We start from the raw sequence: 240,047 nt of genomic DNA on the forward strand, positions 1-240,047 counted from the left end.
GGTCAATTCATGTAAGGAGAGGCTGAGAAGGAGTTTGGTGCCACGCCATGCTGTGTAGAGCGGGGCTCTCGAAAGCGCCGGAAGCTGAACAGATAGTAGAGGAAGCCGTTATAAGAAGGTGTCTGTAAGCTGGAGGTGAAAAAAGGAGCGGGTAACAAGGTCAAGAAAAAAGAAACACACAACTGAAATTGCGCGTGTCGCAAACAGCAACATTTTAAAAAACAAAAAGATAAAGTTCGAAGGTGCACACAAAAAAGCAAAGCAAGAAAAGAGCGAATAAAATTCCGGAGGAATTGTTTAAGGGGTGTACTTACATACAAAACAGGAAGCCAAACCAAGAAAGCGATAGAAATTAGGCGATCACATTCGTAGCTGGACGAAGCGGGTCATATTGTTCGGATAAAGGTACTCGCAAGTCGATGCGTAATGCTGTAACCCCGTTGAATATCACAAGAATTATAAGTAGCCTTTGGAACCATTAATTCCAGCAGATTCCAGGGAGTTGAATGTGTGAATTAAATAAGATTCTCGGTATTTCCTGTCCCTAGGAGACTTAAAGTTTGACTGAAGTATATGCAACTTAGGGTCTTCAAAATTGTGGCCTGGTTAGTTGAAATGCCGCGTGACAGCTATGGAGGCTTTGTTCGGAGTATGTGGCCGGTGATCGTTCAGGCGTGAGTTAAGAGGTTTAATCGCTTCCCCTATATATTGTTTGTGCCACATTAAGGCTTGTAGCGTATACAGGTTATTAGATGAAATTCACGTAAAACTGGAATTGGATTGTAGGGTTTAACGCACCGAAGCAACGTAGGCGATCAGGCACGCTGTAGTGGAGGGCTCAGGATTTATTTAGAGCACCTAGAGGTCCTTAACGCGCGCCTAAATTTCGTACGCACGAGCGTTTTCGCTTTTCGCCTCCACCAGGAAATCGGCCGCCGCTGCCGAGAATCGAATACACAACCTCGTGTTTGGAAGCGAAACGCCTCAGTCACTGAGCCACCAGGGCGGGTACGTAAAACGGAAATTAATCATGGGAAATAATTGCTGCGGTACTTTTTACAATGTAGTCTATTTACATGTGCCTGCAAGTCTTGCATCTGAGACGGAGGCAGATGGGTATGACTGGTTGTTTTCATGGCCCTGTTTTAACGCGCACTAAAATATCTTTTAGATTCCTATTTCTCCGGTAGGCGACTACTCGTGCTTCCGCGAACGTCTTTTTTAGTCTGTTGGTACTGGCTAAAATGGGGTGGTATTTCCGCAGGATGCTGTGTATGTGAGGAAGGGCGTTTGATAATTTAATTATTAGAGAAGGCGGGCTGGCGCTTCGTTTTGTCGCTGTTGGTTGAGCACGACGTACCTTCGAGATTAGATGCAAGTTGGTACGCCTGATCGAGCGAGATCATGGGGTGGTTCCTGCGTATAAGGCTGGGCTTGAGTTCGTCTAGATGCTTTACATAGTCGCTGTCATTCACATCATACTTTTCAAAGTGTGGTGGCTTGTCCTACAAAGATGTCTTGTTCGCAGCTTCTCGGGCGATGGAGTTTATAGTCTAAGTACTGCTGACTGTTCGTTGGCTTTCTAAAAGTGTGCTTTTAAGTTCGCCATTGTCTGGAAAGACGGCAGTATCTAGGAAGTTTACTTCGTTTTCAGAATGCTTGCATGATAATTAATCGTCGGATGCGAAGAATTGAGATGAGGTATAAACGTTTCTACGTTCACTTGGACCTAACGTACGAACTTCCGGTAGTGGGGATGTTAAGGGTTTAAAGATTTGGTGTAAGTTCCACCATGACGGTTTCAGCTGGTGCTATGACCCGCGAGCAAAAACACGCTTTCCACATTAAAACTTCGAAAATAGTAAAAAGAGGTATAATCACAACGTGATTCAAGAATGTGCTCGAAGAATCACGCCAGCACCTTACGGCTATAGGCTTTTATAGTCAGGCGGGACGCCGGCAGGGCGCTGGCTACCCTGCTTCTGTACTCGGCTCCGTTGTGGAGTGGGTATTTGGAAGGCTGCGTGCGAAGGCTCAGCGTTGCGCAGTCTATGGCATGCAGGCAAAAGGTTGTGGTAATTCCATACATGCACCGGCTACTACAGAAAAGTGGCCCAACGATCAGACGTAACAGCCGTGTTTTGTGCTGCAAACAAGCAGTAAAGTTTTCCTTCGCACTCCTCCCCCAAAGGTGGCTCCGCTGGTACCGCCGTCAGCCCATGAGGACCAGCAGCGAGATGTTCGCCAGTGCGGCCGACGATCTGTTAAGCCGCCGGAGGCGGCCGTCGAGGGGTCGATGGGTTCGGTGGTTGCTGGATTCCGGTAGCCATTAGACGCAGGCTTGGGTACGATATAACTTGGAGTTTATAGGCAGTACTATTTACAAGAGAAATTTACAATATTTACATAAAATGGGGTAACTCGTTACAAATCTCGGCATAGCCGAAGGTACAGGGTACCTACAAATGAGAATGGACCCAAGTGGTGGATCTTTGAAGAACGCTCGGCATAGCCGATGGCGCGAAGCGCCTGCAAGAAGTAAAATCCGACCCCCGGTAATGGGGTTCCTAGCATTTATAGGATTTGGGCAGCGCCACTGCTGGTGCGAGAGTGCACATGATGTCAGGCGGATATCCGGGCTGACATAAGGGTGACATCAGCTCTCAAAGCCCCGATTGGTGCACTACAAACAAATAAAACACACACACACACAAAAAAACTAACCAATCGTAAACATGTCACCCCCGCGGTCACATGACCCGATAATCTCTCTCATGCAATTCCTAGTCAGCTTTCCGCGAACGTTATTGCCACCGCTAAGCCAAGGCAAGGCCTCGGCTACACAAAGTCGCATACCGTGAGGAGCGGTCACCCCACTAGGTTGAACGGGCGGTAACCGCTCCAAAGCGAAAGCCGGACGGCTTAGAACGGTCTAGACTAACGCCTTACAGCAACGTCTTAACGTCTCGCCGCCTCGCCTTTGTCCACGGGCGCTCGCCGGCACAATGAGGGAGTCGGGGCTAATCCACTCCCGAGCCCAAGGACGGCCGCCGCCCGACCCGCGGGAAGAGCTGACCGCATACCAGCGCAACGAAGGTTCTCGGGAAAAGCACCCCCTCCTCTCGCCGCACAAAAGGAAGGAACGCGAGGCATGCGCTCGCGGCTTCCAACTTCGCGTCTCGCCGGTAACCAAAACGAGAATTACGCAGCGGGCTTACACCCCCATGCCAAGATTCTGCAATAACTTGGACTCAGTATTAGCAGAACAAAAAAAAAATAAAAGTCAGCTGCATGTAGCTATTGTTTTTCACGCAGTTTAGGGCTTAGAACTGAAACTAAAAATGACACAATATAACGTGAGACACGCTACACCCTGACACAACAATACCGCAATGCTAGACAAAAGGAACAGAAAAAAAACACATAGAAACACCACAGGTACACTGGTTGCCACTGGCTAGACGATTGTTCATACGGCCACTTCTTCAGTGTTCCGTTTTCGTCTACGCGCACACACTCGCACACACACCGGCAGCGGTGGCCTCCCCACGCTGTTCCCCGGCCAATGCGTATGTCAGAGCTGTTACTGCGCCTCATTCCAGCACTCGTTCGGAAGGCGGGACAGGGTATCCGCGTTGGCGTGTGCCTCGCCTTTCCGGTGTTTTACCACAATGTTATACCGCTGCAATGCCAAGGCCCAACGCGTGAGCTTTGCCCCTTGCGGTACTGTCTGGGTGAGGTAACTGAGTGGGTTGTGGTCGGACACGACTATGACTTGGGCGCCAAATACCCAAGTATCGAACTTCCTCAGACCCCAAATCACCGCGAATGCCTCGCGTTCAATGGTGGACCACCTCGATTGCGTGGGCGTGAAGCGGTGGCTGGCAAATGCTATCGGCAGCTCCTTGCCGTCGTCGGTCAGTTGAGCCAAACAGGCTCCCGCGGCGATGGCTGACGCGTCGGTAAACAGCCAGAAGGGTTTGGTGATATCGGGTGTTGTCAAGGAGGTGGCTTCACAGAGAGCACGTTTTATCATTTTGAAGGAATGATCGGCTTCAGTAGACCATGGGATGCGAGAGGGAGTGCCTTTAGCCGTCAACTGAGTCAGAGGCTTCGCGATGGCGGCAAAGTTAGGTACATAGTCCCTATAATATCCGCACAGGCCCAGCGCGCTCCTGAGCTCTTTCTTAGTCTGGGGTACCTTAAGCCCTTTGATCGCCTCCAGCTTTGCCGGGTCTGGGCCATGCTTCCCGGAACCCACCACGTGACCCAGGTAGCGGATGGAAGACTGCGCGATCTGACACTTCTCTAAATTCGCCGAGAGGCCCACCGAGGTGAGCGTCGCAAACACGGCGTCTAACTGCCGCCGGTGCTCGGGCAGCGACTCGCTGAAAACGGCAATGTCGTCGAGGTAGGCGCAAGCATAACCCTCATGAGGTGCGAGCAGCTGGTTCATGATTCGTTGAAAGCTGGCGGCTGCATTTCGCAGACCAAAAGGCATCACCCGCCAAGCGAACTGTCCCATGTGCGACACGAGCGCGGTAGCCAATTGAGAACTCTCCGCCAGTGGTACCTGCCAATACCCGCGTCGTAGGTCGATCAAGGTGATGAAATGTGCCTTGCCTACCTTCAAAACCAACTCCTGAGGGCAACCCATAGGAAAAGCATCGGGCTCGGTGATCGCGTTTAGGTTCCGATAATCGACGCACATTCTTATCGTGCCATCCTTCTTCGAAACGCACACCAACTGGTGCGCGGAAGGACTTTCGCACCTGCATATAAGGCCTAGTTCTAGCAGTTCGTTCACCTGCTTCGTCACCTCTCCCTGCAATGCCTCCGGCATGCGGTACAAACGGTTCCGCTTCAGTTCCGCGCCCTCGATGAGTTTAATCCTGTGCTCTCCCACCCTAGCGATTCTTAAGTTTCCGGAAAACAGGGGGGCATAGTGCTGAAACAATTCGCTTATGCTGACCCTATCCTCCGGGCGTAGGTGCAAGGTTTTCTCCTCAGGGAGCGCTGGGGCAACCTCAGCCGCAGCGATTTTCCTGGGCACGTATTCTACTTCTCCGAAGTCCTGGTCGTCATGAAATATGACGCCAATGTTCTGCACTCGGCAGGTGTAGGGTCGCAGTCGGTTACCGTGGACCAGCATACGTGCTCTCTCAGGCTTCTCTACATAGTAGGAATGCTGCCTGTATTTCTCCCTGACTGTATACGGACCCAACCACTTAGGGTATAACTTTCCGGGTCGTTTATCATCGAACACTAGCACCTGGTCCCCGGGGTCGAAGGACTTCGGGGTAGTGCGTAGGTTGTAGTGGGTAGCGTATTCGCGCTGGCGCTTAGCGCTAGTCCCTTCTGCAGCTTCAGCCGCTTGTTGAAGTTTTCGCCTCAATTTTAGCAAATATTGCTCGTCACTCTCAGCTAGGGCGATCGGGAGCTCCTGTTCTCCTGTCCACGAGCGTTGGAGAATAGCTAGCGGGCCGACCGGGTCCCTACCATACAACAACCGAAATGGGGACACCCCGGTTGTGTCATGTGGCACCTCGCGGTAAGCCCACAGCAAAAATGGGACGAACTTATCCCATTCGCCCGCGTGTTCGCCTACCACATGGAAAAGCATATTTTTGAACACCCGGTTCCAACGCTCTACCGCTCCGTTGCTCTGAGGGTGGTCGGGTGTAGAGAACCGCGGGGAACACCCGAGCCGCGCCAGAAACTCGGTGGCGAGCTGCGCGGTAAAGTTTGTCCCGCAGTCTGAGCTAACTACTTCCGGGACTCCCGTCCTAGCGAACACCGTCAGCAGCGCGTCGCAGGTAGCCTTCGCGGTCAATGATCTTAGGCAGACCACCTCCGGCCAACGAGTACACAAGTCCACGACGCATAACGCGTATCGGTATCCGCGTCTCGAAGGTGGGTCTATCGGCCCTACCACGTCGATGTTCACTTTTTGGAATGGGTATTTTGGTCGGCTTAGCGGAGCTATCGGCATGCGGTCCGTTAGTCGCCGGTCTGACCTCACCTGACAACCATGACAGCTGTTGGAACACTCCTGGATGTCCTTCTCCATGCCTGGCCAATAGAAGCTGTACTTTATTCTAGCGCTCGTTTTTCGACAACCTAGGTGACCACCCCAGGGCGATTCGTGAGCCAGTCTGAGTACTTGGCGGCGACGCGCCACTGGCAAAACCAACTGCTTGATCGGCTCCCCCAGCACCTTGTCTCGGTGATAGAGCAAGCCGTCGATAACCAGCATGCCTCCCTTCCCGTCGGCTGCATCGCGCCACGCTTTTTCGAGGGTTGCGTCGCCCTTTTGCTCTGCTCTAAGCGCTTGGGTGTCACTTGCGGCAGGCTCTCGCTCGTGAACGCTATCACCCGCGTCACCGTCAACCTCACTGGACACCGCTTCGTTCGCGTTTTCCTCAGCCTGTTCCAAGGTTTCTTGGGGAGCGTCTGCTTCTTTCAGCTCAAGCGCGGCTACCAGCTCATCGCGCTTCGTCGGTGGCGCGACCATCCCGGTTGCCTCCTGCTCCTGATCTCTGTTTTCCTGCAGAACGCCCCAATCCTCCGCGGATAGCAAACAGTCTGTACGTGATGTTAGCTTGTCTGTGAGTGCGCAAAGCACTGGAGTCCCTTCCACGACGTTGGAGAAAATCGCCTGGCCCGCCCTTAGTGCAAGCGGGAAGACTACTAGCTTAGCCTCGACTTGTTCCCCAAACGCGGACGCAAGCTTCACGGTGCCGTGAGACTCCGTTAGCGCGTCGGGCACGATGCTCTCCCGCATGACAGACAGTGATTTCTGCCCCGGTATCCACTATAGCGCTTATCTCTTGGTTCCCACAGTGCATGGTTACACTCGTTAAGCGATCCCCCACGCCTGTAGGTCCCTCGGTGGCGACCCGCGCGATTAGCCTTTCTGTGCGCGCTGGCGCATTTGTCGCGGCTGTCTGTCGCTCCCGGACACGTGGGCAGTTCGGGCGCAGGTGACCCTCCGCGCCGCATTCGAAGCATGCGTTAGGTTTCCCCTTGCTCTGTTGGTTAAACCTTGTCTTGGGCCCCTGCGGAGATTTCCGTGCCCCCTTCGGGTTCTCACCGCTCGGCTTAGTCGCCGGTTTTTCCCCGTTGGTCACGTGAGCCTCAGCGCTAGCGTCTTTGTTTCCTGCGGCACCCTCAAAGGTCTGCAGCAGCTTCGCGGACTCTGATGCGTCAAACCAGCTGGCCCCCTCACGCAGCCTCACGTATTTCAAAGCCTCCTCGGTCAGCCCCGTCTTCAGCTGATCGGCCACGAGCACGTCCAACAGCTTTTCGAAGGTTGACACACCTCTCGCTTCCACGTAGAAATTTAGGTAGCTGCGAAGGCGGGTGGTGAAGCTTTTCCACGTCTCCGACTTACGCTTGCGGGCCCCGAGGAACCGCTTTTGGTACTCTAAGGGCGAAAGCCTCAGCTCCTCAAGTACCACCTCCTTGACCGATTCGTAGTCGCGGTGCTGAGCGGGAGTTAGTCTCGTTGAAAGGTACTCGACCCTCTCGGCGATAATGGGAAACACTATCTGCATCCAGAACTCCTTAGGGACTTCGTATGCCAAGAGTGTGCTTTCAACCGATTCAAACCAAATCGGTACTTCCGCGTCCGTGGGGAATTTTGGGAATGCGCCTGCCAGCATTTTCGCATGGTACCGCAACCCATTGTTCCTACCGCGCGGAGACGCACTGCCAGCTGGGCTTGGCTCACGCGATCGAGAGGCCCAATTCGCCAGAACGAGTTCCAGTTTTAGCGTTTTTCGGCGCTCCCTTGCCATTTTCAAGTTGTACTCCATCTGGCGCTCTAAGAGCACCTCACTTTGTACGTCGCTACCGCCACTCACACTCTCGTTATCCTCGTCGCCAGACATGTTAGCCCTTTAACCCGCTATCTCTGGCCCACACACAGCTCTGACACAACAGTGGCAGCGGGGAAAGAAATGAGGAGACTCACCCACTTTAGCTGCGTCAAGTGTGGCTAGCGGCCTGTGGTCGCTCGAGGTTTCCGCGGTTCGGCGTTCCCGCCAGGCTTCCTAGTGATGCTGTCGATCGGTGACTCCGCCCAGGGTGGTTGTGGCTCTGTTGACGTTCGGCTGCTCCGCAGCCAGGGGCGACGATCCGAGATCTCGCCGCGGTGAAGTTCTGCCAAGTTGTTTCGCCCGAGGCGAATCGCCAGAGGCGATGCAGGTGTCGTACCGTTGCTTCCGGATACCAGCCTGTCCGACTGCGCCAGTAAAGGTTTCCTTCGCACTCCTCCCCCAAAGGTGGCTCCGCTGGTACCGCCGTCAGCCGATGAGGACCAGCAGCGAGATGTTCGCCAGTGCGGCCGACGATCTGTTAAGCCGCCGGAGGCGGCCGTCGAGGAGTCGATGGGTTCGGTGGTTGCTGGATTCCGGTAGCCATTAGACGCAGGCTTGGGTACGATATAACTTGGAGTTTATAGGCAGAACTATTTACAAGAGAAATTTACAATATTTACATAAAATGGGGTAACTCGTTACAACTCTCGGCATAGCCGAAGGTACAGGGTACCTACAAACGAGAATGGACCCAAGTGGTGGATCTTTGAAGAACGCTCGGCATAGCCGATGGCGCGAAGCGCCTGCAAGAAGTAAAATCCGACCCCCGGCAATGGGGTTCCTAGCATTTATAGGATTTGGGCAGCGCCCCTGCTGGTGCGAGAGTGCACATGATGTCAGGCGGATATCCGGGCTGACATCAGGGTGACATCAGCTCTCAAAGCCCCGATTGGTCCACTACAAACAAATAAAACACACACACACACAAAACTAACCAATCGTAAACATGTCACCCCCGCGGTCACATGACCCGATAATCTCTCTCATGCAACTCCTAGTCAGCTTTCCGCGAACGTTATTGCCACCGCTAAGCCAAGGCAAGGCCTCGGCTACACAAAGTCGCATACCGTGAGGAGCGGTCACCCCACTAGGTTGAACGGGCGGTAACCGCTCCAAAGCGAAAGCCGGACGGCTTAGAACGGTCTAGACTAACGCCTTACAGCAACATCTTAACGTCTCGCCGCCTCGCCTTTGTCCACGGGCGCTCGCCGGCACAATGAGGGAGTCGGGGCTAATCCACTCCCGAGGCCAAGGACGGCCGCTGCCCGACCCGCGGGAAGAGCTGACCGCATACCAGCGCAACGAAGGTTCTCGGGAAAAGCACCCCCTCCTCTCGCCGCACAAAAGGAAGGAACGCGAGGCATGCGCTCGCGGCTTCCAACTTCGCGTCTCGCCGGTAAACAAAACGAGAATTACGCAGCGGGCTTACACAAGCTTTCGAAGGTATGCAGATTGGGTGACCCAGAGGACATTCAAGAAAAAGGCTGCGGCATGAAATACAGGATGGCCTATGTTCAATGCCTAGAAAGTGTTGTCTATAAAATTACACTTCGCGGTAAAAAAGTTTACGTTGGGCGGATAAGAGGGTGTTTATATTATAGCTTAAAGCGAACATGCCAACAAAGCTAAAAATATGGCAACAGCTCTACTCCGTGGATGATGGCGAGGATGCGGAATACGGGGACTCTAAATGACATCCAAGTTTCGCCCCGACAAACATCCGATTTGCTGCCCGACCGTCAGTCGATTTAGGCCGTGAGTTGCACATTAAATATTCCCTAAATAAAGCTGCAACTCACGGCTCAAATCGAAATTCGCTTCGTTTTCGCTTGATGGTGGTGTGCACGCGGATCGACGCCGACGGACATTGGGAGGTCCTAAGATACTTGGCACCATTATAGGCGAGGGATTAAGCCGTTTGACTCTAGGTTACTAACTCACGGTCGTAGCCTACTGAGTGAGACGACTGACACTAACTCCGTCAGGTCTACCAGACACAGGCTCGAATCCTGCCGGTGCCTGTGTGATTTTTTGTAAATGCTATGACCACGGGCGCGGATGGACATTGTGCGGTCCTAAGGTACAACACACCTAAAATGAACTCGAAAGAAACGTGCGCGATGGGTTTCTAGCCCAGCACTGCTCCACATACCGCTGTGTGCCTTTCTTCGACAAAACAGTTGTTAAACAACGCTGTGACCATATCGCTCAGGAGAATATAGAGGCTGAACTGATGAAGAGGTTATACTGGCATTCGTCAGCTCACCGTCCGTTGCACTGATAAGGGCCCTAATCTCGACGGCAGAAATTCCCGGGAAATTCGCCATGTTTTTTTACGTAAGCACAACGTAAGCAGATACCTGAGGGAGCTATAGTTCTGACGACATGCAGTGTATTTTGACGATTCATACATAAAAATCAGAACCAAGGTATCCCATATTGCCCATAATAGTAATAAAGACCCTTGGCATATAGCATAAAAATTGCCGTGTCCAGAGTGCCCTCTGACGGCATTATGAACATTCCTCTATATCGACGTCCTCCGGTGTCTTGTAACAAAACTTCCGCGCCTGGCACTACATCGCCTAAATAACGTAAAGCTAGGCAAGCTAACCTAAATATAACATAACATGACCTAACGCACACAAAAGAAATGGTTTAAAACACCAAAACTCACCTAAACCATAAATAATTTAGTTCAATTTAAAGATAAAAAACAACCAAAGCAAAAAACAGCGAGTTTCGAACCAGCGTCTTTGGATTAGGAAACTAACACTCATCCTCTACACTGCAATGGCGGTCGGTTTGGCTAGTGCAAGCCTAGTCTTAAATATTCGAACGTCGTCGAACAGCACTTTATCCATGCCTGGAGCGATCAGCCAGAGTGCGGTCGGACGGCATTCTAGACAGTGCGTATAAAACTCTAGATGCAAGCTGAGGTTGGCAAGGCAAACACATTTCTTCCGGTCAAAATTCTCGTTAACACCACAACGCGATCGAGTAAGGTTCATCCAAAAGCGAACGAAAGGGTGATGTTGAGCTAAAGAACGCTTTTAGTAACATAGTTGAGCTCTCTGCTTCAGTGCAAGCTTTGTTGCTTTATTATCTTCGCGGCCGTGCCCTCCATTCAACCGTCTGCTGCCATGCTACAATTTTATGGCGTGATCCCAGAAAAAGACGGTCGCGAACATCGCTCGTATGACGCATAAGGGCAGCAAAGCGCAACGCCTGATAACCGCGGAGTATCCGGATGTCAACGATTCACTCATTCCTCAAGCTTGACTTCAGACAGCGCTATAATGAAGAAAACAGCAACTTTTCTTGATTATTTTTCTCGTGCGTTCGGTCATGTGATGGTGGAGTGTGGACATATTCCATGCATTGGGTTCTGTTTGTCATGGAGAGGCTAGTACTGCCCTCTTATGTTGCTGTTACGCTAAGCAAATAATATTTCTTTAATTGTCAAACATAGAAGCAAAACACGGCTGGTTATTTGTATGCTCCGTGATCGCTGATATAGAAACAGTCAAAGCTTGAGAGAGAGAGAGAGAAATGACCTTTATTGCGTTGTCCGGCGGGGGGTGCGGGCCAGGCCATGCAGGGCTTCGCCGTCACCCCTGTCTATCTACCTATTCTAGGTATCGGCAGACCTCGAAGCAATGAGCCTGGCCTGCGGCTCGGGCTACTAGGGGTGTCCCCGCCCCGCCCCCTGTCGCCGTTCCCGATGGAAGCAACCGGGGGGGGAGCGCGGGTCCTCCTTTCGCCGTTGCCGCGCCAGAGCAGCCTCGAGCCGCTGGACGGCCCTGAGCCGGAGTCCGTTCTCCGTAGAGCCGATCATGTCGCGAACGTCCGGTGGGAGGCCGCGGCCTCCGTCACGCGCACAGTGTTATTCGCAGCCCCACATGAGATGGGCAAGGTCCGCGGGCACTCGCGCACACACACTGCACTCACTTCGTTCGTAGAGGTCCGGGCACACGTGGCGCGCGAGCGCCGGCGTGAGAACCGTTTCTGTCTGCAGTTGCGGCAGGAGCACTGCCTCCCCTCTCGTAAGCCCCGGATGGGGGGGCGGGAAGGCTCGTCTCCCGTGCTGTACCACCGGAGCGTGGCGCCGTAGGCGGTCAGGGGCTCCGCGTCGTCGTCGTCGTCCGAGCCCGAACCCGCTTGACGAAGTAAAGCTGATCCGCATGAGAACAAATCGCCGGTTTATACCGGGAAAAAACTCCCAAGCATTTCCCCGAGGGTGAACATGGTTAAGTGCGAATGCACGGGGTGATGCTATGAGGGGGAGTAAAGTTAAAATCCGTTGGCATTCGCCCGTGAGCGCGCGCGAGCCGACCCACGGAGGTCTGGCAGTTTATCGCTGCATATATAGGGGGGTACGCCGCGCCGAGCGCGCCGAGCCAGGTGGCTGAGAGAGGAGGCGAGCGCAAGGGGAGAGGGACAGCGGCGCACGGCAGCTGCAGCCGAGCGAGGGGGAGAGGAGAGAGTGTGACGTCACGGTGGAGAGAGAGGCGCGCGGCATCTGCTGGGGAGAGGAGGCGCGCTGTGACGTCATACCATGACGTCACGGCGCGAGGAGCGGTGCGGGGAGCGGCGCGCACCCGCGCAGCCACGGCGAGGAGGTGGAGCGAGCGCGGTCACGTGGTGAAGTGACGTCACCGCGCCGTTGCTACCGACGCTCCTCTCCGCTCCACGCCGTTGCTAGGGAGACGAGGACTGCGGACGCCGCCGCCGCCGCCGCCGCCGCCGGCGGTGGAAGGTTTGGGGTCGTTTATAAAGTGCATTCGCACTTAACAAGACAGAAAAATCAACAAAGAAAGTTGGCTCCCACAATAAAAATAGCACAGCACACAAGCGCGGAAAGCGCGTGAAGAAAACATTGGGGCAGTTGAAGCCCTGCTTGTCCAGAAAGTTACAGCATTGTGCTCTACAATCACGACGACGTGTTTAGTCACTTCTACCGGCGTCGGGTGAAGAGGGTCTGCCGCTGACGCTGGTTGCTCTTCGCTGTCCGGGCGTCATGGTCGTGGCTCGCCGCCGTCCGCGGCCGCAACTGCTCTCGCGTATCCCCGGTGCGTACTCCCCCGCTACTATTGTGAGCGCCGCTTTTAAGGCACTCGGTTGGTTGTGCGCATGTTCCGGGTTTTATCGCAGTACACGTGTTTGTTGCGGCTCACTGTTCATCGCACACGCGCGCACAGGCACATGACGCACTCACGCCACTATTGGTGTTCGAGGGCACTCACTGCAGTGTAATCACCCTCCGCGGGCGCACGTAGGGGCTGCGTCCCCACAGGCTATTAGTTGTTTCGGTAGAAAACACGCCTCAAATCACGCGTGATTAGAAACTGCGCCTGCTGCAAATTCACCGACATTTGGTGGCGCCGAAGGTAGGGGAAATTGTTTGCCCTATTTCGCGGCAAAAGCAGCCGCCATTAGTAAGCTGTCACGTATTACCACGTCATTTTTACGCAGCCTAAAGCTGCCAATGTGTGACGTATACATCCTATTCAACTGTTTACGTTACGTGACATCTTTTGACCCAATCACAGAGGGAGCGTGGCCTGCAAGCCATAATGTTGTTAAATGGCGAAGACAGGCCAACGTTGTCATGTCCGCTGCATTTCGTCTTGTTTTTCCTTGCCGGCCAGACCTTGTGCACTTCACGTAGAGGGAAATAAGGCAAATATTAGAACTGTTTACAGTAAGCGTAATGAACGTCAAAATGAGGAAAGCACACACAACAGCTTTGTCAACTGGAAGCACGTGACCAAAATTGAAAGCCAATGAGGAAATACTTCTGGCCAATTGCCCAGTTCTCTGGGAATTGGTGAAGTCGATAATAGGGCCCTAAGGCCCTACCCAACTACCGACGTAACAGCCATATCGTGAGGTGCGGTCGTAAAAAAAACATCGTGTTTCGCAATTCGGTTGGCCGCGACTTTAAATCACGTTATTCTTTATAGTTATTACCACAGTTGGGGCAACACCCCGAACCCGGCCTAATAAGAAATTAAACTTCCTACTGATGCGTCGCTGATAAACAGGTAGTATAATGTTTCTACTGTGCTGATATATATCGGTGTGTATCTCTTTCAATAAACTATTCATCCCAGTGTTTAACATCCGTGTTTACGCTGCGCTGTCGTCCCCTAATGATGTTTCGATGCCTCGGACGTTTTATTATTGATGGTCACAGCAATTGTACTTGGCGAGTTACAATCAAGATGTCAACCGCATATAGTTATGTGGCCACAGATAGAATGGTGTATACATGTTTGTGGGTTTTTGTAGGAGTTTAATATGTGCTGTAGGAGGAAATACCTGAGTGCCGAAGCTGGGAATCAGGATTTGCTTGTAATGAATGGTGCCATGCTGACGATTCGCCAACATTAGTACATCCAGGGTGGGAAACGAGGCAAGGCAGGGATTAAGCGGAAGCGGAAATTCTTGCACCTTCAAACAGGGGCGGGAACGTAAGGGTTGTTGAGGAATCCTAGTGGTGAGCCGCAAGTGTTCTGGAGGAGGTCATAATTTAGCACTACACTAACAGAAAAGCACCTAGACTCAAGAGCGCTCATAGGAAAGGGCCTGCACACTTCCCAGCAGCCTTCTCTCCTGAGAAGAGTGCGCGAAGTCTATACCAGACCAAGTGTTGTATAGAGACGTAGGAGACGCAATATATCGTACTCCAGCACAGCTGGACAGCAGACAGAACACCTGACCAAAGGACAGCACCATCTTCAAGACGGGAACTTGTGATTTCCACATCCATAACCTGTCGAATGTTACACCAACAAATTGAAGGTGGCTAAGAGCAAACCCACCGATCAAAGCCTATAGCGTGGGACTTCACGCCTAGATTTAGTGAGAGTAATAGTTTAAAATATGTGCGATTGTACTTAAAGTGCACTCCAAATGTAATTTCTATATTGTAAACACAGAAAAACCATAGAAATGTATTTCCTATTTTTTTGTAAATATTGAAATTACATTTTCAAAACCGAGAGACAAAAGCAATAATCTAGATCTCTAATGAGAAACGCCCGGGTGACTGGCTGACTCACTCATTTATGAATGCCCAGCCAAACCCACTACCCCTAGAGACTTCACATTTCGGGAGAATAATATTGCCATGACGTAGGGGCTCAATAAGACGGTATTTTCTGAAATTGTACGCCTAAGCAAAGAAAAAAGGAAAATTGTGTTTTCCTAAATTCGTCACTTCCTCGCTCACCCTTTCACATGTCCAGTAGGTTTTTTGCTTATTGTGTACCCGTTACGAATATCTAGAAAGTAGTTTCACTGTTTTCCCCTAACCGAGACAATTTTGGCGATTCTGCATTTCGGAACAACTTGGGCGTTCTGAAAGATCCTCCGGTACACGTTTCATTGATTGATATATCCAATATTCAATTGGTTTTTGTTATTACATGTTACCTATAGATATACACAAAACCAGTTTTAAGGATTTCACCCTGCGACGCCAGTAAATGAGAGCAATTTTTTAATGACACATGTGATGAGCCGGAAAGGACCGACAGGTGATATCAACGCCGAGCCAAACTGCTCATTCAAAAGGCTAAACATTTCTTGAGCACATTCTTATCATAGCATACGAGCTGTTATATTGCTGTTACAACTTTCGATGGTGACGAAGAAGACGCAGACACCTAGCTCAACAGACGCATAGGCGATGAAGAAAAAGACAAGGAGAGGCGAGAAGATAGCTGCACTAAACATGGTTCTCTGTAAATAGTGTAAATATATCTGCTTTTCCCAGATGACGACCTCCTTCCTTGCCTCCTTGGACGTTTTTCGACATGGTGACAAAACCCGGGACGTCAAACGACACGACGAGGTGAGCCATGCAGCGGAAATCTCTTCGGCAGCATTGGTCACCCCGAAGCGAGGAGGAGGTGTCGAGGCAGATGAACAGGCTGCACATTGCTCATAAAAGCCTTCTTGATTTAAATCGAAGCTTATCACTGAATGGACGCTCACTCTTGAGGAACCAAAAGACGTCGAGGCCGCTGTTTAAATTGCGAGGCTCCAGCATAGTGCCGACCGAGTTGCTTCAATCAGCAAGAAGCTGGCTGCCCTTGTATGCGAAACCAGTGTTGATGGCCAACACGATGACGCTCTATAGTCGGTCAAAGAAGCACCCAGAATCGTTGGCTCACTTCGACAAAGGCTTGACCGACGAAAAGCACTTGTCCCTCAGGAGGCACACCTCTCAATGCAATACAGAAGGCGACACATACAAAATATAAATTGAGCCTGGATAAGCGGGAGTAAGTAACCTTAAGAGGTGACCGGAACCTGCATGAAGAAAATGAATTCGACGACCTCGATGAGAATTCCGATAGTCAGTGGTCAAGCTGGGCTACATCACCAGCTACAACGTTAAAGGTTGGCCACGTCACCAGGCCCGAAGACAAGCACCTCTATGAATGACAACTCGACTGAGATGGCGCTTGAGGTACGCCAGGCAACTGTGTATCTTTCGCTAAGACCTAAAAGCGCCAAGAGTCCCGAAACACCACATGAAAAACAGAACGTAAACACTAAAGAGCTCGCGCCATCTATGCAAGATTCATCAGCATCAGAATAAAACACTCTGGACGAGGAGCTGGCTTCAGCAGGAGTCACCACAGAGAAACCTACGATGGAAGCGCTTGAAACCTTACTTGCATGTCGGTATGCGGTAATGAGATCACCTGCAGACAGTATGCAGAAAACATTTTTCAAGAAAGAAAACGTTGAACCTCGCGGAAAAGTCAGCAAAACTGCTTCAGACAATATTAGGTTGTCAGTAGGAGACCCGCGTGCCCACCTTTGAACGAGCTGTGGACGCAACAGGAGTACGTACGGCGCTATACACACGAAAAAGAAAACAGAAGGGCAGCGGCTTCAACGCCACGAAGCTGCGGCCACAAAAAACAAATTGTTTGAGCGTGGTATTTGTGAAATCAGGGACTCCTTGACAACCGTTCAGCTTCCCGTTGGCTTTAGGGGTGCACCGAAAGACCGCACATCCCCTTCTCCAAAGAAGAAGACAGATAAAAATGCTGCCGCCGATATTTTGATAGCTACCATTAGGAAGGTTTCTAGGTGTCTTCCCAAACTGAAGAAACCTGGAGAGCATGATTCTCTGAATGCTCAGACTGAGCGAGATGTAAACACTCACGGTTTTCTCCGGAGCATCGAATGGAAACAAAAGACGTGAAAGAAACTGCATATAACGTCAGTGCCTACTTTGAACTACACAGAAAGATATTACTGCGAACCGTCGCCAGACATGGTCTTCATGAATTAACATAGACCGAAAATCACAAGAAAGGCCAAGTCTAGGCGCGAAGAAAGGCCGAACATCACAAAAAAGGATAACTCCAGACAGCGGCTGGATACGAACCAATCATTGAGCTATTTATTCGACAGGACTCGGTTGGGCCACATCAACGTCTGTGGATAGGACCTGCATGAATTTCTTTTATCTCGCTCGCACGAACTCTTGCCGGGCATGACAATGTTAGAACTTTTGATGGTGGCGAAAACTACACAGGCACCTTGCTCAACAGACGCACAGGCGATGAAGATGAACATGACGAGTAGGCGAGGCGACAAGATAGCTGCGCTGAAGACGGTTCTCTCTGCATAGTGTAAATATACCTGCTTTTCCCAGATGAAGGTATCCTCCCTTGCCTCCCTGGACGTTCTTCCACCATTTCTAAGAATTAAAAAAGTTAGCATCAATCCACCCTGTGAATGTTGTTGGAAAGCAAAGCTGTAAACGGGACCCCCAAGGATTACCCATGCGACGTAACTTAAGTTCGCTCACGTCGCTCTACAAACCGTAAAACCAGAGCGACGTGAAATGCACTTAACCACAACCTCTATTGCTTCAAATAGATATTCTTGGTAAGAGAGACAGCGATGAACGCAGCGTCACAGCCTACATCGTCGACTTCATTCCGGACAGGACCAACCTTGAGCTGCGCGCTATTCAACAAGGCCTACGCATAGCACGTTCCGTTCTGCAGGCATGCACTCACCACGCGTACCACCGTGTGCACATTTTCACGGAATGTGCCGAGGCCTTACGTTCCCTTATAGGAAGTCCACGGAAACACTCTGCAGCACACCGCATTAAACGATCATGCAGCTCCCTGCACAACACCTTCCACACGTCCGTAACAGTACGGTGGATCCCTGGCCATGGAGGGCATCCCGGTAATGAAAGCGCCCACAGGCTGGCGAGCGAGGCATCTTCGTCGTGCCGTCGTCAGCCTGGAGAGGTCATTGCCAGAGGAGCCCACTTCGATCCTGACGAGAAGCGCCAGCGCCGCCGACATGCCCGGCGCCTTCATCTCCAGTCATCAGTACCCCAGAACCCGCATCCTCTGCCTCCGGACTTATCTCGCGCCGCCCAGGTTTTTCTCAACCGGGCCCGTTCCGGCTTCGCCATAACTGCCGACATCGTCGCATGGTGGCGGGGACTTTGAGCACACGGCCAACGAATCCCAACAAGGCAACAACATACCGCCGGCAGGTTCTCCGATGTCAACCTCAGCGGTATACTCGCCGTCTGTAGACCTCGCAGGACTTCAACACGCCGAATCTGCTCCTAATTTCTCCCCTTCTCTCTTAGACCCGCATGTGCTCTGCTACGCATGCTATGGTACATCGAAACCCGACCTTTCGTACCTCGTCTGGTCTTGCCCAGGCCTAGCCGTGCTTCGCGCCCAACACCGCCCCACATGGGTGCACTCATACCAAGAGTGGATTCAGCCCTCTTGGAGCTTCAAGGACACCTTGACAGTACTCTGGAGCTTCATCTGTGCCGCCTCGATGGCTGGACATTACTAGCGTCCTTCTTACCCTCCCCATTCCCCAGCGGCTTCGGGCCATCCTTTCTTAATAAATTTTTCTTCCTTCCTTGGTAAGGGTAAATTAATGCGTGATGCACGAATGGTGCTTGGTTGAGTTGTATTGGTGTAGCACGTGTGTGAAACTCTTTTTTTTATAAAACTTGAGCTCAAACCAGGTGTTAGACGATCTCCCTTCTCCGTCTAAGTCGTCGCGCACGGTGGCGACGAGATCGGCAGCTGAAATGGAGGAGGAGCAGAAGAAGGAGGATGAAGAGAACATACTTATATTCCGATTTGAGAACGGCCCGGAGTGCGGCCCAGGGAGTGGTTCCTTGTTCACTGTAGCCCATATTCAGACCGCGCTGCCAGTGCTCTGTCCACCAGCTGAAGGTGGGTAGCCAGAGAGGGGCTGGACAGCAGCATCTCCCATTGCTCTTGTTCGGTAGTTGACGGAACGAGAGGAGGGTGCTCAGGGCTAAAGTCGCACACCCAGACTATGTGGCGGAATGTTCATACTTCTGAGCAATATTTGCATTCAGCGTCGTAGCCATTCTCGTGCACTAAGTGAAGATGCGTCGGCTGTGGGAAGGAGCCGGATTGTATGAGCCGTAGCGTAGTTTGTGGTTCTATGGAACGGTCAGGGTAAGGCGAAGGTAGGGTCGGTCTGAGAATGCAGTAATGCTTGGTTATGTCCCTGAACGAGACAAGCGGGTGACTGTCCTGGTGCAGCTCCATAGCACAGGGGGTAAAAGTGCAGGCTTGGTGGGCGTATTCTTTGCCTTCCATAAAAGCGTGAGCGGGTGTCCAGGTGACCTAAATGGAACCATTTGGGGAGTGGGTTTTTAGCCCACGCAGTGCAGGTCCGGACACCAAACCCGACTGGTAATTCCGGTAGGCTTGTTGGGTATCAGTGACTACTACCTGATGAACCCCTGGTTGCGTGAGGGCCAAGGCGATGGCTGTCTCTCATGCGGCCGTCATGCCTTCGGTCTTGATTGAGGCATAAGCAAGGAGATTGGTTCTGGAGGTAGCCACGATGATAGCGCACGCTGCCCTCCTTGTTGGTAGGCGTCAGTGTAGATAACTGCATGATCCTCACCGAGGGCAGTGTTGAGCTCTTGAGCCCGTGCTCGTCAGCGACCCTCATCGAGTGAGGGGTTCATAATTCTAAGGAAAGCGAGTATCTTTAGTTCTTGTCGCCACAAGTTCTGGAGTACATCAAACGGAGTGGCATTCTGTGCTGCCCAGCCCATATTGTGAAGGATGCGGTGACCCGCCGCAGTTGTGGTCAATCGGAGCTTCTGGATTGACGATGGCCCTCTATCAGCTTTTCCACCGTGTTGTGAGCCCCGTGCTAAGCAGCCTCTCTGTGGATGCACTCATAGGACGAACAATGGCATCCTCAACGGCCTTTCTAATCATTATATGAAGTATCTTTATGTCCTCCTCGCCGAGAAGAAGGCAGGGGGTTGACGTAAGTGATTCTCGAGCGGAAAAAACTTTAACTAATGGAAAGGTATCGAATTATTTGAGGCCTCGCTTCTTGGTGGCAACTGGCCGGATCATGTGTATGATATAATTGATGCTGTGTTTGAGGCGCTGGAAGGATACGTCACCCTTGGTGTTGGCCTAAAAGGTGTAGGCCCCTATCTTGATGCTGGGTTTGGGGGATTGCCTGGCCATCAAGGAGTAAGTATTTGAATGTGTTCCTTGAGGTGTCGTTTGGAGTGAGGGCGGACGACAAGAGGCTGAGATTTTTTATGTGAACACTGGAAGGTACACCTTAGTACATTTGCGTACTAGAAGTGAGATGCCATTGGTTGGTGTGAGCTTCCTTTAATCGCTATCGCGTGGTATTCAGCGAGAATGCACGGCTTAAACCAGTATATATGCTTGTGAGAACACCACTTGTCTTTCCCGTCTCCGCGTGCGCTCGTAGCTAAATCGGTAAGACAATAGGCTCTGGCTTTGTTATTCTATTAGTTCCAGGTTCGATTCCTGGCAGGGCCAGTAAGTTCTTTTATTTGTTCGCACGAGTTTTCTGTTGACACCAACGGTCGCAAAAGAACCCTTGGGGGGTAGAGATAAAAAGCTTTGCTTTAAAATTCCACTCGCGAGAGTAAAAAAAAGGATGAAACGCGAGGGCGATCCGAAAGTAAGGTTCTAAGCCTTCATGTCAATTTGCCGTATTACGAACACATGCTCAATTCTACGACACAATTGCCATATTTTAGTAGGCTGTACTTCGAGTTTTATATCACGTCGCCGGGAAAATACACTGCCAAATTATTACAAAAAAATTTCACTATGAATTGCTCCTTTGGAATTCTGAACGTCATTACTAATCGAAGAGGGCGAGGGCATAGTTACCATCGATAATAACCATGTAGGGAAAAAAAAAGCTTAGGAGAGGCTCCCAGCTATCCCCGCGCAATGGCAAAAGTGTGGAGGAAGTCACATGTTTGCGGCGGCCATTGGATGTCGGGTTAGCAACGGCGCCCTAGCAACGGCCCGCCCGCCATCCGCCAGTCATGGAGGAAAGGCAGCGCCCGCCTTGTCGTCCGATTGCGAAGATTGCTGCTTCGCTTTGCTGCGCTGTGGTCTTGCGGAACTCGAAAAAGATCCTGCGAGTTGCGACAGCTGCGCCGATGTGAATATGTCATTTAATTTCTACTTGCAAGTGCACCTTGTACCGCGTCAAGCTTTTGCTCCGGTCGCGATCACGACTCGCATATTGAAGTGCAGATATCGTGAACGCGCCTTCCCGTCGTTCGCGCGGACACCCGTCAGGTAGATTTTTGGGAAGTGATACACGGTGTGCGGTACGTAGGCGACTTGCAACCGAACGATTCGCTACTCAATTTTTTTGTTATCGCCGCTGCATGTAGTAGGTAGATTCCCAGTTGATATAATTCCATCGTCCTGTTACCGTAGTAGGTGTCCGTCTGTTGACTGGAAGAGTGCTGGATCTGGAATCTGGATCTTTTTGTGGTCTCGCTCTGGATTTCGCTTTTCAACGCTTCAGACTGCGAGGTTAGTGTATGAACGTTTTCAACTGATATCACCTTGAATTTATTGACACTGAGACAAGTTGAAACTTGGCGAAAAAAAGTTTATTGACGCCACCCACCCTCTCCTTTTTTTTGCTCAATAAAACGTTTTGCCTCCTCCTCCTCCTCCTCCTACTTCGCAAAAAAATTATATCGAAGGCACGCGAACAACGGTAAAAACATTCCACAATTTTTTGCTTCAAATCTGCATGAAGTGCTGCTTACCTATATATATATATAACGGCCGTTTAATTCACTAGTCATCTCTGGGATTGCCACTATAACTGCAACGCAAACTTGGGCACTTTCCCGTCCGGTAGCCGCACGGCGTTCGTCCACTGTTTGCGGCGTTCTCCATCGCTTGGGAACCTATAAACGGCGGCGATTGCAAACAAAGGATGAATGCCCACCAATGTACAGCAATACTTGTCAGCGGAATGATGCACTAACCGTTGGAAAGTGACGCCCAATTCCTTGGGTACCGATAGCGACTTGCAGCCTGGCACCAAGCATTGCGGCATTGTTAGAGCGAGCCGCTTCGCAAAACTGCTGCGGCCACACTGAAGGCCGTGTAACGGTGTAACCGCGCGTTTAGGTTCACGGTCACGCGCTGCAAAACGGCCTTCTACCTGCCTATCAGCTGATTTCAGCCGGCTCGGCGCTGGCAGATGCAGACGACAAGAGAGGCGATACAAGACGGCGGAGGCAGAGAAGGTGCACCGAGAGAGAGGGAAAAAGAGTCCACCATTCGACTTACAAACATGGCGTTTCCGGCTGCGCTTGGTGTGACGTCAGGGCCTCTCCTAAGCTTTTTGTTCCTCCATGATAATGACGCACTCTAGAACATAACGGATTTCCCCGGTTTGCAATTATTTAGACATCTATAACACAATGGTGGGGTCGGTTCCTAGCAATAGCATATAGGCCCCCTTCCGGAACGGTGTCATCCTTCTTATACTTTGTTCGGGAATTATTGAAATCTTGGGAACGGCAAAATGCACGGCTGACGGTAACGGGCGATTTCAACGTGGATATCTTGTCCACCTCTGTTAACAAAACCTTCTTGACACTATGCTGTGTTTTGGCTATGAGAATGAAATACATGTGCCTACTCGGGTGACAGAATTGTCCGAAACCCTTCTTGACTTGTGCTTCACAGACTGTAAAAATGAAATACGTGCTGGAGTGTGTCTACGTGGTGTTAGTGACCATTTTCCAATTTTTGCAATGTCACATAAAACAGAGCGGAAGAAAATCAACCCTACTTAGTACCGAAAGATTACCACGGAAAAATTCAACCTTTTCAGGCATTAGTTACTGCGACAGATTGGAGTGAAATATTACAAATCACAGAACCTGTACATGCGTACGAAGCATTCATGTTGACAATAAGACAGCACTATCACCAGGCTTTTGCGCTTGTACTGTTCAAAACTAACAAAAAAGCTAGAAATCGGTGGATAGATGCGTCACATCTAAACAAAATAAAAGAAAGGGATAACCTATTCAGCACATTCATTAAAACAAAGCAAATCGACTACTTGCGGCGGTTTAAGCAGTTTAGAAATAAATTAGGCTCTGATATTAAGCGGGCACGCACACAGTACTATGAACATAAGTTCGCAGCTATTCTGAATGACCAGAGAGCAGTTTGGAATACCATAAACAATATTTTACTTTCATCAAATAAAAAGACCTTCACCGAGATTATGATAGAGGGCAAATCTTGCTCTGCAACACCACTCGCTGATACGTTTAACAACCTTTTTTTAAAGTCCGGTGCTTGCGAAATCTCCACTAGTATCTGCGACACAGGCTGTACATTGCCAAACCATACATTGCCAAAACTTGTATTAAATCCATTTTTTTGGTTCCCACTGATGAATGCAAAATACATTATTTCATTATGAATTTACCTAACACCTCTGCGGCAGGTGTTGATGGTATAAAAGCAGAGCAATAAAATCAGTCTCGCAGTATATTAGTGGGCTGCTCACACACATATGTAGTTTTATTTTAAGCACCGGAATATTTCCTGATAAGCTAAAGATAGCAAGGGTCTCAGTCATTCACAAAGGTGGTAATGAAAATGACTTAAATAATTATACACCTGCATCTGTCTTGCCCATAAATTCAAAAATAATAGAACGAGTCTTATACCATCGAACCTCACACTTCTGTAGCCAAGAAAATATAATAACAAAACAGCAATACGGCTTCAAAAAAAAGTACAGAACAGGCTTTGCTATTTATCAAGGACAAAATATTAGATAATTTTGAGCAGAGATCTTACACTCTTGCAATATTCCTTGATTTCATAAAGGCGTTCGATTCGATCAAACATGAAATTCTCCTGATGAAACTAAATCAATACGTTATAAGAGGTGTTTCCCTGAATTATATAAGCAGTTAACTAACAAATCGTTTTCAATATTCTTACACTCAGCATGCGATATCAGGAATGGATAAAATCAAGTACGGTGTCCCTCACAGAATTAAGTACGGTGTCCCTCAGGGATCTATATTATTCCCACTGCTGTTCCTCTTATACATAAACGATATTGTTGATATACCACAAACACCAGACATGATTTTGTACGCCGATGATACAAACGTTTTTTCTCTGGAAGAGATAAGAACAGCTTGGAAGAACAGGCAAACAAATGGCTTAAGCACTTATCAATATCGGTATTAGCAAATAAGCTTGAAATAAACACCAAAATAAATATGTTATTTTTCGGGCGAAAAATAAAAATATACCTCATGACATTCAAGTAAAATTTTAAGGAGTTTTGATTAAACGGGTCACATGTCAAAAGTTTTTTTTATTACCATTCATGAAACACTTGACAAGACATATCACATAAACAAAGTTCGCACCAATATTTCGAGCTCAATTGGTGTAATCGGGAAAATTAGATGTTTTTTGCCAATTTGGGTAACGAGACAACTGTATTAGTTTTTGTATACTCGCGTATTCATTAGTCTATTAATATGGGGAACGACTACTAAAACAAACAAACAAAGCATTTATAAACTACAGAAGGGATTAGTACGGATAATTGAAGGTGTTTGACTTAGAACGCATTTTATTCCATTCTTTCACAAGCACAACATATTAACATTTGAGAATATTTTAAAGACAAAAATTGCGGTGATCATATATGATAAACTGAAATCTCATGAGGTCGCATTTCACAATGCATATTCTCAAAGGCAGCATACATACAGTTTTAGACGCATAATGTATTGCTGGGAGAGAATACGGACGAACTACGGTACACAAAAGCTAACGTTTATAATCGCTCAACTATAAAATGCTCATCCAGCCATTACAATCATGGGACAAGAAAGCCGCTCAGTAATTTCGTTTAAAAAGAAAATACACACACATCTACTAACACTTCGAAAGTTGTTTTCCTTTTTTTCTGTTTTTCTTTTTCTTTTCTTTTTTTCTTTTTTTTTGTCAATTTTATTTCAGTTCGCGTCACTCAGGCTGACTTTAAAAATTGACGTGTATGGATGTGGTTCTTTTATAAGCGGTCAAGCCAGATTTTAACTTTTTTTACGTCTGAAACATGCTCCTTGTGCACTTCATTGATTGGGACAGGTTGCGGCACTTTGTCAGGCATTAAGTTGCCTTTTTGCCAACCGTGCCCCTTTCATGTGGGACAGAGTTACTGTTCCCTGTACTCTGTAACTGATTAAAAATAAACAATACGCTGTCTTTCAATTCCAATCTAATACCTTTCAAAGCATATGGGAATGCCAATACCAGAAAGCGGACAGACCCTATACGATATATACCCCCTGTTATCATTTGTTACACGCTACCGTTGGTTGGGAATTCTCGGTATCTTTTTGGAATCGGCATACCACCCTTGTTCCATGTTATCGTTTGTAGAATGGGTCAGAAAAGCTCGCCCGCGTCGCTTAAAATCGTAGTGTTCAATAGCCTAGAAGTACGCAGTGACTGAACACTCTCCGCGTGATCTCAAACGGTCTACTCTGACGTGCTTCGCCCCCACCTTTCGAACTGGCCTGCCTCTCTCTTTGTCGTAAGAGCCGTGTTCGCACCAGGACGATGGTCGACTGGTTGGGAACTGTGTGCAGGTTGTCTTTGCCTATGTAAACACCACGCAAACTGAAGTCGGCAGCATGTCTTTGTCAATATGCACGCAATACACCAGCTTATTGGTGGTGCAGTTAAGCGTGCAGCGCAAGATGGCAAATGTAGTATAGAAAACATTATGTAAACAAAAGAAGTCAACTTAATAAAAGACGTCACTACGGGAAGTAAAACCTACGTTTTGCGACGCCCTACATCCAGTGCTTTGGACCATTCGGACAAAAGTCTACACATGCTGGGGATGAAGCATGATACAAACATCCTTTTAAGATGTTTTCGCATCAAAATTCCTGGCTGCATACATGAGCATTTCTTTAAAAACGCTTGTTTAGTAAGGGCCTCCCAGATCTCCACGAATATCCCAGCACTAGCGGCTACGTTCCATAGGCAGAAAAAGCATCCGCAAATATGTGGCCGTGCTGCTGACTGCTCACAAATGCACAACACCAATTTTAAGGATTTCGCCGGGCGGCGCCAGCCCATTGGAGAAATTTCTTTATTCACACGAGTGATGTGCCGAAAAGGCCCAAGAGGTAGTATCAACGCTGAGTTTGAGAGACGGGGGAAAGCAGGTCTCCGCTGCGGTGTCCGCGTCCTCCGTGCAAGTCCGCGCTGTCGTCTGCTAGTCACTGCGCGTAGCTCCGCACGTGTGGATGCGCCGCCAAGCCGGACAATCCGGTCAGTGCTGTTGACGTCACATATCCGTCCGCCTCCGCGAGCCTCCTCCTCCGTCTCGTGTGAATCCCGCTTAAGCGGTAACCACTGCTCCGCTGCCTCCACCGGTCTCAGCCAGCTCCGCCATGCTCTATGGCTCTGCTGCGACCATGGAGGAAATAAACGGTTAGGAGAGGCGCTGACGTCACATTTCTGAAGCCGAGTCCCGCCATGACTTGAGCCCACGGAGCCCAGCACTCTATCCCATCATCCTTTGCTGTCTCCGGTCTGATTTGACTAACAGGGCGTGGCCCTGTACTCTCGCTTCGAATCGAGAACAGCTTCGTCGCTAATTCCTCGGTGCGATATCATGTTCTAAGCTGTTGATTTCGCCTTCAATTTCCCCATTCTAACCCTCACCCCAAGTTTCAATCGAAAAACGGCCTTCGTTTTTGAGATAGATGGACGATTTTTCAGCTCTTGAGCCTGGCAAAGTAGCGTTGGTCGTCGTCATAGCAACAGGCTTGCGGGATGGCAAACGCAGAAGACGGGAGCATTGTTTGGGGTCGTACAGCACTGTGGTCTTTGCGCGCTACGTCTCAGCAGCGATAAATTTCACTTCACTTAATAACGAAGAAACACTAAGTGAGCAAAGAACGAACTGTGGCTCTCGGCAACGCTGAGCGAAGGGGATTTCCGGGCAGGTCGCTAGCGGCGGCAGCGGCTCGCTCCGCCAATCTCGACGCGACGTAAGCGCCGCTGCGGCCGGGGTACGAGTTAAGGCCGCCTCCGACCGCAGAGTTTTCAAACTGGCCTAATCTAAAAACGTTTGTCGTAGCGACTGCGCTGGTTTGCAAGCGTAGCGAGGCAGCGCCATACTAAGCGCCTTAAAAATTTGTCCATTCTATTTGCCCAAATTTGGCCGCCGCAGTTGTAAACAAGTAAGCAACATTGTACATGGGCTCAAGAAAAATGACGTAACTTCCTCCACACTTTTCACAATGCATTGGGATGCTAGGGGCCTCTCCTGAGTATTCTTTCCTCCATGGCTGCGACCGTGGGGCAGCCAGCGCCACCAAGCTGCCCGGCGTGCGCCGCTCGAGCAGTAACGACGCAACCACAAATATAACTTGAACACTTTATTTGCGTTGCGTGCGCCATCGCGACGCGCGGCGCGAAACACTGATGCGAAACTGGCGGTGCGTTTGGGGAACCTACATGCCTCAGACATGTAAGCTCCCTAGGTGAGGTGTTTGAGTGCGCCCCATGGCTCTTATAACATCAGCTTAGAAACTCGCGCCGCTGTCGTCTGCTACACTCCGCTTGTGAGTAGCAGGAGTCCCTGTACTAGAAGTCGCTCACTGCGATGCTTGAGTTCATCAAAAAGCGTATTTCGCGTAAATCAGTAATTTTGCCACGTTCTCACCTCGGAATAATTTCAAGCTGTATACCGCAGACGTTTGCAACACACAACAACAGAGCGAACTTTCTTGACAGCATCGGTCATTTGATTGTGGACAATTCGTACATTCTTTGCGAGGTTCAGTGCTCAATCTTCTCGATAGATATTCGAAAACCGTAGGCTTCCCTAAGGTGTTTTCTAGATGCGCTTATGAAGGATACCCGGTCTAATTCTCCGCACCAGGCAGCCGTAGCCTACAGGAGCATCGCAAAGCAGGAAACAAAACAGCTGTCGTCTGTTTCTTTTGTTGCTGTTGACTTGCATTTTTCCTGTGCCTAGCAGACTAATTTTTTGCATCGTCACTAACGTCTTCTAAAAGGTTCGTGATGTTTGTGAGGTTTACAAATTTTGGTGGGTATTTTGTAAGGCTGTATGGCATACATTTCCTTTTTCACTAATTGGCTTTTGTTATGAGTGCGTGCAAGAAGGGGCATATCTGTACCTTGCGTTGTTTATACCCACGCAAGTGAACAAGGAGATAGCTTGTGATACTCCATCGCGAAACGGCGCAGACAACTTCCTCCGGAGTATTCCAAGGCAGCTTTTGTGCCCAAATTTCTATTGTAACCATCGTTATCATAACGATCTGACTCTCAACCCGAATAGTTATAACATGATTACTGTGTTGAACGTTTCATGCACTCGCTAGCAAACACAATAATGGTATACATGCCGGTTTACAGTTGTTGCGAAATTGTCATCCTACCGCTCACAACCCATTGCTGAGTACTTAAAGGCCTACCCGAGCCGAGCTCCATCACCTCCGACAAAAGTTAGGCAGCGTGGTTTGAAGCGAGCGGCCAGCCAGTGTTGCTGCCGTGAGGAAGTCCAGAAGCCGTAGGCAAAACGTAACTTGTTTACTTCATGGCGAGATATGAGCCGAAGCCAAAGAACAAGGCCGGACGGGCGAGGTTACAGTACAGGACTCGAGCAGAGAGACAGCATTGATTTACAGCTCAAACACAAATTATCTACAGTGCTTGGAGGAGTCGTATTTATACCCTAAGCGCTAACGGTCAAAACAAGCGTTAAATCTAGATTGTGCACACATAACGAAGGTCACAGACACACACAACACTCTTTTCAGAGTTCGTGAGCAGTCGGTAGCAGCGGTGCACGCTGAGTCCGAGAGAGGGGAGAGAGGAGGACTTCCTTGCGGACGCGGGGCTTCCGTGTCCTTAGGGCACGTTGAAGCCTGCCTCGTAGGCAACCGTTCGAGTTTGAAACGCGCCGATAAGAGGCGCCTGACCCAGGCTTATCGAGACGTGCAAGCATGAGTCACCGACACTGGGGGCCTGCTCGAAAGGCGCATGTACTGGAGGCTTCAACGCACAGCAGAGGGGTGTTGCAGGAACTTACGGTGGCAGGCCGATTCTTAACAACTCCGCCGCGGGTCGGAGATCCTGATGGATAATGGTCTTCAACCGTTGTCCAGAGGGATGCTTTGAAAGTGAAGTGCTCTGCAGACGATCGACTCCAGGCCTGGCCTGTTCGACGCCGTGCTTGCGCTTCACCGGGTCGGTCACTCGACGAATGGTGGTTTGCCAAGAACGTCTCTGGCGCGGTCTGGCAATGAACAGAACAACACAAGAAGGCACAACCGCATCGCCAGTAAGTGCGAAGACAAATTCACACTGAAGCTCTGCCAGGCTCTTAGTTGCGATAAAATACGCTAATAACTAGCTACATTAGATATTTTTTAGCCCAGAAGTACGCTAGACTAGCCCACAAACTTGAAAGGTGACATTTCGCGTGATTGAAAATTTTCCACACAAAAAAATGTAATCGTAAGGGGCGAAACCTGCTCCAGTAAAAACAATGAAATTGAGTAGTTCCGGCGACTACAGGCCGCTTCTCGCCCTAAGAGCTGCGATTTGAGCTCTCCTCATTGCCCTGAGCTTTGCAGATTTGGAATCGCACCTTCGGTGCGCCCGCTCCCTGAAAGTGACTGCGACCGGTCGAGTGGACATCGGCCTTCTTCCGAGACGTATCTCGAGCGCGCGGACAAAACTGGTCTAATTTCGACCGCTCGAGCAAAGCGTGCACTTTCGTTCGCGGCCGCACCGCGGTCTGGTGAGACCCGGCGCAAAGCGTGCGAGCGGCGCTGCCACTCGGCAGGGCCGCATAGGAGCTCTTGCTGCACCTTTTTGCGACACTGTCGGTGAGCGAACGCCAGAGGGTGTTTTCGCTCTCGTTTCCGGCTGTCAAGGCCAATCTAGGCACGGACGGCCCGGTGTCAACAGACAGCTCAACCCCGGGCGACACCAAAATAGCTACTAGCTCGGCTGGCCGTGGCTGGACATCGACTATCTGAGTTGGAGGTGGTACGCTAGCAACTTGCTCAGTTGCGGCGTGGTCAAGCCTAGCTGCACTGTGAAAACCGTTCACTGTCTCGACTTTCGCCTCTGCAGTAGCGTAGCTCGGTTATGAACTCGCGTCCGGAGAAAGACCTTTCGTTTCAACAGGCTCGTGATGCCTCCTTTCGCCAACGTCACGGTTTTGGCTTCCCCGCGGAACGCCGTTAGCCTGCGAACTGCGCGCGTTCGGGTCGACAGCTGTTTTAAAAGCCTCCCGTGTACCTGAACACTCTGAACACGATGACGCTGACACATCTCCGCTCACAGTAGGGGCCTTACACACCGTGTACTTACGCTTCCCTCTGTCGTGAACCTCCGGAAATGCCCCATCCTCGCTATCTGTCTGAGTCTCGGCATTCCTCTCAGAGGTGGCGACACTATCGTTACTTAAGCACTTCGCAGCGAGCCCAGCTGATCCTTCCACAGCAGCTTCTCGAGATTGTACCCCTTGTCGCGTAACAGCTGATCCCACCTGTTCGAGAATAGGTACCTGTATTCTGGAAGAAGTTGTGGGGATACGATCGCCTGCGTGACGACTTCACCAAACGGACCTCCGATGCTCACTTTAGCAATCGGCAGGCGCACGTTTCGTGCTGCTACGGCCTGCTTCGCCCTAGAACACTGTCCCGTCAGCTGATCCGGTTCAATGTACGAAGGGTAAACCATATCTACTATCGCCGCGGAGTCGCGAAGAACTCGACACGGTTTACCTTTGACCACGAGCCACGTACGTACGGGTCTCGAAACTGCCTGCTGTCCTCACTCTGATCTAGTACGTAAAAGACGAGTTTGCCCTTCTTGCAACTCGCAGCGAAATGGCCCATCTTGCCGCAGTTGGAACCCGCTGTCTCTCTGCGGGCTTCAAACGCTTTCTTTCTGCGCTGCTCCTCAGCGTCTGCTCTCTTTTCAATTTCCCGGTCGGTTTTATTACCCGAGAGAACGACTTCGACCATCGTCCTGGAGAACTCTGCCTTTCAGCCCTCACTTATCTGGCCTCGGCCTGGACTCTTTTTGGCCATCTTTCGGCCCCTGCGCACCTCGTCATGCGACGAACTTGTCGGCTAGCTGAGCTGCATGAACCACAGTATTTACCGATGGCCTATCTTGCACCCAGAGTCTCAGGTTTTCGGGTAGACGGCGGTAAATCTGCTTGAGACCAAAGCACTCAACTACCTTGTCGTGCTCTTTGAGAGCTTTTCCTCTTTGAGCCCCTCTTCCATGTTAGCCGTCAGTTTATAGGCGAACTCCGAGTACGACTCGCCCTTAGCTTTCTGGGCTTCACGGAATTTCTGGTGAAATGCCTGTACCGACAGCCTGTACGTACGCAGGAGGCTCGATTTGACTTTCTCGAAGTCCTCCGTCTCCTCCTTTGGCAAGCGGGCCATCACGTCGGATGCCTCACCTGGCAAAAGCGTAAGCAGCTTTTGCGGCCATGAGTTTCGGCTAAACTGGGCCCTCTCGCACGTACGCTAGAAGTTGACCAAAAAAAGACCGATGTTTTCTCAACTTTGTATGGTCGCATTACGTCACTCATTCGTAACGTAGGTCGCTTAGTCGCCACAGACTGCACGCTTGGCGCGCTGCAGTCACTCTCACACCTAGATCGAGATGCCTCGATCGCTAGACACTTCATTTCCATCTCATGCTCTCGCTGCCGTTGTCTCCTTCTATTCTCGTGTTGATATTTCTGCTTCTCGAGCTCCTGTTCTCGCTTTCTTTCCTCGCGTTCCTCTTCTTGCTTTTTCTCCTCGCGTTCTTCACGCTGGCGCTCAGCCTCTGCAGCCTCACGTTTAGCCGTCTCCCTGCCATTGATCATCTCAATGCACTCTGACAGGTCGTCATCATCAGCCCCAACAGCGAGTATGGCCAGTATCAGCTCTGGCTTTCTCAGCGCGTCCATAACATCCAGGCGGAAGTCTTTTGAAAGCTCAAACAACTGCGGTTTTTTCAACGCCTTCAAATACATGGCCGGTCTCGAGTACTGCTTTCGCACTGCTCAAGAATTTTTTGCACGAATAACCCACGCGACAAAAACACACGCCCTAACAGCTACGCTCAGAAGCCTGGTAAAACGCAGTGAAGAAAAGTCCCGCACTGACCATTGACCGCCGTCAATTCTGCGAAGTCCGAAGCCGCTTCCACGTTCCTAGTGTTGGATCTCGCACCGCTTGCTCCAGGTGTTATGAAGTTGTTACCGACCTCTGCCAACCAGTTAGGTAGGGGAAGGCCGACCCGAGCCGAGCTCCGTCGCCTCCGACATACGTGTGGTAGCGTGGTTTGAAGCGAGTAGCCAGCCGCTGTTGCTGCCGTGAGGAATTTCAGAAGGCGTAGACAAAACGTAACTTGTTTAATTCATAGCGAGATATGAACCGAAGCCAAAGAACAATGCCCCGACGGGCGAGGCTACAGTACAGAAATCGAGCAGAGTGGCAGCATTGATTCACTGCTCAACCAGGAATGATTTACAGCGCGTAGAGGAGCCTTATTTATACCCAAAGCGCTAACGGTCAAAACAAGCGTTCCCTCTAGATTGTGCACACGCCACGGACGTCACAGACGCACACAACATTCTTTCTAGAGCTCGTGAGCAGTCGGTAGTAGCGGTGCACGCTGAGTCCGAGAGAGGGCAGAGAGAAGGACTCCGCTGCGGACGCGGGCTTCCGTGTCCTTGGGGCACATTGAAGCCTGCCTCGTTGGCAACCGCCAAAGTTTGAAACGCGCCGATATCGAGGTGCCTGACCCAGGCTTGTCGAGATGTGCAAGCACGAGTCACCGACCCGGGGGTGGCTGCTTGAAAGGCGCACTTACTGGAGGCTTCGCCGCACATCCGAGGAGTGCTGCAGGAACGTACGGTGGTGGGCCGATTCGTAATACAGTGTAACAAGAATCTAAACCAATGGATATGTCGAAGCAGCTCTTTGTTTACCTACTCTTCAGGCGTACAGAACATGTCCTGGCCTACTCGGGATGGCGTTATCATAATTGAAGAAATTTAGTGTGCCCTGGACTTAGAACCCTGCCAAATGATAAGAACTGTTTTAGTATTAAAGTATTCTCCTCCTGCTGCTCCTTCTGCTTTTGATTGCAGTTTTACGATAATGCATATCTGAATAGTGGGAAGATACGGCTGTGGGGATTGTATCGCAATATTCCTCCAGGTTTGAACAAATATAGTGCTCCTGTGTGTTTAGCGTACACGTGAGTCGTTTCACTCAATAAGCCTCGATATTGTTCAAGACCCAACAACTCAACTACTTTGTCTGCACGCCGAAACTCTGCTTCCTCAGCCACTCTGTGATCTTTGCCCTAAGCTTATAGGCGAATTTCGAGTATGACTCCCCTTTACATCTCTCGGTTTCAAGGAATGTCTGACGAATTTTAGGAATATCTGGTCTCTGCCAACAACCTGTAGTAACGCAGGAGGCTCGAGTTGGCTTTCTTGCAGTCCTGCGCCTCCGCTTTCGGAGAGAGGGTCATCACAACGGATGCCGCACGTGGCAAAGCGTAAGCAGCTTTTGCGGCCATGTCTCCGTTAAACTTGGCCTTCTCCCATGTACGCCCGAAATTGACCCAGAAAAGACGGATGTATTTTGCTAACTTTTGCGGTCCTATTAATTAACTAATTCGAAATGTAGGTCACATACTCGCCGAGGATTCCACGCTTCTGTTACTAGCATGCCTAGATCGACACGACTCGATCTCTACATGCTTCATTTCGAGCTCGCTGGAGTTTGAGCTCGTTCTCTCACCTTTCTCGCTCACGTTGGAGCTCACGTTCATGTTCTGGTTTTTCCCTCTCGTGCACCTGTTCTCGCTGGAGTTCACATTCCTCTTTCTGCCCCGCGAGCTGCTTTTCTCTCTTCTTTTCTTCAAGCTCAAGATTTTCTCGTTGGCGCTCAGCCTCTGCACCCTGACGTTCACCAGTCTCCCTGTCATTGAGATTGAGAGCGAGCACGGCAAGGCGTTGTTTCGGTGGCCGACATAAGCGGATTCGGTTTCGCTACGCTTCTGCTTCGGAAGCTCTATGAGCCTACCGCAGGTCGCCAGCCAGCCAAATCCTGCTCCACGACCTTCTTCTAGACGTTCGCTTTCACCTGATACCATCCAAGGTGAGCCCCGATCACCCACGTTCAAGATTCGATCCGATTCCTGTGGGGCCACGTTTTCGCCGGACGTGAAGCCTAACGCACCCCGGGAACGTCCTGGCTCGCCAGCAGAGGCGGCGTCTGCCGCGCCAGCTGCGCTCGCCATTTTGCCGCGATCCGTCGATATTTACTACTTCGCCGGCGCTAAGCTCTCAAGCCACCGCCGCAGCTTTTGCTGCGCTCGCTGCTGGTTTGCACGTTGTCACCCGTTTGCAACGGCTGTTATCTGGGACGCTGTTTTTTTTAACTCGTCGGCGGCACTGCCGCCTGTCTAGCTGCCGGTGGCCATCGCTGCTAATATTGCTCACGTCATTGATGGCTCCGCCGGAGAACTCTCTGCTCTCAAACGATGTGCCACTGCCCGGGGATATGGACCCGCAGTCTCCAGACAACCTGACTGCGTCGTTGCCGCCACTGACTTCAACGAAGAACCCTGCCGCCGCTGCCATGCCTTGAAGGATGCTGGTGCAGCCGGGCACGAACCCATTCGCCCCACTCCGGGAGCTTGAGGAACAGAACGGCACTGAAGGCAAGCCTGACAATGCTTCCCATAGTTAAAATTATTCATGCCGACCCGAGGGAGAAAAACGCGCGCGAGGCTCGCTGTTGCCGACACCCGTGCGACAGTACTCATACATGCACAGGGATTACCCCTCATCCGAGAAGCACACCTCACATGCCCCCTGGTTCCGTTCGCCGCCAGGACGAGGAGGAGGGTTGGATGCCAGTAAGCTATCGACATAAACAGCAGAAACGTGCTATGGTCGCGACGACTCCTAGCCCAGGTGCTCTACGCAAATATCAACACATCGTCATCCTGCGGCCTACGCAGCCATGCCGTATTATCTATGAGCAGTTTATACAATTAGACAGAATTATAACGCACCACATTTCGGCTCACCTCAATATCTCTGAGGAAGACCCAATACCGAAATTCATGGTTCGCCATTTAGGCCATAGCAACCACCTCGTTGTCGACGCGGCGGATCCCGAGGTGCACGATGCCCTTCTCGCGATAGCGTCTCTGCCAATCAGCGGAAAAGACGTGCCCTTCAAGCATACGAGGCCGCTGGTCGCAACCAAATCAGAGGCATTATTAGAAACGCTGGGGACACGACTTCTGAAGAACTAATGAACTCATTGCACTGTCGCAAGTCCAAAATCCTGCATGCACGCCCACTTGGTGACAAAGGCACTGTCATGGTCACATTTGAAGTTAAGAGCTTACCATATAGGTCGGCCTGGGGTCATTTACAACCCGTGTTTTTCCGTACCATGCTCGAATGGCTGTCTGGAATATATTCCACAAACGTGGTCATTACAAGGAGCAGTGTCCCAATACTTTGGAAGTATGATGCCCTAAATTCGGTCTGCGGCAACACGAAGAGGCCACACAATGTCCGGGAGCAGAACCGAAGCGCCGCAGCTGTAGTGGTTCACACTTGGCTACAGCCACAAACTCACAAACTGCCCGAAAAGAGGACAACTAAACCAGAAAATTGAACAAAAACGTAAGCCGGCTTCCGAAAGGCAACGCAGGAAAAGGCAGATGCAGGGGCGCCAGCGCCGCAATCCCGAGGCGAACGAGGTCTTTCCGGACCCATGATCAAGGGAACACGTCAGAGTTTCTACACCAGAGCAACGGTACCCCCCGCTGCACATTCTGAGGACAGCGAGAGAATCACCTTCGCGGATGTAGCTAAACAGGCGAACGCGTGCCTTACAATCGGTTCTAGCAACGGCGCACCGCGTCCATCATGCTCAACACTAGCTCCCTCCACGCCGTAACCTGCCTCGGGTGGAGGGGCGAAGCTTTGGGGAAGAAACTCAGCTCATTCAACAGCGCTCCCGCGTCCCGGTGACCACCCACATCCGCCCGCCACTACGACACTTCAGGATCTCGAACGGCGTCCTGAAACCCGTATGGTGGAAATAGAGAAATTAATCCATGCAAAGGTTGACTGGCTCATTACCCGGGCCTTAGAGAAATGCGTCCACACCATCATGGAGCGTATCACACTTTCCGGCATGCTCCCTTTTGGCACAACTCATCCGAGAACCGTAGGAGCACATGTGGTGCGTACGCCTTGGGCACCATTAAACTACATTGCTTCTTACGCAAAAACGCCCCACCAAGGCTAGTTTTTCAAAATCATCACAATGGGAAACTGCCTTGCAGTGGAATTGCCGCTCGCTTCGTAGCAAAAGGGCTGACATGACTATCCGGTTCATCAGCAAGCTAGACGACCGTCCACTGGTCATTGCCACTGAGAAATCAACAGCCCTGTGCTGAAAATAGTGGGCTGTGTGGCTACGCCCCGTCAGAAGACTTAGCTGCACCCACGAAGACGGCACTGTACGTGCGACGGGGAAGTACACACGTGCAATTAGATACGCAACCCTGGTGCAGCAGTAGTCTTGGCGTTGTTGGTTGGCGGTTAGAAGTCTCACCACAGTGTACAATCCTCGTCTTCTGCGTGTACGTTGTTCCCGAAAACACAAGAAAAAAGGCATCAGGTGCCCGTTGATCTCAGTTTCATCCCCCACTTCAAGAAGCTGTATCCACAGGAGACCAAATTGCTATGCGGGGACTCAACTCTCAGCACGTCGCCTGGGGATAAAACAAATGCAGCCCACGCGGCAGGCGCATCATGCAAGATGCCACGAAGTACGGGCTAACACTTCTCAATACGCCCCAAACACACACGAGACTGGGACAGACAGTTCACCAAGCAGACACGTCACCAGACCTCACCTGGAACACCCGCCCACAGCTGGTTCAGTGGGAGGTGCTGGACGATTCCTTGGGAAGCGACCAGTTTCCGATACTCATACGTTTTTGTACAAGCCAAAATTGTGTAGCGAAAGGGAATCAGGAGACCAGACGTCCGGCTATCCAAGATGGCTACGACCGACTGCCGCGAGAGCCGCGCTCGTGGAGCGAGCCCCCGCTGCCTGCCTCGTGGCGCGCTTCTTTCTATTTATTTAACACACTCCCGCGGCCCCCAAGGTGAGCAGGGACTTGTTGCACCATAATATCTGCGGAACCTGTCGCCGTATCTTAAGTCCCGATGACAGGCGGACGGAAATCCACTGGCGGAAGGAGCATGGTCGCACAACTCCGTCGCGACCGAGACCGGTGACGATGGTGGTCGAGTTGTTAGACGGCAGGCATCGGCTTGTCTTCTAGAAGCACGACGTCCTCTACTTCGAGCTTGGCTGGCGGCTGTTCTGTTGCCTCGTGGGTGAATCGAAGCAGCAGGAGGTATTCCCATATCGGACGGTGCCACAGACGATACCCCTTGGCGGCTTGACGGTGTTGTCACAGTATGCGCAGCTCGCTGCGAGTCAACAAGAGTTCCAGAAGGGAGAGTTTCTGCTGGAGGCACGTGTTCCCTTTGCTTAGCCAGGAGTGCGCTGGGAACAGCGGGCATGGCTTCGCTCTTTGCCACAGGCTTTTCCGACACAAACATAGTGATATTGTCCCCCCTCATAACAAGGCTGTCTGAGCCCTTCCACTGCGTGCCGAGCACTTTCATAATGCAGAAGTCACCTCTCTTGGTTTTAAAATCAAGTTTCACCTTTTGGAAGGACGGATGGTTGGCGACGTCGCTTCTTGGTTCTTCGTTGCGTAGCAACACCTGATCACGGTGGTTTTCTTTGCGATCCTGAAGTTCGAACGGTTGGACGGCGGGGTCGTTGAACGTGGAGTTTTCTGTAGTGCCCCGAGTTTCGCTGACTTCCAGGCGGCACATGGACGATCGATCATTGTCTACGGCGGCGTCCTCCGTGGACGATTCTCCATGGGAAAGAAAGAGTGCGCTCGAGTGAGCGGTCGAAAGGCTTGAGCTGTCGAGTTGAGTACCTTGAACGGTCCAGCCCAGAACCGTCTCCACGGCCATCAGAGTGCGGGAAATTCTCGAAACGTTTACTGTTGCCACCTTCCAATACGCGTCTGAACCGATCAACACGCTGACCTGGTTCTCTCTAAACGTGGGCGCAAGTCGGGCATCCGCAGCAACTTGACCCTGATCGGCCATCGCACGAACGATTTCTTTGCTGAGGGGCGGGCTTGTGATGGTGCAGATGCTGGGAACTTCCAGGGCCTCGACTGTGATGTTCTGGCCATCGTGCTGACTTTTAAGTGTCAACGAGACTCTGTTGCACGTAACAGGTGCTCTCGGGCGAGTGTCTCCGAACGTAGAAATCGTTAGACGTTCGACACCGTTGACCGGACAACAAAGTGCTTGGGACACGTCACGTCGAATGAACGTTCGCTGGCTCCCGTTGTCCAACAAAAAGCGAACGAGCAGCTGGTGACTCTTGCCGAGGGCCCATGCACGGCCTGTCTGGAGAAGCACCGACATGGGTCCTGCACCGCTGGTTCACGCGGATGTCACCACGCTGGCATTATTGATTGCTGCCCCTTTGCTGCGACTTTGCACTGACTCTGGACTGGTGGGCCCAAACCCTTCCGCAGGGAGCTGGATGTCGCACAGCGACGTGAGGTGGCGTCGAGAACAGTGGCTGCAGACAAGACTGTTGGCTGTTCTGCAGTGTCTGGCGAAATGGTTGTGCTTTCCACACCTGAAACAGCACCTGTTTGCCTGCAGTCGCTTTCGCTTCTCCTCGGGTGATACCGCCGATGTGCAGTGGGCGAGGACGTGGTCCAGAGCGTTGCAAAGTTGACACCTGGGCCGCCTCGCACAGGGACATTGGGCGCTCAGAGTCATTGCCGTTGGAAGAACGAAACGCGGTGGCGACGACTGACCCCTCTCCTGGACGCGGTGCGTTGTCGGCACAGAACGATCGGAGGCGCTCTCCTCTCGAATCTCCACCTGGACGCGGAGAAAGTCCAGGATCATCTTGATTTCCTTGGATCTGGCTGAAGGGGACGCGGACACCTCGGATGCGTCCTGCTGCGCCTCCTTCAGCTTTTGCCGGTACAGGAGGCCCAGGTCGTTCGACAAGGTCCGCAGCAGTACGCGATGGAGCACGACGGAGTACTGGTCCGTGGAGACGCCCAGGCCCTCCAACGCGTTTATGCGAAACGTGACCGTGTCGTAGAGGACCCGCAATTTGTCGGTGTCGGCCGAACTCTGCACCGGCTCCAATGCGAGCAATTTGTCCAGGTGGTCGTCCACGAGAAGGTCTTTCCGCCCAAATCTATTTGTAATGATTTTAACAGCGATATCGTAATTGTTTTCGGCCAGCCTGATGCCCTCGATCGTGTCCTTGGCGGGACCGTTCAAGTACGAGAGCAAGTACTTAAACTTCTCGACGCGCGGCAAAGTCGTGTTCGAGTGGATGTTGGACTCGAACTGGTCCCAGAACCCTTGCCAGTCGCGTCGGTCGCCCGAGAAGTTCGGTATCTGGAGCTTCGGGAGTGCGGCGAAGCGGGTTCGCTGCGTTGTCTGAGGGGTGCCCGGTCGAGGCTGAGAAGGTGCGCTCCCGCAAGGCTCACCAGACTCGGCTGTGGCTGCGCTGGCTGAAGGGGCCGGGCTCGTGACGGAGCGCACGCGCGTGCGAAGGGCGCAGATGCGCTCGTCGTAGTCAATGGCATCCAACACGTCCGCGTCAAATTCCTCTTCTGTGAGAGCCGCCTGAATCTGGCTGTCCAGCTCGTGCAAGGCTCGCTGCTTGTCCAGAATTATGTCCAGAAGCGTCTGAAACTCGAGAGTCGGTGCCGCCGGGTTCTGCAGGAGCGCGTCGAGTGCCGTTATCTTCTTCGTGACGGTGGCGCGAAGAACTCCCCGGCGGCGACGAGGCGATTCCATGGCGCGAGTCGGCGGGACCGGACGGCTGGGGTTTTCGGCACCAGAGAATTGTGTAGCGAAAGGGAACCAGTAAACCAGACGTCCGGCTATCAGCGATGCCTACGAACGACTGCCGCGAGAGCCGCGCTCGTGGAGCGAGCCCCCGCTGCCTGGCTCGTGGCGCGCTTCCTTTTCTTTATTTAACACAAGCCCCACCAATACAAAGATGAGGTCAGACGCCACTACACGACTCAGCCATATCACACTTTGGGACAAATACCGGATGTTATTAGAGCAGCAGCCTCCAGCCAATAACATTGAGTATCTGGTGTTACAGCTATGCGCAGCAAAGCGGAAAGCCACCAGGAACCTGCGGGTTGCTTCTGACCATCCAAAACCTGATAAACATCTGCTCATCTTATGGAATAGAAGGCTCTGGATCTCGCTCAGTACAGGTGGTCCGGCCGCGCTGCGCGCCACACAACACGGTTGCGCAAAATACACCGTTCCATTGAAGGGTACACGACTACGCTCGTGTCAGACCACTGGATAAGAATTTGTGAATCTATCAATGGGCAGACTCACACGTACAAGGTATGAGCCATACTGCTCTCTCTCCTCGGTCAGCGCAAGACCTACAACGGCGCGGCTCGTGTGGCCCTCCGGGAAGGCATTAGCGCTCAGGAGCTCGCCAAACAGGCCGCTCAAGTGTTTTTCCCTCAGACGTGTCACCCTACAGACACCACGTACAAGAGGGATGAAAGCTCTGAAGACAGCGAGCCATTTATCAGTCCCTTCACCATGCTCGAGCTGGAGCACGCCTTGCAGCACGCTAACGCACGTGGTACTGCAGGAGCCGATGGAATGTGCGTTGCTCATCTACGCAATATTCCCTATGAGTACAAGCACGCTCTTCTCGTCGAGTTGAACGGTGTTTGGGAAACAGGGGTACTGCCCTCCTCATAAACGTTTTCTGTGGTCAAACCCCTTCCGTAGCCTGGCAAGCCAACGCATACCTTATCAAACCTCCGTCCGATCTCTTTAAGTTCATGTGTTTGTAAAGTAATGGAGAGCATGGTGAACACATGCTTGCTGTGGTACCTTAAAGATCCCGACATTTTGGCTCCTCCAATGTACGGATTCCACCCTGGGCTATCAACCCAAGATGTGCTCCTCTGGCTAAAAGAGGATGTTCTCGACTCTAATTAGTGCACCCACCAGCTGTGTTTGGAGTGGACATACGCAAGGTATTTGTTTTCGTTCCACACACTACCATCATGACCAAAGCACGTGCCCTTGGCGTCAGAGGGAAAGTGTACAACTTCATAGCGGGCTTTCTCGAAGGGCGAAGCTACCAAGTCGAAATTGGCCAAGACGCCAGTGCTGTACGAGTCCACCAGGTAGGCGTTCAGCAAGGCTCGGTGATATCACCGACCCTGTTTAATATAGCTATGCATCCGCTGCCAAGACGCCTTGCGGACGTACTGGCCCTGAAACACGTGGGGTATGCTGACGATGTCACTGTGTGGGCACATCAAGGATCCATCGGTAAACAAGAGGACGTCTTACAAAAGCCCTAGACATTATGAACGACTACGCGACGGAGAGAGTTTTACACACCGCCCCAGACAAAACCGATTTCGTCATCATTCATGGTGGCCGAAACACCCTTGTGAAACAGGAAGAAACACGGTCTTTTAAACTTTATATCGGTGATCGACCCATACCTCTGCAATCTACTATCCGAATACTCGGTATGCACCTCGACGAGAACTGCACAGCGATCACTTGGTTCCAATGGGTTACGGGGGCCAGCAAACAAATCCTGCAGGCTTTACGAAGAATCTCTAACCACACTCGTGGAGTAAACGAACGTGAAATGCGACAGTTTGCTCAAGCTTTTCTCGTTTCCCGAATCATGTATGGACTGCCGTATTATCCGGTCAACCGCACGCAAATGCTCGCGCTGGATCGGCTACTTAACGAGGCCAAACGCATTGTTACTGGCCTTCCAAAGTACACACGCCTCGATGTGCTCAAGAGCAGTTGCAAGCTCAACAACTTTTTTGAGCTTGTGGATATACACATGCGCACACAGGAGACAAGGCTTGGCGCGACAAATGCCGGGCAGTACACGCTGATGCTCCTCGGGTATGGTATCCACACATTGCCCACTCTGCCCAACAACACACCGCCGTGGGAAGTCACTGCACTCACCGATGGCAAGCCACATCCGCATAATATGGACCCCACTCAGCGAATGCGGCGCCTTGCCTATGCTAAGAGGCATGCTAAGGCTACGAGCTCTCTCCTTGACTGAACGCATCGTATACACGAACGCTGCACTTCCGGTAGATGGTACCAGCAACACTTACTATGCCACTGCGTGTTACGACCACACAAATGGGCGCCAGAACCGACGCCATCTTGTACCAACAGAGGCGATTTACAGCGCCCGCGCGGAGTCAATGGCCATTCGAGAATATTTGGAGTGGGCCATCGAAACTTCATTTGAAGCTGGCACCGTTCACCATTGTGTGTACTCTGATTCTCAGGCTGCCCATCGAGCATGCGCTAATGTTCTTGACACCGATCATGTGCTATAGAATATCCGGCACCAGGCGTGCCTACTCCGGGAACGTGGTGACGATGTTACCAACCTCTGGGTCCCCGCGCATTGTGGGGACGCTGACCTTTACACAGCGCTAGCCAGAGCCTCCGATACTCCTTTTCCTCTCCTGGCTACCCCACGTGAGCTAGCCGATCCGATGGCAGACAAGTATTTGACAAAACAACAACGTGCGGCCTACCTCACAGCAGTTAGCAATACACTGTTGATACCACCGCTCCCCTAGAAGATATTCACACGGCGAGAGTCTGCCCTTCGAAGAATTCAGACAGGCACACTCCTTACTCCTTTTTTGCTGAACTGTTTCCACAGAGGTGACACACCACCGACTGTAACTGGCACCTGCTCCACGTGAAACTGCCGCGCTCATCTCGACTACCTGTATTGGGAGTGCCCCCTCTACATTCCATCTAGACTTCGTGCCCTGGCCACCATAAAACGGGACCCTGGCCGTGTTCTCTCCGGACATGGGCCTGTCCGGATCCCAAGCCTCCGGATCGAGCCACCGAGCTCTGGCGAGCACTCCTCCTGTTTCTTCAAGACCCGGTGGGGCCGCCGGTTGGTGATCGGCTCCTCGACATCAACAAGAGTCAAGCGGCCCCACTTAGCTGCCTCCAATGCGTCCGTTAAAAAAACGGAGGCAGCCCAACCATTTCCCTCTCATACAACGCCGTAGTCCTTTCCACCGCAGTGCCATCGGCACATTATAATGTGGAATAAACGTGGTTTCATTTATTCATTCCCTGTCATTGATCTGCTCAATGCATTCCTACATCTTGTTAACGTCATCTGAAACAGCGAGTGTAGCCTGGAACAAATCTGGATTTCTCAGCGCGTTCGAGACATCGAAGCGCAACCTTTTTGCGAGCTCCAACACCTGCGATTTTTTCAGTGCTTTCAAATTCATGGCCGGTGTAGAGCACATTTTCCCACTGCGCCGAAATTGTTTTGCGCGACTAACCCCCGCGACAAAAACCAGCTATCTTGTGAAGCCTCGTAAAACTCAGTGAAGAAATGTCTCTCGATCACCATTGATAGTGGTGCTGGATCTCGTACCGCTGGCTCCCGTTGTTACGGAGTTGCGATCAGATCGTTGCAAAGCAGTTGTTGCGAAGTTGCCATCCCACCGTTGGAAACCAGTTGTTACGTACTGGAAGGCGCCCCAGCACTGGGCTCCGTCGCCTCCATCCTGTTAGGTAGCGTGGTGAAGAGCGATCGGCGAGAAAAGTTGCTGCCTTCGGGACGACGAGAAGAAGCTGAAGGAAACTTAACTGGTTTACTGCATGGCGAAAAATTACCTAAAGCAATAACCCTCTTGGGTGAGGTTACAGTACAGAACTCGAACAGAGTGATAGCATTCATTCTCTGCTCCAAAACGAATGAAGTTCTGCTCTCGGAGCCCCGCATTTTATGTCCAAAGCCATAACGGTCAAACAATGTTCCTCCCACTTTTGCACACGGTGCGAACATAGTCTAGACAGACACAATGTTCTTTCCAGAGTTCGTGAGAGGTCGTTAGTAGTGGCGCACGCTGAGCCTGAAAAAGGGAGGTGTTGAGAAGTCCGATTGGGCGTCAGCGTCCTTCGGGCAAATCTGAACTCGCCGCGTCTGCCACCGCCGGTGTTTAATCACGCGGAGAGCAAAGCGTGCTTGCACCGGCCGTTCTGCGGCATGTTGTGATTGGACCGAGGCAGGCTTGCCCTCGCAAAACTTTAGAGGACGCGAAAACATGGTTGTGGCGCGGAAACTCGTAAGGCTTTATAGACCCTACCAAGCGTGGAACAGTCTGTAAACCAGCAAACTAGTGTCATATTCTTGCACGCACAGATCTTGTCGTGCCTCATTTTCAACTGAGACAACGAGTTCCAACGTTCCACTATCGGCCGGCTGACAGACTGAGTGGGAGTGTCGGCGAGCCGTGCCCTAGCGCAGTCAAACAAAGCCTGCCTCGAGTAATCGCCGCACGAAACATTTTACGAAATCGGCAAGGCAGATGCAGAGAGGAGTACAACACTTGCTGATTGATTTTTTTCTAATAAAGCAGCGTAATTGTCACCATAGCGGTTGAAACATGGCCTAGGGATTGCAGACTTCCAATGGGACAGGTAATTCTACAATTGTATACAAATCCCTTCAGTGCACCTCAATGAAGACAAACATTTGGGCGTGAGAAGTACAAACACTCGTTCAGTCACCATTTTGATTAATTTAGGATTCGGTGAACTTTGGCAGACTGACAGATTCGGGGCGTTGAAGATGCTTTCCACAGACACAGGTCTTTATTAGTTACAATTGTTTAGGAGTTTTTCTTTTTAGCGTTTTTGTATTTCTCCGAATCTTTGTGGACGCAGTATCCACCAGTGAATGAGTTTTCATCAGGTATGCATTTGCACATTGGGTAGCTACAAGCTTCACCCCACATGTCACCTGGGTTGCACTGAAAAAATGTAAAGGGACGAGAAATGTTTGGTTTAATCAGGAGCAAGAATTTGTTCAAAAATCCTCACTGTCATACTTAAAAGTTGTAACTACAGTAAAAGCTCGTTATTTCGACCTGGGTAATTCTAACCTATAGGTAATTCTAACGGACACCCTAGTCCCGTCTGCCCTGTATAATTCAATTAGGGGTTACACCAGATAATTTGAACGTGCCGGTACCAAAATGGTCATTTCAAAGTTGGATTTCCTGGTTCCATCGCTCACCGCAAAAGTCAGCCTCGGGTAATTCTAATGAGTAACACATCAAAACCAAACCAAATTTGCTAGAGATGCAAACCCACGAAACAAAAAAGTTGCACGTAACATCTAAGTTTAGGTATTAAGATGTCTGACGCGATAGCGTTTTTTCGCCCTCGAGGTAGCGTTTTAGAACGGGGTTTAGGCATTTACCGTTTATGTGTTCCATGCACTGAAATGCAGTGTCCAGAACTAGACTAGCTGCAAAGGTTTTTAATCAGCATGGCATAAGAAACAAAGTGGAATGTACAATTGCGTGGCTTACGATGTGCGGCGTTGCGGCGTGCGGGGGTTGGTAAGTTTGAGTGAGATGACGACAGTTTCAGTGTTCAGAATTGATTCTCTAGCGTTGGGGCATGACTGAATGTCTTGTTTTTTTTATAACAGATAGAGAGAGGTAGCTTTGTTTGGTAAGAGCTAGTGAAAATTTGTGAAATGCGGCTAAGGAGTTGCAGACCCCAAGGGTTGAAGCAAAAGCCCGAGGCCCCGGAATCTGCTCACTTTAATTTTGTGGTGACAAGCGTAGCAGGGAATTCTGCAATGTGCCGACATAAGAGGAGTATGTATAATTTGATTTGTTCACCCCTGGGCATATCCTTATGTAACCAATTTCGCAGAAGAGAGTGGGTTTTCCTGGTATCACCACAGCTTTATCTTTGTGTCGGACCCTTTCTACCAAACTTCTTAGCCCATGGTTTGTGATCATGTGTGTTGGTGCGTATCCTGCGCAGAATTTGCGATTCCTCGGGGTTGAGAATCACCGCGTTGCAAGGGGATGTTTGGTGTTCCTAGGCGTAGGATGAGGAGACGTTTTCGATATTTGTCGGGGAAGGGAATGCGGTAGTCGTAGTCAACAAGAAGCATGGTATGCGAGTTCGCATGGGTCTTAGTAAGCTGCCTACTTTCGTTCCAGTCCCGTGTGCCGGGTGTTAATGTGGTGTTAACTTTCGTCATTGTGCATTGGATAATCTTTCTGAACTTTTTTGGAACAGTCCCTGCAGCGAAGAGACTAATCGACGTTTGAGCATGTGTAATGATGTTGAAGTATCCATTCCACCGTTCCGCTAAGCGGATCGCCAAGTGGATGACTCCGATTTCGGCGATTTCCGTTGCTCTGAATGGGAGGGTAATTAAGTCATCCGCAGTAGTCCACTGCGACAATTGTTACTTTCGTACTTTGGGACGTCCCGGCGGCCGCGTATACTGTGTTGCCATGGTTTTTGAACTTTCCTCGAAGGAGTGTGATCTCTGCTTGTCACCTCTCCATGGTTAGGTTTGGATCTATGTTTTTTGGTAGGAGAACTTTTAAGTATAGTCACTGGGTCGGTAACATATCAGTTATGGCATCCACCCGTTCTTTCTCTGGAGATGTTCCTATACTTCGTAGGGTGACTGGTCCCATTTCTTTTTTCCAGACGCTCGCTTTGCGCTAGGAGAGTGCCCGCTCTGGTTTTTTCAACGCTATTGTAACATACAATTCAAAGACCCCTGCTCTGATCGTAAATATTGGGATGGTAAGGCCTGCTCTTTATACTGCCCTGATGATAGTGTTTTTTGGCATTTTTCAGTGCGCAAAAGGTTATTTTACGGTAGGCTCCACAATATTGGGCTCATGACCAGTGCGTTTGTAAGTTTCGTCATTTTTTTTGTTCTTCCTCTTCCTCTGTAAAGACATTTTACAATGAGATAGAAATGGCCAAAGACGTCCTGTATTCTCCCAAATGTGAGATGGGCACTGCCTGTTCTCTGTAGCCCAGGCGGCACAGAAAGTGTGTCCGAAGACCGGCCCGTCTATGGCCACTTTCTGGCATGTCCGGCCAGCATCCAGGATCTGGCAGCCGCAGTTCAGCTGGTAAACAGCCAACATTTGTCTACCAGCACTTCGGTATGTCTCCGGCCGCCCGGGTTCAGACACACAGCGGCAGGCACTTGGCTGCCAGATATCCATTTTACTTTCAGCGGCCGACGTTCAGAACAAGAACGGCCGACGGACGGCAATAGGACATCCGTTTTTCTTTCGGGAAACGGTGTTCAGCCGAAGCGCGGCAAGCGACCTGCCACAGAATATTCGTATTCGTGTGGCAGTTGGTGTTCGGAAGAAAACAGGCCTGAGTGCGGCAGCCGTGCATTCGTTCTCTCTACGGTGAACCGCGCGTCCGGTGGCGGAATATTCGTTTTCTTCGGGCAACCGGTGTAATAACGGAGACCCTCCTACGTGCGGCCCACGAATGTACGTTTTTCATTCGGTTAGCGGTCTTCGGCCGGATCGCGGCAAGTGAACGGCCGCAGAATAATTGGCAACAGGTGCTCAGCTGGAGAAGGGCCGACGTAAAGTCTCAGGTTATCCGTCGTTACTTCGGTAAGCGGTGTACAGCCGAACAACGGCATGCAACTGGGCGCCGAGAACCCATGCACTTCTGGAAACTGGCGATTTGAAAAAGCCGTTAGGGAGACGAGCGATGCAGACGCGTTTTTCATGCTCTCGGTGTTTCTACGCGTTAAACGGACGAACTTCGTTTGTCAAGCAGTCATGAGTGGTGCTATGTGAACCAGAATGTTGCATGGACTCACTGGGGATTAAATGTTGACCTTTTAGCCATCGGAATAGCATTTATTGCCAAAAGAAGATTGTCCCCACCGACGGGCCAGCTAAGCCTCGCCAGTCGCAGCGCAACCACGCCTCGCCCGTCGGCCTCGTCGACGCATCAGCTCGGCGGTATTCACCACAGCGCGAAATGGAGAGCAATGGAGACATCGACGTGGTATAGTTGTCCGACTCGAGATGGCCCTGGTTCACCAAAATTGAGTGGCATACAAGAGCGTCAAGCAAGCTGCCACCACACAGGAGCTCAACCGGCGCCATATCAGGGACTCCCCACCAAAGAACGGCAAGAGGCGCAAAAGCGCAACTTACCGCCAATTCGTCTGGTTTGTAATGCGGCAAAAAACAATGTTGCATGACGCTTTTCGTACTAAATATATCAGAGGCTACGCTTGTGCAGTTGTAGGCTCAACTTCGAGCCCTGGCCTGTTTTTTGATCTGATTTTATGGCTGCCTATTAAAAACCAAGTTTTATCTTAGCCTTGTCAGTGATGAAGCGTGGATTTTAAATTAGTTCCGGTGTGTGATGCTGAGCTGAGCTACACGTGGGATACAGATTGCTATGGTTGTAAAAAGTGCGCATGAGCGACCTGAATACAAGTGTACTTATATGTGTGTGCTCTGTCCAATAAAAGTTAGTTGAGAGTTTGCGCTTGTCCCATACTTTCTGGATGTGTTGTTTTTTCGCGCTAGGTCCGTGTTTATTAAACAACATGAGACAACTCGTGCAACAACAACCTCTTCCAAAATGACGGGTTTTCGCTGTTGGCAGTGCGACTGAGCCATCTGCTTGCGCTGCATGCAATGGTCGTCCACCGGTTCCACTACAGTTAACGTACTGTGGCTGAACTCCAATGCCCGTAGCATGGCCGAACTTCCGCAGCTTTAGTCCGGCTGGGGTCCGACGACCGCATCCGGCTAACTTCGGCCGCACACGGGCGGCCTTCGAATGGCCGGAGGCCTACAGCGGGAATCTGGCCTTACAAACGAAAGCCGGTCGACCGGACGATGGAGACCGGCCGTTGAATAGCTTTGGGAGTACGGCTGTGTACGGCCAAAAAGCCCACATTTGGACACGGGCCGTACACGTCTGCCGGAAAAAGGCCGGATAGAAAATCACTGGCCAAAGTACACCGGCTCGAGTTAGGCCGGACGGCCCTGTGCTGGCTGGGAGGGCCATGAGAACGATTCTTACGTGACTGTTCTCTGGTTCCATGCATGGTGACCTCTTTTAGGGGTTTTGTTTAATTCACCGCGTGGCCCCATTCATCGTTTGCCGAACCGAACTTGCGACGGTGACAGGGACGCAAAAAATTTGAAAAGTTATTTTTAATTTAAAATTTGTTGAATTAGCCGCGATGTACTGGCTTTTATTTCTTATGGGCGGGCATTTCAGTTTATTTTTTGTTGTGAGATAGGCTTTCCTTGATTTTTAAAAGCATGGCGTTAATCTTCTGCCATTTTTCAAGTAGGTGACACAATGTTCGTGCCGACATCATTTTTGATCGTCGGAGAGGCGCTTTGGGAAGCGGGATGGCGTAAGTTTCGGCACGGCTGGAGGCCATGTCTGCCTAGCATGCGACTACACAGGTCACGTACAACGAACATCACTGCGCAGGCGCGGTGCCAGCTCAAATCGCGTATCCCTTTTTTTTCTGTCGCGTCCGTAGTATTATTGTCGTCGTTTGCACCTTTCAATAGCCGCTGCTCTGTACACTAGATTCCAGCGAGCCCTCGTATCTGGCTACTTCACTTCTACTTTCGTGGTAGCGCCGATCGCGTGCTTCCGTAGATGCTTGAGGAGCACGGCTGATAGCGGATGGCTAGCAGGCACGCAAAATCGAAAAATGAGCCTGATAACACCATCACGTTAAAGTGTACAGCGTGCAGGCTACGCCGCTATGACAGCTTATGACGCTGCTGCAGCGGGTGCCGGGACTCGGCGCCAGTGCTCTGGGCACGCCGTTGCTCGTGCTGTTTCAAATCACATGCTGTTGCAACTCACCTGGCTCAAACGTTCATTAGCACCTCATTCTCAGTAACGAGTTCACAGGTGGCTTCTTTGTGCTGTGCCTGCTCAATGTGGCATCATGTCCATTCATTCTGGCGCACGTCCGATAGTTCGAACTCCGCCTAATTCGAGCAATCTTCTAGTCTCTGCGAGTTAAAATTAACCAGCTTTTACTGTAATTAGGTTTCCATAACATTTTCGAAACGCCCACACGCAATACGTGCTGCTAGTAGTATTCTACGTTCAGACACTGCAAGCTTGTCACAACGTACAATTTCAAAAAATTTGTGTTTGTTAGCTGTTACCTAAAAAGAAATACTGGCATAACGCCCACACGTCAAGCAGTTTTCCGCTTTATGTTAAACCGCAAATCAAAGGAACAGGTTATTCGCTAGCCCGAGTTTTATATTCCGAAGTGAAAGAAAAGACTGACGGCCCCGTGCACGCAGCAAATTCCTGCAGCACAACGTGATACACATGCGTGAAAAAACAAATCCTGTTTGGAAATGAGTTAAAAGGTAAGAGACAGGCTAAAACGTTGCCTGGCAGAGTGCCTCTATGGTGAAGTGAGCCAAAATTCCAAGAAGAATTGATGATCTAGAGGCTGTTTTGGAGCGTAAGACGGGTGGTGCAGTTGAACAGGTTCGCGCGAAGATCAAACGTGATGCCGACGCACCACCGTAAATGCAGGTTGAGCTGAATAGTTTGTTAGCTAGTGTTACGCATCTTAACTATGGTAAAGATGGTTGTGGTTCGTTTCCCTGAAGTCCGGTGTCGATCAGGAACCCAATCGCTCGGGCTCCGGTTGATTTGGCAGGAGGCTGGCAGGGCGATGGTGTTGAAGCTCTTGGAGATGGCGGTCGAATGGACGAACTCGACGCGTAGAGGTTGATTACGTGAAACGACAGTTTATATACAGCTATATACAGTAGGATAACTGGGTACACGAGTAGTAAAAGGAAAAACTTCAAATTTCAGCTAGACGCTAGCACCGTGTGCACACAAATCACTCGAGCTCCTCAACTTTGTCTAACTTTCCTATTTTCGGAGCGTACACAAACTGCTCGAGAAACGACAGCCGAGACCCTGTCTCGCCGCAAGATCCGTCTAGTTGCCCGGTACGGCGCTGTATCCTAAACTTCCGACACGATCTTGACCTCTAGCCTAGGGGGCTCACAAATCCCAACCTAGCTTTAACGGTCGAGACTCCTTGCCCCGCCGGGAACTGCCCAGCTCAGCCTCAGACAAGAACGTTTTCTAACGGCCAAGTTCGGCTTTATAACACCTCTAGAGAACACTCTCTCGCGAACAACCCTTTAGCGTTTGTACACGCGTAAAGGAATGCCCAAATTCACGTAGACAGCTGTCACTCAGCGCGCTACGGAATATTCAATGAGGCGCCGCCTTCTTTGGGTCAACAGCATGCTCGCGGACGAGCAGGTGCGCTCGACACCGCGGGGTGAGAGCGAAAGGCGGCGACCGTGCACTGTGCCGACCGGAGCTCGCTAACAATGGTGTCTCGCGCGGCGCGCTCTTCGACGCCGGTTATTCCACCCCCTCCGCGCGTCACGTCGACGATACCCGGAACCCCGTGGCGCCGTCTGCGTTCTCAATGGGGGATTATCCCCGTGGTATTCGGTGGGCCAGACAATCCGTCTCCGGTGCGCGCCGTGACGAATTGGCGACAGCTCCGGCGTAGAGTCCACAGTGCTGGGCCCCCAGACAGAGTGGCGGGTTCTCACGCGCAGCCCCGCCGCCTGGCCGCTGATCTCATAAGTGGACCCTACAGCTATCTTCTCGAAGAAGCTCGTGCGGAAAACAAAGATCGTGTTGCTGCTAACAAGGCCTTAACTGCTCAGAATGACGCACTCACAAAAAAGTCGAGGAGATGGAACAGTACTCTAAGATAAACAATGTAGAGTTGAAGGGAATTTCGTGTACCCAAGGAGAGGACTGCATGGCAATAAGGCCTTGGGCAGAAAGGCTAGAGGTACCATTTCAGATAGTGACATAGATGTCCATGATTGACATAGATGTCCCTCACCGCGCACCAGCGAAGGATGGAACAAGGCAGAGCATATTTGCCCGTTTTTCATCCCGCTCCAAAAAAGAGGAATTGGTAAGTAAAGCGCGGAAAGCCCGCGTAGCACGAAGGATCTTGATTCCGCCGGAACAGACAAATACCCCGTCTACAATACGACCATCTGACATCTGATAACAAGAAGTTGTTTTCAAAGCTCCAGAAATCAAAAAGGAGAAGAGGTGGCTTCACCTCTGGAGCGACAATGGCCACGTTGAGGCAACAGAGACCAATGACAGTCGGGTGTTTCAATTTGCGTCGGAGGCCAATTTCTCGGTGTTTCGCTAGCTGGGATGTCCGTGTAGACAACACGGCAGCAGTAGAATTCCCTTTCATCATGGTCACATATTTTTCACCAGATGCATTTAAAGCTTTTCTTCGTAACCTTTCCCTATGAGCGATACACTTTAATACCCGATGTTTGAAGAGCACTGTTACCAAATTTACTGTTACCAAATTTAGCTGGTTTTCCCCTGATGAAAACAATTTACACAGCCTTCTATGCTACTCAATCAGAATAGTGCTACCGCTTGAACAACAAGAACAGGGGTGCGGTATTTTAGTTTCACCATGCCTAAACTACAAACGACGATTTGAACTCGAACTCCTCGTAAGAAATTCCGAAACGGTGGGGATAAACATCGAAAATTGCCTTTTACCGTCTCATGCTAGCGAAATTATCCTAGGTTGCATTTATCGTTCCCCATCATCAGTGGCGTCGGACTTCTGTATCGCCCTTAACAATTTTCTCCGCACCATTTCATCTCAAATGCATGGTTGTTACCATGGCTGATATTACTAATCATATCTTAGACGATGGCAATCCTCTATGCATTGATTACAGCAACTGATTTTTTTATTTGGCTCCGAATTGTATTCGCTCTCTTCACTAGATGTGTCACTGGCAGAATAATTGGTCAGATATCTTCAAACTTCTTATCACCCAAACACTGTGGCGTTGCAGATGTTAGAATCACTGATCATTACCCAATTTTCTTAAGTCATACGTGTCTCCTTGCGAGCTCAAGTTGGTCATTTAAAACAGGGATAACTGATAAGGAACAGTTCATTACCCGTGTAAGTGACGTCAATTGGTCCAATATATTAACATTGAACGATGCGAATCATGCGGTTGATCAGTTTCTATTGATAATTAATAAATGTCTCAACCAGTATTTTGTTGCTACAAAGTGCCAAAAAATATTTACTGCTCCTCATAATCGATGGTTAACGACTAGTCTACTTGAAGAAGTGTGAAAAGATAATTTTTATAAAAATACTTGAAAGCAACCGCATAATATCAAACTCAGACCCCGCTAAACCAAGTATTGCAATGTACTAAACAAACTGTTGAAAGAAGCAAAACAAAACATTATGAAGCAAAAATTGAGCAACCCTGTTCTGATGTAACGAAACAATGTTAATTAGTTAACTTATTACTAAATTATGTTCAAGAGGCGCCTATCTCTGAGCTTCAGTCATCAGGGTCTGTATACATTCACCCGTTATTTATCATCTACGCGCTGAACGAATATTTTTGTTCTAGCCTAGCATTCTCGTTAGCAATTCTCTAGCAGCACCACCACCATTCCTTAGACTTATTTTTCATGTCTATAACTAGCCCGGATGAAGTCATCAACCCTATAAGAGTGACGAAAAATACACGTAGAGGCCTCGACCAAATTAACCCTTGTGAAGTGAAATGAATAGTTCACCAGATGAATGAACCATTTGATAACATTATTAATCTTGTTTTCATTACTGGTGTAATTCCGGCACCGCTAAAAAGAGCGAAAGTCACAGCGGTATTTAAAATTGGACCAAACTTTAATCTCTATTTATAGACCAATTTCAATCCTTTCATTTTAGAAATACAATCGGCAAATGTATTGATCGGCCCTTAAACAACTGGTTTTGAAAGTTCATAAAGCCCCTAGAAACACCAGTTCGGCTTCCACGTTGGTCATTCCACCAATCTTGCTTTAATGTCTTTCCATGACAAAATTAAATATGCAATTGGAACAGGGAAATATTGTGGAGCGATTTTTATTAATGTAAAAAAAGCTTTCGATTCTATAAATGACAGTATCCTCTTTCATAACCTAGCTGCAATAGGGGTGGTAGGTCCTGCTCTGTCACTAATTTAAGGCTAATTATCTCATGGAAGACAAGCAGTCTGCGCCTCGCAAAATCTTTACAACTTTAAAACCACAAACATATGCGTGCCCCAGGGCTCAATACTTGGTCCTCTCTTTTTCTTGATCTAGATCAATGATCTGCCTAATTTTGTTTCCAACTCCGAGCTGTTCGTGTACAGAGAGAGAGAGAGACAGAGAGAGTAAGCTTTATTGCTAGCAAAAGAGTAGCGATGGAGCTTTTTTAGCCAAGTCGGAGTGGTCCCTTATTCACAGGTTCCCATATGGTTCCCGAGCCTCCTGCTTCTGTGGATCAGCCGAAGTTGGTTTTCCAGGGCGGGGCTGGTCTCCAAGATCTCCCATCGCTCATCCTCTGTGCTGAAGGAGTCTACAAGAATTGGGGGGGACTTGAGGTTTGTGCATTCTCCTATGGCGTGTTTCAGAGTGCCTGGATTAGATCATGTGTCATTCTTTTGCGTATCTAATTGGGAACATGCGGTTGAGGAGTAAAGGGTGTGGGAAAGAAGCTGCCTCTATATGTCGATATACTGATTGTTCTTCCCTGTATAGTTTAGGATGAGGGCGCAGGAGGCTTCCTCGGTTCTCCCTGTAATATTTGAGGATTTCTGCATATTTCGTTATTGGGTGCATCCCTTCTTCCGTTTCTCTGTGGCCCGGAGGTTTTAGTCTCGGTCCTGTCGATGGGCAAATTCGTTGCCCTCGATCGAGGAAGGCGCAGGGACCCAAATGAGTTCAATTCTTGTTTCCGGGGGTTTCCCGTTTGTCATGCTTTTGGCGGCACTTTCTGAGATTCATCCTGTTCTGTATCTGTTGTAGGCTTTATTCGAGTGCGTGATAATGGTCGCTGTACCAGGTTGTGGTAGCGCCAGGGCTATGCGGCCTTTTCTGCTTCCTCTGGCTCCGTGCTGTATAATGATGCACAATTCGCTACTTCATTCCTTGTGGTCACTATTATCGTAGCTTTCTTGGAGAATTTCGGTAGGGCAGCATCAGGGCGGAGTATTCCCTAATGTCTCTTTTCTTCCAACAGCTTGTTAATTGCTTTAACTCTCGCCTCCCTTCTTCCTTCCTCTCTGTGGGGTCCATGTTCTTTGGGGTTCTTTGGTCTCGATTTGTGAAGCCCATCGTTCTGGTAGTTGTCGCTCCGTGACTTGTGGCGTTTCTTGCAATCCTATCGTATTATGTACAGCCCTTCCGGCTTCCGTTTTGCTGAGGCGAACTCGTTGATTCGAAAGGTGGGCTTCTACTAGCTCGTCAAGCGTGTAGTGGACAGCCATACGCAGAATTCGCGCTGTATACATGTACGATACTACCATATTAGCTACTGACGAATGCAATAATTTCCTGATATAAAACTTACCTCTGACATTAACAACATTTTGGTATGGTGTGGCCAAAAGTGCTTGCCTATAAACGCATTTAAAACAATGTTCATGATCTTCCATTCCAGTTAGCCGCACCTTACACATGAACCAATAATACCTATTAGCCATGATGCTATTCAAGTAGTCAACCAATGCGTGTTTCTTTCAGATGTTCTTGATAGTCATTTCAAATATACTCAGTACATTTATTATTTAAGAAAAATTTGCTCATGGCATCAGGATATTACTCAAAGAACGCTGTTTTTATGTATCCACGTCATTCTCCCTTTACTATGCTTTTATTCATAGCCATTTTACGTACTTCCTATCTTCATGGCGTAACACGTACGCCACTCATTGATGCCGTTACAACATATCCAAAATCAGGCCATTCTTATATAAACTTTTATTCCATTCCGCACCCATGGTTCGGAATTGCTTCAGCATTTGAGTGTATTATCTACCAATCAATTATTCAAATATAACCTTACAATCCTAAGTTATAACATAACATGGTACCATTAAATTGTTTCACTCGATCAAGCCTTGTTGACCTAAATTCAAATAGGTTTGCCTCTTATTATAATTTGCTGTTGCCAATTGCACACTATAATTATGGAAAACAAATTGCCCACTTTGCCACACTTGTGTTTTGATATTTCCTTCCAACTAACGTTAAACTCTCTACGTCATTGCCTGTACCTAAAACAGGTCTTCTTGAATTTTATCGCAGTCGTAACCATATTCCCTCTTTTTATTGTCAATATGCAACTGCTTGTCTTATGTTACGCTTGACTATGTGTTAATTTTGCTGATTTGTCTCACCTACAGCCAACACTTCACGCACCACTGTCTATAAGCCTGCTTACAGGAGGTCACCTTTCAGCCCTTGGCACTGGGACCTCGTTCTGTATTGTCACTCATGTATAGATTATCAATGAAGCAATAAGTCTGATGGAAGTGTGGCTGGTTTTACGTCTCTGGCATCGGACACGGCACGCATTGAGCTACTGTGTAAAACACAGATGAAGCGACAATGGCGGGCAGAACAGTCGGCCGAGTTGGCGGAGGAGCGTTCACGTTGCAGTGTAAAACACCGGCTGCAGTATATTCTGGAATGGGTAGGCCGCGGGTCGTAAATCTATCCAACTAACAGGCAGCTTGCTATCAGTGACGCCGTGAGCAGGAACGAGAACAAAAGAAAGCACAAACATGCAGCGTATAGGTCTGTGAGATCAGAAAAAAATTTATAGTGATCACGAGTGCGCCGTTTGTCCGATGGATTTCGGTGTCATCCTATGATGACAATATTTATAAAGCCATTTTTAAATTTATCAGACTGGCAAATCATAATAATGCGGCAAATTCGACTGGTTTCCAATTCGAGCACCCGTGCCACAAAAAAAAATTGGCAATATTTCTACATTTATTTTAAATGGATTCCGCAACATTTCCGATAAACGCTTCCAATCTTTCCTTGGCATCCGGAAGCAGTGTTAAAGCTTTAGTTATCGCCAGCACGGAGTGGCACTGCGTGATGTGCTCGTCACAACAGTCAAACCTTCCCATTCTGGTTCGCTTTTGTGGCTTTTTTTAGAGTGGCTATCGATTGCGTTCATTGCTTCAACTTAAAGAAGGACGGCCAATACCCCCTACACCGCTCTAATGACGTACTGCTAGCGGTAGAAGAACCCCAATACCGCGAAAAGAGAAAATTTTTTAAAGCAAGTTTTATATTATTTATTGGCCATAGACGAACACGTTTTGGCTGGGGGACTTTGCGACCGCACAATATAAGTACTCGATGTGTTAATTGACCGGGTTCTGCAAGCATTTTACATTTCATAAACGTTTTAAAAAGTTGTTGCAGAGATTTTTAAGGAACAACCTACTGTTGGACAATGGCATAATTTGTTCTTCATTTCGTAGATGTAAAAGGTTTAGCGGTTCCGATATCCGAACTGATACAGCTACTGCTTTGCCGACCCCCACAGGGACGAAAAAGCAACTCTTTTTTATGTTTTGGCATGTTCTTGTCGTCTCCTGTATGTGAAAATATCAGAATGTTGTGGGTGTAGTCAATATTTATCTGTCTTGAAAATACATTTCTTACATACAAAAGAATTGATTGCTATATTAGGTACTGATGATCCTGGAAATCTTACCAAAGAGCCTAAGCTGTTAACTACGCGCCTTGCTAGTCTACTGGAGATAAGAGCAATGACCTTGCGGCCACACGAATGTCGTTGTGTTATGGTATCCTGAGATACGAGCGATCATTGACCAATATTTTTTTCTACTGCTGTCTTCTGCTACAAATAAACATCTATAAATACGAACGGGTATATTTCCGACGGATAATTTACAACGTACCTCTAGGAGTTTTCCTGTGCTCGATGGCATCGCCGTACTCGAACCCTGTTTATCTACGGCGTGACGACGAGAACGCCTATGATGTTTTTTCGATGGAATATTAAAGTACTTTCCTTGCTGCTTTTCGTCTGGAAAAATGCACTCCGAACTAAACGAACATATTTCGCAAGTTGTGAATAACCTCTCTCCACTACCCGCGAATAAAAACCAATAATAAAATATACCATGCGTTTTTAAAAAATCGCGATGCAGAATTGTTCGCGTAATATGCAAAGTTGCGAAATGTCTTGACGTAGGATCTTAAGAGAAAGAGGGAACAATATTTCCGCATTTGGTAGCAACCCAAGAAAAGTGTGGGCGAAGTCAAGAAGCTAACCAGGAATGCCGAAACACACAGCATATTAACAGTAATTACACTAGACTATAGGATTGTACGTGGGCAGGCCTCAGCCGAAGCTATGAATGTGTAGTTCGTAAACGCAGGATATTACAATAGTAGCTGAAACAATAACAGAGATGCGGAAATTACGTCCCTTGCCACAATAAATACCCAGTAATTTTTATTCCTACTGGTTCTATCCCGTTCTATCAAATATACAGCCTTTTCTACCTCGTTTTATCAGATTGCATCAAAGATTGAATCTTTGGTATGGAAGGAGGAAGCAGATGCTATAGCAGCACTTTATGAGATCTGACTGTTCGGGATAAAGACAGTAGGCTCCTTTATTTACGAAGTTCTTGAATATATATTGTAGCGAGGAACAAACTCAAGAAATGATGTTGGCGGTAAAAGGACAAACATATTTATTAAAAGGCGAACTTGTCCCTCAATAAAATGAACGCCCTAATGCCGCTGCCACCGAGCTCTCTCTCGCGCCCCCGCGTGTCTTCTTTCTTCTTCTTAAGCACGTGGAATAGTTGGTTGGGCGCTGTTTGTTGGTTAGTTGCTCCAGGAGGCATCCTTTCATTCTTTTGTTCTTTGTTGCCGGTCGCGTGCAACAGGCCATGCCGTGACAAAATTAAACATACCTTGGTCCATGGGTGCTTTGGCTCCGGCTTGATGCCTCCCAATCAGCGAATGTGCATTAGCGCTGACTAAACGACCACTAACACCGAGCGCCAGACTTTGGGACGCCTCATCTGACACCCAGATGATACAAATCGGGCCTCGAAACCCCAGATCGTCGGCCACGAAAAATAGCCAGCGCGCAGTGGCCGCTAGGCCTACATTGTAGGCCTAGCTCTTTGGAACAACAACCGAGCCGCAGCCGTGTGACCATGTACGATGAGCTCTCACAGCCCGCACCCCAGGTCGCCGACACGGAATTCGATCATCTCAGTGGACGCACCATTTACCCTGACAACCCGTGGATCCACAACATCAAACAACGCAAGCCAACCAACTCCCCGGCCGCGCAAAAAAGCTCGATCGCCCATGTAAACCGACCACCTGCCACGCCGCCCTCCAAGACGGCGGCCCGTGATCTCCCACCAAGACTCCCAACAAGCAACTACACGATCATCTACCGACTGCGCTCGGGGCTCAACCTCGGTCGTCTGACCACCATACCACTCGCGGATGCTTTTGCAGCCAAATGTGAGCTCGACCGTCCTTCCATAAGAACGTTACCCTCCCTGTGCAACCGACTAAGAATGTAATCGTCGCAAGTACGCCCGACCCTGACCTTGCCATCTCTCTCAGCAACATACAAACGCTTCAGATCTTAACAGGACTTTGCGAATTTGCCACATATATGAAGCCTCCACCCGGCACCAGCCTGGGTGTCATGCATTGTCGGGAAGCCACCATTACCAACTAAACCTCCGCGACTAGGAAACAAAGAGGCCCTCATCCACGCACGATTCGTGGGCCAGACCCGATCGGTGCTTCTGACTTTCTATGGTAACCACGTGCCCTTCTACGCAAAGGTGGACAGCGTCCTCCTGCGTTGCTGAGCATTTCGCCGGTGTGTGGAAGTTGGCCGCGTGTGTGGTAAACTTGGCATCGCATGGACGTGTGTCCCCAACCTGAAGACTCCGAGTGCCCACACTTCGGCAAATCCTCTACAGCCAAGGACCATGCGTTCCAACCAAACTGCAAGCTGTGCTCAAAACCGCTCACTACAGTGGGTTAGGACTGCCCGTGCCACTTCCTGCCAACCGTGCCGACCAACAAGAAAAACCCTCTCGCCGACAATCAGGTAACCTGGTCAGCTGTAGCTGCGGGCTCTCCTACCGCTCCAGCGCGAAACGCCCAATTTCCCCCCACTCCCTGCCTCGTCTCACTAACTCCCACTCTCACGCCCCGTCCTACAACCACTCCGCGATCTCATCAAGCAACTGCAGGAAAAATCGCTAAACTTTTCAGCCGAGTTAAGGGACTGGAAGCGAAACGCGCAGAACCACCTAATCCACCCCACGGGCTACCGATGCTCCCACTCCCTTTACGAGAGCCCAAGTAGAAGAAATTGCGAACACGCAACTCACAGCCCGCATGATCCCATATGTCAAGCAGTATATCAAAAAATTCATTGCATCCTTCCCTAAAATTATCACGGAGGCGGCCGACGCCACCCTCCGTCTTCTCACGGAGCGATTCTCCGCCCTTGAGCAGACTCTTCTCCTCGAGGAGCCACCCCAAGCCAAAAAACAAAAAGCACAAAATGACCCATAGGCACACGGTGCAACCCCCTGTAATTATATTCCAGTGGAACTGTCGATCATTTAAAGGCAAAAAAGCCGCCCTTGAACTCTTAACAGCCACCAACCCCGCGGATGTACTGGCACTACAAGAAACGGACAACCCCTCACCCACGCTGCGCGACTAAAACCCCTACACCAACCCACCGCACCAACGGACGGCAATATTTGTCAAGCTTACCCTTCCGGCCCAAGTGATACCCATGGCGTCCCTATCGACCACATTTTAGTAGAACTCATCCCTCACGACAAGCGAAAAAAAAGCCCCTTTATCGTGAACCTGTACAGCTCCCACCCAGCCTCTCATGGCCATAGAACAGCTATTTCGTACAGTGGCCCTACTCACCGGAAACAATCAGTGCATACTCCTCGGGAATTTGAACGCGCCGCACGTTACGTGTGGATATTCTCACGCAATAAAGAAAGAAAGGGCTCTCCTTCACGCTAAGCAAAAGTATCATTTCATCTTGCAAAATGACCTCACCGAGGCTACACGGCTCGGCAACAGCGTAACGCCGGATTCCATTCCGGATCTCGCGTTTAGAGGACATCTCCCACTAATATACTGGGAACGGAAGCCGGACACCTGGTAAGGCGGCCACTTCATAATTGCCCTATGTGTCTCCAATCATGCGTCCCGCCACTGCACTGGAGTGGCACGACTAACTGATTGGGAGCCCCTCCGGAAAGCCCCCTTCCATCTATACTACCTACGGAAGACATTCAAGAATGTACTCAAGAGCTGGTCTACCTACAACAGACTTACACCAAGAACATCATACTCCCACAGGATCTCTCAGCAGCCGATACCCACCTTGACCACCGGTGGGAAGCCCGCCGTGACTTACTCAAGCGGTGGCGTCGCAACAAGCAGAACCGCTCACTCAAACGCCGCATCGCAAAACTAACACAAGAGGCGCTCACGTACACCCAACATCTCCAAAACCAAAACTGGCGCACATTTTGCGACCAACTGAACGGATCCCTCACAACAAAGAAAGCATGGAACATATTTCGGCACCTGTTGGGCAATACGCCATCCAAAACCACCATTACTCAACACATCACCCGCCTCATTCACAATCACTCTCAACCCCCGGACCAGCTGCTTTCCTCTGTTCAAAAGAAGCTTTTTGACTCCTTGCTACCTCTGTCCATCGCTTTCCACCCTGATTACCATGGGGCTCCAAACCCCCACCTTGATGAGCCATACAAACGGGAGGAACTCTTACAAGCGCTCGCAAGGTTAACACGCCATTCGGCGCCGGGGCACGACCAAATTACACAGAAGCTGCTTCGGAACCTGAGCGACGAGCACTTGGATTCCCTCCTTGACTGCTACATCCGGCACTGGAAAGAAGGAACACCACCCTCGCAGTGAAGACACGCTATTACCTTACTGCCAAAACCAAACAAGTCCTTGGGGTTCGACAACCTACAACCCATTTCCTTAACTTCATGTGTGGGTAAACTATACGAACATTTGGTCGCTCAACGCCTTACAGAACTCCTAGAACATACTGGCCGTTTTCCGCACACCATGTTTGGCTTCCGGGCACATCTATCTGCTCAAGACGTGCAGCTACAATTGAAAGAAACAATCACTGACCACCTGTGCAAAACGAACCCAAGCTCCATAGTAGCCCTGCACAAACAAGGGGCTTTCCACAACGTAACCAAGACCGCCATCGTACAACAACTCCAAACCACGGGATGCGGAAAGGCAACTTACAAATTTGTCCGCGCCTTCCTCACCAACCAGACGGCACCCTTACACATCGGACATACAAGACAGAGAAATTCCACATACGGGCCCGGGGAATGCCCCAAGGATCAGTAATCTCCCTTTTGCTTTTTAACATCTTCCTCTTAGGCCTTCCGGCACAACTTGCACAGATACCTGACATAAATCACGCTCTATATGCTGATGATCTCTAGCTCTGGACTAACAAATGCTGCTCAGGTTACCAGCAAGGCAATTTACAGCAAGCAGTCGGCGTCATCTCGCATTATATCCGTCAGTGCGGTCTCGCATGTGCCCTATCTAAATCTGCCCTCCTCGTTCTCCGAAACAGCACTCGAGGACGACCACTGAACCCTACACCCGACCCCACACTATACATCGGCAGCCAACTGATCCCCACTGTCAAGACACTGCGCATTCTGGGGGTTCACTACCACTACGACGGCTCGGGAGCTGCATATCTCCCTAGACTACAAATTATTGTGTCACAACTAACGGCTACTGCAACTCGGTCTCCGTAACACTCTCACCGAATGGAATGGAGGCGCACATAAACAACTCGTTGCAATGATTGCAGCTCACCCCGACGGGCTTACACCTGCTGCATAACATCGGTCGACATGTAGAGCAGACACCCAATAGCCCCCAACGAATACCCACTACTCAACGCGCGAACATACGGGTGCTTCCCATTCCACCCCATATACACCCCACGTACAACATTGGACGACGACAGCATCGGACCCGCCTCCTTCTTTGAAAATACAGCAGTGATCAACTGCCCTTAACACCGACGTCACTGCCCACTCCCGACAACGAGCACACGTAACTGCCGTAGTGCCCTCTTACGCCACCACCCTCGCTGCTTCCAGCTTGCAAACAGCATCTTACGAGAACGGCAGAAGAAGCCGCTATAGCCCTGGCAATCGCTCACGCTACGACTCCAGTTGTCACGGTACTCACGTACTCTTAATCCGCCAGCCGCCGCTACGCTAAAGGCAGAGGGTCCACCCTGGCACTCCACGTCCTGTCGAAACGCCGCAATCTACACTTAACCCGCAAAATGTGAACACCGAGCCACACATCCCTCCCTGGGAACAAAGTGGCTCACGCCGCGGCCCTTGATCTTCTTACCCGGGTTCTCCCAGACGAGGCCTGCCGCCCCAACCTAGACTACGGTCCCCCTGCCTTGATCCCCCCAACAAACCTACAGCGACATCCTGTACCACCACAGGGCCTCCCGACGCACTTACCCTCCTCGTAACCCTTCGCTCTCCGTTTCCGACCCCCGCATCTGGCGGAGACTTCAAACTCACACATACCACACCCACATCGCCCTCCACCGCACCTCCCCCACCTGCTTTCCACCCAACTTCTCCCGCTGCGACACTCCCAACACGACCCTACACATTGTCTGGATATGCCCACTGAACCCCCAACAACCCGATCCCCCTTCTGTAGAGCGATGGGAGAGCGTATAGCGCAGTTCCCAGCTCGAGGACCAAGAAGCCCTGATTTCTCAGGCGAAGGCGGCGGATGCCCTGCGCGGCCTACCGGAATAGGATGGCTACCCACCGCTCCTAACTCTTTCTCTCACCCTCCTCTCTCCTTTTTTCTGAATAAACGTTTTTCAACCTTGGTCCATGGTGTTTTCCCAAAAAGTTTAAAGATGTAAAAGTCACTCCTCTATTCAAGGGTGGTGACCCAGGAAACGCTTTACAAAATTTCTCAATTTATTATAAAGGACGGACTCGCGTCTTTCTTTGATAGACGCGGTATTACAAAGAACAGCCAACACGGTTTTAGAAAATGGTGCTCAAATAAGGAGTTCCTTCTAATCAGAGATACACTAATTGCTAAGCTAAAAAATCAAAATACACCTTTGGACTGTTTTTTTTTGTGATTAAGAACGTATTTTGCTCCCTATAGCATAACGTGCCGCTTAAAAAGTTGTTTATTTATGGCGCACGTGGAATTGTCCTTGAACTTACTTCGCCCTATTGACATATATTTTACTATGGTGTGTATGTTGATGACACAATGTCTTCCAAATGAATCATCGGGCACCCTAGGGCTCGATTTTAGGATGGCTTCTCTTCGATAGTAATCTAAGCGATATTATTTCGAAACCACATTCAACACAATTGGTATTGTATGCAGAGGATACCACCGTTCATTTTTCTGGTCAAACAAAGTTTATTGACTTGAAAGCTGCGTTAAGGATTCCATGCCACGGCTGTCAAAGTGGCTGAAAAACAACAACATAAAACTGAATACAAACAAAAACACGAACATCATATTTTCCCTATAAATAAATCGTTGCGTACCACTTCTAACGGTACGTTAAATAATAAACGTCTTTAGAAGGTTACATTGTCAAAGTTTCTTGTCTTGCGGTTCCGCAAAGAATTTTCGTAGAAAGCAAATGCGCAGCATTTATAGAAAGAATCCGCTTAAACTGTTGGCTCTGTTTATGAGAAAAAAAACGTTAATTCCGCTTCGGCTCAATAAAATTGCATACGAGCCTCGGTTCGGTTCTATTCGAAGCTCTGTTATTGATTATGAGTCTGGGGAACAATGAAGTCAAAAAATCATAATTAAAAATTGGCGTAGCTTACTCTAGTGGTGCATGGCTAGAGAAATTGCGGAATTTGAAGTCCAAGGCCGTTTTGCCAGTGATTCCGCTTGTATTTCACATCTAGAGAGCGGTAGCATCTTCTTCTAGAGAGTTGCACACTTCTTTGGCCGACCTGTGTTATGCGGGAGTCTAAACGATGCGCCCGGCGTTGGGTCACCAGGCACTGTTTGTCCCCCACAGGGTGACATGAAGTCGCCGCGGGAACGTACTGACGACACAGCTAGGCAAGGCTTCGATCCACCCACGCAGATGCGCGAAGTTGTGCGAGGCTCGGCGCGGCGTTCGCGCGGGGACGATCGCGCCGAAGGAGTTTCCAGCTTTTGTATTTTTTTGCTAACCCCACCGGGCCAAGCTCCAGCCTAAACAGCTCCATTGTTAATAAATTGTTCTGGAGAATAAAGTAAATGTTCTGAAAACTATTGCACAGGCTGCCAGATTCTGCCTACATGTCTGTTTTTTAAACATGAAATATTAACAGCCGACCAGCTTTGTTGCTTTAAACTGCATGAGTACGTGCAAAAAAACACAATCGTCACGCCGGGCTTTGACGGCGATTCTCATTATGCCACGCAACAAAAAAAGGCGAATGCCGATTATCAGGACAGAAATATGTGAACCACACAACTGCATAACAGACAATATTTACACCTAATAAATAAGACAATAAATACGCGGGTTTAATAGATTAGTAAAAAATGTATTGACATTTCTTGATTCGCACTATACCCATTCATACTGCTGCACGTGATCCGGATGATAAATTTTTTTTACTCTGCTATGCACGGTTACACCATATAAAAAAATTAAGAAAAAATTAAGAAGTATTGATTGACTGTGAGGTTTAACATGACGACGCAACGTAAGTGATGAGGCGCGCCGTAGTGGAGGCTCCGGATTAATTTTGACTACCTGGGGATATTTAATGTGCGCCGAGATATCGTACACACGCGCGCTTTTGCTTTTTCTATCCATCACAACTGCTGAGCACAAGGACGCGGGTTCGATTCCCGGCCGCTTATCTGATGAAGGCAAAAAGCAAAAGCGCCCGTGTGTTCGAGATTTCGGCGTGGGTTAAAGATCCCCAGGATGTCAAAATTAATTCGGAGCCCTCTGCTACGGCGCGCCTCATCATCTACGCTGCATCTGAGCGTCACAATCGATCACTGTTTCTTAATTCCTCTGAATGGTGTAACCGTGCACAGCAAAATGTTTTATGCCTTACTATGGTTATACGGTGTAGCATTAGGAAATGTGTGTACTGTTGGTGTAGCTAAATGATGCCCTTGTTTCAGAAACGTTTACTTTATAGTATAATAATTGTAAGATGGCTCGTATGTGTGGTTGGTGTAGTTTTAGTGCACAGCACTTAAGCATCCGTTGCTGTATTTTGACGGCGTCGCCGTCCCGTAAGCGAGCGAAGGAAGGGAGCACCGAAGACAGAAAAAAACGCCGAAGGAAAAAGTGACGAATGTGTGAGGGGGGGAGGGCGGTATGCGAAGGTGGCGATGCGCTACGAGATAACATAGAGGGCGAACAGTCCACCGAATGTGAGCCTGCAAGAAAGCGGAGGATGAAAGCATAGCGAAAGTGTGAGGGGGGTGACCGCAGTACGCGCAGGGCTGCCTGTTCATGAGTCCTGGGACGTCCTCCTTGTTGCGTGGCTAATCCCAACCACGTCATATTTGCGCGGGAGATTGAAACACGATTTATAACAATACATCCTCGGTGGGGGCAACGCGCTGCGAGATTACTGCAGAGTAGCATGCGCCGCCGAGTGTTCGCTGATCACAAGATCACTTCCTCAAACGCAGCTTCTATGCGCCGTAACCCAGGAGGCCGGAGTTTGCGCGGCGCACATATTTCTATTAAGGAGTATAGCAGTCACCAGCTATTTTAACAAGAAAGATTTTTGTGTCGGGGTACAGCGAGACCTCACAAACATCATATCCGTCCCGGAAAAGACAACGCCAGAAATAAGTTCATTCACGCTGCTCCGCTAGGCTTCGAGCCCACGACCACTCTGGCCTGAACGGGAGCTGTGAAACGCTCTTCCAGCTCGCCTATAAACTTCATCCTGAATAGCGAAACGGACACGCCTTATACCCTTCCATACAACATTGTCCATGCCAAAGGTGCTGCTGTCTAAGAGAGGTGAAGCGAAGTCGTGCGGCATGACGCTATTCAGCAGCGACAGTTGGCGCCTCGATAGGGCAGCTCATAGGAGCGTAAGATTGATTGATTGATTGTAGGGTTTAACGCGCCGCGCAACGCAGGCGATGAGGCGCGCTGTAGAGGAGGGCTCCAGAATAATTTTGACCACGTGGGGATCTTTAGCCAGCGCCGAAATCTCGTACACATGGGCGTTTTTGCTTTTCGCCTTCATCAGAAAAGCGGCCGCCATGACCGGGAATCGAGCCTACGACCTCGCCCTCAGCAGCACAACGCCTTAGCCACTGAGCCACCACGGCGGGTATAGCAGCGTAAGCTGTGGTGTTCATCCGCCACCTATGCTGGTCGCCCCGTGCACAATGTAGGAATAATTCTTCCCCCCTGGCCCTGTTTAAAAAAAAACTGTTGGATTAAGCGAGAACGGTAACGACTCCGACTGGCGCATGTAGCGCATCTGACTGCTTTGGGGCCACTACAGGCATGCCAGCGGGAAGAAGAGCGAGTCCACGCATTCAGGGGGGAAGCTACGAACTCTGCGGCTCGCGTTCCGCAAGCTTAGCTCGTTGCAGCGCAAGCGTCTGCTGTACACGCCACGGAGCAAAACCGAAGTGGTGGCACCTTTGCCGAAGTGACCCGCCAGCGGGACGTCACTCGCCAAGCACACCCAAAAAAATACTGCCGGCCACCAAATCATGCTCCTTTCACTGTAGCGGACCCTGACTTCACCAAACTATTTGCTGACAGCCCATTAGTGTTGGTAGGGGTTGGTAGGTAGGGAATTCTTTTTGCTATACTAAACCCCATGTGATAGGTCTGCGGCTTGCACATGACGAGGTACCTCCGCAGACGAATAAACCTATATATATAAAGCGCAGTAAACCATAGAGACCTTGCACGAATAGTTACAAGTACCCGTATATAATCCGTCCGTAACTGTACATTTGTAAACGTAAATTGAACGTAGTCATCTAAAACGTTTCATACCTGGACGTACTTGTTAACGTTTCACAGAAAACGGACGAAAGCAATGTAACATACCGAACCAAAATAAATTCCTTTAGGCGTAATCCGCAGGGAGCTCCCAGATTTTGAGGAACAGAGAGTACTTACGTAAATTTAAAGGGACACTCAAGTGAATTTGTCAATCTCCCATTTTTGCTTGCACTGCATAGACTGGCTGAAGTTAATACACTTTTCATCGTTTATGGGGGCGATCAGGCGGTGTTTATTTTATAAAGACTGAAAGAAAACTACCATGCGCGGTCTGTGGTGGTTGCACCATCAAGACGCTGTGACGTCGGGAGGATGTCAGCCCTGATTGGACCACATTCAAGATTAGCATTCAAACAAGTTTTGGTTTCGGTTCTGTAAAAAAACATGCTTGACATCCGAAGTTATCGTTGAATGGGCATTCTCGATATCTCAATAATCGTCATACCGCGCTTCTGTCATGTTGCCGCTTCTAAAATGCACACGATAAGCCTCCCAGGACGGCTTGGAATCGTAGCAATCACTACCCGAGGCCTACGCAGTGGGTGAACGCCCTCCGCATCATCGCAGACGCTCAAATTCCATGTGCTTTCCCCTCATATTTGGAGCTTGCCTAACTCATGCCTGTATCGTAAAAACTGTGTTCGCACCAGGCCAAGGGTCTGCTGATTCTGACCTGTGCCCACTGCCCGCGAGTAGTCGGTGCTTACGGCAACAGCACTCCAACGAGAACTCGCTAGCGCGTTAGTGTCAGTCTTCGCGCGTTCTGCGAACTCGTTTGTGGATCAGTGAACTTTGCTTCCAAAAAATGTTGAACTCAGTAGAGAAAACTTTGGCCGAAAACGAAAAAAAAAAATGAATGTATCCTCGGGGTTTTCGAACTTGTAACTTGGAAAATATAAGGCCTAGCATTCCAGACCACTCGGCAACGGGCTAACACTGCCTATGATGGAAATATGAGGTATAGAATGTATACCCAGTTTATACTTTTATATAGTTTTAGCATTTAGAGCAGGTTATGGGACCATTTGTTGTATAATGCTCGTGCAGTATAAGAGACTCCCAAATTTTCGCAATCTCTCACGTCTAGAACTTGCATTCCTTACACGGAAAAGCGTTTGCAGATGCGTAGTCATGCTGCTGACGGCTGTGCTTGTTAACACAGCGCAAAAAAGTGCTTCCTGCTCCCTAGTTTTGCGCTATACTGTAAAGGTTTTCGTTGCTTGTATTTCCTCACTACTTATATTCGCTTCGCTGACATTTCCCGATTTCAAGTGGCCTTTCATTTTCCTATTAGCGTTCCAGTCAGCGGAGCGTCGAATGTGCGCTTGTGCAGCGCTTGTGTGGAGCGACCGGGACTTGGAGCTTGATACAGTGTACAAACCAACAAACACAAGAAACACGCATTCTTCCATTCACAAGCGTGTCGTGGGTTAGTTTAATTTTAGCGAACGAATTGCTACGACCCGTCGTAGGCCGGCGGACTAAACGCTGCGCCGACTGACTCTGTCGGAAGATCGGCTAGCCGTGCAGAAGCGCAATCAAGCCATTTCTTTCTGACGTCACACGAAAACGCCACGGAAAATGGGCGAGGCGCTCAGTGGATAACAGCATTGTCGAATTCATTTTTCTACTGAATAAATTTACGTAAACGCACTCAGAGTGGTAGAAGCATGGCCTATGGACTCCTGACTAGAATTTGCGATAGTAATCCTGGAATATTTACAAATCTCTTTAGTGCCTCTTTAAGGGTGTTATGTGCATTTTATAAGCAACGGAACTCGGTTCAGTATTAAAACTGTAGTTTGGATCGCAATAGAGGCTTTTTATAGTCTTTAGCAACAAGACAGTCCCTCGAAATGTGTCCGGATGTGTTCTGTTATCGGAGACCGGGATTCTATAAATGAAATTATGATGTTTAACTCGCCCTAGCTACACCCGCGCTATGAGACGTGCCCTACTGGACTTCTACAGAAAACCTAGACCAAGTGCGGACTTTATTGCACCGAATTCTGGACTCACGGCCGCTTGCACAATAGGCCTCCATTTCAGAAGCGGCCGAGATTCAACGGAAACCGGGATTTTCGTTGCTCGTAACTTTGCCTTTGTTGAGGGCTGCTCCGATTCCATCCGTTTTTGTTCAAGCAGGGATGCCTGCCTCTTCAGTCATCCAAAGTGGGTGTGTGGTTTTTTCCTCTCTTTATATTGTTGTGCTCTTGATGTAGAACAATGACATTGTTTTTTCCGTGTACATGAATCAGGAAAAATTGCTTGCTTTAGTTCTTTCGGTAGGTTATATTGGGAATAGGGTTAAAACCGCACTTTAAAGTCTCGTATTTTTATTCAAATTACAACACAAAATTTCGCAAATGAAGCCAATATTTCTCCCAGACCATGCTTATATAGAAACAGGCACCACGAACAGCAACCATGGTAGCAATGCAAGGATATATTTATCGTTCTTGCTGTACTGCAAAACTTGCGCAAACCAGCAGCGCTGAGGTGAAGATCACGCTGGGGCTGTTCACCGCTGCCTTAGTGGCGCCCAATGCAATGCCGATCAGAGTTGCCACTCTTCTTGGAGAAGTTGGACCGTGTGGCATAGCCTTCGTTTGTTTACTATGGGAGGCAGTCTTGCTCCGGCAGCTGCGTCTCCTGCGTCTCCCGAAGTCTACATGCTTGGTATGATATTGTATCAATGGTAACTTATCATTTGTATTTGTTTTTGTGATGCCGTTTACTGAGTTAACGTGGGTTTAAAATAATTTAGGGGCAACCAAGTCCTCACCAGGCCTCCAGACTTCCCAGCCATTTCGTTTTGACTAGTCTGAATAGCAAAAAATAATCAAGCATGACAATTGTTCTTTCTTGCTAAAATTTGAGGTGTAACAAGCAACACAGATTTGAGGTGTAACAAGCAACACACATACTACCGGCGTACCACGGTCACCACATTCATTCATTGAACGTGACAATACAGAGGGCAAAATGTAATCATATAAGCAATGAACAATAATATCAAATGGAATAAAAGAAGTAACAAAATCCAACAATAACTAACATGAGGACATCAGTGTAGAAGAGACGTCATCATTAATCTTAGCACTCAGTAAATTTTACAACCGGATCTAAAACTTTGCTTTAGTTTAATTTTTTTTCTATTTTGTATATGGAACAAATCAGCTACATTTGGCTTTGAAAAATAACACGACCACTTGTCTACCTTCCTGCCTTAGAAATGAGGCACCTAAAGTGGCCCTTTTCGCATTTACACTCCCAGAGACGACACCATGTGGTTTTCAAAGCCGTAGTGGCACCCAAACACGAAATACTGCACAAACTTGCCGCTGGTCAGCCGCGGGTCGCAGACACTATTGATGACTTCAAGGAGCCTATTTGCCCGCTGCAGAGGGGCTGTTGTCCAGTGTGAATCCGTAATGACACCTTACTCATACCTGCTAGCTCGGCACTCAACAGAAAAACAACCCTTGATATTGGACTGCTGCTAAGTGCATGGCAATTTCGGCATGGCAAATAGTTTTAAAAATTCAGCTTATCATCTGTACATGGTTTCCTGCACGTTTAGAGACATAGAAGGGCTTTTCATAGATATTTGTAGCCTAAATCTGTGGTTCTGATCAACGGTGTCCTGGGCTGACATACACTACCCCTTCCCAACTTAGGGGGAGACGAGTGCCACATAGTCCATACTTTGTTTATTATGGTGCATGGCTTTTCTGCACTTGCAATCTTGCGTGAAAAGCAGACTATGAAACAGGTGCGATGTGTAAAAGTGAAACGCGTGTTTGTGCTATGCGGTTACACGTGTTTTTTTTTCCATTGCTAGCAAAAATGGCACAACAAAAAAAATGAGAGTGCTTTTAGCAGAAGATGTTAGGGACTCCCTAAAGTGTACTACAGAACGTGCACTAACAAATTACGGGCTAAAATATTCATAATCCGGGTGACCACGTACGACGATACAACGTAAAGACTTTTCCAATCCTTTGAAAAAAAAGTCGGGCGTGACATTCACTTTTACATCTTAATTACCTAATGTGTACGATTCGATAGGGTTACTTTCAGGCCAAAGGAGTTCATTTGTTTTATTATTTTTTCCGGTTTACTGCCAGCCTTTAGCCAGTCTGTAGCTCCGGCCTTAGGCTGGAGCTAGCAGAACAAAGAAAAGAATCGCAGAAAATACACAACATACATGCACAGATAGAATTAACATCAACAAAGTGGTTACAACAATCAGCGGAAACAAAATAAAAAATAAGGAATTGCGCCATCAACAAAGTGACCGGCAGGTCCTATCAGTATCTGCGAACCAAAATAGTCATCAGTTTAACAAAAAACAACCCTTGTGGTACCAAGCCAGACCTGTACTGATAGCATAATTAATAACATAGAAGACATGAATGGAAAGAACAGGAATGGGGTTTTCAAGAGGTCAAATATTTTAGTGCAGTTTGCCTTTATTCCGGAGTGTTGATCTTTAGCACACTTCATAGCGAATTGTCGACCGTTGAGCCCGGGATTTATTTTTAATCAAATGCCGCTACCCAAGCACTAGAAGGCAAGGTTTATCGCAAATATTTTTAATTGCAGGCAGCATCCATCCATGCCCTCTGCAGTTTTTGCGAGAAAAAGGAACTATACCTGGAACTGACCAACCTCAGGGACACAACTTGCCTGCTGCTGCTCGTGTGCTGTGGACTCAACCTGGAGTATGCTGAGCCACCAGCTACAACACGAATTTTACCACAGGTTAGAGGCTTTTTCAGCAGGCCTAGCATACTTTCTAGTTTGCCGCATATTTAGGTGCTAAGTTCAAGTGTTATCATGCTCCTAATTTGCTTGGTAAATGTTTGACATCTAGGCCAGATATGAATTTTTTTTATTTTTACAAATTTTCTTTCTTAGATATTGTGTCTGCCACGCCATTCTGTCTAGCAGCAGAGCAGGAATTTCTGAAGTTCCGATAGGCTTTCTATGAAAACTGTGAAGTGCATAAAAAAGCCCCTTGAATAACCTTGAATTCTTAATAAGGAACCTGTTTTCCTCCGAGCAAAACATTATGAGGTTCTCAGATGCAGTTGGTGTATCTGAATAAGTAGTTCATGTGTTGATATTAATCATCATCATCATCCTATCTACGCCAACTGCAGGGCAAAGGCCTCACCTATACATTTCAATTTACCCTGGTCTTGTGTGTCCAATTTATAACCGCAGTCTTCATGTTCTCATCGGCCCATCCAACTTTCTGCTGCCATGACAAGCTTGCCTTCTCTAATGATCCACTCTGTTACCCTTAATGACCACCGGTTGTGTTGCCTTCACGTGTGCAGTGTTCATATCCAACCTAAAACAGGACCTAATACATTTTCGAGGCCACTGTGTGGCAAATATCACAGGCTTGGCTCAAGGCACAAGAACTCAGATTCTGTTTAAAAAAAACGAGGACCCAGTAGCATATAGGGTGTACGAAATGGCCACTAAACTGCAAGACGGCGCTACCCTCAGCAGGGCACAGACTCCATTTGTATGGTTAAACGCTGCCACGCCGACACCGCATTTTCGTACGCGAAGCAGAATAGGCGGCTTGGTGTTTGCAAAAACAATTCTGTGGGTGGCGCCTTGTTTTCTGCGTGATTCGTGGGTTTTCATATGCCTTGTCGTAACGAGTAGCCGGCTTCTTCCGTCGCTTCGGGATGCCGGACTGCGCTATTCATGCTCCCTACAACCGAGTGCCTGAAATAGGCCGCATGAGAACATGAACACGCCAGATTTTCGACTGTTTCAAAGCAAAGGTTTGGGTACTGCTCAAAAACGGTATGACGGCATGCAACGAATTAAAAAAAGAAAATGATGATGAGGCGAAATACCACCAAATCTGCGGTGCACTTATAATTGCGGGTGAGGACGATGGAATGTTGACACTGTCATCTCACGCCGCGTCACAACCATGAAACCCTAATTAGTGCTTGCAACTTTCAATATTCATTTTACCCAGTGTACTTTAGAGAATATTAAGACCAATTGGGGCACTCAGGATCAACCTCGGCTGTTTTGAATGCTTTGAAGTGAACCTGCAGTGCAAGACCACTGGTAATTGTGGGCTTCCAACTATTTATTCACCTTCAAGTGTGCCTTAATGAACAAGACTGTTCCTTGGCTTGTTCGGTTTTTAATTTTCACTTTGTGTACATAAGAAAAAACAACACTTAGCTAGCATCGGCCTAATCATCCTTTGCCGAAATCAGCGAATTTGCACCGGCGCACTTAATTATAATGCATACACACCTCACAAGCATTACAACCTAGACCATCTGTATAATCGCTTAACATGGTTGCAAGTCCAGGTTTGGGAACGGTAACGCGTTCAATGCATCCGTATACTGTCGCCAGAGCTCCTCAACATCTCTTACACTTCATAAGCGTGCAGCCCGCCTTGGTGACATGGTAACATGTGTGGCTCGGCGCACATGCCACTACCAGATACAATATTGTCGCAAGCTTTGGTAGAATAGTTTTATAAACTCTAGCCATGGTTGTTTGGAGCAATGCAAGAAATAAGGAAACAGACGCCCAGGGATGACACTGAGCTAGCGCGAAACGAATCACTTTATCGACCGCACTTCTCGCGCACCTCTCCAACCACACAAACGGAATCGGCTCCACTGTGTTGATGAGTGGCCAGTGCATCCACCATAGAAAATACAGTACAGCATGGACGCGGTGACTAACAAGGCACTTAAGAATCTCCACGACGCGGCCATAGAAGCACTCACATACTTCCTTAACAAATGTTAGCGCACCGGACGGCTTCCTAAGCAGTGGAAGACAACCAAGATGATTCTCATTCCGAAGCCTTGCAAACCACCCAAGAGAGAGAACCTCCCACCGATCTCGCTCACTTCGTGCGTGGGAAAGGTCCTCGAGCACGTCCTCATGAATAGGTGCAGCATTACTTGGAACACTCTGAACTCTACCCGAACTCCATCATCGGGTTTCGGAACAACCGTGGAACACAAAACGCAATGATCCTACTGAAGCACGAAATCATCGGCTACGCAAGGGGCCCCAGGGACAAGAGCAATACCTGGAGTCGACCTCCAGGGCGCATTTGACAAAGTCCGCCACTGCAAATCCTAGCCCAAGTCTCCCAGCTCAACACTGGTAGTCGGACGTACGGTTACATCAGACGTCCTCACGAGCCGGACTACGAAAATTTGCGCGGGCGACCTTCAACTCCAAGAGAAGCAGCTCGGCAGCGTCGGCACTCCCAGGGATCGGTGATCTCCCCGCTAGTCTGCAACCTCGTGATGATCCGCAGGGCCAACCGCCTTGCGGGAGTAGCGCACGTCAGACACCATCTACGCCGATGACGTGACGTTATGGGTCACAGGAGGGAGCGACGGTCACATAGAAACAACGCTGTAGGAAGCAGTCAGCGGCATCGAGGAGCAACTGCGCGGGTCCGGTCTCGGCTGCTCCCCATCGACGTCAGAACTGGTCGTGCTCCGGCGGAAGGGAGCAGGGAGGAAAAGAAGAAATATGGGAGTCACATACGAACGCCCTGGATAACGATTCGTACGGAAGGAGGACACGTCATACCGGAGGTCGACAACACACGAGTGCTCGGACTGCTTGTTGAGCGCTATCTCGTCAACGGCACGATGGTCACCAAAATTGCAACTAAGGCGGCCGCAGCAATGCGCCTCATCAGAAGGGTATCTCACAGGATGGTATCTCACAATTAAAGCGAAAAGCCTCACTCGCCTCGTCCAATCCTTTGTAATCAGCCACATAGCTTATATGGCCTCCTTCTACAAATGGCAGCCGTGCGAGCGCACCAAAATTGACGCCACCATACTTAAGGCATAAAAGGCAGCGCTTGGGCGGTCTTGTATAGACAATTACAGACGGGATCACTGCTCACCCCGGTGCTTGCCAAACACAATTGCCCTAGTGTGTACGACAGTGATGTGTGTAGTCTGTGCTCAAAGAAACGATCCACAACAGCTCACATACTTTGGGACTGTTGTGTAATTCCGCGAGAGGCCATCGAGAAGACGGCGATCCCACCGCAGCTGGAGGCCGTGACGAGGAGCCATGACTACGACACACAACTCAAGGCCGTCCAGCAGGACTCGGCAGCCCTTGAGGAGCAGCGACCGGGCGAAGCTGCGGGGAAAGAGGGCGCTAGCCTTCCTCGACCGGTGGACGGAGCTCGTGCGCGGACCTCAAGGGACGCCCGGGACGAGGCCGAGGCCACGTCACTGTGACAGCACCCCCTCCCCCATGTGGAGGGAGCCTAACCGAACTGCAGGCGACAGAATAAAGTTGTTCCCTCTCTCTCGGAATCTAAGTAGCATGGAAAAAATCCATTGTGCCTGTCCTTTTTTCCGGTAGCTGTTCAACGAGAACCCACCATCGGCCGCAAGTAAAGAGGCAGCGAAAGGATGCACGCTAACGTGCACTCGAAGGTGACGGAGTTCGTGCAAAGGGTGCGGACTAGTGACTCAAGCTGCAGCGGCAGCTTTTTTACTTTTATATGATGGTTCTTTTGGCAGCCATTCTTAACTTTGTGCTTTTACAAATCTTATAAGCTATTTGTACGGCTAAATATTACAATTTAAACAAATTTCCGTTCTACAACTCTTGTTGGTTTGCACCAGCACTTGCACAAGACAAGCATTCTGGGTGTTATTTATTGTTCTCCTTTGGCACACGTCAGATTATCATATTAAGCCATTTTCTTTGATAGCACTCTAACATAATTTTAGCAGGAGAGGATAAGAATGGGCTTATCTGTGCCTAACTGAGGGGTCTGCAATCGGTTTTGTGGAAAGACGTGATCCCATCACGACTTTGAGACTTTCAAATGCCGACCCGCTCCGGTTGTCAGTGGCGAAGGCGTTGAGCTTCTGAGCACGAGGTCGCAGATTCGATTGCCGGCAGCGGCGGCCACTTTTGTGATGGAGGCGAAAAGCAAAAATGCGCGTGTGTACGAGATTTCTCTGCACGTTAAAGAACCCCAGAGTGTCAACATAATCCGCTGCCATCCACTACGGCGCACCTCATTTCCTGCGTTGTTCTTGGCAGGTTAAACCCCACCACCAATAAAATCAATCTTTGAAAAGGTACTGTTTGCCGTGTTGGTGTTCAAAAAGCTCAGAATTTCGGGTGCTAACGACCAGAAAACAAAAACGAACAAATACAAAACAAGCCGAGCACGAGTGAATGTTGGAGAAATAGTGATTTGCGCCTATATTTTTTGAGCATGTGGCCGACTCATTTATACCCAAGATTTATGAACTTTGAAACCACTAACAAAAGTTTTATCTGGAAAAGGCTTTGACATAGTGGTTACAAAAAGAAATAGTGCCCGTGTTTTTTAGCTAGTCGGTCATCTTGTTTATTTTTGGTTGTTTGATTTTAAAGCATTCTGCAGCAATGAACCAACAAGTTCAATATGTGAATTTATAAAAACTGGGAAGTATATTACATAAACAAATGATCTTGCCGGTATGGCGAAAATTTTATCAGTTTTCAATACTGCACCAAACTACATTTTTCACCCTAGTCATGCCCATCATGCTGAAAGGTTATACCACGCAAGAATTCTGTGTTGGGTGCTAACTCCGACTGGGCACAGACCGCTTTACGCACATTGGGAAAATTCAACCACCTCAGAAGCTGTACACGAGGGTTGGCTACCTTATCTGCTAATTTCGATGCGTTGTATTCTCTTCGCATTGAGCAGTCTAGCCTTATAATTATGTAACCTTACTAAGATTACAAGCTTTTTTGTGCACATGGTAGGCATAAAAACAAGCGTAACACAATTTTGTGGACCTTGCTCTTGCAATTTCAGGATGATGATGATGGTTGGGTTTTTCATGGCGCAAGGCCGACTAAGGGCAAAGAGCGCCAAGAAAAAATTATTTTTTGAGGACGAAGCGATAGTAAACGTAAAACATTTTATTAAAAATATATGTGAAATGACATAAAAGACAATGTAGGTAGCTGGTGTAAAGGGCGAGGGTGTCAACATGCATGGTACGTGATGAGCTTAAAAAACTGGGCATCGCTCAGAAGCTTAAAATTACGCGTGTGAGTAAATAGTGAGTCGTCCCCTAAAACGTACGATCGGTGTAGTGGATTGTGTTGTCTGTATAGTTGTGCGAATTGTGTGTGTCGTGTTCTTCCTTGTATCTTGCACTGTATGCGGATTTGGATCACGAACAGGGCCTCTCCACACGTGCTGTACAGAGGTCTTGGAGATCCAGTGAGCAGGTGCGAGTGCATTGCTTGTGTGCGCCCTGTCTGTAATCTAGCCAAGGCGCTTCTGTGTATCTACTGCGTGTGTCGGTGGGGTATGGTCCCAAGTGTTGTTTAATTACGCATAACTTTTTCTGTTCGTGCACTCCAGTGTGCTTGCATGGTTAGTGGAAAATAGAAAAATTTGAAAGGGTTACTACCAGGAACAAAAGACCTGATATTACAGCTAGGGCTGGTTCTACGTGCGTGATAAAAAGAAGGCCGGATATAAGAGTCTTTGTCTATGTTTAGGGCTCTGTGATTCAGAAGATAAATGAACTTTAAGGATGACACCTGTCTGTCGCATTTTAATGTTGGTAGGCGAGCTTGGTTGCGAAGTGCGGTTATGCTATACCCGCCGCCGTGGCTCAGTGGCTAAGGCGTTGCGCTGCTGAGCACGAGGTCGCGGGTTCGATTCCCGGCCGCGGCGGCCGCTTTTCTGATGGAGGCGAAAAGCAAAAACGCCCGTGTGTACGAGATTTCGGCGCACGATAAAGATCCCCAGGTGGTCAAAATTAATCCGGAGCCCTCCACTACGGCGCGCCTCATCGCCTGCGTTGCGTCGGCGCGTTAAACCCCTCAATCAATCAATCAATCGGTTATGCTATCGTACCGTGAGTATTTCGAGTAAATGAAGCGGAGGGCCATATTTTGAATGTGTTCGATCTTATCAATGAGGTATGCCTGGTGAGGGTTCCATACTACGCTCGCGTATTCAAGAATGGGACGTACTAGCGTTGAGTACGCTGCTAGTTTTGCTTTAGGAGGGGCCGCTGATAGTTTTCGTCGCAAAAATCCTAGTTGTCTCAATGTTTTAGCGCATATATTGTTTACATGTATATTCCACTTTACGTTTTTAGTAATTGTTACACCTAGGTATTTCACATTGTCCCTCTGAAGTAAAATATGACCTACTAGATCACAATGAAAGCATAGGCGCTTGTCTGTCCTGGGTTATGGTGATACTTTTTGTTTTGGTTGCGTTAATCTGCATCCCCCCTTTGGCGCACTAGGCAGAAATGTTTGCTAGGGAAGTGTTTAATTTCATGTGATCATCAATGGTCCGCACAGCCGTATAGATTATGCAGTCGTCTGCGAATAACCTCACTGTTACGCCCAGATCAATGCAGGTATGTATATCATTCACGAAGACCAGGAAAATAATGGGGCCTAAAACGGATCCCTGGGGTACTCCTGAGTACACGTCAAGTTGGTCCGATCGGATGTTATTAATTTCTACATATTGGGTACGATTGCAGAGATAGGCTGATATCCATGAGATCACTTGTGAATTATTGCCTATTGCTTGAGGATTACCAATTAGTTGCAGGTTTCTGTTGCAGATGATTGCAGATGATTTGCAGGTGTCTGAAAAGGTGACAGCCAAATTAGACGCTTCTTCTCTCTCTCGGTGCGAGAACGGAGGAACATTAGATGGATGGTTTAAAAGAAGTTGGGGAACGATTGTATCACGGATAACAGGTTTAAAAAGATGGTGGGTCAATGATGAAACTTTAAAGGCGTATAAAAGGTTCATGTATGTTTTCTGGTGATCGAACGACCATTTCTCGCAGCCGACATAGAGCCTCTGTTCGCCGCATTTCGCATAAGTCCTGACTTATGCGAAATGCGGCCGACGCAAGGCGAAGCCGCAAGTGCAACACTGGGTCTAGCGTTTTCAGCGGTATTTTTGTTGCCAACCCACAAACCCCACTCCCATAATCTAAGCGAGAGCCCACCAAGTGGGTAAAAACTCGTAGGAGTAGCTGCTTGTAGGAACCGTAAGACTGGTGCGAGAGGGCTTTCAGGATGTCGGTTGCTTTTAAACATTTATATTTAGGCTGCCTAATGTGAGGAATGAACGTTAGTTATTTGTCCAGCACTACGCCTAAGAACGTTTGTTCCTCCTTTTGCAGGAATTGAATCATTATTAGGTTAATGTCCGGGTCCGGCTGGATACCACGCCTTTTGGAGAATCTGATGCAGCTACATTTCGTGGGATTAAGTTTAAAATCATTTTGATCGTCCAATGAGAGATCTTAATAATACCAAGCTGCACTAGGTGTTTACAGATAGACAGATTACAAGGTTTAAAGGATATCTGTATATCATCCACAGACATAGAATAAGCAATTGTTAGCGGCAGTGGTTTTGCCAGTGAATTCATCTTTATAAGAAACAACGTGCGACAAAAAACTTCCCCCTTTGGCACACCATTTTCTTGTACGCGAAATCGAGAAAATGCAGAGCCTACTCTCACCTGAAATATTCTATCAGACATGTAGTTTTCAAGAGTGTAAACATGTTACCCGATATTCCAAAAGATTTCAAATCTCTCAGAATGCCATAGCGCCATGGCGTATCATATGATTTTTCGATATCAAAAAACACGGCCATGCAATATTGTTACCGCATCTTTTATATACTATACTAAGCTCACAAGTTGATCGTTCCTGGATCGCCCCACCCTGAAGCCTGCCTGGCAGCTGTCGAGGAGACCATTGTACTCCAAAAAGTAGAGCAGTCATATGGTAATTATCTTCTCAAACAGCTTACACAGGCTGTGTTACAAGCGCAGGTTGTCAGGGAAATGGGACGATAACTTGTGGGGGAGGAAGGGTTCTTTCCCTTCTTCAGAAAAGCCACTTTGACGGCCTCCGTCCAAGACTTTTGGAGACGGGCGGAAAGAAATATTTTGTTGTAGAGGTGAACGAGTGTTTCAAGTGTATTTGAGTGTAAGTGTTGTATCATAGTGTATACAATGTTGTCTGAACCTGGAGCTGAGTGCTTACAAATACTGAGTGCTGTCTCCAGCTCACGAATTGAAAAAAGGGTGTTATCAGAGTCAGTTGACTTATTATTATGCCGCAAGGAATGTTTTATGCAAGTGTGGGTGTAGGGTGCTGAACTGGACAGGTGCTGGAAGCGTTGTTAGAGTGTGTTAGCCTGCTCTTTCACTGTGTCCCCTGTTGTAGTAACCAGGGGCAGGGTGTGTGTTTGTTCTCCTTTGAGTTTTCATATACGTGTGCAGACTTTGTGAGAGTCTGTGTATGAGTTCATGAATGTGAGGAAGCTGCGCCAACTCTTTTTTTTGCCTCACGACGCACGTGTTTTCACGACGCACGTGAAGGATACCAGGTTATTGGACTAAGGTACCGGCGAAGGGTACCCCACGCCTTGTTCTGGGCCTCTCGTTCTCGCCTGAAGTCCTAATGCCACCAGGGCCTCCTTGGTTGGCGCCGCGCACCCGAGGCCTGGAGAATGGACTTTCTGGCAGCATCGAGGATATGCGCTGTGAGGAGTTGGGCAGCTTCGTCTACGTGCACGTGTTCTCTGGCTGCATGCTGTAGCTTAGGTGTATCTGTGAATGTATTCCAGTTTGCTCTTGATTCGTTAAACCTGTGATGAGAAGATGTTCTGTTCGGGCCTTGACCTATATATGCTAGTGTGGTTGGGAAGTGGTCACTACCATATGGGTTCAAGCCCACGTCCCAATCAACAGATCGAAAGACAACAGCAGATCCAATAGCCGAGTTGAGGTGTGACTAAGTATGATGTCTTGTATTATAATGTGTAAACTGTTTTTTTGTTGTTGAAAAGGCATGCTCCCGATGATGTCAAGAATTTTTCAAAAGGCGACCTCTCGCATCCGTGCGAGAAGTGTACCAAAACGAATTATGTGCATCAAGGTCCCCCCTAAGAATGTATGGTTTTTGCAGCTGATCTATCAGTGCCTCGAAATCGGAGCTTGAGAACTCTAAGTCTCAAGGAATGTAGAGGGAGCATGCCGTCATTACCCTATTAAATAATAATATGCGGATTGCTACAGTCTCAAGGATAGTGTTCAATTTGATGGGGTGGCATGCTAAGGATTTGCGAGTGATGATGGCCCCACCACCTGAAGAATGTGTGCAGACATTTCTGTCGTTTCTGAATACTTGTAATTATTTAGGAAGTTTGTGTGTTTCCTATTAAGAGGTGTTTCTTGAATACACATGAAACTTGGTTGATTAGAGTGGTGCATCTCGTACACGTCGTCAAGATTTTTAATGAGGCCCCTACAGTTGACTGAGTTGTGTTTTCCCTTCCCATTACTAAGTGTAAAAGCAACTGGAGTGAGCGCGTTTATGTGTCTTCTTTTGGGCCAATTATTCGATGCTTTTTGGTTGTTTCTGAGGGCTTTGGCGTCGGGACACGTTCTTGGCGCTGTGCTGCAGACAAGAATGGTCCGGCGTCCATTTATTCGTCATAGGTCTTCAGATAACCCAAAGAATCGGGCTCCTTGGACATCGCACCCTTTTGGGTGCTCTATGCTGCAGCCGCCACCACCAAGGGTGTCGAGGGTGCCCTACGTGGCACGGGCGGTGCAGCAGTGTTTGCGGCTGCCACGGATTCCTTCGTCTCCATCTCCTCTGTGCCCTCATGCGCTTTGGGCCTGTGGAGGGGACCCGGCGAATGTGGCTTTGCTCCCAACGGACAAAGTTGCCACCACAACCGCTGATGACTCGACAACTGGTGTTGTGACTGGTTGGGCTACCGGAGACAACCCAGCGGGGGACAGGGTGAGACCAGATCAGACTTACTGAACTGCGTCGGCACCGATACCAGACGCCGCTCCGCCCCCCGGCTAGGTGCATTAGCGTACCTTGGGGACCCGAAGCAGGCGAACCTTTTGCGTGCTTCCGGGTACGTGATGTTTTTTGGTACCTTCAAATTGATGTTGCGTTTCTCGAGTTTGAACCTGTCACAGGTATGTGAGTACGTGTCATGGGGTCCTTCACAGCTTGGGTATTTCATGCTACTGGCTTCAGAGTTTTTTGTTCGTAATGCAATGTTAGCCTCACCTGGCACATATTATGCGTACTTGCTCTTGTCTTGCTTTAACGGCTTTTGCCTCCCCTTACGCTATGCCCCTACGGGGGCCTGTAAGGTTTTTGTGAATAAATAAATAAATCTGTGGGGTGGTCGTGATCACAACAGCTGGGCACGTCGGTTTCCCCGACACTGTAAAGTACCATGCCCATAACGTTGGCACTTGTAGCACCGACGTGGATTAGGAACATAGGGAGGGGCTTCACAACGAATGAAGCCCGCGTTTACGTGTGGAGGTAGGTTGCAACAGTCGAAAGTGAGAAATACTTGCTTTCTTTTTATTTCCTGGTCCTCTCTACGGATGGCGATGCGTATCACTGCTGTAAATCCTTGCGGACGCAGGCTCTCAAGCAAGTCAGAGTCTTTTTCGTCCTCATAGTCGAATTCCGAGATTACACCTTGGCATGTGTTTACACTGCGGGGAGGAGTGACCTTAATCTGCAAGTTGCCGATCATGCTCTGTTGGAGGAGAATTTTTGACTGTTGATTCTGTATTTCCACAAGGATTCCACAACTGGTTAGCTTTTTTGCTTTGTAGTTATTGCGCGGAATGTTTTCAAGATACTTGGCGATCAGGAAGACTGACTTAGAAGTAAGAGTTTCAGATTTTCCTGCAGACTCCCTTATCGAAAAATGGGGAAAGTTGTCAGGTTTCGAGAATTCTATGGTGGGTAGCGGTGGAAAATTCACTTCGGTTCGGCCCCTTTTCGGGGGCCGATCATTGGGTTTGTGGAATTTTGAAAAACCCTTACGGCATAGAAAAAAGCAGGGAAGGGGGTACGACCTTCGTCAGCCTTACCGTGATAGCTGAACAGGTCCCGGAGCTGCCTGCAAGGTAAACAGACAGGGAGCCCATCCACCGGAGGTTCAACTGGGCTCCGATGGCTACCGTTTGTGGATTCTGCCCTTCACTTTACAGCTCCTAGCCATGGTAGAAAACAGTGTGAGTAAGAGGCTCCGGTTCCGCGGTGTTGCCAATACCTTCACCAAGAATACTCAAGGTGCCCTGTGCGGGATGCACTTAAAGGAGCCTTGTATTGTAGAAGCGAGCAGAGGTAACACAATTTACGCATCATGAAGGTAAAGCACCGCTGAAGAGGTGGTCGAGACAAATTGAATAAGTGGACCTCACTTCCAGCACCATGCACACCCTGACCATGGGTGCTGGGTTTAAGGTGTCTTCTAGCTAGACCGAATATTTGTTAAACATAATTTAAGACACACCGACCAATTTTTCACTCTAACTCTGCAGCCAGGCAGGCCACCAGCAACTGGTTACAGCAAGTCGACAGATCAAAGAGAATTGAGTTCATAGTTCATAGATCATTCAAACACGCTCATAGTTGGAAGTACTGGGCATTATGATATACGCTTACTCATCGTAGGCACAGTATGCTTATAAGACAGGACCACTCGAGTAGTTCGAAAATAGGGTGCACATACATGCATATTGTCACGAAGCCAAAGACGATGCAGTTGACTTTAAGAAAAAAAATCATTTTAGCGAACGTTTGCTCCCCTAACAAATTAAAGAATAGAGCGGCGGCGAAGCAGCACAGTCAACACAGTGACATCCGCAAGCGAGCGTCGGCGAGTCGAACGCCGCGGTATCTGCTTTGCGGGCATTCATCACTCGGCGCGAGTGTTTCTCGAATAGACTAATTGTCTCCAGAACACCGTAGATCAACGAAGATTATTGTAGGTTCGTGACACTAGTTCGAAGCACTCTCTCTATGAAAAGAAATAACACCTGCGGCATAAATGGACGATGCGCTTCATTTGGTTCATGGATAACACAGATAACACAGCCCGGCGCAGCTGGTCGGCAAAAACAAAATGTAAGCAAACAAAACCAAAACATGGTTCGTGGTATGACCCCCCCCCCCCTCTATGAGTGCATCGACCCGATGATAAAATAAAAGACAGTCCGGACAAACAACAACACAAAAGTTCTTGATCGTGCGTTGTAAGGTTTCAGGGAACCACGTGGACGACGACATTTGGCCGCGTGCGTCGTCGGGATGTTCCGGGATCACCTCGTATTTAAGTTGGCCAACACGTTGCAGGACTCGATAGGGTCTGAAATACCGTCGCAGAAGCTTTTCACAGAGTCAACGTCATCGCATGGGCATGCAAACGCACACACAATCCTTTGGGCAGTACTCGGCGTCCCGGCGTCGGTGATTGTAGCGTCTGGCATCCACCAGCAGCTGGCGGGCCTCCTCCGCACGCTGAAGGTAGCCTTCAACATCAGGGTTGAGGTCGCCGTCTTCTTCGTGCGGAAGCGTGGCGTCAAGCATCGTAGTCGGCGGTGTTCAGTAGACAAGCCCGAACGGTGTCATCTAAGTAATCTGCGTAGCCGTGTTGTACGCAAACGTGGCATACGGAAGGACTTCGTCCCAAATCTTATGCTAAACTTCGACGTATATAGACAGCATTTCTGGGATTCGTTTGGGGGTGCTACGTGGTCGTTATTCGGTGATGCGTGTTGCTGTAGCGTACGATTCCTTGCAGAGGCTCCACAGTGAACCCATTTCGCGGTCCGTGATTAGGATGTCAGGGATTAGGATGTCGCCGTGATTAGGATGTCGCCGCAAAATTTATTTTACGAACTTCGCGACTTCTTGTGGAGTCCCCCATGGAAGAGCGGTGGTCTCTCTGTAGCGCATCATGTAGTCTGTTGCTACGATAATCCGCTTTTTCCCGGATTGTGACGTATGGAACGGGCCCAAACGGTCCATTCTAATCGGTTAGAAGGGCCTCGTTGGGACGGCGATCGGCTGCAGAAGTCCGGCGCGTCTCGTCGGTGCCGTTTTCCGTCACTGGCAGTCACAGAAGCTCGGGACGTAGTGGGTGGCGTCGGATGTAAGGCGGTACCAGTAGTACTTCGTCGTGATTGTTCCAATAGTGCACGCTGGTCTGAGATGTCTGCATGACGGATCGTAGTGGCATGCTTCTAAAACTTCGTCACAAAGGTGTGCGGGGATGTCAAGAAGATAATTCATTCTCGTTTTGGGGCTGAAATTCTTCTTCACAAGGACGGAGTTTTCAGGCTCAATGCTGGTAAGTGCCGTTTGACACCCTAGGCATGGCGACATAGCGCCCTTCAAGGTAGTCGATCATGACGCGTAAGTTGGCGTAGGCACTCTGCTGGGCGGCTAGAGCGTTTTCCGTCACGACTTCGAAGAACGCGCTTTCTTCGTCACAGTCTTGCGGTGATGGGTCTACAGGGGTGCGGGTCAGGCTGTCGGCGTCGGAGTATTTCCTGGTGGATTTATAGGCAATTGTAACGTCGAACTCTTGCAGCCGCAAGCTCCACCGCCCAGGAGGGCCCGAGGGGTCTATCAAATTTCCGAGCCAACACAGTGCGTGGAGGTCTGTCACAACCTTGAACGGTCTACCATATATGTATGGGCGAAATTTTGAGATGGCCCACATCATTGCGAGGCACTCTTTCTCACAGGCGGAGTGGTTTTTCTTCATCTTTGACAGACCAAGGCTGGCATGGGCGATTACGTTTTCGCCACCTCTTTGCTTTTATGCGAGGACGGCACCCAAGCCTATATCAGTGGCGTACGTGTGCAGTTCCGTTTCCGCGTTTGCGTCGAAATGATCGAGCACGGGCGGACTTTGCAGGCACTGTTGTAGCTCGCAGAATGCTTTTAGAGGCGACGCATCTCATTCACCCGCCTTGTCCATGCATGCATGTATCCCTCCATCCATCCGGCGTCGTCGTTGTCCGCGCCAGCTGCGCATGCGCTCTCCGCCGCTCTCACCGCAGCGTTATCTGCGGGTTAGCGCTCGCTCCTCGCAATGCCAGCTGTGCGTCGGCGCGTGCTAGCGCTCGGTTAACGCATGCGCATGCGCTGCTCTCTCTCATTCCCCTCACCGTTATGCGGCGGTATACAACGCGGTACCTGCACCGCTCCGCTCCGCCGTTCCTGCGCCGGTGCTTCGATGTCCAACGCTGCTTTGAATGGAGACTAAGAAGCCTGCTACCGCGATTGTCGGCGCGACCGCGACAAGCACCGGCCAGCCCAATAACAGAACTGCTAGCACCACCGACGATGAGGCTGCAAAGCGACGTGCACCGGATGCAGGAACCCCGTTGTAGACGGAAATGCATCGTACGCGTTCATGGCACGTTTCACGCGATGGGAGAATCAACCCAACGGAAACGCTGAGGGAAACCCACAATGCGTCGCTTATACACAGGGTTCCCGCGAGGGGAGGTGGGCGTAATTTTTTCTTGGGCGTTTCCCTGCTGAAATGGGTGCTATCTTTCGTCAAGCGCGTGAGTGGCTCTGCAATGCGTGGAAGTTTGCGACGAAGCGCCGGTATTATGCGCACAGTGCGAGAAATATCCTCACGCACTTGTAATCTCTCGAGCTTGGGAAGCTCGCTATTGCTGAAGTTTTCAGCGGCCCAGGCAGGACTCCCACGGCGTTGGCGACATGGCCCAAAAACTTGAGTTCCTCATTCGCGACGCGGCACTTTTCAGGCTTCAGGGTTAGCTCCGACGAGCGAATAGCCTTGAGTACAGCGACTAGCCTCGACAGCGAATACCCATGACGAGCGAATAGCCTCGAGTACAGAACACCTTGAAAGGTGTTCATCGAAAGTTCGGGAGAATGCCACAACGTTGTAAAGGTATACAAGACATGTGTGCCGCTTCACGCCAGATAGCGCAGTGTCCATGACTCTTTGAAACGTTGCTAGTACAGTTCACAGAACGAACGACATCACCTTGAACTAGTAAAGGCCATCCGGGGTTATGAATGCAGTCTTGTCTCGGTCTCTCTCGTCCACTTCTATTTGCAAGTAGCCGGTCTTTAGATCCATCGATGAAAATTACTTCGCGTGGCAGAGGTTGTCGAGGGCGTTGTCGATTCGTGGCAGGGGGTACACCCCCTTTTTGGTGATTTTGTTCAATCACCGGTAGTCAACGCAAAACCTTATTGTGCCGTCTATTTTTTTCACAACTACGACTGGCGGAGTCCAGGGGATTTTCCATGGCTGTATAATGTTTTCGCTAAGCATGTCGTCCACGTGTGTCCGGATGGCTTCCCGGTGGTCTGAAGATAGGCAGTCCGGTGACTGTCGGGTAGGTGGGGCTCCAGCTTCGGTTATAATTCGGTGCTTCGCTAGATTTGTCTGAAGTAGGTTTGAGTTCGACGGAAAACATTCACTGTGGCGACGCAGTAAAGGCAATAGTTTATTCTGTTCCTCTTACAGTAGCGCCGGACTCACGTCGAAAAGATGCGGAAGCTTTAAGGTTCTTCGTGTGCGTAGGCGCGTTCAAAGTCGGCAACCGCGATCACGTCACTTCCTGCTGACGTTTCTTCGAGGAAAGGAATTGCATGGTCCTTGTTGAAATGCTGGTACCCCTTGGTTAAATAGTGACCAAAACGTGGGATTGGCGTTGCTTAAAGCACGCAATGCCTCTTGCTACAGACACACCGCCGTCGAGAAACAACCTTTCGTCATTCTCTGCGATTGCGTTGGCGTCAGGAGCAGCCTCTTCGCAATAGATGGTAATCACAAAGCTTGCGCGCGGCAGCAGGGTGACGTGATCATCGGTTCCCCATACAGCAGCACGATGTTCGGGTTTCGGTTTGGGCGTCTTGGAGTGATCACAGGAGAAATTTCCCACTTGATCTGTACATCAATAATTGCACCGTTGTTCGTCAAACAGTCCATTCCAAGATTTACGTCGCGGGAGCAGTTAGGCAAAATGACGAACGTGGCAGGGTACATGGTGCCGTCTATGGCGACGCGTGATGTGCACGTTCTACTTGGTGTTACGAGATGGCCTCCTGGTATGCGTATGTGCAGACCGTCCCATCTTGTCGTAACCTTCCTCCGCTTACACGCAAATTATCCGTGCATTAGGGAGTAGTCGGCTTCCGTGTCTATGAGGGCAACTACATCAAAGCCATGGATGGGCAACTGGACGTCGGGAGCCGCCTTCCTGGAGTTGCGGGTACGTCGGGGTGTCGTATCTCGGCTTGTATGTGCTGCCGGTCGGGAACTGTGCGTCGTTGTTGTCGTCAGCTTCTCACCAGCAGGCGCAGTCATGTGCGATATGCGTCGCACTGTTTGCTGTCATCGTGTTCAGGAGTCACGTCAAGGGGAGATCGGTTCGTGAGGCTTCTGGTGCGGATTTCGTTGCGTTCATGTGTCGCTGCAGTGTTTCTCGTTTGCCGCCTTTGAATAACTTCACCTCCAGAAGTTACTCCTTTTAGTTCTCCCGCTTTGGCTGGGAGACCGTCCCCGTTAGAAGTCAGAGCCGCTACGGCGGTTAGAAGACTAGTACGGGTAGCGCGACAATGAACGGTGGAAGCGGGCTGGTCCTCGGTTGCTAGTCGACAGATATTCTTCAAGCTCTGTAGGGCGCTGGCCGGGTCCCGCGTCGTACGTCGATGGAGAATCCTCGCAAACCGAGCCTTTTGTAAGGGCAGCGACGGTATATGTGGTATGCCTCTCCGCACTGGTAGCACAGCGGGCGATTATCGGACGTTCGGCAGACGTCGGTCTTCCTCGGCGTCTGGTATTCGACTGGAGGGGGTTGGCTGGGCGACAGTGGATGGCGGTGTGGCGGGGCCTCTTGAAGAATGACTGGAACAGAGCAGGGTGTACTGCCTCGTTCGAATTTTCAGCGTCTTCTCCATTGCGGCAGCTAAAGACGCGTATTCCGCCACTGTCTCGAGGGGTTGCGGACAAGGCAAGCAAAGAGTTTTATGGGCGAATCTCCTCTTGCTCGGGCCCTGTCCCGGCCGTACACGGCACATTGTACACGATACATTGATGATGATTGTGGCAGGATCCCCAGAGATTTGCCAATCAAAGATCGGCCAATGAAAGATTGGCCGAAGAGGTCATAATGTTCAACGCGTTCGTTGCTATACAGCAATGATGAGAGGAAGAAGAAGAGGTTGCCGTTCGTCGCCTGCGAGATCAAGACTCTTGCTCAGGCCCTGTCCCGTCCCTCGTTGCTGCCATACACGGTGGAATGATGATGAGTGTGGCAGGATCCCCCTAGAGATTGGCCAATCAAAAATTGGCCGAAGAGGTCAACACGTTCAACGCGTTCGTTGCTACCCACCAAGGAGGAGAGGAAGAAACGTACCGGGGGTACGCGACACTAGACACTCTGCCGCTATTCGAACTATTCTTCTGGGTCTTTTGCGGGGACTCCCCAGAACGATGGCGATTCCCGGTGCTGCAGCATCACGATTGGCGACGATGCTTCTCGCGCCATGGTGGTGGTTGCAGCAGTCGTTCTCTTGGGCCCTTCTTGCAGAAGACAGAACTCGGGCAGTAAACCTTGCAGTGGGCGGCTGGCTCTTGTTGGACTGGCTTAGCGGCTTCCAGAGCGCCAAGGGAGCATAAAGGGTGCGAGCCCAGCACCTCACCAGATGTACAAAGCCAAAGACTACGCAGTTGTATTCAAAGAAAACAAATTTATTGGAGCGAACTTGTGCTCCCCTAACAACTCAACACACAGGCAGTGAAGCAGCAAACAGTGACGTGCGCAAGCGAACGCCGGCGAGTCAAATGCCGCTGTATCTGGTCAGCAGGCATTTATCACTCGTCGCGACGCTTTCTCGAATAGTCGAATTGTATCCAGAACACCTTAGCTCAAGAAACATTATTCCAGATTGGTGACGCTAGTTCAAAGCGCTCTCCCTATGAAAGGAGATAACACGTGTGGCATAAAGAATGGAACATGCGCTTCACTTGGCCCACGGATAACACAGATAACACACCCCGGCACAGCCAGTCGGCAAAAACAAAACAAACAATCCCAAAACATGGTTCATGGCAATATCTCAAAATTCCTGCATTTGAAAGAACGTTGTCTGAAAATCTCTTAATTTGGCATTATTAAATTCGCTCTCAAACCACCTTTGATTGCAACCTCTGGCTGCAATATTTTCTTGTGTTTACTTCTTCAAGTGAATAAAGTATAACGCAATTTCTGACCTGCAGCTTTTTTAATATTTTGTTGCAGCGAGAAAAAGCGTCACTTATAGTATATGTTATAATATACACTGCATCAAGCCTGTGAAAATTCTACTATACAATTCTGTTTTCTATTCCAGTTTAAATTATTTTCACCTTTATTTGGGGTACTTCAAGGAATTCCTCCATAAATTAGGTTTAGCTGAAAATTTTCATTTTACAGGGGCCATAAAGGCAAAATACAAGTTTGTGTGATTCTTAGGATTGATGTTTTATAGTGCCCCAAGTCCGTGTCGACAGCGAGCGTTGCTTTTGTTGCAACCTGCCCCACGGCTGGGCCGCGTCCGGAAATGCACGAACAGAGTGTCCAGGGCAAAAGGGAGCGTTTATTGTCCGGCTCGGGTTTTTGTCAGAACGAAATGTAAGGGAAGGGGATAGAGGGAGGAAGATTGAAGGCGCGCGCATGCGTAAACTGGCAGCGCTTGTTTAGCGGTGGCCAACAGTTCATGGCATTCCTGCTTCCTTAGAATCCATAACGCTCCACTGCCTTCCTAGTACGTGTGGAACGTCGTCGCTCTTGGGGCGGGTGGTCCGGAAGACCGGGGGCAGTAGCCGTTGGAGCTTCGCGGTCTTGTACTGGCTGGTGCCGGCTTATCGGGAGGCTAAGGAGACCCTCTAAAGTCAAAGGTTCTTCTGCGCCTCAGCTGGTCCATGTGCCGGTGAACAAACCCATTATCCGTGTCGACAGACACGATGCGTGAACACGAGGTTGACCGGACCTTGTCAGGTGTCCATTTCTCACCACGGCCGTAACCGCAAAGGTACACAGGATCTCCCGGTGCAAGGTTCCACCCGGCGCTGTCAGCAGAGTGGACATCCAATGTTGGTCGGCTCCTGGGAGGAAACACAAGTCTAGTCGGGTGTGGAGCCTGTAACCCAACAACATTTCTAATGGTGAGCGTCTTACCGGAGCGGCGTGTTTCTATAGCGGTACTGGGTTCTAGCCAGCGTCTTTGACAAGTCTGCGTCCCCACACTTCTTTAGTCCGTCTTTGATGGTTCGCACCGCACGTTCGGTAATTCCATTACTCTGTGGATGGTAGGGGGGAGCCCGCACGTGAACAACCCCGTTCTGTTGCAAGAACTCGTTGAACTCCCACCCGGTGAATGGCGTGTCATTATCAGACACCATTGTGGGTGGCAGACCGAATCTACTGAACACCGGTCGCAGGGCATCAACTGTGCTGCGTGAGGTCGCGTTAGCCAGCCAGGGGAATAACCTCAATCCATTTACAGTGAGAGTCCACGGCCACAAGCAGCATCTTGTTTTGAATCGGCCCCGCGAAGGCGACATGCAGTCGCGACCATCTTTCCTGTGTCTCTGGCCAGCGGATGGTTGCTTGTGCGGGTGGCATGGGCAACGCCTGTACGCACTTCTGACACACAGCTGCTAAGCGCTCAATATTGTGGTACAAGCCAGGCCACCAACATTTTGACCGTGCAACTGCCTTCATTGCAGAAACTCCTTGATGAGCTCCATGTAATAACTTCAGTAGCTTCTTCCTGGCTTCAGCCCGAACCATAACACGATGGCCCCAGTGGCGCAGGTTATACTGCACGGACAGCTCGTGCCGCCTTTCGTGGTACTCCCGCATCTCTGTGCATTCATCGCGTCCAAGCTTTAATGACCTACCTGCACACACTTGACAGTACGTCGTCTGACTGCGTGAGGGCTTGAAGCTTTTCCACTGGCGCCTCAGGCTCGTCCCACTGGTCCACGACGAGGACGTACTCGGCCATATCCTCGGCGTCTTGCAGCGCTTGTTCTAAAGATTGGGGTAACCGGCTTACTGCATCTGGGTTGAGCGTAAATTTTCTGGGCTTGTACTGCAGTTCATACTTGTATGCACCAAGCAGCAGCGCCTATCTTTTGATTCTGGCTGCCGCCATAACGGGGGTTTGACGGTCATGCCTTAACAGGCCCGGCAAGGGCTGGTGATCCGTAACCAAAGTGAACTCTCGCTCCAACAGGTAGTCCTGATACCTTGTAACACCAAATATCAAGGCCAACGCCTCGCACTCGATCTGAGAGTACTTTCTTCCGGCAGTTGTCAGCGTTCTCGATCGAAACCCTAGGGGTGGCTTCTCGCCTTCGGTGTGATGAAAAAGTCCGTTCGCGTCGATACGGTGACCTAGATATTTAGGCGATGGTTCACTAATGTGGCACTTACCAGCACGCAGCTTAATGCCATGTTCACGAAAGTGGTCGAGCACAGCCATAAGATTTTGATTTTGGCTGTCACCCTCTTCCGCTATCAACACGTCATCTAGGCACGCTTGCACCCCAGGCAAGCACTACAGGATTGATTCAATCCGCCTTTGAAACATCGCCGGTGCCGACGCAATCCCAAACGGGATTCGGTTGAAGCAAAAGAGGCCCTTGAGGTGTTTATCACGGCCAATTTGCGAAACTCTTCATACAGTGGAGTCTGGTTGGAGGCGTCGCGCAAATCCAAAATGCTGAACCGCTCTCCCCCACCTAATTGCGGAAAAATATACTGGATAAGAGGCATCGGGTATTGTTCCAGCTCGCATACAAAGTTCAACGTAATTTTAGGTCACCGCAAAAGCGAACTGTACCGTCTTTTTTTAGGACTGCAACAATGGGAGTAGCGCATTCCGAGTTCGTCACTGGTGATATAATGCCACCTGCCACGAGTCGATCTAATGCCTCTAAAACTTTATCCAGCAGAGCGTAGGGTACTTTTTTTGCCTTGAAGAACTTTAGCGTCACTCCAGGCTTGATGTGAAGGCGCACTGGTGGGCCTTTCATGAGTCCTACGCCCTCCGTGCACTGGTCGGAGTAGCGGTCCAACACAGCACGTACTGGCGGAGATGCCTGGATTGACTCGAGTGGTGGCACAGCTACGTGGAGTACTGCTGCGCCCTGCTCTTGTAGTTTCTGCAACAAATCACGACCGCACAGAAGAGGACATTAGCAGTCCAAGATGATTAGGTTACAATCAACCTCCGCTGATTTGTGGCACACACTCATTTACAGCATTCCGAGCACGGGTAGCTTCCCCAAATTGCACGCAAGCTTTTTAGATGCGACGCTGAGAGGAGCATCTCTTGCCGGCGGCCCTGTCCTTCCTGGGTCGTCGTTGTCCGCGTCCGCACAGCTGCGTCTCTCCTCCGCTCACCCCCTTTCCTCTCGCCGTGATAGCGCGCCCTCTCCCCTTACATCTGTGGCGCGCGCAGTGTGGCGCCTTCTCTCACGCCGCCGGTGGGCGGCGCTGCGCCCGGCGCAAGCGCGCTCTGCGCATGTGCACCGCCCTCCATCTCCGCGGTCTCCTCTCCTTCGGGCGCGCTGCGCATATAAGCGGAGTGCCGCGTTTCTGCCGGTTTCTCAGTCTACGGTCGGCAGCGCTACGTTTGCTCTCCTCTCTCTCTCTCTCTCTCTCTCTCTCTCGCATTACCCGACGATTGCTCACGCAATTCGAGTGATCTACCCAACCGAAACGCACAATGGAACCCCCTTCAGCGTCGCATCACACCAGGGTTCCCGCGAGGGTAGGTGGTCGTAATTTTTCTTCCGTTCCTGCAGCTTCGGCCATTGATGATGGTGGGCTTTGTAGGTTGCTCTAGGAATGACGCATATGGGCGAGCCGGTATCTACGTCCATCTTCAGCTTTACGCCGTTCCACGTGAACGTTTCCTGAATCGGTGGCACTAATGAATTCTTCGAAGTTGCGGACCAAAGTTGCGACGCGCTGCTATCACTGTCGTCGGCTTGGACCGTAACATTCAACGTGTTGTCGATTCTTTGGCACATTCATTGCAAGTGCCCTTGTTTTCCACATTTGTAACAGTGCCTCCCACGCATTGAACAGGTCGCACGCTTATGATAACACTTTCCGCAGCACTCGCATGGCTTTTGCAGTTATGCGCTAGGCGCCTTATTTCCACAACGAATGCGTGAACTCACTCTCCTTCCTGCTGGTATCGGTGGAACAATTTGAACCTTTCTGAAATTTCGTTTGGTCGCGGATCATAATACTCGCTTAAAACATTCACGAACGCATCGTAGCCGAGTGCGTTTGGCTTCTGCGGTGCCGCTCTACCGCATAGCACATCAATCGTTCTTGACCTAAGTGCGGCGACCAACAGGGCTCTTTTCCTAGAATCGTAAGGGACTTCGTTCGCTTCAATCTTCACAAGATACGCTTGCCACTTATCTGTGTCGTCGTTCAATTCCGAGAGGCGGTGACTCTTACTGTCAGTGGGGTGGCTGCCTGCCCGCCTTCAGGAAGCAGCTGGGTCTTGTTATTTGTTGAAATCCCTGTGGCCACTGTGGCAACCTGCCACGTGGCTGGGGCGCGCCCGGAAATGCACGAACAGATGCCAAGGCAAAAGAGAGCGTTTATTTTCCGGCTTGGGTTCTTATGAAAACGAAAGGAGGGAAGGGGGTAGAGGGAGATAAGATTGAAGGCGTGCGCATGCGGAGACTGGCAGCGCTTGTTTAGCGGTGGCCAACAGTTCGTGGCAGCTATATTCAATGAGAATTTATCAATATAAAGGGGTTAGAAACAGATTTAAAAACATTCTGTTACCAGTTGTTACCTGTGGAACCATGATAAACAAACAATGCAAACCCGTTTCATTGCCAGATATTATAAATGGAAAAAAATGCAGTTATGGTTTCACCCTGGCTTTCCTGCTCAACTAGTGAAGTGACGCCCTGCTAAGGAGCCAATCACAGTTCCCCCTCGTCTGTTGGCATACAGCGGGCAGCAAAAGGTGTTGGCATACAGCCAACACCAACGTGTTGGCATACAGCGGGCAGCAAAAGGTCACATAAAGCTACAACATCGGCGCCATGATAAAACTCACCCTGCAACTGAACGGGGGATGACTAATCTCTGATGCAAGTGATCAACATGGTGGAACTTTCAGTCAACAACGCGGCGAGTTGTGCAGGCAGAAGACTATACGGTTAAAATAAACTGAGCATTCGTAAACTCATTACGCCGTTTCGCACGAGTAAACTGCAGATCTCTGTCTCTCATAGCCTGTAATGTGAGTTGCACGAAAATGAAACCTCTGCCCTGATGATATAATTGACCGAAATCTTAAAATGAGCATATACTACATAAATGCATTTATCGAATGAACTTTAGGTAGTCTGAATTTAAAACCACCCAGTTATTTACTCGTGAAGCGAAAAAATAACTAGTAAGGAGCCGAGGTCCAAGTAACTGAGTTCCACCATTGCGAAGTTCGACTGCTTTCCGATTTCCCCCGATAAAAATTGTGGTAACGTTGTGTCGTTGATTCGATATGTTCCCCTTTGGCTTACTGCAGAAACGTTCAACAGAAACCTGTCGGTTGAAGCTTTTGGTTGATTAGAATTTAAGAAAATAGACCAGAGTGCTTGGGTACAAATGTGAAGCGGCTTTTATGCCGCAGTTTCTGCCACGCGCGCTTCTAGTGTTGTGAGTGTAGTACTTACTACACTCACAACACTAGAGGCGTCTGACTTCAATGCAGGATGGCCGTAACGTAGGGCTGGCCCGGTGGTCAGAAGTTTGAATTTCACACGGGGCACTTGTTTTTTTCTTAAGCAGTTTTGTGCCATGTGACACAAAAGCTATGATTCCAAAGAGAATTCGGCAAAAGCTTGACTATAGCAGGGAAACTGGCTACAAATCGTTCAATGAGCCAGCACATCTGAGTTCTGGATTGATTGATTGATTGATTGATTGATTGATTGATTGATTGATTGATTGATTGATTGATTGATTGATTGATTGATTGATTGATTGATTATAGGGTTTAACGCGCCGACGCAACCCAGGCGATGAGGCGCACCGTAGTGGAGGGCTCCGGATTAATTTTGACCACCTGAGAATCTTTAACGTGCCCCGAAATCTCGTACGCACGGGCGTATTTGCTTTTTGCCGCCATCAGAGAAGCGGCCGCCGCGGCCGGGAATTGAACCCGCGACCTCAAGCACAGCAGCAGAACGCCCCAGCCACTGAACCACCGCGGTGGGTTACATCAGAGTTGTGCTACAATCACTGCCAGAAAAGTGAAGCGGTCGTCACCCCGATCACGTCGATAAAAGCTGTTTAAGGCAAGAATATTCTATGCGTTATTTTTAAAATTGCGGGTTTGCACATGTATGGAACAATATATACAAAGATTGTTTAAATTTTGAATGTTCTTAGTGTGGCATCACTGCTGGTTGTGCTGCCGACCGACGATGCGTGCAAGGTTGCTTGCGATGCGCCTCAAAACGAGAATTTAAAAGACCTCGCCTAAATTTTAGAAGCAATAAATTGAGAAAATATTTAGAATTTATATTCTTTATAGGTCGTTCAAACAGACAAAATTAAGCAAAGACAAATGTATTTTCTCTTGACGGCCCCTTTCAGACCAAATTTTGATTCTCCGACGGAATCGTGTGTTTCGTGATGTCTGAGAATATTTATCCAGGGCAGTCTTTAGGGAACATTAGTAGGCCGACTGGGGCTGCAGTGTATGGTGGAAAGCCTTGTTTACTGCCAGTCCTCGTAGGTTGCAACAGAAAACCACTAAGTACCACTGTCCACACTCGCTTATTTTTCACCAAATTTGCACCTGGTTTGTTTTTGTTACAGCTGAGAGTAATTGTTTGGGGAAACATTGGGTAGGCTCGGCAAACAGGGTCGCGTAGGACAATGTCACTTCTCTATGCAGCTATAACAAGCATAGCACACGCAGTACAAACAGGTGCTCTTATGTTTAAGGGTACTAGAAGCACCACTGCGTACTGTATGAATTATGCTTTTTACAGCTGCGGAGTGCAGTCAGACGCTTTGACGTTGTCTCACATGACCCTGGCCAATGGGCATAATCAACATTGTCTCACGTGACCCTGTGTGTCGAGCATAGCCAATGCTCAACTAAATGATTTGGTTAACAGCAACAAAAATAAACCAGATGCAAATCCACTCAAAAACAGAGCGAGTGCGGACAGCGTAGTTTTGTAACTTCCGTTGTTTAGCCCCACCATTCTTAGTGCTATAAAAATGATGTGCATTTAATTTAACTGTAACAGCTCATTCTACAATCTTATAAGCATGGCCTAACTTCTGTTTACTTTAAGTGGCCTCAGCCAATCGCACAGATGCCTATAATACACTATATATTGTAGTACAGGAAATGAGCTAGTGGGTCCTATACCAATACTACTTTTTCTAATTATATAGCTTATGTGACTGAAGTCTGTGTTAAAAGTCAGTGTTTTTCTAACGAGGCAATCAAATGACCCAAAACTTGCATTCTGCCCTAATGCCCCATTTAAAGTAGAAACGCTAATGAAAACTGTATGCATAATTTGGCTCAGTTTCGACAAAAAATACTACCCTCTCAGGAATAAAGAACCTTGGGTGGCCTGTACGGTCTGTTTGAATACTGGGAATGACGGGTGACTGAACACTCTGGCTTATCATTTAATACGTTTTAGTGTGCTGATTTTGATGTGTACACGTGTACGAACGATCAGATACGTGCCATATGTATCAAAATGCGTGGTTAGGCTTTTTTTTCTCTTTCTCCCGCTTTCTTGTTTGCTTAGTTTTGTGCAGTTGTTAAAGATACGGGGAATTACTTGTATGATACAAAGAAATGTATTACTGGAAGCTCTTTATTGTTTATTTTTCCGGTTGACTTTGTTTTATCTCTGTTCGCATTCTCGCGACGTTGCTGTTGAATGGAAAGAGAGCTGTGGCCTTGTCAAGCTGTCTTCTGCAGCTTTGTTCCATCACTCCCTTTTCTCTCGGTATTTATGGAGCAGAGAAAGTTGTGACAAAAATAAATTTAGTTTTACGTTTAAATTTTTTGGAGTGGCTAATTGCTCTGGCGTTTTCTTCTTCTTTCTCTTTTTTAGGTGATGCCACAGAACAAGGCAGAGGGTTCAACTTGTAAAAATAAATTGCATGTATTAGTGTTTAACCCAACACGCATCAGAAACTTTGGCAGGAAGAGCCGCACCTTTGCCTGCGTGCATGCATATGGTGAACGTGGCTGATCCAACATACTGTGGTCGCATAGAACGCCTCTAGGTTTTCGACACCTGGTCACTCAAGCCGGTGAGCAAGCACGGTTTATACATACCAGTTATGGTATTGTTACCCGAGAACTCACACCTTAAATTTGAGTATCCGAATCGCTGTTTGCACAGAACGGCTGCTTTTCGTGAAATTTCGAGTTACGGAATTTTTGTTAGCAGAAAACGGACACATTACGTTCTGCTTGCACGGCAGTTCCATAATACAGGTCAAGGCGTCCGTATTACAGACTGTTGGTTCTCAGAATGACGGGAAGGGCTCTGCAATACATTACCTATGGGTGCTTTCGTAAACCAGAGACATGTTTTACAGTGTGCACCGCAAAACGAATCAGAGCAATAACATAGGCCATAAAAAAACACAGCAGAGCAACATTGCTGTTTCACAATTACATGTGAGTTGCTGATGTCACCATGCTAGACAAAGCGGCTAGATGAAGAAGATACAAAAAATACAGATAATTAGACAATTCTTTGGCTAAAGAATTCAATACGCTGGAATAAATACCTTTGGTTGGCAGTTGATACCATTCGCCTGTTGTTCTCGGCAAAAACGTTTTAAAACGTGTCTGTTTTGCAGCTGAAATCCTTTATCTTTTTGGAGTGGTGTAATTGCGTCAAGCTCTTCTAATCAGGTCGATAAAATTGGTCTTGTGTATTGCAACCTTAGCATGTTAAAGGGAGTACAAAAACTTGAGCCGTTCACGTTGACATCTCTTTTGAAATGTATTAGGCTCTAATTCAGCCAAGAGCGAAGTTACAGATACTAGCCAGTGATAGCAATTGTAGCAAATCTGAGGGCTTTCCTTTGAACAAGTTCTAGTTTATCAATATTGTTTGTTGTGTACGGATCCCAGATAACTGATGCATAATCAAGGGAGGGCCTAATGGAAGTTTTCTAAGCCATTACTTTATTTCTTTGGTTGATTTTCGCAAACACCTTTGAAGCTATCCAAGTTTGTGCATGGTTTTGTTTTAATGTACGAAATGTGTTCGTTGCATTTGAGGTCCGAAGTAATAATTACGCCTAAACATTTGTTTTTTTTCTACAACCAAAAAAGTTTGATTATCAATGGAATGTGGAAAGCTGATGGGATGCCGTTTACGCGTAATTCACATGGCTGCAGTTCTATTCTTGTTAACACTCATTTGCCAAGTTCAGCACCAAAGCTTGTATTTTCACTAAAGGAGAATTCAGAAGAACTTGGTTCCGGGGTATGAACTTCATGATAGAGGATGCAGTAGTCTACGAACAGTCTAATTTTAACTCGTATAACCTGTACTATGTCATGAATAAACACTAGAAAAATAAGTGGCCCAAGCACCGAATACCGGATATGACTGTCTCTTCTGGAGAGCACGTACCATCAATTGTTACAAACTGTCATCTTAAATTTAAGTAATATTTGATCCAGGACTGAAGTGCATCATTCTTCAGCATGCGTTGAAGTTTTAAAAGTAGCGTTTGATGTGACACTCGATGGTACGCCTTTTAAAATCTAAAAAAATAATAATATCAGTTTGACCTTGCCTAGCAATGCTTTTTGGAGAATTCATGTACTCTTTCTAATAGTTGTGTTATGGTAGATGGGCCTTTACGGAAGACATGTTGTCTGAGGTCAATAACTTTGTTTTCTTCTAGAATAGTTTATAAGGGACCCACGCTTGGTATTACAAGTAAGTTCGGGGGAAGCGGTTGACGTTTCCGCCAAGCATGCTACCACGAACAATTCGAAGAAAGAGCTTCCCTTTGCGGGCGCAGCACCTGCTATAATTCCACATCCGTTCTTTCTATCCTCAGTTATATTATCCTCTTCCTTTTAAATTTGTAGTTACCGCTGCGCAGCAGGCATCGGTAATATATTTCTGCGTGTACGCTTGATGAACACACCTGATAGCGTAAGGCTGACGCCCAGGAAACCAATCGATGAATGAGACTGCTAACCATTTCGCGCTAAAACTTCGGCTTGCTAAACAAGTAATAGAAACGCATGACAGCAGCAACCCTCAGACATTTGTAGCTGGCGTCTGAAAATAGGCATGAAAGTCGTGTGGACAATATAGAAGCTCTACTCCAAAAAGACATCCCCCTCGCGAGGGGCACGATCAAATACAAAGCATTTCCGAGGGGGTGCGCCGGCAAGTCGTATCTCTCGATCGCGGGACCCGTGTCGCCATCTTTTGGAGGCGCGGGACAACTTGTGGCGCTTTCGAAACAAACGAGAAATGAGTGAAGGATATAAGGCGCGTTCGGTACATCGAAATCAGTGTCGGTTTCATGGCTCGGTCGGTAGTGCGCCGGGCACCTTGCGTTCCGCCCGCGGCGTCATGGGTTCGAAACCGGGCGCCGGAAACTGTTATTTCTTTCATAGTGTAGTGGCCTGGCGGCGGACTACGACAAGGCGCGCCTGCGGACTACGACAAAGCGCGCATGCGGATTACGACAAGGCGCGCATGCGGACTACGACAAGGGACGCCAACGCCGCGTGACATTGTGAGTTACTAAAATGCTATGCATTTAAAATGGCGCATACGAAGTGAAAACAAAAAAGAACACAAAAAAGACATCCCCCTCGCGAGGGGCACGATCAAATGCACAGCATTTCCGAGGGGGTGCGCCGGCAAGTCGTATCTCTCGATCGCGGGACCCGTGTCGCCATCTTTTGGAGGCGCGGGACAACTTGTGGCGCTTTCGAAACAAACGAGAAATGAGTGAAGGATATAAGGCGCTTTCGGTGCATCGAAATCTGTGTCGGTTTCGTGGCTCGGTCGGTAGTGCGCCGGACACCTTGCGTTCCGCCCGCGGCGTCATGGGTTCGAAACCGGGCGCCGGAAACTGTTATTTCTTCCTGGCTGCGGACTACGACAAGGCGCGCCTGCGGACTACGACAAGACGCGCATGCGGACTATGACAAGGCGCGCATGCGGACTACGACAAGGCACGCCAACGCCGCGTGACATTGTGAGTTACTAAAATGCTATGCATTTAAAAGTGGAGTTTATGCAAACGTGTAATACACCGAAGGGAGAGGCAGTCTGGCGCAATGGTAACAGAGTGGCTACAGCAAGGCTAGACAAGTGATAGGAAACGACAGACGGATGAGCTAAATGAGTAGAGTAGTGAGACCAGAATATTTCGCAGTAATGTTGCATAGGGGCTGCGCACAATGTGACCAGCTGAGAGTTAAGGAAAGATGCATTCATCCTACACCATGAAGACTACAGTGGACATGGTGGTGAAGAATAGAAGAAGGAAAGGACGTTTACGTTAACATCCCAAATGTTGGGGGACCAAGGCGATTGGCCATTACTGTCCATAATAGAAACATTTACTTAGTATTTGATGTCAAACTGCAGGATTGAAAGCCCGAGCATGAGTTGAGACAAAAGTATAAAACAGTTGTGCGGAAAACTAATGTAAGAAGAACACAGGATCGAAGTACTACAACAACATAAATTTGTTAATATGAGTATTTAACAATGCCTCAGAAGAAGAAAAGAATTCAAGAAAATAATTGCCCATGTGATGGTGATAGGAAAGTACAATCGCATTACAGACAGATTTATGTTGTCGGAGGAGTTTCTACTGCCGCGGAATCGGAAACGGCCACATTAAGAGCAGCTGTGCAACATGATCACGAGTACCAGTACTCCGGAGGAGTAGTTATAAAGGAGCACAAAAATGGCGCATGGTGAGCGAAGGGAAGTTGTTGGTCTGAGCTGTAAGGTGTGTCTTTTTTTAGTCTGTCTATAGTCTTTAGTTAGTCTGAGCTCTAGGGTCTGTTTTTTAGCGCAAATTTTATTTCATGATTTTATTTTCATTATACCAGCAAAATAGCCATTCAGATTGCTTTAAGGACGTTAGCTAAGCTAAAACAACGACGAGAGGAGCCACCGCCATCTGTGCAATGCAAACGATAGACAGGGTGATCAAATTTAGGTCCACAGGCTCTTTTTAAATTAAGCGCAAAGATTTACTGGAAGACCACCTCTACAGAGAGGTTATTCGCCAGGGGACAGAGAATTATCCGGTAATTATTGATGTCGGTAGCTTAATTAGCTAAAATTATTAACTAACTTTTTAGTGGCTGCAGTAAGCAGGCATGTTTGTATTAAAAAGCTGGAGTGCGATCTACGCAGTTTCATTTAACAGAATTATTCTAGTGCATCAGTAATTAGAGATACCGAACTGCGAATTTTAATTGCCGTTCGCATGATTACGCATGCAAGACAGTGAATACCGGCGCAAAGCTCCTCCTTTTTTTCTGTGTTTCGATAGCGGATCCAAGTACTGCAGATTACAATAATGCCAGCCAAGACTGAAAGGGTGGCAGTTATCACTTTTGCCTATGCCTGCACCCTGTTGTCAACTAAAAACCGTTCAGAGCAGGTCCATCACAAAGGGGAGGGGCTAAGCTCCGGTCCTCACTGTGTTGCAAGCGCAATCATGCGAACGGCAATTAAACTTTGCCGTTCGATATCTCGGAGTACGGATGCGCTCGAAAAATTCTGTTAACTGAAACTGCGTAAACACACGATCGCGTCTAACTTTTGAACACAAACATGCCTGCTTACTGCAGCCACTAAAAAGTTAAATACTCAATTTTTAGTTAATTACACCACGTACATAAATATTTACCATTTAATTCTGTGTCCACCAGCGCGAATATTTTCACTGTTAAAGTGGTCTTCCCGTACATCTAAGCGGCTAACTTTAAAAGAACCTGTCGACTTTGATCACCCTGTATATCATACATATATCAGCAGTGCCTCCCCGGGGTTTTACAAGACGAAAGACTACCTCAAGGCCCTTACTCCAATCTCCACTCTATGCGCTGTATCTGATCTTAAACCAACTTTGTTCATACATACGTTTCCGACGCTAGCCATACCACGGAAACTGTTTGTAAATGGTATATTGCATCACTGCCGCCTTATTTTCCCTACAATAATTCACCCAACCTGCCGTTGCTCACCCCATCATCTATCGGGTCAGAATTCTCAGTTTACAACACTTTCACCCCTTCTCCCTATCGCCCTGTATCACAAATGAACCGTCATACAATCTTTTCTGCTATATTGTCGCGTACAGCGCAGTAATCTATATCAGGCAGCCTAGCTTAAGGGGTAGAGCCGTGAATCTTGTCTCCTCACTCTGCATGATTTCTTCCACCTCTCCAAAGGGCCACAACAAGAATGGACCCCCAAGATCTCCGAGCAGGGGTTCCCCAGGAATCCAGTCTGCCAAAGGCGGGGGGTGGCGGAGCGGGAGGCTACATAAACTATGCAAACTGTTTCTTTTTTTGTCCAGTAATTAAATAATTGCCGTCTAATAACTAAATGCTCATCCCCGTAATGTATGTTTTCCTTCTTTTTATATCGACCTAAGAGGCGGTATTTTCCAGCTATATGAAAAACCTAACTTTTTAGAAATTCAGTTTGCGCTGGAATAAGGGAAGTACCGAGTTCTTGATTTTCTGGCTATTTTTCAACGTGTAAGCTCATTTTAAAACTAGTTGCAAGGACAAATTACGAGATTTACGCTTTTGAAACAATGTTTAGCGGTACACGAATTATACAGCACCTAGAAAGCGGGCACCGATTTCATTTAATTATAAATAATTGATAAAACCCCAGGATTAGTTTCCATAGCCCTTCACCTCGCCAAATTGTAAATTTTAAACGTAGACATCGAAACAGCTCCCTCAAAGTACACAGCTGTAAACAAAAAACGGCGTCTAATCAATGACATAACGTGGTATTTCACTTCTGCTTTTACTGGGGCTTGACCAAACTACCCTGACATTTCGTATAGGAATTGACATGAGCTAAATTTAGACATTATTGGGGGTCTAGAAAAACTAGGGGCGTCTACACATCCCCTAGGTTTTGTGGATGGCAATCATTGTCGCCTAGTCTGAAAGCATCGTCATTTCTTCCACCCGCTCCCACAACTGACACAGAGACTTATGCCCAGAAAAAATTTTCTTTCTTGCATTTCGCCTTCTGAGGACGCAGATACTGTCTAAACAGAATATTGCACAAAAATGAATAACACTCCTTTTACACAACGGGAAAGAAAACAAATGCTTTCTCATCCCCACATTGAAGCACTTCTAAGGGTCCCTACAAATTTTTAAATTGCTTGTTCTTGTTTCTCATGAAGCTCAGCGTAGTTTTAACAGCAAACCTAACAAACCTTTACCTCTCTCACTCAAGGCATACTTTCCCATCCCGGAAAAGTTGTCATGTTGGCACCAATATGAAGCTTTTGTGCATTATATTGTGAGTATGATTCTGCGGTATCGCCCTTATCATGTCAAGCAGAAGAGAGCCTTTTACTTTATAATTTTATATTAATTATTATTGCTAAATTAACTCTCATAACGTGTAGTACAGTAAAAAATAGTATAGAGGAACACATTAGCAAGTGACAACACGGGAAATAATCCAGGATAAATGGTATTCGTCTAGCGTCGAAACACCGCACTCTCTGGTTGCGTGACTTGGCGATATGCGACTGTTTAGGCGTACACAAACACATGTGTCAGTACTAAACTTCAGTGCACGCAAAACACAGCGCGTTGGAATTCTGCCTTACCTGAATTACCCATTCTTCGATATCCATCCGGAACTAACTTTAAAGAGGCTAGCTTAAATAACGAGATTTCTTGCTTAGAAAATTCATACGGTAAAAATCAGGCCACCACCACTTACCGTCTCGTATTTGCAGATGGATTTATAGGCAGCTTCTTGCATAGTGCTGGTGGCGCAGAATGGAAACACACACACATATACATATTAGATATGTAATCAGTGAAGCTAGAAAATGTTCTTTCAATATTCTTGGTGTGGGCACTCCAAACCCCTATTTATTTATTTATTTATGATACCCTCAGGGCGAAGGCATTACAGAGGGGAGTAGTGTGAGAGCAAATAAATAAAAAACAACAACTAAAAACAGCACAAAGTCAAAGACGTTAAGGTACAACATACAATAAAATCATTAACACAATGTAATTAAAAAATTGCAACTGCGACTCATCAAAAGCAAACATTAGAAGAACTGATTATATAATGTTAGCTAGAACATTTCGAAACTGGTGGACGTCATTAACAGATGCAGTGTCAAAAGGAAGGCGATTCCAGTCACGACTTGAACGGGGCAAGAAAGAATGAAAACAATGCATTGATTTGCATATATTAATTCCAACTTTGCACTATGGTCAACGTGACGGGATTGATAACGTGGCCTAGGTATAAGCTCGTCACGCAGAACGGGGTGGTGATACAGCTTATGAAAAATAGTTAGTCGTGAAATTTGACGCCTAGTGCAGAGAGATGGGAGGGCTAAATCAGATTTCATTCTAGTAATGCTCGCGGTTCAATGGTAGTTGGCTAGCACAAATCTAACAGAATTATTTTCAACAAGTTCTAGTGCAGTTATAAGTTTTCCGTGACATGGGTCCCGTACTGAGCATGCATATTCCAGTTTCGAGCGAACTAATGTTTTGTAAAGCAATAATTTGAGTGATGAATGAGCTGTAAAGAAGTTGCGGCGCAAGTAACCCAACATGCGGTTAGCCTGGTTAACAATATGCTCAATATGAAGGTTCCAGGTTAAGTTCGTGGTAATGTGAATGCCAAGGTATTTGTAGGAAGCAACTGATTCTAATTGGACATTGTTAAGAGAATATTGTGTGGGTTGGTCTTAGTACGAGAAACACGCATTGTCTTGCATTTGTTAGTGTTGAGTTCCGTTAGCCAAGTTTTAGACCAATTAACAACAGAGTTCAAATCAGACTGCAAAATGGTAGTGTCGTTATCAGAGGTTATTTCGCGGAAGATAACACAGTCATCAGCAAATAAACGGACATTAGATTTTAACAAAGAAGGCAAGTCATTAATATAAATAAGAAACAAGAGGGGCCCAAGGACCGAACCCTGCGGTACACCTGAATAAACAGGGCTGAATGGAGAGCAAGATTGATTAGCGACACCAAACTGCGAACGGTCAGTCAAAAAATATTCAATCCACGTCAACAAACTTCTGTCAATGTTTAATTGATTTAGTTTATGAAGCAGTGGCCCGTGTGAAACCTTATCGCATGCCTTTGAAAAATCTAAAAATATGCAGTCAGCCTGTGAAGAACTATCTAAAATTTGATGTAATTTGTGAGTAAAATAAATTAGTTGGGTTTCACAGGAGTATGTCTTGCGAAAACCGTGTCGGGCTGCTGCGAAAAATTAGTTGGATTCCAGATAATTAACCAAATTACTGTAGATGACATGCTCTAGTATTTTGCAGCAGTTACTGGTAAGAGAAATGGGGCGATAATTACATGGATTATTTTTGTTGCCGGACTTATAAACTGGAATCACCTTTCCTATTTTCCATTTCTTAGGAAGCGTACCCGTGTCCAATGATTGCTGAAATATTTTTGTTAATATGATAGAACAATAAACACCGGTGTTTTTCAAAAATTTTGTGCTAAGGCCATCAAATCCAGGAGATGAGGAATTAGTTAGGTCAGTGATAAGTTTAGAGATACCGCAAACATCGATTTGTACTGGAGGCATAGCTGCGCAACTGAATGCTTGGGTTGGAGGCTTCGCAACGGTAGACGCCGCGGAAACGTTTTTTACGAATGTTTTGTTGAGAAGCATAGCACAAAGATTGCTGGGAACTGGTTCGTCAGATGTGTCGTTTAAGGTGATGGTGTCATCGGACGGAGGGTTTATGGTACGCCAAAATTTTTTTAAGTCTGAAGAACGCATTGACGGAAGAACATTAGATAAAAAATTCTGTCTAGCGTTTTTTATAGCCGAAATGTAATCATTGAAAGCAATCTTGTACGCATCCCAACGCGAGTTAGAAATTTGAGTTTCATATTTTACAGTTGGCGTTCCGTGTACCCGGATCATGAACCTTTTTATAAACTATTATATTTGAGGTTACATAGTTACTTCAACTTTACCGCACTCTCTCTTGCAACAGAAGGGGAATCCAAGAATGAATTCTAAAAGTTGAGTTCTGAGGACCCAGCATGATTTGTAAGCCAACACCAGAAATAAACTTGAATTCCTGACGTGGATCTAAATTATCAGGAATTTTATATGAAGAATAATATTGGAAAAGAATAATCAGAAACAGAAGATTATGAAGAAGAATAATCAGAAATGCAGTTCTGATTCAATTTTGCCCCCAAAAAATGTTCCCTGTATCAATGGGTATTTATAGGACACCCTACAACAGGCGATCGATGCTTTGAAGGAGTACGTAGGACCGAGAAGCTTGAGTTGCCCCCAAAAATAATCAGAGCTGCTAATATATCGTCCAAGCAGCATAGGAAGCAAAACCGAACCGATCACTCATAACAGTCAGCTTGCCCCAGTAGTTACGCTGCGTATCCCCACGGTTGAAGGTATTCCGGTTCAGAGGCTCAAAATTCAAGCCAACAGGCACAACATAAAAACCATCAGCGCGCTGGAGAAAACCGTCCAGCAAACAATCCGACTTATCTCGTTTGTCGCCAAGAAGCACCACGAGACGAATGAGCATAATTTAATAAGAATGGTACAAGCAGTCGTCTTACGTAGCATCACATACGTTACGCATAATCTGAGCTTAAATCGGGATGAAGAAAACCAAATCAGCCCTATTATATCGTGGGCGCACAAATAAGCGTACATATAACGGCATCAAACGAACGCTCCGAAGCTCGGCCTCCTTGACACCCTTATGGACCCTATAGGATCCTACAGAACCACACAAAGGTAGTGGCTCTCTAAGAGGCAGATTTTAGGTACCCTTAGCATCAACCAACAGGTTTCCAAGGCGCGAACGTCCAAGTACTAGTGGAAATAGGTACCCACATATATATTTCGCCACTCCTCCATAACAGATATCCGGTACATAACCAGGAGCGGCGAGAGGCTACAGCCAGGGCTATGCTCACAATATTCGCAAAATCCGCGTACGTGATGTACGTGGACACCACCGAATATGTGAGCCGCGACGCTATGACCATACCAGTAGTAAATCAGCAGGGCGATTGCATCACCTCAGGCTAGGTCTGGACGGCGAAACCAGAGTGTGGTGAAGGGGCGGCCGTTGCCCTGGTAATGATCGCGTCCCCAAAAATAAAGTTATATGAGAGACACCATGTCGGCCACACTAAACTTCCCGGCGGGGTGCGCCTGACCCGAGGCGTTTTAATTCTAAAATCTGGCCTGAGAATAAAACGAGCCCTCAAATTGGAACTAATATGGGCACTGGACAATCGGGCCGGGAACGAGTGTGCGCACGACGTAGCTCGAGCTTTTGTTGACCGGGCCTTCGCTCAATACACCAGACGGTCGGGAATTGACCGGCTGGTATACTACAGGGATATAATTGACCACTATAAGCTGGAAAGAGTAGGATGTCCAAGCCCACAAAGGATGCTGATTAAAAGGCAGTAAGTAGCATGGCGACGGCTGCGGATTTATAGGTGGTATTCGTTTAAACGTTTAGCTGTCAATTTCTTCGCTTGGAAATACTGGAAACGGCCACAGACATGGCCGATGCACCATGGAAATGGCGCCGCCTGGGCAACTGCACTCGAAAGTTTAAAGCACAAAAAGCACCGGCGTGCGTCGTCTGCTCCGTTTCAACCCGATTCTCAACGGTGGTGTCAACATAGATGTTATTAATCGCACTCACAGTGGACTCGAGGCAATACTTTGCGTTCGGTGGGGTAAAATTTGTAACGTGCAACACAGTCATGTGCTTAGCACGGACAAGTACCGCCATCCCGTGGAGCCTGGCGTAAGCAGCGATGGCGCACGCACACGGTTGCCTTCATGCGCGCCTCGCCAGTGGATACAAGCAAATGCTTCCCCAATCCAGTTGCTTACAGGCGATGTTACCCAGTGCTTTATGCAGATAAATGCTAGGCATACCTGACCAACATCACATATTATTATCAGCCCTCTCCTTAGAAAAGACCCACCAAACAAAGGACAGGACTGCTTTCACTCAACATACCGTAATTGCTCGATCCTGCGCACTCGCTTTTTTCCATGAACGTGATGGCCAAAGTGATGCGGGTGCTTAGAGTCGAAAAATGTAAAATGAACCCGCCGCGCCCCGCACACGCACAAATTTTCTTGCGCCGTTATCCATATGAGGTGTTCATAAAGAATAATGCTTTATTCTTAAAGCAACCACTGAAATGTATCGCACCGCTTGAGCCGCTGCTTTAAGTATCCCACAGCAGGTTGTCTTCTCTCACGTCACAGTAGTTTGCAATGAAACATTTCTTAAATAACTTCGCCGCAACATCAACTTGGTTCGGCTTCAACGCGTGTGAAATTCACCTTGCGATAGTTAGCGGGGATGCTTTACGCAGCTTTCCTGTCGAGCAGCGTCGTGCGTAAATTTCTGTCCACTTCCACCTCCCCTTTGCTCAGGCCGCGCACGAGAAGCCGAGATTACTCCGTTGCAACAGCTCCAGCTCATAAAGAGAGCTAGCAAGCGCGGTTGGAAGTTTGGCCAACATGAACTTCTTTGTAGAAAGGGCCGTGCTTAGATTCGCTTGCACACCTCAGGGGCACCTTGTCTATTCAAGGTAACGATAGGGGCGACAACGCGGACCCCTAGCCCATGTGGGTTAGACCCACCCACACCCTAGGCTGTGCGTGGCTTTGCCGTCTCCGGGGAAAAGAGAATCCTGGTGGCTGAGCCAAATTCGGGGTTGTTTTTGATCTTCACGGCCCCCTGATGGCGACACTACGCCACTTTGGCTCCGCTTCTCGTGCACGGTGCCCCCAGTCTGACCCGTCCAGTGGGGAATTAGCCAGCCGCCTTTTCCTGTCCTTTTCTTCACGCGTTCCGTTTTTTATTTCCTTCTCTAACGCTGTCTTGCAATCTTTTCTCTTCCACATTTCTCCATTCCAGGTGGAAAGGGTAACCCTGTGGTAGGATATCACCCTCCATTCCGAACTTAGAGTTATAGTGGCGACATACGGTTAACGTGTGTTTCAAAGCCATGTTTCCTAGTTTGGCTCAGTAGTGGGCGACCGCCATTGAATATTTTTTATGTTCTATGGATATCTTCTCAATTCTCCCAAAGCATCGTGATCGACCTCCCAAAACGGGTCGCAACAAAGCAGTCCACACCCAACCACCTCAGGCAGCTTTCAGCAAATACCCTCTTGTACACTCGACCGACGAAAAACATATGGCTGACCGTCAGTCTTCTTCATTGCCAAGTGTATTGAAAACATTGTTTGGAAAGACTACAATGTAAAAAAGATGCCTTCTGGTCACCTCTTTGTTGAAGTTTTGCAAAAAACCAAAGCGAGAACCTCCTGAAGCAAAAAAAATTGCCAACTTGACCATCACCCTTACGCCACACCACTGGCTAAACACTGTCCAAGGTGTTATCTCTGACAAAAAAACTCATCCATCAGACAGATGATGATCTCCTTCAGGGACTGCATGACGAAGGTGTTGTTGGCGTCGGTAGAATTATTATGAGAGGAGATGGAGCAGAGAGCAAGACCCGACACATCATCCTAACAGTTGCTAGCTGTACCCTGCCCGACACAGTGAAGGCAGCTTTTATTAGCTGTCGTGTACGCGCCTACATTCCAAACCCGAGGCGATGCTTTAAATGTCAACAGTATGGTCATGGAACTATAGTTTGCCGTGGTAAGATCACCTGCGCGAATTGTGGCGAAAATTATCACTCCTCTGATGACTGCAAAAACACAATCATATAGCTACCGTGGTGTATGACAACGCGTCAGTTTGAGGCAGGGACTGATTATCCCTTGGCTCCGAAAACTTGCTTTTTGGTGCGCGTTCCGAGCGGCCGCGTTGCGGTTTTCGGCTGCTGCTTGTGCCGTTTAGTGTGTCGGTTTCCCGGCTGGCAGACGGTGCGAAAACCTTTCACCGTCGACTTTTGCTGCGTAACTGACGTTCCTTCGTCGCTTCCTTGACTTTCTGATTGAAAAGCCTACGCGCTGGGCACTTTTTCTCGGTTCTCAGATGACCATCCTTCCCGCAGTTGGCGCAGTGTTTTTTGTCTTTCTGAGGGCAGGTTTCTGGCGGTTCCTCGTGGGAGGAGCCGCACTGCGAAAACACTGCCTTCTCCTTTGGGCACACATCCTGCTTGTGGCCTGGTCCATGACAACGAAAACACGCCACGGATCGCGACTCGTAAGGGTTTTCTGAAACGAGTAAGCCTTTACGAGTCGCGATCCGTGGCGTATTTTCGTTGTCACGGACCAGGCCACAAGCAGGATGTGTGCCCAAAGGCGAAGGCAGTGCGTTCGCAGTGCGGCTCCTCCCACGAGGAACGGCCAGAAGCCTGCCCTCAGAAAGACAAAAAACACTGCGCCAACTGCGGGAAGGATCGTCATCTGGGAACCGAGAAAAACTGCCCAGCGCGCAGGCTTTTCACTAAGAAAGTCAAGGAAGCGACGCAGGAACGTCAGTCACGCAGCAAAAGTCGACGGCGAATGGTTTTCGCACCGTCTGCCAGCCGGGAAACCGACATACTAAACGGCACAAGCACGAGCCGAAAACCGCAACGCGGCCGCTCGCAACACGCACCAAAAAGCAAGTTTTCGGAGCCAAGGGATAATCAGTCGTTGCCTCAAACTGACGCGTTGTCATACGCCACGGTAGCGTCTGGAGTCCAAATTTCAGCCAGCAAGCCGGGATCGTCCGGCTTCAGTTCGCGTTGCAAGAAAGAAATCGAGAGTGAGCTGAAGCAACTGGACAATGAAACAGAAGTCAGCACTAGGGATTTCGAGAACACTCTAGCGCGCCTAGAGAAACAACTTTCAGAAATCCAGCGCTCCATAGACGTGACTCGTACAAGGTTCAAGGAACCGCTCAACGCGCGAAACGAGCAAAAACTGGTTCTTCAGCACCGACTGAAAGAATAGAAAGAGGAAATGGCGCGCATTGACAAGGCGAAGTCGAGACAGTCCCCATCGCTCAAGAGAGCCCTAGTAGCCGCTCCCCCAGACGCGCAACAAAAACAGAAGTCCGCAGGCAAGTCTACAACTGCAATTACTACTGCTCAGAAAATGACTCTACAATAGCAGCAGCCAGAGAAAGCACTTCCCCTAGCTTACGAAGCTCCTCCGTGGGTCACACAATTCCTTCAAGAAACAAAGGCACAGTCCATGCAATTGCAAGCGCAAGCACAAACACAAGCTATTCAAACGAATCAAGCTATGCAGAAGTGGACCGACATGCACCAGTCACAGCAGGAGGAGATAAAACAACTCCGACAAATCCTTCAAAAACAGCAGGCCCAAGTGACAGCCGTACTATTACAGCATGGCCAGCCAGCCCACCATAAGCCAGAATAAACCGGCTGCGCGGACGCCGGACGTCCTACATTGGAATTGCCGATCACTCAAGTCCTGCGCAGCCGAGCTTGGAGCACTTTTCAGACACGTAGGGCAACCAGTGGCCCTTCTGCTACAGGAGACAAGAGGTACTATTCCATGCATCCAGGGATACGAAGGGCATACGAAGGTCAGCAGCCAGACGAGGTAGTCGAAGCACAGGCGGCAATCTTCATTCGTAGAGATGTTCCGCATGTCAAACTCGACACTGGGAAGTACTGCAACAAAATACAAGAGGTGGTTGCCGTGCGATGTGAGCTCGGCGGTCGCCAGACCATCCTGGTGTCTGCCTACCTACGTCCCGAGAGCAGCTGCTACAGAAACGGCAATTCGGAGACTGCAAATTTCGCTTGGTTACGCGAACTCCGACATCGGTACCCCAAAGACCGATTGCTGGACGGGGGGGGGGGCTTCAACGCTCGACACAAGACTTGGGGATACGACAAAGAATCACAGAGGGAGCGCCGAGTTTACGAAAAGGCCGTGGCAGCAGGACTTACCTTGGCAAACGACACAGACTACCCTACTCGTCATGCAATTCACTCCAGGCAGCGCGACACTATACCAGATCTGACTTGGACAACGTCCAGGCTTGTAAAGGACTGGAGGTGCGGTCCCGACGGAATGGGTAGCGACCATCATCCGATCTGGATTGAACATGAAGTAAGAGCCACACGGCGGAAAAACGGATGACCGCAGCTGTCGATTGGGACAGGTTTTGATACGGCATTGATGCTTACGACGAAAACGTCCCGTTTCTTCAGAAGCATCCCAGAGCTGCCCGGGAAGCCACTAGAGAGATTGAAGTCGATGAACACCTTCCTACACCCGACAAGCACCTTCTCAACCTGTGGGACACCCGTAGGCAGCTGCATCGAGTTTACCTCGACAGGGGGAAACGGCATGCCGGCCTTGTCAAGGTGCGCAATAAGACCGCACAAGCGCGCCGTTACGCCAAAATGCTCTCTCGGGAGCGATGGCACAACCACTGCGGCTTGTTCAATGAACGTACTGGCGGGCAGAAGCTCTGGCAAACTTACAAGGCCATGTCAGGCAACCGCAAGACTGGGAACACCGTCAAAGACGTCAGCGGGAGACCGGCGACTCGGCGTCCGACTTCGAAAAAAAGGCAGCACAGACGCTCTTTTCGCAGCCATCAGTGCCACCAGACCCCAGAATTTATCAACGCACAGCACCTACTTCCGATAAAGATGTTGAGTCGCATTTCACAATGCAAGAATTAGTGGTGGCTCTCGAAACCGTCAACGCCAAGAGCGCACCAGGAAAGGACGTCATCACCTGGAAGATGCTGCGCAACCTTAACGAACACGGGAAAATGCAGCTACTTGAAGAAATAACAAGGTTTGGCTGTCAGGCGAAATTCCTGCTGAATGGAAGCACTCCTTGGTGAGCCCCATTCCCAAACCAAAGACGCCAGCTGTCAGCATCAGTAACTTGAGGCCCATCTCGCTTACCTCAACACTCAGCAAGCTCTTGGAGCGGATGGTTCTCACCCGGCTTAACTACCACCTTGAAGAGGCACAGAAAGAACCCTACTTCAACCCGGGCCAGACAGGATTCCGACCAGGCCTCTGCACACAAGACAGCATTTTCTTGCTCGGTCGTTGTCTTCAAAAGTGGAGAGGAAGAAAAATGGTTCCTGGCATACTAGTAGCCGTCGACCTGCGGAAGGCGTTCGATACCGTAACGCACGAGGCAGTAATCTCTGCACTCCAAGACACGAAGCCAGGAGCCCGCATCCTCAACATCGTGAAGTCATTCCTGGAGGGACGCACCTTTGAGATTCGGAGTGACATTAGGAACCTTAAGATTTACAGCAGCAGCATTGGCGTTCCCCAAGGGGCCATACTGCCGCCCACGCTTTTAACGTGGTGATGGGAGGGCTGGCTACACGCCTGCGGCGAATTCATGGTGTGCGGCTCACCATGTACGCCGACAATGTGACGCTGTGGACGGAGCCCGGTGAACCTCTGAGAACAACAGAAGACGCAGCCAACGCTATACAAGACGCCATCAATACTTTAGCCGACTACTTGAAGACTACGGGAATGAAAGTGTCTCCGGAAAAAACAAAATATATTCTCCTGGGCGACTCCACGGTTGAAAACGAAAAGGTCAAGCTCTGCCTTGTCGGCCAGACACTCGAGAGAGCTCCAGACCGGCACATCAAGATTCTTGGCATCCCGATACATGAAAGTGGAGGTGCGGCAACGTGGCTACGGCAGCTAGAACCTAAGTGGAAACAGCTTCTGCATCTTGTAAGACGCATAGCTCACAAATCCGGAGCAGCCAGCACACGCACAGCTCGTACTCTCACAATGGCAATACTAACGTCCAAAGCTTGCTACGGATCTGTGCGTTTTGACCTGACAAAATCGCAATATGACAAGCTGGAAAGACTACACCGGGAGCGTCTTCGTGTGATAACAGGCCTGCCCCGCCATGCCCGGGTCGAGGAGCTGCACCGCTACTCTCGCATCCCGCCGCTCAGAGACATCATCGCAGAACGCAAGGCAGGACACGATCGCCGCCGTCTCTACACGCCAGCGGGCCAGTCGCACCTAGAGCTGGACGGGGAACAGCTGGGTGAACAGATAGAAGTGCTCCGCGCGATCGCTCCCTGGGACGACGTCCAGGTTCGTGTCACGAAGCCAGTCACGCGCCGACGCACGAAAGGGGATCACACGGACCAACGAACCGCCCTTGCTGAGAGGGCTGACTTCCAGGACAACGCCATCTTCACGGACGCCGCCTGGGACCCAGATACCTTCCGGGGAGTGGTCGCTGCCGTCCGAGGACAGCAGCGGGATGCGCAGGCGTTTCAATACTGCCAAGAGCAATCTGTGAGGTCACTTGAACTTCAGGCCATCGTTTATGCACTAGAGAAGTTGACTGAATGTGCAAGGACCAGCGCACTTTCTGTGCGAGTTAAAACCTCCACCGTTTTTAGCGGCTCTTTGGACGCCCTCAAAAATCTGACGAAGACACCTAGAGCCGGCACTTTGGCGCACAACGTGAAAGTCTCTTGCGCAACCCCGTTCACGAGCTCTACGGCGTGATGGTGCGGGTGGACTGGGTCCCGGGCATGCGGGCAGCATCGGAAACGGCGCCGCCCATGACGCGGCGAGCGAGCTGTTACGTTTCCGCTCGTCGCCCCTTGACGCAGTCCCTCAGGCTCCGCTGCTCTTTGACCCGGACGAGGAATGCGAGCGGATGAAGGTGCAAGCCAAACGAGAACTGAGGGCGAAGGTGCCGCACAAACCCCACCCACTTCCCAAAGGGCTTCCGCGCGGTGCGGAAGTACTAACCTACAAGGCTAGGACAGGTGCTGCCCTTACGGAAGATGTTCTGGCAAAGTGGCGAGCACACGCTGCATCTAAAAGAGCTCGTGGCGGTGACCCACAAGCTTAGGAACAGGCACAAGGGCGCCGGCGTTATATCATTGGAAGAATGGACAGCCCCGCCCCCTCACTTGCACGCCGCGAGCACGATCATTTCCTTGTGGGAGTTCGTGCGAGCGGCAGACCTGACCGGACGACTCTGACGGCCGCCCCACTCCCTTTCCTTTCTTCCCTCTTCCCCAACCAGGCTACCAGGCCCCCCGTATCATTAATAAAGTTTCATTCATTCATATAGTTGTCCGAACTGCGTGGCTCATACGCTTCATACTCACGATCTTCCACATCTTTAAAGAAAAATAAAAAGATCACTGAGATCAAAGTGAGCGAAAATATCAGTTTCCCTGAAGCACACCAAAAGCACATGTTTTCGGCTTCATCCTATGCAGACAATGCCGACCGGGGATTGGGGCGACGTTTCGTTAGTACTGCGACACAATGCAGTTTAGCTGATATGTCACTATCATTAGCCCCCTCCGAGCAGGCATCAGCTCCTGTCTCTAGAACACAGGCCCTGGTGGTTCCTCCACTTACTGGGCTGCCATCCACAGCCGAGCACCCTACCGCAACTTCTGCGGAGCCCGTGGAGAACGTGGTGACGGGTGCAGTTGGGACTGGTCGGGCCTGTTCCATTCCACCTCCATTGGCCTGCACGACACCCGACTTCATTGAGAGCATGAACACAGGGGCCCTACACGTACTCCTTCCCGTCCCGCACCGCAGGTTCAAACTAAGAATCCTGCGGCCACCTGAGGGTACAATGCACGAGGTGCATGTCGGAAGGAGAACATTTCGGGGCCGCCTGAATTGTCACAGCAGGACATGGACATCTCAACCTGCCCAGCAGTCGCAGAATGAGCGCCTCAGCACTTTTGGCCGCAGGAACAAACCACCTCCTCGTATCACAGGCCTTAAACAAGACTCATTCACATGAATTAAAATAGGCCACTTCACAACTACATATTTATTACTTTAATACATAATTGCTGTTGAAAGCAAAGTTCAACGAAACTATAGGGGTCTCATAAAAAACTTAGATGATGTATATGAAGTCCTTTGTAAACATCAATCCAGTATTGTTTGCCTCCAAAAGACACCTGAATGCCAAGCAAAGTATCTTTCTGAACAATACGCTGTCTTCGGGAAAGGTAGAGATACCTTTGCTTATTCATCTGGCGGGGTTGCCATTGTGACGCGAAAACCCAATCCATCCCTGTCCCTTACACTTAAAAACACATTCCCGAGAACTCCGAGCGTCATCCAAACAAGAAATAGAAAAAAAACAGGAAGGATATTTTAGTGCATTGAAAAAGTGGGCCTTCTCACTAACTAGTCCTACGCCTCTGTCTCCACCTCCGATGCAAGACTTACAAACATTTGCGGACGCACCGGATGGTTAATAGCACTGACAAGCAACCCCTTCACAAAATTCATTCAGGTTTCACTTGCAATCCTTCTAACATTGTGTATATCTTAGGTTGTTGATTTATTCACAAGCAGTACATCAGAGAAACGTGTCAGCCCATGAACGTACGCTGAATGAACATCGGGCAGGTACTCATAACAGGGCATCCGTTATGACTTTAAACTTTCTGCTAAGCTCTCCTGCCCCGGATATGTGGACACCACTTCTATTTCCTTTCAGGCTTTGAACTCTCCCCCCCTCCCAGGGTTTTTCTTCCGTTGGTAGTGTCGTTTGTTGTATACCATGTTTTTTCTCTTAATAGTAGTTCCATCACCTCGCTATGACACCATCAATGACACTACGCACTCTGCCCTTTCTCGGCGCTCCCTGTAAACTTTCTTGAAGTCTGGCGGCGCCACTTCAATACACCTTATACGATTCCCCCCTCTTCCACTTTCCCCATGGTCTTTTAAGACGAAACAACAAATTTCCGCTTTCTTGCGGGGAGCACGTCTCAGAAACCACATGCTCGTTTCTCTTTCACTACTTCGCTCTTATTAACACACCGTCGACCCAATTTGCTGTCCTGTCGCCAGCGTCTCTCCAGCCAGCCCCCCTGTTTCTCTAACTCACCCTCTATCCATACAAACAGTGTGCCAGAGATGATCCCTGATTCCTTAAAAAAGACTACTTACACTCTCACAACGTTGGCACAGATCTCAGGCCACTACCTTCACCAAAGTATGAATATATATACAGGGTGTCCCAGCTATCATGCACAAAGATTTTAAGAAGAGTAATGTCGTAACGCCAAGTAACTTAGTGCATAATGTTTCCTGTACTGTGGAGAAGCGGGCAGCATTTTTTTCGGTATTCAAACTTGAATAATTAATCGTAAATAATTATAATTATTTATAATTATAATTATAATTAAGAGATAATTATTTCAATTATTAATTAAGTCGCATTTACAAAGAGTTACTGTCCGCTTTTACACAGTACTGCCAAAATTATGCACTAGGTTTTCTTCGAGTAACGCCATTGCATTTTTCAATCTTGGTTCATGATAGCTGGGACACCCTGTATAATCAGTGTGTCGAACCGGAAGCGAACCCAACCAAACACCGGAACCGAACCGATATTTTTGCCGGAAGTGAACCCCAACCCAAAACGTTATTTTCACCACGCTGAACCCGAACCGGAAGTTACCCAAAAAACAAATAACGGTTACCGGTTCGCGACCAAACGGTTCGGCAATCCGCTGTTTGTATAGCGATACATGTCTCATTTAGGGATTATTCTTCTCTACGTACCATAAGCTTCACAATCGCCTACTGCCTTTTACCCCTTAGGTCAATCGCAACACTATTGACCCCTTGACTATTCGTGGTCGTACCTCGAGGAGGTAAATGCGCACTAATACTGGAATCGTTTGTTTCTGCTGGTGCCCACACAATACCCTACTTTCGGCTATGTGCAGGCGATGTTTCCGCGAACCATGCATTGCGTTTGTTTATTTGTGTTTTGTTTTACCTCCCGGCTGTGGCGTTCTGTGTTATCTGACCTCCAAGTGAAGCGCCTATGCCATTCTTTATTTTTATGCCGCACGTGTTTTCTCTTGATAGAGAGAGCGTTTCGAACTGACGTGAGCAGTCTAGAAAATCTTCTTTGATGTAAACGGCTGTGGATGTAATGCGGTGGTTCGAGAAACACTCGCACCGAAAGATAAACGCCCGCAGAGCGGATGCCGAAGTATTCCACTCACTGACGCTCGCCTGCGCAAGTCAATTTCTTGAATGCAGCTTCGCCGCCTGTGTATTCTTTGAGTTTTAAGAGCACAAGTTAGCTCCAATAAACTTGTTTTCCTTGAAGACACCTGCATCGTCTTTGTGTGTGTGACATCTGGTGAGGTGCTGAGTACGCACCCTTCATGCGCCCAACAATCTCTGGAAGCTAGTCCAGCTAGAGCCAGCCACCGACTGCAAGGTCTCTCGCCCGAGTTTCGTCTCCTGCCAGATCGACACAAAAGAATGACCGCTGGAACCACCACCATGGTGCAAGGGCAACATCACCAATCGTCCTTCAGCTGCCCCGGGAACTTCCATCATTCGGAGGAGCCCTCGCAGAAGACCCAGAAGAATGGTTGGAGAAACTGGAGCTCGTCCGATTCCTCAACAGGTGGGACTACGGACAAATATTCCGGCACGTTTTCTTTTACTTGAATTATTCAGCTCGAACTTGGTACCCCGAGAGCTCTTTTACCAACTGGACTCAATTCAAAATCGAGTTCCTTACGACCTTTGCTACCGTGGTGAGAAAAGAGTGCGCTGCGCTTTTGCTCGAAACTCAAACGCAGCACCCCAACAAAGGGGTCATGATCTTCGTAGAGGAGATGAAGCGACTTTTTCGCCGTGTGCACCCCGAAATAAGGAAAGAAAAGAAACAAAGGTTTCTGATGCGAAGAGTAAAGCAAGATCTCTTGGCGTGCCTCGTTCGCAAGACGAACGAGGCAGTACGACCGCCCAGCCATACGCGAGTTTTGAAGGCGAGCGGATTAATTCCCATGAACAACGCGAGACAATCCCCGCAGTCGTCACGGAAGAACGGGAAAAACTCTTGTCAACAACGCTGCAACCCCAAGTCGCCTCTATGAGCGACGTGATCCGGGAAGAAATTCAACTAGCTTTGGGGACTGCTAGGCCATCCGAAGTACCCCGCGAACCACAAGCTTTGATCTACTCCGCGGCTTTTCATTGACCCCACCCTGCTCCAACCCGCCGTCAAAATGTCCCGCCGTACCGCCGTCCACTGTCACCCTCCTGACCCCCTGCCGCCCAAAACCAGACGCGGTTGAAGATGGTCGCATGGAGAACCGCCGATAATCATCCGCCGTGTTACCGCGTTCAGGTTATCGCGTCCACGTAATCGTCCGCGTCCAGGTACAGGTCTCGCTGCGGCTATGCAAGCGTTGTACATACACAGAAAACAACCGTTAAAACAACAAAAGAAAACATTTTTGAGAAATAATGTTGCGAAATATTTTACCTTTATACATAGCACAAAAAACGAACTCTGAAGATACGCTTTTTTCTAAACGCGATATACTTTCTTGGCATTGCAATGGTCTTAAGCGCATTCTCCTGAATAATGTATTGATGAATAGAACTTCTATTTCGTCAAAAATGGACAAGGTTTGATGGGTTAATGTGTATGAGACGTTGCGACAAGGTCATACCTTCACACAACCTCCCGTGCAATTGTCACGGTCTAAACTTGCATTGACGTATTCGTCCTGAGAATCGCGCCCTCTCAGTGCTCTGAATTAGGTATACTTGAAGACGGTCCCTCGGGACCGGCAGCCATAAAAATTTAGGCTACATCTGCTCATTCGGCATTAAAAAGGGAGCATTGGAGTCGAAATTAAACTACTGTATAGATTAACGATAGTTTTTAGGGGTTATATAATGTATTGGCTGCATCCAGGTCACTCGCTTAATTTATGGGTGATCGGTCGGGTATACAATATTTCAGTTCATCATGACAATAGTACACAGTAATCTGGTAATATGTTTTCGTGGGCACCATGGCCGATCTGAGGCAGAGTTCGTTAACTTGCCGTTTGACGAGAAAACCGGTGTAGTAAACAACAATATGAATGGTCAGGTAGGGGCCGGATTGCTACACCATACAACACTGACTCACACAATAAGAGTGCTTAATTTGTGCATTCTATAATCCCTGGAGCGCAGATAAATACTCCGTCCTTTCCCACTGTGATATAAAACTTCAGACATTACTGTTTGTATAATATCGTCCCAACAATTACCTTCTGTAAAGCGGTGAAACCGATTCTCTGAAGGCTTCTTACATAAGAGAGCGACTGGGAAGAATCTGTACGCATTAGTACACAACTGTCAGAATTTTCGCAACCACTTTTTGTTCGTGGTTTGTGGTAAAAAAGGGAGCTAGAAGTCTGTGTTTCTAGGCTTTGCAAGGCGGGAAAGGCAGCGTCATAACGAAGGCACCTAAGTTCCTGGTCGGCACTATTTCCTGGTCGGCAAGTTCCTGGTCGGAGCTACACGCTCTCCATGTGATGCCAAAGCAACCGTGAAAAAAAAAATAAACCATGACTTTGTTTTATTCGAAAATTATGACCTTTGACAACTCGTTCTACGATGTTCTGGCCATGCCATTTTCACCTAAAAAATATAGTAAACATTCAAAAAGCCTTCATGTATGACTTTACTTAACGTCAGCCATAACGTAATGTGAAATAAACCGTTTTATCAGAGCGGTAACTGCATTTTCGCAGTGGAGAGGTACGGTGAAAAACCTGGAGGCTCCTTATATCTCACAGACCTGATTTTTACCGGTGGTTTAGGTTGGTGCCTGCCAATCACATAAATGTGTCTCTGTCGCATCTTAAGGTGTGGCAAGAGAGTGCCTGGTAAACGGCAACTTAATTCATTTATTAGAATATATAGCCTGTTTGTTTAGAGCTGCCATTAGGATCCATATCATTGCTATTGGAAGGAAGCCATCTATTGTATAAACAAAACTTGTATTTTTTGGTGAAGGTATTGAAAGGGGGTTTATTGGCTGGTAGATGCAGACGGTCGCAGAGGTCCAGAACCACAGAGAACGAGAGAGCCGACGAAAAGTCACACCCAAAGCCGCGCAGACCGAGCTTCTTCTTCGTTCACACGAGCGGCTGGTTGTCCACAAGCAACATGGCGATGTCCGATGGCACATAGCCATTACAAGGGATTGTCACCAGTTCCTAATTATTGCAGCCCGCGTTACCTCATTACAACTACCCCCCGGGGAATAAAGCACCATCCTGGCGTGTCACGGGGCACACGACACTAGGGGATCATAATACGGCTTCAAACGCGGGATATGAACAGTCTCTTTCCCGCGGCGATGGAGGTCTGAGGAAGGTGTCATGGGCTCTATGACGTAGTTCACTGGTGACGTCCGTTCGCGGCCACGGTAGAGTCCGTGTAACCGAGAAAGAAGCTTGGTACACAATCGTGGTGTGGTGGAGGGAATCCACAGCCACACCAGAGATCCTGGAGAATACGTCGGGTGGGTAGCTCTGTCATCGTGCCGAGATTTTTGATGCAACTGATCTTCAAACGTAAAGGACCTTGCAAGCTGGCGGCATTCCTCCGCGTACTTGGCAGCTTCAGAAGCTGGGGAGCACTCGGAGCGATCCTGTCGGTAGGGGAGAACCGTATCAAGGGTACATGACGGCTCGCGACCATACAGGAGGAAAAATGGCGAGAAACCTGTTGTGGCCTGAATGGCTGTATTGTACGCATAAGTCACGTAGGGCAGCACAATGTCCCAGTCGTCGTGATCCGCTGAGATGTACATCGACAGCATGTCGCCGAGCGTTCGGTTGAAGCGCTCAGTGAGGCCGTTTGTCTGCGGATGGTACGCTGTAATTGTTCGATGGACAACACGGCACTCAGCGAGGAGGGCACGAATGACGTCTGACAGAAACACACGTCCCCTGTCGCTGAGGAGCTCACGAGGCGCCCCATGCCGCAGAATGAAGCGCCGTATGATGAAACAGGCGACGTATCGTGCTGTGGCGGCAGGCAGAGCCGCAGTTTCGGCATAGCGCGTCAGGTGATCGAGGGCGACGATAACCCATCGGTTGCCGTAGACTGTGTTGGGCAAAGGTCCATACAGGTCTATACCAACACGGTCAAATGGTTTCTCCGGGCAAGGAAGCGGCTGCAGTGGACCCACCGAGCTGGAAGGCGAAGACGTGCGACGCTGGCAGGTAGTGCATCACCTAACGTACTTGCGCACAAAGGTATACATGCCGCGCCAGTAATAGCGGAGACGGACACGGTGGTATGTTTTTAACAAGGCAGCGTGGGCACACGTGGGGTCGCCATGAAGCGATGCGCAAATGTCGGTGCGAAGGTGCTGAGGAATTACGAGCAGCCACTTCCGCCCTTCGTTGAGGTAATTCCTCCGGTAGAGCAACCCATCACGAAGCGTGAAATGCATAACTTGTCTGCGCAGGGCCCGAGGCTGTTCAGTATGGGAAACGTCCGAGAGCAAGGAGATGAGCGAAGCAATCCATGGGTCCTTGCGTTGTTCAAAGGGCATGTCAGTGAAAGAGAGAGGGGACACAACAGCGTCGTCAGGCAGGATGCAGGCATTCTCTGGTGACACTGGAGAATGGGATAAGGCATCAGCGTCGGAATGTTTCCGGCCAGACCGATATATGACACGTATGTCGTACTCTTGTAGCCGTAAAGCCCAGCGAGCTAGCCGTCCAGACGGATCTTTTAGTGTGGACAACCAGCAGAGCGCATGATGGTAAGGTCGGAACTTATGTAGTGCCTAAACTATGGCCAAACACTCTTTTTTCGTGACGGAGTAGTTTGCCTCAGCTTTTGTAAGGGTAAGGCTAGCGTAGGTGACAACGTACTCGTCAAAGCCCGATTTTCGCTGAGCAAGCACGGCCCCAAGACCAACGCCGCTGGCATCAGTCTGAACCTCAGTGGGGGCATTCGGGTCGAAATGCCGCAGGATAGGTGGCGACGTAAGAAGCTTCCGCAATGTCGCGAACGCGTTTTCACAAGCAGGGGACCACGAAGTGAGGTCTTTAGAGGTACCGGACAGAAGCTGCGTCAATGGTGCAACGATGGTCGCAAAGGTGCGGACGAAGCGTCTGAAGTAAGAACAGAGTCCGAGGAAGCTCTTGATGGCCTTCATAGATGTCGGCTTCGGGAACTACGCAACTGCCTTCAGCTTAGACGTGTCGGGTAGAACTCCATCCTTCGAAACGACGTGGCCCAAAATAGTGAGCTTGCGAGGGGCGAAGCGAAATTTCTTGAGATTGAGCTGCAGCTTTGCGTCGGCAAGACAAGTTAAAACTTGTTCTAATCGGCGTGGATGTGTCTCGAAATCCGGAGAAAAAACGACGATGTCGTCAAAGTAGCGCAGGCATACTTTCCATTTTAGTTTGCGCAAAATGCTGTCCATCATGCGCTCGAAGGGGGCAGGCGCATTACAAAGGCCGAACGGCATCACATTAAACTCATACAGGCGGTCAGGTGTTATGAAAGCCGTCTTTGCGCGATCAGCCTGGGCCATAGGTACCTGCCAGTACCCGGAGCGCAAGTCGAGCGACGAGAAATATTCGGCACCCTGCAGACAGTCGAGGGCGTCATCTATACGCGGGAGAGGGTAGACATCCTTTCTAGTTATCTTGTTGAGGCGCCGATAGTCGACGCAAAAGCGTATCGAACCATCCTTCTTCGTCACAAGGACTACGGGAGACGCGCAGGGACTGTTGGAGGGCCTAATGACGCCTCGCTCAAGCATCTCGTCCACGTTTTCATCAATGGTACGTCGTTCTTTGTGGGAAACGCGATGAGGTCGTTGTCGTAGCGGCGGGTGCGAGCCAGTGTCAATCGTGTGTTTGACTGTTGATGTTTGACTCAGCGGAGCTTTCAAGCAGTCAAAAGACAAGCAAAACCGATGGAGAAGGGCCAGCAGTTGATCTCGTTGTGTGGGCGTGAGACCTCCATAGATAGCCTGATTGAAAATGTCGGATGGTAAAACCTCTGCTTCGGATGTAGCACTCAATTCTGCGACATGAGTGATAATGGGAGTATCGTCGGGAACATCGATGACAGCACTTGGCTCGACAGCCTCAATCCACCCGATAGTCTCGCCCTGTAGGAGCGAAATTTCATCCGAGGACCAGTTATTGACAAGCATGCGGCTCGTACCAGCATGGGTCGTTAACAGAGCGGACGGCAGCGGAAGACGTCTCCGTCGGATGAAGAGATCGGACGGCGTAAAAAGCACGGTTGTGTCAGCAGTGCACGCACAGCACAGGGGCACGGAAACCGAGCAGTGCGGCGAAATTTTTGCATCTTCGCTGACGACCAATTTAGCAGCAGTTGCCTCATTATAGGGCGGGTCGCAATCTGGTGCAAGTTCAACTTCCGCACGCGCACAATCGATGACGGCGTGGTGACGAGCGAGAAAATCCCAACCCAATATGAGGTCATGCGAACAAGTAGGAAGCACGATGAACTCTACAATGTACAAAACATCCTGGATCGTCACTTGCGCCGTGCACGCTGCAGACGCATGGACGTGCTGTGCGTTTGCAGTACGTAGCGCAAAGCCATCCAACGGCGTCGTCACTTTCCTAAGGACACGGCAAAGGTCGGCATTAATAACTGAAACGGCAGCGCCCGTGTCGACTAACGCCAATGCACGTCGATCTTCTACAATTACGTCTATAACATTTGTGGGCGAAAAATGAGGCCTTGGACAGTTCGCTGGTAACGCAGTTCTTGCCTCCTGAACTGCGTCAACTAGTTTTCCTCTTCGGTAACGGTTGGTCGGCGGCGCATGGGAGAAAGAGACCGACGACGAGGGGAGGACGAGCGACGGGTAGTGAAAGTGCGGGAGTCAGAAGGTGCAGCGATGAAGTCGGACCTGCAGGAGACTTCGCGTGGCGATCGGGTGCTAGGGCCATACGTAGGGGCTCCGATATCGTCGTTGGTGGGCGTCAGGCGTCGGCGGCAGTATCGGGCGACATGTCCGGCATAGCGGCAATTGAAACAGATGGGACGGTTGACCCACGTTCGCCAGGCACTGCTGGATTGCGGCGGAGGCCGAGACAAGGGCGGTGGCCTCATCGGTACAGGGTGTTGGTAAGACATGGGTACCCGCTGAGGGGGGACACCCACGGCGTCAGCGTACGAGACGATCGGTACCGGAGTCCTTGCGACGCTTTCGGCATACGGCAGCGGGGTGGTAACGCTCAAGTTATGACGAGGAGGCGCAGTGGGAGTCGGCGAAATGGCGTCAGCAACTTGCTCCTGAATTACACTGCGGAGTGTTGGCGCCAAAGTAGACGAAGGCTCCGGGATGTATGGCAGCAGGGAGAGCTGACGGGCGACTTCTTCCCGCACTATCTGCTTGATCTGCAACAGCAGAGAAGAGTTGTCGGTGTCACGGACCAAGCTCGCTATGGCTTCGTCTTGGACAGAGGTGCGTCGTGTGCCAACTCGCTGTCGACGAAGCTCGTCGTAACTCTGCAAAGGTTCACCAGTTCAGCAATGGAGCCCGGGCCTCTCGCCAAGAGCATCTGGAAGGCACCCTCGTCGATGCCTTTCATGACGTGCTTGATTTTCTCAGGGCCTGTCATAGATGGATTCAGACGCTTGCAGAGGTCCAAAACATCATCGATGTAGCTCGTGAACGTCTCGCCGGTCTTGTGAACTCGGCCGTGCAAGCGTTGTTCGGCGAGCAGTTTCCGCACAGCGGGACGGCCAAAAGCAGCAATTAATTCCGTCTTGAAGGCCGGCCACGCGGTTATGCCGTATCCGTGGTTGTTGAACCACACTTCGGCGAGACCGGTGAAAGAAAAGCTGACGTTATTGCGTTTCATGGCGTCATCCCATCTGTTATGCGTACTCACACGTTCAAAGGACGCCAACCAGTCCTCAACGTCTTGCTCCTCATTGCCGTTGAAGTTGGTAGGTTCACGTTCACGGAGAGCGCCAGCGCAGATGATAGCTGGGCTCGGAGGCACATGGGGCGTGTCGTTACCGCCAGGCATGGCCGTTGGTATGGTGCGGCTGCGTAGTTAAAGGGCTTGGTCAGGGACGCCGACCGACGCGGACCGACGCGATCCTTGAGCTTTAAGGGGATTACTTCAGGAACCCATCCGGGCGTAGCTGAAGAACCGCAACCTCCACCAAAATGAATAGGGGTTTATTGGCTGGTAGATGCAGACGGTCGCAGAGGTCCAGAACCACAGAGAGCGAGAGAGAGAGAGACGAAATCTTTATTGAGCAGTTATATGCGTGGGGATGGCTTCTTAGTCCAGAAGTCCAAGCGTCGTCTTCGCACGTTCCGCCCTCTCCATCAGCATGACCCGGTCGGCGAGGTGTGCGCTGGACAGCGCTGTCTCCAACTGCTCGAGGTTTGGGCTAGGGAAAGGGGTTGCAAGTCCGGGTTTTGGCTACATTCCCAGACTACGTGATATAGGGAGCCTGATTTTCCACAGAACTTGCATTGAGGTGGATGCTGATTGGGGAATTGCATATGGAGCCGGACTGAGTGAGGGTACGTGTTTGTTTGAAGTAAGTGAAGTGTCGAGCCTTGTTTTTTACTTAATTGTGGGTGAGGTGGTGGATAGACTGTACGTTCTAGCCAGTAATGCTGGGCAATGTTACGGTAAGTCACTACAGGGGTGGGGTCAGGTTGTCCTTGCAGGGCCTGGTGGGCGAATGCGCAGGCCGTCGCGTGGGCGAATTCATTGCCCGCGATGGAGGAGTGTGTCGGCTCCCAGACTATCGTGACGTGCCATTTCGGGGGGTTTGTGCACAGGATGCGGTCTGCTGCGGGGGTCACCGATCCAAAAGTAAATCTTCTGCAGGCCTGCTGCGAGTCAGAAATTATCGTCGTTGCCTTGGTATGGGTTATGGCAAGCGCTATGGCCACTTCTTCCGCTTCTTGAGGGGTAGTTTTGGGGATGGTTGCGCTGGTGAGGCATTGGTCTCTCGATGTTACTACTGCCACCATTGCTTCGTTATGGTTACTGCTTGCTGCGTCGGTGTAAACCGTCCCTTCGTCTTTACCGTAAATTTTCTTTAGAGCTTCGGCCCTGGCCTGTCTCCTGCCTGCATGATGTTCCGGGTCATATTGCGGGGAATTGGTTTAATGTGTATGTGCTGCCTCACATCTGGCGCAAGAGTTCGGGGTCGTAGCTGCCCTTGAGGCGTCCATTGAAGTTTCGTCAAGAGCTTTCTGCCTGCAAGTGTGAGTTCGAGTCTTAATTGTTGGCTGGAGAGGTGTCGATCGAATAATTCTGATGCGGTGTTGTGAATCCCTAATTTGAGTAGTCGAGCAGTCGAAGCACTCGTGGGGATACCGAGTGCTTGTTTGTAGGCTTTCTGTATAATGACGTTGAGCTGCTCCTCCTCAGTTTTGGTCAGAGTTACATACGGGGCCACGTAGATAATGCGCGATAAAATGAAGGCCTGGACCAATCTGGTGGTGTCCTCCTCTTTCATCCCTCTTTGTCTGTTCTGCACCCTGCGTAACATCTGGGTGACTTGTTCGGCGGTAGTCTTTAGTTTCTGAATCATTACGTTGTTCCTTGTGTCCGCCTTGATATCAAGTCCAAGTATTCGTATCGCCTTTGTAGGCCTGATGGGATGGCCTTCCAGTGTGACTAGGATGTCGTCTTTGTCTTTTTTTGTGCGTCGTCTGCGTACGACAAGAAGTTCATATTTTTGCGGAGCGCATATTAGTCCGCACTCTTTGGCATACTGATTGACGGTATGAGTTGCCTGTTGGAGTGTGTCTTGGACGCCGCCGATCGAATCTGTGCCCGTCCAGATAGTAATATCGTGGGCGTAAAGGCCATGCTTTATGTTGGGGATCTTCTATAATTGTTTGGGCAGCTCTATCAGCGCTATATTGAAAAGCATGGGGGATAGAACAGACCCCTGAGGAGTTCCCCTGTCCCCAAGAGTAATTGGATCAGAGGAGACATCCCCTATCTTTATGACAGCTTGGCGGTTGGAGAGGAAGTCGGCAATGTAGTTGTACGTCCTCTCTCCGCAGCCTGTTCTTGCCAGGTTATTCAGAATTGCGTTTTGCGCCACGTTATCAAACGCTGCCTTTAGGTCAAGGGTCAGTATGGCCCGGGGGCAGTGTCTCGTGGCCGGAACGAGTATGTCCTCCTTGATTTTATGTCCTCCTTCCGCGTTGGGTGCTCAGGTGCTTTCTGAATCCAAACATCGAGTTGGGAATTTGCTGGGTTTTATCGAGGTATTGCTGAAGTCGTAGAAAAATTACCCTCTCCATGATTTTCCCCACGCAGGATGTTAACGAAATCGGCCAAAGATTATCTATATGTGGTGATTTGCCTGGTTTCGGCATCAGTCGCACCTCGGCTGTCTTCCAGGAGATGGGAAGCTTGCCTGTGCGCCAGAAGACGTTGAAATGCTGTGAGGTCTTCTACAGCCCTGCCATCCAAGTTAGCCAATGCTTTGTTGGTGATTTGGTCTTTCCCAGGTCAGCTGGAGCGCTTGCATGCTGCAATGGCGGCTCGGACCTCGTAGACTTCAATGTCTCTGTCTAGCCCAAGATTGCGTGGACCTTCATAAGGTGGAGGAGCACCTCCTTTTCCCGGACGTACGTATTTGTTCTTCAAGTCTTGAATGAGGTCATTCGTGGTTCCCTGGTACAAGTGCATAGTGCGTGCTAGGCTTCTACTGGTCTCTCCCTTGTTCTTGAGTGGGTCGATACGGTGTCGAAGCAGGTGCCACGTTTTGCGAGTAGATAGTGTTCTCTGGAGGCCATCGCATAACGTAAGCCAATTCTCCTTGCACAGGTGGGCCGCGTACTCCGCCGCCTGCTTACTTAGTTGTGCTATACGTTTCTTAAGTCGGCCGTTGTGCCTCTGCTTCTTCCAGCGTCTGGTAAGCTGTGTCTGGCTTCCCAGATGTGCAGGAGTTTGGAATCGACATGCGGTGTTTGGTATGTTGTGGCTATTGTTTTTGTGTTGGCCTTTACATCTCGTATAACACTCTCCGCCCACTGGTCGTAAGATTGTCCCTTCGAATAATCACGGTATTTCCTTTCTTTTCTGAATTTGTCCCAATCAGTTAATTTGGCTGTACCAATGTATGACCTGTAGCTCAAGCCATTGATAAGGACTTGTATGATATCATGATCGGATCCTAAATTCTCCACGGTGTTGGTCCACGTGATGTCGAGTGAGTCTCGGAGTAGGGATAAGTCTGGGCTTGTGTTTCGAGAAACGCTGTTCCCTGTGCGAGTTGGGGTGTGCGGATCGTTTAAGAGCGTGAGGTTGTGCGATTCTATAGCACTGAGCAGATCTTTCCCCCTCTTACTGTTGTATGTGTATCCCCAAAGTTTGTGCGCTGCATTAAGGTCCCCCAAAATGAGGAGAGGAGAGCTACCAGCGAGTTGGAGGGCGTCGCACACAGTATCTTCTATACCTGGTCATTTTTTCGAGGGTCGCCAGTAGAAGTTGAGGAAAAAGATACTCTCTTTGCATTTTGCTGTCCGAGGAATGAGTTCCACTAGAGTGTGCTCACATTCCCTTTGGGGGGTAAGGTGCTGCATTGCTGCTATGTTGCTCTTGATCAAGGTTGCCGTAGATCGTCCAGAAGGATCCGTGTAAATAACGTATCCTGGGAGTTTGGTTGGACGATTGGTCTCTTGGACTGCAATGATATCAAGTGGGGGAGAGAGTGTGCCGAGATGGTGTTGTAGAGCTGCTGACTTGCCTTTGATTCCGCGGCAATTCCATTGGAGCAATGTGGTGGAGTCCTGCCTATTCATACTCATCGGGGAATGAGACCAAATCGTTGCTTTCGGATACTGGAGGGCGGGAATACGGAGCTTGCCTACTGCGAAGACTGTTGCTTTCAACCGTCTCAATTCTGCCTTCTAGCCGGTCGATGCGAGATCCGAGTTGGTCGACCCGACCTACGACTTGATTGATTTGGACGCCGTTCTGGGCTACCTGAGCGGATAGCGCCTGTATTTTTCGGTTAATTTGGTCAGTTTGGGTCTGTATCTGGGTCTGGAGCGCCTTGAGTAGGTCTTCGAGGGAGGTTGTGCCTCCTTGAGACTGGGTTTGTTGCGAGAAGGGGTCTGTGGTGTGCTCCGACAGAGTCTTATTTTGTCCAATCGCTTCGACTTCAGCTTGTGGAGAGAAACTTGCGCACTCCCCCTTTGCGGGTGGGACAGAAGGAGCTGTGTCCATGGCATTCAAATTTGTTCCGGCGATGCGTGAAGGGCGTTTGCGTTTGTCTGGGTGCGAATCGTCATGGAAGCTTTCTAGTTCTGCTAGCCTTTTTTCTAATGACGCAATTATGATCTGTTGTTGCGCTAACTGCGCCTTAAAGGTTGAACATTCTGGGCATGGGTGGGAATCTGTGTTTTTTGTTGGTGTGGGTGTGGGGTCGCGTCGAGCAGTGGGAGACACAACGCAAGCCCAGCTCACCTGTTTCTCGTCGTTCCCGGTCTTCGGTGCAAGGTTGCGGGACCCGGATTTTGACCTGGTGCTTCAATTTCCTCTCCTTCTCGCGGATGGGGTTCTGGATCGGTCACGGGGGCGCCCCCGCTGGTCTGGTTGTGAGGCTGGATGGCCCTGCTGCGATGCTTGCTGGTCCACTTGGAGGGCTAGTTGGTCCACCCGAGAGGCGCACTCCTCCGTCCTCTTCCGCTCAAACTGCCGTTGACGAAGGACGAAAGGCTCCCGGAAGCGTTTCGGGCAGCCCTTGGTAGCCGTAAGGCGGGTTCCCCCCGCATAGCGAGCAGAGGGCCTTGCAGTCATGTCTGGGTTTCGGGTCTTTGACCCCACACTGGTGGCACACACGTGTGTTGGGCTGAGGACATGCCGTCACTCTATGTCCGAGTTCATGGCATGCGTCGCACACAGGCACAGTCTTCGTGTACAAGGAGCACGGGTACTCCGAGCCGAAGAGGGTAACGTAATAGGGGACCTTGTTACCAGCAAACGTGACTACGACGATATTTGAATTTCCTAGTCTTCTGCATGCATAGATCTCGTGGTTGGGTACGTACATATTGTCTAACAATTCCCACTCCGAGAAACGGAGGGGTGCACCTCTTATGATGCCCTTGACGGAGTGATCTGGGGCGAGTCCGTAGAGCTGCACTGGGTAGGTCATGTTATTGATTCGGATCTGCTTCACCTGACTCAAGGCTTTTGATGCTTCTGCCGACGTGGTGCTGATTCTAGCGGTGTTCTGCACCATGTCATAGCGGACTCGCAGGTTGGTTTGGCGCCAGGTTGACTGAATTGCGCTCAGCAAGGCGAGCGAGACCTCGGCTAGGTCTAAGTCCGCTATCTTGAGGCCACCCTGTGGTCGCAACCCGAGCTTGTAATCGTCCATGGGAAGGGGTGCTGGCCTTGGAGCAAATTTGCGTGTAAGCGGGGGCGTCGTGGTTGTTGGCTCGGCCGTTAGGCCTACCACTGGGTTGGGCTTCCGCTCGCGTCGCCGCTGGGCTCGCGTGACGACTTACATACGGAAGGTTACACCCAACGAAAGGTTACAGCCGACGAAAGGTTACACCCAAAGCCGCGCAGACCGAGCTTCTTCTTCGTTCACACGAGCGTCTGGTTGTCCGCTAGCAACATGGCGATGTTCGATGGCACATAGCTATTACAAGGGATTGTCCCCAGTTCCTAATTATTGCAGCCCGCGTTACCTCATTACAGTATCTTCGAACGGCAGATTGAAAATTTTCCAATTATTACAATTAATGTTTTGTAACCGTTTTTGCGAGCCGCCGGTGCTTTTTTGGTTTGACACACTGACAGACAAATCTATGTAGATATATATATATTTATATATATATAAGCAGTAAAAGAAAACTTCTCGAGGAGCCAGAAAAAATACTTGTGAAAATGGTAGACGCACGATTAAAAACAAAAACAGTGGTTTACTGACGTTTGGACTGCGGGACGTCTACCATTTTCTCAAGTTTATATATATATATATATATATATATATAATCCAGGGAGCAGGTGAACTTTTGAAGATGGTAGAGAACACAAGAAAAAAAAACTTTCAACAAGGTCAAAGCACGATTGTTGCCAACGTTTCAGCAAAGAGACTTGCTTTCGTCAGGGCAATCTCTCGCCTGGCTGGCACGCTTTTTGTAGGGGTAGGTCCCCAGGTGAGAGGGGAGAAGGAAAGAAGGAAGTGAAATTGAGAAAGCGGATTGGTTTGGGAGTATGTCGGGGGAGAGATTGAGGGGCAAAGAAGGTTGTATAGTTTAATCCGCGAAGTGGGTCACACGGAAGTCAGCTGGTGGTTGATATTCGTGGCATTTTTGGAGAGAAAGGATGAGAGGGTGTTTATTGACCCGCCGCGGGGCATACGGAAGGGTTCTCAGAACCGCCGGAAGCAGACCAGGCGGGAAGAGTGGGGTCCTTCTCAGAAACTATCTGCAAGCCTCAGGTGAAAAGAAAAGATAGAGAAGGGGGGGAAATAACTAGGTCAAGAAAAAAAGAAGAAAAGAAAAAAAAGAAAAAAAATCAGGGACGGAAACCCCATCAACCCACGCACAAAAGAAAAAGCAATGACCCAGCAACTGAAATGGCATGTGTCACCCGCGGCAACATTCCTGGAACAGGCCTGTCCTGAAACTAAAAAATGAAAAGATAAAGTTAGAGTGACGTACGGGGCACAAGACCACGCGGAGTAAAAAAAAGAGAAATAAAAAAAAATAAAATGGAATTCCAAAAGCAAAGGTTGGAGGGATGCGGGCAAGTATTAATCTAGACGCTAAGGAATGAAAAAAAAGGAAATTAGGTGACCAGGTAAGGACCAGAGTGAGCGGTAATAGTCTTTCGATGCGGTGTATGTTAGACATTGCCCATTTCTGTATTCCCGGTGAATATCGCAAGGATTCCAAGTTGCCCCTAGACGCATTAATTCCAGTCGGTTCCATGGAGTTGAATTTATGAATTAAATAGGATTCGCGGTATTTCCTGTCCCTAGGAGACCTGAAGTTTGACTGAAGTATAAACAACTTAAGGTCATCAAAATTGTGGCCTGGTTGGTTGAAATGCTGCGCAACAGCTATGGAGGATTTGCTAAGAGTATCTGAACCGGTGACCATTAAGACGTAGGCTCATAGGTTGACTCGTTTCGCCTATATACTGTTTGTGGCACATTGAGCATTCCAACAAATGCACAATGTTGGATGAAGTGCACGTAAAACCATTAAGACGTGACCATTAAGACGTAGGCTCATAGGTCGACTCGTTTCGCCTATATACTGTTTGTGGCACATTGAGCAGTCCAACGAATACACAATGTTGGATGAAGTGCACGTAAAACGTGAATTAAACTTGTGGACATAATTACTGGCTGTGCTTTTTGCAATGCAGTCGGTCTGCAGGTGACTGCAAGTCTTGCATCTGGGGCGGGAGCAGCTGGCTATGACTGGTTGCTTTGAAGGCCCTGTTTTAGCATGCACTAAAATATTGTTACGGGGAAGAGGCTGTATTTGGAGGCTTGGTACAGCGAGATGCAAGCAACGGGCTAGGCGAACTTGTTGTTGTTGTTGTTGTTGTTCCTTTCTGATTTTGGCGCGTACCCACTTGGGGGATTGGCCAGGATCGGGCGATATATTGGGGCTAATGTGCCCAATTTAGGAGACTAAATTTTGGAGAAAAAGAAAAGAAAATAAATAAATAAATAAAAATTGTTGATCAGAATAATTGCACAACAAATATAGGAATTTGTAGAATGAAAGTGTGCACTATGCAGGAATTTGCAAGACAATACTATGCGGGATTTTGCAATAGGCTCTTATTTCGTCTGTGTACAAGAAGAGCGGCTAACAGGGTAAGCGCCTAGTCTCTGAGACGTAGGTGTGGACGGCCGTAACCAAATTCCTGTGGGGAGACCCAAGCGAAATGGCACCGAATGACAGTAAGACCGGCATTGAAAGGGTAAGTCCAAGGTGGTGAATTGGCTCCACCAGGTATTTTCTTCTCATTGAAGAGAAGCCGCGGCAATGTAAGAAAAAATGCTCTAGGGTTTCGGGTTCATCGCAAAGAGCACAATGACGAGAGGAGGTGAGCCCAGCGCGGTGCATGTAGAAGTTGAGCTGCGGAACTCTACAACGTAAGCTAGTTAAAGTAACCTCGCATTGGCGAGATTCGCAACATCGGGAGTCCCACGCATATGCCAAATGGGCGTAATCATCGAGGGAGGTGATGGCGTCCTCCTGCCTCCTCGCCAGATGTTGATGCCGACGGATCCGTGCTCCGGCCAGTATGGAGGGAAATGGACAGATGTCGAACGGAGGGCCGTCTAGTGCTGACCTCGCTAAAGAGTCTGCTTCTTTATTCAGATATAAACCCTTATGCCCAGGCACCCATATCAAGCGGATTTCTCTTAAGTGGGACGGAACTAAATAACCAAATGTGCGAAGAAGAGCAGAATTTTTAGGGGATATCAAAGAGGAGCAAACAGATAATGAATCAGACACAATTACGACATTTAATATCTGGGGAGGTAATTTTTTTAATGCTATGACTATTGCCATAAACTCAGCATAGAATATTGGGGTGAAGTCCGGTAGGCGAATCGAAAACGACCAGTTGAGTTGTGGACTGAAAATCCCCACACCCGCTCTCTCCTCAAGTTGAGACGCATCAGTCGCTACAACCACGTATGTATCCAAGCTAGACAGATAGTCGTTCAACAAACCGGTTAGTAGACGTGTAGGTAGCCTTTTCGCATTATTAGGAAAAATGTTATTAAAGGTTAGGGGAACAGGGAGAGCTTCCCAGGACATCTGCATAACGGACGGAATGTTAATATTAAGAGGTGAAAGTAAAGTCTGGGCATACACACATTGAGGGCGGTATTGGTGGGGCCACCACGAGTTAAAAAATAAAGCCGGTCGAGCCACCATCAGCGACAAATCTCTGCTGAGGGGCGATTCGAAAATCCTAAGCATCGTCAGAGCAGTTAAAAGCTTAAACCGAGATTCTAGTGCAGGCAGCCGGGACTCTAAGTACAGGATGTTATTAGCTGTGTATTTCGGAAGGCCGAGACACAATCTCAGGGCACGTCGCTCTAGCAGTATAAGCGGATTGAGTTTGTACATTGGAGATCCTGAAAAGAGAGCACAGCCAAATTCTAAGATAGGGCGCATGTACCCGCGGTAAATGAATATTAAGGTGTCTCTTCTCATCCCAAAATTCCGGTTGCTAATTCTTCGCAACAGGCCAAGTGCCCGTTCCCCCTTCGTCGAAATGTGCTTTATATGGTGCCGCCAATCAAGCTTACTCTCATAAATCATACCCAAGTATTTTAGAGTTGTCACTTGCGGAATAAAATCCTCCCGGTATCTAAGGCAGAGGGTAACAGGCACTGATACGGGGAATACCAGGACCGCGCACTTGGCAACGTTCATTGACAAATTCAGATTTGACAGCCACCTTTCGAGAGAATCCAAATAATTTTGTGACGCCTGATAAAGCTCATGTATGTCCCGTGCTGCTGCGAAAAAGGCTATATCATCCGCATAAACGTAACTGCAGACTTCATTGCTGGTAGGAATGGATCTCATCAGTATATTAAACAAAACCGGAGAAAGCACTGACCCTTGTGGAACGCCCCTTGTCTGATGTAGTGTGGAAGTCCTAAAACCATTTTTCGAGCAAAAGAACTTGCGGCCAGATAGAAACTGCTGAATCCATGAAATAATGTAATTGGGTATCCCGCATTCTTTAAGTTTAGCTATAAGGACGCTGTATTCTACACTGTCGTATGCTTTCGCAATGTCCAGTGTGACAAGCGTGCAGATTAGTTTGTTTCTACGGGCAAACTGGATACGACTCTCCAGGTCCACATGGGCGGACCAAATGGAGCAGCCTGGACGGAAGCCAATCTGATGTGCACTCAATAAATTTTCCCTAGATAGGAATCGAAGTAAACGGCCGTATACAATTCTTTCGATCAATTTGACTAAGTTACTGGTCAAAGCAATTGGGCGAATGTTGTCCGGGAGAAGGCCAAGACTGGGATTTTTTAGTAGGGGTACAATTTTTGCAATTTTCCAATCTTCGGGCACCCATGCTTTCTCCAATGACGTGTTGATAATGTTTAATAGATCGTGAGGAGATTCCTCAAAGAGAAGCTTAATCGCTGTAGTCGAGATGCCATCGGGTCCCGGGGAAGCTGGCGGGAGGCGCATAACTATATCCGCCATTTCCTCCATCGTGACAAGGCTGAGAGCGAGAGAGAGCCGTGATGATAATGACAGGTTCAAAAGATGATGATCGCAGTTAGTCGCGTAGATTGTCCACCTTGTATCATGGGTCCTGCAAGCCAACAACATAACCATGCCTTGTAACATGACTCCCCGGTGGAAAAGCGTCGTCCCGACGCTAACTTGTAGTCGACGAAGGCGCACAGTATGGCTTGAGGCGGGACACATGCACAATGTTAGCAGGCGGGGTTCTCTCGGAAGGTGACGGAAGGACGGGGGTGATCTCATATGTTACGTCCGTAACCAAGCGGAGAACGCGGTAAGGACCGGTATAAGGTCAAGCAGTTTTTCTGAAAATCCCACGCGACGGGATGGTGTTCAGAGAAGGACCAATGATCCCTAAGGGAAGTGTACTGGCCGGTGGCGCTGCTCATATCTGTTCTTCTGGGAGGCTTGTGATTCGTGAAGACGGTCGCGGGCGCTCTGCCTTGCAAAAGTAGCTCGGGTGATCGCATCGTGAGCGTATTCGGTGGACAAGGGGACAGAAGGGGGCAGTAAGGTGTCCAGAGGAAATGCAGGCTCACGGCCGTAAAGAAGATAGAAAGGGTAAAATCTCATGGTGTCGTGACGCGAAGAATTGTAGGCTAATGTAATGTATGGAAGGGCGATGTCCCAATCGCGATGGTCTGCTGAGCCGTAGGCAGACAGCATGTCCGTAAGGGTCCGGTTGAGTCGTTCGGTGAGTCCGTTTGTTTGCGGATGATATGATGTGGAAAATTTGTGCTGAGTAGAGCATGAGCGCAGAAGTTCGTCAAGAACTTTGGATAAAAAGTATCGGCCACGATTGGTGAGCAATTGACGGGGAGCTCCGTGGTGCAGAATGACATTGGCAAGGAGAAAATCGGCAACATCGGTCGCGCAACACGTAGGCAGGGCACGGGTGATGGCAAAACGTGTTGCATAGTCCGTCTCGACGGCCACCCACTTGTTTCCGGACTTGGATAGAGGAACATGGCCCAGTAAGTTCAAACCTACACGGAAAAATGGCTCAAAGGGAATTTCGATCGGTTGAAGCTTACCGGTGGGGAGCGTGGTCGGGGTTTTCCGCCGTTGGCAGAGGTCGCAGGCGGTGACGTATCGTCGCACGGATTTGTATAGTCCGGGCCAAAAGAAGGGACGTCGCACATGGTCGTACGTGCGGGTTATCCCGAGATGGCCAGCCGTGGGGACATCGTGAAGCTGGTGCAAGATGGCCGCACGCAAGTGCTGAGGTATAACAAGGAGCAATTCCGGAGCATCGGCGCGGAAGTTGCGATAATAGAGGGTGCCATCACGAATTGCATAGGCACGTAGAGAAGGGTCAGGTGTTGCGGATTCGAGACCGTCAAAAATTAGGCGTAATGATGCATCACGGCGCTGTTCTTCAGCAATGTTCAGGAGGTCGAAGATGGCAAAAAGGGAGACATCAGAACTTGCTCCACTAAGGTCTGGACGGTCCACAGGATGCCGTGACAGGCTGTCGGCGTCCTGGTGTAGGCGACCAGATTTGTACAGCACAGAGAAAGTATACTCTTGAAGGCGAAGAGCTCATCGACCAAGCCTGCCCGTGGGGTCTTTCAAAGACGAAAGCCAGCAGAGAGCGTGGTGGTCTGTAATAACACTAAATGGACTACCGTATAGGTATGGGCGGAATTTGCCGACGGCCCAGACAAGCGCAAGACGGAACTCCCGTTTCGTGATCGAGTACTTGCGTTCGGCTGGAGACAGGAGACGGCTGGCGTAGGCGATGTCGCGGTTCTGGCTGGCCTGTTGTTGTGCCAAAACCGCCCCTATACCATGGCCGCTTGCGTCAGTGCGGACTTCGGTTGGTGCCGATGGATCGAAGTGGCCCAGAACGGGTGGCGACGTAAGCAGAGCAATAAGCGTAGTGAAGGCTTCATCCTGTTTGGGGCCCCATGCGTAGGGGACGTTCTTTTTAGGAAGGTCACTCAGAGGACGGGCAATGTCGGCGAAATTCGCAATAAAGCAACGAAAGTAGGAACAGAGGCCTATGAAGCTCCGGACATTTTTTGACGACTGTGGTTTTGGGAAGTTCTGCACAGCGTGAACTTTATCGGGGTCGGGTTGAATGCCGTTGGCGTCGACAAGGTGACCAAGAAGCCTAATTTGGCGGCGACCAAAGTGACATTTTTTTGCGTTTAACTAAAGGCCTGCACGTCGGAACACTTCCAAGACAGCCGAAAGCCTCTTGAGGTGGGTGTCGAATGTAGGGGAAAAAACAATCACATCATCGAGGTACCATAAGCACGTCGACCACTTGAACCCATGAAGTAGCGAGTCCATCATCCTCTCAAAGGTAGCAGGCGCGTTGCATAGGCCAAACGGCATTACCTTAAACTGGTAGAGGCCGTCGGGTGTAACAAACGCCGTTTTTTCGCGGTCGGATTCGTCAACCGAAATTTGCCAATATCCAGACCTGAGGTCTATAGACGGTATGCACTTAATAAAACTTGTTGTTGGGCTAGTTGGTTCATGTTTTCAAGTAGAAATTTGAGCGCAAAAATTCGACAAAGACACAGAAAGACCAGACGGGACTAGCGCTCTGTGGAGGGACGGCTGTGGACAGGGCTGGCATCACCGGTGTTTATACGATGTTGAACAGCAGTAGTCTGACCCAAAGGACGATTATCGAAGTCGAAAATGTCTCGGTAGATGCTCAAAAGATGGCGTAGAGCGGCAACGTGGTCTGTGGGAAGATCGGAGGCGATCATGTTGGCGAAATCCTCGACAGAAGGAATTGAAGTGGTTTGGGTAACGGAATGTTGAGGTTGGTCCACGCACAAAGCTAAAACTTGGTGGTCACCTATCGGCCGCAGTGTAGCCAGAGATATACCTTTCGGTGAAAGTTGCGGGGATGATCCAAAGTTGAGGACTGGTAGGTGAATGCTGCTCTCCACAACTGTCACAACAGTGTGTGGCACAGCCACATCACGCGATAGCAAGACTTCCAGAACAGGCGAAAGCACGTAGTCACCGTTAGGAACCGGAGGGCTTGACAACAAGGCAACGGAGGTTGCTGCTTGTGGCCGTAAGCTAACATCATGCGTGGAGACAATACGGCATAAAGGTTCTTCGGCGTTGAGCACATCTGAAGGCATCTGGATGGGTTCTTCAGGGGACGGCTTGGGAGAAGGCAAGTGAAGGCGGAGGACAACGGTGCAGCAATCGATAAGAGCTGAATGCTCGGACAGGAAATCATGGCCTAATATAAGGTCATGAGGGCATCGCTCCAATACGGCAACTAGAACAAACGTGTCGTGGCCCTCAATGCGAATTCGGGCAGCACACATTCCGGCAACGGCAGACGTCCCTCCATCGGCGACCTGTACGACACTGGGCACCGCCGGAGTGAGAACTTTGCGCAGGCGGCGGCGGAGGTCTGAGCTCATAACTGAAATATGGGCGCCGGTGTCAATGAGGGCACTTACGTGAATACCATCGACAGTAACGTCTACTAAATTTCGTCTGGTGGGCAAAGTTAACAGAGGATTTGGTGGCCGGGTCATAGCTGCAGCGTCACCTCCGGGAGCTGCACTGCCTAGTTTTCCGGAGAGGAGCGGTCATACGGGGTCGGCAAACAGGAAGCGGCGGGGCTGCGGCGAACGGGACTGGCGGCGGTGCGGTGACGGCGAGCGATTGTTGCGGCTTGGTCGGGCGTCGTCGTCTCGGGAAGGCGTCTGAGGACGGGGAGAGAAGCGAGCAGGGCCTTCTTCCGGGTTGGTATAGGCAGGAAATCGGGGTCCGATCCGAACTACTCGGTTCTGGCAGCCTTGATGCCAAGGTAGCATAGGAGGGTTTCCCGCCAGTTACCCGCTTATGACAGGCTGTAGACGTTCGTGTCACGCCCCGGGGGATGAAAAGAAGGTCCCCTTCTCCCCGTGTAGTCTGAGTGGCGCTGGCTACCACCGTCAAGCGTCAGATACAGTTGTAGTAAATATAAATACCCCAGAATGTGAAGGAGAACACAGTCGCCCAGATAGCCGCATGGGTAAGGCATTCGAGATCTAATCGAAAGGCATGGGTTCGGTTCCCACTCTGGGCGCGTGTTTTTCTTTCTTTCTTTCTCACGTAATTAATATTAATAAAAAAAATGTAACGGCACTAACGGTAAAAAATAGTCTAATCATTCCCCTATGCCTTCTTTGGCGTTGTAGACTGCTGGCATTTCTTTCTGTATTTCCTGACGAGCCCCTCATTTCCAAACCCGTATATATATATATATATATATATATATATATATATATATATATATATATATATATATATATATATATATATATATATAGAAGGTCCCCTTCTCCCCGTGTAGTCAGAGTGGCGCTGGCTACCACCCTCAAGCGTCAGATACACTTCTAGTAAATATAAATAGCCCAGAAAGTGAAGGAGAACACAATCCCCCAGATAGCCGAATTGGTAAGGCATTCGAGATCTAATCGAAAGGCGTGGGTTCGGTCCCCACTCTGGGCGCGTGTTTTTCTTTCTTTCTTTCTTTCTTCCTTATATTTAAAAAACAAAAATCTTAACTTCATTAACCGTAGTAAAAATAGAGCCTAATCACACCCCTATGCCTCCTTTGGCGTTGTAGAATGCCGACCTATGTTTCTGTATTTCCTCAACGAGCCCCTCATTTCCTTACTATATTACGAAAAGCCTAGCGAGGGTCTCGGTTCTGGCAGCCTTGATGCCTAGGTAGCATAAGAGGGCTTCCCGCCAGTTACCCACTCATGACAGGCTGTAGACGTTTGAGTCACGCCCCGGGGGTTGAAAAGAAGGTCCCCTTCTCCCCGTGTAGTCAGAGTGGCGCTGGCTACCACCCTCAAGCGTCAGATACACTTCTAGTAAATATAAATAGCCCAGAAAGTGAAGGACAACACAGTCGCCCAGATAGCCGAATTGGTAAGGCATTCGAGATCTAATCGAAAGGCGTGGGTTCGGTCCCCACTCTGGGCGCGTGTTTTCCTTTCTTTCTTTCTTTCTTCCGTATATTTAAAAAAAAATCTCAACTTCATTAACCGTAGTAAAAAATAGAGCCTAACCACACCCCTTTGCCTCCTTGGGCGTTGTAGACTGCCGACCTATGTTTCTGTATTTCCTCAACGAGCCTCTCATTTCCTTACTATATTGCGAAAAGCCTAGCGAGGGTCTCGGTTCTGGCAGCCTTGATGCCTAGGTAGCATAAGAGGGCTTCCCGCCAGTTACTCACTCATGACAGGCTGTAGACGTTTGAGTCACGCCCCGGGGGTTGAAAAGAAGGTCCCCTTCTCCCCGTGTAGTCAGAGTGGCACTGGCTACCACCCTCAAGCGTTAGATACACTTCTAGTAAATATAAATAGCCCAGAAAGTGAAGGAGAACACAGTCGCCCAGATAGCCGAATTGGTAAGGCATTCGAGATCTAATCGAAAGGCGTGGGTTCGGTGCCCACTCTGGGCGCATGTTTTTCTTTCTTTCTTTCTTTCTTCCCTATATTAAAAAAAATCTTTACTTCATTAACCGTAGTAAAAAATAGAGCCTAACCACACCCCTATGCCTCCTTTGGCGTTGTAGACTGCCGACCTATGTTTCTGTATATATATATATATATATATATATATATATATATATATATATATATATATATATATATATATGACAGAAAGTAAGGGTTGGCAGTTAAGAAAACATCGGAAAGCAAAGGGGAGGTTTTGGTGGGGCATAGAAACAGTTGAAGAATTTTATGAATCACAAGGAAAGTAGCGAAAAAACGCCCGCCGTGTGGGATCCATACAAATGACCTCCAGAATACCGGTTTGGTGCGATACCCACAACGCTACCGGCGGGGCTGTTTCCCCACCACTTTCTCGGGTATTTACGTTAAGGTATTTTTTGTTTCCTGCACTTGGGTGTGGTAGATAGCGCCACTCGGACTACTCGGGGTGAATGGGCCCTTTTTTTTAACACCCGGACCTTCACTTGAGTGTCTACGACATGTCGAGAGTGGTCGCCCAGCGTCGAACCCTCTAAAGCTACCTTTTGCACCAAAACTGCCAGAACAGACGCCCTCGCTAAGCATGTAGCGAATCAGAAAATGGGAAATGAGGGGCTCGGTGAAATAAAACAGAAAATAAGGGTTGGCTGTCAAGAAAACCTTGGAAAGCAAAGGGGACGTTGTGGTGGGTCACAGAAACACTTGAAGAATATTTTGAGTAAGATAGAAAGTGGGGAACAAATGCCCGCCTGGTGGGATCCGAACCCACGACCTCCAGAATACCGGTCTGGCGCGATAACCACTGCGCTACTGGAGGGGCTGTTTCGCCACCACTTTCTCGGGTATTTATGTTGAGGTATTTTTTTATTTCCTGCACGGGTGGTAGCTAGCGCCACTGGGGCTACTCGGCGTGAAGGGGACCTTCTTTTTAACCCCCGGGGCGTGACTCGAGTGTCTACGACATTTCGAGGGTGGTCTTCCAGCGTTGAACCCCCTTAAGCTACCTTTGGCACCAAGACTGCGGTCTTAGCTAAGCATGTAGCGAATCAGAAAACGGGAAATAAGGGGCTCGGTGAAATAAGACAGAAAATAAGGGTTGGCAGTCAAGAAAACCTCGAAAAGCAAAGGGGAGGTTGTGGCACGGCCGCTGGATGAGAGGAACGCAAAGTGCGGCCTGCCGCGTCTCCCGGATTTCAACGGGCGAGGGCGTGAGTGGCGGTGTTTACGTTTGCCGCCGCTTGACTCCCTCGTGGCGCTAGCGTTCGGGGACTGGTTTCGGGACGGAGCGGGGCGGTCCCCGTAGGCGAGCGCTTGCGCCGAGTGAGACAGCCAGCGCACGGGTTTTAAAAGATGTAGTTGTCATTCCTGGGCTACTCAACCGCGAAAACTGTCTGTCCGTATGTATGTATGTCTGCCAGTCTGCCGCTTGATCCAATCGGCCGGCCGTGACTGAAGCAGCCAGCAGTTAAAATAATTCTTGAATGAGATATAAGCAATACATTTTCAATCTAACAAATCGAAAAAGATGCCCCATATTCGACAACATTGTTTAAAAAAGATAATATTCAACAAAAAGATAATAACCACCGGTTAGCTTTGTCTGAAAACGTCTCACACACAGCCCGTAAACTGCGTTGCACAGTTTAAAGCCGCAAGTTTATTAGTTAGAGTTCAAACGGCAGGCATATGGTGGGAATTTATTCGTCCGAAATTTCAAAAATGTCACCTTTTCTCGGGAAACGCGGTGTCGACACACGGGAGAGGGACGAATATTTGCCGGCGACGAATTAAAGCTTCTTTGAAAAAAATGTTGGCCGGGCGGAATGCGCACCTCATAAAACGAGGACACGCGATAGGATGGCTGAAAAAGGATTTGAAAAGGCTAGACATTTTGGTATGCGTGTCTTTTGATACTTTTATACTGGCTCGATCATGTCTTGCCGCGCATAGAGATTTGGGTTGTTTCATTCTCTCAGGCACGACAATGCCTTTAAACGCGCTACTGAAAACTTGATGACAGAGGTTGTATAGAAAGAAAAATAAATGCACCGCGCTGTGTTCAAGAGTCAGTGCGTACGGTCCACTCTTCTAGCTGCTAAGCATTTTTCAAACTTTAGGATGAGAGCTAGCGCTAGGTACATTTCCTCCGTTATTTCATCGCCGATTCAAGCCCATATGCATTTATCCCTGAAGCTAACGGTCGGGCTCCTGGAGCAGCACCAGTATGCGCTCAAATTAGCGCGCTCTAAAGACGTTGCGATAGTTTTGCTGTGTGAACATACTGCGCTTTAATGCGAATCAATTTTCGTAGCGTAGGAAAATTTTCACATACGGTATTATTATGTCAGCTTTCTTTTTTGAGTACCCAAGTATAATCTCTACGTAATGCAAGAAGTGTAATGCCTTGTATCTGCACAAAAAATGCGTAATTCACGCAGTTAGAACAATAGTTATGATATTCAATATATCGATTGCTGATTTAAAATAACAAAGAAAAGGGGAAAATGTGAAATGGAAAAACGGTGTTTGAATGCTTACGCATTATTAGGCAATTTGTAGAATTTCTGTACAATTTCGCTTTTTTCTTTTGTGTCCGGGCAAAAATTTAGTTTGCCGAGCTCGCCAAATATTTCTTTAAAGTTTTTTGTGGACCCGGACATCCCATGTGCTCTCCTTAGTTTTTTTCGAGGCTACAGGGAACAAGTAATGATATCAGGTAAAACTGGAATCGCTTTTCATTCAACTGTATATATATAGTGCCAAAATAAAAAAGGGCCGACATAGCTGTGATACTAGTATTACTTCATAACTAAATAACGTGTTATCAAGTCATATGTGCGGTGAGATTAATACGAATTGTGGTGTTTTATTTAGTGCACGAGGAAAAACCTACATAAAAGTCAATTGGTTATGTCTGAAACATTGAGAAGTGTTGGCACTCATAAATAACAAGCACCGTCACAAAAACATTGTTTCTGTTTGTCTTGAATTTTAATATATTCTCTGCAGTCGCAGCTTGCAGACAAAACGTAAATCTCTGCCGGGCGTGAGGTCACAAAGAGCATGCCAGGCGATGTAAGACACAACGACACAGCAATGCGAGACAGAAGTCCCACAATCAACGCGTAATGCTGCTGCTGCATCTTGACCAAATGAAGCTCGGCAGCCGCTAATCGTGTTTGTCTTTTAACAGGCGTAACATTAGTGCCGGTAAATGCCTTAATCGGAGCGTGGAACGCCGATGATAAGCGCACACTTCGAAATAAGCAGCCCGAAAGCCGGCGTCGCGCGGGCCGCGCTCGCCGCAACCAGTCCCGGAACGGTGGCGCTGCGGTGGCAGTATTTGGCTCTAGGCGCATTCACGCCGCTTTGGAGGCACGCGGCAGGCCGCACGTCAGTGCGCTTTTCATCCAGCGGCCGTGGTTGTGGTGGGTCATACAAACAGATGAAGAATTTTTTGAGTGAGAAAGAAAGTGGTGAAGCCACTGTGTTCGCCAGGCCCTTCTGCGGTGCTGCGCACAAGGCCGCGTTTTCACTAGTTCTGCTAAACTTGCGGTTAGGGTCGCGACGAGGGTGGCAACTAAGATGATCGGCAGCCGACTAAACCCGCAGGTTTCCACCCATGCGCGGCTGCGTCGTCTCGGGCTATGTGATTCATCTTGCGCCGCTGTCGCCGTGAAGGAGGAACACCGTTTTCACCGACAATGAAAGAGATCCTGGGCCTCCTTCTGTGAGCGTTGCACGGACCGAACCGCCTTAAGCAGTGGTGGGCAATACAGCTAGATCAACGGTTAACCAAGCGAAACCAAAACTCAACTAGACTAGGCCAAGGTTTTGCTTTGCAAGTCCAAGTTTAGCTGAGCTGAGCCGCAACCATTTTTTTTCAAGTACAATTTACCCTCCATCCTTTCATAAGCTACAATACACCTACCCAACGCACGAGCGGTTTTTCCCCATTCTTTCACGTATACGGCTGCCAACCGTCCTCGACCCTCGACACGTGTTTAGTTACCGCTCCTCTGTCACGGTTTGTCCCGAACAGTGAACAGATCATCTCTCGCCTGAAGTACTGCCGCCAGCTTTCCCGTGAGCACACTATCGAGTGCCAGCAGGGCCTAAATGAGCGCTACAACGCGTGACACCACAGTATTCTTTCCCGACCCGGCGATAGAGTTTTGTTTTAAACTCCTCGCCGGGTTCTTAGACAGCGCGCGCCGCCGCTCTTGCGTGGCCGTGGATGATTGTACAGCTTTTTTTACTTGCCTCCCCCATCTCCAAGGATGTAAAATAAAGGAAATATTATTAAACATTTTTCACCAATTTCTTCCGCCGTATACCTTACTAGAGGAATCCTAACAGGCGAACTTCCGTATAGCCCCCGTTACTTTACCCGCAGACACCGATGCCGAGGCACCGAGATTGTGCGATTCGTGTGATCTTTCTGTCATTTTGTGATCTTGCCTGTGATTTCGGTGAGGAGGCTGCCTTATCGGTGGGGAAAATATGTGTGAGCGCGAAGCTCCGAGGCGTGGAAATTGCAACCCTTGCAACCCATCATGCAACCCATCATGCAATTGCAATTCCAATTTCATCATGCAATTCCAATTCCAACCCATCATGCAACCCTTCGAGGAGCACTTCCGGTAGTCATCGGCCGATCATCTTACCGCTTCCCAAACCGGTGTCCTGAAAGGACCGTACCTTAGAATAAAAACCCTGCTCCACAATTTACCCGAGGGCCACGCACTATACTGCACTATACCGCATAACGGGAACCCGCAAGAAGAAAGTGTATGACAGCTTCATCTTACCGGTACTCACCTACGGGGCAGAAACTTGGAGACTCACTAAGAGGGTTCAACTTAAATTGAGAACGACTCAGCGGGCAATGGAGCGGAAAATGATAGGCGTAACTTTAAGGGACAAGAAGAGAGCGGAGTGGGTCAGGGAGCAAACTGGTGTTAAAGACATATTAGTAGAAATTAAGAAGAAGAAATGGACGTGGGCAGGGCATGTAATGCGAAGGCAAGATAACCGCTGGTCATTAAGGGTAACAGAGTGGATCCCTAGAGAAGGCAAGCGTTGCAGGGGGCGGCAAAAAGTTAGATGGGCAGATGAGATCAAGAAGTTTGCGGGGATAAATTGGTCACAGTTCGCACAGGACCGAGGTAATTGGAGAATAATGGGAGAGGCCTTTGCCCTGCAGTGGGCGTAGATAGGCTGGTGATGATGATGATGATGATGATGATAGGTCGCCAGGATGGCTCCTTTTCTCCGCGGGGGGTAATTGTAGTGCAAAAGGTTCGCCCATTTAGAGTAGGCTATCAGACACTGCTAAGGACGCACTATGCCCCGTGTGGGTATGCTCTGATACGGTGGCCAGGGGCAATAATGGGTATGTAGTGAATTGGGACTGTGAAGACGACGAGGAGATAGCACCGGCCTCGTGGAGAACGCACCACGATCTCTGATAGCTCGCTGCACCGTGGTCATTGCTCTGACTTGGCGTCTTGGCGTCTACCTGAACCCTGAACACCATCACCTGGAACGCTACCATTCCCTGCCAATAAACGCCTTTGCAATATATGTATGTACGTATATATATATATATATATAGCGAATCAGAATAGGAAATGAGGGGCTCGTTGAAAATAACACAGAAATAAGGGTTGGCAGTCGAGAAAACCTCGGAAAGCAAAGGGGAGGATGTGGTAGATCATTGAAACAGATTAAGAATTTGGAAAGAAAGAAAGAAAGTGAAGAAAAAATGCCCGCCAGGTGGGATCCGAACCCACGACCTCCAGAATACCGGTCTGGTGCGATAACCACTACGCTACCAGCGGGGCGATTTTCCCATTCACTTTCTGGGGTATTTATGTTAGGTAGATTTGTTTCCTGTGCTTGGGGGTGGTAGCCAGCGCCATTCGGACTAATCGGGGTGAAGGGGACCTTCTGTTTAACCCCCGGGTCGTGACTCGAGTGTCTACGACATGTCCAGAGTGGTCGACCAGCTTTGAACCCTCTTAAGCTCCCTTTGGCAACAAGACTGCCAGAACAGAGGCCCTCGCTATGCATGTAGCGAATCAGAATAGGAAATGAGGGGCTCGTTGAAAATAACACAGAAATAAGGGTTGGCAGTCGAGAAAACCTCGGAAAGCAAAGGGGAGGATGTGGTAGATCATTGAAACAGATTAAGAATTTGGAAAGAAAGAAAGAAAGTGAAGAAAAAATGCCCGCCAGGTGGGATCCGAACCCACGACCTCCAGAATACCGGTCTGGTGCGATAACCACTACGCTACCAGCGGGGCGATTTTCCCATTCACTTTCTGGGGTATTTATGTTAGGTAGATTTGTTTCCTGTGCTTGGGGGTGGTAGCCAGCGCCATTCGGACTAATCGGGGTGAAGGGGACCTTCTGTTTAACCCCCGGGTCGTGACTCGAGTGTCTACGACATGTCCAGAGTGGTCGACCAGCTTTGAACCCTCTTAAGCTCCCTTTGGCAACAAGACTGCCAGAACAGAGGCCCTCGCTATGCATGTAGCGAATCAGAATAGGAAATGAGGGGCTCGTTGAAAATAACACAGAAATAAGGGTTGGCAGTCGAGAAAACCTCGGAAAGCAAAGGGGAGGATGTGGTAGATCATTGAAACAGATTAAGAATTTGGAAAGAAAGAAAGAAAGTGAAGAAAAAATGCCCGCCAGGTGGGATCCGAACCCACGATCTCCAGAATACCGGTCTGGTGCGATAACCACTACGCTACCAGCGGGGCGATTTTCCCATTCACTTTCTGGGGTATTTATGTTAGGTAGATTTGTTTCCTGTGCTTGGGGGTGGTAGCCAGCGCCATTCGGACTAATCGGGGTGAAGGGGACCTTCTGTTTAACCCCCGGGTCGTGACTCGAGTGTCTACGACATGTCCAGAGTGGTCGACCAGCTTTGAACCCTCTTAAGCTCCCTTTGGCAACAAGACTGCCAGAACAGAGGCCCTCGCTATGCATGTAGCGAATCAGAATAGGAAATGAGGGGCTCGTTGAAAATAACACAGAAATAAGGGTTGGCAGTCGAGAAAACCTCGGAAAGCAAAGGGGAGGATGTGGTAGATCATTGAAACAGATTAAGAATTTGGAAAGAAAGAAAGAAAGTGAAGAAAAAAAAGAAGAAAAAATGCCCGCCAGGTGGGATCCGAACCCACGACCTCCAGAATACCGGTCTGGTGCGATAACCACTACGCTACCAGCGGGGCGATTTTCCCATTCACTTTCTGGGGTATTTATGTTAGGTAGATTTGTTTCCTGTGCTTGGGGGTGGTAGCCAGCGCCATTCGGACTAATCGGGGTGAAGGGGACCTTCTGTTTAACCCCCGGGTCGTGACTCGAGTGTCTACGACATGTCCAGAGTGGTCGACCAGCTTTGAACCCTCTTAAGCTCCCTTTGGCAACAAGACTGCCAGAACAGAGGCCCTCGCTATGCATGTAGCGAATCAGAATAGGAAATGAGGGGCTCGTTGAAAATAACACAGAAATAAGGGTTGGCAGTCGAGAAAACCTCGGAAAGCAAAGGGGAGGATGTGGTAGATCATTGAAACAGATTAAGAATTTGGAAAGAAAGAAAGAAAGTGAAGAAAAAATGCCCGCCAGGTGGGATCCGAACCCACGACCTCCAGAATACCGGTCTGGTGCGATAACCACTACGCTACCAGCGGGGCGATTTTCCCATTCACTTTCTGGGGTATTTATGTTAGGTAGATTTGTTTCCTGTGCTTGGGGGTGGTAGCCAGCGCCATTCGGACTAATCGGGGTGAAGGGGACCTTCTGTTTAACCCCCGGGTCGTGACTCGAGTGTCTACGACATGTCCAGAGTGGTCGACCAGCTTTGAACCCTCTTAAGCTCCCTTTGGCAACAAGACTGCCAGAACAGAGGCCCTCGCTATGCATGTAGCGAATCAGAATAGGAAATGAGGGGCTTGTTGAAAATAACACAGAAATAAGGGTTGGCAGTCGAGAAAACCTCGGAAAGCAAAGGGGAGGATGTGGTAGATCATTGAAACAGATTAAGAATTTGGAAAGAAAGAAAGAAAGTGAAGAAAAAATGCCCGCCAGGTGGGATCCGAACCCACGACCTCCAGAATACCGGTCTGGTGCGATAACCACTACGCTACCAGCGGGGCGATTTTCCCATTCACTTTCTGGGGTATTTATGTTAGGTAGATTTGTTTCCTGTGCTTGGGGGTGGTAGCCAGCGCCATTCGGACTAATCGGGGTGAAGGGGACCTTCTGTTTAACCCCCGGGTCGTGACTCGAGTGTCTACGACATGTCCAGAGTGGTCGACCAGCTTTGAACCCTCTTAAGCTCCCTTTGGCAACAAGACTGCCAGAACAGAGGCCCTCGCTATGCATGTAGCGAATCAGAATAGGAAATGAGGGGCTCGTTGAAAATAACACAGAAATAAGGGTTGGCAGTCGAGAAAACCTCGGAAAGCAAAGGGGAGGATGTGGTAGATCATTGAAACAGATTAAGAATTTGGAAAGAAAGAAAGAAAGTGAAGAAAAAATGCCCGCCAGGTGGGATCCGAACCCACGACCTCCAGAATACCGGTCTGGTGCGATAACCACTACGCTACCAGCGGGGCGATTTTCCCATTCACTTTCTGGGGTATTTATGTTAGGTAGATTTGTTTCCTGTGCTTGGGGGTGGTAGCCAGCGCCATTCGGACTAATCGGGGTGAAGGGGACCTTCTGTTTAACCCCCGGGTCGTGACTCGAGTGTCTACGACATGTCCAGAGTGGTCGACCAGCTTTGAACCCTCTTAAGCTCCCTTTGGGGTTCGGTTCGGATCCCACCTGGCGGGCATTTTTTCTTCACTTTCTTTCTTTCTTTCCAAATTCTTAATCTGTTTCAATGATCTACCACATCCTCCCCTTTGCTTTCCGAGGTTTTCTCGACTGCCAACCCTTATTTCTGTGTTATTTTCAACGAGCCCCTCATTTCCTATTCTGATTCGCTACATGCATAGCGAGGGCCTCTGTTCTGGCAGTCTTGTTGCCAAAGGGAGCTTAAGAGGGTTCAAAGCTGGTCGACCACTCTGGACATGTCGTAGACACTCGAGTCACGACCCGGGGGTTAAACAGAAGGTCCCCTTCACCCCGATTAGTCCGAATGGCGCTGGCTACCACCCCCAAGCACAGGAAACAAATCTACCTAACATAAATACCCCAGAAAGTGAATGGGAAAATCGCCCCGCTGGTAGCGTAGTGGTTATCGCACCAGACCGGTATTCTGGAGGTCGTGGGTTCGGATCCCACCTGGCGGGCATTTTTTCTTCACTTTCTTTCTTTCTTTCCAAATTCTTAATCTGTTTCAATGATCTACCACATCCTCCCCTTTGCTTTCCGAGGTTTTCTCGACTGCCAACCCTTATTTCTGTGTTATTTTCAACGAGCCCCTCATTTCCTATTCTGATTCGCTACATGCATAGCGAGGGCCTCTGTTCTGGCAGTCTTGTTGCCAAAGGGAGCTTAAGAGGGTTCAAAGCTGGTCGACCACTCTGGACATGTCGTAGACACTCGAGTCACGACCCGGGGGTTAAACAGAAGGTCCCCTTCACCCCGATTAGTCCGAATGGCGCTGGCTACCACCCCCAAGCACAGGAAACAAATCTACCTAACATAAATACCCCAGAAAGTGAATGGGAAAATCGCCCCGCTGGTAGCGTAGTGGTTATCGCACCAGACCGGTATTCTGGAGGTCGTGGGTTCGGATCCCACCTGGCGGGCATTTTTTCTTCACTTTCTTTCTTTCTTTCCAAATTCTTAATCTGTTTCAATGATCTACCACATCCTCCCCTTTGCTTTCCGAGGTTTTCTCGACTGCCAACCCTTATTTCTGTGTTATTTTCAACGAGCCCCTCATTTCCTATTCTGATTCGCTACATGCATAGCGAGGGCCTCTGTTCTGGCAGTCTTGTTGCCAAAGGGAGCTTAAGAGGGTTCAAAGCTGGTCGACCACTCTGGACATGTCGTAGACACTCGAGTCACGACCCGGGGGTTAAACAGAAGGTCCCCTTCACCCCGATTAGTCCGAATGGCGCTGGCTACCACCCCCAAGCACAGGAAACAAATCTACCTAACATAAATACCCCAGAAAGTGAATGGGAAAATCGCCCCGCTGGTAGCGTAGTGGTTATCGCACCAGACCGGTATTCTGGAGGTCGTGGGTTCGGATCCCACCTGGCGGGCATTTTTTTCTTCACTTTCTTTCTTTCTTTCCAAATTCTTAATCTGTTTCAATGATCTACCACATCCTCCCCTTTGCTTTCCGAGGTTTTCTCGACTGCCAACCCTTATTTCTGTGTTATTTTCAACGAGCCCCTCATTTCCTATTCTGATTCGCTACATGCATAGCGAGGGCCTCTGTTCTGGCAGTCTTGTTGCCAAAGGGAGCTTAAGAGGGTTCAAAGCTGGTCGACCACTCTGGACATGTCGTAGACACTCGAGTCACGACCCGGGGGTTAAACAGAAGGTCCCCTTCACCCCGATTAGTCCGAATGGCGCTGGCTACCACCCCCAAGCACAGGAAACAAATCTACCTAACATAAATACCCCAGAAAGTGAATGGGAAAATCGCCCCGCTGGTAGCGTAGTGGTTATCGCACCAGACCGGTATTCTGGAGGTCGTGGGTTCGGATCCCACCTGGCGGGCATTTTTTCTTCACTTTCTTTCTTTCTTTCCAAATTCTTAATCTGTTTCAATGATCTACCACATCCTCCCCTTTGCTTTCCGAGGTTTTCTCGACTGCCAACCCTTATTTCTGTGTTATTTTCAACGAGCCCCTCATTTCCTATTCTGATTCGCTACATGCATAGCGAGGGCCTCTGTTCTGGCAGTCTTGTTGCCAAAGGGAGCTTAAGAGGGTTCAAAGCTGGTCGACCACTCTGGACATGTCGTAGACACTCGAGTCACGACCCGGGGGTTAAACAGAAGGTCCCCTTCACCCCGATTAGTCCGAATGGCGCTGGCTACCACCCCCAAGCACAGGAAACAAATCTACCTAACATAAATACCCCAGAAAGTGAATGGGAAAATCGCCCCGCTGGTAGCGTAGTGGTTATCGCACCAGACCGGTATTCTGGAGGTCGTGGGTTCGGATCCCACCTGGCGGGCATTTTTTCTTCACTTTCTTTCTTTCTTTCCAAATTCTTAATCTGTTTCAATGATCTACCACATCCTCCCCTTTGCTTTCCGAGGTTTTCTCGACTGCCAACCCTTATTTCTGTGTTATTTTCAACGAGCCCCTCATTTCCTATTCTGATTCGCTACATGCATAGCGAGGGCCTCTGTTCTGGCAGTCTTGTTGCCAAAGGGAGCTTAAGAGGGTTCAAAGCTGGTCGACCACTCTGGACATGTCGTAGACACTCGAGTCACGACCCGGGGGTTAAACAGAAGGTCCCCTTCACCCCGATTAGTCCGAATGGCGCTGGCTACCACCCCCAAGCACAGGAAACAAATCTACCTAACATAAATACCCCAGAAAGTGAATGGGAAAATCGCCCCGCTGGTAGCGTAGTGGTTATCGCACCAGACCGGTATTCTGGAGGTCGTGGGTTCGGATCCCACCTGGCGGGCATTTTTTCTTCACTTTCTTTCTTTCTTTCCAAATTCTTAATCTGTTTCAATGATCTACCACATCCTCCCCTTTGCTTTCCGAGGTTTTCTCGACTGCCAACCCTTATTTCTGTGTTATATATATATATATATATATATATGACAGGAATTACAGTTCGCAGTCAAGAAAACCTCGGAAAGCAAATGGGAGTATGTGGCACGTCATTTAAACAAATAAAGAATTTGGAAAGAATGAAAGGGGAGAAAAAATGCCCGCCAAGTGAGATCCGAACCCACGACCTCCAGAATGCCGGTCTGGTGTGATAACCACTACCCTACCGGCGGGGCGATTTTCCCCTCCACTTTCTGGGGTGTTTATGATAAGGTATTTTTGTTTCCTGTGCTTGGGGGTGGTAGCCAGCGGCAGTCGGACTACTCGGGGTGAAGGGGACCTTCTTTTTAACCCCCGGGCCATGACTCGAGTGTCTACGACATGTCAAGAATGGTAGACCTGCGTTGAACCCTCTTAAGCTTCTTATGGCACCACCACTGCCCGAACAGAGGCCCTCGCTTTGTATTTAGCGAATCACAATGGGAAATGAGATGCTCGTTGAAAATAAGACAGGAATAAGACTTGTCAGTCAAGAAAACCTCGGAAAGCAAATGGGAGGATGTGGTAGGTTATTGAAACAGATAAAGAATTTGGAAAGAAAGAAAGTTGAGAAAAAATGCCCACGAGGTTGGATCCGAACCGACGACCTCCAGAATATTGCACCAGACCAGTATTCTGAAGGTCGTGGGTTGGGATCCCACGTGGCGGGCATTTTTTCTCCACTTTTTTTGTTTCTTTCCAAATTCTTGATCTGTTTCAATGACCTACCACATCCTCCCATTTGTTTTCGGAGGTTTTCTTGGCTGCCAGCTCTTATTCCTCTCTTATTTTCAAATGCGTCTCGAGACAGATGGCGTATATGCGTGGTTCTGGGACAAACCACCACACGTGGGTATGTGCTTGAATCTGTGCTAGGCAGCCCTATCGAGAGCGCTGTGCGCGAGACTGGTGCCCAGACCCGAGAGCTCGCCTGGACGCGTTTGCACTTCGCGATATTAATGGCTTGCTACAACGTCCTGCCCATAAACCCCCACCCCCCATAATTTGGTGTAGGTCCTACACAACAGGGTCCCCAACCTTGAATTACGCACCACACGAGTGCTTAGACTTGCATCCGGAGGAATCTACCAGGAAATGGCGTCCCCGCAGCCTGCACCGATCATGTGCTCCGGTGTTATGCCCCAACGCAAAACTGCCCGTTTCACCTGCAAGGATGATACCGACACAGAGGACTGGTTGTGCTCCTACGAAAGGGTTAGCGTTCATAATGAACGAGATGAGGCCATAAAGCTGAACAGCGTAGACTTGTATATGGACGAATTAGCACGATTGTGGTTCTGTAACTATACAACCGATGCGCGAACTTGGTTGGATTTCAAAGCCCGATTCTTGGAAGCGTTCTTTCGACCCACTGTGCGCAATGTTCACGCTGAGCAATGCCTACGTGCACGAGCCCAGCAATAAAACGACACATAAGCGAGCTATAGAGAAGACGTCGTGGACCTGCGCAGACGAGGGATTCCTGCGATGCCCGAGTGTGATAAAATCAAGCACATTCTAAAGGGCATTGAGGACTATGCCTTCCAGATGCTGATGGGAAATAACCCGTAGACTGTGAGCGAAGATGCAAAATTGTGCCTGACCTCCGAAGAACTGCGAAAGCAGCACGGGTTCACACGCCAGCGCCCGTCGCCGAACGATGACTTCTCTCGAAGATCCCTATCGTCCTTAACCTTACCTCCTGATCTTTCGTGCTTTTTGCCACACATTGAGCATTTCGTAGCCGAAGACGTTACGCGGCAGCTGTCCCTGCTCCCCAGTGCTCCTCAGCCTCCGTGTCCATTGGCTGCGAAAGTGCCCCGCCTAGTCCGAGAGCAGGTTGACGAGACGCTTCCTTCAATCGGGCAACCGACGCCTGTGCCCGAGCGCGTAAATTCCGCCGTAGCACCACCATTTCCTTCGCCTTTGACGGTGTCCTTCGCGCCACCCGTAGCGGCACCTGACAAACCCCGAGTAACAGTGCCCCCTCCGCCACCGGTGGCCTCACCTCTCGCCTGTACTGGAACGTACCCTTAGTTATGCTGCAATCGTCCGACAGATGCAACCAGACGCTTTCCAGCCTTACTACCCCCGAAAGATCTGGAGGCGATGCCGCATAACCGACCGCCACCTCTAACGCTGAATCCCTGGTGCACTCCCGACAACAGCCCCAGTTGCTACGTATGTTGCACTCCAGGACACGCAGCCCGGTCGTGCCACTGGCGGCCATCGTTTCCTAACGACGTCCCTAATCGAGTGCGCAACTATGGACCTTAGCAGTACTTCGCTCGAGTTGACACGCGCGCGACACCGAGTTCGTTACCCCTGTAGACCAACCGGCCTTTTCGCGCCGCCGCTCCTCGTCCCCGCGTACCCTTTCTCTTTCCCCTATGCGCCCCCACCAGAATCCACCCGCCGAGGGAAACTGATGGCTGCAGTTCCGAAGGCAAGAACTGAAACGACGTCTAGATGCCGAAGTCCGTGTTCCTCGCCCGCCAATGTTATTCAACTGACAGCTGAAGGTGTAGCCGCATTAGCGCTTATCGATACTGGTGCCGCTGTTTCCGTCTTAAGTGAACGCATCCGCCACTCATTGCGAAAAGTGACGACACGCCACTCTCCGACCTTACTCTCCAAACCGCAAGCCCGCAAGAGGTTAAACCATTAGTCATGTGCACCGCGTGTGTAGCCATCCAAAAGATAACATACGTCATCAAGTTCATTGTCCTTCCCTCATGTTCTCACGACATCATCCTCGGATGATACTTATCACGTCATCACGCCATCATTGATTGTACCCGTGCTCAGGACGAACTACTAGTCGAGTGACCTGTCCGTCAGGTTAATCTTGACAGACGACACGTCCCTCCCGCCCAATTCCTCCGTGCTTGTGCCTGTTTCTTGTGACGTGAAGCCTGATTCAGCTGTTGTTTTCACGCCATCGAGTGTATTATCGTCTCTGAAATGCCTGCATTTGCCCTCTGCTGACCTCGCCATCCAATATGGGTCCATGTGATGCTTGTCAGCAACCCATCGTCTTGCCCTTGAACATTATATCGTAAGGAATGTCTCCGATAAGTGGAAGCTCTCGACCCCATTCTGGTCTTGGCTGTCCCGGAAAAATCATCCCCGTTTTCGGTGAATGTCGTCAACTCTCATCCCAAGGCAGACACCGATGTTTTTCAGCGATCCATAGATGGAGATTTGACACCATCATCGAACCTTTCACGAAACTCCTCAGTGGCTCCAGCAAAGAACTTCTCGAGTCGTCACCTGCCTGCAAAGAAGCTTTTGTATCTTTACGGCGTTTGCTTACATCGCCCCCAATACTGCCCCATTTCGACCCCCTGCTGCCAACTGAGGTACACACTGATGCCAGTAGTGTCGGTCTTGGAGCTATACTCGCTAAACGCAACGAAGGCGCCAAGGAGTACGTTGTTGCTTATGCTAGCCGTCCTCTCACAAAGGCGGAGAAAAAGTACTCATTGACAGAAAGGGAATGTTTGGCAATCGTTTAGGCGGTTCAAAAATGCTGCCCTTACCTTTATGATAAGGGCGGAACTGCTTGTTCACTAAGACCTGTATGGCAGACCTGGCCGCTGGGCTCTTCGCATCCAAGAGTACGACATCCGCGTTGTGTATCGGTCCAGCCGCCGACATACCGACGCTTAAGCCCATTCTCGATGTCCCGTGTAGTCAGAAAATGACTGCATTTCCTCGATGGTCTGCGCCCTGGCATCACTTGAAGTACATGACATGGTAGCAGAGCAGTGGAAAGACCCTTGAATCGCGACCATGCTGCACTACCTGTCGAGTCTGGCCACAGTTTTGGCGTCCCGTGCACTGCATTGCCAGGCCTCACACTGCGTCCTTCGTGACGAACTTGTGTATCGGCGCAACTATTTCGCCGAGGGCCGCAAGTGGCTGCTGGTTATTCCTCGTCATTTGCGTTCTGCTATCTCTTCATCCTACCTGGCTGACGCGCAATGCGCCCACGCTGGCGTCCTCAAAATATATCAGCGGCTGAGCATCCGTTACTATTGGCGCTGGATGTACACGTTTTTTACAAAGTACATGCGCTCGTGTCCCGAATGCCGGCGCCGCAAGTCTCCGCCGCAACATCCTACCGGACCTCCGCCGCCACTTCGATGCCCCGGGCCCCCTTTCGATCGCGTTGGAATCCACATCTACGGGCCTCTCCTAACCACAGCTGAAGGCAACCATTGGATAATCGTCGCAGTAGATCACCTTACCAGGTATGCGGAAACAGCCACACTCTCCACCGTTACAGCCCATGACGTGTCACAAGTCCTCCTACACAGGTGTATTTTGCGCCACGGCGATCATAGTGAGCTGTTGAGCGACAGAGGACGCGTATTTTCGTCGGACGTAATACAAGCCCTGCTGACTCAGTGCCAAGTCGTTCATAGAAAAACTACAGCGTAGCACCCGCAAACTAACGGGTTTACCGAAACATTTACCCGCACTGTTGGCGACATGCTTTCGATGTATGTCTCTTCGGATAATTCAGACTGAGACTTAGTTCTGCCATTTGTACCGTATGCATATAATACGGTGACGCAGATGAGGACGGGCTTCTCGCCCTTCTTTCTACTTGATGAGCGTGAGCCCTACACACCATCCTGCCCTACCGAACCGACGTCTCCGAGCGCAGGCCCGTTTCCGAGATAGCTAAACATGATGAAGACTGCTGTCAACTGGCTCGATCCTTCACCGCTACGGATCAAGGGCGCCAAAATCTCGTCATGACGCTTCGGCCGACGTCGCCTATCTATGCCACCGAATCCCTCGATTGGTGTGGATCCCGTCCAAGACACCCGGTCTTTCACCGAAACTGCAAGCTACCTACCATGGACCCAACCGAGTTCTCGAGCAAACGTCCCCCGTCAATTTGGTCTTTGAGCCAGTCACTGCCACGACCAATCTGCGTCTCCGAGGGCGCGAAACAGTGCACGTACAGCGTATGAAGCATACTATGACCCCCTCGTTGTCGCATCGCACTGAGTCATCAAGATGTCTCCCTTCTTTGCCGGGGGGTGATTGTAATGACTGTATCACGGGTAGCAACTGCACTTTTAAAATGGGTCTCTACGATATGCGTCTCGAGACAGACGACGTATTTGCGTGGTTCTGGGACAATCCACCACAAGTGGGTATGTGCTGATTCTGGACTAGGCAACCCCATCGAGAGCGCTGTGCGCGAGAGTGGTGCCCATACCCGAGAGCTCGTTTGGACGGGTTTGGACTTCGCGATAGTAAGGCCTTCCTACAACTTTCTTCCAATAAACCACAGCATAATATATCTATATATATATATATATATATATATATATATATATATATATATATATATATATATATATATATATATATATATATATATATATTTATTTATTTATATATATATATATATATACATACACATATATGTATATATAGTTGAGAAAATGGTCGACGCACGATTAAAAACAAAACCAGTGGTTTACTTACGTTTCGACTGGAGTACCAGTCTTCATCTTGAGTAACTATATATTTAACTATAAGAACTATAATTATATATATATATATATATATATATATATATATATATATATATAGCGAATAAGAATAGGAAAATGAGGGGCTCGTAGAAATAACACAGACATAAGGGTTGGCAGTCAAGAAAACCTCGAAAAGCAAAGCGGAGGTTGTGGTAGGTCTTTGAAACAGATAAAAAATTTGGGAAGAAAGAAGACAGAAAGCGGAGAAAAAATGCCCGCCAAGTGGGATTGACAAGCGGGTGCGCCATGATCTACATGTGCGTACACTCAAAGTATACCTAAAGGCTGGGATCGCCCCCCGGGGCCTTCTTCTATCATTAACACCATCAATGCATACGTTTAACAAACGTGAAACACAAAATTGGAACGAAACTCTTAAATCCTCATCACTTCAGCTAACTAAAATCGTAGTGGATCATTGTGATAATACACTCGCGTCTCTGAGGGCGGAGGAGCTTCGTGCTAGGAATAATATTGTTCTTTCTGCGCTGGAGGCCAGCGAACTGGAACTTTTCGAGAAAAAGAAGACAGATGAAATAATGAGAATCAAAATTAAAAAATTGTCAAGGGATAAATTTCCATACTCAAACGAGTTTTCTGTTCCATACCCAAACGCGTTTTCTCAAATCAATTCAGCTCCGCACCACACAGACATTGGAAATTCCAAAATTACACCCTCAATTCCACCCTGCAAGTCGAAAGAAATGTCAAAAACTCAAAAGAACATAGATGAAAACATAATTAACCTCTCCGGGGTACATCTTACTATTAATGAGCGGTCGTTAATCTCGCGCGGGTTGACATTTTGCCCAAGTACCGGCCGATACAATGAGTTTAGCTTGCTGAAAGATCTGGGCAATTTTTCACGAAATTTACGACTAGAAGAATATTTTTTCGATAAGCCGGACAAAGAGCGCACTGCCCCAACCTCCGTAAATGTAGGGCGGCAGTGGACACCGATATCAGAGCGAGAAAAACACTTGGACTCGTACATTGAGGCCGTTCAAAGAGACGTCCTGCGGGCTTATAACGCTCGCAAACCAGGGGCCCTGAACCTTTCTAAAGAGGAGCGCGAGGCACTTAAGGCACTGGGTGATCGAACAGACATTGTCATAAAACCAGCCGATAAATGTGGAGGTATTGTAATACTTAGTAAACCAGTAAACCAAGAGGCACTCTCCCCGAACCAATATCAAGCTACATAGACTCCCTGATCAAGCAAATACCCGCTACTCATTCGTCGTATCTTCGTGATACTAACCACTTCCTACGGGAAATCGACAACATAAAAATCCCTGATGGCGCCTTCCTTGTAACTCTAGATGTAACTTCTCTGTACACAAATATACCTCACCGAGATGGGATGGAAGCCCTGGTTGAATCCTATAGCATACATCGGGACCATGAGTCGCCAAGCCCACAAGTCATTGAAACTTTGACCAAGCTAGTGCTGGAAATAAATAGCTTTGAATTCCACAATCAGTATTACCTACAAATAAACGGAACTGCGATGGGTACTCGAATGGCACCCAACTACGCTAATATATTCATGAACAATCTCGAAACAAAATTTCTATCAACCCGTAAAATTAAGCCATTCTTTTACAAACGCTTTCTGGACGATGTATTCTTTATTTGGACCGGTACGGAGGATGACCTAATCGACTTCATCGAGTGTTTCAACAAGGCCCATCCAAGCATCGCATTCACTTATACCTATTCAACCACGGAAATCAATTTCCTTGACGTGCATATAAATGCAGACAAAGGAGAACTGATCACTACCGTGTACAAAAAACCTACCGATAGGCAGCAGTATCTGCACTTCGACAGTGGTCATCCGCGCCACTGCAAAACGAGTATCCCATACTCACAGGCCCACCGATTTAGGAGAATTTGTTCCCGCACCGAGGACTTCGAGGCAAACGCAGAAAACTTGCGCAATGTACTCGCGAAGCAGCAATACCCACCACCCATAGTCAACGACGCTATTTCCAAAGCGGTCAGCCTTGAATCCCAAGAGTTGCTGCACCATGAAAAGGAACTAAACCAGAAGGGGAGAGGCAACCTAGCTTTGACGTTCGGGGGCAACTCCCCAATCAAACAAAATCTTGAAAAAGCACTTCAACATGCTACAACAGAGTGAACGGCTTTCGAAAATATTCCCCACCCCTCCTCGGGTCGTATACAGAACCCCCCAAAATATTAAAGATTACCTTGTACACGCCAAAACTGAGAGGGCACCCAAGTGTGGGTGTCGACCATGCGGAAAGGCACGGTGCCGCGTGTGTAAACACATGCAGACAGTCACGGTGGCAGAAAGCACCAACTCAAATTTCAAGCATCTAATTCACGCGACACTCGACTGCGACTCTTCTAATGTGGTGTACCTTCTGGAGTGCGGTGTTTGTGGCATCCAATACATTGGCCAGACGGACACGGCATTCCGCATGCACTTCAACAACCATCGCGCACATGTTCGTTCACTCCCGGATCTACCCTTATCACGACATATTAACTCCGAAAACCACCCGTTCGACTCCATCAGGGTCACACTTTTAGAGTGGATTTTCTACTACAAGAGAACGCGAACAACGTGAATCTTACATTATTTACAAATTCAACACCGTAAAGGCAGGAATGAATGTTAACCCGGGCAGTATGTCGTCTATACATGCTGTTGATAATCTGGCTGCAGAATAATCCCCCCTCTAAATTGTAAGTCTCTGTGTTGTTTAAACAAGTAATCAAGCTATTCTTATTTTATTTATTCCCTCCCTGGGGTGTCCGCACAGGCGGCATATGCCACAAACAACATCGAGGCGCCCGCCGCCGTTTACTCCAACAAAGGACCCGCGCGTCTCCCGCGTGCGGTTAGAGGATTAGTTAAGCTCCTTCTCCCTGGTTCATGGTCAGGGACGACCCTGTCGGCTGCCCGGGCAGGGCAGAAGAATAGAGCTAAGAATGATGAATGGCGCTCGCCCGTCCTGCCGGTAGGTGGAATCGTGCGTGCTTTGAGCCACAGTGCGGAGATCGTACCTACACTCTTAACGAGCCTGCCTGTTTGTTTTGTAGGGTTGGCGTCACTGAGATATGTGTGCGGCTGCGACCGCTTCCTGTAAACTCTTCCAGTAAGGTCAGTGACCATTAGAATTCTGTGCCTCCCAGTGATGGTGTGAGAGCGTCCCTGTTACTAATTTCCGCTTTCGTTTTTTAAGCAGAGCAGCCCTCCTCTGAAGCGGGCGCTACCTGTCACTCGTTCTACAAGCTGACGAACGATGGAGGACAGTGTTTTTGAAAGAGTTGTGTACTCCTCTCTCTTTTCTGCATGTTTAGGTATGTTTTTGTTTTCCGTTTTCTTTCTTTTCCTTTTTCTCTCTCTCTCTTTTTTGCAAACCTTCACCTCACCTCGCCGAGAGCGTGTTTGTTGCTACCTTTCTCCCCAAATCCCCCTCTCTCTTTTTTCGGCGTCGTTGGACGACGAGCTTATAAATACGTGCACAGAAATACGAAATGTTGTCTCGAGAAAGATCGGCATCCGATCGAAACGTCGACCAATAAACAGTTTTGTTAGAAGCTATACCCATTTTTTACTATATATGCATTTATATATATATATATATATATATATATATATATATATATATATAGAGAGAGAGAGAGAGAGAGAGAGAGAGAGAGAGAGATAGAGGGAGATGCAACGCTAGCGAACCGATTGGCAGGCGTTGCGATAACGGTGGATGATGATCGATGGTGAGATCGGAGAAGAGAAAGAGGACTTTCTTGGGTAGGGTTGAGGACAGCAGGCTCGACAGCTCTGCGGAACTGTCTGCACTGGCTACAACCTTTAAATACTGCTAATGCGTCTTATAGTCATCCTGAAGTCGTGATGGATGTGTCAACGCATCCCCTTCACCTAGCTACGTAGCTTCTCGCCCGCAATCCTGGTTGTTTGGACTTCTTTAGCGTGCAGTCCCTCCCTTAGACAGCTGTGCCACAATCGAACACAGAGCTCCGAAGTGGTTGCCACATTTATGACAGCGCAAACAGAACTACGACGCCCCTCATCATTGTGTCGCAGTCTCCCCAACCAGGGGCTTTTTGGTGCACAAATGTTGTGGTTATCGAATATTGTATCAACACCAACGAACGAGGGATTGTGCACAACGAATTGAAATACTTCTCTGATACCAGTGAATGTTGTCTTTTGTTTCATAAGAACGGCTTGGGTATGAGGCAAGACGAATGAGCCTGTAACGGTCTTTTGAGGTCGGTGAAAAGAAAATCTATGTGAACTATTCAGTAAACCTCTGGGCTGCAAACTCGCTACTCAAGAAGTACTTGCGTCATGTGCGCAAACGTATACTGAACCTTACACTGTCTACATGAGTGCTTGCACTTATTAAAATGTCCACCCCGACGTGGCAGAAGTGGACAAGGTTTCTTATGTACTCAAAGGAATTGCGGATGACGTCTTTCATCTGCTCGTCTGCAAGAACTTTGTCACTGTCGACTCCATCGTAAAGAATGCCGATAGTCTGAGCACGAGGAAAGCCGTCGTATTGAGCAGCGCTTCTGTGGGCTCTAAAACACCGCTGCTACTTTATAATGTAAAGACGGGTCCACCCAACTGCTCCAACCGACCACAATGAAACACATCACTACCATTATACGCCGAGATCTCAAGGTCGGGAATGTCAGCTGCTATTATACCGCGAACAGCTGAAGATAATATGCCTACTATCTTACAGATGCAATCCGTCGTTCGGCGAAATATTTCCAACTTGGGCCTGCGATCCGTTTTTTAGTCGTCTGTAAGGACCACAAACACCGCCACTCTTTTCTCGTCAGAATGCGTCCACTTCTTGCAGTTTGCTCACCTGCCATCCCGCTGTATGAAGGACAAGCAGACTAGCAAATCTGCTTCAACTGCTGCCGTGCTGTTCACACTGTTCACATTTCCAGATAATGCCGGAATTGTTAAGTTTCTTCTCTATGCCATGAGACCGACCAACGCACCCGTCAACATTGATTTGAAGAGCGTTACCGCCGCCTTTTTCATTGCCTGGTGGGCAAGATTCTGATCAAAAGTTTCCATGAATTTCAGCCAGCTCCGCGTCGCCAGAAAGACGCCAATCTAGCTCGCAGCGATTTCGTTGTCCTTTTCCTACATCCACCTGACCAACTGACCAATGCAGCCCTCGCTGGGTCATAATCATCATCATTACTCTAGTTACACCCACTGTAAGGCAAAGGATCTTCCTTAGATGTACAATTGTCCCTCTCCCGTTTTAAATGCAACGAATTGATTCCCGCAAAATTGTTGGTATATTATGCCCATCTAAGTTCATCCCGCCCCTTGCCCAGCTTGCTAAATATATGGATGAACACTTTTACCCTTAATGACCAACGGCTTTCTTGTTTTCGCATAAATGCCTTTCCCACATCCATTTCTTTCTCTTAATTTCTACTAATATGTGCTGAACACGCGTTTGTTCCCTACTCCACTCCGCTCTCATCTTGCCTCTTAATGTTACACCAATTGTCTTCCGTTGCATTGCTCGCGGAGTCGCCCTCAATTTAAGTCGAACCCTATTAGTGAGCCTCCAAGTTTCCTCCCCATAGCTGACAACTTCTAAGATGCAGCTGTCATACGCTTTCTTTTCAGGAGCAAGGGTAGGCTGCCATTCTTTATCACAGAATGCTTCCCGAATACACTCAACCCCATTGTTATCATTCTAATTATCTCTTTTCACAGTTAGGATCCAGGGTTGGTACTTAGCCTAAGTAGATATATTTTCTTACCGCTTCCATTCCCTCTCCACCTATTTCAAACTGCTGTGCTCTCCCGACGTTATTGAGTAGTTTTCTGCGTATTATTGTTCGGGCGCATAGTTCTACTCCACTTGTCCAGTACGGTAATCACGCTTCGCAAATACTTCCCCGAGTTACTTAGCAAGGCAAGGTTATCTGCAAGTCTCAGGCTACTGAGGTATCTCCATTACCACTTATACCCACCCGTTCCCGATCAAATGCTCTGAATACTTCTGTAAAAATGCTGTGAATAACATTCGAGAGATTGTGTCTCCTTGTCTGACGTCCTTCCTTAAAAGTTTTTTACTTCTCTTCTTAATTATGGTAGGTGATGCTAGCTGTGAACCCATCGTAGATATCTTCTAGTATTCTATCCTAACGCTCCTCTACACCTTGATTCCGCAGTGCCTGAATGACAGCTGAGGTTTCGAGCGAGTGAAATGCTTTCTCATAATCTATGCAGGCGATATGTATAGGCTGAGTTTAGTCCGCACGCTTCTGCATCACCTCACTAACAGTGTGATTAGGGTCCATTGTTCAATAGCCCTAACGAAACCCTGGTTGTTCACTAAGTTGATTGAAATATAGGATGGCAGAAATTCTGTTAGCGAATACATTTGTAAGAACCTTGTAAACAATTGACAGTAAGCTGATCGGCCTGAAATTTTTCAATTCCTTCATGCCACCTTTTTATGTATAGGGATGATGTTCGCGTTCATCGAAGATTCTGGTATATTCGCCGTCATTAGGCGTGGCGTATACAGGTTTGCCAGTCTTTCAAGTATTGCGTACCCGTCGGGTTGGTACGCTGCATCAGTGCCCACGCCCGCAATTTCTTTCCAGACCGCAGCTTTATGGCAAAATGTGCAGGATATTTGTGTTGATAAAATTGCCGTCAGAGTACTGATTCCTACAGGCTCTAATATGTCCGTCATTCTGCTGACCATCGACGACATTTGCAAAAGGTAATGATGCCACCAACGCACTGCTTATCCGTGTCGCCGATGGGGTGCACCTTCTGTGATCGGAATGTGTTAGTGCATTGCCGTGCTACTTTATCTGGCGGCCATACAAGTGCTTCGTTTACACCGCTCCAACGTTGCTCCCATGGCCTTCTTTTCGGTCTTGAGGTTTTTTAGATGACGCCGCCTTCATGGAGTGTTCCACCAGTGTGCTTAGCCTCAAGTGGCCGCTTGCTCCGTCTGTCTACGACGCACCCAACGAGAACAATTGCTCAAAAGACTGCGTTTCTTTGCCCCGTAATAAGTGATCTACTTGCCCTTCTCTGGCAAATCGCAAATTACAAAATGATAACATCGTGTCACCGATCGTGGACTCGTTGCTTACGCAAAGTTTGAGCTCACCTCATCTCGTAGCTACTCTGGGCTATGACAATGTAAGCCTCCTCCTCAATTTGGGGTTCCTGCCTCAAGTCCCTCGACGAGGAATTAGGCCAAGCTTGCACCGGTACACGACTATGAGGTTTCCAGTTTATCCTTCGACTAAAGGCCGTACGATGTCGTAACCACACCCCCGGCTCCTTCACCGGCCAATTCCCACCTTTCTAAAATTACCGCGACATACCTCGTACAGGACGTATCTCGTACACGCTCAAGCCCAAGAACTCTGATGAATTTTGGTGTCACACGACAGAATAGGTTTCGGCGATCGCACGTTTGGACAGACCTCAATCGGAACGTATCGTATTAATGCCGAAGATGCTACCGAAGTGAATACACGGCCGTATCGTGTGTCCCACGCAGACTGGCTTGTTATCCGAAAGGAGGTTTACAACACGCTCTGGAAATGCATTATTGAGCCTTCATGAAATCCATGGTCGTCACTGGTTGTGCTTCTGAAAGAAAAGACGGCGCGCGCAGATTCTGCGCCGACTACCCACACGTAACAGGATCACAAGAAAGGATGTGTATCGCCTCCCACGCTAAAGAAATGTATTTGCATACAATGTAACCTTAGTGTTGCTCGCGCGCCCGAAGAAGAGGCATGCTGGCGTTTTAGACTTCGCTTCTTCATCAGCAAACCGTTTCCGGGTTACATGTATTGGTTAATTCTGACGACCTGTTCTGAACTAGTTCACACTGCTGGATACTTGGACAAGCCAAATACTAACGGAACATGAGTGCGTTGAGATCTGGGAGTTATGTCTGATATGTTGGCAGTGCAGTGGCGAGTGGTTTAGTGTTTCGGTCCACTGAGTTCAGCCTTGTATGATGATCCGGCAGTTGCACAAATTAGGTGCGCGAACCCGTTTTTATGCATGTCATTCACCCTATACTTAGCAAGGGCCCTTGGCAGAAGCTGCTATCACGAGGGACTTACTTGGGTAACTTGATCTCCACTTGAACGGCCACTTTAAGGTTACTTAAGCGGTGCTTTAAGCATCATCACGCATCATTTGGGAGGTTCCACTGTACGTTTGTTGTCAATTTGAGTTCTTTAAATGACTGCGTCTTCATATTGAAGGGTGGCAAGATTTTGTTAATTCCATGGGTATCACCTTTACGCTTTGTGAAGATGGTTCAGGCGCCGATAAACTACCGGAGAATGATTTGAAAAAGAGGCAGATGTGCCGAAAATGAATTTTATTAGTTAATGTCATTAGGACGGCGGCGCAAGTCCTAGCTCTAGCGAGAGCAGTGACCCTGAGTGAATTGTGACTTTCCCCTTCCTGTCAGTGTATTCTACTTGCTATATATACGCTTTTTCTGTCTACAAAGTATATGATGTGTTGCTCGAGCAGTAGTTTGGTGCAGCTTTTCCTGCATCAAAGCAGCTGCCAATGCGCGAGGATTTTTTTCTTTTGTGGAGGGTTGAAAGGGGAGTGCGGCTAATATGCAGGGGTGGGTTATACGCGTGAAAATACAGTATGTGCCGTGGTCATGCCAACCACGCTCCAAGCGCTTCCAGCAAACTTGCATAAGAAGAGGTAGCAAAAGAAGATGCCGTCGGAGAAGAGGAAGACGAAGTGGTGTAGCGCTAACCATCGCAACCCCGTTTAGCTACAGTGACAAGCTCCAGGACTCTATCGAAATGGTATATACAAGTAATTACCTGTCTTCCGATTTCCTGTAATAATACGTTTGCGGATAAACAGCTTCGGGAACTTTGTTTCAAGTCTAATTACCGTTGTATTCTGTTTTTATCCATTTAAATCATGCGTGTATAAATCAGCAAGCAACCACGTGTCTTCATCCCAAAGAGATGGCATAAATGCGTGGGCCTTGACTGTAGCCGGTGTATATCTACTGGTCTTATCAGCGTTACTTTTGCAAACGTGTTTCGCTTATGCGCAGTGTTTTTTATTGTTTCATCTATGGTGTAGCAGCGTTGACAAAGACGAAGACGACGAAGCACTACTCTGAGGCTCACTGCGCGAGCCTCGTGGTGCGAGCGGACAGTGCTCCTAAGAACTCCGAGCGCTCGCACAGGCATAGCTGCCGCAGGTCCGTCAGCTCCTCACGTGTTCTAAATATATGTGTTATTCTGTGGTTGGCGTTTTCATTGCCTCGTGTTGCCACAGAAGTTTTGACCACGGACATCGGACATGGCAGACCACAATAACAACGCTTTGGATGCCAAGGAAGCCAGGAGCCACCACTGCAGGAGAGAGCCGTCGAACATCCTCGGCCGTGCAGGGTGACGTGGCTGCAATTTCGCTGCAGTTTCCCCAGTACTCGCCTGAGGATCCAGAGCTCTGGCTCGCACAGGTCGCCAGCCGCTTTGCCATAGCTCGCATCACGTCGCAGAGCCACAAATTCAATCACCTCGTGTCTGCGCTGCCTCCTGAGATCGCAACGAGCTTCGCGATCTGATTGTTTTACCGCCGGCGACCGCCCCTAATGACATCCTTACGAGTGAACTCATCAAGCGGAGGACAATGTCGGAACAGCGACGGTAGCACCTTCTACAATATGAAGAGCACGGTGATCGTAAACCCTCACAACTACTGCGTGGCCTTCTACAGCTCCTTGCACAAACGGAAGCCACGTTCGATAAAGCTTTGCTTCTTGAGCTTCTTCTTCAAAGCCTGCCCACGTACGTCCGCATGGTGCTGGCGACCGCGAGCATTTCCCAGCTGGCGACCGCATCCATTTCCAAGCAGGCCCAACTTTTCTAATTCGTCATGGACGTTTCCACTCCTGTCGAACGTCCCGTGTTCAACTTCTCCCTTCCGGGGCATTCCGTGCCAAATGAAACAGCACCACAGCGCCATCTCCGACTGCGCTGCAGAGCCTGCCCGAGGAATTCCAGGGTAACATCACAAAGCTATCGGATGAAATCGCCGCTCTCTCAGCCCAGTGCGAGCACTCTCCCTTATGCGGCCGCTCCTTCTCGCCCCGGCGTTCGCTGTATGCTGGTATCATCGGAACTTCCGAAACGCAGCATGGAAATGTACAGCACCCTGCACTTTTCAGGAAAACTCCCCACCACACCATTAGAGGCGGTGAGTGGCGCCAGTTGCAAAGTAAGCCGCTTGTGTTTTTTGTGACGGACCAAACCATTGGACTGCGTTTTTTCGTCCACACCAGCGCGCATTTCAACTTCATGCCGTCTTCAGCCCTGTTGCTTAAGGGCAGGCGAGCCACAAGCAGCTTACAACCCGCCAACGAGCCTCCCATCGCCACCTATGGAGAGTAATCGCTATCCCTCAACATTAGCCTCTGCAAAACATGCTTATAAATTTTTTCTTATCGCTGAAGTGGGCTACTCCATTCTGGTCGCAGACTTTCTGCATCACTACAACTTGTTAGCATGCACCGCAAGCACCTCATTGATGCTACAACGCACTTCTCTCTGCTTCTTCTCAACTCTGTGCTTCTTCTCAACGCACTTCTCAACGCACTTCTCTGTGCATGGAAGGAACCGCTCTTGGTGGTTGAAAGCACCTCGTCGAAGTCGCTCTACGAAAAGCGTTTTGACGAATCCCCGCCCTTTCTGCGGCCTGCCAACTTCATCCTCCCCGACCGACATGATGTCACTCACCACATTGTCACTACTGGCCCACCCATTCACGCTCGAGCTCGTCGCTTACCGCCTGATAGCTACAATACCGCGCATGGCCAGTTCGAACAAATGCTTGAGCTCGGAACCGTGCGACTGCCCTGAAGTCCTTATGCATACCCGCTGCACACGGTTCCAAAGCTGTCACCAGGAGACTAACGACCCTGAGGAGACTACCAGTTGCATAAGAACGCGACTATTCCGGATCGTTACCCCTTTCTGCACATCGGAGTCTTCTCAGCACCACTTCATGGGTGGCGGTTTTTTCTAAGATCGACCTTGTCAAAGCCTGCCATCAGATTCTGTGGAGCCGGTAGATATTCCAAAGACGGCAATCATCACGCCATTCAGATTTCCGAGTACCTCCGCACGCCTTTCAGCCTTCGCAACACTGCACACACTTCCCAAAAGTCCATTGACACCGTTACCCGAGGATTACATTTCTGCTTTGCTTACATCGATGACTTGCTTGTGTTCAGCAGCAACGCAGAACAACACATTCAGCATCTTCACCAACTCCTGAGTCGCCTTGCTGAATATGGCCTTATCGTCAATAAAGCGAAGTGCTAGTTCTGTGCTCACTAGCTGGACTTCATCGGACACCGTGTAGACAAGATGGCATTCGGCCCTTGCCTTCAAAAGTACAGGCCATACACTTTCCATAGCCATCTTCCATACGCAAGCTCCGCGTGTTTCTTGGCCTCCTAAATTTTTAACGCCGTTTCATACCGAACTGCGCCGCCTTCTTCGGGCCACTGACAGACATGCTCAACGGAAACAAACGAGAAGCATCTTCACTGACTTGGTCTCCAAAAGCACTAACCGCTTTAGAGAATGTCAGGATCAAGCGGTCCTAGGCAACCCTTTTCGTGCATCCGAGACCGGGAGTTCCGCTTTGCCTAATGACTGATGCACCTGACGCTCCAGTTGGACTTGTTCTGCAAGTGTCTGTACAATGCCTAGGAACCCCTTTCTTTCTTTTCCCGCAAGTTTACACCCGCGGAGTCCTGCTACAGCACTTTCAGACGAGACCTCGTTGTAATGTACATGACTGTACGTCTCTTCCAGCACTTCTTGGAGGTTCGAGAGATCCATATCCAGATGGACCACAAACGTCTGACCTTCGCCATCGGGTCGAACTCCACAGACCTTTCACCTCGTTAAACCCGGCATCTGTCTTTCGTCTCAGAATTCACAACGGACATATGGCACATGCCGATGTCGGTCAACGCTGCCACTGATGCGCTCTCACATGTTGCAGTCTCACAATCTCCAGTTCCCACAGCTCGGTCGACATCGACTTCAGCGCACTTGCATCAGCGCAGCAAGATGACGCCGACATAATAGTGCTTTGCGAAAATCTCGGCGCGCTGCACTTTCGTGAAGTACCCATTTCATCCCGTGCTGTCCCGGCGCTTTGCGATGTTTCCACGCCCACCCCGCGTCCACTCGTCCGGGCGAATTTCTGGTGCATTTTTTTCGATTTGTTGCATGGAATACAAACCACGTAACACCTGCTGACGCAGCGTTTCCTTTGACCGGACATCGACAAGGACGTATCCGAGTGGGCGCGCTCTTGTCTCTTATGCCCGCAGTAAAAGCTTAACCGGCACACCAAGGCACCTTTCGGTTCGTTACGGCACCAGCTGAGCACTTCGACGAGGTTCACGTAGACATTTTGGGGCCCTGGCCTCCTTCAAAAGGGAACACATGCCTACTAACTTGCGTAGATCGGTTCGCGCGTTGGCCCAAGGCGTTTCCTTTTCCCGACATCCGTACTGAAACCATCGCCAATGCATTCGTTTCGGGCTGTGTTTCCCGCTATGGTATCCCATCAACTATTACCAACGACCGAGGTTACCTGTTTGAGTCGGCACTCTCCAATAACCTGCTGATCCTTCTTGGCACTTCCCGCATCCGCACCACAGCGTACCACCCCATTGCCAAAGGGTTCGTTGAGCGTTTTCACCGCTCCCTCAAGACCGCACTCGGGGCACAGCTGAACGCTACCCACTGGTCCACCTCCTTTCTCCTGGTTCTGCTGAGTCTCGGGCTGCTTTGAAGCAGGATCTGCGCAGCACGCCCGCAGAGATGGTCTTTGGTGTCCCGGTACGCCTGCCGGGAGAGTTTTTCATGTATTCCAAATCATCACCGTGCCCTGATCCCACCGACTACGCGACCAAACTACTAGGTTCGTTTCACTCTTTTCATACGCTCGCACCAGGCTGCCAGCAGCGTGCGGATGCCCATGTGCCCGTGGAGCTGATGACGTCCCCGGACGTTTTTGTCCGCCGTGACGCCTTGCGCAAACCACTTCAGCGCCCTTGCGACAGACCATACCTCGTCATTCATCGTGGTAAAATGCATTTCACCATGAATTTGAATGGCAGGCAGGACACTATTTCCCTTGATTGCATCAAACCAGCCTTCATTGACGAGCCGCTCTCTGCACAAGGAGACGAATCCACAATACTAATTGCGGATCACCCTCCCTAGCCACCCCAGTCTCAACAGACAAGAAAACCCGCAAGATGGCCTCTAAAAGTATCCTTCCGGCTTACTCGGGCTCTTCCACTAGAGGAGGGCGTAATGAAGGAGCATTGACGAAGACGAAGACGGAGCCTCGTGGCGCGAGCGGTCAGTGCTAATAAGAACTCGGAGCGTTCGGCCAGGCAAAGGCGCCACTCGACCGTCAGCAGCTGACGTTTTCTAAATATCGGTGTTGTTCTGTGGCTCTGCGTTTTCATTGCCTCGCGTTGTCACAATGGTTTGTATTGTTATGTTAAGTGTTTATATTCACACTTCTTGTTATTAAACTTTAGCAGTTAGAAAAAAACCCAGCTTGCAACCCTTCTGCATACTCTGGTACTTATGCGAGCACTGAGTAACCTAGGCCGCAATTGTCAATATCAGCATGTTTATTTTGCACCACTTTACCATTATTAGTATTTATTTTTACTAGCATCGTCAAGGTTTTTGACTGCAGTTCCTCAAGCCTTTATGTGAGGTGCACTGGACAGTCACAGAGCAACACAATACCCTCCTGGAACCTCAAAAGGTTCAGGTATACTCCGTTTATTTGTAATGCGGCGTTTACTCAGTCAAACTTCGGTAATATCCCCTCCAGGCTTGCTGTAAACAACATTGGCTAGATGTATATCCACTTCGTTCTCCAATTCTTATGGCAAAATTTTCGCGTTCCTTGTGGAGGATTATCCTGCCCGTATATCTCTTGTATATGTCGTCTAAAAGCCTTATGTAGGTCTTCTCTACTTCCTGTTTTTAAATGCTTCCCGCTGTGCATTGGTGCTCACTGGATCACATAGTTTATCGGGGTGCTCACATAGTTTAAGTCTATGTAAAGGTGGCTATTCTATTCTATAGACTTTTCACATAGTCTGTAAATGCCATGTAAATGTGGCTATTATATGCTGCACATTTTTTCTATTACTCTAATAATTACATGATTGTGACGTATGGTACAGCATTCATTTCAAAACCCAGTCGATTCGCGGAATTGCATTTCTAGACTGACGCTTGTGTGGTTAACTTTTGCTTTGGTAAGAATTGTATACAATTGAGAGTGCCCTGATAGGCCTTTTTTTCTTCAGGTAGTTATATCTCCCTTCGTGTGCATCACACTCATTCTGTTGTTTTTCGAGGCTCTGGGCGCTTTTACAGTCCTTGTGCATTCTGAAAAGCGTGCAGCAAGCTTTTACAATACAACAATATCTCCTCCTTTCTTTAAAGCACCCACGTTTGTGCTGCCGCCACCGGGATCTCCCCCTGTTTCTATGCCCTTGAGATTTTTTGGCACTTCATCTTTCGTTACTGGTGGGACATCGCCCTCTAAGGTGGTACGTTCGATAGCTTTGCCTCGTCTTACGTCACTGTCGTATAGCCTAGGGTAGAATCGTTTTGCTACTTGTATTATCTCACCCGTATTGTGAATACTGTTACCCAGCTCGTCTCTGAGTGCGCACATTTTCTCTTTGCGATAGCTAGCTTACTCTAAGTTCAGTTTAAGCTTCCGCCTGTTTGCTGCGATTCCTCAACCATTTCAGTGTTATCGGTACAAATGTCACTTGTTTTACAGTAAAGGGGCTAGTTGAGCAAGTTGGTACTTCTTCATAGTGTGGCATGGCGCAAATGAAAAGACACGACAGAAAGGAATACAGAACGAGTGCTGTTTTCGTCCGAGAAGCAGTCCTTGCCTTACATACACAAAGTGCGATTAGAGAAACCAAAATGGTCGAATTCCGAATAAAGGTGCTAGAACACGAAAAAGAGCTCATTGTAGTATAAAGGAATTGCAGTAAACTGGCTAGTTGGGCAAGTTGGTACGCGTTCATGGTTTGGCACTTGTTTTATTTCTGTGAATCAAATCGACAGCTCTGCTAATTGAATTGGATCATTCGTACTCGACACCATTATGCCGTTACGCTTCGCAATTAGTTCTCTTGTTGGCCGAATATGTTTTCCACTTTCTTCTTTACTCTCCTACGTTGCGGCTGTTCCTGTTAAGGACGTTGTTAGGTTGCCATTTAGCCTGTCTAAACCTCGTTCTCCTTGTTTAGAAGCCCAAATTTCTTCTCAAAGGTTTTTTAAACGCCTGCATCCTTTGTCTGACAGTCTCCATGCTAGGATTTCTACCATTGGCTAATTTCCGTCTTTCTCATTTGAGATCCAGCTTTATTTTGCCCCTATCCATCCTATGATCGCTGCTCCAAATCTTGCGTAGCACCTGTACTTCCTGTATCATACCTGGGTTGTTAGTTATAGTGAAATAAATTTCGTTTAGAATTTACACCATGGAGACATTTCATACGTCCATTTCTTTTTGTTTCAATAGCAGAACTAGGCGCTCATTAGCCTAGGGTTATTTCTCGCCAACCCCAACCGTTGTAACAGCTCGACTGTTGCGACTGCCTATTCCAGAGTTCCCCACCAACCTTTCTTTTGCGCTCAGCTAAGTTAGCCTTAAAAGCTCCTCGCACAATCGTGAATTGTTTCGTTACCTTCTTCATTGCCGAATCGATGTCCTTGTAGAAACTGTCTGAGGCCTTATCATCGAAGCTGGCTATTAGAGCATAACCGTGTACTATCGTTAACCTGTCTCTCGTATTTGTCTTGATCACAACGGCTGAGATTTTTTATTAATTCTGAAACTTTTTTCACGTTCTTTGCTACTTCTCTGTGGATCGAAAATCCCACTCCATGCTCCTTCTTTCCTTGCGGTCATCGATAGCTCAGATTATACACGCTACTCGACTCGAGCGCGTCTATCCGTGTTGTCATAACCTTAATTCGCCCTCTGGTATCCTCTTTAACGTCCGAGAACCCATCAGTACAGCTAAGCTCTCTTTCATACGCAGAGTTCGTGCGTTGCACTTTGCCAGGATCAAGTTCCAGGGCCGGCCTGTCCCCCCAAGCCTTATCGCTGGCATTACCGCAACCGTGGTGAGGTGCTCAACAGCTGCTGCAGATTGAGGGCCGAGAGTTGAGCGGTTCCGTCATAGAAAGGTGGGCCAACTACTACTCTGGGTAGTGAGATCCTTCTCTGGTTAGTAGCTGCTGTTTCTGTCCCAAATAGCCTTCCCAAAATCGTTGCACCTATCTAGTTTAGCCCCTTAGGTATCCCAGGTGACGTTTACTTCGGGAGCGGGAGAGGCAGCACTCCATGCGTGAGAATATTCGCTTATTGAAAAAGAGACCCTGGCACACGTATCTTTAGGCAGATTTTTTGCTGCTCGATCATTTGAAACTGCAGAGTGCTTTTTACAGCTTGTATCGGCGGCTTAGCGTTCTGGTAACACAAACTGCGGACGCATTTGCGGACCCTTTTAATATAAGGTGTTTAATGTTTTAATAATTATTAATTTATGTTAATTTATTAATATTTTATTTAGTTTAATATTTTTTATACAAGGTGTAGAAGGTTTAATAAGGTGTTTCAACGGAAAAGTAAGCAGCGTGGGCAGGATAATAAAACCCGAACAATACTACGGTTTTCGAACAAATTGAGCTAACCCTAAGTGCGCTGCGGGAATCGTATTCATGCGAAAGAATGCTGAATGCAGCCCAGTGGTACCAAGTTTGGAATATGTTTCCTAAATACAAGTATGTGGCAAATTCTGACAACAACGTGTGGTAAATCCAAAATCGCGTTGCAGGGAAATATGGAGCGTACCTTTTTGTGGGACACGGGCTGAGACTTTCTGCAACGACTGCACTCGCCTTTCGTAAAGGCTAGGTCGAAGACGGCTAGAGATTACGGATCTGTCCCTTGAAAGATTGGATCATTTGAACAACCTTTAAAGATCGCACCAACTACATCACTTTATACAGTCGTTCGGTGGGAGCAGACTGTGTGTGGACCGCTAAGTTATATAGCATTCTTCCGGATCTAAGGCTCCTTCAGCGAGCCAGGGTCGACATAATAGGCATTATTTATGGAATGGTGCCTCTGGGAATGGCTGCCTCACTTTGCGAAGGGCTGCCTTAGTCACACATTGCTTCAGATACTTTTATGCTGTTTTTGACAGCCCACTACAAATAAAAATGACCTTTGAAGGCTCTTCGTTACATCCAAATGAATGACTGCTCAGTGAAAATACACACTGCATAAAGGATGGTAAGAAGTAAGAAACATCTTGCCTTAGTTGCTCTAATTTTAATAACACTGCGACACAGCGAACATTTGAGTGTTTCGGTAGTAGACTGCGTGGAGCAGTTGCACACCGGGTACAACTCGTAAATAAAAGCGCGTTGTGGGTACATATTGAAAACGGAAAACAAGATGTGAAAGCTTTTGGTACCATTAGCTGTTTATGAGCGAAATCGTGCTGGCAGAATTAAACCCGCACTGGTGTCTTGGTAAACACACCGTTGAGCTTCCTTATGAGCTTATAAGCGCATACTTGTCCCCAGACTGATATACAATGTGTTTTGTATGAAGGCGAAAGTTGCAAATATTTATTCCCATAAATGTCACGATACCTTAAACAAACCTGAAAAAATTTATTGATGATGTTTGGATTTAATGGCGCAAGGCCAACTGATTGCAAAGAGCGCAAAAGGATGGTAAGTTCATTTGTGTGAGATTAATGTAAGACTAAACGATTTTAGTACAAATAAACGAAGTGAAACTCAAGGTTATGAACATGACTGGTGTAAAGGACCAGGTTGTTTTGATTCGTGGTAAGAAATGAGATGCAAAACTTGACATCAGTGAGAAACTTAAAAACACGGTTGATGAAAAACATTGGCTCGTCTCCTAAAAAGTTCTGCGATGTGTTTGTGTGGTGTTGTTTCTAGTGCCTTGCATTGTATGAGGAGGTGGACCACGGATAGGGCCTCTCCTCACCTGCTGCACAGACGTCTTGTAGAGACAGTGCGAAGGTGCGGGTGCGTTGCATGTGTGTGCCCTATCCGTAATCTATCCAAGGCGACTTCTGTATATCTATTGCGTGTGTCGGTGGTGTATGGTCCAAAATGTGGTTTATTAAGTGTAACGTGTTCTCTGATTGTTAAATCCAGTGTGTTTGCCATGTTTTGCAAAGTTGTCTGATGCGTGGCTTCACGTCGGTGTAGGGTAATGTGCTTATGTCTACTGTATTCAAGAGTGTAGCAGCAGCAGCCATGCCATCTGCGCTTCGTTCCCGGCTATACCACAGTGGCCAGGGACCCAGCAAAGGACCATTTCAAAGTTGTGGACATATACAGACGTAACACCCTTGACGATTAGATTGACAACGTCGTTTTTGGGAGGCTTTGTTGACGACAACGCCCACACAGCAATGAGGGAATCTGTATAGATAATGGAGTGCGGGATGTAGCTTTGAAGTATATGATGAACAAGAAGACGTACACCGTAAGCCTCTGCCGTAAAGATGCTAGTATTACTACTCAGGGTTTTAGTTACGTTAAGGCCGGGTTCATGCGCAGCGTAGGACACAGACGTGGCAGTTTTAGAAGCGTCCGTATAGAATTCAGAGCACTGATACGTGTGCTGCAAATACAAGAAGTGCTGCACAATTGCACACCTGGGAGCTCGGTTTTTATCTATATGTCTGAAAGATGTCTCGCATAATGCAGGTCGGTGATGCCGTGGGGCTATAAAATTGGTTACAGAAGTTTGGATAGTATCTAAAAAAGAGAAAGCAAGCTCAGGCGCCTTCTCTATGATTTTGTAAGGGAAGGGCGCAGAAAACGGTGGTTGATTGAGCAAGAGTTCAGTCATGGATGTATCATAAAAACAGATTTAAAAGGATGGTGAAGCATGGAGGAAATTTTAAAACCATAAAGAAGATCTGTGGCTCGCTGTCATTGTACATTTCATTTATTACACTCCACATAGAGGCTTTCCAGCGGGCTAGGGCGGAAGGCACCACATGCCATGCCGCCGATGAAGCACTGGGTCCACCATTTTGAGAAATTTTTTACTTGCTGACTTATAAACAACACCTGCATAATCCAATCGTGAACCTATCAGGCTAGTAAAAACACGTCAAATAAGTTCTTTGTCGGCACCATATGAAGTATAGGAGAGACCCTTGAGTATAGTCATAGCCTTTAGGCATTTACGCTTAAGTTGTTTTATATGTGGAATGAATGTGAGCTTTTCGTAAAGCCCAACACCTGAAAACTTGTGTTCATTTCTGACTGGAATTGAGACACCATTGAGTTTGATACCTCGATCCGGCCGGATGCCACACCTTTTTGAAAACAACACACATGTACACGTTACTGGATTAAATTTAAAACAGTTGCTATCTCCTCCGGTAGCTAGCTTGTTAACACCAAGCTGCACTTGGCGCTCGCAGAGGACAGGTTACAAGATAAAGGATAATTGTACGTCGTCTACATAAATTGAGCAGGAATTTGATGGTAGCAATGCCTTTCTAAGTGAATTCATTTTTACAATAAACAGAGTGCAACTGAAAACTCCGCCTTGCGGCACGCCACTTGCCTGCCTGCACATGAACCCTAGACAGTGCACTTTCAACTCTCGCACAAAAGGTTTTTTCAGACATGCAGCTGGCAAGCGTGCTAAGCATGTTACCCGACATGCCAAAGGACTTCAGGTCGCTTACGATGCCACACCACCACGCGGTATCCTGCGCTTTTTCCAGATCAAAGAGTACAGTCATACAATACTGCCTGTGGAGGACAGCATCTTTGATAACCGACTCTAATGCAAGGAGTTGATCGTTGGCAGATCGTTTCGCCCTAAAGCCTGTCTAGCAGCGCCCGAGAAGACCGTTGTTCTCTAAGAAGTACACCAGTCTCCCGCTTATCCTCTTCTGGACGAGCTTACACAGGCAGCTTGTCAGGCCGATCGGACGATAACTTTCGGGAGAAGAAGGTTCCTTCCCATCCTTCAAATAGGCCGCTACGATGGCCTCCCTTCAAGAACCTGGAAGTCACCCCTAAAGAAATATTTTATTAAAGGGGTGAAGCAGTGTTTCAAGTGCTTCTGCATGCAGGTGTATCATTGTGTATGGAATCTTGACTGCACCTGGAGCTGTAGGTTTAGAAGTACCGAGTGCGACCTTCAGCGCATGAAGTGAAAAGAGGGTGTTATCAGACGAGCTCGATTTATTACTGCCTTGCAAGGGCTTCTTCTGACGGGATGTTTTGTGTTTTATGAAAGTGCTTGTGTAGTGCGCTGAAGTGGACACGTGTTGGAAGTGTTGTGCGAGTGTGTTAGCCTGGTCTTCCAGTGTGTCCCCCTGTTGTACTAACCAGGGGCAGGCTGTGTGTCTGTTGTCCTTTTAGTTTTCGTATTCGTGTCCAGACTTTGTGTGTATCTTTGTATGAATAGATGGAAGCGAGGAAAGTGCGCAAACTCTCCATCTTCGCCTAACGACGCACTCGCTTCCCAAAAGCCTTTGCCCGTTTAAAACAAATGAGATTATCTGACATGGGTACCGGCGGAGGATACCCCACGCCTTGTTCTGGGCCTCTCGCGCACGGCTACAGTTCTCATTCCGCCAGGGCCTCCTTGGGTAGCACAGGGCACCGGAGGGCTGGAGAATGGACTTTTCGGCAGCAGCGAAAATGTGCGCCATGAGGAGTTGTGCCGCTTCTTCAACGTTTAGGCGTAATATGGGTGTATGGTGTAGTTTGGATGATTCTGTAAATGTACTCCAGTGCACTTTAGCTTTGTTGAACCTCTTATGGGGAGGTGAACTGCTCGGGTTTTTACCTATGTATGTTAATGTGGTTGGGAAGTGGTCACTACCATTTGGGTTAGTGCCAACATCCCACTCAAGACACGGAAAGAGAACTGCGGAACCAATAGCCAAAAAAGGTGTGAATGTGTGTTGCGCCATATATTATGGTATAAAGGCAGGCTTGTTTTTATTGAATAGGCATCCACCCGAAGATGTTAGAAATTTTTCTTTAGGGCGACCGGGGGATCTGTCCAAGAAGATCCAAGAGTGCATTATGTGCATTGAGGCCGCCTAAAAGGATAAATGGTGCGGATGGCCTTCTAAATGTGAGCTCGAGACCTGGAGATCAGGGATGATGTAAACCCCCCTGTGGTGTGGCCATCGTTGCCCACACCCCTGGAAGATGTACCACCACCATCTCTGTCCTTCCTAAATACCAGGCAAATATTCAAAAAGCTTTATGTTCGGAATTTAAATGTGCTTCGTCTGGACACGTGACACTTAACTGATTGGAGTGCAGTATCTCGTACACATAGTCAAGATTTTAGATGCGACGCTGAGAGCATCTCTTGTCGGCGGCCTTGTCCGTCCTGCGTGCGTCCGTTGTTGTACGCGTGCGTCCGTTGTTGTTGTCCGCAGCCACTCTCCCACTCTCCTCTCCGATAGCGAACACTCTGTCCCGAGGGGCATTGAATTGTATTCGATTGGATTGTCTTGGCTTGGCTTGGCTTGGCGTCACTAGAGTTGGATTGGATTGGATTAAAGTGGATTGTGTTGGTTTGTGTTGCATCACAGCCGTGGCACTCACTCTCTCTCCGCGGTCTCCTCTCCTTCGGGCGCGCTGCGCGGCCTTTCGGTCGATGGTTGCTCTCCTCTTGCGCTTGAACCCCCCTTAGCGTCGAATCACACCAGGGTTCCCGCGAGGGGAGGTGGGCGTAATTTTTTTAAGAAGGCCTCTACAGTTTCATTGAATTATGTTTTCTGTTCACATTATTTGTTGTGAGAGCTACTGGAGGGTGCATGTTTATCTGCCGGCTTTCGGGACTGTCACTCTCGTCTTTTTTGGCTTGGCGGAAGGCTTTGGCGTCGGTACACGTTCCTTGGGGCGTGCCGCAGACAAGAACTATCCGACGAGCATTTCGTCCTCTGATGTCCTCGGAGTGCCTGACTGATCAGTCTCCTTGTACCGCGCACCCTTTTGGGCGCGCTTTTGGTGCGTCGCTGTTGGGAGCTGCCGCTGGTTCCTCTGTCTCCATCTCCTCCGTGCCCTCACGTGTGGTTTGGGATGGTGGAGCAGAAGTGGTGGATGGAGCATCACTGCCAGTAGACATGGTTGTCTCCACAACCGCTGCTGGGTCAGCAAGTGGTGCGGGGACAGAATGGGCTGCCAGAAGCAGCCCAGGGGGGCGGCGGTGGGACAAAGTCTGACTCGCAGTTGTGTGTCCCTGCAGAAGCTAGACACCGCTCCGCCCCCCGGCGACCTGCGTTGGTGTATCTCCGCAGAGGGAAAGAGGCGAACCTTTTCGCGCCTCTGGGAAGGTGATGCTCTCCGCGACCTTGATGTTGATTATCGTTGTCTCAACATGAAATGCTTCGCACTTTGCATAGTATGCAGTGTGTGGTCCCTGGCAATTTGCACAGATCAGATGTCGTGAAGGACAGTTGTCTGATGGATGATTATGTTCCGCGCAATTCGCGCATGTTAGTCGACCACGGCAGGCGGTAGTGCCATGCCCAAATCGCTGGCATTTAAAACTGCGGCGGGGGTTGGGGATGTACGGTCTGACGGGGCAATGAATGAATCCAGCATTTACTGAATCAGGAACTGTGCAACGGTCGAAGGTCAATATTGCATGTTATGTTGGAATTTTCTTATTATCTCGACGAATCATAACGCTCCTCACTGCTGTCACACCTTGGTCTTTAAGGCCTTCCAGCAGATCGGTTTCAGTTTTATTCAGCAGGTCTGGCTCAGAGATCACGCCCTGAGAGCTCTTAAGGCTGCAGTAGGGTGTGACCCTGATGTCCAGATCTGTGAAGCGAGTTTGAGTCAAGAGATTTGTAGGTTGTTCCTTGTTGCTGATTTCTACAAGAGCTTCTCTAGTTTTAAGTTTTTTGGCTTTGTAGGATTTACCAACGATGCCATCAAGATATTTGTAGATGAGAAAGACAGACGTCGTGGCAAGGTGGTTCGACGTGTCAACAGATACCATTAATGATTGATTGTAGGGTTTAACGCGCCGACGCAGCCCAGGCGAGGAGGCGCGCCGTAATGCAGGTTTCCGGATTAATTTTGAACACCTGGGGATCTTTACGTGCGCCGAAATCTCGAACACACGGGCGTTTTTGCTTGTCGCCTGCATCAGAAAAGCGGCCGCCATGGTCGGGAATCGAACCATCGATCTCATGCTCTGCAGCACAACGCCGGATTCTATTATCAAAAACTTATGATAGTTGTCGGGCTTTGGGACACTCGTGGTTGGCAATGCTGGAAGAGGTACTTCGGTGCGACCTTCTTTAGGGGGCCAATCTTTGAATTTAGAAAATTTAGAAACCATATGGCATGTAAAAAAAGCAGGGGACGGAGTACTTCGTTCTCCAACCTTAACCTGATAGCTTGAGAGGTCCCGGAGCTCCCTGCCTGGTAAACCGTCAGGGAGCCCATCCGCCGTAGCTTCACCACGACTCCGACGGCCACCGTTCGTGCTTTCTCATCCTCAACCGATACACAGATCGCGACGGTTGAATAGAGCTTATGTGTGGGGAATCGGGTTCCGTGGTGTCGCCAATACCATCCCCAATATTACTCAAGGTGCCTGGTGCGGTGCTGAACTAATTTATCACGACGCGCCACATCGTCAACGTCACACTCTGGAAGCCGATGGCGTGTTACAGCTAATTTTAGTTTCATTGCGCCGTCGTCCGAGAACTGCTAAAACTTACAAATTTGTGTTCGCAACTACACATTTAACGGAGAACAGCTCAGCTGCCCCTTGAAGCACTCTTAGCACGTAAGTGTCGATCCTGCGCTCAAAAAGTACACAGCGACTGCTCGGACATATACGTGAGCTTTGCTGGAAGGCTTCAAATTTCTTGCGGGATTCCCAACAAACATTTTAAATAAGATTGCATTGGAGAGAGATAGGATGTATCATGGGCACATTAGTTGGGCCGATGTGGAGTGAACCAATAGCGCTAACGGCTAAAACATGCGGTCTGCGCACTGCTCCAAGTGCTAATTTTTTTTAACTGTAAGCATATCAGCTTTAATGGTTTATTAATGCTGTCCGAGATTTCATAGCTAACTACCAAAATTATCGCCAGTCAGTTTCGATCCCGCTACTCTGAGAATGCTGCGCATGTAAACTCGTACGTTTTTTTTCGTTCTGGACAGCCACGCAAACAAGACGATAAAATTCCTTCAGATCTCTATTTGTCGTCTCAACGCGCTTGTGCGGCGTGTATTGCAAATTCACGGTTCCAAGGTAGCGGCAAGAATTAGCAACGCAAGCACTGTGCTATGGTCCCTAGCGGAAACAAATGCAAACGGATGTGAATGTTAGTATGCTCGCGATAGCGGATATGTAATAACAGAGATAATTCAACTAAACGTTTAATGCAATGCCTACATATAAGAAAACCTGGAGTACTTGAGGACGAGCCCTTTTGCCGACCTTGAATTTGTGGACCACAAAATTCGGCGGATATTGTAAAAGCTACTTTAAGCTATCTCTGATCCATAGAGATTCCACGAGGCGAGCAACATGTTCTCACTCGGCAAAGCCTTTTGTTTGGCAAAGCCTTTTTCCTCAGTAAAGCCTTTGCCACTCGGCAAAGCCTTTTCCACTCGGCAAAGCCTTTGATGGTACGAAATCGCTTTGATAAAAAGTATTTATTGATGCTTGCTGAAAATAAATTGGGATAAATTTCTTTTGCGGTAGGACACAGGTCTTCATCAAACAGATTAAAGAAATTTCTATAGTGAACCGAATTGCGGTAGGTATTCTAAAAGAGTAGGCACATTTTAGGCGTCAATACACTTAGCGAATTTACCCAACTTTTTTGGTCTGTGGCTTCATCACAATGAGTTGGGATTATCTTGTTTTTTTGCAAGACACAGTAATCACAGCGAAAATGCTGGCGCCACAAGACTCTGGAGCAACAAGACCTAAAATAAGGCACTACTGATAGAAGTAAAGCAAAAGAGCACCACTAGGCGAGTCCTTGAATAATAATGCCTCCAGCTACGGTATAGAACAATTATTATTCCTTGACTTCATTTTATTGGGCTTCAGAAAGGAAACTCCTCGGCAAAACTTCCCGACTTATTTACCTACCGATATGGACCCTCCACGCTAACAAACAAAGAAATCTTCAAGCAAAAGCTTCTTACAGAAATCGTACGACAGGAGAGCTAAAGTTTCCGAAATCCTATACTTCTTCAATGCAAATTGCCTTCCAAGAGGCCAACTTCAAACCTACATTTTGACAACCTCAGGCGAGCAAAGGGCACCGCATTTTCTTTTACTTTTCCCATAATAGGAGATTCTAACGTGGCGCATTTTCGGGGAATACAACTACACCGATGAAGGAGCTCTTTGCATCCTATCCTCACAGAAGAAAATTTGACCCTGCAATATGACTCACATATTTCCACGAGAGTTAAAAACAGTTTCTCCAAGGGCACATCTACCGGTTTCACCAACAATATGAGCAATTTCAACGCTGGGTTGTTTCAGCAACTACTCGACCTTAGCCGCGACAATAATATTACTTCGAGCATAACAAGCTATATCACTGCCTGTGGTGAGCCTCACGGACTGGTCCCAATTTCATGCGCCGACAGAGGAAGCCCAACTTGACTAGGCAATTATATCACCCCTTTTTCTCAGGGAATGAACCATTCAACTCTGCGAGTATATCAACGCCGCTACGAATAATTCAGGAAATCATTACGACCCCTTGTGTACATCCCCATCTCCTTAATTATGGAAGTCAAGCAGAAAACTCTTCGAATACTGTTGACCACAGCGCCAACATCGTCGTTTTAAAAAAAGAGGATAGCCCTAAAAGCAGAAGCATCCCGTCATGAATTTCAGCTATGTGAAGGAAGATGGCCGGCTAGCCTTTTGCGGACGTCTCCAGGGCACAACCACTACATCAAAGCCCTCGAGACGGCTGAGATATCGCGTATACTCCCCCATAAGCAAGACCAAATCAAATCATAATATGCTAAAAATAATTCACTCCCACACAGGACATTCAACAGCCTGCATAAAGTTTCATTGAAACAGACGTTCCCGTCCACCTCATTACGCAACTACCCCGTACTATGGACAATCAACTCTCCAACTGAATAAATACATCTACATCCAGGAATAAAAAGCTGCACCACTGCTGTACATAATTTGTATCACAGCCACAGGAATGAATGCTTTAACCAATATGACCCTAGCAAACTTTGATAATCACTGCATTATTGGCCTCATCAACGATGTTAAATCTCTACTGAGTTTGGGCAAACATCAGAGGAAAGGTTGACGGCAGATGCGCGCCTTATTCCGAAACATGCAAAACTACCGAGCACATAGAACCTACGCCCTATACCACTGACGTCATGTTTGGGAAAAGTATTAAAGCACGTCATCCGTAAAAAGCTGCAGAGCACTACATCAAACAACACAAAATGTTTTCATATATCATGTCTAGATTTCGCAACCCCTCTTCAAATAAGGCAACTGGTTATGCTCAAACCCTCCCGAGATAAGCCCGAGGCATTCTTGGCCCTCAACTTAACAGGCCGTTCAGACCATGTCCGCCATATTTCCATTGTAACCCACATGGCCAAAGGCAAACAGCTAATTGGCCCTAACTGCAGCGAACGCCCCCAGCCTCCCCACCCCCAAGGCATTCGAGACTTCCGCGACGGCCAAAAAGGTATTTTGAAGCTGGAAGACAAGGTGAGCTCCAGTTTCTCTCGGCAAAAAGGGCAGACTCCACTGTGCGGTCCTGCCCCCTTGTTGTTTATTATAGCCTCATTGGACTGCCTCCGCTGCTGGCTTGCTGGCACGGCATGTGGCATGAATTATATGCGGAGAATATCACCGTATTGGCGAATCACAGATCCGTGGGTATACAGAGAGCCACGTAAACAGGAGGCCAACATTGTAAGTTAGTACGCACAAAAGTGTGAACTAACATGTGCACCGCAAAACTCGGAGCTGTTCATGGTTTACACGTAAAAAAATTCTGCAGAAATCACAAAATTTCTGTCGACGAGTTAGCTGCATTTACGCTATTAAAACTATTACACGTGGAACTTTCGCGGAATCTTCGTTTTTGTGGAAATGCTGGGCGTTATACGTTCGCCATGTAGTGTAATGTTTTTATATGTTTGGTATTTTTTTAATTTTTTTTAATTTCTTTCGACCAATTATATACAATTACGCTATTACAACGATTGCAGGTGCAATTTTTGCGGAATCTGCCTTATTGTGGGAAAACAGGGCATTGCAATGGTTCACCATTTTCCACAATTGTTTTATATTTTTCTTTTTTAGTTTTAGCTTTTTCAAAATTTCCAGCAACCAATTATCTTCATTCACGCTATTATATTGATTACAGGTACAACGGCCGCAAAATCTGCATTATTGTAGAAATCCAGGACGTCATATGGTTTTGGATCTACAGCCAGCAGTATTCACCTTTGAAAATTCCATTTCAGAACATGGCTTGAAACTTTTACCAAGTGAAACGGAATTCCTAAGTATGGAGCGGCGGCGACTAACAAACCCGGCTAAACAACTGACACTCCAAATGGGCACCGAAACTTTAACCTCGAAAAACGGCACTATTCAACTACTCGGTGTCTAAGTTACCACCCGCAGCAGTAGCAACGCGCGGATTCGTACCCTACGCACCACCAGGCCACAGACAATGCACCTCATTGCCCGAATCTCAAGCAAATTTGGCGGATCCAGCTAACGGGGCGGTCTTACGCTTGCACGAGCGGTGGCGGTCGGCAGAATCACTTACGGGATACCAGCATACATTTTGTCACAAAAACAGATACGGTACCTGAATGTCCTGTACCGTGCAACAATCCGGACAATCACTGGACTGTCATAACATATCCGCATTAATATTCTCAATCAGGCCACTCAGCTGAACATAATAGAGGAAACGCGACTTGGGTACCAGCAACGCCTTGACCTCACCCCGCAAGGCTAAGCACTCGGACTATGGGATCTGCAAAAAAACGAAGTCGACCCTACGCTAATACCGCCTTCAGTGCCACCATGGGATTGCTGAACAACTGGTGTTGTGTGGCGAAAACCAATCGCAAGACAAAACACGGGTGTACGGGAACGATATATACACAAACTTAAAGAAGATGAAGGTCCTGATGGATAGGACTTCACAGATGCCTGACTTCATGCTGCGCAAGCAGCCATTGTTTGGATATGCCCTGAACACCCTGCCCTCAACAGCCGCCGCCGAATCTTGCACCCCTAAGGCAAAGAAGCTGAACTCCTAGGAATAGCCGGGGGGCTTCAAAAACTGCAATACTCTGCACCAACTAACGTCACTAAGTTCAGACTACTTACGGACTCTCACAGAGCGTTACACGAGCTCAACAAGGCCTACATTCACAAAGCAACTACCAATACCATTATAGCACTAAAACAGGTTTTACAACAACAAGGCACGATTGTTCGACTTGTGTGGACAACAGGTCACACGGTCGGAGCAGATGGAAATCAGCAAGCTCACGTCGCTGCAAGAGAGTGCCTCCTAACCTCTCTTCCCCTTATTTCTAACCCCCGCCTGCGCTTACTCCACTGACATCGTATTTGCTGGACCAACGCTTGCAACAAGAAAGCCGTAAGTTAGTGCAAGACATTACGCACCAGGCCGCCTGAAGGGGACTACCTGGTAGCAATCCCCTTCAGACGGAAAGAAAGATGTTTAATAACAAAGCCTACACAAACGCGGCATATACCCCTGACATAACACGAAACTGGTACAACAGTGCCACTTCCCTTCCATCGGCACCCACGTGTATCTTTCGTGGACAGGCTACAACGTCTAACCTGTACCATTTATTCTGGCACTGTCCGAAACAAGGGCAGAGCCGCCCTGCTTGATAAATAGCCACTGCAATCTGACGCTCACGCGCACTTACAGGTACTCCGGAGTAACGCATCCTTACTCGGAGCCATAGGCCAATGCGCTATAGAGAGTGGTCTCTATAAAGGCACTATAGAGCGGGCGTGACCATGTTTTTTAGGCGGCACACAAGAACGAAGACGCCCACGAAAGGACCTATGATCCGACAATGATCTCTTGTAGTATCCCCTTTCATCCCCTACCTTCGTAACTCCTTCCCTCCCAAAGGGTTTCATGCCTTCTTTACAATAAAGAATATTCATTCTTTCATTCCATTTTTGTTATTTTTTTATTGTGGGCGTTTTTTATGTTTTCAAAATTTCTTTCCTCCAATCATCGCCATTTCAGCGACTCTAACGATTACAAGTAGAACTTTCGCAAAATCTACCTGAATATTCAAATTCAGGGCATTACACCGTTCACCTTTTTTTCATTTTCTTCTTTTTTTTCTATTTTTTTTAGATTTTCAAAATTTGGTTCGACTAGTTATGTTCATTTACCTTAATATAACGATCACAGGTGGAACTTCCGCGATATCTGCATTTTTGCAGAAATACAGGACGTAACACGGTAGTACTGGTGGTTCGGGAACTCCGCAAAAAATGCTATGCATTGCAACTCCCTCCCCACTTCCCAACCATCTCCAAGCAGGACGATGGCAATCTGATTGGGCCATCTTCAGAAGTGAGAATCTTGGTCATGCTTTTACAAGGGGATCGTTCCAACATCACTCTGCTGAACAGGCTTAAGCACGCGGCGGAGAAAGTGTCAGACTTTACCCGCAGAATAAGTACCAAGACGAGAGATATACAATATTCTGTCGTCCTTGGGATGTTCGAAGCATTGTTCATCATAGGGTTACTAACACCGCCTACAATGCGCTTTAAAATGCCCGAAAACACTGTTGAAGGTCTCGTTCTCAATGCCGTAGGGTCCTCATAGAGACTTCCTGCCAGCACCTACACTCAGGAATGCTTACATTATGAATTAACGCTCCCTTGTATGAACTCTGTGGGCATATCCTATCCTTATTCCTTTACATTAGTATGAAGAAATAGAATAGAATGAAATAATGCGCCGTCGTTATTTTCACTGCTCTCGCGCAGCACCGAACTGCTCTGCCGAGACACCGTGCCCACAACGGATTCGAGAGCGAGCCACGACTCTCGCCGCGCGTGCACGTTGTCAGTCACTTCATAGGGAAGCGATACCTTTCATAGTACAGGGGTTTATTACGCGGACAATCACGATACAAACACTACACTTCACTACGCACCTAGCTCCTGTGGCATACACCCGTCATTGTGTGCCCAGCCCGCAGTCGGGCAGCAGTTAGCGTCCGCCGTCGTTGGCTTTGGCCGGCCGCAACGCTCGCTGACGTAGGGGAAGGGGGCTCTCTGTGGCCCCTACACATTTCAAGCCACTGGACTCAGCCGGGCGGCGTCGGCTCTTGACCGCTGACCTTAGACGGTGCAAGCAGTCACAGCGCGGACGCGGGAGCAACCCACCAAGGAGTGGAATATGACCGTGGGGATTCGCCAGATATCCTAGATAAACGCACTGACGCAAATCAAGGCATTCGCAAAGCGACACGGTAAGTGCCGTGACCCACGGCCAATGCAAGAAACCGCCACAAGTGACCGAAAAGCATTTACGTACCGTGCGATCGCTGCGCGTCCCAAGGGTGATCTCCCCGGGAGTCTCCTCTCTCTCTTTACCTATCTACTTTTTCTCTACCCTATCCTATTCACCCCCTTCTATGTTCCCAACCCCCCGCACTGGGTTGTATGCAGGTGAGCCCCCAGATGGGCCCAAAAATATCCCCAGTCCACTTCTATTCCTTTTCCAAACTAAACCACATACCTACCTACCTGCGCGCATCCCCCGTCGCCTCGTAGGGAGAGGAGGGAGGCGCGCGAGGATCGCCCTCGACCCACCAAGGAGAGAGAGAGAGAATCAAATTTAATAGAGCCCAGTAAGTGGTTAGTGCACGCAGGCACCAGATGGGGTGGAACCTTCTTCGCGGGTCTCATATGCATGCAGCAGCTCCTGGCCCCTGACTGCCAGCGCGAGTTGGGTCGTCAGGTCGGGGCTGGACAACAAGGTCTCCCATCGCTCTCGGGGATTGGAGTTGGGGAAGTTGGGGAGAAGGGGTGGTGGGGGGCTCTTGAGGTGAGTGCACTCGGCTATGACGTGTGCCAGGGGGCCTTCCTTGATCTTGCAGAATGGGCACTTGATATCGTGTTCCTCCGGGTACATTTTGTGTAAGAGGACGGGATGCGCTAGCGACCCCGCCTGTAGTCTGCGTACGATCGTCTGTTGGTTCCTGTTGAGGTGCCGGTGAGGTCCGGGGAACCTACAACTGCCTTCCCTGTATAGCTCGGTAATGTCTCTGTAGCTCGTGACAGGGCGCGCTAGTCCCGGCTCGTCCTCGGCCCGGTTGGTCAGTTCTCGGGCGTAGTGGTCGGCGAGTTCGTTGCCTACCACCTGCGAGTGAGCCGGTACCCACACGAGCTCTATGGCTCGTCCCGGTGGCCTGCGTCTGGACAGAAGCGCTAGTCCGGCAGGAGAGACCCTTCCCTTGCGATAGCTTGCGTAGGCCATCTTGGAGTCCGTGACCACTGTCTTCGCTCCCGGCTGTGCGAGGGCGAGGGCCACGGCCAGTTCTTCAGCTTCGGATGGGTTCGTCGTCTGATTGACGCGCTGGTGACCAGTATGTCGATGGTGGTGAGAACCGCCGTCGCTCTGGTTCCACGCTTGGGTAGCGAGGCGTCCGCGTATAAAATCTCCGGGTCCTCTTCCAGCTGCCGGGCTAATGTTCTGGCCCTCGCGGAGCGTCTCTCGTCGTTTCTCCCCGGCTGCATGTTCCTGGGGAGCGGTTTAGTCTTTATTGCATCCCTCCATTCCTCGGGTAGCATTTCCGTCGTCGGTTGCGGTTGAAATTCCATCCCACCTTGCGCATAACGGCCTGGCCATGCTCGGTTCAGCTGAGCCGTATTCTTTGGTTGGAAAGGTGGGCTTTCACCAGTTCTTCCACCGTGTTATCCTTGCCCATGCCCAGCAACTTGTGCGTGGACGAGTGGACGGGCAAGCCCATGGCGAGCTTTACCGCTTTCCTGATCGTCGTGTTCACCGTTTCTCGGTCCGCCTTTGTTAGCTGGAGGTACGGGGCGGAGTACGTGATGTGTGACACGACGAACGCTTGGACCAGGCGCAGGGCGTCGTCTTCTTTTATGCCTCGGTTCTTGTTCGTGACCCTGCGGATCATGGTTAGGATTTGCTCGGATCTTGTCTTGATCTTGTTGACAGCTGCGTACGCCTTTCCTTCGTCCCTAAGCAGGAGTCCTAGGATCCGGATCTGCTGCGTGGGCTTGATTTCTGTTCCTTCGATGGTGACCACCACGTTCGGCGGCGACTCTTTCTTCGGTCAGCCGGGTTGCACCATGAGTAGCTCCGACTTCTGCGGGGCGCAGCTCAGGCCGCATGTTTTTTGCGTACTCGTGGATGGTCGTTGCCGCTCTCTGCAAGGCTTGCTCCACCCAGGCATCGGACCCCGCGCGGTTCGTCCACACCGTTATATCGTCGGCGTAGAACGCGTGGTCGACGCCTTCGATTTTGTTCAGTAACTGGGGCAGGGGCAGGAGGGCCAGATTGAAGAGCAGAGGCGACAAGACCAATCCCTGAGGGGTGCCCCTATCTCCGAGCTCTATTGGCTCCGACTGTTCCTCTCCTACCCGGATGGTCGCCGTTCTCTTTGTCAGAAAGTCTTTGACGTAACTGTACGTTCTTCAGCCGCAGCCCGTCTTGCGCAAGTTGTCAAGCACGCTGGAGTGTGACACGTTGTCGAAGGCCCCCTTGAGGTCCAGTGCCAGTATACCGCGTGGTGCGAGTCTGGATGCCTTCCTGATCACCAGTTCGTGCAGCTGGATGAGGACGTGTTGCGTGCTCAGGTGCTGACGGAACCTGTACATGGTCGCCGGCATCTGGCCCATCTCGCGCAGGAATCCTTCGAGTCTTCTGAGGACCATGCGCTCCATGACCTTGCCCATGCATGACGTTAGCGAGATTGGTCGCATGTTCTCGATCGTCAGCGGCTTGCCCGATTTGGGTATGAACCTCACCTCGGCTTCTTTCCACTCTGCGGGCAGCTCCGAGCGTTCCCAGGTTCTGTTGATGTGCCTTAGGAGGTCGTGAGCCGCCGCATCGCTCATGTTGTTCAGTAATTTGTATGTTATGGCGTCCGTGCCGGGCGCGCTGTTCTTGTTGCTTCCGCCAATTGCCGTTAGCAGCTCTGTGATGATGAAGGGCTCGTCCATCTTCGCATTTTCCGGTCCCCCATACTCCTCAGGTATCGGGAACTGTCCCCTTTCTGTCTTCAGATACCTTGCTTCGAGATCCGCCACGAGTCTTTGACCATCTCCTCCGTAGACGTTAAACACCTTGGTGAGGTTGCCATTGGTTGCAGACTTGCTGCTTAGCGGGTCGATCAGTTGTCTGAGCAGGCACCAGGTCCTTCGCGCCGACAGCTTGCCCTGCAGTCCGTCGCAGGTGCTCATTCAATTTTCGCGGCACAGCTTGGTGGCGTATTCGGAGATTTGCTTTTTGAGCCGCGCTATGCGTTTGACCATCTTCTTGTTGCGTCTCTGGCGTTTCCACCTCCGCGTGAGGGAGTGTCGCGCCGCCCACATGTGGGCCAGTTTGGCATCAACGAACGGTGTCTGTGCCGTTGTCGTCACTTCCTGCGTAAACTTATCGAGCGCAGTTTTTTGCTCTTTCGCCCACTCCGTGTACGTCCTTTGGCTGGTGTCCTCCGCTTCTTCCTCGGGAGTCTCCTCCGCTTTTTCCGTCCACTTGCGCATGCTGCCCCAGTCGGTGATTCTGGCCTTGCCGAGGGCCGTCCGGACGCTGGGTCCCTTAATAGTTACGCTCAGGATGTTGTGATCCAATCCGAGGTCGACCTCCTCGTTGCGCCAGGTAGCGTCTAAGGATCCCGCCAGCCATGACAGATCCGGTACGGTGTCCCGGCTCGCGCTGTTACCCCTTCGAGTCGCAACGCCCGGCTCGTTTAGGAGTGCGATCTCCTGGTCTTCCATCGCCTTCGCGAGTGCCTTTCCGCGTTTGGACTGAAATTTGTAGCCCCATGTGGTGTGCGGGGCGTTAAAGTCGCCGAGGATCAGGAGCGGCCTGCTCCCCGCCAACTGCTTCGCCTGGCTCACCATCTTGTCAAAGTGGTACCTCCTGCGTGACGGTCGGCAGTACGCGCTCATCACGAACAGGTTTCCACTGCTTCCGATGGTTCTCGTGTGGATCTCGACCAGGGTGTGCTCGCAGCCCTCTTGAGCAGTGAGGTGCTGGGTTGCTGCCACGTTGTTGCGCACCAGGATCGCCGTGCCCCCTTCCGTCGGGTCCGTGTAGGACACGTATCCCGGTAGTCTTGGTTTGCTGTGCGTCTCCTGTAACGCAATCACGTCCGGCTTCTGGTCAAGGCCGTCAATGTGTAGTTGAAGTTCGGCAGCCTTGTTGTGGATACCGCTGCAGTTCCATTGATAAATTAACGTTGTCTTCCCCCCGCAGGATCTCTTCTTACCGTTTGGGCTCATCTTCGTCCGAAGTAGTTACGCGGCCGCGTCTGCTCGCAACCGTCTCCTTGATTCTACTGGTGCGACCCTTTTTCAAGGGCGCAAATCGGCTCTTTGCGGTCATTGCCGCCATCATGGCGGCTTGCCGCTCTTGCTTGACTGACATGCCCTTCACCTGGGTTTCCATAGCCTGCAGTTCGGCTCGAATGACGCCGTACTGTTCCGTAATTTGATTGATGGCCGCTAGGATCGCTGCCATGTCGCCCCCTTGAGGCGGTTGCTGTTTCAGACTACACTGTGGCGTCGCCGTCTCCTCGCGCCTCGAGGTTTCGGCGTCCATTTCCTCTTGGTTCGGCTGCGCCGACGTGGACGGGCTCGCCTCTCCTGGCGCGATACTAGACGAGGGTGGGTTTCTTCGTGGTACTTTGCGCTTTGCGTTAGCGTCCCCGGACGCTTCGTTTGGTTTGACTGCCCGAGCCGCGGCCCTACGCTAGCTAGCGCATCCATTTTCTCCATCAGTGCCCTGATTTGCATGTTCTGCAATTGGATCTGAGTGTTTTGCTTTTCTATGAGCTTTTTGAGTTCTGCGCACTCGCCGCACTCTTTCCGAGTCTCGGTGTTTTGATTCATGGTTGCGGGGGGAGGGGAGGGAAGGGGGCTTCAGAGGAGGAAACTCCTTCTCGTTAGCGAGAGTTACGGGAGACCTGTCGGTCCAGCCCACCTTTTTTTCGGCGTTCCTCCGTCGACTTGATCCGCCCCGGGCTCTCGACCTGGACCTGGATCTCGAACGGGACTCCTGCCGTCGCCCGCTCCTGCTCCGGCTGCCGCCTCTAGCTACCGTCTCCCAGCAGTGGCCCCTGGGGCCAGCCGATGGCGTCCGGCCAGCCCCCTTTGGGGCGTCTCGGGACCGGGAACGTTGGCGGCTCTGGTGTTCGCCCTTGCGGGTTGGTGTTCTCGAGCGGCTCCGCGAAGAGCTGCTACGTTGGGGTCGCCCTGTAGGACCTCTGTTTCTTGGGTTCTCTTCGTCTTCCGCCCGGTGGTGCTCCCAGCGCCGGCGTCGTACCACGTACGGTGTCTTAAATCGTGCCTTGCAGGCTCGGTCGGCGGTGAGGTGCTTGCCGCCGCTCAGGCCACACGTGGGGATTCAGGTTTGCTCTGCGTCCGGGCTGGCGATGCCGCATCCCCGGCATATGCGGTTTTTGGGACTGGGGCACACGTCCATGCGATGACGGACGCGGCCGCACTGGTAGCATACGTCTATCTGCTTGCGGTGTAACGAGCACTCCATCAGCAGGTTTCCGTAGCGGACGTAGTTTGGGACTTTGGGCCCCGTGAAGGCGATGACGACGGACTTTGTCTTGCCAATCCGGCTCGCTTGAAGTGCCGTCGGGTTGTGCTCGTGGACCACCAGCTCTTGTATGTCTTGGGCGGTGTCCGTTAGCGGGATGCCCCGTATGACTCCCTTGACTGCCCCGTGGGGCGCCGATTCGTACGCGCTCACCTCGTGGACCATCCCGTTGATGACGATGCGCTCCACCTGGGCGTACTTGTCGGCATTCTCCCTCTTCGGTGTGCTTACGACAACGATGTTCTGCTGATGATTTGATCAAACGACGTCGTTCTTGGCCTCGGCCCTGTCGACTTGCGCCGCCAAGGCGATGGCTCGGCTGATCTCCACTCGGGACACTTGTCCTACTTGGAGGCCACCCCGGGGTCTCATCACAATCTTGATGTCTTCTTTTGGTAGGTCCGGCATGTGGGCGGCCCGCAGCAACTTCCCCTTGTTTACACACCCCGTCTTCTAGTGACGTGGGCTTTCGCCGGTGGCGCCCCCGAGGGCTCCGCCACGTTGGCTGTCGCCGTTGGTGGCTTCGGCGCCATGTTGGCCTGCCTGCTTACTTGGCGTTAGGTTTAGCTTGTCTTCACCTTTTTGCCTGAGTTTCTCGCCGGCGATTTTCCACCCGAGCGCTTTGGATACTTGCTCTGGCGATATTTCTTCGCCGTCGACTTCGATTCTCATAACGGTCGACATTTTAGATCAGTATCCGCTCTTCCAATTAGCGACAGGGTCGTTAATAGCTATAATTTGGCGAGCGAGACTCCGTGGAGCGGTCTTAGGCCTATGGCCTACCTCGGTCGAGGCCGGGTGTTCGTTAGGCTTAGCGACGAGTGCTCCTCGCGGGCCACAAAATCGGCTCTAATTGTCGAAAAAATGATCCCCTACCTCGGAATTGGGTATCCCGATGGTCCACGTAACTTCATACACACGGTCGATGCACTCTCATTAGAATCCAAGTTGATTAACAGGCGCAATCAGCGAAAAAAACAGAGCGCTCGTGGAACACGTCCGCACTGCTCGGCTGCTAAGTGGCGCCCCCCCCCCACGAAGAAGGAGGACGTCGCTAGCGCCTCCTCGCCCCGATTGGGGCTTGCACCCCACATCCCTCTCTCTTTAAGTGCCCCACTGACGGCCGGAAAGGCGGCCATCAGTTGCTCATCCAAAAAGAACAATCTTAATCAAGTAAAACCAAGCTAGTGCCCACCAGCCTGTACTCCAGCCCTTAAACAACACTGCATTCACAACGCTCGCTATCCATACTTAAGGTATAAATACACACTACGAATAAGGTGCGAAACAAGAACTGTGCACTATAAAAAATCCTCTACTCACTTGGTGAGGGACGTAATGTTACGCTATGCACACGGGGTCAACTAAGGTTGCACTACGTACACTATGCTACAATAACAGAGCTGTTACTTATATTACACAACGTACGGTAATTATTATACACTAGGTACATTTAAGGGAACCTGCAACACTCTTTGAGCAGTGCAAGTAAACCTGCGCGACGCTTACCTTACACAACCGGTAATACCTGAGCCAAATATTACACGTGCACGTGAAGCGGCGAGCGCGCGAATCGCTGTGAAAGACGCAGAAAAACCAACAGCGCTCCCTTCAATTTCTCTCATTATACACCACTGACATGGCCTAAGCGACGTCATTGAGGCCATGGCTGCCCGATCGGCTTTCACTGGTCAACTTCGCGGCTAATTTCTCACATTTCCTGTGACGATCCACCGTCGTTGGCGCTGTGTGTGAACTTCTTGTATGCTTGAACCTGTAGGCACCGTTTGCCGTTGATTAAGTGTTTGTTTTACTCCGCACCGAGTTTGAGTGATGAGCTAAATGCTCCTCGTTCAACCAGACTACTCTACAACAAACGTTTATTGCTTCAGAAACGCCCTACCAGCCCGGGCGCGCGCGTACGAGCAGGCACCCATGCCTGCTTTTTTGGGGCACCAGACGGGAAATAGACCCCTTAACGTAACGCAGAAAAGGAGAAAACTCCCCGGCCTGTGATTTATCTACGGCCGCCGAAAATAACACCGCGAGCAGCCCCCTCCCCGGGACATAGTGCACAGCTTTCGTCGCGTTGTCCGTGGTCGAGTTGAGATGGAACGATTATGCGCGATTTCTCATCGCGCGTAGTTTGGTGATAGTGAAAGGATTTTCAGTGTTCTTGAGGGAGGAGATTGGTGGGACAATAGGCTTTACACCAAAATACATTCCTAATAGTCGATGGTAAGTCCTGCAGGGCCCATTTAAGTACAATACATCCTCGTAATGCTATTCCACTACATACATCGGTATGGAAAGAATACACAGACTACACTGGAGAGACATAATCTTCACGGAGGTTCCCGCATTGTTCGGCACTTGGGGACCCGAAACAGGTGAAAAATTTTCCCTGCAGTCAGCGTTCGTCGGCGTCACATCAGGGAGCCACACTAGGCATCGAGTCTCTCAACGCAGAGTTCTCGAGGCGCGCAGATAATGGGCGTACGCACCAGAGCCATTTCACCGTTCTCTCGAGCCGTGTCGCCCTGCAAGGATGGGCAGCAAGGCGAGATCCGACACCTGCGGAAGAAACGGATCCGGGTCTCCCCAGAATAACGGTGTCCCGACAGAAGAGCAGCGGCTAAAGTCTCACCCCACGCAAGGAGGGAGGAGGAGTGAAAAGTCGAAGGCAGCACCAGGTCAGGACGGCCATCAAGGCGCCCGTATTCTTGGAGACCAGGGGCGCCTCTGCGGTCGGTCGAAGGCGTCTCCGGCCGCAGTCAGCCAGCCGAAGCATCCCAAGACATCGGCGCGCTCCACAACCTCGAACCACCAGCGGGGTGTACTGTTCGGCGGAATGAAGCAGGCACACACACGCACGCGCGCACGCACTTATACACGCACGTCTCAACGTGAAAACGGGGCAGGTGGGCGCGGAAGAAACCACCGGAAGCACACTTGTCCCCCTCGGCGGGCGTGCACACACGTCACATTCATCAAGGGCGCAGAAGCACAAGTATCCCCGCTGTGAACGGGCGACGCCTCCGACGAACGTGTGCTCACAGCAGACGGCGAAGAACGCGTGTGCACCACACTGGACGCGCCGAGAATACACAAGAAAAAAATACAGAAATACAGTCCTCCGCGCGTCTGGCCGGCGAAAATCGTCTTAACGGCCGAGAAAGCGCGGCGAATGAACCGAGAGATAACTCACTCATCGCCCGCACAAAATAAAAGCACAAAACGCTGATTGCCCTCCAAAGGACATCGCGTACCCGTACAACATGCCGAAAAGCAAACAATACCGCTGCTCTCGATCTCGCCTCTCCTGTCCTCGCAAGACCGAGCCGGATTGCGGCGGCGACAACAAACGAGGGGCTGAGGGAAAACAGAGTACAGACTCGCCCGAGCAAGGTGGCCATGCAGCACCCTGTCTAACCCAACGTTGCTGCTCTAACTCGCGGCTCCCTGTCGTGGAGAAACCCAAAACCAAATACAAACTAAACCACCCTCGGAACTTCTAAGAAGTAAAGGAGGGCACAGAGGCGGTCTAGCAACAGTCCTGAGTCCCTCTACGGCCAACGAAACAGCCATGCCTCGTCCTTTTTTTTTCGTTTTCAAAACTAAAATTTTTTGACACTACTCTGATTGGCCAATTTACAAAACTTAGGAGTCCGAAACCGTACGTACACATACATCAAAGACTTCCTCTCCGGCCGTTCATCGCAAATAACTATAGGCGGAGTCAAATCAGAGAGTATCAACCTAGGGAGCAGAGGCATGCCGCAATGCTTAGTCCTCTCTCCATTCCTTTTCAATGTTGCAATGATAGGATTACCCGCAGAACTGAACAAGATAGATGGGCTGTATCATCTTTTATACGCACACGACGTCACTCTGTGGGTTACAGGGGGCAGCGAAGGACTAACTGAAGAAACGCTACAGACAGCCATTAATACAGTCGTACACTACGTATCCGCCAGAGGTCTCAAATGTTCGCCATAAAAATCGAAACTGCTGCTCTATCAACCAACACGTAGAGGACGGAAAAGCCCCACCAAAACCCCAAACATTAAATTAGTTGCGGACTGGAATCCGATTCCCGCCGTTAAAAGCATCAGAATCCTCGGGCTCCGACTGCAGCCGAACGGGCACAATGGGGAAGCCATCAAGTTACTAGAGCAGAGCGCTTATCAAACGATGAGACTGAAGTATCTCCAACAGGAATTACGGATTGAAGGAGGCAAACCTTATAACATTAGTGCAGGCTTTCGTCGTCAGTCGTATAGTATACGTTACTCCGTACCTTAACTTGCAAGTTGCCGAAAAGGCTAAAATCGAGCGTATTATTAGAGGGGCATACAAGCAAGTCCTCGGGTTACCTACCTGTACGGCTAACGAAGGATTACTAGCTCTAGGAATTCACAATACGCTGTAAGAGCTTATAGAAGTCCACTCAGTGGCACAATAGGGAAGACTTACACACAGCCCAACGGGAAGACACGTACTCGACTCCCTCGGAATTAACTATGCGGCACAACAAGGCACCAAGGTAGACATTCCCCACAAAATACGTGAGTGTGCCAAAATACTTCCGTTGCCAAGAAACATACACCCGGAACACAACGAGGGAAGGCGGCAAGAGCGAGCCAAAGCCATAAGAAAAGGTTTCAAAAGGGTTCAAAACGTGATCTACGTCGATGCGGCAGTATATGCCACGTGTGATGCCATGTAAATGACAGCAGTAGACTGTGAAGGTAAACTAACCTGATGCGGAACGGTCGTAACCGCAAAATCCGATACTCCGAGGAATGCGCCATCGCACTTTTGTTAGCCTCCACGACAGCTAAATACATAATCAGAGACTCTAAAACGGCAGTTCGAAATTTTATTAAAGGGCGCATATCGCCGGAGGCACGACGCATTCTGCTAAATTTCCGAGACCAGAAAAAAGTCCAAATTTTATGGGCACCTGCACACTCTACCCTTCCAGGCAACGAGGCAGCTCACAACACGGCTCGAGGACTCGCATGCCGAGCCACCGAGCAGCCTCCGCTGAGGTCGGGAAGAGACCGCATGGTCTCATACAGGGAAATTACTACTCATTAGAGATTCGAACGGGCCCGTTATCCTCCCGCTCATCTATTCCTGAACAAAAGGCAGTCGGCGGTCTGGCGTCTCCTCCAAACGAATACATATCCAAATCCCGTGGCATACAGTCATTACTACCCTGGCCAATATTCAGGCATGTGCGCACTATGTCAGGACCGGGCGGACCTGTCATATATACTATGGGCTTGTCCTCAGGCGACCCAAGAAGCCCGTAAAATCGCGAATGCCGAGCAGTGGGAGACCGTGCTGCTCAGCTCTGACCCAAAAGACCAACTCTGGGCCGTCCAGTTGGCTGAAAACGCCGCCAGGGCCCAAGGGCTGCTGGCCGCCGTTTAGGAAGGAGGACTCCTTACAAACAACTTGACAAGAAACAGTTATCTCTCTCTCTCTCTCTCTAAACTACTCTGCACAGGATGTTCGAGACTATAGACAAAGAAATGCACAATTCCTAAAACAAAGTTACGAACAGTTTCACGCATGTTCACAACGTGCTAGCATTAACAAAACAGAGCAAAGAATTCACAATAAGATACATGCGTTCTCTCACTCACATACCGGGCTGGAGAAAGGGTCAACTGGTTCACCAGGAATCTCGGGAGGATTGTTGACAGGCTCGTGTGCGCGTGCGGGGTCATCAATCGGCTACAAGCGTTATCAGACCAGGCGACTCCACAAAGGTGATATCGGCCGAAACGAAACAATGTGACCGCCCAGAACGGTCGGATGTACTGAATGTGCTCGGGCCACGCCACGGATAAACCGGGCGAGAATTGCGACGTGCACTAGGAATCATCCAGGTGCAAAATCTCTACACTATGCTGGTAGAGCATGACTAAAGTCATCACAGGCCAGGGTCGCTCAAGAATGGGAAACCCGATTGCAAAAAAATAAAACGTCCCACTTCGCACCTGCCAGTGACACTGTGGCTGATCATTTAAAATATATTCCAGCCTACCAGACTGTATGGCCAGGGCGAGCCAAGACAATAATCAAAAATGCCAATGTCGGACTTTTCGGGACTTCTGCATTTAACCATTCATACTCATTAACGGTCGCGTACATAACACCACGAGCCCCTAGTCGCCCCAGTGAGACATTCATCCCGGAACCACCAGCAATACAAGATGGTCCCTGTCCCCAGCGGCCGTTGCAAAACAAGTCAACATCACGGCGCTCCGCCTACCCAAGGCCGCCGAGAAACTGCTCGGAAAAAGGAATCGTTCCACCGAAACCATAGCTAGCTCTCCGGCGTGAATACCTACGATACATGGCATCCCCACAAAGGGAAACGGTCGCATTAATCTGCATAGATCCAAGATCAGGCCAGAGTACTCTGATCAAGCACTAGCTTGAATACTCTGCATTGTGGAATGAGGTTACTCTAATTCAAGCATCTCCTTTCAAAAATCACCCTTAAAATCGAACACAGCACAAAAGCCCTATGCTCATGCCCGAAGCGAAGAAGACCTGGCGCTATCGAGCTCCGCCGGCATCTACAAAACTAGGAGCCGGTCACGCGGGCGGCCCGAGTGCGGGCTCACACCGGATCGTACACCGCACGCAACTAGCGTGCCGGGAGCGGCCAGCCGATTGCACAAGCAAAGCACGCTACGGTATGGCAGCAAATGAACAATCAAATGCTGCCTCACTTTAGGCGCCAGAAATGCAAGCATATCCCATCCTTATTCCTTTACATTAGTATGAAGGAATTGAATAGAATATAATAACGCGCCGTCATTATTCTCAATGCTCTCGCGCAATGTGGGCATCATATCCTTAATACGTACATTACGGAATAGAATAGAATAACGCGCCGTCGTTACTCGACTGCTCTCGCGCAGCACCGAACTGCCCTGCCGAGATACTCTGCCCACAACGGGATCGAGAGCGAGCCACGACTCGCCGCGCGTGTACGTTGCCAGTAACCTCAAAGCGAAGTAATACCTTCCATAGCAGAGGAGTTTATTACGCGGACAACCACGATACAAACACTACACTTCACTACGCACCTAGCTCCTTAGGCATATACCCGTCAGCGTGTGCCCATCCCGTAGTCGGGCAGCAGTTAGCGTCCGCCGTCGTTGGCCGGCCGCAACGCTCGCTGACATAGGGGAAGGGGGCTCTCTGTGGCCCCTACACATTTCAAGCCACTGGACTCAGCCGGGCGGTGTCGGCGCTTGACCACTGACCTTAGACGGAGCAAACCGTCACAGCGCGGACGCGGGGGCAACCCACCAAGGAGTAGAATATGACCGCGGAGACTCGACGGACATCCTAGATAAACGCACTGACGCAAATCAAGGAATGAGCAAAGCGACACGGTGGGTGCCGTGACCCACGGAAGTGGAAAACAACAGCCAATGCAGGAAACCTCGAAAAGTGGCGAAAGGCATTTACGTACTGTGCGATCGCGCCGCGTCCCAAGTGTGGTCTCCCCGGTGAGTCTCCTGCGCGCATCCCCCGTCGCCTCGTAGGGAGAGAAGGGAGGTGCGCGAGGATCTCCCTCGCCCCACCAAGGAGGAGAACGTCCCTAGCGCCTCCTCGCCGCACTTGGAGCTTGGCCACCACAACTACAAGCTGTGCGCGCGGCTTTTTTCCTCTTTGCAAAATGATATCTTTGCAAAATGATAATGGTACCTGTTTGAAAAATGATAATGATACCTTTGCAAAATAATATCTGAAAATATCAAAATTTATAAGCTCATGTTTACCTCCACTGGCCGAGGAAATTTAACGCAAATGTACCTGCGCTTCTCGCTATGCGACTGAGCTTGCGTATGACATTCGCTGGGTAATTGATGGGGCACCACTGCCCCGCAGCATACATCCGACACACCAGGTGCTTCGCAGGGACGCCATTGCAAAAGCGATCCTCTCAAATTAGGGCCAACACTCCACCACAGTGTACCCAGGCGAAGTCTGCTACGCAGGAAGAAAAGTCATAACCGCTGTTGGCCCTATAGCTGAAGCGTTCCTCACAAGTCCGGCATGTCCTGCCACGCATGCCATAGTGACCCATTAAATGGCCATCGCCCCAGACGTTGCCCCAACACCTGCAGACTTCATTACTATGTACTATCAATAAATGTGCAGAACTTTTTCGACCAACCTAATCTCTAAGGCACCCTCACCACTCATATTGTAGCAAGCCGCCCACCCATTCCCCACAAACAAAATAAATGACAATCGCCATAGCCATTTCCCAATTCACTACAGACATCGTTATCACGTGCTGTCAATGCTCATGAAAGAACTTTCACCAGTGGCTTCATCTCGCAAGCCGCCACACAAAAAAATCTTCCAGATCCTCTTCAACATTTCGTAAGGATTGCTTGGGCTACAGCGCATGCCGACGTGCACCGCAACGTCGGCATGCGCTGCCCGAACGGCGATATTCCGTTCCTAAGGCGTACAAACCCGGCACTACTGGTTGGATGCATAGAAGTTAATTAAACTTGCTTATTGCTGCGACTACATCTAAACCAACCTTAAAAATACTAAATCACGTTTACTTACAAAATACATGCGCAGAATTAAGCGAGGAGAATATTTTAGGACAACATATTGTTTATCCTGGAAATTGCATTGGCGTTCACGGTGGCCAAACTTGTCACTTTCGTTATTAAACCCACAATTTCACTTTATTCCCCTGAGGCAAAATAGCGGAGCTCTTTCGGCAGTTTCATAAAAGAATAAAAGAGGGCAGTACGCGAAGGAGTAGATGGCGGTGGATGCGCGCAGGAAATACCGGTCTTGTACTCACAAAAAAAAAAAATCTTGTGCCCGAGAGCTGACACACCGGGCAAGCCAGATTTTTGGGAAACAGTGGCAGGTCGGTTACCTCTTGTCATTCAATTAAATCACGTAGCACTAGTATGTGGCGAGAAAAACGTCCTCATCAGCTTATCTACGCGCACTGCACGGCAAAATCCTCTCCTATAGATCTTCGATTATCCCGGGAATTGGGTAACTGCGGTCAATTTATCACCGCCACCGTCTGGATCTCATCCGCCCATTTAACTTTCTGCCGCCCCTTGCCACACTTCCCGTCCCAAGGGAACATCTCCGATACCGTTAATCACCAACGGTTATCTTCCCTTCGCATTACATGCCCTTCCCGAACCCATTTCTTCTTAATTTCTACTAATACGTCCTTAACACGCGTTTGTTCCCTGCCCCACTCCGCTTTCTTTTTGTCCCTTAAGGTTACACCTATCATCTTTCATTCCATTGCTCGTTGAGTCGTCCTCAATTTAATTTGAACCCTTTTAGTGAGCCTACAAGTTTCTGCATCATAGGTGAATATCGGCAAGATGCCTTTGTGATACACATTTTCTTCAGGTACCATGGTAGGCTGGAATCTTTATCTTAGAATGTCTCCCAAATGCACTGCACCCCATTCTTACCCTTCTAATTATCTATGCTCATGGTTGGGATCCGGGGCAGATATATTGTCTTACCACTTCCACTGTGTAGCCACCTGCCTCAAACCACTACGCTCTCCCGATGCCATTGAGCATTACTCTACTTTTCTTCATATTTGGCTTTCCAGTACGGTAATCATGTCCAGCACGGTAATCATGCTTTGCCATTCACCCCCCGAGTTACTGAGCGAGGCAACGTCATCAGCAAATCTGAGGCTACTGCGGTATTCTCCATTAACGCTGACGCCCACCAGTTCCCAACCCAATGATCTGAGCACCTTTTGTAAACACTCTGTGAATAACATCGGGCAGATTGTACCTCCTTGTCTGGTGCTCTTCCTTATAGTTATTTTACTGCTTTGCTTATGGAGGACGATGGTAGCTGTGGATCGATTGTAATATACCCCGTAGTACTATTAAGTAATGCTCGTCTGTACCCTGGTTCCGCAATCCCTGAAGGGCTGCTCAGTTTTCGACCAAGTTAAACGCTTTCTCATAGTGTGTAAAGGCTCAATATAGTGGTTGCGTATACTCCGCACATTTCCCTATCGCCTGGTTGATCGTGTGTATGCGGTAAATTGATGAATAAATAGCCTTTACGAAACTATCTTTCTTCATTATCAATGTTTCCCCCTCCATGCATCACCCTCCAATGTTCCCCCCATGTGTGGATTCCCCTTTATGTCAAAACCCAGCAACAAAACAAGAACGTCCCTTTCCAGGCATCCAAACGAGCATCCTTTCCCGACCCACCAGAGCCGACAATCTGCACCCAGCCCTATACTCCCTGCAATACCGCTTCTGCGCTGCTCCGGAAAACCTCTGCCATATTATGCGTTGTTGAAAGAAGAACCCTTAACTACCCCTCTGCCCTTCTTTTCGCCTGTGCATTATGAGAGAACTGTCAATCTCCGACTGTTACGACCAGCTTTCGCTGTTGAAGTGAATCCAAGAACCCTGGCTCCTGGACTAACAACTCTTCCCCAAGGCTAACGCCTCCACAGAGATGGCAATTCTTTCGTCCCTCACCTTCTAGTATTGCTACAACTGAGCAATGAGAATGCGCATTATGAATTCACAATGCGCAGTTAATTATACAATTAGTGTTCAAGGTTATGCTTTTTGTTGATTATCGGGTTTGTAAACAACATTAGTGAATTTAAATTTAATTTAGCAAACTAACGTTTACAGATCATAAATTGATGCCACAGAATGTTCATTTTTTATTCACTCTAAACCACTCACATTAAAGAAATTCATATGTGCGACATAAAACAGCAAAATGTTCACTTATACCTGAAGCTCTGCTCTGCGGATTTGCACCGGTATAAAGCTTTAATTCCCATTAATATTCAACTTGAAATAGGTACCTAAAATTGCTACGGTATTTCTATACCAGCTCGAGGTGCGTTTAGTAATATTGCTGAGGTTCAGATAATTTTTGGCAAACACTAAACATTGGGTGCGTTTCAAGCAGACCACGTTTTTCGGCATACTGAAAGGTGAAGTGTGGGAAATATATCGGGGAAAATACAATGTATTCTAAACTTCACGTTGCTTTAAAGAACATAAATTTAGGCTATTTTACCTCCTGTTTTACTATGGGACTTACTTCTGTTCTTCTTACCAATTCATGTACTCTATTATTTGCACAGTTCTGAATACACTTCAACTACCGTAACAATAGCACCACGCTGGCCTTTTTTTTTTTTGCTGCTATAATCTATCTTGTACTGCTGAACGTGATTTTGGTGTGAAAATGACCAGATAAATAAACAAGGAATATGCAGAATTACAAGGCCAACTTCAAGGCTGATGAGCCTAATATATTTGCATCTACACCAGTGGGAGGACGAACTTAAACATATACAGTGGGCAGGAACTTAAACCACAAGAGGAGCTTTGCTTCCATTTTGAAAAGCCGCAACTTTGCGATAATTTTAAGAAATTCTTTATTTTACAAAATGAAGTCTTAGTTTATGAATGTGAAATAAAAATGCTCTTACTCTGCTCGAACGTTCGCTAATACCATGCCAAGTAAAAAAACAAGGCCCAGCGTGTCCATGTTTAGAAGACTCCACGCACGTAGGGCGCCCGTTGCAGCTGTAGACGTGTTTTCTGGAATGACACCTTAACGCCGTGTTGATATGTTTCATTTTAACATCGAAGTGCTCGGTATACAAGGCTTCCTATGTTGGAGAACAAAAACCCATTGTGTCTTATGACGAAAGTGGGCAGACCTAAAGATATATTGTTGTGTACAGTGCTATAAGCGGTACCTCAACATGAAATAAACTTTATTCATTGTTTTGCCAGAGAATTGAAATCTATGGAGCCAATTATTGAGAGAAGGAATTTAACCTATTGGATGGCGTCACGCTTGGCCCCATAAGGAAGGTGCAAGAAAGGATGGACGTGGGGCTAGTAAAACACCTCATCGAGGAGAGAGAGAGAGAAAACATGCTTTTATTTGCTCGCTTCTAAAATTACGGGAGAGAGGGCATTAACCTAGACCCCCGTTCATCCCCTAACCATCGACCGGAATACCTTGGGATTCTGTGGCTGTTGGGGCGCGACCGATTACTGAGTTGCTCTTTTGCTTTGTGGTTGAGCAATAAGGTCTCCCAAGATTCCACATGTCTGTTCGGGTAGTTATAGGAAGGGCATGTCCAGACCATGAAAACTAGGTCTGCAATGCTATTCCAGTGTGCGCATCTAGGAATAAAGTCTTCGGGATGCCATTTGCTGTACAGTTGAAGGTTCGGAAACACCCCGGTTTGCAATTTCCTCCACACAACTTCCTCTTTTTTACTGATCTCTTTATACGCCGCTGGATAGGTCTTGCGAACGAGCTTATAATGAGAAGTTGTTTCCTGAAATGTCCTCAGTTTGTCAACCAATGGAAGGGGTTTCTCGCGTGGAGGCGGTGAGTCAGCTGCGATCGACGGGGAAGTCCGACCTCTGGCGGTCGCATCCGCCTTCTCGTTCCCCCAAAGGCCCTGGTGGGCCGGGCACCATATCACTGAGATTTGCTCTGCTGGCAGTTAACCTTCCATGAGAATTTTGACAGCGGCAGCGGAGACCCTGTCCAGATCATTTTTATAATGCCTGCCTTTAAGTCACTAACAACCACCCTTGTACCGGTTTGTGCCATTTCTGGAGCAATAGCATCTTCTGCCTCAGTTGCACTTGTGTTTTTGACGGTGCAGCACGAGACCCGGTCTCCACTCTCACGAACTACAACGGCTATGTGTATGGTCTTGTTAGTATTGTATTCGGCAGCGTCCGTGAAGAGCACATCAGACTTCCCTCCAAATTTGGACTGCAAGGTCATAGCCCTATTTCATCAGGACTTTCACGTGGACGTCAAAGTACTTTTTCAGTGTAAACATCTTCAAAAATACTCTGGTTGGGTTAAACTTCGAGAGAGGCAAATACACCAATCAAGTGCTGTTATTAGAACGTCGAACGATTCGGACACTACTCGGCCCGATCATTATGGGGACTCTGTTCGACCACAAGCAGCAGTTATATAAGGTACCTTCTCTTTTCAGTTACTCGTTTCTTAGCGTAGCGCGTCGGATGCTGAGGGAGTAAATGGCAGGAAGGGCACCTAGGGATACATCCAGCTTTAAGACACTTCTCACCCCGTTCCAGGGCTCGGGGATGATTCTCTGTGGGTAATTGCTTCGGGGAAAATACCTGTGCGCCGTAAAAGTCAATCCTGGCGTCAGCTTTTTTGCAGTGTTCGGCAAATGCACTGCTCTGAATGTCAGACCTGTGAACGCCGCTTTTGTGCTCTCGGAGGCATTCTGGATAATTCCGGGTTTCGCCGAATTAACTGGCGGGGCATTTCGCACAAGGAATTCTGTAAACACCTCCTTGCGCTTTTTTCTTTTGAGGCCACTCTTTCTGGTAAGACATCAGCCGTCCAAGCACTCACGCCGACTTGTGGCCGTGATTGGTTTAGTATCATATAAAACATCTGTATGAAGTGATGCTGAATCCTCTAAAGAGTCATTTTTAGGGACCTGAAACTGGTTAGAGCAAAACTAGCTTTTTTATATCTTTCGGTAGCTGAACTCGTTATTTTGGTCCACCTTTATGTTGGGTCACGTCGACCAAAGGGCTGCACTTCCCCTTTAACTGCACTTCCCGTTTAAGCGAGGGCCTCTGTTCTGGCAGTCTTGGTGCCATAGGGAGCTTAAGAGGGTTCAACGCTGGTCGACAACTCTCGACATGTCGGAGACACTCGAGTCACGGCCCGGGGGGTTAAAAAGAAGGTCCCCTTCACCCCGAGAAGTCGGGCCGCTGGCTACCACCCCCAAGCACCGGGAAAAAAAATCACATTGACATAAATACCCCAGAAAGTGGAGGGGAAAAATAGCCCCGCCGGAAGCGTAGTGGTTATCGCACCAGACCGGTATTCTGGAGACCGTGGGTTCGGATCCCACCCGGCGGGCATTTTTTCTCCACTTTCTTTCTTTCCAAATTCTTTATCGGTTTCTATGACCTACTATATCCCCCCTTTGCTTTCCGAGGTTTTCTTGACTGGCAACCCTTATTTCTGTCTTATGTCAACGAGCCCCTAATTTCCTATTCTGATTCGCTGTATATATATATATATATATATATATATATATATATATATATATATATATATTGCGGCCGGTCACCATGCGGAAGAACATTGTAGTGTTTACTCACAATGTTCCTACTGTTAGTACTTGACGCGTTGTACGTAACGACGAGTTTAGTTTTTCGGGGGATGCAGGTTGCGCTCGAGGAGGTTATTACGATTAAGAGCATCGGCGCGCCTAAATGCGTCGTCAAGAATTTCGACCGGGTACTTTTGTTAAGAAGGGCGTCACAAAGTTATACGCAGTTGGATTCAAAGTCAGATTGTTTAGAACAAACTCTTTTGAAATGAATGGCTTCACTACACGAGATACTAGTTTTACAATGCTTGAGGTGGCTACTGTCAAAATGAAGGTACTGTTGCCTGTCGGCTGTCGTGCGGTAAATATTATTCACTAATTGACCGGTATCTACGGTGAAGGTAACCTCACGAAAATTGATGGTTGAGTAGGAAGAAGAAAGGTAAAATGAAAAAGAGGGGTGAGCCTCATTAAAATCATTATTGAAGGACAAAAGAGCGGCCTCACCGTGAGTTCAAATTAAAAAGATGTCGTCAATGAAGCGTTTATAGTACACAGGTTTAAGAGCACAACTGGCTAGAATTTCGTTCTCAATCAAGCGCACGAAGATATTAGCGTAGTTAGGACCAATGGCCGTGCCCATTGATGTGCCATTACCCTAATGTAATGAATTCTACTGCATTTAAAAATTATTTAATTTTAATATTAGACACAAACGAGTAGCTAAAGTTTGGCTGTGCAAGGTCCTCTTGATATCTGACATCTCGTATGCTAGTAGTACAGATCGGATGCCGTCGGTATGCGGTATGTTAGTATAAAGGGACGCCACGTCTAGGGTAACCAAGAGGGCGTCTTCCGGGACCTTAAGAGAAATGCCTTCAGATAAGAAATGATTAGTGTATTTCACATATCAAGCAAACGTTGCAGGAATATGGTTGATTTCAGTATCGACAAAACCGAAGATATATTCGTTTACAGTTCATATTCCCAAAACGATTTGAGGGCTGGTGTTACCATTCTTATGTTTCTGCGGTAGGAGGTAGAAACGGCCTGCGACAAGGCTTAGAGGAATAAGAGCTAATTAATGAGCTGTCCAGCTTTTTGTCGGATGCGAGCACGGTTAGCGTACTTGTTATGAGAGGCTTAAAAAGTGCCGTCAGGTCTGCATCCAAACGTTTATAAAAGGACTAATCGTTAAGTTACCTCATCGGTTCTTCAAGATAGTTCGTTTTATTTAGCACTACTACTGCGCCACCCTTATCTACAGGCTTAATGACTATGCTGCCAGGGGACTAGTTTCGTGATTGCTGAGGCTTCCTTTGGGTTGAGGTTATGTTTGAAACAGGCTTGATTGCGGGATTCTTGTAGGACGTCTTGCTGTACGGCGTTAATGTACAAATCTGGACATTTGTCACGTTGTGTGGGAGGCGTCCAATTCTTACACGAAGGAGCTGCTTTAGATATATGGTTAGAGGCATAGTCTTAAACTTCGCGCAAAGTTATCTAAGTCTTTCATTAGCTTTAATTCACTGAATCCGCCTTTGGCTGGACAGAAACTGAGTCCCCGTGACAGCACACTCCTCTCCTCGTCTGGCAACATTATTGACGACAAATTTACAATACAGCTTGGCGCGATTGAAGACATTTCAGGTGTTACATTTAACTATTCTCCTGAGGAAATTTCACAAATGCAAGGCAGTGGTACACCACTAGGTAAAAGTTTCTTATGCTTCGTCGCTTGAATTTCGCTTATCTTTTTGTGCTGTAGGCCGCTAGTAAGGTTTTTTCGTCAACACTTAAGTTGCAAAAAGAAAGCAGTTGTGATTCTTTTTTGCAGAACGACTTAAGGGAAAACTCGTGATGCTTAATGATAATGCGTATAAGCTCGAGAGAAGCTTTTTTACACATTATTTCATTGCGGCAAATTAGGACTTCGCATATTGTCTACAACTAGTTTGATTGATATTTTCATTCCTTTGAGCACCATAGAAGCCTCTGAGTAAGTGCGTAGTGTTAAGATATGCTGGTTGCAACGAATACGCTTTTCAACTGCTTTCCTAATTTTCAAGTATCCATCAGAAAGCACGCAAACTTCTGCCGTACTATTTGTTACAGACTCTAGTCACTTTGTATCGGTTGACTTTGCAATACAGAATGTCTCTCCCGCAAGTCGTAACGAGGGACTCAAGGTCCGCTACGACGTGGGGATGGAGATCTCGCGGTGTTGCTGCGGGCACCCAAAGATGGTACAGTAGGATGGGAAGACAATGAGGAGGGATCCTGACTCACCGCTGCCGCCGTAGTGATCGTAATGGTCACTACGACTGCAAATAATTGCTAGACGAGCAAGAAATGCTTGGAATACGTGCTGTGTGGCTTCGGATGCTCAAGTGGTCTTGATAGATGGGGCCACGGTCTTAAAGGTTTACTCCTGTGTCTGGGGTTCATGTGCATGTGTTCGTGGGTGTGTGACTAATTCGAGTGACGTTCAGATTTTTCCCAGATGATTATGCAGGAAATAAATAAATGAAACTAAACACATTCTTCTGCTTTAATTTTACACGCAGAACACATTATTCCTGCTGAATAATGCTCGCTCTGTATAGATGTTGAACTGTCTGCAGCTTCCCGTGCCACCTGAGTGCCGAAGGAGTTTTACTGCTGGTTCTGGAATTTCGTGTGCGAATTCTGGCCTAGGCCACACAATTTCACATGTGTGTGAAATTATGGAACACTTTAGCGATGGTGGGGTGTCACGTCACCGCGAAATGAAAATTGGTGAATTGGACGGACAGGACCATCACTGGCAAACCCACATGTTGGGCTTGGAAACAAGTAAATCCAAGGTGAGACCAACATCAAATTCAACAGCCATGAACACCCGTCGGCTATTTTTTATAGTAAAGCAACCTATGCTCCCATAACATCGATGTAAGTGACAAAAAAGGAGGCTGTTGAAGCCAATTCGAATTTTTAGGAGGGTTTAGCGGCTACACGGAGCCAATGCGAATTCTCTTGCCTGGTTTCGCAGCCAATTGATATTGCGCTCACACGCCCGGTTGCGAGATTCTAGAGACGGTGTTTTTTTCAGCAAGTCAGCGAAGTAGTGTACGAGTGATCCCCGATTAAAAAATGGAAAAGGGGTGGCGTAACCGCCAATCTGTGTACTGCTCGGAAAATGGGCGTTTTGTAAATTTAGCTAATGCAATGTACTTTACGTAGTAAGTAACCAACTGTTAAACTTTACGACCGGCGCTAACTCTGCAGTTGTTTAGACAACGTGACATTTTTCAGCCGTCCAAGTGCTGACACTCACGCCTTTATGCTGTAAATAGGCAACTTAGCCAACGCAGTACGACTGCCATCATCAGGTATGAAACCGGCACCACGTAGTATAGCGAGACACGCTCGAAAGCCTGCATGATGTTCATCAAAGATTTTGGAATGGGAAGTCGTGGGGATTGAGCGCAGGATTCATAGGTTCTGCAGAGCGAGCTTCCGCTATAGACGGTATTCGTTGAAAAGTTTAGCGGCCAATTTCTTCGCTTGGCAACACTGGAAACGGCCACAGACATGGCCGATGCCCCTCGGACACGGCGCAGCCTGGGCCACTGCGGCCGCACGCCAAAGAAAAAAAAAATACACCGGCGTGCGTCGTCTGCTCCATGCCAATCCGATTCTAAACTGTGGCGCCAACAAAGATGTTATTAATGGCACTCACAGTTAACTCCACGCAATACTTTGTGTTCGGCGAAGAGTTCGTAACGTGAAACACAGTCATGTGTTTCACAGTGGTGCTTAGCTGGACAAGTGCTGCCATCCCGCGGAGCCCGACGTAACGAGAGACGGCGCACCGTGGCCACGGGCGCACTCACATGGTTGCATGGAGAAGAGGGGTGCCTGATCTGCGGGCCGTGCGCACAACGTCACCTTGCCACAGACGCTTGGCCACAGATATGGCGGCGCAGACATGGTTGCCTGCATGCAGTCCACGCAATTGAATACCGAGGATACGCCTTCCGAGCTGCTTGTCATCGATATTTCTTGGGGCCTGCTTAACTCAGCGCGATCCGAAAAGGGTTTCACTTCGCGCCGTACTGTGCCCGTGCTGCTGTAACGGTGCAGCGCGCCTGCGCTGTGTAAGCACGCTACACGTCCCCGTTGTGCTGCACAGTTTTTGCCTCAAGAATAATTCAAATATCAGTGCATGCTGTCAAAACTGCAGGGCTTACAAAATTCACCGCGTTTCTGGACAGTTCAGAGTTCGGCGGCATCGTTCATGGTATAATGTATTAAGTTGGTCTGAGTTCTCCAGTGAAATCATTGGATTTTGCTTAGAATATAATAAAACGTAGAGAACGAGACGCCAATATGCCTTGCATGATTGGGGATTGCGCTTCAGCTTATTCAACCACAGATCTCATGCGAAGAAACGAACTGCAATAAATGCGTATCTGTCACGCCGAAACCACAACAGAAACTAGTATACTTGGAACTACTTTGGCGCAGTAACATGTTAGCTCCCCCCCCCCCTCCCCTTAGCTTTCTCCCCATTACCGCAGAAAGTTGTCCGCGAGTATAGAAAACATTATCAGGGAAACCTTAAGAATGTTTGCGTCTGAAAAAATCGCCAAACATATTTCTGTTAAATCGACACAAGGAATTAAAACAAGCCGAACGCATGCATAAGATAAGCAGGGGAGCTCAACACCCTAAATTGCAGCTAGTTCGCTCTTCTGTCTTGCTCATGTATGATTTATATCGTGCTTCACCAGACTCGGCCATCCCTGCTGTCTGTAGGTCCGTCTCGCGCTTCGACGTCCTTGTAATACTTGCCGGGAAACTTTGTTTTGTTAGTCTATGTGTTATAAAACCATCATATTGTGCCTGTGAAAAAAAAAACAAATATCAGACTGAATAAACCGTCCACTAAGCAATGCACTGATTTTCTGGCGCGCCCTCAAAGCCTCCGGAACTCTAACAACACATCCAAAGTATTGTGCGTCTTCACGGTCAAACGTTTATAGTTTGTGTTTACAAAAACTATGGCCGAAGTCTTTTTAGGGCATTTATACGATTTTGTAAGCGACACGCGTTTTTATTAACCAGCAAAAAACTTCCACTCGGGGCTGTTTGTGCTACACACGAAACTGGCACCTTAAGCTTAGGTTTCATAGCCGCAAGTTCATTTAGCACCAAGGGGAATTTAAGGATTTCAGTTGACAAATGCAGTGTTGAAAACACGATGTCAGCAATTATATATTTTCGTACATGATGTAGTTCTTACACAAGAAGGGAACCACGAATCGTAGCGTTCTATTTTTACTGCGCACAAGTCTGTCACTTCTAGCTTCGGTTTTGAAGACGCCGAGTTGGTTCATATTTTTGTTTTGAAAAAAAAACTGCACAGTAAAAAAATGGCCTCATCGAAATGATGCCCAATAAATTCCAATAAATTTACAACGAATGCGAAAAATAAAAAATGACTTCTTAAAATCTTTTATTTGTGATGTTCACCTGGCTTCATAGAATAACTATTTCTCGGGCCAATAAAGTGACTCAAGTCTCTTTACATCCGATGCAGACGAATGCCTGGTGACACTCCTTAATGACTTTTTTACTGCTGCATCGTATTTGCATATCTTTCTTCTCTCTCGTTTTTTATTTGGGCGTGAACTACCTCCACGGCCTTTTTTGCTGCTGCATGATATTTTCGGGTCGTTTTTTATTGAAAATTTAAAATGAAAGAATTAGCTTTGTCAGCCAACATATTGTCAGCTTGTACACCGCTTTGAACTGTGCGGTAAGTAGACGATCAAGGCGTGCACAGTACTGTTGCTGAAGAAATTACTCAGGCATAAAAAATTGCACTAGGAAATAATATCCCGAGAAAAAGTAACCAGGACAACAACTGAGCTTTTGGGAAATATATGTCTCACTAGCAAACGATATCAGTATGGTGAGAGGGCGCTGCAGTAGACCGGTGTGTAATAAATACTCGCTATACAGGTTCGTTGTTCGATACTACACGGTAAACCCCTGCCCTGGGGCTGAGTCTATCCTGTTGAGGACATCGGACGGATGACTAGCCAAATTTTTAGTGTTGGTGACAGATGAGCAAAGGGAACCGATGAAAAGGGGATGGTTTTCTGAAACGTTTTCAGATTTGAAAGTGAATACCATGACTATTCTAAGGCTCGACATTTGTATTTCGGCTTGCCCTTGTGACAGCATGAACCATAACAACGTCGTTCAAGTTTGTGGGCGCGAAATTTCAACAAAAAGCGAGAAGGTAAACAATTCATGTTGGTTGTTTTATCGCAATAAATAACTAATATCTGAAACCGTAAATGACGAAAGGCGAATCAAACTGACGCCTTGACGAGAACGAGCTGAGTATATACAACCTTCCCCGCATTCATTTTTTTTACAAGAGCGCGGGTTCGACTCCCGGCCGCGGTGGCCGCTTTTGTGATAAAGTCGAAAAGCAAAAACGCCTGTGTGTTCGAGATTTCGGCGCATGTTAAAGATCCCTAGGTGTCCAAATTAATCCGCAGCCCTCCACTAGGGTGCGCCTCATCGCCCCCGTAGCGTGGGCGCGCTAAACCCCACACTCAATCAATCACTCTACTTTTTCTTAAAGGCGGCGAGCAGGTGATGGACACTCGCACGCACACGCGGGCGAGTGTCGTAGCACCCTCATTTTTTGGGTGGGAGAGTAAGCGACTGTTTGCTGGTTTGTTTAGTGCTCACATGCCTGACAGGCGAATGAAGCTTGGGAACATAGTTTTTCGTTTATATTAATGCACAAAAAACGACAGTTATTTGGAATTGCTCCCTCCTGTATGACAAGCCCACTGCGCAAAGGCCTGCCAAAAGTGATTCGCCATTCACAATTTTTTTGTGTGCTTGTAACGAATCATATGACCACCGTTATTTGTGGTTTGTGTCGTATGTCTTAGGTAGGAAGAGTCATATAAAAGCTTAGATGGAGCAACGCTTTACCCGCTTATCGTCTCCTCCTGCTTGGTGTAAGCTAATTTCGTCTCAACTGAAACATTTTCTTCAAATGTAAGGTGCTCTTATGTCCTTCACATTCGTTTGAACAGTTTTTACTAGAATCGTTTGAGACATTCTACGCTAATGTCAAATGTCATGCTTCAGCTAAGCCTGTGGACGACGGTACTGTCTAGAATCGTTGAGGGGTAATACGTCCATCCTTCTAATTAAGTAGGAAAAGTGATAAGTAACCTCTACGTGCTGGGTTAAACGGCTCGATACGAATTCCTCATAACAACGACAACTTGCCTTTGCACAAATAAGCTCAAAACCACTCACACAGATGGATAGCGGTATTTGTCCGACTAATATATTTGCAAATAACCCCGAAGTATTTCCATCACTTACAAATAGTAGCCTTCATTTCAAAATGTATGCACAAAAAAAAAGTGTTCCATTAAAGCATGAAGCATTTCCATCAGCTATGCATTCGATTATACTGTTAAAAATGTATGTAGAAAACTGTTGCACCAAACGCGGTGTCGTTGGTATATCTACCGTACATTCGTAAAGAACGTATTAATCTAATGTAAAGAAAAGCAGATGCCCATTCATAGTATGTAGCTAAATAAGGTCATTGTCTTATGAATTCTTGTATTACGATGCCCTGCACACAACGATCACAATGACATGTTTCAGGGATGTTAGTGGTACACTATATGCCCCGCTTTGATTTCTTTCCACGCAGATTAACTTTTCGCAAGTTTATGAACGTCACTCGTGTATAACCCATGTAAATAAACATACAAAGAACGCACGTAGCGAAATACGGTCACTGCCATATCAATCCTTGTATTACAACAGCCTAAACCCAAAAAAGCAAAATGACATGTTTCAAGGATATAAGTGGTATACTATATGCAGCGCATTGATTTCTTCCCGCGCAGATTAGCTTTTTGCGACTTTGATTTATGAACTTCACTCGCGTATAACCCATGTAAATAAACATAAGGAAGAACGTACTTACACAGAAGTGTGAATGAATACTTGCAGTGAACGTACGAGAACCTTTGGCTGATCAGAGAAAAAATGGAAAATGCACACGGCAGGGCCTAATGACAAATTTCCCGAAAAACATGTAAGGTGAGACCGCCGTAGGTCAGACAGAAAGTCCAGATGATACGGAATGAACAACGTCCTGTATACCCACCGAGACGGGAGACCTAGTCTAGCCTGATCATCCAACGGACAGAGAGTTCAACGTATCCCCGAATTTTATTCCGTGATTTAAGCAGGATCCTCCTCTGTTTTTGATATCTATATTTCATCACATATCGTGTCATCGAATGCTATCGACGGATGTTATAACAAAGCAGTTTAACTAACCTCTGCTTCACTAAAGCATTGTAGTTACTTAAGAAGAAGTCTTTCCATTCATTTCGTCGCTTTTGCCTTTAACAAAAATATTCGTGAACTAATAGATAATGAGACCGAGGAATAGAAGTTTTCTTAAATGTTTACGGCATGAGGTTGTGCCTGCTTTTAGTTTATATTTGTGGACGCAAAAATAATGATCAATGTTCACTGAATTTGGGGGAGCATGGTTGTAATTTGGAACGTTCGATGATCTAATTCCCTATAAATTACCAGTATATCTGCCGCCTAGAGCTTTTGTCAGTTATCTTAGCACAGGGAATCTTGGACATTTTGTCCGATATAGCTTTATGCTTAGAATAGCTCTTCCAGCACCAAGCTGTCCTTCGGCGACGGCGGTGGACATGTCCTCGGCCTCTGAAATGGGCTCAACATTCCGAGTCAGAGTGGTGCCAAAGTTTTGAGTGGTTGAATTCTTTGTGCTACGTATGTAAACGAAACCCTGGAGTGTGGCAGTCGCGTTCAATTGTACGTAATGTAGAATAATCTGGACTGCGACGCCCTTGTGGCTGCAGAAGTGTTACTAACACCAATGTGTTTGTTGCTGTAGTACTTATGCGGCATTATCCGTGTTCCCCATGGAGTAACAACAGGTTCTTGAGGTCGATAAACAATCGGTGACTGCTGCATCAAGACACACACGCACCTCGACAAACGTTTCTTTGCCTGCGTCTATTTATTCGTTGACAGAACAAGATGACCTTCCCACCTCTTCAAAACATCCATAGATGTCTTCGATAGCGTAGTAAACTGCAAGAATTCCTGATAAAGAAACGGAGTCGTCGTGTTCTGCAGAAGTGGAAGTCCTGCAAAGCTTCTGGGAATTACACTCTTCTATATAACGATTAACAACATTGCACAGCACGCAAGAATCTTTAAAACTGACCCTTAGAGGCTTCTGAATCAAAAACAGTATTAACAGTATTAGCTGAACACGCACACCAAAAGGCAGAAACGTCATATGTAAGTCCAATGAAGGGATTTTCGGCTCCAAAATCTCCATATAGTAGTCACGAACAGCTGAAAAGGCTATTATACGCATAATAAAGTATTGCTTAAACTGTTCGCCTCCCTTTACTTCATGCTTAGGCCGGGTTGAGACTGTTGCCGCAACTGTCATAATAACTTTAAAGAATGACGTCATTTCCCGTCTCAGGCAACCGAACTGCCTGAAACGCCGCTTTTTAACGTTCATAGATCACGATATGGCTTTTGCGTCGGTAGGCTGAACATAGCCTTATGTGTTAAATAGGCTTGATACGAACTGAACGACAAAGTAGGCATTTTGCCTAAATTTCCCGTCTGTAGTCATCACATTGTTCAACCTCATCGCACCCGTCTGTTGCGGTGTCGACCGCGATGGCCTCTGTCGACGAGGGTGCTGTGTCACCAGAAGAGAAAGGACAGAAAACTGTCGTGTGGCACTACGCTCCTCTACGACCGACGACAACAATGATGGGGCAGCACGCATGCTGGCTAGAAGCTATCATGGGTCCCTGTAAATAGGTCAATGGCCGACATCTTGTGAATGCAACGCTCACCATCAACCACCGTTCACATCATGTGTCCTGCCGCTACAGAACAATATAAACAGCTCAAAACAATGCTAAGATACACATTTTCACATTGTTGAAGAAACTGGTTATCGCCGACCAAAGGTTTAAGTAAAAAGGATAAAAAGACGTTTAGGCTTCCATACGGTAGCCTTGTTCACTGGCCACTGCGAAACGTCTTTTTAGCCTTTTTAACTAAACGTTTGGTCGGCGATAACCAGTTTCTTCAACTATGTATCTTTTACCCGACCAGACGAGTTTTCGTCAAACCGATTTCACATACATTTTCACTGAACAATTTTATATCCAATTTTAGGGGAAATTGACAAATATCGCAAGAACACACGCATGAGCATGGGCACACGCACGCACACGCGCACACGTGCAGACCGACCGACAGACAGACAGATACACATACATACATACATACATACAGACAGACAGACAGACAGACAGACAGACAGACAGATAAACCTAAAGACATCCGTAGCGAACGTCTTTTGTGCGCGTTCTCTACTCCATACTGGAGTTCCGGCCTATTCCTCCTGACCTGTCTCATTTAACCGCCATAAAGCTTGTGTTACTCAATAGCGTTCCTGGCTGCCTCGAATATTACGACGGAACTCAGCGGTACTAGGCGATAATTTCATTTTGGATTGGCGTTTAAACTATATTGCAGTACTGGGCATTGAACGTTTTCGTGGAGTTTTCGGAGCCTTCATTTAATAGTAAGAGCCTGAATATCCATCGAAACAAAACATTCGCCGAGAAAAAAGATCCAATCGAGCCTGAATATCCAACGAGATGAAAGGTCCATCGAGACGGAAGATCCACTGTTAGATGTTTTGTTTCGTTGGATCTTTAGACTCGTTGGATATTTAAACGGTGAATAGTAGGACCCCTTTTGTTCTTAATATCTATATACCGACATAAAAAACCATACTTCTTTTATAACCCGCATTTTCGTATATGATTGCGCTAACTACCCTTTATTACTCATGCTTACTCACAATAAATGGCCGCCTTTGTCTTTACAACGACGGCCTCACCATTTTAGTTTCCTCTGCACTATTTCTAACAGAATTGTCGAGGGTGTAAAGTCCAACAAACACCTTGGGGTCGAATAATAAACCTATGTGTCCTGGAAACACCATAACATCATATAACCTATATGATCTCACTGGCGATAGTTGGACACTGACCCATGGCGTCATGGCCCACCATCGACAACGACGACGAAGGAGTTGCTGGTGTGAAGCCTGAGTGGAATTTGTCATGTCCGCCATTTACCTAGTCTAAATAATTTGAATGTTCATCATTTTCGGTCATTTTTTGTGTCATATTTGCCTTGCGGCATCGTAGCACCTTTTTACAAGGGAGCGGGGTCATTCCCACCGGTTCCATCTTCGCAACGTTTTGTCATGGGTACACAAGTCGAGCGCACGCAGGCCCCGTCTAGCAGCCCCAGCACCACCGCTGTCCGAACTCGACCACTTCCACCGCCTCCGGGCCCCAGCCCGGGACCAACTCGACAAGACGAGCAGTGAACAGATGGGAGGAGACAAGACAAACAGAAAACGCCGTATCCCCAGCTCTGTTGTCCGACGTGGTTACTTCACCCTTTCGGTTTCGTCGCTCCCTTGACGTCGGTCTAGCGGGTCCAGACATCGCCCGAGGCACCATTCATCGATGGCGCCAGGCGGTCGTTCACAGTTTGCGGTCATCACATCACTCAACATCGTTTCACTTGTCACTCTGTTGCGGGCTCGACCTGGACGTTCGATTTCAGCAGGAGGTAATTTCACCAGAAGAAGCATTGGCTGCGTACATGCTCACTTCGCTGAAAATCTTGATGAAAGACTGTAGTCTTCTGCGGCCCGTTCCACGTCAATGCCTCCCTTCTCTTTGCCACCCACCTCTCACGCTCTTCCCCTACCGTTTTGCTTCTCTCATTATTAACACAATGGAGGTTAGCTAAATTAAAATAATTTTTGCCGCGTTCCACTGCCCGCGCCATATACTCGAACCTTTGGTTGCTTTTTAGTTTGTATTACTGACACGATGGAGCGCCGCCAGCGCTTTTTGTTATTTAGGGTCGAAACATTTTTTCCCAGGCCTATATTTTATTTCCAAGCGCAAAAATCAAGCAGTGAGGAATTTTATTTAAATAAAATTCCCATATGTATTGATATTGTCCCGGGGAAGAAGAAGACGAAAGCTATCGGCGGAACCTCCGGAGAAGAAGAAGAAGACCCAGCTGGGCGGGCTCCCTCATAGCCGACATCGTGTAAACAGTGTAAATACATCACTCGCATCTTGCATGGTGTGTCCTGCCGCCACGTAACAATATTATGCCTGAAATATGCGTAATCCAAGGACGCTGGTTTAATTCCCGGTGGCGGAGGCCACTTTGCTGATCGAGGCGAGAAGCGAAAACGCCTGTGTGTTCGAGATTTTTGCGCCCGTTAAAGATCCGCAGGGGGTAAAAATTAGTCCTAGTACTTTTGTCGCTTCCTTCTTCCCTCGAGAATCTCGTGAGTGCATTGGCGTCCCGCAGGATGCCCTGTATTTGTTTTGTTTTATGGAATTCTCAGAACAACTTAAGGACTTAAGATGAAGAACCTTTCAAATCGTTATTTTGTTCGCACCTGAGCTATTTTTCCAACGCTTTTGCCATAATGCCTGACTTAAAGCTTAAAATTATAAAATTACAATTATACCGAACTCAACAGAACTTTGCACGTCCCAGGCGTCAGTGTGATCTCCGAAATAACGCTCATCTTGTACTACTGACACGACCGAGCTATGCATCCGTGAAATGATTCTGAGTACTTACCGCCAGCCGGTGGACAATACCCTTTTTACATGCAGAACCAATATATATCGGCATACCAAAGCAACCGGTGCCGATGTCTGGAGTCAACCATTACTGCCGTAAACCTGTTTTCTTAGGTAAAAACATCTTCTGTCCCCTTCATTCAAGACCTACACTCCAGTCTTTCTGCAAACACTAAGACTCATGCTAAATTCTTGGGCTTTCCTAAGGCTTTTCACAATTTGCATCAGTTTCTTAGAGGACTTTTTTGCAATTTTGAGTGTTGCTCTCGGTAGCGCGGAATCAAACGAACCTGATACTTTCTAATAACTTTTATGTCTCCTTGTTTGAGTAAACTGAGAAAATACTCAACACGCGTTACCATCCTGTAGCTTTCAGAAATTCATAACCGATCAGTGACGTACGCTTCGTGAATTCAAACATCTCGATGACATGAGTTTCTTTAATTTAATTTTTTGGCGTAAATGTTCCCTAATGTTTATCGGTATGAAACAATCTCCACATTCCAATCGCACAGAACGCTGGTATCGCAAGTTAACTCATGCTAAAGTTTGTTGTATTAAATCCAAATCTGGGCCATGAGCTAGAGGATAAAGTATAAAATCTGAATTCCAAAAGAAAACTGCCCCGACAATTCATGTCTCTTTCAGCCTGAAACGGTGAGTGGCCTCATTTTACATCGACCAAGTGTGCAAATTTGGCTGTACAAGCAGGTCTGTTGGAGCAGCATCAGCTCGAACCTATATGTTTTTTTTTATTGGCTGATTCCCTTTTCTCGTTGTCAGAGCTCAGGGTTAATGTTTGTGCAGTGCGCGCAATCAATCATAAACACGACGAGGAAAACTTGATTCTTCTTACACAGGCAAAACGTATCCCTTTTGCCGGAATCATAGGAACTCAAGATTTTCTGACCAGTTAGTTATCCGAAACATAATCAAGGAACTCTCAGTTGGAAATCTGATGAAAATGGACTTCACTCACCTTTTCGTAGTGCTGTTTATACCACTTTCCTCAGCGGCGGTTAAAGACTGTCATCCAAGCCCTGGTGATGGTATGCTTTCACTGTGAAAAGTGGCGAGCACTTTCCCCGTTTCATGTGTTTGTTCGCGCTAAGATATTGCTTTGGGTACGTTTTGTTACATTGCCTCAGAACGACCTACCACGGTAGTCAACAGTTACATTTCTGCAAATTATATAGCCTATTGTACGATTTGTCTGAACAGCGTAATGCTGGCAATTTGTCGCCTCTGCGTACAGCAAGGAATTCTTCAAATCGTAAACTACGCCTCGTCATTCGCCACATCCTCAAATATAATCTCGGGGATTTATTTTCAGCAGCCCTCTAGAAGAGGTACGAGCAGACAGTTTCAGATTTTACCATAGCTGTTATTGTAATCTCGGCTGCCTTATGTGCACATCGTTATTTTCAAGTACACCTATTACAAACGCATACGGGTACGTTAAGGCGAAAGCGAAATTGATTCAATTAGCCGAAGCATCTAGAGCACCTATTTAAAAAAACGGGTTCTCGCTTGGAAGCTGTCTTCAATTCTGTTATAAACCATATGACATTCCTGGTGACAATTCGTTAAAAAAAATCGCACCCTACCCATGCGCCGGCAATTACAACTGTTTCGAGGCCTGTTAAGCCGTAGCACCACAATTCAGCGGTGGTTTTCTCTACCTCTACGTGCTACGCAAGAGAAATCTACTGCAAATTATGCCCAAATGTTTTCAGGCGTTAGCCCAGTTTCCTTTATTCTTCGTTATAGTGCCCGTGGCGCATAGGTACTAAGTAGGGAAACTTTACCGAACCTAATTATATTCCGCCTGCACCCAAGATGTTAGCGCCTAAACAGGAGGCTTTATCGTAAGTGATTCTAGATGTATTTAATCGTGAAGCCATAAATCTCCACGCTTGCTGTAAAACGTTAGTGCCGGCGGTCGCAATGCATTAGGATAACAAACCAGAAGCTTCCCCTTTGAACAAGAGTACGTTTTAACTACGTATATGAGCTTCAAACGTAGGGATTGTTCACTGAGGCGAGAATTATTCATCGGGAAATGTTTCGATAGATAGGCCTTCTTTCATCACTAAAACGTTCCCCTGGCGTTCTACTATTTTATTTTCCATTTATCGTTCACTTTGTGGTTTGCAATAACCGAGAGCTGGTCGTCGCTATTTCGAGGTGGAAACATTACTATGACGACATTCCCAATGTCTCTCTTTCGAACAGTTGAGCTAATGTGATGAAAAAAACTCCCAGTTTTTAGTTACCATCGATGCCGTTCCACTGCAGCGTATAAAATTTCTCGAGTGGGCAAGATACGCCACTGCTTTGTGGAATAGGGAGAGCAAGAAAGTTCGCATAAAAGCTTTGGGGCGTTTTATTGTAAGCAATTGGCGTGCCTGCTCAATACATTTGTGTCTATATTGTTGTAGTTAACGTGCAAAATGAACCTGAGAAACCGTAGGCTACTCTTGCGTAGGGGCCTCTGGAGGCTCGTGTGAGCATTTTTTTTTCTTAGGCCGCAACTGAAATATATCGAACGAAATACTTTTATAGCAATTGGCGCTAACTTTGTAAAACTTGGAAGGTAATTTCACAACCTCCATCAAATTCCCGATTCCTGTGTACTTTTATCACAGCCTGCAATGTGGGGCACATGCAAAAGAAGCAGAACGTTTTCTTTTGTCACTGCATGACTACTTATGCTTTCTAACAAACACTGCCAGCTTACTTGAAGGAATTTTACATTGCAAACTGTTCCTTTAGTGCATCAACGTCTTAGCTGACAAAATATGAAAGCTATATAAACAAACATTTCACGTGAGGTTTTAACCGATTATAGCCGCTTATATCAAACATACGTTTCTGCAAAATGTGACCGAGGAATTACTTCGTCGTGTCGTTAGATCTACCTTTGTACGGGCTTGAAAGGGCTCCGGTTTAGTCTTATATTTTAGAGATATGATAATAAATGGAAAGCGCTATTTTAGTTCACACTCATTGCCAGGAAACAAGTCGTTTGCGTTTGTACGTTCTTGTCTTGATTTTTATTGTTGCTATGAGTTATTTTGGTAACCAACTTGGCAGGATGTATTCGTATAAACGTAACTTTGAAAATTTGTGTTCGTGGTTCAAAAAAAAAAAAAAGAAACGAACTTCTCAGCTTGTAGGTCAGAAAGATACGTTATTTAGGTGGAGGTCAGAAAGGTACATGGTTTACTTGTATTTTTTGCGTGATAACCCCTAAAAAAAGATATCAGGTTTGCGCGAGAACTTCGAAGCGCCGTGAACGCCTTTATCATCAACTGCATCCCCATGATGAGTTGCCAACGGCCATTGATAGGCGTCGACACTATTGTTCGGGTAAGTATGCCACCTGTATTCTAATTTTCGATGTTAATGTGAAGCCTCAGTAACGAACACGTCTAGTAGATACGATCCCGTACGACGAATGCTGCGGTGGGTTTAATCACAGGTTCCTTGAGTACTCACAAAAAAGCTCCCCAAAAGTCAGCCTACAGGCAAATTGGGAAGCATGTTTTCAGGGGCTATTGGAATACCTAATAACGGGTGCTTTGTGCTATTTCGTACAGTTTTAACTTTCATTCTTATTTTGCGAGCTTGGCAAAGAAGTGGACGTGAAAATTGCGGCGGGATTTGTATGGGATCGACACGTTCCAACATATTCAAGAGATACGTACCGCGCTTCCCGCCACGCCTTCCTAGTCCCAAAGAAACCGAAAAATATATTTACGAGTTTAGAATTGTTGGAAGGCTCTAGAAGTGTAATTTAGGGTAGGTGATCTAGCTGAGTCATTGTGCTATAGCTGTGATTTAAAGAAAACAGCGAGGGCTTAATGAGCCTAAGCTACACCTGGGTTATCGGGCGCGCCGTTGTGGAGGGCTTCAGATTATTTTCAACAGCTGGGGATCTCTCCGCGCGCCGACGTGTTCACATACGGGCGTTTTCGATTTTCGCCTGCACCCAGTCATGATTTTGAGGTGATATAGCTTCAACCGACACGCCAGAGCAGGCAGGCGCGTGGCCTAACTAAATGCCTAATCCCTTCAGCCAGACATTAAAACGGTTCTTAAGGACCGCTAGCTTAAACAACCGGTGGGAAGGAGTTTGTTGCGAAAAATGTGTGCTGACTCTTTCAACAACATTGTGGACAGGAATCGGGATGCACTGTGAAAAATCTGCTAGGAGCTCTGTCAGGAGGTTAAATCGTAAACGGTGCAGGTAGTTCATTCAAGACGAAGCAATGAGTATCCAGAAAATATTACGAAGGTTTCAACGAGGCGCCCACACGGGTTGTGGCGACTGCAATCAGTCGCATTAAATTACCGTAGTATAGGTCTCTAACCTTGCTTCTGTTCACTTTTATTTCACTGATTGTAACGCTACCTAGAATGCAGCTGTGCTGTAAACTGTTGTAAAAATGTGAAATTAAATAAACCGGTTTTCTTTACATTATAAGTTTAAAAATACAGGCTTGCAACAAGAACCCCCGCATCACCAACTAGTGCACACTCATCTTTTGACTGAGTGTTTCCTGCCCGTACGCCATTCAAAGCTACTAAAAGCAATTTACTAGGTTTGAATAATTGGTACAACAGTCAACAAGGTCAACTGCAATTACTCATAGTTATAGCTTATCTTTCAAGTTCCTTAATAAAGGGTACTCTTCGCATGAAGGCGTCAAAACTTTTTTAACACTGGAAATTTGGAAATTGATGTGAAGTAAAGTGAAGTGAAGTGAAGTCAAATGAAGTTTATTTTCTTTTCATAGAAAAGAGGGGACCGAGGCAAAAGGCGGTTAAGCCTGGCGAGGCCTCGGTACCCTAAGCCTGTAAGTAGTACAGATGCAAACGCAAAAACACTTAATACATAGAAGGGGCAGCAATCAAAATACAAAAGCATTATATAAGCAGTAACACTCACTAGAATACAAAACATGTGCACAATCATTGGCAAATACAAATTGATACTTGTACGAGTACAATTTCGTACATACGGATGAAATAAAGTAAATCAGTCGACTTAAGTACTTGTGTGAAAAAGATAGAAAGATAGATATATATACTTACATCCATGTACACACACACATACACATACGCATATATATCGAAGACGGTAAGCTGCATTGTTACATTAGAATTTCACCTTCAATCATATGTTGTTTGGTCTTTTTTTTAACATGTTTCCAGATGGAAAAAACTCATCAGGAAAGGGGAATTTGTTTAGCGCGTTGGGTACTTGACAACTCAGTTTTTGTTTACCATAATTTGTTCGCGTTCGCGGAACTCTTAGATTTACCACGCGAAGATTGTAACCTATGTTACTATCAGGAACAGAGTACAAGCGATTCTGGTAAATGTATTGAAGCAGCCACAGATAATACACTTGGTCGGCTTTTAATATGGAGTGTTTTACAATTAGGCTCTGAATCCCGATATTTGTGCTACGGCCCGGTGAAACCACCTCAATCACCGTCCACTCTGAAACTTTGTAAACCGTAGGCTTAAGGTGGAGTCTTAAGGTGCAGTGCTCGGCCGCTTCAGTGCTGGTCCGCAATAATGCCAATTCTCCATACTCGTAACATTATTGCTGTAACGGGGCCAAAAGTTTTCGCAGTGCCGTTCACGCTATCAAAAAGAGAATGATTGGACCCCCTAAATGACCTCGCATCGTAGTTAAAAATGAGACTCGTTTGGAGTTGAAAATGGTTATTATTTGGTGTACAACCGATGTCCCGCTCGTCATAGTGTCTGGTACTGGGACAACTGTCAGCTGAGGAGGTATACTGATACAAGAAGTAAACGAACTTGGGAAGGGTGGCAGGCGCGACTTCAAGCGCGATAGCTATGGACAGGCTCGGCAATCAATGGCGTCATCACAGACGCAGGAAGGTACCACTATACGTCTGAGGACGTGTTCTCAGAACGGCTCAGAACGGCTCAGATGTAAATTACTACAACCCCAGCACAGCTATCTTTGAGTTGGTCACGTGCAAACCACGCGAGACAGCACAGTGGTTGCTAAGGATGTGGAAACGGAACATCACAATAGATAATTGGCCTCCCGTTGGCATGAGAATAAGCTAGGGTGGAGGCCAGTGTAACCAAAAGTTGGTGGATACCATGAATATGTAGGAATCGATGCAAAGCAGAGCTTGAAATGAAATTCACATTTTCAATAATGTCACTGCTCTGAACTTAAGAGTGTAGCTTTAATAGCGCCAATTCCACTTGCACGGACGTCGCGGCATAAATGGATTGAGACGGAAGTGCCTGTGGCATTTTTGTTACGGTTGTTGCTTCGCTTGCGTCGTGCTCACTACACCCGCAGTCTTTCATTGTCACCGCGCATCGTTGCCTTGACTGACGCGTTTGAGCAAGCACACCCTCCATAAATTAAAGATCTGCCCCTGGTTTCCATCCGCGGCGAACACGCTTCTCTTCTGTGTTTTACTTCTTTCCGGAGTGGATGTGCTGAACTATGAAGAAAAGCTTTCTAACTACTTTAGTGACGTGTGTTCAGGTGCTCCTTCTGCATATCTGTCCAACGCGCTCTTAGGAAGTCAGCTCGACACACAGATTAACGTGGCGAATGACGCCATCTAGCGGTTTCGTGGGAGCCCAACGGCAGGATGCTCGCTTCCTCCTCCTTACCCCTGGAAAATGGCGAAAATAGGCACCGGGCACTTCCCAGCACATTCAGTAAAGGAACAGCAGCACGATCGCCTCAAAAGCCAGAAGGAGAGGCAAACGACGCTACCGTTTAAAACTTCGTATTTTGACGGCCCAGCTGCAAAGTTTGGCACTGCAAATTTTACTATGAACCAGAGAAGGAAAGAACTGTGCGGCATCGGACAATCGTGGTAGGTTTGCCATAAACAGAAGCGCGTAAATTTCCTTTATGATTGAAGGACACCCATCCAGGCTAGCTGATAACCTGACATTCCTGCGACAGCAAGCGGCTTTCGAAGCGGCTTTCGTGCTGTCTGTTTTCTTGTCCTTGTGCATTTATTACTGTTCAACCTTCCGCAATTCATTTCAAATTCAGCCGGTTCTAAAGGAGGCTCAACCTGTGTGTTGCCTTTTTTTTATTATTTGTTAAGCAGAACTGTTCCTCCACAATGTTGGAACGTATAGCTCTAGACCACACTCGAGTCTTTGGCATCGTTAAATGAGCGTTTTCTGAGCACCCATCGGAGTAATTAAGCGACGGGAAGCACATCAATTCTGAAGGAGCATGCTCAGCTCTAGCCTTAGCGCAAGAATCTCGTGATTCCTTTATACGCTCACAATGTAAACAATACTGAACCTCGCACATGCGTATGGCAACTGACCGAGCGACAGAGGCTCGTCGGCGGAGAACGCCTCTCCGGGGTGGTCCTCACGACAGTAAGAAAATCCAAGGCACATTGACAGTAGGGATTCCCAACGCGAGGGCAGTATGGGCCGGTTCCCAGCTGTATTGGCGCGGAGAACTTAGCGCCCGCACTTGTGGTTTCGCAGTGGCGTTATGCCTCTTGTAACCAAGCGAACGAAGGGGACACCGAATACAAACGATATAGAATACGCAAAAAATTTGAGGAGCAAAGTATGGAGATAGTGTGCGAGGGAGGGCGGTATGCGGGGAGGGTGCAAGACGTTGTCAAAGGCGGCGACGCGCTATACAAGATAACCGAGTGAACGAAAGGGACACCGAATATAGAGGGAGCAGGAAAGCGGATGATGGAAGTGTGGCCAAATGAGCGAGACATCGTCTGCCGCGGCGACTCTACGAAACAATACCAGGTTATACGGCGCGTCTTGGTTTGTTCACTGACGCGGCGATTACTTCACAAGACGCATCAGGTGTGCGCCGTGCGCCCGCACGCATGAGACTGCAGCTTGCCGTGAGTAGAAATTTCTAATTAGAAAGGATAGTAATCATCAGCCAAGTTGCTTTCTTAAGAAATTTCTAATTAAAAAGGATAGTAATCATCAGCCAAATTACTTTCTTGAGCTTTCTCCGAGGTTTTTTTGGGGGGGACCTGATGACTGCCTCGTGATTATCCTCCCTATTGCCACAAAAGATGTAGAGCTGATCGTGCAACGCCTTTGTCGAGGTACTAACTACGACGACGACGAACGAAGCACTTTTAAAATCTTAGAACTTTTTCCCAGCGCCATCGGTGGAGCTCGCGCCCACTGCTGACACGTTCCAAGAAGCGTAAAGTTTGTGCGTTTTTTTGGCCGCCCCTGTAATTGGCGTTATATATTTATTCTATTTATTTACGTTGTATTTTAACTACGTTTGGCAAACTGAAAAACAATAGGCGCAAATTGCACTAGTAGTGCAAGCCTGGAGAAACAGCAGAAGAGCTGGGGGGCACCTCACATGGATTTCCGGACGTGCAATTGAAAGATGTCCATGACTGGCAGGCGGGGAGCATTTTCTCCGGGGACTTTCGCATCTCTTCCAAGGTGGACCGCGTGAGCACGCGCTAGAACAGCCGGTTACCGCCTTGACGGGCTCGGCGGCTGCATCGTCGGCTTTTCTGTATTTCCCACTTCAGGCGCGAACGCACGGTAACTGGAGAGGAGAAGAGCACGCGAGAGACCAGGCCACGAATGCTGGGCAGAGGGTTCTCGAAGGTCTAGCACTGCCAGAGTGCGCGATGACGTCATAGATATGTTTGGATAGGCTACCACTGTGCGGCTCGACGAAGGTCGCGCAAGATGCCTCGCGCCGTAGGAGCACGTTTTTCTTGGTATTTGTTTGCGAACACCAACGAAGCAAGCTCAAGCTTAATCAGAAGGAAGCCAGGTAGAACTTGTCCGGACTGGTGAAAGGATGCATAGCTCTTCTTCTTACAAGGACTGAGTAGTTCTATCGCTTTTGTCAGAGTAGGACGCCTGGATTCAGAGTTCGTTCTCATTCTCCCAGTAAAACATTCTGTTCCTATAACGGCGCAAATTCTGTTTCGAGATGGTATAGAAGCTGCTCCAGCCTTTCGGCTGCTGCCTGTTCAAGAAATGCTCTTTTTTCACTCTTTCCTTATGTAGTATAATTCTGCTGTCAGCTTCTGTAACCACTTCTGTTAATATTATTGTTACTTTGTGCATTTTTATCGCCCGCAGTGCACGGAATACACATCTAAACTGTTCGCGTCACTAATACTTTCCCAAAAGATTTTTCCATGTCACATTCCATACTAGCGAATACATTTTATCAAACGGTAATCCAACGGGAATGTTACTGAATTCCACCTGAGGGAAATTAGACTAGCCATGAAAACTACTATTCTGAAGAACATAAAAATGGTTAAGTTTTATAGCCTATTGATGTTGTTTTTGATTATAAAGTATCACTGTAGGGAATATTTTTGGAACTTCGAGCAGCAAATAATATCGGACGGGATGTGGTAAAATAATTGCGTTATTATTATTTTAAAAGTTTCCCCTGCTGCTCATTTCAAAAGCATTGGCTTATTAAATAAAATCAGAACTCTTGCTACACTATTAATTGAAATGTGCAAACCCTATTGGGAGGTGTTGCAGGTGTACTGTGCGCGGCAAATACCTGAGGCCCCAAAAACACTTACAAATGACACCAGTTGTGATAGGATGAACAAAAGCATAGAACAAGGGACAGATATTTAAAAATGGTCAAGAAAAAGTTCAACCTCAAAGCAGTGTCCGACCACCCATCCCAGAGTACAAAGATCAAGATTTCAGGGAAATCAGTCGCATTCTATAAGGTGGAAGATAATTACAGTAAGCAAAAGCTATCCTCTTGACCACGAAAACAATTTAGATGGTAGCAATACGAACACGGACATATAGCTGAGGACACAGCTCTAACCATGGGGCGCCGTTTATAAGCGCAGACTATTCTCGGCTTTTGTTATACCCTTTGTAGAGCCCCTAGTTCTTACTTGCACCAAGGTCGACGACGTGCGGCTTTTCAAGGGGCGTTAGTAGTATATATGGCGCACAAAATTGGCGCCTTCTCGACACAAAACATGTTAACACAAAACAGTCAGCCCCACGGAGCATGGTTTTTTTTTCACAAATCTTTCTCTCCATGTACAAACATTAAACATACTCCTCTTTCATAGTATTTAAATTTTACCCTTTCAACTATATGTTTACAGCATGTGATCGCTGTTACAGAGAGATCTAAATATAAAAAGAGTATATTGCCGCGAACCATGTATGGGTTTGTTTATTTATTGTTTGTTTTTACTGCCGGGCCACGCCCAGCTGTGTTATCTGCGTTCCAAACGAAGCGCGTCTTACATTCTTTACTTTCATGCCGCACCTGCTATCACATTCAGATAAGCAGACTGTTTCGCCCTAACGTCACTAGCCCAGAATAATCTTCTGTGATCTACAATGTTCTGGATGTGAATCGACGTTTCCAGAAACACTTGCGCCGAAAGATAAAAGCCTGCAGAGCAGACGCCGCGGCATTCATTCGACGACACTCGCCTGTGCTAGTCACTTTGTTGACCGCTGCTTCGCCGCCTCTGTATTCTTTTGAGTAGTTAGGGGAGCACATGTTCGCTCCAATAAACTTGTTTCTCCTTCAAGACAACTGCGTCGTCCTTGGCTTCGTGACATCTGGTGGAGGTGCTGGGTACTAAGCCTTTATGCTCTCTACGACATCTGGAAGCCGCCAAACCAGTGCAACCAGAAAAAGCCGCCGACTGCTAGGATTGCTACCCGAGTTCGGTCTTCTGCCAGAAGGGCCCAAGAGAAGGAACGCTGCAACCAACAGCATGGTGCAAGAAACAGCGTCGCCAATCATCCTCGCACCCGGAACTCGAAGAAGGCAGCGTCCGACGTTCAGCTGTCCATCGACGGCTTTGAAGTAGTCGCCCTCATAGACACGGACGCCGACTACTCGGTCATGAGCGGACCTTTTGCGTCTAAGCTGAAGAAAGTTATGACCCCATGGGACGGTCCGGACATTCGCACAGCAGGGGGCCACCTCGTGACGCCAAGTGCACGGCGTCCGCGATTGGCTTCCGGCGGCACGCCGTTGCCACGGCCGTCCCACTCGCCCGGAGAGAGCGTAATTCCGAAGAGGCCGTTTCGCCATTTTTCGGCGCACCGCGGCGCGCGGAGCCGATGGTTGGAACGAAAGGCGTGTATGCTGCAGCGCTCCTCGAAATGGTGTTTCGTCAGCTTTCGCGCTTTGTATCGAAATATAAACAAAGCATGCCTTATGTCATGGATGCAAAGCGACTCATAGAACCTGATAATGCATTTATTTTAGCTAGAATTGCAGCTATGCGACTTCTTTAATATGTGCCGCATGACGCCTCGACAAACGGACAATATTCGCTGCTGCCAATAGAAACTTTCTGGCGCTTAAATAACGTACAGTTCACTTTATAACGTACTTAACGCGTTATATACGTATAACGTACTTTATATAATCGGCATGGTCAATGCAGTTCATTTGAGCGTCATACCCGTGACGAATGGCTGTGCTTTTATCTAGCCTTTGAAGTAATGGCTGTTGGGTAGAAGGACGCATCCTATTTTTAGGATTAACTCGTTTAAGGAATGTTACCCTGAGCGATAGCCTCAAGGATGCGGCAATTTGTTTTACACATGCGCGTTAAGCAAGTTACGGTTTCAATTTCAGTCGCAACAAATAAAACAACTTGAAGTCAGATGTACCCCGATTACATTGTATTCTAAAACGTAATTCGGTGGCAACGCAAGCCCAATTGTGCCTATTTTAGAATGAATAGCCAAGACGTTTAAATTTTCAATTACTTATTTCGAAGCAAATGTCCATGTGTCCAACTACACTGCACTTATAATCACAAATGTATGGTTTCAAGGCATCGATGCCTTGAAAGCGTACATTTCTGATCTGCTTGTATTGACAAACAGAATAATTCACACATGAAGCACTTTGCGATGCAGGGGCTTGGAAACCAGTTTTTTTTTTTGCTGAATACAGCGTTCTTCGTGACAGTTGCACCAACATTGACAAGCAGTGACCTCACAATCACTATGGACAGAGTGGTGGTAGCATCTGTTCGTCATCCCTTGCTGTGCACGTGAACAGAGGACAACGTTTTAGATGAGGCAAAATCATTGCTTTCTACGCACAAGCAGCACGTGCTTCATCAGCATTTAGGATAAAAAGAAGCTACAGCTGTTTTCAAAGCGGCCCGTTCTTCCTCCATGACAATATCGTAGGCTTGTCCGTATGAATAAAATGCTGGCGACAACAGTGTTTGCAAAGTCATTTTAGTTGGACAGCACAACCTACATAAAACTCCTCATACGATTTTCTGCGTTGTGGGGTGCAACCGAATGACTGTAAAGCTGCTTTCTTTGGATAGTGACCGTGCGCCTTTTATTTAGAGAAAACTGAATAAAGAATTATGAATCATACCATCGTAAACGGCGGCTAATTGTCTTAGCTGAGTTGCATGCCACAAGAAAACGAATATAAATTAAAATCTTTTACTAAATTTAAAAAGCATGAGCGCAAGAACATAATCAGTAGGCTGCATAGCAGGTGTGCCCTGAACGAGGTATCAAACAAAAATATAGAAATGGTCAATTTCTAAAGATAACTGGCAAAAACCAAACACGGCGTCAATATAAAAGTGCAATGACTGCTCTCGATTGTTGTTTATGACCCACCCTATGCGGGAAAAAATATAACGGCTGTTCCAACAAGCAAGCACCCGATAAATCTGTCGCCGAAAAGTTTCCGCAACCAAATGTCCGTGCACTGGAATGTCCCACCGAAGCGTCCTGCTCCGAAATGTCCTGCACCGATCAAATCAAGCCCAACAGGCAAAACGGGACTACCTTTTCGAAGTACAGTGACCTATCTTGGTTTCCGTGCTATTCCTCGAAGCTTCTGAGACAGCGGACTTCATGACCTTACCGTTTGGTTGGTCAGCTCAGCAAAAATAAAGCTTTAACACAGTTACGCGAATTCCGGCAGCGAAGACACGCAGCAACTCAGGCCCCGCAAAGCCGTGAAGAGGAGTGGGTGCAAGCTGCCGAACCATCGGCTAACACCGTCACCTCGCGGCGCGTTGCGGAGTTTGCCAATTTACAGGATTTTTTTTTTTTTTTTTTGCTGGGGGACGCGCCGAATGGGACGGCCGGAGCAACGGCGCGCCGCCGGCAGCCGATCACAGAGGCCATGCCAAGTGGAACGCGCACATCGCGCGTCACCATAAACGGCACAACGTACCCTGCGACGTTCGTCATTTTGCCTAACTGCTCGCGCGACGTAACTCTTGGAATGGACTTTTTGACGGACAACGGGGCGATAATTGATCTACAGACCAAGTCCATAACTTTTTCCTCTGATCACTCCATGACGCGAGAACCGAACACCGAACACCATGCTGCTTTAAGGATCGCCGATGATCATGTCACAGTGCCACCCCGCGCAAACTTGATGATCACCGTCTTCTCCGAAACTCCTGTTCCTGACGTCGACGCTATCGTAGAGAGTGACCAAAAATTGCTCCTCGACCGCGGTGTCTCCGTTGCAAGAGGCATTGCGCACTTTACGCAACGCCAATCCCAAATTTTGGTCACTAATTTCAGCGAGGAATACCAGCATTTAAATAGGGGCGCTGCAATTGCGTACCTCGAAGAAACGCAAGAAGCAAGTGACGTGATCGCGGTTGCCGACTTTGAACGAGCACCCGAAGAGACCTTCGAGCTTCCGAATCCCTTCGACGTGAATCCGGCGTTACCGCAAGAAGAACGGAAGAAGATTGGCTGCATCGCTACAGACAGTGTTTTTCGTCGAACTTCAAAACTACGTCAGACACCTCTGGCGAAGCACCAAATAATAACCGAAGATGGAGCTCGACCTACCCGACAGTCACCGTACCGCGTCTCTTCACACGAACGGGAAGCCATCCGGACTCAAGTCGACGACATGCTCAGCGACGACATTATACAGCCGTCGGAAAGCCCCTGGGCTGCCCCGGTCGTACTAGTGAAGAAAAAAGACGGCACATTAGGGTTTTGCGTTGACTACCGGCGACGGAACAAAATCACCAAAAAGGACGTGTACCCCCTACCCCGAATGGACGACGCCCTCGACCACCTCTGCCACGCGAAGTACTTCTCATCGATGGATCTGATAGATCGATGATCTGATGGATCGATGGTCTGATGGATCATCGATGGATACTTCTTATCGATGGATCTGAAGACCGGCTACTGGCATATTGAAGTGGACGAGAGAGACCGAGAGAAGACTGCATTTATAACCCCGACGGGCTATACGAGTTCAAGGTGATGCCGTTCGGGTTGTGCACGGCGCCAGCAACGTTTCAACGAGTCATGGACACGGTACTAGCTAGCCTGAAGTGGCACACCTGCCTCGTATACCTCGACGATGTTGTGGTATTCTCCCGGACGTTCGACGAACACCTTGCAAGGTTGCACTCTGTACTCGAGGCCATCGGTACGTCGGGGTTAACGCTGAAGCCTGAAACGTGCCGCTTCGCGTACGAGGAACTCACGTTTTTGGGCCGTGATCGTCAGCGCTGCGGGAGTCCGGCCTGATGCGGCGAAAACTTCCGCCTTAGCGAAGTTCCCAAGACCGAAAGATAAGAAGGGCGCGCGGAGATTTCTCGGATTATGCGCATACTACAGGCGCTTCGTTGCAAACTTCGCCTGCATTGCAGAGCCACTCAGCCGCTTCACGAAAGATAGCACCCCTTTCAGCTGGGAAAATACCCAAGAAACAGCCTTCTGCGAGCTGCAACAATGCCTGCAAAGCCCGCCTGTGCTCGCGCATTTCGACAAAAATGCCGAAAAGGAAATGCACACGGACGCCAGTGATATAGGCTTGGGTGCCGTCCTCGTACAAAAGCAAAGCGGGTGCGAGAAAGTAATTGCCTATGCCAGCCGTGGTCTGTCCAAGGAAGAAAAAAACTACTCAGCCTCTGAAAAAGAGTGCCTCGCGATTATATGGGCCATTTCAAAATTTCGCCAATGCGTGTATGGAAGGCCATTTAAGGTTGTGACAGACGACCATGCGCTGTGTTGGCTCGCCAATTTGAAGGACCCCTCTGGTCGTCTTGGTAGGTGGAGCTTGCGCCTGCAAGAATTCGACGTTACAGTAGTCTCTAAATCCGGGACGAAACACTCCGACGGTGACTGCCTGTCCCGTGCCCCCGTCGACCCACAATTACAAGACTCCGATGAAGACAGTTTGTTCTTCGGAGTCGGGACTGAGAGCGACCTGAC

At 48.5% G+C, this 240,047-nt stretch overlaps 1 protein-coding gene and 1 long non-coding RNA gene across 2 annotated transcripts; both read right to left on the bottom strand.

Moving 5' to 3' along the window:
• Positions 1–38,933: 38,933 nt before the first annotated feature.
• LOC144146666 (uncharacterized) lies at positions 38,934–40,325 on the bottom strand. Its single transcript, XM_077678597.1, has one exon. The coding sequence runs from the start codon at positions 40,323–40,325 to the stop codon at positions 38,934–38,936; it is 1,392 nt and encodes a 463-aa protein (XP_077534723.1).
• A 4,889-nt stretch (positions 40,326–45,214) lies between these two features.
• Positions 45,215–209,431, bottom strand: LOC144145542 (uncharacterized). Its single transcript, XR_013317523.1, has 3 exons — positions 209,302–209,431; positions 106,492–106,537; positions 45,215–45,370 (listed from the first exon to the last, which is right to left on the bottom strand). It is a non-coding gene; the product is annotated as an uncharacterized LOC144145542 (long non-coding RNA).
• Between the last annotated feature and the right edge of the window lie 30,616 nt (positions 209,432–240,047).

This window comes from Haemaphysalis longicornis, unplaced genomic scaffold (assembly GCF_048455015.1).
Source record: "Haemaphysalis longicornis isolate Haplotype H1 unplaced genomic scaffold, Haemaphysalis longicornis Haplotype H1 scaffold_7, whole genome shotgun sequence".
Lineage (NCBI taxonomy): Eukaryota > Metazoa > Arthropoda > Arachnida > Ixodida > Ixodidae > Haemaphysalis > Haemaphysalis longicornis.

Coding starts and splice junctions, on each gene's coding strand:
- LOC144146666 (XM_077678597.1), bottom strand. CDS start 40,325: ATGGAATCGCCTCGTCGCCGCCGGGGAGTTCTTCGCGCCACCGTCACG.